This window comes from Sinohyriopsis cumingii, chromosome 6, assembly GCF_028554795.1.
Source record: "Sinohyriopsis cumingii isolate HCF-2022 chromosome 6, ASM2855479v2, whole genome shotgun sequence".
Classification (NCBI taxonomy): Eukaryota; Metazoa; Mollusca; class Bivalvia; order Unionida; family Unionidae; genus Sinohyriopsis; species Sinohyriopsis cumingii.
In genome coordinates, this window is record NC_142966.1 from 104,460,385 (window position 1) to 104,704,177 (window position 243,793).

The 243,793-nt window shown below is 37.7% G+C and overlaps 4 protein-coding genes across 15 annotated transcripts in view; 2 read left to right on the forward strand and 2 right to left on the reverse strand.

Moving 5' to 3' along the window:
- Positions 1-13,998, reverse strand: part of LOC149797618 (protein mono-ADP-ribosyltransferase PARP14-like) — an 18,998-nt gene extending 5,000 nt beyond the window's left edge. For 4 of the 5 annotated variants that reach the window (XM_089962504.1, XM_089962506.1, XM_089962508.1 and 1 more), the window contains exons 1-10: positions 13,900-13,998; positions 12,363-12,451; positions 10,781-10,884; positions 7,216-7,446; positions 6,333-6,554; positions 5,765-5,807; positions 3,094-3,185; positions 1,793-2,026; positions 1,153-1,380; positions 135-225 (exon numbers count right to left, since the gene is read on the reverse strand). In XM_089962504.1, coding sequence (XP_089818630.1) covers positions 135-225; positions 1,153-1,380; positions 1,793-2,026; positions 3,094-3,185; positions 5,765-5,807; positions 6,333-6,554; positions 7,216-7,446; positions 10,781-10,884; positions 12,363-12,384 — 1,267 coding nt within the window. In that variant the 5' untranslated portion in view covers positions 12,385-12,451; positions 13,900-13,998. The remainder of the gene's footprint in view (positions 1-134; positions 226-1,152; positions 1,381-1,792; positions 2,027-3,093; positions 3,186-5,764; positions 5,808-6,332; positions 6,555-7,215; positions 7,447-10,780; positions 10,885-12,362; positions 12,452-13,899) is intronic. The other variant, XM_089962505.1, reaches the window with a different exon arrangement.
- Positions 13,999-29,220: 15,222 nt separating this feature from the next.
- Positions 29,221-51,309, reverse strand: LOC149797619 (protein mono-ADP-ribosyltransferase PARP15-like). Of its 4 annotated transcripts, XR_016421853.1 has the most exons (14): positions 50,627-50,738; positions 49,704-49,792; positions 48,051-48,154; positions 44,471-44,701; positions 43,588-43,809; positions 43,033-43,075; positions 40,167-40,258; positions 39,101-39,334; positions 37,580-37,807; positions 36,567-36,660; positions 33,351-33,523; positions 32,220-32,664; positions 31,305-31,691; positions 29,221-29,794 (listed from the first exon to the last, which is right to left on the reverse strand). XR_016421853.1 is itself a non-coding variant. In XM_089962510.1 (13 exons), exons 2-13 carry the CDS (start codon positions 49,723-49,725, stop codon positions 31,447-31,449), a joined length of 2,133 nt encoding a protein of 710 aa, XP_089818636.1. In that variant the 5' UTR covers positions 49,726-49,792; positions 51,124-51,309; the 3' UTR covers positions 29,221-31,446. The 4 variants fall into 4 exon arrangements, 3 of the variants coding, with proteins under 3 accessions (XP_089818636.1, XP_089818635.1, XP_089818637.1); XM_089962510.1 differs by lacking the exon at positions 50,627-50,738 and adding an exon at positions 51,124-51,309 and having other exon boundaries at positions 29,221-31,691; XM_089962509.1 differs by having other exon boundaries at positions 29,221-31,691.
- On the forward strand, positions 45,649-241,032 carry LOC149797620 (uncharacterized). 5 transcript variants are annotated; one of them, XM_089962515.1, is made up of 6 exons: positions 45,649-45,954; positions 221,955-222,108; positions 225,466-225,578; positions 232,642-232,762; positions 238,051-238,253; positions 239,288-241,032. In XM_089962515.1, the coding sequence occupies exons 2-6, from the start codon at positions 221,973-221,975 to the stop codon at positions 239,504-239,506; spliced, it is 792 nt and encodes a 263-aa protein (XP_089818641.1). In that variant the 5' UTR covers positions 45,649-45,954; positions 221,955-221,972; the 3' UTR covers positions 239,507-241,032. The 5 variants fall into 5 exon arrangements, with proteins under 5 accessions (XP_089818641.1, XP_089818640.1, XP_089818638.1 ...); XM_089962514.1 differs by lacking the exon at positions 45,649-45,954 and adding an exon at positions 72,808-72,882; XM_089962512.1 differs by lacking the exon at positions 45,649-45,954 and adding an exon at positions 219,665-219,767.
- LOC149797621 (uncharacterized) lies at positions 139,889-152,804 on the forward strand. Its single transcript, XM_089962517.1, has 4 exons — positions 139,889-140,137; positions 141,014-141,174; positions 148,925-149,169; positions 152,398-152,804. Exons 1-4 carry the CDS (start codon positions 140,020-140,022, stop codon positions 152,510-152,512), a joined length of 639 nt encoding a protein of 212 aa, XP_089818643.1. The 5' UTR covers positions 139,889-140,019; the 3' UTR covers positions 152,513-152,804.
- Positions 241,033-243,793: the final 2,761 nt, after the last annotated feature.

Here is a 243,793-nt window from a genome sequence, read left to right on the forward strand (position 1 = left end):
ATATAACGATTCATCCACATCCCTTTTAACTTACTATTTATAGTAAAAGTACTGACTGAATAAGTGTGGACCAACAAAAACTATGAGTGTTAAGAAATAGATAGGGTTTCCTGATTAGTGTCATATCTTCTTACCTTGAGGAGGAAGAAGAAGAGGGGGAGGCTGAAGAGGAGACTGGATTATAAGAAGGTTCCCCGCTCTACTCGCCCATTCCTGATCAAATGCCTGCAAAGCATTATTGACATGAGATTTACAACCATTTCATCGTAAATGAGTGCTCATTTTAAACGAAACTTAAAATTAAGTCGCATTCAGTATTCAAAGCTACATACTCCATTTGTCTAGATTTGTGATCGTGACCACACGGGATCCATATTGTTGGATAATGTCATGTTACGTATATCAAGTTGCATGACTCGCAGAGTGAATGAAGGAAAATATCATTCTTTGCAATAAAGCGATAAGATGGAAACATTATTAGTTACAGATTGATTTAGTGGCAGGGCTTGCAACAACTCGTCAATACGGATATAGACTTCGGCTCGGACCATGTGAACACATGGTCCAGGTAATGTCTCTTGGGCAGTTACTACCCAGTAATATTGCCCTTTTTATAACAAATATTGCTTAAATATGATATGTTCTTATTAACGTAAATAACACAGTAACCAATGTAATGCAAGACTGCAAGACTAATTCTACATTTTTATAACCTTTTTACAATTACTTTTAGTGAGAAAAAATTTCAAAACAAAAGTCTAAGAAAAGAAAACATTATCAATATTATTCCCGATGAGCTTTCCTTGGATGCTTGACCTTAGAGTGTAATTATTCCCGATGTGCGTTGCTTTGGACGTTACACCTTAGAGTGTAATTATTCCCGATGTGCGTTGCTTTGGACGTTACACCTTAGAGTGGAATAGTTGTAAGCCTTCCTCCATGCGAACAGCTTGTGTTGCTGTACAAGTATCATGCATGCAAGCATATACGTTGTACCTTTATATGAATTGAACTAGTACCTAATATATATTATAAGTAAAGTAATATGTAGAACAATCAGGCGATTTGTATTGTTGGTAGATCTCAAAGATAGAATCAGGCTAAATTACTCTAAGATCTTTCAAAACTTTGTTCATGATAACATGACTGTACCTGTTTCACTGTTTTCCCGTCAGAACTTCCGTCATAGACCACGATGTATGTAAGGAGTTTAGAAGAAGGATTTTGATTGCAGAAGTCTTCCACACATGCGTGAATGATGCTGGCGCTCACTTGTGGTGGGTATTTCAAACCGCCCGTACCAAGAGCGGGAAAAGCTACCGACTGCATTTTGTATATATGCGCCAGTTTCAGACACTCGCAAACGAAGTCACCTAGTTCCTATCAAGAATATCATTAAATCAGTTAAGTAATAGAAAGCAAAACAATTATTTCCACCAACATTGGTACATATTTTTGTAGAATATTACAAATCGTAGTGATATTTTAAAAATGTGCAAAAAGGCTAAACATGAAAAAAACTAACAAGAATATTTACCTAAATATTCGGAGCTAAATGTATACCTTTTAATTAATACACCAATATTATTTACAAATAATATATGATGACATGTACATGAAGTAGATTAAACAACTCTGTCATTTCCGATCTGGACGAAAGTTAAACGTGAATATGTTAACATTCCAGATCAGAAACAAGGTAAAATGTTACATTGGAGTACAAAAATTAATTAAAAAACCCAGACAGAATTACTTATTATTGTTTGATAGAAGCAAACAAACTTGCCGATACCTTCTTGCAAGTTGAACCGTCGCCACTCCAGGATGATAAAGTACCAAAATAAACCTTCTTACAGTGAAGATTGTAACCCTTAGCAACTGCAACTTGCCCCTTTTGGATTCCATGTGGGTACTTCAAATTACATTCGTCCTGTAGTTGAGACCCTGCTGACTGCAGAAGGGACTGTGAAAGTCCGCCATTGCTCAGGTTAAGATCAGGAGTGCAGCTGCACACCAGTACATCAGCCTGTAATCAAGGCAAGGAGTCAATACAACAAATGGTTTTTATATGTAACATATATTGCTAGCTTTTCTCCGATAACGTACACGCTTCCATACGCTGCGTGCAACTGGAAAAGTCATAGTGTGCTCCCTTCAATGGAATAGAATGAAACCAGAGTTAACCGACAATTATTAGGTGAATGGTTCGCAACCAGAAATTAATTTGACAATATTTGGAACTAAGTTTTATTTGATCGAGTTGCTAATTCCTTATGTGGTTGTCATTGTTGTTGTAGGGTTTAACGTCATTTTTCAGCGCACGATAGGCTGTACATGGCGGCCAGTATTAATGGTGGAGGAAGAACCCGGGAAATGCCCGGAAAGAACCACCGACCCACGAGAAGCTACTGGCAAGCTTTCTTACATACCCACATTGGCCGAATCCGAGACTCGAACCCATACAGACAGAGAGATGGCAGTGATCCGTAACGGAGAGCGCTTTATACCACTCGGCCACTCGGGACCCCGGCTAATTCCTTATATTGTTTTGGATAAGACAATTATCATTTTCAATGTCATCATGCTTTAATACTGTGCATTCTCGCCTGTCTGTCATCATTAAAATCCATATTAATTAGTATTAAATGTCATGTTTATTTGCATTACGACATTATGGGCTAAATTTGTACTTGTTTTATTAGGATAGTTGAATCAGGATACCCAAACTATCTGAGTCATTTTCGTTTATTTAGTGTGTGTGTGTGTGTGTGTGTGTGTGTGTGTGTGTGTGATTTGAATTTTTAACATAGCTTGAACAATGTTCCAGTCATACCACTGGTACCATTTTTATAAGTCTTTGGTATCATCTCCGCATACGAGTCGGACGTTCTAACAATTAGGCCATCTGAGCGGTTTCGTTTAATTTTGACTCGGTGTCATAATTGTATTGTTTTTTTGGGGGGGGGTGGCGGATTCAAAGTAGAATCAGAATCAAAAAAGTTATATCAGTGATAACATAAATAAATAATTATTGTTCTTTTTATATTAAAAAAAACAAAACATTATTTTATCTGGCAAGGGAATCAGTCATACCCTCCAGTGTGACAGTGCCCCGGTGTATATCTTCACGGAAACACTTCCTTGATTCACTGAACTATTTCCTTGAACACTTGTCTTGCTTGCCGCTGAAATAAAAGGAACAGTGTTATAAAACCTGAGTAATTAATCGTATCACTTGTTCATTTCTTTTTCTAAGTGTATACATTTTCATTGACTCCAGAACACAATTTAACAGCGTTTGTTTCTTTTAACTACTGCCCCGTGCCTACGTGAGTTGACGTGGTCCGCGTGAAGTCTGTACATCTCATATATTGCAATAAAAGACCTATTTATCAATCTAAGTATCTCTTTCGACTTATCTTTAAAAGAATGCGTGTCCTTTGTGGGTGCAAAATTGATATAATCCATGTATTATAAAGTGTATATTATGGGACAGTAAGATTTTTTGGAAACCTTTTTGTATTTTAAAACAAAAAGTATAGTTAGGAATATATAGGAACCAATATATCCTTCAAAGAAACCGTGGTTTGCTTAGTGACCCTATCTTATAGGATCTGGGGAAGAAAAGAAAAAACTCTTTTGGGTTGTAAATCCAGTTGTAATCAAGCTCATTATTTATTTATTTTTTGATCTACGTATAAAACAAAATTGACTTGTAATCGCATATGCTGTTTGAAGATTAAAACTTTACAAATACCGATTTTTTAAACTTCGTTCATAAATGGATTATGTATCTCCGTACTATAGTCGTATTGGCTTAATCGCTGGGCGTGAATGAAGTCAAGGAAATGTGTCAATATATACGTGCAAGGCCAGCCATCGTCATCTATTTGTGCCACAAGATTTCCAGTCCGAGGCCATAAATAGTTACAGTAACGTCATACAGTTATATAGATGATGCGAAACAACGTTGTTCAGTGGTTGACAGAGTGTGGTATGATCACAGTGATGAAAGCCGTCGGATGAGCTACGTAGAGAAATAAATGCAGCATAACTGATGTTCTCTCTTAGCATATCGAGATGGGTTCTCGCTACGTGTCTGTTGCGAGGTGCTGAATGTATCTTGGCAGATGGCATTGCAGATACGGGAATATAACGTTTTTTTTTCTCCTATTTAAAGCAGTACTGACTGTGTTTGTTTGAATCAGTCATGTATTTTGTAGTTATTTCTTTTTCACAAATAGGCACTTTTACAATATATAGCTCTACATTACACTACAGTAACCATCATTCAATACAGGCAAAGATATGTGGAGAACGTGTACAAAGGATAATAACCTGAATACATGTTGTTGCGTCCTTGCCTGGTCCTTTTTGTGCATAGTAGCGTATTAGATACCAGTGTATTCGTATTGTGTCATCAAACTGAGCAGTTTAGACGGGCTATTAATGTTTATATATTATCTTAACACAAGAGTTTAAACAAGTTCCCAGTTGCATCTTTAGCATGTTAATAGATGACGGAATGTTTGCTTCGTGATACTCATTTTTCACAAAGAAGTTTCCGGGTTAAAGCTTCAAAACTGGCTTGACCAGTTAATTTACGAAGGACATTTAAGAGTTACAGCACAACCTCTTCACCGATTATTTGTCGGTGTGTGCGTTATACACCCTGTCATGTGAACGATGCTCGTCAAGGTTAGTATATTCCCTTCGTCCTAAACAGACATGTGGCTAATACGATTAGCCAAAAAATGTATCTGCTTCTCTGAGATCTAATTGGATACAGCGGATAGAACGATAAATTGTTACATTTCTATAGGACGACAATAAGGAAAAATAAAGTCATTCGAAATTTTCATGCCGGATCGAGTGTGAAGAGCACTTACAGGAAAGAAACGTCAAAAGTCTAAGATGAAGGAAGAAATGTGAACTTGTTGGGAAGGTATGCAGAATCATTACTGACTCTCTGTGTGATAATACGCATACTGATGCAATGAATATAGGAGTTCGAAATACCAGATTTCACTCTGCAATTCAGTGATGTTGCATTCTCACAAAAAATGAACTCCAAAAGCAAGGCGATTACTGTAGTGACCAAAAACAAGCTGCACCTATGATCAATTAAATATATCTCACCACGTTTATAACTGTACCTGCAGTGAATATATAACTGTTCAAATGGATACTGGTCACGCTGAATCACGGCCAATTATAATTACAATACAAGATACAAGACCCTAGGTCTATTAGTCTATTAGAACTTAAACTTCAGTCTCACTTGATGGCAGAAGAAAACGTGACAATGTATACAGATCTTTACTGCGTCGTGATGATTCTTTTCCATAATTGTTTTCTATTTACACTTGCGTCGGCTCCAAATTACTCCCAAAAGAATCCATTGTATTGTAATTTCTAATAAATTAGCAAATGAAACTGAAACAAATGATTAGATGCACACAGTTGTTATGGATACACACACACACACACACACACACACACACACCCATCCTTGTATGGATTAGAACACTACTTAATTTCCAATGGAACTTAATGTTCATATACCCAAAAGATAACTTCAGCATTTGGTTGGCGTACAAACCGCATACGTTTTCATTCATTGGAGTCAGAGATTTTTTTTCAGAATTGAAATAAAGAATAAAGGTGTTCTGTTTTTCTGTGGCATTAACATAGTCTCGCACCAAAGATTTATATATTTTGTCAGTAGGAAATTAAATGAGAGACAGACAAACAGACAACGTACCACTGCCGGGACAAGCAATACTTCTCGCATGTGCTGTGTATGTCTGGAATTTAAATAGTTCAAAATGACAATTCCGACAGATACAATAAATATGGAACGGCAAATTTGTTTCTGAAAGACAATTTAGTTAGTCTAAGACCATGAATGTCAGTATTAAAGTTCTGATAAAACTACAGAATTATACCTGTATGGTCTTGTCGTTTGCTTCAGCGTACATATTTTGTACAGATTTCATTTAATCTCCGACTTTAACTGATTTTATGATTAGATATTCTAATTAATTTTAAACTTATAAGATATGCGTTTGAGCTATTGTCTATTTTTTATTTTTTTTTATTTTTTTTATTTTGCACATTTTCAATTGGGCGGTTTTCCATCAAAATTGGTCACAGATTGCTTTCTAAATATTACATATTAGGCATAATTATCTGCCATTATCACGGTATCACAAATTAATATTTTGACTGGACTCAAAATATTATTGTATAAAATATTGGAATAGAAGCTAAACAGTATATGTATGGAAGATTGCAATACTCAAATCTTTAATTAATTTACAAATTCATACTTTGTAAGTTTCTCTGTCCCCTGTGTAAACTGCAATAGTGACAGCCTTCAGAGTGGTGTCCGGGTGCTTGTGACTGAACTCCCTGATGCATTCAAACGTACTATTTGCAACAAGATCCGCTGGGTAGCCTAGGAAACCAGATCCGATGGCGGGAGTGATTATTGAAACGAACTTTGACTTGTTGGCATTACTCAGGCACTCCCATATGATATTCCATAGGACCTGTTCAAGGACATCTGATAATCTGAACCAAGACCAGTATTTTAATTTTATTTATCGTTAATTTAATTCTATTAATTTTTTAGTTTTAAGTTTTACATTTTTATTAATAGGGATCAAAGAAATCGTCTATCTACACGCATCAAGCCTTTGTATTGTAATTTCTACCCTCGATAGCGTTGTGAAAAGGTGTGGTCCAATCCACTGCAATTTTTCAAAGACATAGTCAAATACTTGTTGAAAAATTCTTGATATGAATATATCGATTGATGTTACTAATCACTGTTATTTTATTGGCGAACAAATTTACACACATCTATTTTATATTAATAGAATAGGTGATCATCGAGTGTATCTGCTTCAAAAATGTGTAAACATACAGCCCTAAAACTTTTTTTTTCATTTTCTTTTATTTCATCTTTATTTATATTTTAAATATATCTACTGAATCTTACAACTTGCTCCTAAAGTTCCTGACCATTACATGCACGAGGTCGAATATACACACACGTACACACAACAAAGGAGTTTGAATTACTCTAGACTCTTGCATTAAAGCAGTTATAGCAAATATTTTTAATGTGGATTTAATATTTAAAGACTTTTTTGCGATGCAATCGCTACTCATGTCATTGAATAACGAAACTTCAAAAAAAGATCATACATTCTGTTGTGTAACTTGTTCTTTCCATTTCTCCAGGGAAATAAAATAAATCTCTTTACAGTTCAAGTTGCCTGCATTGACCACAGCAATATTTCCCGAAGTGAGGCCTCCTGGGTACTTTTTTTTAATTTCTGCCTGCAACTTATCACCAGCTGCATTCAGTAAGGCTTTGGATGAACGGCCCTTTACTAAGTCCATGGATCTGTCTATCCCCCAAATCATCACGTCAGCCTGCATAATTTATTTATTTATTTCAAACTAAGTCATGCATAATTTTGTTAAAGAAATTATTAATTATCTTTCTATAAATCAGTCATCACTAATTATTTTAGATAAACAGGATCAGAACTTGCAAGCAGATCAGCAATGTGGTTATCATAAATTTCTTTATTTCCTCGATTTGAGATTATTATAAAGAAAGACTAAAAATATTTCACATAAATATGTACATGGAATATTGAGACAAAGTAGTGCAGATCAACAAATCAACAGATCTCTTTTTGATATATATATATATATATATATATATATATATATATATATATATATATATATATATATATATATATATATATCACATACATTAAATTATTTCAGCATAACCAGCTAACTGAATGGCTTGTTACAGAAATACCGAAGCATTTTATTCAGTTACACATCTCGGATGGACAGAAGAAGAGACGGACTCACTATCATGAGACCCCTGATGCAAGAGTGGGAATTAAAAGAATATAGGTTGGGGTTTGCACCGAAACAAGAAAAAACCAGTTCCGGGGGTACATTATTAACCTCGTGGAAGACAAATGCAACCCCGTGACTGGTATTTCCTTGTCTTGGTACATAGATCATTTTGTCACACAATTTTTTTCCAGTTAGATTAAAATAACTCTGTATATTTGCTATTTTGTTGACATATTCAAAACCCAGTTATTTATCAGTTTCTACTTATTGCTTCTCAGTCGATATAAAGGTCATTAGGATTTGTACTCTTTTATGAAAATCTGAAAAATTATCTAAGTAGGATCAAGCTATATATTTCGTTCTTAGAAAAGGAAAAAAACCAAGGGTGTTGAACGTATTGCGCATCGATCGTCTTGAGTCACGAACTATTGTTGTTCAAAATACTGCTCATTTATGCGAATATTTTAATGAGGGCGATTTAGCAACCGGTCGACTCTAAATAAACAGGTTCTACGCATGAGAAAATAGAAATATAAAACCAGTATAACTGCATTATCACATTTAATCGATGGAAGACATATTAAAATAACAATAAGTGCTTAATATATTTTATAAGGATGATTGTAACTATCGTTAGTACTAATTTGGAGAAAGTTCTATGGTAGGCAACGGTATGATACATTATAATACTGGCTATAGCCTACCACAGTTCTAAATGTAGTGACGGCGGAGATTTATAATTCATGATATTCTTGTACATTAATATTTTCTTTCAAGGAAATATGGCAAGTGTTGCTATTACTAGTGTAATGATACGCTACACGGAAATCTTGTGGAATAACGTGGAGACTGATGAATGAACCACTCTGACTGGTAAGTGTAGACATTTCCATTTGTTTACAATATTTAATTCAACTGGGCTTTTAGGGGTGTTAGGTTTATCTGTATTTTTTAACTCCCGGTATATGATTTTATTTAATTTTCGTAATTTTTATTCATTGTTGTAAACTGTATAGAATATCTTATGTTATAAGTTTGTATACGCGATCAGGCTCTGTCAAGATGGCCAATAAATTGCATAGGATCTATAAATAGATGTTTACGTATGTGCTGATAATTATTGATAAGACTTAAAATGGTGCCTAGGACGTAATTTAACAGTAACTGATGGAATTTTGATGTTTCGATAATAATTATATAACCTCCCATTGGTTCCGACAGGTTACGTGAATGGGTCCAATCCGACGTAAAATGAGCAGTATATGTTGTCACGTGGGGTCTATGGGGGGGGGGGGAGATTCCGTCGCAATATACGGTGTATATAAGGAGATAATTAAGCAATCAGATTCTTTCCGATTTTTGGAGTCAGTCACACTTACTCGGTTCCTGTTGTAAGTCTGCATACGTGTTTTATTTTGTACTTAAATATTTTTTGAGAGGAAAAGCATGTGTGTGGACAGTTCAATGGAAATAGAAAGTGCTCATTATTTGGACTATAATATTATTCTGGAATTGTTAGAAATTACTGGAAGGGATTCTGGACAACGCTATCTTAAAAACGTCACGGTTCTTGGAGGACCTGTACATTTCCGGTATTAAAATTTATAAGGAACTTTTTATTCATTTTGAACTTTTATAGACCTTTATATAAGGACTAGTTTGGGTTAATTTCATAATACTGTAAGCTCTTCTCGCATTTGTCATTAATAACTTTTATAATTAAATTGTGTATTAAGTTTAATAAATTTTGTTGGTTTTACTTCTGTTCTGCTACTTAAAATTGTGACCATAGAGTCGTAATAGGGGTGTTTGACAATGTTTGAAGAAAGCAAGTCTGACCTTAACACGTTTCTAGTTGTTGCAGTCTTTGCGGTAGCCCTTGACAGAGTTAGAAATGGTGTAGTCTTTGATGTTTATAGCCTGTGTGCCTAGAGTAAAGTTTTCTCTTATTGTGCGTTCCAAACAGTAATGCTAATTTTATCCTATCTGTAGCTCAATAACGTGTATGGTCAGCGTCATTAAATGTAGATAACAGTAAGCCTATATGAAGTATTTAAAACTGATTAAGTACTTTTAGCTACATTTAATGATTTAATGACGCTGACCCTGAGTTGGGCCTGTAAATAGGATAAAATTCACCATGATGTGTGAAACAAACTATAGTTTTTAGCATACTACCAAATAGCACCACTTCGTATGCGCGTGTGTGTGTCTGTCAATCTCAAAATGTTTTGTATAATGTGTACTTAAAGTTGAACAGACTTTAAGTTGCTGTATGGGCGGTTTTTTATTGTTACATATATGTTGATGTTGTTGTTATTGTTGTTTGATTTTAAAAGCAACTCAGTCAGGCACAAAAGAAGACTATGAGAGTTTCTTCTTTTAAAGTAGTTCCTATTGCGTGGACACTATAACTGAGACGACCTGACTGAGACCACAAGACTAAGAATAGAAAAGTAAGGTTAGCCAAACAGATAGATTTCTCTGTCGCATGGGTGAGAAAATAAACCCCATGTCCTACAGCGATAAGAATATTCGTTTTGCCGTAAACACGGAACAACTATTTTGATGTGTTTTTTAAGGGCTTAGACTCTTTGTAATCACGTTTTACCTTTCTTAGAAAATAAATGATTCATACTGAAATCAATACCTACGATATAACAGTACAGTTACAGAGATAGAGAGATAGGTATATCACCATACAATGATTTTAAGCAGGTACATAGTTTGGACAATTGTTATTTGTTACACGCATAGTTAAAATACAAACTGAAAAATATTAATAAACTAAAACTTACAAGCTAAACGTTAAAAATTACATTTACAGAAAATACAATAAACACCCTCTCTCTCTCTCTCTCTCTCTCTCTCTCTCAATACCTACATGCTCTTGAAATACATTTCCCCGAATAACATACACCTTGATACCTCCTACATCTGTATAGACCTTGTTTCCCGTCCTCGGCTTTGTATCGGGAAAACTTTCATCTGACAGAAGAAAGGAATCATCATCATCATCGTCATCATGGAATTATTACAATATAGATAATGTAGACACATGAAGATGAACCTCTTTGAACTCTTTGAACACCTTGGCGTGCTTACCACTTCAGATTTAGCAAGAGTGTGTGTGTGTATGTGTGTGTGTGTGTGTTAAAAGAGTCTATGAAGTGTCAAAATATATTGGCAAATTGAGAAATAGCGACTACGAGTAAATGAAGTTCGCAGACAGAATGACGAAACTTTGGAGGGGGGGGGGCTGCAGTTTAAAAGACGTTGGAAATACGCTGTAAGTGGTAAGAATAATATTGGATTATATGGATACGATAACTGATGCGATAGAATGAAGAGAGGCAAGTTTGGAAACTGGTAACATCTTGAGACATAAACAGGAACTCTGGCGTAATGTAACTTATAGGGTTGTAGAGGATGCAACTATGAACAAGAAAATGTTGTTTAAGCAAAGAAGTAACTACAGGTGAGAAAATGTTTTGAAGCAGTGGGACATAAACTGGGGATTAGTGGGTGCTGGGAGGCAAACAGACGTACACTAGAATAAGAGGAAATTAGAAGTTTACAAAGGGAAAGGTTGACTACGAGGACTTTGTTAACGATATGGTCTGGCTAATAAGACATTGGGAAAAGAAACAAAATCAGGGATGAGAGAATATTTAGAGAGAAATAGAGGAAAACTTAGGAAAATCTTAGGAGGTAGAGAGACAGAAGCTTACGTGAAACAAATGTTGGCAGGTAGAGAAACATACGCAGAGATGATGTGATATCATAAGAGATGGGGACAAAAACTGCGTTGATAGCAGAAGGAAACTAGAATGGGAGAATGCTGAGAGGTCGATAGACGAAAACTACGGATACAGGTAAAGAAATGAATAGTGTGAATTGTTGCTATTTCTTTCTCGATGCGAAAAAAATGAAAAAGAAAGTGCGCGAATATTTGGACGTGCGTTGTTCTTGAGAAATATTATGATATTTACAAATTTACATGTGCGGTCCTTCATAAATTGATTATTTGATTGAATGATCATTCGATCATATAATTGATTAACTGATGGATTGATTCATTGATCGATCTTCTTTAGCTTCAACTTCATCTTGCATGTAAATATATTGAGACCTAGACGAAAGTCTTTCCTATTAGATATTATCGCATCATTTAACTTATTACTTGTTTGCTTGCTTTGTGGCTGGCGTGCTTGCATGATTGGCAATTTGATTAGTTTATATATTACTTGAGTATTGTTGTTTTCAGTTTTTACTTCTTTCTCTAGAGTTAATGAAAAGTATTATGTAGCAAAAATAATAGAATGACAAAGATTCGTGTTTGACTTACGTTTTACAGGTAACGAAATATTAACATCAACCTTTGAAATTGATAATGAGGCTACATTCAGTGGGATAAACATTATTCAAAAGTATAGCTCGAGGTCTAAAACTCAAATAGCACCTACCTTTTGACACAAGTGAGCCCATTGATAGATCGTCCTAATCAGTAAGGGTCCCGACACGGTTTAAGATTTACGCTTTATTTTTATGCAGCCTTGGACACAAAATAAAGAAAATGAATGTCATTAAATTTTCTGGGATGTATAATAACAATGAATTTATCTCGTATTGTCCTGCTCATACATACACATACATACATACATACATACATACATACATCCATCCATCCATACATACATGCATACATACATGCATACATCCATCCATCCATGCATACATACATACATACATACATACATACATACATACATACAACATACATACATTCATACATACATACATACATACATCCAACATACATACATACATACATACATACATACATACATACATACATACATACATCCATCCATCCATCCATCCATCCATCCATGCATGCATGCATGCATGCATACATACATGCATACATACATACATACATACATACATCCAACATCCATCCATCCATCCATCCATCCATGCATGCATACATACATACATCCATCCAACATACATACATACATACATGCATACATACATACAAACAAACATACGTACATACATACATACAACATACATACATACATACATACATAAAAACAAACATACATACATACATACATACATATACACATACATACATAAATACATACATACATACATACATACATACATACATAAATACATACATACATACACACACACATACATACATACATACATACATACATACATACATACATAAAAACAAAAATACATAAATACATACATACATACATACATACATACATACATAAATACATACATACATACATACATACATACATACATACATAAATACATACATACATACATACATACATACATACATACATACATACATACATACATACTTGCTATTGCGCAATGTGTCGTATTTAAAGTTAAAGATTGGAAAAATATAGACAGAAACATGTGCCTAATACACGTAAACTGCCACATATGGAATTACTGTAATATCAGAAACTGGAGATGAATTTCATTTTGTATAAATGTGACTCGTGCTATAAAATCATAATATATCTAAAGTTGTCTTATTCATAAGTAGGAAGGTAGCTGTAAGTAGATGGATCGATGGTTTCACATAGTAATTCCATTATTCGCTAAAAACAATTGGGGAGGGAGGGTAGATACGACCACATTATATCTTCATCACCAATATTAACTGTTTTTTTCTCCACCATTCACTCATATATGTGTTCATCACTATACTTATCCATGTATCCATCAATCATAAATGTCATGTAACAGTCTAGTATACAAGCAATTGGGGATGACATTGACCATATGTGTTCATGCAGTATTTGAGTTCTGTAAAGTGCTTTAATTTACTTCCTGGTCAAATAAGACATAAGACAAATTTAACGTTGAGTAAGCAAAAGATACATAAAATAAATAATAAAGATCAATAAAGAATAGATGTAATAAGACCCCCCAAAAATTAAAGAAATATAAACACATTACCATTCATAGGTGTTCAAAGCAGTCAGTACTTTCCATTTTGAACCCACATACTTGGCAATCCCATATGATCATAATTGTTTCATTTTAAATGAAGCATGCTGGTACATGTTTTAAAATAGACCAGGAACAATCGATATTGTTCGGTCTGAAGTCACCTACAGGATTTATCTTCAAAGGAGTATGCGAGGGTTGTTACGATTGGGGTGGGGTGCTCCCAACATTTGATTTAAACTATTACAGAAGTTCCACCCAGGCTCGATTTTAGTTGGAAGTTCAACTAGCGAAAGATAGATGCAAAGATCCGAGCCCCCAGTCAGCAATGCCGATGGTTAGATGGTCAATATATACAAAAAGGTTGCAATTCGATGAATAACAATTTAATAACAATTCAATAATCAAATGATTCAAATTTCCAATTACACTCATTCCCCTTGACTCTTTAATAGCCTCTTGCATCACGTGATTAGCAGTGTTGGTATCACGGTACCAATTGTTTTTCCATATACCTCAATGCTAATGTTTTGTGAAATAAATATACTTTCTGTCCTACTTGGGCATGCATGTCACACACTGTCATATAGAACAATGCTAGATTGTCAATTTGACAATGACATAACCAGGTACTCCATTGCATTTAAGAGAGATAACTCTACTGGAACTAGACAGGGGTAAGAGTTATCTAGTCACAACAAGCACATTTTCAGCCATGTGTACCATATTTTTAAAAAATCATAAAAAATACAAAATATGATCTAGATTGAAATTAACACAAACTCACATGTTGCCAAGAGGCTCAACATTTTTTTAAGCCAAACAGAAAGTACAACTCTTACATAATGCACCAATCACAGCTAGTGTTGTTCTTTAATTCTGAATACAATGTTCCATACACCTTAAGCTCCGCCCACCTGGACTTGCGCAATTGGTACCGTTATACCTGTTAGATCGATTTCCACCTGTCCTTGTATTCTACTCATCTGTGGTATTTTTCTCCTTCCTATTTCTCCCATTTCCTTCCCCACTTAATCTCTGACTTGCTCCAAGCTCCTTCACCTCCTCCTCGACTTCTCTATAATCCTTCTCTTCCTTTTCCACTTTCTCCTCCAGACTCCTTTCCCTCCTCCTCCACCTCATCTCCACCGACTGAACTTCTATCGACTTCGGCTGTTATGCTAGTCTCAGTTCCGTCTCCACCTCATGGAGACTCAGGACTCATTCGAACTGGAAGTTCTCTGTCCCCTAAAAGGATTCCTGTGAAAACACAAGGACGGTACAATGTTTCCTTAGCCCTCTCATCTCACACTACACACAACCTACCATTAGATAACGACTATTAAATAGTTTCGGTCACGCATTCATTTACATCGAGATACCAATGCGTTCTTATATGGTAAAACAAACGTCATTATACAGCACGGTATCAATTACTTCTTATACATACATCAATAAATTATGTCACATCAGTACATATTCCTAATCTTGTTGTATTAAACAGTATCACAATAATTAGACGCATTTCTTTACCTTACGACTCAAACAAAGTACGCAAATATTCAAATACCCATGCTCTGATATATGCATACGTCCATGTTAACTAATCTTACATACTTCCACCATTTTCCAAATTTACAATTCAAGCATGTGTAAATTCTAACATGAAGGATTAATAAATACAGTGGTATACTACAAGTAACCTAATAGCTAATTACAAAATTAATTTTGACCATAATTCCGCCTCGCATCTAATGATTCTCTAGGTAGGCTCAAGCCCATTTCTCAAATGCTCATGTAAATGAAACGCTACAAAGTCAATTATACATACTAAACGAGGCTAGTAATTAAGTGTACATACTACAAATAATTACAATTATGATGCCGTAATATTCTGCAAATATCGAGCAAATAACCTACTGAACTTTTTTGAAGCTTTGTCTTCCATTTGACTCTACCATCTTAGTTTTACCGCCAAAGTAACCCTATTGTTTAGCTATCTGTCTTGACGAAACTAATTTTTGCTTACGAGTTCTGAAAGTTATCATTCAGTTCGAACTGTAGTCGCATCCTCTATCTCAATTCTGAAGGATGTCGCTGTGAAACGATCCAATCAAACTTAGCATACAATGTCCCTCTCGCTGTATGTCAACGTGTGGATGGATAAGAATACGCCCCGTTCACCCCGCGTGCTTTCTTTTGATCTCTGAACAAACCTTTAACATGTAGGTGTGATACGGCAAGCCTTTGTTAAGTGATGAAAGCGGTCGCCTACGCCAACTCAAGTTTTTGGTCTCTGGTGGGTCACGGTAACATTGCGTAAGAGATTAACTCTATCCCGCGGCAATCTTTAGACATCAAACACAACGCCTCGGTTTTATTCAAGACAGGTAGATTATAGCCGGCGCTTAACAAACGTGACAAAGTACTACAGTATCAATTTTCACAAATACAACTTTTTTTAATTTTTGTTTTCTTCAGTGTCAGAAACGTCGTCAAATTCATATTGTATCTAATGCACAAGGTTGAACACTGCATTTAAAGAATGCCAAATAAAATTTACGTTGGTGTTTCCTTGTCTAAAAATACAACTTAACAAAGTTTAAAAAGGTCACTTGATGCATCATGGCGGCAGTCCAATGTTCAAATGCCTTGTTTTCTAAGTGGTATAATAGTTTTGATACGCTATTTTAAATCAGCCGGTTAAGTAAGTTATTTGTTGTCTTATGTCACGTGTCTGTGCTCGAATAAACAGCAACACAAGCTTTGAAGAAAAAATACAATAATTTATTTCCCTGAAAAAATTATGTGAAAATTTTAAAAAATATGAACTTACGCTTTTATAGAATCAAATCCAAAATAATCCAAGAATAATCCAAGAATAAAATTTTAGTAGTGCTAATAACAAATTGTTCTATTGATTTCAAGTTCGAATCCCTACGAAGAATCCAAGATGGAAGACGATGACGTATGGTGATATATGTAATGTTGAATTCTACAATTTCTTGTAGAAACAAGAATTATCACTCCGGTTTTTGTTAGTTGAATGAATTTTTATATTTAAAAAAACTGTTCTTTTTCATCAATTTTACATCGGCACACGTATTTCCCAGAAAAATAACAGAATTAATCATTTTGAATCCAAGTAATTTGAAATAACTCCAAACAGCACAACATACAAATTCTATTGTAAGAAAATCCACAGCTGCAACTTAGATTAATTCTCCAAAACATAAACAAGGGGTCAAGTGATCATCTTCTCAAAGGTTATAGAAATTAAGTATTTGTTTTAGATCACGTCTTCCCAGCGTGACCCTGACAAAAACAATTATTTTACTCTAAGAAATAAAATTTGTTTACATCTTAAAGACGAAGTCCCATCATGACCTCGACAACAACCAATCATTTAAAAATATTATATGTAACTTGTTTATGATGGTTGCTATAAATTTTGAGACAAGGTCAGGATTTAGATCAACACCTGCTGTTTATAAACTATCAGTCAAGGTCAAACTATTTTCTGAAATAAATATCATCTCTAGTGAATAAATTTACATTACAATATCATGTAATGAAAAAAAATTAAAACTGACAAACAATTAAATTGAAATTAATATATATTAAATTAGGAATAATTTAATCAAATAAACATAACAGTTGTGTAATATGATAGTGTAAATTGTTCATTTAACGTTGCTCACGATAAATAGATAGATAGATAGATAGATAGATAGATAGATAGATAGATAGATAGGTAGGTAGGTAGGAAGGTAGATAGATAGATAGATATCGGATGAGCCTTACACCTATTATTTCAGTTATAATGATGTATTCAGACCATACATCTATATATTGCGATAATATTATCGACGAATTGATCTAACCAAGAGATTTAAATATGAAAACTGTGAATTAGAGGAGAACCAATCGCTTCAGACATCGATAATATGAGTCTCCATTATAATCTGTGTTAGATGTATCGGTTACTTTAAGAAAATATGTCGAATGATATACGTTAGAATTGTTCTTGATTTGCCAAGAATATCGCTAGGAAATCCGATATTAAGGAAACTACATTCACGTCAGTTTGTTTCAAATTCTATATTTTCCTGTATGTTCGTTTTGAACAAATTTCTTACACAGCGAAATGAGCCTTAGAGAAAGTATTGCAACAATATTAATTTACCGAATATTATTCACCTTGTCATTCGGATCTGCTACACCTTGCCTGACTATCGTTATTTTTTACACACGAAAGCTGGAATTGTTAGTTAACTAGAGTCACAAGATACTCCAATATATGTGCCAGTTAGTACTTTTGAGAATAGCAAACTAATCATGGAGGATATGTGACACCAACCCAGTTTTGGTCTGTGACATATCTGATTTCCCATTTGCACTTGTTATGTTAAAAGATACTGAGTACAGACACCATAGTTGCAGTGTTCATAATCTAGAAAACGAGGTCACAGTAACCCAACCTAAACTTGTTCGCATGTGTGTAATTTGGATTTTTACGTAACTTTAAAAACAGTTCAGTCATATCCCTACGATGTCTGCAGTGTGGCTGTTTATAGAGAAGTCTAGCACTGGGGCATCATGCCGCAGACATGTAGCATCATGTCCCGAGGGTCTTACACTCGAACGCAGACCAAACTTTCTTGGCATTGTCTTAGCCGGCGCAGAAATACCTTCGTGTGACAAGGTTGAGTAAAATGCCCCAATCGGTGACTGCTGAGATAATACAAATTTGTCCCAATCGCTAATGTATTCGTATGGATACACTCCCAGTTTCGGCTGTTTTATTATTGAGCTCAAAGTACCGTTAAATCCAGTAAGTTAAACCAATAGAAGTATTATCAGCATAGTACACTATTACATTTGGAACCTTTTATGACTTCCACAATCTTAGCCTCAAGGTCAAATACGCATAGTTAGAAAAATGAAACTTACTACTCATCTATATGTTGTCATGACAGTATCTGATATAACATTATTCATTTTCTATATCGAGGATAAACATACTCGTTTTGTATCCAGGTTGCATATCTGAAGCTGTTTAAAATACTGAAAGCAAAGTATGTATACTGGTATATTATGAGTAGAGAGTATGTTACATACAATGTTCTACTTTGTGACAAGGTCAAGGTAAAGACATGACATACTTCCGGCAACTTGTAGCTCTGGTGTCATGCTAAATTAAGAGATACGAAACCTTCGAGGAAAGAAATCCGTAGTAGAAGCCAAGAAACGGGTTGGGATTGGCACCAACCGGCTATAATGGATACAGAAATCAGCAAAAAGGACAAACATCTAACAAAGATCTTGTGGTGCAAAACACAGAATCCGATACACCCGTGATCAAGGACGAGAAGGAGGACCCGCTTGACGATCATATTGTTGCAATGGAAAAGTATGTAGTGGAATAAAAACAAATGGAGAAACGTTGGGCAGGCTGGAAACGTATGTGGCAGAACAAATACAACTGTGAAACAAGGAAGGTCCCATGGAAGATAGTGTGGCCAAAACTACAAACGTATGTGGTAGAACAAGAACAGGTCGAAAACAAAGCGATCCGTTGGAGGATCGTGTGACTTGGTTGGAAACTGTTGTACAGCATCTCGTGCAGGAGGAGGATGCCTAAGTAGAATAGATGGATGCGCGGATAAAAATATATTGGCCGTGGCAACAAAACCGCAGTGGCAAAGACTCTTACTGCAAAAACGGCCCAAGCCCAATGCTACCACGTGGTACTATGACAGTTTAGGTGTCACGGAGAGTTTAGTAGATGGAAATAACGCTGACGACTATTCGTGGTCGTAGCAGGACGTCGGGACGTAGGGAAGAGGCAGCGTCGGTTTGTCGACATTTGGCTATAGGAGGCTACATGGATGCAGATACTGGTGTTTAACTGGTCTGCGAAATGTGCTACAAAGCGGCAAATACAAATGAAATAAAACTTCGGCAGTTTGAGGAGATTTTCTGCTGCATTGCGTTGAGAAAGACTCGGGTATTTCCACGGCTATCTTAATTATTAACTTGCCCTTGTGGCCGGTATTGGACGCAACAGCATAATTAACAAATGCATAGGTGGTGAGGCCGTCGGGGAGTATCCATCTCTTGCTATCCAGCGTGGAGAAGACTTTACTTGGTGTATTGCCATATCCCCTTACTGTGGGTTTTGGACCGTGCGTAAAATCATGACTGCCTCGAAGGCATCCCAGGTACAGCACTTACTTAAGGTCCTTCTGCACAATCATTTGTGAGACGCCTTGAGCCTTTTTAATGTTCTTGGAGCCAATGCATCTTGGGTCGTCTATCGGCTTACCCGAGCAATTGTCCTTGAACTTGGCCACTATCTTTTCGTTCCTGGCGGAGTACAACAGATGAGAGGGCGGATACTCGATCGCATCAAATTCGCTCACCAGACCTGGTTGGGCCATGTTCGAATATACATCTTTGGTGGTTATGTGCATAAGCAACGAGTGCACAGCATCTTTACCCGGTCCTGATAAAATGGTTTGACCTTGCCGAAGCAAAACGTGTACATGAGCAGCTTCTTCAAGTTCAGCACGGACGACACTAAATACAGGTTGTTGTCATCGAGATACATGATGCAACTTTGGGGGTCGGCGGGATTATACCCGAGCACGGTGTTGGCGCTGCCATATAAATGTGGCTTGACATCGATATTCCCTCACGAAGCGACCGATCGATAAATAGATTTTGGTCCATGCCTGTGAGAAATTGCAGCATTTACTTGATCCGCAAAACGATTGGTACGGCGAGAGGTGAACCTCGACCTGGCTACATCTTTCGGAGTCCATCTCTACCATGAGTGGGTGTATTTCTCCAGCGTGTCGGTGATCTTTTCGATGCCTGAACCAAGTTCGTCACTGATTGTGCTGCTATATTTTGGGTTCAGGATCATGCGTGCGCTGGTGTAAATCCAGGGACAGATCGATTTAAGTCCGTCCATGTCGTTTCTAACCACCTGGGCGTTAAGAATAACATCCACTTTAATCCATGCATTGCCAAAGCGCAGGATATCAGATTGGACAGCAGCTGTCGAGTGTGCCTCGACACGAAGACGGTCTTGTTCATACGAGTCTATTAATGCATGGATACCGGCTTTTCTTACCCCTCTGGTTAAATAGAATACGGTGCTCGCGCGAGAATTTTCTTCGTTGTTTTATCGTTCGTGGTGGTGGTGCTAGTGGAGTCTGCTCCAAGATGGACCTCGGTAGTTATGTTGCGAAGTTTGCATTCGGAAACTAGGGATAAGAGAATATTGGATGATTGGGAGATGAACACTGTGGTGAGCAAACGTGAGGATTCGAGAGACGGAAACAGGAATTAAAGGATAGTGGGCAGAATAGAAAGGACAACTGGACTGAAATGATTTTGATGGGGTAGAGGGTCGAACGCTTAAGGAACTATTGGAGGGCAAAGAGGAAATGTTTCCACGCAAACAGTTATATACTAAAATAAGAGGAAGTTGGAAGGGTCATGAAGGAATGTGGACTAAGAGAACATTATTACAGATATTGTTGGTATGATAATAACAAAATGTCAGGGAAAAGTGACACAATCTGGAAGAAGAGAGTATAAAAGTTTAGAGAGGGAAATCGGGATAAGAAAGTGTTAGGAGGTATTTTTAAAAAAAATCAAAGATAAGAGAAACAATGAGGACAGAGAAACGGAAACCGCGGGTAAAGAGTAGTGCTAGAAGAGTGAAGACAAAACCCTGGGGTGAGAGAATGCTGGGCTGGGTAAGAGGAAGAAACTAGGATGAAAGAATTTTGTGAGGTCGAGAGACGAAAGCTGGGTTGAGAATGTTGCAAGGTAGGGAAAAGAATCATTTGATATGGTACACGGCGAGGATTGGAGACGGTGGATAATGTTGTTAGATCGAGAAACGGAAGCTGTTATTGAGTTTGCTTTTCTTTACACGGCTCAGAATAAAATTAAAGGGAGATAATGTTGGAAAGTAAAATGTTCTTGAGAAACCTTATACACAGTTACAGAAAACCACTCGATTGCCTTTCATAAATTGACTTTTTGACTAATAAATTTATCAGCTGATTGACTCGTTGATTGATTGATTGACTTTCTTAAATTCAATTTCACCTTACAATGAACCTTCTGACGTCTACCCAAAGACTCTCCCTATTACATATTATCGTGTTGTGTACTTGAATGCGTGTATGCATGTTTCATTGCCAACGTGACTGCTTGTAATATAGATCGAGTCGTTCTTATACATTTTGAGGGATGTGTTTTTCGTTCCTTTATCTATCGTAAATTTATTTAAAAGTGTGTTCCGATAAAATTAACAGAATAACAGAATGTATGTTTATCCTTTGTTTTCAGCATCGACATTTTGTTACTTTTCTTGGATTTGTTATAGAGGCCAACTTTCAGGAAGGAAAACATTTTTTAAGAAAAAGCGAAGCTTTAAAAGCAACTGTTGCAAATTAAAGCCTTCAAAATAAAAATAAAAATCCACATACTTTTTGACACAGGTATATCCACTCATTGTTCTTCTTAATCAGAAAGTGTCCTGAAACGGCATTGGATATACATTTATATCCAAACCTTCATAACAAATAAAGAAAATGCTTGTAATTGAAAGAAACTGAGAAGAATACTAGAGCGGATATCTCTTATCACGTTGCTGTTGTACGTTGTTGTAGGGTTTAACGCCATTTTTCAGCACACGATAGGCTATACATGGCGGCCAGTATTAATGGTGGATGAAGAACCAGGGGAAAACCCCGGAAAGAACCATCGATCCACGAGAAGCTACTGGCAAGCTTTCTCACATACCCACATTGGCTGAATCCGAGACTCGAACCCGCGCAGACAGAGGTGAGATGGCAACGATCCGTAACGGAGAGCGCTTTAGACCATTCGGCCACTCGGGGCCCCATCATGTTTTTTGTATACATACATACATACATACATACATACATACATACATGCATACATACATACATACATACATGGCAACGAAAGATAAGATATACCAAACCCCCGTAGAGTTCCATATATCAAATTACTGCAACAAGTCAGAAGTTGGAGATGAATTACATTTTGATGCAAGTGATTTTGTTTCATAATGTTTTATTATTATTTTAAAACTGAATATTCTTGAAGAGTTGCTTTGCCAGTTTCGTTCTAACCAATTACAGTAAACTTCGAAAATTCTAAACGATGCATTCTTCACATATTTTTCAAGTTTTAATAGTTTGTCATTTTCCGTAGTCTCAGACTTGAGAATTTTTTACATAGTGCCCCAGCGACACAGAGTATTCGAGTGATTGGTGTTTGAATTTTCGAAGTTTAACCTTATATATTTTGTCACTTTTTGATATGTCAATAATTGTTTAAAAATGAGAAATTCATTGTTAATTTCTTTATTGAACCTAAAGCTTTCTATATCTTGTTTTCTTCAGTTTTTAATGTTAGGTATCGCTTAGGTATGTATATTGACCTTGCAGGTTGTCATTAATTTCTGCGTTACTTTGTCCATTAGTTACAACACAGACATATATATATATATATATATATATATATATATATATATATATATATATATATATATATATATATATATATATATATAGCACGTATGTCTCTGGTTATAATCCACGTGGCTATTATATAGATTACTGAATAAATCTTGCCTTATCCATACCTATGGATGTCATCACTTGCTATAAGACAACTGGGGATTGGGGATGTGACCTCAGATCATGGGGCCCCGAGTGGCCGAGTGGTCTAAAGCGCTCACCGTTACGGATCACTGCCATCTCACCTCTGTCTGCGTCGGTTCGAGTCTCAAATTCGGCTAATGTGGTTATGTGAGAAAGCTTGCCAGTAGCTTCTCGTGGGTCGGTGGTTCTTTCCGGGGGTGTTCCGGGTTCTTCCTCCACCATTAATACTGGCCGCCATGTATAGCCTATCTTGTGCTGAAAAATGGCGTTAAACCCTACAACAACAACAACAACAACCTCAGATCATCTTTACCACCAATATAAACCTGTTCACTCGTACATGTATTCATCCATTTATCTACGTACAGTATCTACTAAGTCAAGGAAACTGCCAAACTGGGGGTTGGGAATGTGACATCAGATCATGTTTACAACCAATATACACTATTTTTTTCTCCACCTGTTCACTCGTATATGTATTCATCCATTTATCTATGTGCAGTATATACTAAGTCAAGGAACCCGCCACTTCACTAGCTTTTGGAAATGACTGAAAGTCTATGAGCTTATGTTGTATATGAATTAGTAATTGTTCAATTTCTATTCTTAAGAGGGTATTAATTTAGTTCCTGGTCGAATAAATATGGAGATAAATTATTTATTTAAAAACTTGAATAAAAAGATTAGACCGTTAAAGATTATATATAGAAAGGTCTGAAAATAAGAGAAATATAAAACAAATTACTTTCAGTGAGATTTAAAAGCAGCAAGCACGTGCACTTTTAACCGAACACTCACAAACTTGGTAATTCCATGACGTTGTACATTGTTTTATTTTAAATCGGATATGTTACACATGTGTCAAAGAAAGACGAGGAATGTCATATGTTCTAACCTTACCTGTACGATTTACCTGTAATCTATATTATTCTTATTCTGTGTTTTTTATAGGTATGTGTCAAACTATCCTTCAGCGTATTAGCATTACAAACTATACTTGAATCAAATAGTCCGCTTAATGCAAAATTGACGAATTTCATGATAAAAACGTGGAAAATGGTGTTCACCTTCTTAAAATCAAATTTTGCTGTTTAATTGTCCACCATATTAATGTAATACTACTTGTTTTGAGCCTTATTATATATATTGGTCATAGATCTTACAGGATGGTCCGTATATTCGTTAACACATTCCCTACCCCATCAAAACTGATTGGAGGAATGCAATAAAACTTTGCACACATATTCGACCAAAGGTTGAGTTGGGTCTATAAAAAAGGTGCCTATCGGACATCAATATGGTAGCTACAGCGACAGTCTTTTAAAAAAAATCACTAATCTTCCTAGATGGATCGTTATATTGTTAAGGGAGTTTCACTAAAAGATTTATTATGATGTATCCTACATGAAAACGGTGTCAACCTGACATCAATGTGACCGCGATGGCAGCCATCTTGAAAATATTATTTCTGCTCTTCATGGAAGGACGATCATACTGATATGGAGTTTTCATCCAATGATTTATTTTGTTTAGACGGTCCCGAATAAAAATAGTACGAATCTAAAAACCAATATGGCCACCATGACAGCCATCTTAGATGGCTATATCGACATTTTGTAATGTTTTATTGTAGAGTTTGATTTTCTTGCCTACAGTGAGCATATGTGTTACAGAAATACAAGCAGCTTTTATTCATCACACTTTTCGATATACATGTTGTCAGGATGTCGTAGGAATTTTATATTATGACGTTAACAAGTAACATTCCAGCAAGTTCACCAAATCACGTTGACACAACGTAAGATAACAATGTTACCACAACCTTAGTGCAACGTTGTTGCAACGTTGAATTGCTGGCTGGGTAAGTTCCCAATTTCGGTCGGTTGACTGCATAAAGTTGATTTTATGATCATTTGTCTTTCAAAGTTGAAATGCCTTTGTGAAAACATCACCTTCCTGCGAAAAGGCGGTAACTGTGACCTACAATTTATTTCTCGTTGACTTGATACAATCATTCTGGTCGTTGATTGCATTATCAGCAGCAAATGGTAGTAGCGGTAGTAGTAACAAGAAGCCTACCCTGATTTAGTAGTGGTTGCAGCATTGCATGTAGTAGTGGGGACTTTTTGGTGGCAAAATTGTTGGATATATTAGAAGTAATATTGTTCTTGATGACGATATTGTTGTCGATTTTTATGTGTTGCTTCATTTTTCGTTATAGCCATGCGTGTTAAAAAGCAAGATTTTTAATAATAATAATAATAATAATAATAATAACATAAATTGCATAAATTGCTCTGCTGAACTTTTATTGACCAACAAACGTAACAAAAGAAAAGCATAAACCTTGCTTCCACTGGAATTTTAGTAAAGTAATTTTAAGAATTGGATTTAATTTAATTCTGATTTAGTTACATTTTTCATCCCCTTCGTTATTTCTATTGGACATTTTTAGAAGATAAATAGATAAATAGATAGATACAGTTCCGACGGGGGGGGGTATCCGGGGGTATATCCCCAGGGCCCCGGACCGTAAGGGGGTCTGGGCAGAACAACACGTTTTAAGTTTATAAAAGAAAATTTTTGTTTGAACAAGAACTAGGAGAGGCCCGGGTGTTTCTTACTACAGCCCTGGAGGGGGGGGGGGCGGGGCATGTATCTCAATTTCAACGAGTAACTTTCTTTCTGTCAATTCTCCTGTAATAATGTCAATGACCAAGAGATATTTACCTTCACTATTAATAGTATATTACAATTTCACATTTTAGAGCTGTTACCCATCTTAATATAATACTTGGATCTGTGTCGTAACTTAGCATCTCCTAACATTATTAGATGCAGTAACTTTTTAACAGTGCATAATACTGTCAAATCAGTCTAATCAGAAATGATCGGACGCTTTAATTTCACCCTGAATTCTATGTCGAACATATCAAGCAACTATCAATACTAGTGGTTAAATGTGTTCTTTTCAGTTAGTATTTGGAGAATGAAACTTTTTCACGCTTTCAGCGAATAAATGTATACCATGCATGCATTCTAAACTGTATGAAGATGAAGTTAGTGTCATCAAATGCAGTATCCAATGTATAAATGTTATATCTGCAGTTTTGTCAATTGGGAGTACAGAGGGTGGGACCGCATCGGGTTACACCATCAGAGGGGGTGACACCAAAATAACATTACTAAGGATTCTGTATGGTCTGTTACGGAAGGAGGTCAATGGGGGTGACACCATGAGTTACCGCACTGGGTGACACCAACCCTATTGACGCCACTGTATATGTGCAAATATTTCAGGGTCTCCAGTTGAACTATCAGCTCTAAGAGACATTGTAAGGAGCCTATTTTGCACACTTTGCATATTACGCAATTTGTTTCTAACACACTTCCATTTCGTAATTGGAATATCTATATTTAAAAAAATCTTTTAATACATTTTCATTTTGGAATCATGATAATAAAATGATATTGTCTTAAGTCATGTAAATAGTGCAAAATTGAGGAAGTGGTTCTTGTTGTTGTTGTTGTTGTAGGGTTTAACGCCATTTTTTAGCACAAGATAGGCAATACATTGCGGCCAGTATAAATGGTGGAGGAAGAACCCGAAAAAAACCCGGAAAGAACCACCTACGCACGAGAAGCTACTGGCAAGCTTTCTCACTTACCCACAGTGGCCGAATCCTAGACTCGAACCCACGCAAACCGAGGTAAGATGAGAGCTGAGGAACTGTATATATATCATTTCGCGTGAACTACTGACACATTTGCATAATCTGCCTTGAGTTTCTGTGAGTTAAGTCAGTTTTAATAAGGAGTTGTCCGTTTTCATCATCTGATTTTCTATTGATGAATGCACCCTCACAAATCAATCAAAACAGCATGACATCGTGAGGTAAGCTTGCCATGATTGACTTTGAATGTAAGATTTATATATTTATAGTTTGTCACGTTTACCCCGACCCAGAGTAGCCCCAGTTTGAAACATGTATAATCAAGGTAATTCTGACAAGCCATTGTTTGATGTCAAGTTAGCACTAATCCCTACGTAAGATTGTCGTGGCTAGAATTGGAGAGCCAGACCTAGGAGCTACGAGGCCGCCAGATAGTCAGTTATCACCTAGTTGTGGAAACGTTTGTCCAGATCAGAAAAAGTTGCCTGAAGAAGTGGGCGTGTCTTAATTTCTTTTCCCTGTAGAAAGCCAGCCAGGTTGAACTGGCCGCTAAGACGATTGGACAGGGTCACAGCGCCACCCAATCAGAATCGAGATAGGGGAGAGACTCTGATTTGGGTAGAATGATATCTCCGCATCTTCCGGCAAGAATTAGTTCGCTAGAAAGTTTGCCCAGATGAGGATAGCTTAACTCCGAACAGCCATTCGTTATTGGCGGAAATATCTTAGAACAGGAAATTCTAAGTACAGACAGCTTCAAATAAGGAAGCTTTGAGGAACGGACCAGTTACAGTTTGGTACCGTAGTCTCAGATAGAGAGACGGAGGAAAGGAGAAGAAAGGACAGAAGTCAGGAGAAGTTGAAGTCTAGGAGGAAAAGATGAGAGAAGGGAGGAAGAGGAAATTGGGAGCGAAATTGGAGGAGGAGATAGTCTAGAGGGAAACGGAGTCGAAGGATGTGTTCGAGGAACGGAAGGAAGGAATTAGCAGGAAAGAAAGAGATGTGTAGACGCAAGGACAGGGGCAAAATCGAACTCACACTGTAAATCACGGGATGAATTAGGCTGTCATTTGGTTGAGGGAAAGACGGGTGATTGAGGGTTTATCGTTTAAATTATCGAATTTATTAAATTGTTATTAATTGAATTTCATCTTCGTGTTCTGTATAATTTAGCCGTCGGCATTGCTGACTGGGGGCTCAGAGCTGTAAATCTACATCGTCACTAATTTAACTTTCTAACCCCACGAGCTCGGGTGGAACTTTCGTCATAATTTAATTAATATATATTGGAAGAATCCCACCCCAATGTGTGCAACCGTCACATATTTTTTAAGTTCGTTTTGAAATTTAGGATATGCACATTAATGGGACATTATGGATTTTTACAATGCACTATGTGGTGAAAACCATATTTTAAAGGGGAAAAATCAGGCTAAATAACTTTCAGTAATCCAAATATATCACGCCAGATAGGATTTTGTTTCTAGGAAAGGCAGGAATTATTACGCCCATGATTGTAATGCCAAATACCATCTTGATTAAGAGTCTTAATAATTTTGTTATCCTGAATGGATAGTCTTGTGATAACTAGTTTGTTGTAAGTGAAAACGGTGTCGATCATGCATCCAATATTTCCGCACTAAGACCATCTTAAAAATGTTATCTCCATTCCTCTTGAAAAGACGGACATAGTTCTAACTTATTCTTGTTTTTCTATGGCACTAAATCGCGAGTTTTCATATTGACAATAATGCTGCGTGTGTGTGTGTGTGTGTGTGTGTGTGTGTGTGTGTGTTTAACGAAGCTTTAATAATTTTATTCATAAGGCTATATCAGTACAACAAGAATTAGGTGCTTCAAATCATTTCAGAAGAAAAAGAAACTCCATGGATCTGTAATGAATGTCAAACTAGAAGACATGAAAATCAACTAAGCTGCACAATGAACTTTTTATTTCAGTCCATGTGGTTATTGTATAACCTTATTATTTGCATAAACGCCATGAATTCATAACAGCAATCAATATTAGAGAATGAATTATTAGTCTTGATCTTACATCTATACCGTTTCTAAAATAGTAAATATCAGATGACGTGCACAAGAATCCTCGAAATGTTTAGAAATCAGAATTATGCGACGAACACAATCAAAACCTGATAGAAGGAAATGAATAGCATGTTTTAATGTTGGTGTCACTGCTACTGACTGAAGAAGGAAATGTTATTGAAACATGACTTCCTGTAGAATAGCAATGTCGCTGTAACATGGCATGACATCCTGTAGAGTAGCAACGTCATTGTAACATGGCATGACATCCTGTAGAGTAGCAACGTCATTGTAACATGGCATAACATCCTGTAGAGTAGCAACGTCATTGTAACATGGCATAACATCCTGTAGAGTAGCAACGTCATTGTAACATGGCTTGACATCCTGTTGATCAGCAGCGTCATTGTAACATGGCATAACATCCTGTAGAGTAGCAATGGCATTGTAACATGGCATGACATCCTGTAAAGTAGCAATGGCATTGTAACATGGATTGACATCCTGTAGAGTAGCAATGGCATTGTAACATGGATTGACATCACGTAGAGCAACAAATAACAAGAAAATTTGACTGGTACCCCTATCGGCGGGAGGGGGTATTTTACGTTTTATTGCTTCATAGTATCTAAATAGCCGCATTTCAAGACGAATATGACCTATTCACAAAAATATACAAGAATCACTTTCAGTAAAATGCGTATAAATTAGAAAGTATCACAGACACAATGAAACATCTTAAAATATTTCAAACAAAAATAAATATTGTTAATGATGCACGCAACTCTACATTGGTTTAAACACTTAATCCTCAAAAATACATAACAATTATAATGAGGTTTTAAAACATGAACAATGAATTCAATAATAGTAGTATACAAATTTGTTTTTTAAAAAAAATCTTTATGGTAGATACTGAACCCAAATAGAACCAAACTTTTTTCACAGGGAAAAATTTGAGATTTTACCTCACATAGCATTAACTTGAATACTATCAAATCAGACTAAAATCCACAATAAGTTGAAAGTTGTCAGTTCACTCGTAAATTTCATTTCAAATAATCTCTCTCTCTCTCTCTCTCTCTCTCTCTGTATATATATATATATATATATATATATATATATATATATATATACTAGTAAATGTATTCTAAATAGCGTGCTTTTAAACTGTTTACTGAGCTAAAACTCGGAACTAAAAGACGGTGCCTGCCCTCAAAGTATTAAAAGTAGTCATTCACATACTCATATCTAATTACTAATTATGCGTTCTGACTCAAGGATTATAATTTAGACACAGTTGTAACTCAAATTGCTAATCAATTAGGCCTCGGGATTTTGAGTTAACTCTGAGCCCGGACGGGAGAATTGTTTTGGAATCTCGGGACCTCATTGACTGGTCATTCATTTCACATCAGCAATCCAGACTTCCGAATGTGTAGTCTGGTCTCAGTATGAGCTTGAGACTATTTTATATTAGATACTCGATTAATATTGACAACGAATACATAATATCTTTATCAATGATGTAATTCCCATGGTAGGGTTTAGAGTAATGTTCCTTTGGTACTGCTTTGATTATGGGTATTTAAAATTTAGCTTCACAAAACTCGACTATGCGACTGACTTCGCCAGATTGCTCACCCTCCCACCCCCACCCCTAGTTACTAACGTTCCATACGAGATCGTTTGCAAATCCGTCAAAACTCTTATGTTAAGAAAAGAATACTTTAAGGGTATAAATTATAAACTCTTGCTTGACTCAGCTAAAAATCAAAGAGCCGGTGTACATTTTAAGTATCAATACATGGGAATCCTTTCTTTGAAACTCCTCATTTTCCGGGTAAAATAAAATAAACATATAAATTATAACACTGTATGATAATTATACAGAAAACTATGTATTGTCAAGGATAAATTTGAACATGCATTCTCTATAAAAAAAAAATGTAAAAAATTCCTGATTTGTTCTTACCCATATTAAACCAAGTATTATACAGTTAGGATGGATATATCAAGACATTTAGGATGCGTTCCTCGAGCCAGCAGTGGAATGGACGACGGCATTAATGTATTCTGCATTAATTTTCTGCATGACTCATGTAATAAGGACATTTTCAGCTACAAGTGTAAGTAATAAGGTACTCAGGATAGACCTGGTATCTGTCATGAAGAATAAATTCTCGATACGGTAATGCTCCGTCAGCAACAATAGAGTCATACAAAGGCATGCCGCATACACACTTATCTTTATGGCATATTTTGCAGGGAGCTCGCTTGAACTCGTACATTCCGCCATTGTGAATGTAAATTTCTCCAAGGCACGCCCGAACCAGGAACATTTTCTTCTCTCCAGCTTGATCTATGAAAAAGATGATGCTTTTAATGGTTCGTTACAATCTGTACAATCAACAATATGCAGCAGATATTGTAAAAAGACAATAAGTTTATTACAGTGTGATAGGCATGTGACTCAAGTCAAAATGTTCGTCACCATTGGGACACAGTGCTACTGCCCGGAAATACATTCTTCATGACAAATTGGCTCAAAATGATACATTCCTCATGGTCTGCTTGATCTTAACACTATCAATGATTAGTAATGATTAAATAATATCATAGTGGATGTATCGTGTATCACGTATCAGAGAACAAAAAAGGAGGTATTGGATATTGGAAAAATTTGATTGGCATGCCAGTAGCTAGATGAATCATAGCAAACATTTCGTGAAACACAGGAAGTAGTCCCTGTGGAATAAAGTCATTGATTTAGGAATAACTTTGATCTTATCGTTATCATGAACACAGCGTAGATAAAAATGATTGTTAATCATCATCATCATCATCATCATCATCACAGCCACAATGTCGATTAATGGTATGTACATACCGGTATACTTGTTACTCTTTGCTGGTGTTTCGGCACAGTAGATACCATTTCCAAAAAGACCTTTGCCTGCCAGACGGTTGTCAAGGCTTTGCTGAAAGATGCCATCTAGAGCGACTGCTCTTGTACCATGAAAAAGGTAATGTTCATTCACCTCAGGGTAGATGTCCTGATCTAATATACAGCCAGGTTTCGTATTTTTCAAGGTTAAAGGCTGGCCCATCTTGCATGCATTTATATGTTCTAAAGGTGTCAGTTTCCCTGTTTTGGACGCTGTTGAGAACTGAGGATGTCGGAAGCCGGCATACTTGTCAAACAGTTGCAAGTTCTCCAATCGTTGGACGTCCTTGACCTTAATGTTTGTAAAATCTGAGGATGGTTGTTCTTTTAGTGTATCATTTACCAACTGTATAATGTCACTCAGAGGTGATCCTGTCACTTGAAAAATCTAAAAATGTATATCGTTATAAGCACAAATGTCATCAATGATAACATGAATGCGTAAGTTACTTTTAAAAGTCAGTCTCAGTAAAAACAAATTAATCATTACCTATTTATGGTTTAACTTATTCTTTGTATTATCAGTCCGTGTTGAGAAATGCTGTTCATTAGACCATAACTTTGTAAAGATATAACATACTTGATGATAAAGAGTATCATTTGTAATTTTATAGCGTTACTTGGCACAGAACGTGTCAAGTTACATGTCTGAGCACGATGATAATATTTCAATGCGTCACTTATAATATCAACAGACCGTATCAAGAAATGTCAAAAATGATCTCATTCAAATTCCTTTAATCTTGAAAACATACGTTTATGCGTAAAACGATTACCTTTGCATATAGCAAATTGTATGCTCTGAACTTAGTTAAAATCATGTATTGTTTTGCTTTATTGAGCAACCCCAGTACCGCCCAACCTCTGAATACCCTGAATCAGGAGAGCAAAACGCTATTCGTGATGTCTAGTGGGTAAATGAAAAAACATTTTTAAATTTTGATCTTATCGAATTCGAGCATGTTTCGTCAGATCTAGAAAAGGAAAGGAAATATCAGGCAATTAATATTATAAAAATCTATTAATCAGTTGGAAAGACAGACTTTATTTCGTTCTTCACCAGTAATACGATACCTGGAAGGACAGATCTTCCTTGCTACTGTTCCATTCCTTGATAGTCTTCTTATGATGAAATTTTTCCCAGTACTTTGGTGTCTTTCGGTCCGACTGATACAGATACGCAAAGTACTCCTTGGTATCTTTCCGACTCGGTGTAGGTTTCGGTTTAGGTGCAGCTGGTACTTGGTCTGATTAAGAAAGGATACAACCTTCCTGTAAGTGTTGGTCATAAGGGTAAACATACCAGTGGAACCAAAGTTTGTTTTGCATGCAATATTGTATTATGACATAACATAAAGAAGTCCTGTATCTTTTTCGTTGCATACTACAGATGTTATAAATACATTACGGCTGACTTAGTCGAATTATAGCCCAAAGTTAGCTTTCAATTGAGTTTGCACGTAAACCATCTGTAAACGGAAGTCAATAATTGGCTAATGATCTGATATGCTATATACGGAACCAGTGTTGTATAATTTCTTCCTGTTAGTTACATCGTTGCCTCAGGAATATGCCAGTTTTGACTATCACAAGGGTCGAAAAGCAATCAACAACAAATAGAATTCCTGTGGATACCATCCCACATAAACATACTAGGAAACAATCTAGAACATTAGCCAAACAAAAGCTAAGCGATCTAAACCACGAAACACAGGCTTACAGTGTTAGTGAAATGTACAGTCTAACCACAGCCATGATCAACCAAAAATGGCAGGAAAACTGGAACAATAACAAGAAAGGAAGAAAACTATATAACACACTAAATGAAATCAACAGAAATAGAAAACCAACATTACTTGAAGGAAAAGATCAAAAAGTAATAAACAGAATCTACACTGGAAAAACCAAGTTGGCCAACAGCTATGGAAAACACATAGGACCAAAACCTCATAACCCAAATTGCTTCTACTGTCGGGTGCCAGAAGATCTGCACCACATATTCAACATATGCAACAGATTAAAGAAAGAAAGGGAACAATTCAAAATCGAACAACAAAAATATAGGATCGCCGAATACATATCCAGAATTCCTGAATAGCTCTAACTTTATAAAAACTGAGTTATATACAAAAATTTAAATAACATTTATAATTATACAATTAAAATATATACCAAATCTAGACCATTAGCGAAAACTCAGATTATGTTCCCTTGTATATCTCTAGAACTACGAGATCGAGTACAATCGACAAGGACAACTAATCTGAAACTAGCTAATTACAAATAGATTCTAAACAATTTATATCAAAACATATAAATAACATAGATAATCACAAAATAAGAACATATCAAATTGAGGCCAATCAAACAAATTAATAAAATAGCGAAAAACCCAGAATAGACTTCCTTGAATATCTCTAGCCCCAAGAGATCCGAGAACAATCGCCAAGGAATACTATCTGGACTTAGCTATATTAACCCAAATAGTTTTAAAAACAATTTCTTGGACAAATAATAAGGAAAATATTTTTTACAGACTGATAAACTTATACAAATACCAAACGTAAACTAAAACCTATACTATAAATAGTTAACTAGACCAATAATCAGGAAGAAATATGCAGGGGGGGGGGGAGAAATTAACAACCTGAACTCTACTATTCCTATCATACAACTCTTCTACAACATCCTATTTTAACAGCTAAAACTCTACCGTCTATACCTAGGTGACAGCTACAACAAACCAAGGCTTAACCATACAACCCCAAAATAGAACGTATAAGGTGGTCGCAAGAAGAGACCATAAGGCACACCTGCAATTGGACCCCAAAATAATACATATAAGGTAGTCGAAAAAAACCAACGACTATCAGGCCCGGCGGCACAATGCTACAAAGTAACAACCATATAGAATAATACCCTAAAAATTACATATATAAGGTAGTCAAAAAAACTCAATGACTATCAGGTCCAGCAGCACAAGGCTGCAACCAAAAATCAAACCTAAGAAAATAGGACCCCAAATAAAACAAAAAGATGGACAAACACCAACTCCATCCAGGGCCAGCATTACAATGCTGCAAAACAAAAACCAAAGTTGATTTCACTGCTGTCACCTAGAAACTAACCTCGACCTCATAACCTCGATAGGCTCTCTCTCAAAACAAAACAGCAGAGAGTTTATTATACCAATTTCAATGACGGAATTTAGGACCAAACATATCCTGGATTGGAAGAGCACTACTGGCCTGTGGCAAGACACCACCACCCGAGCCTAACCACTTTCATCCTTTACCACAGACAGACACCAAAACCCATACGTGCAGTGCACGAATCATAATTTAGCACAAAAAGCGAACTTAGATTGGGTCCAATCCCACTAGTCGCAGCAAAATGCAACTTCAAACTGAGTGTATGCTGGGTCCAGTCCCACTCAACATAGGCTTTACAATCAGATCAATATGTACACAAATAGCACCTCGACCTGACGGCCTAATCAATAAGTGTTCTGTGAACACATAAAAGCCTGGAGGAAGTGGCACCATTCCTTCCCCCAGGAATAATCAAAAAGGTGCGTGTGGCATCATAAACCAGCGGTACATGCTCAATGCGAGCACACACCACTTAAATTCAACTCAACAACAACAACTATGGGAATGTCAGTTCAGATAGAGTAACCGAACTAGTCACGAGCTTGTGGTGTTTCATAACATTATTTAACATTTCAACAAAGTAATTAAATTCCAGTGATTCGAACAAAGCATGTTGCAATACAAGAATGAAATTCGCTCATCAGTTTTGTCGGCTGATAGATAGCGCTCCTATGATAATTAGACTGGTTCCTGCCATTGAAAGAGGTAATGATAAGCGCGTTTAGATGAGAAGGAAACAGAACTACGCAGACTGGAACAAACGGGCATTACGTTAAGTGGAGCTGCATTGGAGCAGTCTGTGCGATCTGAAATCTCTGACAATGACTGAATGCTTGATTCGCAGCTAATCTTTGCACTAGTAAACATTATATCTGTGGGGTTTTTTAAATGTATTTTCTCTTAATTTACATGTCCAATATAAAATATGTACCGTACAATCATAACTGAGGTATTGGTCATTACTTAAGCAGGGTACTGATGATGTTTGATGTTACGTACTGTAGGATGAATAAACGATTTATCCACATCCGTTTTAACTATTTAAAGCACAAGTAATAACTGAATAATTGTGGCCCAACGAAATATTTGAGTGTTTAGAAATATATAGCGTTTTCTGATTATGGTCATATCTTCTTACCTTGAAGTGGAAGAAGAGGATGAGGGGGCTGAGGAGAAGGAGACGTGATTATACGAAGGTTCCCTGGTCTATTCGCCCATTCCTGGTCAAAAACCTGCAAAGTATCATTGGACATGAGATTCACAACCGTATCATGCAATATGATGCATAGGATCGTACATGCGTGCTAATTTCAAATGAAACTTAAAAATAAATCGCATTTAATATTCAAAGCTGCATACTCCATTTGTCAAGATTTATGATAGTGGCCACCCTGTATCCGTATTTGTGGATAATGTCACGTTAAGCATGTCACATAGCATGACTCACAAAGAAAATGACGGAGAATCATTCTTTGCAATAAAACAATAAGATGACAATATTACTAGTTACAGATGATTTAGTGACATGCCATGGAACAGCGGATCAATACGGACATCGTCTTCTCATCGGACCATGTCAATCCGATGGTCCAGGCAATGTCTCTCTGGAAGTTCCTACCCAGTGATACTTCCCGTTTTAAAAACAAATATTGCTTAAATGTGATATGTTTTTATTATCATAAATAATACAGTAACGAATGGAATGCAAGACTGCTTCTACATTAATGATAACCTTTATACAATTACTTTTAGTGAAAAAAGTGAATCAAAACAAAAGTCTAAAGAAAGAAAATGTTATGAATATTATTCCTGATGAGTGTTACTTAGACGTTTGATCTGAGAGTGGAATTATTCCCAATGAGCGTTACTTGGACGTTTGACCTTAGAAAAGGAATAGTCGTAAGACTTCCTCCACGCGTACACCTTGTGTTGCTGTACAAGCATCACGCATGCAGGCATATACGTTGTTATCAACCATTTATGAGGATACGCACAAAAGTATATGAATTGAACTGGTCCCTATTAAATATTATAAGTAAAGTAATCTGTAGTACAATCAGATATTTTTATTTTTGGTAGCTCTCTGGGACAGAATCAGACTTAGTCACTCGAAGATTTTTCAAACCTGAATTCTTTATAACTTTGCTCTACCTGTTTCACTGATTTCCCATCAGAACTTCCGTCGTAGACCACAATGTATGTAAGGAGTTTAGAAGAAGGATTTTGATTGCAGAAGTCTTCCACACATGCGTGAATGATGCTGGCACTCACTTGTGGCGGGTATTTCAAACCGCCGGTCCCAAGAGCGGGAAAAGCCACCGACTGCATTTTGTATATATGCGCCAGTTTCAGACACTCACAAACAAAGGCAGCTAGTTCCTATCAAGAATATCATTAAATCAATTAAGTAACAGAAAGCAAAACAATTTTTTTTCACCAACATTGGTACATATTTTTGTGGAATATGACAAATCGTATTGATATTTTAATAATGTTGTTACGTATATCTGATTTAATTCATATTTATTTTAATTTAATTGTTTGTCAGTTTTAAATATTTTATTCATTATATGTTACTATAATGTAAATTTATTCACTGGAGATGATAGTTTTCCAGAAAATTGGTTGGCCTGGATCAGTCTTTTCATAAACACCAGGTGTTGGCCTGGATGCTGTCCTTGATTCAAAATTAGTAAACAACGTTCCATTTTATTTTAAAATGATTAGTTGTTGTCAAGGTCATGATGGGGCTTTGGGTTTAAGATGCAAACAAGATTTTTTATTATTTTTTTTATCTTGGAGAGAATTATTGGTCTAATGAAGGCCATATTCTGTGTGCATGATATAAGCATGATCACGTGACCACTTCTGATTTCGCAACTTGTGGGAATTTCGAAACTGCTTCTTATAATACAATATAACCTTTGTTTTAGAGAGAGAGATCTCAGTTTGGGGCTTTCTATACTGATGTCAAGTTACTTTGTTGTAGCCAGATTTTGAGTTATAATTTTCTTCAGATCAGTTGGATTTCAAAAGGATTAATTCTTAATTGCTTACAAATTTAATTTGGATTTCCAACACCGGAGTGCCATTATTTGTATTTCTACAAGGAACTGTAGATAAGCACAGTTCTGACTACAGCATACGTCATCGTCATCCATCTTGGATTCGAACTTGAAATTATTATAAAAATTAATTACTAGGACTTTTGCAATTTAATTCGTGGATTATTCTTAGATTGCTTTTGGATTTGATTCTTTAACCGTAACTTCTCCTTTTTTCATTGTTTTACAGCATTTTTTCCAGGAAAATAAATTATTTGTTAAATTTTAAAAAGCTTGTTGTTTTCACGCTTTCTGTTTTACTGTTTATTCTAGCCTAAACACGTAACAATTTGCAGAAGGGCTAAACAAGATGAACTCTTCCCTTCAATATTCAAAGCTAAAATGTGTACCTTTTGATTAATACGCCAATATTATTTGCAAATAATCTGTGATGACATTTATATGAAGTAGATTAAACATCTCATTTCCGATCTGGACGAAAGTCAAGTGTGAATACGTTACCATTACAGATCAGAAACAAAGTAAAATGTTATATGGAAGCAAACAGTAAAACACAGATAGAATTGCATATTAGTGTTTGACAGAAGCAAAAGAAACATGCCGATACCTTCTTGCAATTTGAACCGTCGCCACTCCAGGATGATAAAGTACCAAAATAAACCTTCTTACAGTGAAGATTGTAACCCTTAGCAACTGCAACTTGCCCCTTTTGGATTCCATGTGGGTACTTCAAATTGCATTCGTCCTGCAATTGAGACCCTGCTGTCTGCATAAGGGACTGTGAAAGTCCGCCATTGCTCAGGTTAAAATCAGGTGAGCAGCTGCACACCAGTACATCAGCCTGCAATTAAGGCATGGAGTCAATACAACAAATGGTTTTATATGTAACATATATTGCTAGCTTTTCTACGATAAAGTGCACGCTTCCATGCGGCTGAGTGCAACTGGAAAAGTCATATCGTGCTCCCGTGAAAGAAATTGAATTAACGCCATTCGAGGCGCAGAGATAACCGACAATTATTAGGTGAATGGTTCGCGACCAGGAATTAATTTGACAATAATTTGAACTAAGTTTCCTTTGATCGAGCTGCTAATTATTTAATTATTTTGGATAAGAAAATTATCATCTTCAAATCCATCATGCTGTGCATTATCGCCTGTCTGTCATCATTAAAATCCACGTTAATTAGTATTAAATGTCATGTTAATTTGCATTACAACATTATGGGTTAAATTTGTACTTGTTCTCTTTTGAGAACTAACTATCTGGGTCATTTTCATTTAATGTGTGTGTGTGTGTGTGTGTGTGAATGAATTTTTTACCTAGCATTAACAATGTTCCAGTCATATCATTAGCACCATGTTTATAAGTCTTTGGTATCACTCGGCCAGGGTTCAAACCCGCGACCTCCCGCATGCGAGGCGGGTGCTCTAACAATTAGGCCACCGGAGCGGTTTCGTTTAATCATTACTCGGTATCATAATTGTATCGTTTGTTTTGTTTATTTTTTGTTTGTTTTTTTTTATTTTTTTTTTTGATTTTTTTTTTTTTTTTTTTTTTTGCAAATACAAAGTAGAATCAGAACAAAGTTAATCAGTAATAACATAAATGAATAATCATTATTATTTTATAAAAACAAAACTGTGTTATCTGGTAAGGGAAACAGTCCTACCTTCCAGTCTGCCAGTGCCCCAGTGTATATCTTCACGGAAACACTTCCTTGATTCACTGAAACATTTCCTTGAGCACGTGTCTTGCTAACCTCTGAAATAGGAGGAACAGTGATATAAAACCTGAATAAGAATTTGTATTTCTTTATCTAAGTGTATACATTTTCATTGACAGCTTTTGTTTCTTTTTCCTACTACCCCGGACCAACATAAGTTGACGTGGTCTGAGTGAAGTCTGTACATCTCAGATATTGCAATAACACTGGACAACAAATTTTTACAAAAGTCATGTTACTGAAATAAAATTAGTCAATTCTTATCAATTTTTATGTGCTGAACACGAATATGACAGTCAAATTGCAAAATTGGCTCTAGTTTTTTTGTAATCTGCAAGAAATTAATGTTTACATAACGAAATGCATTCCAATAGTAAAAGGTCAACTGTAATAGCCTACCTATAAAAAATCAAGTCATTGACTACATCTTAGATTTCTTCGCCTGTCTCTTGTACAGCTGTTCGGGAGCATCTCTGAGGAGTGTCCAGCAGTAGTCAGCCAGCATTGTAGTGGACCATTTTCCCTGGTATCTTTGTTCCATTGTTGCGATATCTTGATGAAAACGTTCGCCGTGTTCATCACTAACAATACCACAGTTGCTAGGAAAGAAATCCAAATGGGAATGAAGGAAGTGAATCTTTAGAGACATATTGCAGCCAAGTTTCTTATACTTCATCAACATGTCTTCTACTAGTTCCTTATAGTTTTCTGCCCTAACATTTCCGAGGAAGTTTGTAGAAACTAGGCGAAAAGCATTCCATGCTTGTTTCGCGTCACCTTCCAGCAAGTTGTTGAACCGGTCATCTTTGAAAAGCTCTCGAATCTGAGGACCCACAAAAACTCCCTCTTTAATCTTTGCTTCGCTGAGTCGAGGGAATTTTTCATGCAGGTATCGGAATGCTGGCAAAGTCCGGTCAATGGCTTTCACGAAGTTCTTCATCAAACCTAGTTTGATGTGAAGGGGTGGTAGCAAGATTTTCTGAGCCTCAACCAGAGCTGGGTGTTGGATATTCTTCTCTCCAATGGCTACATTCTGCCTGTGAGTCCATTCCTTCCTCATGTAGTGCATTTCCCTTGCTCGGCTATCCCACTCGCATAAGAAACACATGTATTTTGTATATCCTTGCTGCAGTCCCATTAAAAGGGCAACTACCTTCAAATCACCACAGAGGTGCCAGCTGTACTTGTTATACTCAATGGAATTCAGTAGCTGCCTTAAGTTATCGTATGTCTCTTTCATGTGGACAGCATACGCTACTGGAATAGATGGAAGAATGTTTCCATTGTGCAAAAGCACAGCCTTGAGACTCAGTTTCGAAGAGTCCACAAATAGTCTCCATTCTTGTGGGTCATGAGTGATTTTTAAAGCATTCATGAGGCCCTCAATATCGGAACAGAATATCAGATTACTTTCCTTTCTGAAGAAAGGCTCCAATTGCTGGTGGCGCTTTCGATATGCAGTAATTGTGACATCTTCTTCTAGAAGATTCCATTGTTGGAGTCTTGATCCTAGCAATTCTGCCTTGTTCTTTGATAAGTCCAAATCACGAATCAGGTCATTTAGTTCTTCCTGTGTTATTCTGTGTGGGGTTGATGATGCACCACAGTGAAAATCTGGATCACTGCATGCTGATGGACCAGGAGAAGAACAGGTCGACTCACCTTTGTCTTCGTCAGATGAATCAAGAGAATATTCTGCTGGAGGTTCTGGAATAGGAAGTCCCTCACCATGTGGAACTGGTCTCAATGCAGACGGAATGTTTGGGTGGACTATTCTCGACTTCTTTCACTTCGTTATTCCGCCGGAAAGAGGAGGAACCAAGCAGAAGTAACAGTCATTTAGGTGGTTGCTTGGCTCTCTCCACACCATTGGGACTGCAAACGGCATTGATGACCTTTTGCAATTCAACCACTGTGAAAGCTGTGTTGTACATGTAGCACAGCATATATGCGGAGCCCAAGGCTTGTCTTGGTCACCAACCTTGCATCCGAAGTAAAGATGATATGCCTTCTTCACTTGAGAATTGATACTTTTCTTCTGGTTGGCAAATGTCACTTCCCCACAAATATAGCAAAAATTGTCCGCGGTATTAACACACTTTCGAGGCATTACTGTTCTTTATTGTACGTAAATGGATAAAATAATAAGTTTTATGTAACAGTAGCTTGAACTGTCTCGCACAACGTCTAAAATATTTTAAATGCTGAACCTATCTGATTGGGCTTTATATAGTACACTGCTTACGTCAGCTTCAGCAGCCGCCTGGCATTAGTATAATAGGCCTACACATGTATAGTACACTGCTGACGTCAACTTACTTCAGCAGCCGCATGGCATTAGTATTGCATTGCATCAGAAAATGATGCAATCAACTGTGGATGATGTGAGCATGATGGTATTATGCAATGTTACATCATTATTCCGGATGTTGCTGCAGTCCTACTGGAGAAATTTACACAGTGAAACATAGAAAATGAGGTATATGAATATCTTCAAAACGAGAGCCAATACAAATTTTTCACGGTTATATTCGTGTTCGGTACACCAAAATACTACAGATTAGGGCCTTTTCAAGTCAGTAATGATTTCACTGTTGACCAGTGTAATATGATTGCAATAATATACCTATTTATCAATAAAAGAACGTCTATTGGTTTATCTATATAACAAAAAAAGATACGTGGCCTAAAAGGTGTTCTGTTTTTCTGTGGCATTAACATAGTCTCGCACCAAGAATTTATATGATAATTTGTCAGTAGGATAATAAAAAAGAGAGAGACAGACAGACCGACAGACAGACAGACAACGTACCACTGCCGGGACAAGCAATACTTCTCGCATGTGCTGTGTATGTCTGGAATTTAAATAGTTCAAAATGACAATTCCGACAGGTACGATAAGTATGGAACGGCAAATTTGTTTCTGAAAGACAATTTAGTTCGTCGAAGACCGTGAATGTCAGTATTAAAGTTCTGATAAAACTACAGAATTATACCTATATGGTCTTGTCATTTTCTTCAGCGTACATATTTTGTACAGATTTCATTTAATTTCCGACTTTAACTGATTTTATGATTAAATATATCTAATTAATTTTAAACTTATATGCGTTTGAGAGATTGTCTATTTTTAAAAAAAAATTATTTTGCACATTTTAAATATGGCGGTTTTCCATAAAAATTATTCACAGATTACTTTCTAAACATTACATAATAGGCATACTTATATGCCTTTGTCACGGTATCACAAATTAATATTTTGACTGGACTCAAAATATTATTGTATAAAATATTGAAATAAAAGCTAAACATTATATGTATAAAAGATTGCAATACGTAAATCTTCAATTAATTTACAAATTCATACTTGATAAGTTTCTTTGTCCCCTCTGTAAACTGCAATAGTGACAATCTTCAGAGTGGTGTCAGGGTGCTTGTGACTGAACTCCTTGATGCATTCAAACGTACTATTTGCAACAAGATCCGCTGGGTAGCCTAGGAAACCAGATCCGATGGCGGGAGTGATTATTGAAACGAACTTTGACTTGTTGGCAGTACTCAGGCACTCCCATATGATATTCCATAGTACCTGTTCAAGGACATCTGATAATCTGAACCAAGACCAGTATTTTAATTTTATTTATCGTTAATTTAATTCTATTAATTTTTTAGTTTTAAGTTTTACATTTTTATTAATAGGGATCAAAGAAATCGTCTAACTACACGCATCAAGCCTTTGCATTGTAATTTCTACCCTCGATAGCGTTGTGAAAAGGTGTGGTCCAATCCACTGCAATTTTTCAAAGGCGTAGTAAAATACTTGTTGGAAAATTCTTGATATGAATATATCGATTGATGTTACTAATCACTGCTATTTTATTGGCCAACAAATTTACACACATCTATTTTATATTAATAGAATAGGTGATCATCGAGTGTATCTGCTTCAAAAATGTGTAAACATACAGCCCTAAAACCTTTTTTTTTCACTTTCTTTTATTTCATCTTTATTTATATTTTAAATATATCTACTGAATCTTACAACTTGCTCCTAAAGTTCCTGACCATTACATGCACTAGGTCGAATATACACACACATACACACAACAAAGGAGTTTGAATTACTCTAGACTCTTGCATTAAAGCAGTTATAGTGAATATTTTTAATGTGGATTTAATATTTAAAGACTTTTTGCGATGCAATCGCTACTCATGTCATTGAATAATGAAGCTTCAAAAAAAGATCATACATTCTGTTGTGTAACTTGTTCTTTCCATTTCTCCAGGGAAATAAAATAAATCTCTTTGCAGTTCAATTTTCCCGCTTTGACGACAGCAATATTTCCCGAAGTGAGGCCTCCTGGGTACTTGTTTTTAATTTCTGCCTGCAACTTATCACCAGCTGCATTCAGTAAAGCTTTGGATGAACGGCCCTTTGCTAAGTCCATGGATCTGTCTATCCCCCAAATCATCACGTCAGCCTGCATAATATTATTATTTATTTCAAACTAACTCACGCATAATTTTGTTAAATAAATGATTAATTATCTTTATATAAATGAGTCATCACTAATTATTTTAATTAAACAGGATCAGAACTTGTAACCAGATCAGCAAAGCGGTTATCATAAATTTCTTCATTTCCACGATTTTGAGATTATTATAAAGAAAGACTATATATATATATATATATATATATATATATATATATATATATATATATATATATATATATATATATATATATATATATATATATATTAAAAACATATATTATTTCAGATAAACAGCTACCTGAATGGCATGTTACAGCAAATACCGAAGAATTTTATTCAGTTACATATCTCGGATGGACAGAAGAAGAGACGGGCTGACTATCATGAGACCCCTGACGAAAGAGTGGGAATTAAAAAAAATATATGTTGGGGTTTGCAACGAAACAAGAAAAAAACAGTTCCTGTGGTATATTATATTCCTCGTAGGGAAACAAATGCAACCCCGTGACTGGCATTTCCTTGTCTTGGTACATATATCACTTTTTCACACAATTTTTTTTCCAGTTAAATTAAAATAACCCTGTATTTTTCAATTTAGTTGACATATTCAAAATGCAGTTATTTATCAGTTTCTACTTATTGCTTCTCAGTCGATATAAAGGTCATTAGGATTTGTACTCTTTAACTCTGAATAATTATCTAAGTAGAATCAAGCTATATATTCCGTTCTTAGAAAAGTAAAAAAACAAGGGTGTTGAAAGTCGATCGTCTTGAGTCACGAGATATTGTTGTTCAAAATACTGCTCAGTTATGCGAATATTTTAATGAGGGCAATTTGGCAACCTGTCGACCTTAAGTAAACAGGTTCTACGCATGAGTAAATATAAATATAAAACCATTATAGCTATATTACCACATTTAATCGATGAAAGACATGAAAATAACAAAAAGCGCTTAATATATTTTATAAGGATGATTGTAACTATCGTCAGTACTAATTTGGAGAACGTTCTATGGTAGGCAACGGTATGATAACATTATAATACTCAGTACAGACTACTATACAGTTCTAAGTGTAGTGACGGAGGAGATTTATAGTTCATGACATTCTTGTACATTAATATTTTCTTTCATGGAAATATGGCAAGTGTTGCTATTACTATTGCAATGAACACGGAACTAGTACATGGAAATCTTGTGGTATAAAGTGGAGACTGATGAATGAACCACTCTGATTGGTAAGTGCAGCCATTTTGATTTGTTTGCAATGTTTGTTTCAACTGGGCTTTTAGGGCTGTTAGGTATATCTATATTTTTAAAATCCTGGTATATGATTTTATTTCATTTTCGTAATTTTTATTCATTGTTGTAAACTGTATAGAACATCTTATGTTATAAATTTGTGTACGTGATCTGGCTCTGTTAAGATAGCAAATAAATTGACAGGATTTATAAATAGATGTTTACGTATGTGCTGACAATTATTGATAATAATCTTAATAATAAGACTTAAAATGGCGCCTAGGACGTAATTTCTCAGAGACTGATGGAATTTTGATGTCTCGGTAATAATTCTGTTACTTCCCATTGGTTGCGACAGGTTACGTAAATGGGCCCAATTCGACGCAAAATGAGAAGTATGGGTTATCACGTGGGGTCTATTGGGAGATACCGTCGCAATATACGGTGTACATAAGGAGATAATTAAACAATCAGATTCTTTCCGATTTTCGGAGTCAGTCACACTTAATGTGTTCCTGTTGTAAGTCTGCATACGTGTTTTATGTTGTACTAAAATATTTTTGAGACGAAAAGCATGTGTGTGGACTGTTCAGTGGAAATAGACAATGCTCATTATTTGGACTATAATATTATTCTGGAACTGTTATACATTAATCAAAGGAATTCTGGACAACACCATCTTAAAAACGTCACGGTTCTTGGAGGACCAGTATATTTCCGGTATTAAAATTTATAAAGAACTTTTCATTCATTTAGAACTTTCATAGACCTTTATATAAGGACTAGTTTGGACTAATTTCATAATACTGTAAGCTCTTCTCGCATTTGTCATTAATAATTTTCATAATTAAAGTGTTTATTAAGTTTAATAAAACTTGTTGGTTTTACTTCTGTTCTGCTACTTAAAATTGTGACCATAGGGTCGTAATACGGGTGTTTGACAATGTTTGAGAAACGCATGTCTGACATAACACATTTCTAGCTGTTGCAGTCTTTGTGGTAGCTCCTGACAGAGTTAGAAATGTTGTAGTCATAGATGTGTATTGCCTGTGTGCCTAGAGCAGAGTTTTCTCTCATTGTGCGTTCCACACAGTAATGCGAATTTTATCATAGCTGTAGGTCGATAAGGTGTATGGTCAGCGTCATTAAATGTAGATAACAGTAAGCCTACCGAATTCGTATCAATGAAGTATTTAAAACGGATTAAGTACTTTTAGCTAAATTTAAGGATTTAATGACGCTGACCTGAGTTGGGCCTTCAAATAGGATAAAATTTACCATGATGTGTGAAACAAACTATAGTTTTTAGCATACTGCCAAATAGTACCACTTCGTGTGCGCGTGTGTGCGTGTCTGTATCCCACAAAATGTTTTGTATAATGTGTACTCAAAGTTGGAGAGACCTTAAGTTGCTATATGGGTGGGGTTTTTTATTGCTTAATTTCTGTTGATGCTGTTGTTATTTGTTGTTTATTTTTAAAGTAACTCAGTGAGGCACAGCAGAGTACAAGAAGAGTTTCTTCTTTTAAAAGGTAGTTCCTATTGCGTGGACACCATGACTGAGTCGACCTGACTGAGACAACTAGACTAAGAATAGAAACGTAAGGTTAGCCAAACAGATAGATTTCTCTGTCGCATGGGTGAGAAAATAAACTCCATGTCCTACAGCGATAAGAATATTCGTTTGACGTAAATACGGAACAACTATTTTGATGTTTTTAAGGACTTAGACTCTTAGTAATCACGTTTTACCTTTCTTAGAAAATAAATGACTTATACTGAAATCAATATCTACCATATTACAGTACAGTTACAGCGATAGAGACGTATATCACCATATACAATGATTTTAAGCAGGTACAGATTTTGGACGATTGTTATTTGTTACACGCATAGTTAAAATACAAACTGAAAAATATTAATACACTAAAAGTTAAACATTGCATTTACAGAAAATACAATAACCCCCCTCTCTCTCTCTCCCTCTCTCTCTCTCATATATATATATATATATATATATATATATATATATATATATATATATATATATATATATATATATATATATATATATATATATCTTAATACCTACATGCTCTTGAAATATATTTCCCCGAATAACGTACACCTTGATACATCCTACATCTGTATAGACCTTGTTTCCCGTCCTCGGCTTTGTATCGGGAAAACTTTCATCTGACAGAAGAAAGGAATCATCATCATCATCATCATCATCATCATGGAATTATTACAATATAGATAATGTAGACATATGAAGATGAACCTCTTTGAACACCTTGGCGTGCTTACCACTTTAGATTTAGCAAGAATGTGTGTGTGTGTGTGTGTGTGTGTGTGTGTGTTAAAAAGTCTATGAAGTGTCAAAAAATATTGGCAAATTGAGAGATAGCGACTACGAATAAATGATGTTAGCAGACAGAAGGACGCAGCTTTGAGAGAGAGAGAGAGAGAGAGAGAGAGGATGTAGTTTAATGGACGCTGGAAATACGCTGTAGAATACCAGTGGTAAGAATAATATTGGATTATATGGATACGATAACTGATGCGATAGAATGAAGAGAGGCAAGTTTGGAAACTGGTAACATCTTGAGACATAAACAGGAACTCTGGCGTAATGTAACTTATAGGGTTGTAGAGGATGCAACTATGAACAAGAACATTTTGTAAAGCAAAGAACTAAATTCTGGTGAGGAAATGTTTTGAAGCAGTGGAACGTAAATTGGGGATTAGTGGATGCTGGGAGGCAAACAGACGTACACTGGAATAAGAGGAAATTAGAAGTTCACAAAGGGAAAGGTTGACTACGAGGACTTTGTTAACGATATGGTCTGGCTAATAAGACGTTGGGAAAAGAAACAAAATCAGGGATGAGAGAATATTTAGAGAGAAAGAGAGGGTAACATACGAAAATATTTGGAGGTAGAGAGACAGAAGCTAAGGTGAAAAAAAATGTTGGCAGGTAGAGAAACAGACGCAGGGATAATGTGATATTAGAAGAGTAAGAGACAAAAACTGCACTGATAGAACGCTTCGCTAGCAAGAGAAGGAAACTAGAATGGGAGAATGCTGAGAGGTCAAGAGACGAAAATTATGCCTAGAGGATTGTGTGAGGTAGAGAGACGAAAATTATGGATAGAGGATTATTTGAGGTAGAGAAATGGAAAGTGTGAATTAATGCTATTTCTTTCTGGAGGACGAGAAAATGAAAAATGAAGTTCGAGAATATTTCGACGTGCTTTGTTCTTGGGAAATTTTTTTATGATATTTACAAATATTTTTGTGTTGTCCTTCATAAATTTGCTGTTTGATTGAATGATCAGTCGATCATATGATTGATTCATTGATGATTGATTCGTATTTAGCTTCAACTTCATCTTGCATGTAAATGTATTGAGACCTAGAGGAAAGTCTTTCCTATTATCGCATCATTTAACTTGATATTTGTTTGCTTGCTTTGTTGCTGGCGTGCTTGCATGATTGACAGTTTGATTAGTTTATATATTCTTTGAGCATTGTTGTTTTCAATTTTTACTTCTGTCTATAGAGTTAATGAAAAGTACTGTGTAGCAAAAATAATAGAATTACAAAGATTCGTGTTTGACTTATGTTTTTCAGGTAACGAAATATTAACATCAACCTTTGAAATTGATAATGAGGCTACATTCAGTGGGATAAACATTATTCAATAGTATAGCTCGAGGTCTAAAAATCAAATAGCACCTACCTTTTGACACAAGTGAGCCCATTGATAGATCGTCCTAATCAGTAAGAGTCCCGACACGGTTTAAGATTTACGCTTTATTTTTATGCAGCCTTGGACACAAAATAAAGAAAATGCTTGTAATTAAATTTTCTGGAAAGTATAATAGCATGAATATATCTCATATTGTCCTGCTCATGCATATATACATACATACATACATACATACATATATACATACAGGCAGGCAGGCAGGCGTGCGTGCGTGCGTACGTGCGTGCATGCATGCATACATGCATATATACATACATATATACATACATATATACATACATACATACATACATACATACATACATACATACATACATACATACATAGACAGAAACATGTGCCTAATACATGTAAACTGCCACATATGGAATTACTGTAATATCAGAAACTGGAGATGAATTTCATTTTGTATAAATGTGACTAGTGCTACAAAATATAATAAATCTCATTTCATCTTATTCATAAGTAGATAGGTAGCTATAAGTAAGTAGATGGATCGATGGTTTCAACAGTCCTGCCATTATTCGCTAAATAAAATTTGGGGAGGGAGGGGGGCTACGACCACATTATATCTTCATCACCAATATTAACTGGGGTTTTTTTTCTCCACCATTCACTCATATATGTGTTCATCACTATACTTATCCATGTATCCATCAATCATCAATGTCATGTAACAGTCCAGTATACAAGCAATTGGGGATGACATTGGCCATATGTGTTCAAGCTGTATTTGAGTTTTGCAATGTTCCATTTGTATAGATAAATGTACTTTAATTTACTTCCTGGTCAAATAAAACATGACAAATTTCACATTGATTCAACAAAAGATAAGATAATTAAAGAATAGATGTAATAGGACCAAAACAATTAAAGAAATATAACAACATTACCATTCATAGATGTTAAAAGCAGTCAGTACTTTCCATTTTGAATCCACACACTGGGTAATCCCATATGATCATAATTGTTTCATTCTTTCGTTTTAAATGGAACATGTTGATACATGTTTCAAAATAGGCCAGGAACAATCTATATCGTTAGGTCTGAAGTCACCTACAGGATTTATCTTTAAAGGAGTATGTGAGGGTTGTTACGATTGGGGTGGGGTGCTCCCAACATTTTATTTAAACTATTACAGAAGTTCCACCCAGGCTCGATTTTGGTTGGAAGTTAAATTAGTGAAAGATAGATGTAAAGCTCCGAGCCCCCCAGTCAGCAATGCCAACGGTTAGATGGTTAATATATACAAAAAGATTGCAGTTCGATGAATAACAATTCAATAACAATTAAATATTCAAATGATTTAAATTTCCAATTACAGTAATTCCCCTCGACCTTTTAATAGACTATTTCATCACTTGATTAGCAGTATGAGATCGATTTCTACCTGTCCTTGTATTCTACTCATATGTGGTATTCTTCTCCTTCCTATTTCTCCCAATTCCTTCTGCTCTTCCTCTCCGACTTTCTCCAAACTCCTTCTCCTCCTCCTCGACTTCTCTATACTCCTTCTCTTCCACCTTCACTTTCTCCTCCAGACTCCTCCTCCACCAACTGAGCTTCTGTCGACTTCGACTGTTCTGCTAGTCTCAATTCCGTCTCCACCTCTTGGACACATTCGAACCGGAATTTCTATCCCCTTTAAAGCTTCGCGTGAAAACATAAGGACGGTACCATATTTTTCCTTAGCCCTCTCATCTCACACTACACACAGCCTATCATCAGATAACGGCTATTAAATTTTTTCGGTTACGCATTCATTCAGATCGAGATACCTGTGCGTTCTTATATGGTAAAACAAACGTCATAATAAAGCACGGTATCAGTTATTTCTTATACATATATCAATAAATTCTGTCACATTAGTACATATTCCTAATCCCGTTATGCTAAACAATATCACAATAATCAGACGCATTCCTTTACCTTACACTCATACAAAATACACAAATATTCAAATACCCATGCTCTGATATATGCACACGTCCATGGTAACTAATCTTACACAATTCATCCTTTTTCCAAATTTACAATTCAAGCATGTGTAAATTCTAACATGAAGCATTAATAAATGTCCTGGTTTACTACGCGTAACCTAATAGCGAATAGCAAAAATGATTCTGAGCTCAAGCTAACAATCTATATAATTCCACCTCGGATCTGATAATTCTCTACGTAGGCTCAAGCCCATTTCTTGAATACACGTGTAAATGAAACACTACAAAGGCAAGTCTAAATACTAAACGAGGCTAGTAATTAAAGTATACATACTACAAATATTTACAATTATGATGCCGTAATATTCTGCAAAAATCGAGCAAATAGCTTACTGAACTTATTTGAAGCTTTGTCTTTCCTTCGAATCGGCCTATAAGTTTTACCGCCAAATTACGAGTGGCTCTTCTCGCAGTAACCCTATTGCTTATGAATCTGTCGCGGTGAAACTACTTTTCGTTTACGAGTTCTGAAAGTTGCCATTCAGGTCGAATTGTAGTCACACCCTCTATCTCAATTCCGATTGGAAGTCGCATGAACTGATCCAATCAAACTTGCAGACTATGTCCCTCTCACTGTATGTAAACGTGTGGACGGATAATAATACGCGCCGTTCACCCCGCATGCTTTCTTTTGATCTCTGAACAAACTTTTAACATGTAGGTGTGATACGGCAAGACTTTGTTAAGTGATGCGAGTGGTCGCCTACGCCAACTCAAGTTTCCGGGGTCTGGCGGGCCACGATAACATTGCGTAAGAGATTAACACTATCCCGTGGCAATCTTTGACATCAAACACAACACAATGGTTTCGTTCAACACAGTTAGATTATAGCTGGGCTTAACAAACGTGACGTGATGTGATGTGATGTGATGTGATTTTTATTTTTTAACGTAGCTTTAACAATTTTTCAGTCATATCACTACGATGTCTGCAATGTGGCAGTTTATAGTGATGTCTAGCACTGGGGCATCATGCCGCAGACATGTAACATGATGTCCCACCCAGTCACATTATACTGACACCAGGCCGACCAGTCCTAACACTAACCTCTTAATGCTGAACGCCAAGCGAGGCAGCTGTTAAGTACCATTTTTTAAGTCTCTGGTATGACTCGGCCGGGGATCGAACCCACGACCTCCCGCATCCGAGGCGGACGCTCTAACCACTAGGCCACCGGAGCGGTTAACAAACGTGACAGAGTACTACAGTATCAATTTTCACAAATATTACTTTTGCTTCTTTATTTCTGTTTCATTCAATGTCAAAAACGTCGTCAAATTCAGCTTGTATGAAATGCACAAAGCTGAACACTGCATTTAAAGAACGTTAAATACAATTTACATTGGGATTTCCTTGTCTAAAAATACAGCTTAACAAAGTTGAATAAGGTCACGTGACGCATCATGGCAGGAGTCCAATGTTCAAATGCCGTATTTTAAAAGTGGTATCACAGTTTTGATACGCTGTTTTAGATCAGCCGGTTAAGTAAGGTATTTGTTGTGTAATATAATAGTAGTGTAAATTAATGCTTTATCATTGCTCTCGATAGATAGATAGATAGATAGATAGATAGATAGATAGATAGATAGATAGATAGATAGATAGATAGATAGATAGATAGACATCGATATATTCAAGCTTTTCTTTAGGAAATAAACAACTTACATATACAAAACAAACACTAATCTAAAATGTAGTATGGACTTCTACATGTTTGAATCGCTAGGAGGAATTTGCAACATGACATATGTATAAAAAAAAAAAACGTTGTGTAACAATAATAAGTGGACGCATTATTGTGTCTATAACATAGAGAACAAACACGTTTTGATCTGTTTCCATCTTGTGAACAAAAGAAGGAAGCACGGAATGGAGAAAAATCAGCGACATCTGGAGTTGCAAAATAAATAATATCCTGGTAAATTCATGCATGGATTCTATACAGGAAAGAGGTCAAGACAAGCTATGAAGATGATGAAGATAATGATGACGAAGACGACGACGATGATGATGAAAATAATGACGATGAAGATGAATATGATGATGAAGATGATGATGATGATGACGACGACGACGATGATGATACAAAAGATGATGATAACGAGGATAAAGACGACGATGATGATGGTGATGAAGACGATGGTGATGATGAAGACGATGATCATGAGGATGAGGAAGAGGAGGATATTTCATGTTTGTACTTGGGTAAATATCATCACAAAAATTGCATAGGGTTTAAATCTGCTAACACGCTTTAATTTTGATAAGACTGCAAGGAGAAGGTTGGATGTTTTTAAATTTAGGCTGAACTCTTAAATGGTTTTCAACTGTAGTATCCAGTTTTCTTCCTTACATATGTGTTCTATGTTGGTCCACTCCAGGTTTAACTTAAGCGGTAGCATCTCAAAGAACTCGACTGAATGCACAGAAGAGTCGTAGTGGTTGACGAATTACGCGTTGATTTTGTTGCGAATGTGGTTATTTTATATTATTCATTGTATTTCGGAAATCGGTGGTTTCGCCAACATATTGTGTGGCACAGATCTTATATGTCAGAAGTAAGGTTGCATTCTTCTCCATTTTTCCACTTTCAGACTGTTCTAACGTATCGGTACTTAAGCAGATTTTATTTTTCATTATCAAACTATCAAATCTATTCGGCGTTGTGTAGTTTATAGTCATTTCCTTGTGTTTTGCTAGTAGTATATGGGGGCACCCTAGCGTCAACGGAAATTAGCATTACAAGACCCCTTGGGCAACTCTAGCGTCAAGGGAAATTTAACATGGAGAAAAATCGTGGGCAACTCTAGCGTCAAGGGAAATTAACATGGGAAAAAAGCATGGGCAACTCTAGCGACAAGGGAAATTGAACATGGGGAATTGTAATAGGGTCCCGACCTGATGGGTCTATGGAAAGGGAACAGGGGGAGAGGGACATAACACACACACACACACATACACACACAACGTACGCGCGAAGACACACACACACACACACACACACACATAAAAATAATAATTTAGGGTTAGGCAATTGAAAGTCAGTCTCTTTTCGAGAAATAGGAGTGGCCCTGAGAAGGGCCTTTGGATTTATGTTAATATACCCTTAACATAAAGGGCATCTGTGGCATCTTCTTGTCCTCAAGCTGCGTCTTACAGCAGGGCCATACATCAGAGTCCTCTTGAGGCAACTTTGTCTCTCTATGTAGACTCTTCGTATCCACAGACTGCTGCTGGTCCTGTGGACAACTGTCCACTTGGATCGGACATACATGAGCATGTCCGTTCTGAACATCATTGAAGACACGAGGGTAGAAGATTCAACGTCAGTCCACATCTTGCGGCTACGAGAATAGGTGAGTGAGTGATTGCACTGAACTGCGCTTATTTATAGGGAGAGAAAGGATTGAAACGGATTGAGTTCGTTGACCAATCCAAACACGCGTGACGAAATTCAGTCAGTCCGCATCCAATCGGAAGAGAACAGTCTGTGACGTCACGTGGCCTATATACATTCGCTAGTGCCTGTGCGCTGTCAATCTATGCCACAGTTATTCAACATGACGGAAACTCAGAAAACGATCCATTGGGGTGCACCGACGGTGGAGACTCCCCAAGGGAACCCGGACTTACTTTCAGAAGCGGTAAACTGGGATTTTGTGGATTTTCTGACCTCGCAAGAATTTGTTCCAGAACCTTCGTTACCATCTTTACCACACGTGGAGAATTTTCGACAGAGACAGAAAGAAGAATTGGAGAAATTTATACAGAGACAAAAGGAAGCAGAACAAGCTTTTCTGCTACAGCAACAGCAGCAAGAAGAAGAGATAAGAAGAAAAAAACAGCAAGAAGAAGAAGAAGAAGCAAAGAAACAAGAGAGTGAAAGTCAAACGGTCACGGTACTGTTGGACATTTTAGCGGAGTTAAGAAGTCTGAAACAAATGTATCAGACTTCTTTATCACGACCGAAGAGAATACGACCTTCCCGAGCTAAACACGCCAACCCTGAGACTAAGCCTACCTTACCACCCTTAGTGATTTCAACCCAATCATCATCATCAAAAGTAGGCCTCGGACATGGCATAGGCTTAAGACAGTTAAAGTTGATTGCTTAAACTCACCCCTACACCAAGAAAATAACGGCCCTTTTCAGGGCCACCCACTTCTCTCGAAAAGAGATACAATTTCAATTGCCAATAACTCAAAATAACAACCCATTTTACCCCTATAGTACGTGTCTGTGTATGAGTGCGTGAGTGTAGGTTCTTATTTTAAAATCATAACCCAAAGTCACTTACCTTTTATCATTAATGTATTCTGTTATCCATAGTTACAATCCAATTCACAACATAAACACTCTTAAAAAAGTTCATTCACTTCTTTGGTGTCATTATTTACTCTCTCTGTTTTTTAAATTTCTTCACAGGCTTTTCCTCTTCTTCCTCCTCACTTTCTTCCCTTCTTCTTTTCTTCTCCTGTTTCTTTTTCTTCACCTGTCTGCTTTCTTCCTCTTCTTCTTCCTCTTCTTTCTCTGAAGAATCCCTCTTTTCTTCTGACTCCTCTTGTTTCTTTTTGGGGCAATCTGGAGACCAATGTCCTTTTTCTTGGCAATAATAACAGGTATCTTGACTTTTGTCTTTTCTAGCCCCTGTTTTTATTTTTCTTTTTTGACGGTCTGGACACTCTGAAGACCAATGCCCTTTCTTTTGACAGATATAGCAAGTATTTTCACTTTTATCTCGAAAGGAAGGAGAGTAGTCCGAAGGCTGGTCTGAAGAAAATTTTCTAATGACCCCTCGCAACGCTCTGATGAAACGTTCCATCTGGCTAGTTTCTTCCATCGTTGTGCTCAGTTAGAGAGTGAAATGAATAGTGAAAGGACAAGACACATACCCTTTTATATACGCTGGTCTGCCATGACTATAAAGTACCCCACGGTGTTTAAACTTGAGTCATTTGACTTTTTGCTTTCAAGATGAAACGATCTAATTCATTTGAGAAGAAAGAAAAAGAAGAAAGTAAGAGGCAGAAACGTGATCTATCGCCTCGTACCAGAGCTGAAGTCTTGGCACAAATTCATGCCAGTGATTTTGAAGAGGACATGAGTGAACTAGAATACAAGCCCTCTCAACCAAGTTCACCGCCCTTAGTTAACTCTGACAAATACTATTCCATTCGAGAGACAGAAAAGCGCTCCTCTAGAAAATTTAGAACCACGGCTTACACCTACACGGTGAAGTTTAAAGATTTCAAGTCCGAAGTACCCTTAGAGAAAGCAGAAGGGTTCATCACCGAGATGTGGGATTCTTTACTCACCGCACTCAAGCGACAATGTCAACCCAAAGAAGACGATCGCTTGATATACTATCCATACAACACGATGGTTTGAAATCTCCTGTTTGGATTGAGTTTAGCAGACCCACAGAACTGACCCCTTCCAAAGTCATGGACAAGATACAACAGGTGCAACAATCCAATGACAAGTTTGACATCACCGATGGTAAAGCCACAATGAAAATGGCTCACGTCTCTCTTCCTCAAGGGACTGGACGCAAAAAGATGTTATTGGTGGACGAGCTTCGCAGCACCAAAACAAGTCTCGTCCGAATTAACAACCCTCAAGACCATATGTGTTTAGCCCGTGCCATCGTGGTGGGACGAACCTATGCCAACAAGAACGACACGGCAGACTGGAAAAGAGCCTGGAAAACTATTCAACAATCGGACCGAGCCAAACAACGAAACGAAGCAGAACTCCTGTTACAACAAGCTGGCCTGTCCAAAGACACATCCTGTGGCATTCCTGAAATGCAAACATTGCAAGATGTCCTAGCTCCACGCTACACCTTGAAAGTGCACCCTCAAGAAGTGCGTGGGTCTCTGTTGTTTCGAGGCCAAGATTTTAAGGACGGAAAATACATTCACCTTTATCATCACGATGACCATTTCGATACCATTACCAGTATCACCTCATTCCTGGGATACAGTTATTACTGTGAGAAATGTGACTATGGTTATAATAATCGAGAACAACACAAACATTGCGGATCGAAATGCTCAGGATGTTTGGCCTCTCCACCCTGTCTGAGCGAAGGACCAGTGCCTTGTACAACTTGTCTGCGCACGTTTGTCAGCCCTGCCTGTTACCAACAATATCTCAAGACGCAAGGTTCACAGCAGAAATGCGCTTGTCAACTGCTGAGATTGTGCCCCGCGTGTGGACAAGGCATACGTGCCAATAGTGCCAAGGCACACGTATGTTCAGGTAAGAAAAAATGTCACATTTGTCACCACATCGTAGACTTGTAACACCAATGCTACGTGCAAAAATACCAACCAGAGAAAGAGGAGGATGGTCACAAGAAGAAAGGCAATTTCATTTTTTCGATTTCGAATGCATGCAAGAGACCGGCATTCACATTCCTAATTTCTGCGTGGCCCATCGAGCGTGCGACAAGTGCATTCAAGAACCTATCTTCAGTCATTGCCCTCACTGCAGCAAGATTCCTGGAGGGCGTGAAAAAATCTTTCGGGGACCAAACACGCTAGCCGATTTTGCCCAATGGGTCTTAGACCCCATCGACAAGACGTGGAGCCAAGAGGACATCGAACGTTACGGAGATTGTCATCGTCATGCCACGGTGATGGCTCACAATTTCTCCGGATACGATGGACAGTTTCTTCTCAGATACTATACGGAACAAGGCACCGAACGACCTAAAGTCACTTTGAACGGAGCCAAAATAATTTCCATGCAAGTGGGACAAGTACAGTTTAAAGATTCAATGAGTTACTTGGCCATGCCTTTGAGTCGAATGCCTAAAACGTTTGGAATGACAGAAATGGCTAAAAGGTATTTTCCACACTTTTCAATACGGAAGCCAATCAACATGCCGTTCTACCCCATTTGCCTGAGCCTAAAGATTACGACCCCGACAACATGCGTACCGAACAACGAGAAGCTTTCTACGCTTGGTACCAGGCTCACGCCTCCGACCCTTTCGACTTTCAGGAAGAAATGCTAAAGTATTGTCGTTCCGACGTGGACATTTTACGGCGTTGCTGTGGAAAATTTCGAGAACTGTTCATGGAACACGGAGGGGTCGATCCTTTGAAAGAAGCTTGCACCATTGCCAAAGCGTGTTCCTTAGTGTACAGACAAAGATTCATGCCTGAAAACACTGTGGCGGTCATCAGCCCTCAAACGACCAACTATGTCAAACGTCAATACTCGGTCAAAGCCCTACGCTGGTTACATTACTTGTGCGACCAGGAAGACAAATGGATTCAGCATGCCCGCAACGGAGGGGGCGAAAAGACCATCGGAACGTATTCGGTGGATGGCTGAGACTTAGAAAACCCCAAGATCGTGTACGAGTTTAACGGTTGCTACCCTGACCGTGACACTAAAAATCAGCTTTTACAACGAACCATGGAAGACTTGTACCAGGCCACTTGTCAGCGACGCCTAAAGTTAGAACAGGAAGGATATCAAGTGGTGGAAATGTGGGAACACGAGTACGATCACCGTTTGAAAACCGATCCCGAGTTTAAACGTCTCGTGGAAAGTTACAAGCTGGTGGACCCCCTCAACCCGAGAGATAGTTCGTACGGAGGAAGGACCAATGCCACCTGTTTGCTGTACCAAGCCGACGAAGAGAAAGGAGAAGAAATGAAATACTTGGACGTGTGTTCGCTGTATCCCTACGTGTGCAAATATTGTCGCTTTCCTGCAGGGCACCCACAATTGTTCACGGAACACATCGACCTGAAAAACATTCGACAATACGAAGGCTTGATCAAGTGCAAAGTTTTGCGTCCCACGGACTTGTACCATCCCGTCTTACCTCACCATTGTCAAGGCAAACTGATGTTTCCTTTGTGCCGTACTTGTGCCGAAACGTGCAACCAAGACCATCCTTGTCAGCACACCCAGGAAGAACGGGCCTTGACGGGGACCTGGGTCAGCATAGAATTGTTCAAAGCTCTGGACATGGGATACCAACTGTTAGAAGTGTACGAAATTTGTTACTTTCCCAAGACACAACAATACCACAAGGGTGACCCCACGCAGAAATGGATTTTCGCAGACTACGTGGATGCTTTTTTGAAACTGAAACAAGAAGCCAGTGGCTATCCGTCCTGGTATCACACTCCCGAAGATCAAAAGACATTCAAAGAGAAATACTATGCACAAGAAGGCATCTCTTTAGACCACATCGAGAAAAACGAAGGCAGGCGATCGTTTGCCAAAGTGATGTTAAATTGTTTGTGGGGCAAAATGGCACAACGCCCGTGTTTACCCAAGACGGAGTATTTGACCGAATCTTCCCGCTACTTTCAGATGATTCACGACAAAACCAAATACATGAAACACGTGGACGTCGTTCGCGAGGATTTGATCTTGGTCAATTACGAAGAAGATCTGGACTTTGTACAAGACGACCCTTTTGGAAATGTCATCATTGCGGCTTACGTGACAGCTCATGCTCGCTTAAAACTGTACGAAGCTTTAGAACTGTTAGGGGAATGCGTCCTGTACTTTGACACGGACAGTTGCATTTACATCCATCACCCGAGTCAACAGCACCCTGACATCGAAGGAGACCGTTTAGGAGCCTGGACAGACGAGCATCCCGACGACAAGATTTTAAGTTTCGCCAGTGGTGGTCCTAAAAATTACGGTTACGAATACCGGGACAAACAAGGAGAAGTGCACACGCAGTGCAAAGTGAAAGGATTGACTCTGAATTATCGTACCAGTCGAGTGGTGAACTTTGGGGTATTGAAAGAAGCCTTGCAGTCTGGAGAGGACGAACACTTTAAAGTGACCACCTATCAACCCAACAAGATTGTACGTTTACCCACTCACCACATCGTCAGTCGACCCTTGGAAAAAGTCTATCAAATCGTGTACCAGAAGCAAGTGCCTCTTCCCAATCAATTCACCTTACCGTATGGACACGTCGGTATTGGTCTGTATATAAAAAGGAACCCTAGGCAAGATCGATAGTTCATTGTGACTACCAAGACCAAGTGAACAAGATGAATACTTTCAGAGAAACACAAAACAAGTTTAGAAAGGCACAATTCAAGTGTGGGGCTTCTGAACTGGAATGCGCTTGTGAGCCTTGCGACTTTTCAACCTGTGTTAGTGACAGTACCAGAAGAACCCGTCACCCAGGACAGGACTGTCATGGACATTCCTGAAAGGTCATTCCGGGAGGACACTTGTGTGACAATACCTCATGTAGAGACTGTAAGAACATTACACACTGTCCCTAGGACATCTTGGTTACCCAAAACATGTTGCACAGAGACTTGTTTATATTCCACTTTGATCGTTTTGATGTGTTTTTTATTCCTGTACATAACTATTTGGCTTTTATGTATTTTTGTCTTTCGTGTTGTTCATATTTGAAACATTCAATAAACGTGTCCTGAAAAATGTATATAAACTCTTGTCTTGTTTTTTTCGTGTCACAAGTGACATTCCTCACACTATGGCTACTTCTACTGTCTCTGCTCCCTCTTCCTCCACTGTCAAAGTCATCGACGAACACTTAGATCGTGCCAGTTGGGAGGCTTTGTATCTTCGTCATCCCTTTAGCATGCTCATTGCTGGACCTAGCGGTTCAGGCAAAACCGAATTTGTCAAACGTTTGATCGAACATAAACATCATTTGATCGATCGACCACCTCAACGCATCGTGTGGTGTTACAAAGAGTGGCAATCGGCGTACAGCCTCTTGCGAGAAAGTCAAGGGATTCCATCGTGTTTGTGGAAGGCATTCGTAAAGAAGACGATGGCATCGTCTCTGACTCCCGTCAAACCCATTTGGTCATTTTTGACGACATGTTAGGAGAAGACGAAGAAGAAATCAAACTGTGGTTCACGCGCAAAGGGCATCACCTCAATGCCAGTGTCGTTTACATCACTCAAAATTTGTTTCAACAAAGTAAAGCCCATCGCACCATCAGTCTCAATGCGCATTATGTGGTCTTGTTTAAAAGCCCTCGAGATAAATCGCAAGTGCAAGTCTTAGCCAAACAGTTAGGAACGCCTTGGCTGACTCAGGCGTACGACGATGCCACTCACACTCCACACGCTTATTTACTCGTCGATTTGAAACCTACGACCCTCGATGATTTGCGATTTCGTACCCACTTGTTTCACCACTGGTGCCAAGACGGAGGGCCTGTCCTGTACACGTCTCCGTCCTCGACTTAACTTCATTCCACAAAAAATCTATAAAAACCTCAGACCCTTTTCGTCTGTCTCACACACAGTGTGAACATGACGTCCCTTCGGTCGCATCTTCCCGTCAAATTGATTCGTGCCTTGTACGGCATCAGTCGAGAAAAAAATAAACAAATACGAGCTCGTGTCTTAGAAGCTAGTCTCAAAGAAGTCTTATGATGGTTCACGGTGACGGCACATCAGTTACTCCAAGGGATCATTCAGATTCCTCATCAAACCAAACGCTTTTTCGATCGAAACAAAGTCGCTTTGACCCAACTGGCCGATCCCCGCATCGACACTCAAACCAAACACAAATCATTTTGAAACCTGGAGGGAGCGGTACTCTAGGAGGGGTCATCATTCGCTCTCTCTTAAGATGGGATCCTAATGCGCCCAAAGTTCTCCCCAAGACAAAAAAAGAAGTCAAACGAAGCTCCAAGAAGAAAAAGAAAAAGACCAGGTCCCCAAAGAGAGCCTTGTCTGCAAGAACTTCTCCAGTGGCGTGACCCTCCTCTTACCAGACACCACCCCGGAAAAAGAAAAGTCCCCAGAAGAAAACTAGTCGCAAGAGAGGCACTTCGGCCAGGACGCAACCTTACACTCGCAAACCACGGCCAGCCACGGCGGTGACTGCATCTCCGGTAGCCTAAGGTTCAATCACTTCTTCGTTGATGTCACCAAGAACAGAACAGTACTTGGAGACGTTGATCACACCAAGAACTTCTCCGTTGATGACCCCAAGAACTTCCCCAGTGGCAGGGCCCTCCCATTTAACGGTGGTGGCTGCGACTCACAAAGTACCTGCTCCCAAAATCAAAGTCCAAGAGAGATCGGGCATGTTACAAAGTTTACTGGATTTGTCCAAGCAAGAACTGGCTCGATTTAGTCCGTTGCGTACCCCTCCACGACGTGTCATGCCTGTCCTCCAGTTGATACGCCTTCAAGACAATCAGTTGCGACGCGTTCCAGTATAAAAAAGGCCTGTGACCAAGTAGGGGTATCAGTGTTTTTGGTGCTGAAGACTCAAAGAAGTCACCCCTCCAGAAAACATCCCTCTTCTAAACAACACCAAGGAAAGAAATGGAAAGGACTGCCTCAACGTTTAGTCAAACATGGGGACATGTTATCTGTCCTGTCCAAAGCTTCTCCACCCCTGCGAGAAAAACTCATTCAATCGGCCTCCAAAGAGGTCGTCGATACCGTGTGCGAATGTTGTTTGAACGTCTTGAAAGGCACGATCCCTTTGTCCAAACACCAGAAACAATGCTTAGGCAAACATCGTCATGTTCTGCGTCAAATGGTTCAAAAGAAAACCCCTCTCGGACAAAAGAAGAAGATGTTGGTTCAATGTGGAGGAATTTTACCATTTTTGCTAGGTCCCTTAATGAAAGGAGTCTTGGGAACCATGTTGGGAGGACTGATGGGAGCAAGATAAAAAGGCCCTCTGGAGTCCCAAGATCTCAGAATCGACCTTTGACATCCCATGGAAGGACGAAAACTAGCTTTAGTGCCTTACAAACGATGGATGGAATACCATCGGTGGCAAGAACAACGCACCCCGCATTTACCTCCCAATCCCCATTTGAGCGAGATGTCCCAGTTACAACACGAACTGCAGTCCTTAATGGATCGCCAAGATTTGTCCGAAACAGAAAAATCGCAAAAGTACGGTCAACTCTTGTAGCGACTGCAACTCTTTCACCAAAAAGCTTTAGACGAAACAGCACTACCCACTCTGAAAGATTTTAAGACCTTGATGAAAAGTCCAGCACCATCATCACTACCACCACCACCACTACCATCCCCAGTGGTCGCCAGAAATGCTACCCCACGAAGGTCTGAGGAAGAAGAGATACGAGAAGTGTTTCAAACACCGTCAGCAGCTCCCATGTCTAGTAAGATTGCAGCATCCTTGTTGACCCCGTCCCCCACACCCCAACGAGAAGAAATGAAAGCTTGGGTTAAAAAGATGATGTCCACTCCTCCTTCGACAGAAGTGAAAAAGAAAGAAGTGAAACCAGAAGTGAAAAAGGAAAAGAAGACCAAAGCCATTCCATTGCCACCTCCACCACCACCACTACCTTCGACTTCTACTCCCGTAGCTCATCGGACACGTAAATCAGTTTCCAAGCCACCCTTTCGTCCCACCCAAAGTAGCATCACCGAAGAGTGGGTGACTTATTAACAAACCAAAAAAAACATGGAAAAAGTCTTAGCCAGCATTTACTACGATCCCTCCCATCCTGCAGGTTACGCAGGAGTTCAAAAATTGTATCGTGCTGCCAAAACTCGACTGAAAAGTCTCCGTTTACCTCAAGTGCAACGATGGTTACAAGAACAAGCTACCTACACTTTACACAAACCCATTCGACGCAAGTTTTCCAGAAGTCGCACCCGAGTGGAAGGCATCGATCATCAATGGCAAGCCGACTTAGCCTATGTCTCTCATTTGGCCAGCTACAATCGTGGCTACAAATATTTGTTTTGTGTCATCGACGTCTTTTCCAAATTTGCCTGGGTCGTGCCCTTGACTTCCAAATCGAGCAGCGAGTTAGTGCGAGCCCTGCAACGAGTGTTGAAACAAAGCGGTCGTCACCCTCTTCGATGGCAAACGGAGAAAGGTACCGAATTTCTAAATCAAGCTTTCCAAAAAGAATTAAAGAAACATGACATTCATTTTTTTACCACAGAGAATCCCGAAACCAAAGCCAGCATCTTGGAACGTTTTCAACGCACTTTGAAAGAACGCATGTGGAAATATTTTACGCATCACCACACTCTGAAGTACATCGACATCTTACCGCACCTGGTGCAAGCGTACAACCAATCTTACCATCGAAGCATTGGACGTACCCCGCAAGAAGTGACTCCCGAGAACGAAGTGCTGGTGTTTGAGCGCCTGTTTGGTACGTCCCCGACGAGGGCAGTCCCCAAGAAAAGTGGAGTGTTGGACGTAGGAGATTGGGTACGCATTGGCAAAACCAAACGCACTTTCGACTAAGGTTACTTACCTAACTGGACCACCGAATTGTTTCGTGTCACTGGACGAGTGCATGGTCGTCATCCTGCCGTCTATAAATTGGAAGACATGAACGGAGAAGTACTCAAAGGAACGTTTTATTTGCCCGAGTTACAACGTGTCACCAAAAAAGAAGACGACGTGTACGACATCGAAAGCATTCTCGAACGCAGAACCCGTAAAGTGGGCAAACGACGTGTCAAAGAAGTCAAAGTACGTTGGAAAGGATATCCACCCAGTTTCGATTCTTGGATCGACGCTTCGCAAGTCATCGACTATAAAAAGAAGTGACCATCATGCCCTTTCACACAGACGCAGCTACGTCGACCACTCCTTCACCCAGTTCTTCTCTGCAAGATTTACAAAAACAATCCGTGTGGGTGTGGTGTGGAGAACGTGTGCCTAAAACGCAAATCGTCTTTTTCTGTCAAATCTTCGTGGTGTATTGTGTCATCGGGGCAGCCATTGCCAATTTGAGTTTGCAACAAGGAGACAAACAATTGTGGACCATTTTATTGAGCAGTTGCATCGGTTACCTGCTTCCTAATCCCTCCCTGAAATTCACCTCGAACGGGAACCACGGAAACCTTGTGTCCAGTGCCAGTGCCAGCCACCAATCCAACAACAACAATAACCCCATTTTGAGCGGAGACACGCCTCTGACGTTCAGTAACCCCTCGGACAGCCACAGAACTCTGGAATTATGAGTCACCAAAACCAATTTTACTTAACCTTGCCCAGTGACAGTTCCATGGAGGTGTTCCCCAACAACACGTTGTGCTATTACACGGCCAAATTACCTCAATCCATCCCATTAGATCACGAAGCCCATTGGGAAGTGGCTTTAGTAGAAATCATTCACCCGACCCAAGTCCTCAATGTCCTTCCCAATCAAAATTTTTTTTACGGTGGAAGTTCATGACGAGCCAATGCAAAAGTACTTGAATACCCATGTCAAATATGATCACAAAACCACTGATGACAAAACTCAAAAGTGGTCCTACCACTTGTTCATTCCCCCAGGCTATTATTTTAGTGGTCAACATTTGATCACCACCATAGCTTCCAGATTTAATGTCGTTTTTCTGAAAGCTTTGGAAAGTGTCAGAAAAAGTGTCACCCTGGAGTACCACAAAGCAGCTCGTCGCTTCCTGATGAAATTTGACGGGGGAAAATCGTGTCCATTTTATTTTGTCCTGAATTGTTTAACATGTTGGGCGGGGACATGGACATGAGAAGGGCCATGATGAAGAAAAACGAATTACCAATCGTTTCCGACAACGATTCTTTTAGCAAGTTATTTCGTGCCCCGATAGAACTGAACCAAGGACTGAATTTGATGTTTGTGTACTCCGATGTGGTGGAGTACAACGTGGTGGGACACACCTCCGCACCTTTACTACGTGTCATTCCTTTCAAAGTGGATTCTGCCACGGCCACTGACGAAGATGGTGGAAACACTTACCACGTCCACCGCGAATTTGTACATCCTCACTATTTGCCTGTCAGCAAGTCTTATTTGGACACGGTCAGCATTGCTATAAAAGGAGATCTGGGACAAAATATTCCATTCACCATAGGGAAAGTCACGGTGAAACTCCATTTTCGAAAACAGTTCTCTCACGACTCGTAAGTCATGTATCCAGTGTACCGAGGGGTTGCTCGACAGCGAGGACACGGTTTAGGAGATATGTTAAAATCGGCTTTTCGTTCGGTGGCTCCGGTGTTGAAACCGATGGTGACACGCGGATTGCACGCCTTGAAAGATGCGGCACTGACACAAGGCAAAGAATTTCTCCAAAATGTCATCATCGACAAACAAAACCCCAAAGAAGCTTTCATGAGGGCAGGCAAAAATGTCTTGCTGCAAACGGGTAAAGACCTTTTGGGCCGACGAGACACACCTATAAATGCCCTGCACGCTACCGAGTCAGGCATTCAGCAAGGACAAGGCAGAAAGAGACGACGAAGAAAACACCCTTTCACCAGACTTCAAGCTAGAAAGGCAAAGAAAAGAAGAACCGTTCGAGACTTAGACGTTTTCGATTATTGAGAAACAGACAAAAAAATGATGCACCGAGAGTCTTGCGCTTGTTCCAAGTCGGAACTGGATCTGTTTGCCATGCTGCCCACCATGATGACGATGCAAGAATCCCAATGGGTGGAATTTCACCCCGTCTCCTCTTTGACGGATTCCGCTCCCAACGAGTTTGAAATCAAAGGGCAGCCCGAAGATTACATCGATCTGAATAGCAGTTACTTGTACTTGAAAGTCAAAGTAATGAAAACGGACAATGCCAATCCTGTTGCCAATGATAGAGTATCTCCTGTCAACAATTTCATGCATTCCTTGTTCAGCGAAGTGGACCTGTACTTGAATAACAAACTGGTCAGCATCAGCAGGGATACTTACCCTTATCGTGTCTACCTCGAAAATCTCTTGACGTACGGAAAAGAAGCCAAGAATACTCATCTGGATGCTTGCGTGGTATGGAAACCTGACACCGCGGGTGATAACACGTTTAACGATACAGCCCTCACAGCAGATGACGATCCTCACAATGTGGGGTTTAACACACGTAGAAATAAAATTCTGCAAGGACGTAGTTTAGAACTGATGGATCGTTTGCATTTGGACATGTGGTTATAAGAAAAGTATTTACTGAACGGAGTGGATATCCGCCTGAGACTGAATCGTAGCAGTGCCCCTTTCCATTTGTTGGCTCATGCTAACGAGTACAAAACGTTCATCCAAGAAGCCAGACTCTACGTGCGACGCGTGGAAGTGTTACCCAAAGTGGGAAACGATATCAGTCAAACGTTGAGCAGAACCACCGCCAAGTATCCCATACGACGCGTGGAAGTAAAAACCTTCACCATTCCTGCTGGACAGCGATCCATGATCGAAGATCATCTGTTCCAAGGCCAGTTACCCAAGCGTTTGATCCTTGGTATCGTCAAGAATTCAGCCTTCAACGGAGTCCACAAAGAAAATCCTTTCCTGTTTCATCATTACAACGTAGCCAAGATCGAAGTCAGTCGCGATGGCAAGACGCTGTGTACCCGACCATTTGAGCCTAAGTTTGGTGACAGGAATTACTTGAGGTCGTACTTGTCCCTGTACGAAGCCACCGGACAGTTAGGAACCAACACCAGTCACGGCATATCGTACGAGGATTATACAGGAGGCTACGGCCTGTGGGCGTTTGATTTCACTCCAGACCAAGGCAGCGACGAGGGACATTTCCACCCTATAAAATCAGGCCAGATTCGTGTGGAACTTAGTTTACTAATCCTCTACCTGACACAGTGAACGTCCTCCTGTATGCCGAATTTGACAATACCCTAGAAATCAACAGTTTGAGAGAAATCATTCTAGATTATTAGAAGCTATGGAAGACTGTTCAAGGCACAGATTCCTTGGTGTGTGGACAATATTGCGTGTATTTTCTGCATCATCGCAGCCTGGGCTATTCCTTAGAACATTTAGTGACTCATTTTGATCCTCGTTCTTCTTCTAGAAACGATGTGAAAGTAGATCAATGGTTTTGTGACCATTATGCTTATCTTTTGTCTCAAGCTAGGAAACGTAGTGTTCATCAATGGTCTAATGACTTCCATCAGTGGAAATCACAATTTCATTCACAACGTTGTCAGCCCTGTCCAAAATAATTTGTGAGTTGAAAAAAAAATGTTTGTGATTTGAAAAAAATGTTGGATGTTATATTGTTGAATTATTGTTAAAAAAATGTTAGAGTTGTTGGTTAGTGTTAAGTGATTTTTGAACAAAAAATGTTGTGTTTTGAAAAAAAATGCCTTTGTCTTTTGTTGGGCTATAAGAATGTTGATTCATGCACTTTGACTTCTCTCTATCTCTCTCATGACACTCATTAAACGCTGCGGATCGAAAACCGTGGAGGGATGTTTTCCTTCACGTCCGCGCTTTGACTTTAAGAACCGGGGGTAGCCTACAGTCTAACCATCCATTGTCGACTCATCCTCCTACGAAGATGTGCTCCAAACTAGCTAAGCTAAACGAAGCCTACGTGAATTTGCATAGGGTCAGACACAGTCTGATACCTAAAGCTGAAGAGATAGAGAACGTGAGAATGTTAAAAGTCACTGAAGACCTGATAGAAGAGCTCTTCAGGGAAGAAGTGAACAGGGAGAAAGAAGAATGGACAGAGAAGTACAGACTTCAGAAACAGCAGAGAGAGCAGCAACAGCAACAACAACAGCAGCAGCAGCAGCAGCAACCTGAACCTGACAAAGGCTTTGTCGATTGTCGTATCGACACCAAAGAGTTCTTCTTCTCTTTTCGAAGAAGCAGACCTATCGTCAGAAAGTCTATCCTCAGAGGACGTCGCATTCTTAGAAACTAAAAGATGACCCTAGCTTCAACTTGACGCAAGCAAAAAAAAAAAAAAAAAAACAGCCCTTTTCAGGGCTACCCCAATTTCTAGAAAAGAAATAACCATCGATTTGCCAATGTGTGTATGTAGAGTAGTGTAAATATAAACACTGACTCTTTTTTATTGGTGTGATTGTATAGGTTAGCATAGGTGTGGGTGAATGTGTGTGTATGTATGTGAGTGATTATTAGTGCTTAAGTACGTTAGTGTGGATAGTAGATTATGATGATGTTTTATTGCTGTTTGAAGTGAGTAAATAGTAGATTTGGGGTTTAATTTATTACTGGTTACGTATGTGGATAGTATATTATTGGGTTTATGAAGTTTTTTTAAGAATAGTGGTGGGTAGTATAAAAAAGTGAGTGAGTGTTTCTTTTAGGTCCGCGCGTTGTTTGGTCATGATCTAGGTAATATCAATTTTGTTTTAGGGGGATGTTTTCCATCACGTCCGCGCTTTCAGTATAAATTGAAACTCACTGGACAGTCTAGCTACCCTGTTCATTCGTTAACAAGACAATGAATACCAGAATAAGCAAACTTCTTGAACTCCAGATACATCTGGAATATGTCAGGCGCCTGTTAAATGAACTGGCCGCGGAGGCCATAGTAGAAGAGGAAAGAATAAAGAAGGAAGAGGAGGAGAGAAGACAGAGGGAAGATGAGGAAAAGAAAATTGGAGAGAGGATGGCTTACAAGATACCAGAGACAGAGGATTGGGGTGCTGAAGCCAATCATCCTCCCTCTGCGCTTTCAAGAAAAAAAGTAAAAGGAGACTGGGGAAGAAGATGTGTGTGTGGTGCCAGGCCTGCAAAGTGCCATCATTAACCAGGTGTCACTGGAGTTCAAAAAAACAGCCCTTTTCAGGGCTACCCAATACTCTAGAAAAGAAATAATAATCGATTTGCCAATGTGTGTATGTAGAGTAGTGTGAATATAAACACTGACTCTTTTTTATTGTGTGTGTGTTTGTTTGTGCGTGTGTGTGTGTGTGTGTGCGTGCCTCTGTGTGTGTGTGTGTGTGTGTGTGTGTGCGTGTGAGTGTGTGCGTGTGTGTGCGTATGTGTGTGTGTGTGTGTGCGCGCGCGCGCGTGTGTGTGTGTGTGTGTGTTATGTCCCTCTCCCCCTGTTCCCTTTCCATAGACCCATCAGGTCGGGACCCTATTACAATTCCCCATGTTCAATTTCCCTTGTCGCTAGAGTTGCCCATGCTTTTTTTCCCCATGTTCAATCCCCTTGTCGCTAGAGTTGCCCATGCTTTTTTCCCATGTTAATTTCCCTTGACGCTAGAGTTGCCCACGATTTTTCTCCATGTTAAATTTCCCTTGACGCTAGAGTTGCCCAAGGGGTCTTGTAATGCTAATTTCCCTTGACGCTAGGGTGCCCCCATATACTACTTTTACTTCATCACCAGAATGGGCATTTTTTTGCATTGATTCTTGCCGTCTTCATTTCAATCAGAGGTACGAAATGATTTGGCCTCCATTCCACGCGATTTTATGCAGCCACTAACAATTACATTTCGTTGTGGAAGGAATGTGCTAGTCCACATTATTATAATATTCTCTTTTTGGGGATCTGCAAAAGGTGGTCTGTAGGTGTGTGAAAGGCAAAATAATCTGACCTATTTACAGCCGGTTACACGCATTTAATCATGACGTTCAAATAGTTGGAGAAAGCAAGGTTTCTCCACGCAGAAGAGTATGTGTACGGTTTTGCACATGTGATGCAATCCTTGTTATAATCATTAGATATTAATTCGATTCTGCAAAGTAAGGGCCGGTGTTTATTGTAATTTGCTTGTTACAGCACTTGCCTTCTGCTCACATAATAGACGATACCAGTCCAGTATTTGTTATAAGAAATTGGGTTTTATTGTGCATGAGGTTGATAAGTGGAGATAAATACATTTCTCCTGCTTTGTTACACCCTTATCATATGGGACAAATGTCAAGTCACATTTTCTTTGAAGCAAAAGAATCATCAGGCACTTTTCTTACTGCAATGCCATGGCCAGCACCCTTCAGAATCTCAAATGGAATGACCACCGCTAATATGCTGTTCATACTATATTGTTGATACAGACAAGTAACAAACCAACCAATCAGAAAGTTACTTACCACGTGTCATACAATAGAACAATCCAGTATGAACAGTAATCGGGTAGCTTCATTGCTCAGTGAACAAAACTCGAACAGGTAATGCTGTTCAAGGTTGCCTAAATGGCTAAATATGTGTAAAATTAGAATAACACTATAATTGCAACTGATGACTTTATTTCACTCAATACACATTAATTACATAAAATAATAAAATGCCTACTTCTGCCTAATTAAAACATGAATATATAAAATTATAAAATATATGCTCCTGCTACATGATGGTACTAGATCAATCATTGTTCTACACTTCACAACTTTAATATAAATATGCATCGTCGGCAAAATCATTGATGCAATGTCACACAAAATTATTAATGTATACATAGTCTTGCTTACATAACTTGCTGTCACTGAATAATTATTCCATTTTATAACGCTGTGAGTATTCGTTGATATAAGAAATGACATTTATATATCTTTTGTACAAAATTTGAATGTGAACCATTATTTTTTATTGTTAGAGGGAACTGCGTTTCATTCCAAAACCATTGGTCTAAATAAATGCGCGATAATGTAACTAAGGGACAATTATTATGCACAATGGATATAACCATATGTTAAAGGGTATGCATATATAACCTGTACAGAGATACTCGTGTGAAATTTAAAAAATATTGAAGATACTTTTGGAAATAATAAAATAGCGTAACAGAATTTCTTGGCTAATGATCATCAACAGCAACACAAAGAAATAAAAACCAATGAAATGAGTTAAAGTTAAAGTGAATGTTGAAAGTAGAATTTTATTTACTTAAGTCAATTATGAACCTTTATTCATGATTATGTTCTACATTATGCATAGCGCTCATAATTGCATCTGTCACTGAAACCCTTCTGTTAAAATGCCTTAATTAAAAAATCACTTAAAATCGACAGAATCATTTCCATTGCCTATGTTTCTCGTTGCGCTAAAGCTTTATACAATAAAAATAGCCAATAAAAGATTTATCCATATAAGACACTAGAAAAAATTTACTAACTTCTGAAATCTCCATTACCCATAATGACTTCCACTGCGCAACAGGTCAGTTTTGAATAAGTTTAAACATTTATCTAAAATAAGTATTCATTTTTATGTTTTTATGTCAGTTTATCACCAGAAATTATATTTAGTTCAAATAGTGACAAAACAATGTTAATATGTCGATTTCCATCGTGAAGTTTACTTCCATTGCGTTGCAAAGTTTTATTGGGCATTTTAGTCATACCCCGTACTGCCTGTTCGGATTACTTTCAATATATTCCTTATCAAGTTTGACGGTGTTGTGCGTGTAGCGAGGGACGCTGTTTTACTAAAAGTCTTAGGTTTATTTCGGTACTGTTTCCAGAGTTCTGAGCTGATCTTTTGTTGGTCTACTGACAGAATTTGTGCATTTTTTATACAAAATGTTTTAGGTAACATATGAATTAAATTTATAAGGAAAAAATGGTATTGATCAATACATATCTTTTGTTTAAGTAAGGGGAGACATTGAACCAGGGATCTATACTGCAGTACTGAACAGTACAGCTAGCACTTGTTTTTGATATAATTGAAAACTCAGTTTTTATATATTTAAAAAAAAAACTTTTTCCTGTCATAAACAAATTATTGTTTCATCCTCACAATGGTGATGTGTATCTTTCCTTTGGTTATGCGCCTATAAATTCACAGATTTGTTTCCAAGAAAACCCAGTCTAGGATCGGCAGCACGATTCACCCAAAACCACCAAAAACCTGCCCAAAACCAGTAAAAACATGATGTTAATCATGCTCATAACCACAAAAAAACATTGGATACAGTATTTGTTGAAACAGACGAGCAGCAGAGAGGGTGAACAGACCACTTAAGGGAGTGGTCACCCTTGTGTTTGACCAAAAAAAATAGTGACCACTCATAGAGGTCAATACCACGTCTACGATTATTGTTTGTCCCAAACAGAATTGTAGACGCCCCCCTCTGCTGCTATCCATGTTGTAAAGAAATTTTAAGTTTGATGAATATTTTTCTTCTCATCTGAATCATGGGAATCTTCATCTGTTTCATCTTCATCTGTTTCATCTTTATTTGTTCTATGTTTCAAGTAATATTCAAGTTCTGATGGTGGTTTTTCTATTTTTGGATTTATGTTCTTTCTGTGTTTATAATATATCATCAAACTTCTGTATCGATCTCCACCGCAATTTTTGCAAATCTGATATAATCCTCTAACGCCGTTGTTACATCCAACACAACTTCGTGGACCAGCATGAAGGTTTTTCTTTATAAGATAATTATGTTTCTTGCAATATTCTCCACGGCATTTTTTATTACATTTGTTAGTGGTTCCTTGACGCAGCCACGCACAGTTGTTCATTATCTGTTTAATTAAATTTAATTTTATCATCACCCCTGTTACCCAAATATTATATCAAGACCCACACGATATCTTGTTCTTGGATCATGTAAATTTATTGTTATAAATCCATGTGGAGTAGCTTGCGCTCGTGAGAAGAAATTTTTGAATTTAATTATATCCATGTCACCGCTGCACCAAGTTTGATGAATATTTCTAAGTGTGTGTGTCTACGCCATTAAACACAACTAAAATGTTGCAGTTGTCTCTGATCACCTTCGGAATTTGTGTATATCGTTGAGTAACATAGATCACGTCTGTATTTTTGTGTCTACCTCGGGAAAATATTCTGGCTGGATTTGATTGTTTATCTAGCATCACATTGTCGTATACAACTAAATTATTAATAAATCCGTCTATGGAATCTACGGATGGTGCTTCATTAATATCGGTTATAAACTCTATAACATCATTACCTTCATCCAGTAATCGTGCGTTTTCATTGAAATCTTTAAGTACATCATAACATCGTTGATCATCAACGGATGGTGCTACTAAATATAATTTATCCCATTTCAGCCATCTCATTATCAGATTAAGTAATAATTGCGTCTTACCCGATCCAGATGGTCCCATGATAATCATTCTGATGGAATTTGGTAGTGCAGGATGGTGTTTAACTGGCTCTCGCTGCCGAGTTGCTGAGAAATCAATTATATCCATATATGTTATAACATGAATCTATATTGTTTACGCTGTAAAGTTAAAACTCCAACCACTGATTTAGCTACGGTTATAACAAAAAATAAAAAAATAGCGTACGGTGGAAAATGTTCTATATGCGGTAGAAAGAAATTTTCGTTTTTACCTAATAAGCGCGGTGGTGATATTGCTAATTTGATGTCAAAGTTTCCAGGTGCTCCATGGGCTAAATACAGTGGAGAAAAACATCTACCGGGATATAATTATTGCGGTCCTGGTACCAGACTCGATATCAGGCTCGATAATCACGATCAACCAAAACCAGGCGAGGAACCAATAAACGCTATTGATCGAGCTTGTCATGCTCATGATGTAGCTTATAAAAGTCAAAATCTACAAGATAGGCATATTGCAGATGTGAAATTAATTCATGCATTAAATTCTATAAAAAATAAAAATATCAAAGAAAAATTAGCTAATTGGTTAGTAAGATCCGCGATGAAAGGTAAATTAGCGCTTGGGGCTGGTAATTAATAATGGAATTAATTTATTATTCACCAAGAGGATACTGGAGAGGCAAAGCAGCAATTGGTAAACTCGCTGATGCAGCAGCGGTTAAACATTCTACTGCTAAAACGTGGTTATCCAAACAAGCAATATGGCAAATTTATCTACCACGTCCTAAACGAATTCAGTACGCGTATTTCGATGTCAGTGTTCCTAATGAAGTTCATCAAGCTGATATTCTGTTTTTACCGCATGATACTGTGCGTAGAAAAACGTACAAATACGCGTTAACCGTAGTTGATGTTGCAAGTAGATATAAAGAAGCAGAGCCGCTATCAGCGAAAACATCATCTGAAGTAGCCGATGCGTTTGAACGAATTTATCAACGAGGACTCGGACCACAAGGTGGTCTACGATGGCCACAGCTACTACAGGTTGATCCTGGTAAGGAATTTCTTGGTCCAGTATCATCGCTGATGAAACGACATAATACCAAAATACGACGAGGTCATACTGCAATTCATCGTGATCAAGCAATTGTTGAGCGATTTAATCGAACACTTGCTGAGCGGTTATTTGGATATCAATACGCGAGGGAATTTATTCAGGATAAAAGATCTCGCGAATGGGTTGCAAGATTACCAAGCGTGATAGCTGCATTAAATAATGAGATCACACGAACAACCAACATGAAACCCATTAATGCAATTACAAAAAAAATATACCAACAGAACGAAAAGATGTTGGAAAACAAAAAATATTAGGTGATGTCACAGTCAGATATTTATATGAGCCTGGTGAACTTGAAGGTGGTAAAGCGAGAGCGACTGATCCTATTTGGAGTGTTAGCACACACAAAATATCTACCGTGACAAGATCCACTGGGAGAAACGCAGGCGTTTCCAGACCTGCAATCTACAGATTAGATTCAGCTGCTCCTCAGCGTGGATTTACACGTGAACAACTACAAATAATTCCCGCGGATACACAACTACCACCGCGATCACTTAACTAGCACTAGCGCCAAAGGTGCCAGCGCCTTGGGTGCAGGCGCCTCTACGTCGATTACACTCAAGACAGGTCAACATGGTATTTTCTCGTGTATGACCGCGACTATTATCTTTTCTATCTACGGTGAATTGTCTTGAATCATTACTCGAATACCTCCACAGCATTATACAATTACAACTGGCGCAATGATTGTTCTGCTGCTGTTTTAACTCAATAATAAATTCAACATCAAGATCAAAGTCGTGTTTATTTTTTTATCAGATTGTTTGTATCCGATTAATTTTTTTCTTATTATATCATCATCGATGATGTTAAATTTATCAACGATTTCAGGAATTATGATTCTACGTAATTGAGATATATTTCTGACCCTCGATACCGCTAAATAAACTAAATTTGACCACTCGATCTGATCGTCTACAATCCAGACTCGTGTGTCAGAAATAGTTAATCCCTGAGACGAGTGGATTGTCATAGCGTATCCCAACACCCATGGAGATTTGTCAGCGTGTATTGCATCTTCGACCACACTGATATCAACGGCGACAATATCATTTAATACGAGATTCTGTTTCCTTGACTCTGTCAAGGGTCCTGGAATATCAACATTAATATTCTGTTTTCGTGTATCTGATGGTCTATAACACAACGGTACGGGTAATTCTGAGTGTTTTTCTTTATGCAGCTGAAATAACTGTTGTTGTAAAGCGTCTCTGATTATTTTTCTACTTGCTACGATCAAATCGGTGGGTCTCCATAATTTCAAAAAATCACTCATTGATGTCTCTGAGATCACTCCACGTATTATTTCACACTGAATTTTGTTTGATTGCAATCTGATTAATTTTTTAAACTCCTTTAAATTTGTATCGAGAGCTCTATGATCATCATCTATTTCTTCATAATAATCAACGAAATTTTTTAACCAATCATGTGGAGATGGTCCAACAAAAGGCGGCGGTTGACCATGATCGCCACACATTATTATAGCGGTATTTTTCGTCAACAACCAATCAAGAAACGTTTTTAATGTATCCAATGAGACCGTGCATATCTCATCCCAAATAATTATTTTAGGTATATATTTTTCTCCCATCCGTTCAGGAGTCCATGTATCTCCGCGCCACCGAAAGAAACTATGATACGTACACGATTGTACTTGCCGCTGTTTCATCTCACGTGCAAGTCTATGTGTGGGTGTCAGCACGATTATATCTGAATTTCTAAAAACATTAATCGTTCGAGTTGTTTTGCCGCATCCACCAGGTCCATTGAGATATACTATCTTATATCTGGTTATTGGATCACTCAACGATGGTGCTTTCGACATTTCTGATATTTTATTACCCTTACGATAAAAATCTCTCATTGGAACATCTGCTGATTCTGCATAATTGTGTAATAGTTCCTTTTTTATTCTCCACGAACCCCATCGTTCATCATTACTTGTAAATTTCATAACAGGTTCTAAATATTTACTCGAAATATAAAACGAATCTGTTGAGACTCTGACTGCGGTCTCAGGAAATCTATTAATCATCGATAATAAATTTATAGGAAACATAAGCCAACATGGAAGATCTTAGATGAGTATATTGCGGGGAGACGTCATTTATGTAACTAACGATCGTACCTAATTTTGTTCCGTCGGATAAATAAACACTTTCTCGATTTACAAATATGTTTTTCGCTGTTGTATCAGCGATTATAAAATCGTACTCGGCATCATCTAGAATTAATCGTGCGTGATGTCTTTTATAATCATATGCACCACCTTGAGTAAATTTACCTATAATTTTTCTACCGAGATCTTTTGCGGTTTTGAGTTTATTAGGAATATCATCTTCGGAAACATCAGGACATTTTTCCTTAAACTCGCTAATAACTTCAGAATCTGACATGGGCAACCAAACTTTGGTCTGTGCATGATATGATATAATTGCCTCACTGACCACCAACGATGTCAGTATCATACAATCTAGCATATATCGTAACAAAACTATAGGTGCCCAACGTTTTTCACAAAAATGTCTACCAAACCAAACATAACAAATCTTGTGAAGATTTTCGTTAAACTCGAATGATTCAATACAGGCGAATCCAGTCAGATCAAAATCAGGTAATGGTCCATTAATTGCCACTCGCGTCATCTTGTTTGTTGGGTGACCAAATCTTTCAAAGTACACAGAAGAATCTCCGTATCCCAGAAAACTTCCTGGATAACATGCAACCATATCAACCGAAATAACATCATTGTAATTATATTTGGTATTCCATAATCCGCCATGTCCATATTCGACGCAACTTGCGCGTACGTCCTCGAGTAAATCAAATCGTGTTGGTTTCCATGAATTTCTTTCTCTGGCGAAATGAGCCGCAACAGATGGAACGGTAAAACAATTAGTTAGTAATTTTTCAGTATTTTCCGCGTGCTTGTACTTGAAAAACGTCGCGAGATTTTTCATCTCGTCATGGAGGGATTCTGTGCGATATATTTCACCGTTTGGTTTGACAAACTGATCAAATTCACCTTCTTCATTACTTTTAAATAACCATACCGATACAGGATCGTTTTTACTTATTTCTTTAATAAAATCAAACATACCCCCCCCCCAGAATTATTTGTGGGGTAAAATCTAACAGTTCGATCACGTGGAAATATTGTTACTGCGTTAGTCCATGCGTGCGCGTTATGATCAATAATATTTATTGGAGCTCCTTTCGATTTATATTTCGATTGGTACAGTACTTCTCCCGTTATTGTCGCTACGGTTATTGGAAATTTTAATATTTTTCCTAACTCAGCAACATCTTTTATTGTAGCACCGGTATCCTTAACTGAATCAGCCCACGAGTTTATTTTTTCACGCCTTAAATCAGTTAATCCGTTTCCACGCATCGCGTTTGTAAAGTGTTCTATTACTCGTTCGGCTACACAATTTAACCTTGAAAATTTCATCGGCGCTAGTTTATCAACGTTGGGTTTTTTATTTATCTCATAGATTCCATAAATAACCGCTGTTACAGGATATGCTCGCTCATAATACGGTTTGTCAATACCCGTCAGTAGACCCGGTCTGGAATTTTTACTTAATATGACAGTTTTATTATTACCAAGGACAGGATCATATTTGTCACGGATAATCCAACTACCTGTTTCTGTTAATACAATAAATTTTACTCTGAAGAAATATTTTTGATTGCCCTCGTATTCAGCGATGTAGTTAATGATAGTTGCCGCTCGCTTGTCGTTCATTGTGGCGTCCGTGACTTTGTCAAGGCGTATGATCTTGAACGTTGACCATGTATGAGATGCACCATCCGTGTAAAATTCTTTCTTGGCGTCGTGAATTTTCGAGATCAAACTTTTATTTTTCGGATCAACCAAATCTCGCACTGGCAAGTCAGAAGATAATCTGTCAAGGTTGAATTTATATTTAACAGGCCTAGTTTGGGATAATCTCTCAAACTCGTTCATATAATTAAAACAAATATTTAAAATAAAAAATATTATATATACAATGTCTCAATGCACATGGTTGATGATCGGCTCAGTAAATCGATGCAACAAATCCTGCAGAAAGGAATTTTGTTGGATGCACTTACAAAACATACGACGAGGAAGTCTAGGACCAATACCATGTCTGCGGTGTGGTATTGGAGTGCGAGGAAAAACAGAATTATGTGGAAAGTGCGGCGGAAAACGGTTCAGAGAACTTAAAAGATATTATGACAAAAAAAAAATAGCGGTGAAAACGCTATAAAATCCGTGGAGGATTATATATCAAGATTTCAGACAAACAATGATTTAAACAAATAATATTATTATAATGGAGCAAAATAAATTTGTCCCACATCCTGTCATAACAAATTATGAATCAAATATTAATGGTATCATCAGACACTGCAAGTTGAAGAGATCAGTTGGTCATATTAATAATCATGGTTATCTTAGATTTACAGTTGGGAAGAAACATTATCTGTGTCATAGATTTACGTATGAATGTCATAATGGGATGATCAATGACGGTCTTGTTATTGATCATATTGATGGAAATCCTCAAAACAATAATTTATCCAACCTTCGTGTTGTCACACAAAGCGTGAACTCTGCATGTGGTAATACAGGAAGATGTAAGACAATCGGAAAGAGGGCGGTCATTTCCACAAACATAGAAACTGGTGAAGAAATAATATTGCGTTCAATATCTTCTGCTGCGAAATATTTTGATATTCACCCGCATTCAGTACAAAAAGTAGCAGAAAATATATATAAAACCGCTTTCTCGAAAAAATATAAGCAGAAAATCATCTTTCAGTATCAATAATTATCATCACCACATTGAATTAATTTTTTTAATTTATGTCACAGTATGTCCTCCATACACTACTGAATTTTTGATTATATAAGGGGGAGATTACTTTGTAATATATAGTTTTCTTCGTAGATTTTTTATTTTTTATGATCGTAATTAGTCAGTTTAACTAATTACATTGTAATTAATTACTCGTAGAAGTATTATTTATGGTTTTTAAATATTTCCCATCATACAACATTACGAGAAATCATGATAATGTTATTGATCCGCAAGGAAGCTGTAATACAGGAACAGAACAGAAACCGTTGTCATGGTAATCGATCTGCAGGTGTGTTTATGCCACTGTTATTATTGATTCGCAGTCTGCTTAGGAAAAACGCTGTTTTATATTCAGAAACTGTTGTTATAAATACAGAAACTGTTATTATTCAGAAACCGCTGTTTTATATTCAGAAACTGTTGTTATAAATACAGAAACTGTTATTATTCAGAAACCGGTGTTTTAGTGTAAATATTGGTTCCTTAGCTATATAGCTTAGCTATATATTAACTTCCGAAACATATGTTCGTAACAAGGTTTGATAGCTCAATCAGTATGGTATTGGACTGTGACGCTCGCGGTCCAGGATCGAATCCCCATGGCTGACAATTTGTCGGTGGTGTGCGCATAATTGCGATTTTTATAATAATGGGGGAACCGCAAAACCCCCCGCTCAGCAAAATTCAACCACAATATTGACTTGTGGTTGATACATATTTTCGTATCACCCACTGGATTAATTATTGTGGGTGGGATTTTTGCTAAGCGTATATGTTTGTACTGTCCTTAATTAAGTTATATGTTTGTGCCGTCCAATGCATAATCTGAGCTCGCTAATACACTCGATAGGGGCTCTTCATTCATAATCTGAGCTCGCTAATACACTCGATAGGGGCTCTTCATTCATTGTATATATCCATTTCATTGTATATATGTTATGTGTATATCCTCTAAACTTGGTAGATTGCGGTGGCAAGCTACGAGTTTAATGAGGATTGTGCCGTCCTTAGTTAAGTTATATGTTATGTGTATATCCTCTAAACTTGGTAGATCGCGGTGGCAAGCTACGAGTTTAATGAGGATTGTGCCGTCCTTGAAACATCCCGACGAACTCGCTAAACACTCGATAGGGGTTCTAGGGATAATTTTTTTTTATTTTAAAGATTTACATATTATATAATGAACCATGAAAATATCAATGATGTAATTGTTGCTATTAAAAAATTGAAAAAGATGGAATTAATATATCTGATGAACTTAATCCTGAAAAAATAGTTTCTGACTTTGAGATTTTACAAGAACGTAAAACCCAGGGGACACACACACTATCATCTGAATACAAGCTCATGAAGCGGATTCAGGCGGCAATGTTTCAGTCGCTAGCTACCGTAGAAGATGATCATGTGAATGAGTTCGTTCCTGTCTCTGCCGCCGTAGAAAAAATTAAATCGTTATTATCCCACGAGTATGAGGCAAAGAAAACGATTAGTACCCGTATAAGACTATTAAGAAAAATTATGTCAGAAAGTAACTTCGTTACTGGTGAAACGATCCAGAGTAGTAATTCCGATGAAGATGACTGAGATCTTTGATCAGAAATATTATTTCTGAATTTGATGGGTTAGTTGGTACTTAGATTTATGCAATTTATAACTCTGATTGGCTAGTTGGTACTCAGATTTATTTATTCATAATTTTGATGGGCTACTTGGTACTCAGATTTATTTATTCATAATTTTTGATGGGCTACTTGGTACTCAGATTTATTATTTATTTACTGAATTAACTTATTTATTTACTGAATTAATTTGGTTTTTTTTACTGAAATTTAACAAAATTGTACAAATTTCTTAATTTTGACTACCATTTACCCCATCAAAAACATAAAATTGTACAAATTTCTTAATTTGAGTACCATTTACCCAATCAAAAACATAAAATTGTACAAATTTCTCAATTTTGACTACCATTTACCCCATCAAAAACATAAAATTGTACAAATTTCTTAATTTTACAAATTATTTATTTCTGAATTAATTTATTTATTTACTGAATTAATTTGGGTTTTTTTACTGAAATTTAACAAAATTGTACAAATTTCTTAATTTTGACTACCATTTACCCCATCAAAAACATAAAATTATACAAATTTCTTAATTTTGACTACCATTTACCCCATCAAATTTACAAAATTGTACAAATTTCTTAATTTTGACTACCATTTACCCCATCAAATTTACAAAATTGTACAAATTTCTTAATTTTACAAATTATTTATTTCTGAATTATTATTTTTACTGAAGATTTATTATTTTTTTTACTAAAATCAAGAAAAATGCACGAATTACTTGATTCTGACGGGGTAGTTGGTAGTCAAAATCAAGAAAAATGCACGAATTACTTGATTCTGACGGGGTAGTTGGTAGTCAAAATCAGGAAAATTGAGCAATTTCGTTGTATTTTAGTAAAAAAAAATAAAAATCTCAGTAAAACTAATATTCTTAATAAATAAAATTAATTTATAATAAATAAAATTTACTAGAAACAATTTGACAAAGTTAGAATTTTCTTATTTCTGACGGGGTAGTTGGTAGTCAAAATCAAGTAATTCGTACATTTTTATGTTTCTGACGGGGTAGTTGGTAGTCAAAATCAAGTAATTCGTACATTTTTATGTTTCTGACGGGGTAGTTGGTTGTTGTTGTTGTTGTTGTAGGGTTTAACGCCATTTTTCAGCACGCGATAGGCTATACATGGCGGCCAGTATTAATGGTGGAGGAAGAACCCGGGAAAACCCCGGAAAGAACCACCGACCCACGAGAAGCTGGGTAGTTGGTAGTCAAAATCAAGTAATTCGTACAATTTCAGTAAAAAAAAATAATAAAAATCAGGAAAATTAATAAATCTTATTTTTTTTGTGATAGAAATTTTAATTTTTACTTTCATCGACCAGCTTTTTTAGCTGCCTAGGCCGATTAATTTGTACCAAACACAAATTTGTGCCAGTAATAATAAAATATTTTTTTGTTTATTTTTTTTAAGTTGATCGAATTTGAGTCTGATCTCTGTTACAAATGTTCTTCTAACTGTTAAGAAATCCTCGTGTGTAAAAAACCCTCCATTACATAAAGATCTACGATAAAAGTCTTACGACTTTACATACAGATTTATTACAAGTTCTTCTCCACGTATGTCAATTAAGCGATTAAGGTGGTCTGTGAGCTTAAAATTTATTCGTGTTAACATATTATTGTGACACCGCAAATACACAGGATTAGTTGGTTCTTGCACGATTAAACTTCCAGGGGGAACTTGTGGTGTGAACGTGTACAGGATGTATCCTTGTTGAGCTTGATTTGATCTTCCGAGATCTATTTGATAGCTGCCATCGATTACGTCACAAACCAGATTGACCCCGAGAGTCGGTGTTATATTAACGATTCCCGGAGATACATGTCTTCCGCCGCCATGTGGATCATTATCATATCTGAGAACAAACTCCGGTGGAGTTATGTTTTTCCATGCATCGGTTATTTTAGGAAAGTTTTCATTGATAAGATCCTTGAGTGATTTTGTCAAGTCGTTGGTGGCAAATCCTGGTAGTATAAAATCTAATAAATCCGCTTCAGTTATTTTATAATGATCAAGATAGGTTTGTCTAGTACTTTTACCCGTCTTAAGCGGAAGAACACCTCCATTTATGACATCAATAAAATATCGATTAACGTATTTAAGATCTAATATAATTTGATTCAGATGTTGTATTGTTTCAATAATTTTTTCTTTCAGATTGTTATTAGGATACTCCAGGATATAATTTTTAAACAACTGTGTTAATGTCGTTAATGTATTTGTAAACTCGGCCTTAATTTCGTCGGATATAATCCTGACATATTCCTCACCAACAGTTGTGGTTGAAGCTGTCACATCAACAACAACAAAATGAGGAAATACTGGTATGATAAGTTTTCCACCACCAGCAGCAACAGAATCTCTCCATGCTGGATACTGGCGAGAAAATCGATATCCTGGAACTGTTATAAGTTTTGCTTCATCCGTGAGAAATTCACCTAACTTCGGTTCTGATGGTCCATGATATTCTGGCATGATATCAGGCCAACCTAGTACGGATCTGATTGAAGATTGATAAATATCAACGGCATAATCGGGAGAATGTATTTCAACCGTCGAGGACAGGGTGGGTTCATGAACATTAATTGATATTTTTGCTTCTTTTCCGGTTATTGATTTTATTCTACGTTGAAATTCCTCATTAATTTGTTCGACCTCATAACTGCCAGTTGGTATTCCAACAACAACCCAGTCAGGTGTTCCATCGGGTTTGTTCTTGTTAGCAAATACAAGCGAATTATTTGCTGGTGTACCATTAAATGATTTTGATCTGATATTTGGCCAGCTGTAATATACTCGTAATTGCGCTAGTGCTATTTCTTTTACTGGAATTGCAGTAGGAAAATTAACACTAAATTCAGGATTAATTGAACTTACCGAGATCATCGTTATCTTTGGCGGAGTTGTGTTGGTCACAATCTGCTGGAGTAATTCTGTCATTATTGATACTTGTATCTTTAATACCGATACCTTCGTCGTATATTTTGGTTATCATTGAAAATTCGAAATCAGATATAATTCCATCACTGAGACTCACTGATAACAACGAGGATAATTTCGAGTATGCTACCGTCGCTGTATGTAATTTTATTGTGTAATCGGATAATTTTTCGTTCGTGCAAGTACATATTTTTTTTGCGATGATATTAAGCACACCTGCAATAGTTGTTGCTGCTGAAATACAAATAGTTACAGCTACTGGTGCCATCGTTGTCAACGCTGATAATATGACACCGGTTCCAGCAACAACAGCGGATACTGAATAAACAATCACATCAACGATAACCAATCGTCGTCGATATTTTTTTACTTTTACTGTATATTGATCGACTTGATCTTTTAGCGCCGCCTGCCATTCACGCGCTTGATTGTATCTGTATTGTGCACCGTCCATATATATTTTTATGCAGTAACCAATTGAGGTGTTTCAGCTACAAATTCCAAACACCACCAGTAAGATGTTGTGATTAATTTCTCATCAGCTGCTTCCAGGATAAATATTTCTTCGGTTCCGTTATTTAATATAACAGATACAACCCCGGAAAACCTGTCGGTGGAATGACGCCATGGAAACGTTGTAAATATTTCAAATTTTGCAGCACTAAACACAGACAGCCTGTACACGCCAGTGACTGTTGCGGTATATTTGATAGTATTATTTTGCTGCGACCATGTTGCAAATCCCGATGATACCGTGCATACGATGTTTGTGATGTGCCCGGGAGTTATTCCAGCTGGAATTTTAATCAAATTGGTTTTATTGATAATCTCAGGAATTCCCGCTACGATGTCTTGCTGTGTTCGTTTGATCGTGTCAATGTTGGTCTTGATATCCTGCTGTGTTTGTTTGATCGTGTCAATGTTGGTTTTGATATCAACGAGTTTTATGTTGACGACAAGCGGAGTGCCGAAGAATTCTTCTGTGGTTTGTTGATGGTTTCTGCGAAATCTTGCAAAAGCGCCCGCGTGAACGTCATACTCAGCCAGTAACGTGGATAATTTACCATCCACGTTGTCAACGTATTTTTTTGTTGCTGCGTCTTCGTCAGATGTTGGATCTCTTAAAACTACTATTTTATTTCCGTTCATGCTGAGTTCACCCGTCATTGTGTCGCCGGTGCTTTTCACACAATTAGCAACGCTTTTTGTAATTTCATTTCTAATTGTTGCAAACGATATACTTGAATCTCTGATTTTGCCATTGTCAGTAAACACGGGAATATTATCCGTAACTGCACCAAGTACTCGCCGAACTATATCATCCCATTTGATATTGCTGGTTTTTAGTTTACCATGTTGTTCCTGAAAAATAACAACCTCATCTTGGTCAACTCCAGCCAGGTTCATAATATCAGCGAGGTCATCTTTAGTCGCATACTTCGACAGATCAACGTCGCCGGATGCTCTCTTAACACGTGAAGAAGATCTTCCGTAAATATCAACCATTATATAAAAATCTAAGATCTGTTTAAAACGCTTTACGCGCAACATATCGGTTCCTTGTATAATCGTGCACGACTTTATGTGGCGGCCTGGATGATTTTGATATAGCGTCGAGTACATTAATTACTTCACGGCCGCATATTGGCGGATCTGTCATTGTTTGTGTGGGTAGCGTTGAATACCAAACTCTACAACCAGAGGTTGTTGCGTGAAGTGGTGCGACATACTTGATAAATTCAACAGGTGGAGCTAACCCGTACGAATCAAAATAAATGATTCCACGTGGATCAACCGCGTATGATACCCAATGAGTACCGGGTCCGGAACGTTCGTCAAGATTAATGATACCTGTTTCGAGTTTGTTTGGTTGTTTCGGTAATTGATCTCGCATAAAAACACCTCTAAAGGCTTTTATTTTTAATTTTTTAGCGGCATTAAGTAAATCAAAATTTGATGCTGAAACGTCTAACGAAGTGATCCTGGAAGCCTTAGGCCTCTCCCCCAACGAGATCCCGGTAATCTTAAGCCGCGTCCCTTTTTTTTGTATCCTTGCCCTGTTGCTTTCTTTAGTGCCATTCCAGCAGCTGTTCCAACAGCACTTAACGCGGCTGCTTTTGCTACGGCTGGAGCAGCTGCAGCTATTAATGCCGGAATGGCCGCGAGAAGTGGAAATATACCACCTGTTTTAAACATGTCTTTGATGGCGCTCGGGGAGAGATGAAATTGAACTCCAGTTTTTAATTCCAGAGCTTTATTGAAATGTTTAATCTGATTATTTGTCAACGATAATTTGTTTGGACCACCACTAATCTGATCTCGTTTTAGTGATATTTTAGTTCCGCATTTGTTGGCGGTTTTTGATTGAAGCTTTTTTACCTGACCGGGGGTCAGAGTAACATTAACATGACTGTACGACATTTTTTATATAAATAATATTTTTTCTGAATAATTAAAGATTTTCCACTGGTGCATCAACAACTCTCATTCGACCACTACCACCTTCAAGTAACATGGCTTTATCGCTAAGTATGACCGCGATCGCTCTGTAGAAGGCACCAGCACCTGGTGGGTTAGTAACATGAGCTCGAAAGTGTATATCAACAACAGATTGTTTGGATAAATCAAGATGTTCTAGTGAAAAATAATAAATCGGATATAGACCTGTAAAATCTAATTGTGATATTTGCAAACCGGTATCTATATTTTGATCACGTCCCATAAATGACATCAAACGATGATATGCACGCGCTACATGATTTTGATCAAAATTTAACAATATATCCTCGGCCGGTTCTTGATGTCCATTTATCCGTAAGGAAACTTCATTAACTCCAAGGTTATCAAATATCATATGTGAAAGTTCTTGATCATTTATCCGGTTAATATTATGCAGTGCAATAAAAATATGTCGTGGTGCAGAAACACCCTGTTGTGATGCTATATGCCATGTAAATAAACCATTAATATTGCTTTGAGCAGCATCTGTGGTTACTGTTAACCATGATAGCAATGATTTACCACCTTGATCCATAAGAGATAGTAATTTTTGTTCTTCAGTAATAAATGGAGTCATTACTGGCATCCACAGTGAAAGTTTTGATATATTTACTTTACCATCAGCAACACCAGCACCTCGCCAGATTGCATCATTATCATCACCTTTTCTTACGAGCACAATTGTGTGTTTAGCTCCAAAGATTACCTTTCTAACATTTCTGCAAAATCCAAAGATGTGAGATAATGGAATTGCACATGAAAAATTTCTATTATCTCCTGACAGCGCTGCTTGGCGTGTTGCAAATCCTAAGTTGAAAGTCGCGCTATCACCTTTTACAATATCAAAAGCAGCAGCTGGTCTGGCTGCGTATTCAGGACCATCAGCAACCGGTTGTGGATCAGATGCAGTATTTTGTGGTGTCCGTATTTTAGCATACCTGATATGATCAGCGTTGTTGGTAATATCCTTAGCAAACATCATTGTTGGACCAGCTGATCTTGTAAAGTCGTCAGAATATCTCGCTAGACCAATTATTGTTGTAGCAACATCGACATCCTTCTGAATTGATTCAATATTTTTTCCATCAATCATGTATGTGGCGCTATCAAACAGTGCCATAATCCCGTTGTTGACAAAACCAACACGTAAATTAGCAGCATATGGCGTATTAGCTACAACATTCGTTACAAGTCTACCTTCTACTTCAATAAACGCTTCAGCAGGCAAGAAATATCTACTTGTATCATGAACCTGTAATTCGATTCTCCCCCGCTGATTTGATAGTCTTGCGTCATAAGAATAAAACTGATAATCACGTACAGATTCGTACTTAAGGACAGGTGCCTCCATATCAAATGCTGGGTCTGATTCGCGCCTGAACATTTTTATTATAGTTACCATTTTTCAAATGATGATCATCGTCGACGAAGACCGCTTCCTGCTATTAAATTTGCTGTTATATTTTTTTCTGCTTCTTCAGATATCGCCGCTAGTTTTTGATTTGCAGCTTGATTTATTATTTTACTAACATCTGCAGGCATCACCTCAGTACTTGCCAGTTTCACCGGTGGTTGTTGTTTTCGTCGCAATAATCGTGCTAGTCTTTCCTTGATCGCCGAGAACGCCTTACCAGCAACATTGACAATTGCTCCAGGAGCTTTATCACGAACAATATCAATAGCTTTCATCGATAATTGTTTTGCAACAGGTGCTACTTTGGGAGCTATCCTCGTGAATAATCCCCGAATGACATCACCAAGTCCATCTCCGTAAATAACACTATAGATTGGTAATCGTGAGTTTACCGCTCTGACCTGTACAGGTTTGCGATGATTATTATGTATTATCATCTTATTTTTATTTACCATTTATCTAACAACTAGTCATCAGCAAGTTCATCGATAAGTTCTCGGTAAACGCCGATATCCATGATACCACCTTGAAATAGTCGCCGACAAATATCAGATGCTTCATTGGTTATTTCTGGTGAATTATTTCCGGCACGTTTTCCTCCTATGAGAACTTCTAACCGTGACACGTCATTGATGATATTATCAGGACAAACAAAATTATTTCCCAGACCACTGCCAGTAGCTCCTTCTTCTTCCTCACTTATTGTTCTGAGAGATTGTGATACTCCTGATTCTTTCTGTGCAAGATACATGTCTATTTTTCTGCGATAATCATTATATACCTCATCATTGGAGTAAACTCTTTCTTTATTGTAATATATACGATATATCCATTTATACCAGATTTCAGGATCACTAATACGAGTGGAACTATATTCAGGTCTTAACAGTTCTTTTTTTTTATTTAAACTTTCAGCTGCAAGTTTTGATAACGTATTAATATCCTTAATTTTTTTATGAATTTGATACCCACCTTGGTAAATTTATTGCTCAGCGTAATCGTTTCCCCTTCATCATCTTTCATATCACCTATCTCAGCACGAAGTTGTCCAATTTCTTCATGTATTTCCTCACCAACAGGTGGAGGTTGAGCTGCAGCTATTTCCCTGGCTATGCCAGGTGGAAGATCTCGTAAAATCTTTTTTGTCTGTTTAGTTCTTCTTGCTATTTTTTCAGTCTGCGCCGCAGTTTGTTTTGATACCGGAAGAAGATCTTCTTTGATGACTGTCGTAACTTTCTCAGTAGCTGCAGTGACGGGCTTAAATAGTTTTTTAGTTTCTTCTTCGTACTCAACTTGTGCTTCTTGTTGCGCTTGCAGATTTTTTCTGAATGAGTCTCTGACAGGAAGAAATTTTTTAATTGCTTCTAATCGTTCTCGTGCTGTTCTTGCAGTATGAGATTCTGGATGTATCATTTTATTATAACATAATGATTTAATTAATATCAGCAGAAGGGGTGTAAATTTAATTAAACAGATATCATTAATATAATGAACAACTGTGCGTGGCTGCGTCAAGGAACCACTAACAAATGTAATAAAAAATGCCGTGGAGAATATTGCAAGAAACATAATTATCTTATAAAGAAAAACCTTCATGCTGGTCCACGAAGTTGTGTTGGATGTAACAACGGCGTTAGAGGATTATATCAGATTTGCAAAAATTGCGGTGGAGATCGATACAGAAGTTTGATGATATATTATAAACACAGAAAGAACATAAATCCAAAAATAGAAAAACCACCATCAGAACTTGAATATTACTTGAAACATAGAACAAATAAAGATGAAACAGATGAAGATGAAACAGATGAAGATTCCCATGATTCAGATGAGAAGAAAAATATTCATCAAACTTAAAATTTCTTTACAACATGGATAGCAGCAGAGGGGGGGCGTCTACAATTATGTTTGGGACAAACAATAATCGTAGACGTGGTATTGACCTCTATGAGTGGTCACTATTTTTTTTGGTCAAACACAAGGGTGACCACTCCCTTAAGTGGTCTGTTCACCCTCTCTGCTGCTAGACGACACGATCGACTGCCTCTATTTTTTTTAATTGGAAGTAAACATTGAAACAAGGGAGACAAATGCTACTATATTCATCACCGGTCATAACTAAACACTATTCTGGACAAAATCAAATACAGTAATCAAAATTACATTACATCAAATGCGATTAACACAACATTACAATACAACGAACAACTGAAAGTACCAAATAATTTCTTTATAATAGATTTTAGATTTCTATCAAATATGGCATGTCTCACTGCCGATTAAAAATTTATAAATATGTACTCCGATTACGGTGCATAGAAACACCGGAACGCACCGAAACGCCGGAATGCAGTAGAAACACCGGAACACAATATCGTATATACCATAGCTGAAAATTGTGAAATTTTGAAAGAAAATAGTGTCTAATACAATTGTTGCATAATTATAATGCTTAATCTCTTACTAATAAATACATAGTATGATTTATTAATAATGCCGGGATGAATGATCTAAATATAAAGATAGATGCAAAATTGCCATGCAAATCATTTCCGTATTTATTTTGGAATTTACATAACAACAAAATTATTTAGCCCGAGATTCAGAGTAGTTACATTTTTTATATCGATTGTTCAACGATAATAAAATTCAGAAGAAAAAAGTACACGCAATATTCCTATTATGACAGCTTTTCTTCAATACCCATGTGTATTCACTTCTTTGTCAATGACATTTTTTGCATATACTGGTAAAACTACTCAACAAGGGCAACATCTCCGCCTTTTATAAGATGGTTGACGTTTTAATGATGTGTAGTTCCTGTTTCGTGGGTTTTAGAAACGCACACACATGGCGTTGTGCAGATGCATATATTATTTTAGGATAAAAATTTTGTCCAACTTAAGTGCTGTTTGAAGAAAAAGAACTTGATACAACTATCGCAAAGTTGTGCCGAATTGTCTTTCAAGCTGGGATTAAATGACGTGCGGTACAAGTCCACGGTATTAGCGGATTAAATACGTATAATAGTGTTATGAAGTCCAATGATAACCAATGGCTGCTGATTAAATAATCTCTATTCGTTAAATTATCATTTTCATTTTCATAATTAAATACGCACACCGGAATATTGAAAGGATAAGTAGGAGGATATCTTGTTCATTTAAATGACTTGGTGGACGGACAGTTCAAAGACTTGAGACGTGCATTAATTGGTACTAATGAATACCGACTCGCTGACAGTTACAGACAATTTCAAATTTCGAAGACGGACTGGGTGACACAAACTATCCCTAAAAGAGATAAACTCGGTACATTGCAAACAACGCACTTAATGTTGCATAATCATTTCTCCGATCCTATATAAAATCTTGTATGTACTATTCATGCATTTGGAAATAGTCCGCTATTTTCAACCGATTTTCATAACCGCGTACGCGGCAAATCTAATGTTTTGATTGCAATGAAACAAGTATCTTTGCATGCCCGCTTTTCTTGTTCAAACAACTTAAGAAATCAATATTAAATCAATATTAATATGTTTTTATTATTAATAGCTGAAGCATTAAACTCATGTATAAATTGCAAAACACGCTGTTAATATTAATTTTTTTTACTGTACGAACTGTCGCCAAAATGCGCAGTTTTCAGCTTCTTTTTAGTTTAATGACGCATCACTTGCAGAAAAGAAAGTACATATTAATTTATTATATAACTACTGTTAAATGTCACAAATAAAGTGTATCAACAGTAAACTAATGAAGTTCAACTCAGTTTTAAATCAAAGCATTAATACAATCAAAATAATACAAGTAATGTATGCAACAAATTCAACAAAAATTATAAACATTGCAAAAATTTTTACATAAAACCAGTTCAAAAACTGGAACAATGGTCATTGATCGATATTATCGCCATTTCATTTGCGATGTTCGTTCCGCCTTTGCACGCTTTCTTTGCCCAGGTTTTCGTCCCGCATCTATTTTCGGCCGGATGCATTGGAATTTACCATTGGACGAATGTATATACTTCGAAGTATTGGAATTTAGTTGCTTTTGTAACAATTGTGTAAAGATTCTTGTCTTTTCTGCTGATGTTTTTCAGCGCCAAATTGTTTCATCAATTAAGTATGAAGAGGAAGGACCAAATAATTTATAATTGCCAGAGCCATATAGTGCGCGACTCAAATCTATAAACTGACCTTCAGTTACACTATATAACCTGTTGATTAATTCGGGAATCTTGTGTTGTTTCCAATCAGCAACCTGCTTAAGTTTATTATTGATAGATTCTGAGTTGTTGTTTGTCAAACGACTCGTGATAGTTTTGTTTTTTAGTGGTTTATACACGAACATTTTAATTTTTTGACATAAGTAGTGAAGGGGGATATTATAGGGTCTATGGGATTTATCATTAAAAACACCCTTGGGAACATATAGGGTCTATGTAAATTTAACATGGAGAAAAATCGTGGGAACATATAGGGTCTATGGGAATTAACATGGAGAAAAACCCTGGGACAATATAGGGTCTATGGGAATTAACATGGCCAAAAACCCTGGGACAATATAGGGTCTATGTATATTTAACATGGCCAAAAACCCTGGGACAATATAGGCTCTATGTATATTTAACATGGCCAAAAAAAACCCTTGGGACTGTATAGGGTCTATGTAAAATTGAAACATAAAAAAATAAAATAAAAAAGGGGGTAGGCAATCGAAAGGCTATCTCTTTTCGAGAAATATGGCTGGCCCTGAAAAGGGCCTTTGGGTTTATATTAATGTATTCACTAACATAAATGGCACCGCATTGGTCTTCTTCTTGTCCTTAGGCTGCGTCTTACTGTTGGCCCGTACATCAGCACTCTTTTCAGGCATCCTTGTCTTTCGACGTAGATCCTACGTATCCACAGGCTGGTGTTTGTCCTGTGGACAACGGTCCACTTGGATCGGACATACATGAGCAAGTCTGTCCGAAACATCATGGAAGACACAAGGGTGGATGACTCAACTGTAGTCCACATCTTGAAGCGACGAGAACAGGTGAATCAATGCATTGAACGGCGCTTAATTATAGGTACAGGAAGGATTGAAACGGATTGAGTTCATTCACCAATCCGAACACGCGTTACAGAATTCAGTCAGCCCGCATCCAATCCGAAGAGAGCAGTCTGTGACGTCACGTAGTCTATATAGATTCGCTAGCGCTTGTGTGCAGTCAATCTATGCGACAGTAATTCAACATGACGGAAACTCAGAAAACGATCCATTGGGGTGCACCAGCAGGGGAGACTGCCCAAGGGAACTCGGACTTACTTTCAGAAGAGGTACATTGGGATTTTGTGGATTTTCTCTCCTCGCAAGAATTTGTTCCGGAACCTTCGTTACCTTCTTCATTACCGCAAGTGGAGAATTTTAGACAGAGACAGAAAGAAGAATTGGAGAAATTTATACAACGACAAAAGGAAGCGGAACAGGCTTTTCTCCTACAGCAACAGCAACAAGAAGAAGAGGTAAGAAAAAAACAACAGCAAGAAGAAGTAGCAGCAAAGAAACAAGAGGGTGAAAATCAAACGGTCACGGTACTGTTGGACATTTTAGCGGAGTTAAGAAGTCTGAAACAAATGTATCAGACTTCTTTATCACGACCGAAGAGAATACGACCTTCCCGAGCTAAACACGTCAACCCTGTGACTAAGCCTACCGTACCACCCTTAGTGATTTCAACCCATTCATTATCATCATCAACATTACGCAGTCCAGAAGTAGGCCTTGGCCGTGGCAAAGGCATAAGGCAGTTAAAGTTGATTGCTTAAACTCACCCCTTCACCATGAAGAAAAAGGCCCTTTTCAGGGCCACCCACATTTCTCGAAAAGAAATACAATTTCAATTTGCCAATAACTCAAAAAAAAAAAAACCACCCATTTTACCCTTATAGTACGTGTCTGTGTATGAGTGCGTGAGTGTACGTTCTTATTTTAAAATCATAACTCAAAGACACTTACCTTATATCATTCATTTATTCTTTTATCCATTTTTTACAATCCAATTCACAACACAACACTTTAATAAAAAGTTCATTGACTTGTTCTTTCTCCTTGTTTACTCTCTCTGTTTTTTAAATTTCTTCACCGTCTTTTCCTCATTTTCTTCCCTTCTTCTTTTCTTCTTCTCCTGTTTCTTTGCCTCTTGTAAATAGAATTGTCTTTTTTCTTCCTCTTCTTCCTCTGAAGAATCCCTCTCTTCTTCCGAAGAATCCCTCTCTTCTTCTGAAGAATCCTTCTTTTCTTCTGACTCCTCTTGTTTCTTTTTTGGGCAATCTGGAGACCAATGTCCTTTTTCTTTACAATAATAACAGGTATCTTGACTTTTGTCTTTTTTAGTCCCTGTTTTTGTTCTTTTTTGACGGTCTGGACACTCTGAAGACCAATGCCCTTTCTTCTGACAGATATAGCAAGTATCTTGACTTTTATCTCGAAAGGAAGGAGAGTAGTCCGTAGGCTGGTCTGAAGAGAATTTTCTAATGACCCCTCGCAAAGCTCTGACGAAACGTTCCATCTGGTTAGTCTCTTCCATCGTTGTGCTCGGCTTGAGAGTGAAATGAATAGTGAAATGATAAGACACACACCCTTTTATATACGCTGGTCTGCTATGACTATAAAGTAGCTCATGGTGTTTGAACTTGAGTCATTTGACTTTTTGCTTTCAAGATGAAACGATCCCATTCTTTTGAGAAGAAAGAAGAAAGTAAGAGGCAGAAACGTGATCTATCGCCTCGAACCAGGGGTGAAATCTTGGCACAAATTCATGCCAGTGATTTTGAAGAGGACATGAGTGAACCAGAATTTGAAACCTCTAAACCAAGTTCACCACCTTTAGTCAACCCTGAAAAATACTATTCCATTCGAGAGACGGAAAAGCGCTCCTCTAGAAAATTTAGAACCACGGCTTACAAATACACGGTGAAGTTTAAAGATTTCAAGTCTGAAGTACCGTTAGAGAAAGCAGAAGGGTTCATCACCGGAGTGTGGGATTCTCTGCTCACTACACTCAAGCGACAATGTCAACCCAAAGAAGACGACCGCTTGAGACTTTCCATGCAACACGACGGTTTGAAATCCCCTGTTTGGATCGAGTTTAGCACCCCTGCAGAATTGACCGCTTCCAAAGTCATGGACAAGATTCAACACGTGCAACAATCTAATGACCAGTTTGACATCACCGATGGAAAAGCCACATTGGACATGACCCACGTCTCTCCTCCTCAAGGGACTGGACGCAAAAAGATGTTATTGGTGAACGACCTTCGCAGCATTAAGCGTAGCCTTGTCCAAATTCACAATCCTCATGACCAGATGTGTTTAGCCCGTGCCATCGTTGTGGGACGAACCTATGCCAACAAGAACGACACGGTAGAATGGAAAAGAGACTGGGAGAACATTCGACAATCGGACCGAGCCAAACAACGAAGTGAAGCAGAACTCCTGTTACGACAAGCTGGCATGTCCAAAGACACACCCTGTGGCATTCCTGAGATGCAAAAATTGCAAGATGCCCTAGCTCCACGATACACCTTGAAAGTGCACCCTCAAGAAGTGCGCGGGCCTTTGTTGTTTCGAGGGCAAGACTTTAAGGACGGAAAATACATTCATGTCTATTATCACGATGACCATTTCGATACCATTACCAGTATCACCGGATTCCTGGGATACGGTTATTACTGTGAGAAATGTGACCATGGTTATAATAATCGAGAGTAACACAAGCATTGTGGATGGAAATGCTCAGGATGTTTGGCCTCTTCACCCTGTCTGAGCGAAGAACCAGTGCCTTGTTCAACTTGTTTGCGCACGTTTGTTAGCCCTACCTGTTACCAACAACATCTGAAAACGCAAGGTTCACAGAAGAAATGTGCTTGTCAACTTCTGAGATTGTGCCCTACGTGTGAACAAGTCATACGTACCAATAATACCAAGGCACACGTATGTTCAGGAAAGAAAAAATGTCACATTTGTCACCACATCGTGGACTTGGAACACCAATGTTACGTGCAAAAATACCAACCCCCACCAGAGAAAGAGGACGGTCACAAGAAGAAAGGCAATTTCATCTTTTTCGATTTCGAATGCATGCAAGAGACCGGCATTCACATTCCTAATTTCTGCGTGGCTCATCGAGCGTGCGAGAAGTGCATTCAAGAACCTATCTTCAGTCATTGTCCTCACTGTAGCAAGATTCCTGGAGGGCGTGAAAAAATCTTTCGGGGACCGAACACGTTAGCCGATTTTGCCCAATGGGTCTTAGACCCCATCGACAAGACGTGGAGCCAAGAGGACATCGAACTTTACGGAGATTGTCATCGTCATGCCACGGTGATGGCTCACAATTTCTCCGGATACGACGGACAGTTTCTTTTGAGGTACTATACGGAACAAGGCACCGAACGTCCTAAAGTCACTTTGAACGGAGCCAAAATCATTTTCATGCAAGTGGGACAAGTACAGTTTAAAGATTCGATGAGCTATTTGGCCATGCCTTTGAGTCGAATGCCTAAAACGTTTGGAATGACAGAAATGGCTAAAGGGTACTTTCCACACTTTTTCAATACGGAAGCCAATCAACACGCCGTTCTACCCCATTTACCTGAGGCTCACTATTACGACCCCGACAACATGCGTACCGAACAACGAGAAGCTTTCTACGCTTGGTACCAGGCTCACGCCTCGGACCCTTTCGACTTTCAGGAAGAAATGCTAAAGTATTGTCGTTCCGACGTGGACATTTTACGGCGTTGCTGTGGAAAATTTCGAGAACTGTTCATGGAACACGGAGGGGTCGATCCTTTGAAAGAAGCTTGCACCATTGCCAAAGCGTGTTCCTTAGTGTATCGACAACGATTCATGCCTGAAAACACCGTGGCTGTCATCAGCCCTCAAACGACCAACTTTGTCAAGCGTCAATACTCGGTCAAAGCCCTACGCTGGTTACATTACTTGTGCGACAAGGAAGACAAGTGGATTCAGCATGCCCGCAACGGAGGGGGCGAAAAGACCATCGGAACGTATTCGGTCGATGGCTGGGACTTAGAAAACCCCAAGATCGTGTACGAGTTTAACGGTTGCTTATTTCACGGATGTTCCGTCTGTTACCCTGACCGTGGCACTAAAAATCAGTTTTTGCAACGAACCATGGAAGACTTGTACCAGGACACTTGTCAGCGACGCTTAAAGTTAGAACAGCAAGGATACCAAGTGGTGGAAATGTGGGAACACGAGTACGATCACCGTATGAAAACCGATCCCGAGTTTAAACGCCTCGTGGAAAGTTACCAGTTCATGGACCCGCTGAACCCGAGGGATAGTTTGTACGGAGGAAGGACCAATGCCACCTGTTTGCTGTACCAAGCCGACGAAGAGAAAGGAGAAGAAATCAAATACTTGGACGTGTGTTCGCTGTATCCCTACGTGTGCAAATATTGTCGCTTTCCTGTAGGGCACCCGTAATTGCTGACGGAACACATCGACCTGGTCAACATTCTACAATACGAAGGCTTGATCAAGTGCAAAGTTTTGCCTCCCACGAACCTATACCATCCCGTCTTACCTCACCATTGTCAAGGCAAACTGATGTTTCCCTTGTGCCGTACTTGTGCCGAAACGTGCAACCAAGACCAACCTTGCCATCACAGCCAGGAAGAACGTGCCTTGACGGGAACGTGGGTCAGCGTGGAATTGTTCAAAGCTCTGGACATGGGATACCAACTGTTAGAAGTGTACGAAATTTGTCACTTTCCCAAGACACAACAATACCACAAGGGTGACCCCACGCAGAAAGGCATTTTCGCAGACTACGTGGATGCCTTTTTGAAACTGAAGCAAGAAGCCAGCGGCTATCCTTCCTGGTGTCACACTCCCGAAGACCAAATAAAATTCAAAGAGAAATACTACGAACAAGAAGGCATCACTTTAGACCACATCGAGAAAAACGAAGGCAGGCGATCGTTTGCCAAAGTGATGTTAAATTGCTTGTGGGGTAAAATGGCACAACGACCGTGTTTACCCAAGACGGAATATTTGACAGAACCTTCCCGCTACTTCCAGATGATTCACGACAAAACCAAATACATGAAACACGTGGACGTCGTTCGAGAGAATTTGATCTTGGTCAATTACGAAGAAGATCTGGACTTTGTACAAGACGACCCTTTTGGAAATGTCATCATTGCGGCTTACGTGACAGCCCATGCTCGCTTAAAATTGTACGAAGCTTTAGAACTGTTAGGGGAACGCGTCCTGTACTTTGACACGGACAGTTGCATTTACATCCATCACCCGATTCAACATCACCCTAACATCGAAGGAGACCGTTTAGGAGCCTGGACAGACGAGCATCCCGACGACAAGATTTTAAGTTTCGTCAGTGGTGGTCCCAAAAATTACGGCTACGAATACCGTGACAAACAAGGAGAAGTGCACACGACGTGCAAAGTGAAAGGACTGACTTTGAATTATCGTACCAGTCGAGTGGTCAACTTTGGGGTATTGAAAGAAGCCTTGCAATCGGGAGAGGATGGAAACTTTAAAGTGACCACCTACCAACCGAACAAAATTGTACGTTTACCCACTCACCACATCGTCAGTCGACCCTTGGAAAAAATCTATCAAATTGTATACCAGAAGCGAGTTCGACTTCCCAATCATTTCACCTTACCGTACGGTCACGTCGGTATTGGTCTGTATATAAAAAGGAACCCTAGGCAAGATTGATAGTTCATCGTGACTACCAAGACCGAGCGAACAAGATGAATACTTTGAAAGAGACATCGTTCCAGTTTGGGGATTGTAAAAAAGTTGTATTTTCCTCTAGTGTGACTAATATTGGATGGATAAGACCCAGACATTGCGACGGAAAATGTCCGGAAGGAAACTGCGATTGTCCATGTGGTTACCATTGTAATTGCGTAACGGAGTTTGCAGACGAGTGCGATTGTGAGCCTTGCGATGGATACGATGCTGTACCTTGTGACCTGAGCGATGCCGTAAAGCATCATGGGAACTTTAGAGCCCCTACCCCTATCATGGAAAGTGATGCTGTGCGTGTCAAACCTGTGGGATGCGAAAGCGATGCTGCTCGTCCTCTTGGACATTTTACTGGGTTTCGTTTTAAAGGGGAATGTTCACCTTCACGTCTACCCCCCTACGGATGTCATCCAGCCCTGAACAAACTCCTGCCCATGTCACTCAACCCTCATCGAAACGAACCTGTGAAAGACGAATATTCGTTTCCTGTGCGTTTGTCGGAATACTGCGACTTTGAAAATCGTCTTCAGTCGTTCAAAGGAAAATGGCCAAAGTATCTGGGAGGACCGACCCCTGAAGAATTAGCCAGAGCCGGATTTTTCTACTTGGGCGAAGGAGATAAAGTCAAGTGCTTCAGTTGCGGTGTGTCACTTCACCACTGGGAACCGCAAGATTCGGCCTACGTAGAACATGCTCGATGGTCACCGAATTGTCATTACTTACCCTTAGTGGGACCGAGACATTGAAGAAACTTCTTACCATAATAATCTGTTCATGTATACTTTACAAGAGAACATTCGTGCTTTGCCTGTGGAGTTGAGAGAACGCATTTATCGAGAACTGGTCAAAATACAAGTGAAACGTAAAGAACAATTGCATCCGTTACGTCACCGGTGTTTGAACCACTGGTACCTGAAGGCTATACAAGGATTGATTCAATTGAAAGTGTTCCATCGGACAGACATTGATCAACGATCCTCTAGTTTTAAAAAGGATTGGTTTGCTATGGACGATTGTAGTTACATCATTGTAAACGTACTGCATCGAATTCCAGAGGAAGAGTTAACGAATTACCAACATCTTGAACACAATGTCAACTTAGTGAAAGAGGAAACTTCTGAACGAATTGTAATGTGTAGATTAGTGACTCAACGATTTAAATTCGACACTGAAGTGAAACCATGTTTGTGCAAAGAGTACATTTCTTGTGTCAGACCAAAGAGGATTTAGTATGACCTATTCATGGATACTTTGCTAGAGAACATTCGTGCTTTGCCTGTGGAGTTGAGAGAACGCATTTACCGAGAGCTGGTGAAAATACAAGTGAAACGTAAAGAACAACTGCATCCGTTACGTCACCAGATCTTTAACCACTGGTACCTGAATGGTATAAGAGAACTGATTCGTCAGAAATTCTTTCAATGGTCAGACATTGTTCAAAACTTTGAGGTCGCTAATGATCGACATGTTCATGATTATGGTTACTTCGAGATTCACCTAGTGCAACGCATTGAGGAAGACAAGTTAAAGGATTACCAACATTTGTTACGTGGAATCTACTTAGAGGAAGAGGAAACACCTAAACGAACTCTGACGTTTCGGTTACAGTATGCAAGATTTAGATTCCCTACTGGAGAACGAAGATCTCTGGCTAGAAAGTACGTCTATTGCATCCGAAACAAAGAGAATATAAAAACAGGCTGCCATGCCACGGTTTATGTCACATGTCATCCAACAGATTCCGTGGAAGGAACTCAATGACCATATTCAAACCGTGGATCATTACCATCGATTATTACAAGAACTGTATCCATTCAATTTGGGACGACAAGTGGTGTGTGTCTTAGTGACTTGTTTTCTGGGATTTCGTTTACCAGCCGATTCTTTGTGGACTCTTTACGATCAGTACTTACCACCTCCATGGCCTAAAATGGTCACGAAAAACTCCTTTTGCTCAAAGCCTTGCGGTTTCATCTGGATACTTCTCGACCTCAACAGGAAAAAAAGATTCGTCAACTTTTAGCTACCCAAGACGTGTATGACGATGTGTGTGTAGCTTGTGACTTACATCCCCATTGGACAGATGTCCGTGCCTGGAAAGAATGGGGTTTTGAGGCTTGGACCCAAGAAGTGGCCCAGTATGCACGAGAGTTGTTCAAGGAAAAAAGTTACTTTTCAACCCGTGTTAGTGACGGTGCCAGAAGAACCCGTCACCCAGGACAGGACTGTCGTGGACAGACCTGAAAGACCCTTTCGGGAGGACACTTGTGTGACCTTACCCCCTACTATAGAACTGGTTAGAACATTACCCAAAACATGTGGTTGTTGTACAGACACTTGTGTTTATTCCACGTTCATAGTTACCATGTGCCTTTTATCCTTGTACTTAAGCCTTTGGCTTTTATGTATTTTTGTCTTTCGTATTCATGTTTGAAAAAAACATTCAATAAACGTGTTCTGAAAAAAGTATATAAACTCTTGTCTTGTTTGTTTTTCGTGTCACAAGTGACATTTCTCACACTATGGCTACCTCTACTGTCTCTGCTCCCTCTTCCTCCACTGTCAAAGTCATCGACGAACACTTAGATCGTGCCAGTTGGGAGGCTTTGTATCTTCGCCATCCCTTTAACATGCTCATTGCTGGACCTAGCGGTTCAGGCAAAACCGAATTCGTCAAACGTTTGATCGAACATAAACATCATTTGATCGATCGGCCCCCTCAACGGATCGTGTGGTGTTACAAAGAGTGGCAATCGGCGTACAGCCTCTTGCGAGAAAGTCAAGGCGATTCCATCGTGTTTGTGGAAGGTATTCCTAAAGAAGACGACGGCATCGTCTCTGACTCCCGTCAAACCCATTTGGTCATTTTTGACGACATGTTAGGAGAAGACGAAGAAGAAATTAAATTGTGGTTCACACGCAAAGGGCATCACCGTAATGCCAGTGTCGTTTACATCACCCAAAATTTGTTTCAACAAAGTAAAGCCCATCGCACCATCAGTCTCAATGCGCATTACGTGGTCTTGTTTAAAAGCCCTCGAGATAAATCGCAAGTGCAAGTCTTAGCCAAACAGTTAGGAACGCCTTGGCTGACTCAGGCGTACGACGATGCCACTCAAACTCCACACGCCTATTTACTCGTCGATTTGAAACCTACGACTCCCGAGGATTTGCGATTCCGTACCCACTTGTTTCACCACTGGTGCCAAGACGGAGGGCCTGTCCTGTACACGTCTCCGTCCTCGACTTCATTTCACTCCCCATGAAAAAAAATCTATAAAAACCTCAGACCCTTTTTCGTCTGTCTCACACAGTGTGAACATGACGTCCCTTCAGTCGCATCTTCCCGTCAAATTGATTCGTGCCTTGTATGGCATCAGTCGAGAAAAAGATCCACAAACACGAGCTCGTGTCTTAGAAGCTAGTCTCAAAGAAGTCTTACGATGGTTCACGGTGACAGCACGTCAAATACTCCAAGGAATCATTCAGATTCCTCACCAAACCCAACGCTTTTTCGATCGAAACAAAGTCGCTTTGGTCCAACTGGCCGATCCCCGCATCGACACTCAAACCAAAAAACAAATCATTTTGAAACCTGGAGGGAGCGGTACTCTAGGAGGGGTCATCATTCGCTCACTCTTAAGATGGGATCCTAATGCCCCCAAAGTTATCCCCAAGACAAAAGTCCAACGAAGCCCCAAGAAGAAAAAGAAAAAGACCCCAAAGAGAAGAACTTCTCCAGTGGCGGGACCCTCCTCTTACCAGACACCACCCCGGAAAAAGAAAAGAAGCCCCAAGAAAAAGAAAAGTCCACAGAAGAAAACTAGTCGCAAGAGAGGCACTTCAGCCAGGACGCAACCTTACACTCGCAAACCACGACCTGCCACAGCGGTGACTGCGTCTCCGGCAGCCTCACGTTTGTCCACTTCTCCGTTGATGTCACCAGGAACTGAAGAGTACTTGGAGACGTTGATCACACCAAGAACTTCTCCGTTGATGACCCCCAAAAGAACTTCCCCAGTGGCAGGACCCTCCAATTTAGCGGCAGTGGCTGCTGCTCACAAAGTACCTTCTCCCAAAATCAAAGTCCATGAAAGATCGGGCATGTTACAAAGTTTACTGGATTTGTCCAAGCAAGAACTGGCTCGATTTAGTCCGTTACGTACCCCTGCACGACGTGTCATGCCTGTCCTCAAACTGATACGACGTAAAGACAATCAATGGCGACGCGTTCCAGTATAAAAAAGGCCTGTGACCGAGTAGGATATCAGTGTTTTTAGGTGCTCCTAAAGACTCAAAGATGTCACCCTCCAGAAAACCCCAAGGAAAGAAAAGGAAAGGACTGCCACCACGTTTAGCCAAACATGGGGACATGTTATCTGTCCTGTCCAAAGCTTCTCCACCCCTACGAAAAAAACTCATTCAAACGGCCTCCAAAGAGGTCATCGATACCGTGTGCGAATGCTGTTTGAACGTTTTGAAAGGCACGATCCCTTTGTCCAAACACCAGAAACAATGCTTAGGCAAACATCGTCACGTTCTTCGGAAAATGGTTCAAAAGAAAATTCCCATTCGTCAAAAAAAGAAGATGTTGGTCCAACGTGGAGGCATTTTACCTCTCTTGTTAGGCCCCATACTGAAAGGAGTCTTGGGAACCATGTTGGGAGGACTGGTGGGAGCAAGATAAAAAGGCCCTCGGAAGTCCCAAGATCTCAGAATTCACCCCTGACAACCCCATGGAAGGACGAAAACTAGCTTTAGTGCCTTACAAACGATGGATGGAATACCATCGGTGGCAAGAACAACGCACCCCGCATTTACCTCCCAATCCCAATTTGAGCGAGATGTCCCAGTTACAACACGAATTGCAATCCTTGATGGATCGCCAAGATTTGTCCGAAACAGAAAAATCGCAAAAGTACGGTCAACTCTTGCAACGACTGCAACTCTTTCACCAGAAAGCTTTAGACGAAACAGCTCTACCCACTCTGAAAGATTTTAAGACCTTGATGAAAAGTCCAGCACCATCATCATCATTACCACCACCACCACCACTGCCATCCCCAAGGGTCACCAGAGATGCTACCCCACAAAAACCTGAGGAAGAAGAGATGCGCGAAGTGTTTCAAACACCGTCAGCAGCTCCCATTTCGAGTAAGATTTCAGCATCTTTGTTGACCCCGTCCCCCACACCCCAACGAGAAGAAATGAAAGCTTGGGTTAAAAAGATGATGTCCACGCCTCCTTCGACAGAAGTGAAAAAGAAAGAAGGGAAACCAGAAGTGAAAAAAGAAAAGAAAACCAAAGCCATTCCATTGCCACCTCCACCTCCACCACCACTATCTTCGACTTCTACTCCCGTAGCCCATCGGACACGTAAATCCGTTTCCAAACCACCCTTTCGTCCCACCCAAAGTAGCATCACCGAAGAGTGGGTGACTTATTAACACACAAAAAATGGAAAAAGTCTTAGCCAGCATTTACTACGATCCCTCGCATCCTGCAGGTTACGCAGGAGTTCAAAAATTGTATCGTGCTGCCAAAACGCGACTGAAAAGTCTCCGTTTACCTCAAGTGCAACGATGGTTACAAGAACAAGCTACCTACACTTTACACAAACCCATTCGACGCAAGTTTGCCAGAAGTCGCACCCAAGTGGAAGGCATCGATCATCAATGGCAAGCCGATTTAGCCGATGTCTCTCATTTGGCCAGCTACAATCGTGGTTACAAATATTTGTTTTGTGTCATCGACGTCTTTTCCAAATTTGCCTGGGTCGTGCCCTTGACTTCCAAATCGAGCAGCGAGTTAGTGCGAGCCCTGCAACGGGTGTTGAAACAAAGCGGTCGTCACCCTCTTCGATGGCAAACGGACAAAGGCACCGAATTTCTGAACCAAGCTTTCCAAAAAGAATTAAAGAAACGTGACATTCATTTTTTTACCACCGAGAATCCCGAAACCAAAGCCAGCATCGTGGAACGTTTTCAATGCACTTTGAAAGAACGCATGTGGAAATATTTTACGCATCACCACACTCTGAAGTACATCGACATCTTACCGCACCTGGTGCAAGCGTACAACCAATCTTACCATCGAAGCATCGGACGTGCCCCGCAAGACGTGACTCCCGACAACGAAGTGCTGGTGTTTGAGCGCCTGTTCGGTACGTCCCCGACGAGGGCTGTCCCCAAGAAAAGTGGAGAGTTGGCCGTAGGAGATTGGGTGCGCATTGGCAAAACCAAACGCACTTTCGACAAAGGTTACTTACCTAACTGGACGACCGAATTGTTTCGCGTCACTGGACGAGTGCATGGCCGTCATCCTGCCGTCTATAAATTGGAAGACATGAACGGAGAAGTGCTCAAAGGAACGTTTTATTTGCCCGAGTTACAACGTGTCACCAAAAAAGAAGACGACGTGTACGACATCGAAAGCATTCTCGAACGCAGAACCCGTAAAGTGGGCAAACGACGTGTCAAAGAAGTCAAAGTACGTTGGAAAGGATATCCACCCAGTTTCGATTCTTGGATCGACGCTTCGCAAGTCATCGACTATAAAAAGAAGTGACCATCATGCCCTTTCACACATCAGACGCAGCTACGTCGACCACTCCTTCTTCACCCAGTTCTTCTGTGCAAGATTTACAAAAACAACCCTTGTGGGTGTGGTGTGGAGAACGTGTGCCTAAAACGCAAATCGTCTTTTTCTGCCAAATCTTCGTGGTGTATTGTGTCATCGGGGCAGCCATCGCCAATCTGAGTTTGCAACAAGGAGACAAACAATTGTGGACCATTTTATTGAGCAGTTGCATCGGTTACCTGCTTCCCAATCCCTCCCTGAAATTCTCCTCGAACGGGAACGTTGTGTCGAGTGCCAGTGTCAGTGCCAGTCACCAGTTCAACCACAATCAGAACCCCATTTTGGGCGGAGACACGCCTCTGACGTCCAGTAATATCCCCTCGGACAGCCACAGAACTCTGGAATTATGAGTCACCAAAACCAATTTTACTTGACCTTACCCAGTGACAGTTCCATGGAGGTATTTCCCAATAACACATTGTGCTGTTACACAGCCAAATTACCTCAAGCCATCCCCTTAGATCACGAAGCCCATTGGGAAGTGGCTTTGGTAGAAATGATTCACCCGACCCAAGTCCTCAATGTCCTTCCCAATCAAAATAAATTTAATGTGGAAGTTTATGACGAACAATTGCAACAGTGGATGGATACCCATAGCAAATATGAAAAGAAAACCCCTGGCACAAATAATCAAAAGTACACCACCTATCACTTGTTCATTCCCCCAGGTTATTATTTTAGTGGTCAACATTTGGTCAGCACCATAGCCACCAGGTTTAATGGCGTGTTTGGGGAAGCTTTTAAGAATGTCAAGAACAAAAGTGTCACCCTGGAATACCACAAAACAGCTCGTCGCTTCCTGATGAAATTTCCTTAGGGGGAAAAAATCATGGGTTTCTATTTTTTTGATGAATTGTTTGACATGTTGGGCGGTAACATGGAGCTGAGGAAGAAAGTAGAACAACAAAAAAAAAACCCCGAATTATCAGTCATTTACAACAACGAGTCTTTTGGCCAGTATTTTTGTACCCCGGTAGAACTGAACCAAGGACTGAATTTGATGTTCGTGTATTCCGATGTGGTGGAATACAACGTGGTGGGACACACCTCCGTACCGTTACTGCGTGTCATTCCTTTCAAAGTGGATTCTGCCGCAAACGCTGACGAGGAAGGTGGAAACACTTACCACGTCCACCGCGAATTTGTCCATCCTCACTATTTGCCGGTCAGCAAGTCGTATTTGGACACGGTCAACATTACTATAAAAGGAGATTTGGGACAAAATATTCCATTCACCAAAGGAAAAGTCACGGTGAAACTCCATTTTCGAAAACGGTTCTCTCACAGTTCGTAAGTAAGTCATGTATCCAGTGTACCGAGGGGTTGCACGACAGCGAGGACACGGTTTAGGAGATATGTTAAAATCGGCCTTTCGTTCGGTGGCCCCGGTGTTGAAACCGATGGTGACACGCTGATTGCACGCCTTGAAAGATGCGGCACTGACGCAAGGCAAAGAATTTCTCCAAAATGTCATCATCGACAAACAAAACCCTAAAGAAGCCTTCATGAGGGCTGGCAAAAATGTCTTGCTACAAACGGGCAAAGACATTTTAGGCCGACGAGAGACACCTATAAATGCCCTGCACGCTACCGAGTCAGGCATTCAGCAAGGACAAGGCAGAAAGAGACGACGAAGAAAATACCCTTTCACCAGACTTCAAGCGAGAAAGACCAAGAAAAGAAGAACCGTTCGAGACTTAGATGTTTTTGATTATTGAAACACAGTAACAAAAAAATGATGCACCGAGAATCTTGCGCTTGTTCCAAGACGGAACTGGATCTGTTTGCCATGCCCCCCACGATGATGACGATGCAAGAATCCCAATGGGTGGAATTTCACCCCGTCTCCTCATTGGCAGCCTCAGCTCCCATCGAGTTTGAAATCAAAGGACAGCCCGAAGATTACATCGATCTGAATAGCAGTTACCTGTATTTGAAAGTGAAAGTGAGCAAAACGGACGACACTAATCCTGGAGCCAGTGATAGAGTAGCTCCTGTCAACAATTTCATGCATTCCTTGTTCAGCGAAGTGGACTTGTACTTGAATAACAAACTGGTCAGCAGCAGCATGGATACTTACCCATATCGTGCCTACTTGGAAAATCTCTTAACGTACGGAAAAGAAGCCAAGAACACTCATCTGGATGCTTGCGTGGTATGGAAACCTGACACGACGGGTGATAACACATTTAACGATACAACTCTGACAGAAGATGACAATCCTCACAATGTGGGATTTAACACACGTAGAACTAAAATTCTGCAAGGGCGAAGTTTAGAACTGATGGATCGTTTGCATTTGGACATGTGGTTACAAGAAAAGTATTTGCTGAACGGCGTGGATATCCGCCTGAGACTGAATCGTAGCACTGCCGCTTTCCATTTGATGTCTCATGAGGCCACTTACAAAACCGTCATCCAAGAAGCCAGGCTCTACGTGCGTCGTGTGGAAGTGTTACCTAAAGTGGGAAACGACATCAGTCAAACGTTGAGCAGAACGACCGCCAAGTATCCGATACGACGCGTGGAAGTGAAAACCTTCACCATTCCTGCTGGACAGCGATCCATGATCCAAGATCATCTGTTCCAAGGACAGTTACCCAAACGTTTGATTGTTGGTATCGTCAAGAATTCAGCCTTCAATGGAATCCACAATGAAAATCCTTTTGAGTTTAAGCATTACAATGTGTCCAAGATCGAAGTCAGTCGCGACGGCAAGACCTTGTGTACCCGACCTTTCGAACCTAACTTTGGTGCAGCGAAGAATTATTTGAGATCGTACTTGTCCCTGTACGAAGCTACCGGACAGTTAGGAACCAACACCAGTCACGGCATTACGTACGACGATTATGCAGGAGGCTATGCTTTGTGGGCTTTCGATTTCACTCCAGACCAAGGCAGCGACGAGGGACATTTCCACCCTATAAAATCTGGCCAGATTCGTGTGGAAATTCAGTTTGCGAGTCCACTACCCCCAGAGAACACAGTGAACGTCATCCTGTATGCAGAATTCGATAATACCATAGGAATCAACAGTTTGAGAGAAGTCATTCTAGATTACTAGAAACCATGGAAGACTGTTATCCCTCTTTACCTAGTGGAGAAACTTTGGACATGAAATGTAAGGAGACTGTGGAAGAAGAAGTGATCATGATGAAGTCGAGATGGCCAGAACAAGAAGCCCATTTAGTCTCCTGTTTTGCCAAACACTTGGTCGACAAAATGACGGAATTGATCAAGAAAAATTGCTATGGATGTCAAAACGATCATCCCAGTCAAATTCAACACGATAAATGCCTGATGTTAAGTCAAGAAGAAAAATTGGACGAGTATCTGGACGAAGCTTGGAGTCTCATCTCGAACAAAGATCTGTTGCACCAGTGGTATAAAGACTTGCGTGAACATTCTTGTCCACCATTAACCACTCAATAGATCCATCGTATCGAAGCTCTCCTGAATCAGAGTGAGGAAACAGAACGAATAACCGTTTATTCGTCAGACATTTTCAAGCAAAAAGTCAGGATCGAATTGACGACTTATTATTACCTGTGAAGAAGAAGAAAAAAACCACACAAATGGATACCTGGGAACTTTATTACCTTTTGAACCACAGTTCGTATACGTCTTCTTGGAATCCTGTCGTCTGTGCTAAAGATGAACTCCCTCATCGCAAACCTAAAGACCATCAAGCTTACGTGATCAACACGGACGACAGTCATCTCCCAGGAACCCACTGGGTAGCCGTTTACTTTCCTCAAGAAGGATGTGTGGAATATTTCGATTCGTACGGATTGCCCCCTTTGGAAGACGATATCATCGACTTTATGAGAAGAAATGCTCAGACCACCCGATTCAATAATGTGAAATTACAAGGCACAGATTCCTTGGTGTGTGGACAGTACTGTGTGTATTTTCTGCATCATCGCAGCCTGGACTATTCCTTAGAACATTTAGTGACTCATTTTGATCCTCGTTCTTCTGCTAGAAACGATGTGAAAGTAGATCGATGGTTTTGTGACCATTATGCTTATCTTTTGTCTCAAGCTAGGAAACGTAGTGTCCATCAATGGCCTAATGATTTCCAACAGTGGAAATCACAATTTCATTCACAACGTTGTCAGCCCTGTTCAAAGTAGATTGGGAATTGAGAAAAAATGTTTGTGATTTGAAAAAAAATTGTTTGATGTTATAGTGTTGGATTATTGTTAAAAATGTTAGAGTTGCTGTTTAGTGTTAAGTGATTTTTGAATAAAAAATGTTGTGTTTTGGAAAAAAAATGCCTTTGTGGTTTGTTTAGCTATAAGAATGTTGGATTGATGCTCTTTCATTTCTTACTATCCCTCTCATGACACTCACTGAACGTTGCGACTCGAAAACCGTGTGGGGGATGTTTTCCTTCACGTCCGCGCTTTGACTTTAAGAACCGGGATTGTTTCAAGTCTAACCATCCATTGTCGACTCATCCTCCTACGAAGATGTGCTCCAAACTAGCTAAGCTCAACGAAGCCTACGTGAATTTGCATAGGGTCAGACACAGTCTGATACCGAAGCCAGAAGAAATAGAGAATGTGAGAATGTTAAAAATCACTGAAGACCTGATAGAAGAGCTCTTCAGAGAAGAAATGAACAGGGAAAAAGAAGAATGGACAGAGAAGTACAGACTTCAGAGACAGCAGCAACAGCAGCAACAGCAGCAGCAACAACCTGAAGCTGACAGAGGCTTTGTCGATTGCCGTATCGACACCAAAGAGTTCTTCTTCTCTTTCCGAAGAAGCAGACCTATCGCCAGAAAGTCTATCCTCAGAGGACATCGCATTCTTAGAAACTAAAAAAAGAATGCCATAGCAAACAAAAAAAAACAGCCCTTTTCAGGGCTACCCAATACTCTAGAAAAGAAATAACTATTAATTTGCCAATGTGTGTAGGTAGAGTAGTGTGAAAATAAACACTAACTCTTTTTCAAAGAAAATGTGAGGGTATGTGTTTGTGTATAGGATTGAGTGTTTGTGTGTTTGTAAGTGATCAAGTACGTTGGTGTGGATAGTAGATTAAAATGATGTTTGTTTTTTTTTTTGGGCTGTTAGAGGTGTATATTTGGAGTTAGATTGGATTGCTTTGAGTATGTGGATAGTCTATTGAAGTGATTTATAAAAAAATTTTAAAATAGTGATGGGTAGCATAAAAAGTGAGTGAGTGTTTCTTTTAGGTCCGCGCGTTGTTGTTTTTTTTTGGTCATGATCTAGGTAAGATCAATTTTATGTTATTAGGGGATGTTTTCGATCACGTCCGCGCTTTCAGTATAAATTGAAACTCGCTGGGCAGTCTAGCTACCCTTGTTGATTGATCAACACAGCCAGAAGAATGAATAGCAGAATAGTGAAACTGTTAGAACTCCAGATGCACCTGGAATATGCCAGGCGCATAGTAAATGAACTATCAGCGGAGGCTATCGTAGAAGAAGCAAGAATAAAGAAGGAAGAAGAGGAGAGAAGACAGAGGGAAGAGGAGGAGGAAAAGAAAAGAGAAGAGATGATGTCGTTCAATATTCCCGAGACAGAGGATTGGGGTGTTGAAGCGAATCATCCTCCCTCTGCGCTCCCCAGAAGAAAGGTGAAAGAAGACTGGGGAAGAAGATGCGTGTGTGGCGCCAGGCCAGGACGGTGCAACCATTAGATAGGTGCATCAGGAGTTCAAAAAAAAAACAGCCCTTTTCAGGGCTACCCAATACTCTAGAAAAGAAATAACTATTAATTTGCAAATGTGTGTATGTAGAGTAGTGTGAAAATAAACACTAACTCTTTTTTAAGATAGTGTGAGGGTATGTGTTAGTGTGTTTGTGTTTGTAAGAGCTCACGTAAGTTGGTGTGAATAGTAGATTAAGGGTTTATTTATTGATTCTTAGTGTATGTAGAGAGTATAGTTAGGGTTATATTATATGAAATGAGAAAGTAGGGGGATGTTTTCCTTCACGTACGCGCGTTGTTAGGTCATGATCTAGGTAAGATAGATTTTATGTTTTTCAGGGGGATGTTTTCCTTCACGTACGCGCTTTAAGTATAAGAACCCACAGTATTAGTCGTTCAAACCATTCTACATAGAAGATGGCTTCAAACCACCTGGATAAATTTCAATCATTGCAAGACGTCCTTGACAATTTGGGCATGATAGAACAAATGCTCGTACGACTCCTTGAAGACCACTATTCTTATAGTCCGCATAGAGTAAAAATGGAAATTAACAACTTAAGAAAAGCAAAGGACATGATCAGTGGTGTGATGAAGGAAATAAAGGAGGAGAAGGAGGATGAAGAGGAAAAGATAAGAATAAGAACATGGAACGAAAAAGTTGAAAAAGAAGAAGAAAATGAGAAGAGGAAGAAAGAAGAGAAGAAAGAAGAGGAGGAGAAAAAAAAGAATAGAAAGAGTGTTGGAGATAAAATAAGAAGTTGGTGGAGGAAAAGAAGAACTTAGAAGCAGAAGAAGAAAACCCAAAGGCCCTTTTCAGGGCCAGCCATATTTCTCGAAAAGAGATAGCCTTTCGATTGCCTACCCCCTTGTTTTATTTTATTCTTTTATGTTTCAATTTTACATAGACCCTATACAGTCCCAAGGTTTTTTTTTTGGCCATGTTAAATATACATAGACCCTATATTGTCCCAGGGTTTTTGGCCATGTTAAATATGCATAGACCCTATATTGTCCCAGGGTTTTTGGCCATGTTAATTCCCATAGACCCTATATTGTCCCAGGGTTTTTCTCCATGTTAATTCCTATAGACCCTATATGTTCCCACGATTTTTCTCCATGTTAAATTTACATAGACCCTATATGTTCCCAAGGGTGTTTTTAATGATAAATCCCATAGACCCTATAATATCCCCCTTCACTACTGACATATGAACTTTCTGAAGTACTGTTCGAAATTGGGATATTGTTTTAAATACATTGCCAGATCTTCTTCTCGTTTCGCAAACTCAGCGTCATCTTGACTGAATATTAAACCACTGTCTTCATTGAAGAGCATACAAAATATTGATTTTGTGACAAGATCGTCACATCCATGTTTATGCAAAGAGTGCCGAATGTTGTCTTTAATATGCTTAGTACAATATAAATATTCTGCATTACAAAAATTCGATCTTAGAGCATTTGTCAAAGCTTTTTCATCGTCCGTACCAAATATAGACTTATCATCTCCAGTTTTTTCGCGAGTATGTGAAAAGAATTTGTAATATGTGTTTTCATCGGACTCCCAATGAAGACATAGTGAACCTAAGAAAATAGGGTATTGGTCAGTTTTCCTGTTTATAACGCTTCTATTTTTGTACGACATTGCAGTTACAAAAACCTTACCCAAGTTAAAAGTTCGGTCTATTCCAATAATGCTTTTATCATGTCCTGAACAATTTTTGATCAAGTCTAAAATTTGTTCTGTAGTATACAGTACAATGACCGGGCTTTTTCTTTTTGTCAGAATCATTTCCTGGACATAGTCATTTGTGTGAAGCTCACCTAAAATTTCTAATAAATCATCGGCTAGATTTTTATTTCCTGGTTCAGTTGTTTTGATTTTCTTTTCTCTATAAATTTTGTCTTGAATTTGCCTGGACAATTTTAGCGCAGTAAAGCTATCTTCCTTATTCGTCTGCAAATATCTATCCGTGGCCTTTGTCTCTCCTATATCATTTACAGCTTCTCTTAGAATGTTTGGATTTGTTCGCCTATAGGGCTCATTACGCTTACTGTTTCCATGTGGTTGGTTAATTTTTAATGACCTTTCCCCACAGAATTCTACCACAGCAAGTTTTTGGATAAAACTGATTTGACTGGGTGCCTTAATTATAGTTGTTACACGTTTTTAAAATTTTTCATCTACATTAAGCTTGGTGTAATATCTGTGGAATGAAAGTACCTGTTCAGGTTGCGGTTCAATGGGAATATACGTAATATTCTTATTTTGTGCCTGTTTCATACATATTAAATTGTTTTTTGTATAAACCAGACGCAGTCTATTTTCCGATTCAAGCAAAAACGTCTGGTTGACAGTAGTTCCCGCATTCGTGTCCCATACACCACAATCGTCGGGAAATTCATGTTTGCCTTTATGGCTATTACCAGTTATGTCCATTACAACATAAACATTATTTTTAGGCCCTGGGGGTATATCAGTTTGGCAATTGTTGGTGTTAGTGAGAATTGATAAAATGTCTTCGTTGCTTAAAAATTTACCATTTTGCTTCAATTTATTTATGCAACCTTCGTTGTTTTGACACATAAAAACTTCATTTTCGTGATGATCTGTACCATTCTCGTTCTCCATACGAGCATTATGGCTAGAAATAACACTGTCTAATGTATGTATGTATTTATCAGCATATTCTTTGACTTCATCATCTCCGACACCATCATCTCCATCAGCATCATGACAATAAGTATTGTTACCATCTTCGGACCCATTCAACGATAGTTGACGAACTTTTAATGGCAGTTGTTTGCGTGATTGTGTGGCTCCATCATCATAATTGTTGTCATCATCAGCTGCGTCATCTTCATGATAGCAATCGCTCTCACAGGCAGACGATCCAGAAGACGATATTTTGCGTTTTGTACTTTGTTGTCGCTTCGTATTTATTCCATGTTCTATAACGTCAGTGACTGCCGCAAAGTGGTTTACGTTGTAATACACATTTGGCTCCGGCATTTTTCCTATCGAACACCACAATACGGTCAACGGTGAAGCGGACTACTTGGATAAAAGATTTTGTTGAGGTAGATCCGGGCACCATCTTTATCACCATTAACATTTGGGTATATGCTTCTTATTGGGCGCATGATGATATCACTAAGGGCTAGTAAATGCCAAGCACTGGAAAAAGCTCCACTTGTACCAGCATCAAAACATGCTTTATCGTAGTCGCTGGATACCAAGTATAATTCATTGCTAATTGGGTGATTCATATATGCACTCATGTTTTTCACCAACTGTATACATGTCAGATATCTCAACTGAGTTGCAAGAGCTTCATTGCCAAAGAGTAGTATAGAAATAGCATTATACAGGCAGTTCCCATCACCTGTGGTTGTTATGGGATTACCATATACATCGTCGACGTAGTTGGCCATGATATATGCAGCGATGGAATCAGCACTTGGGAAGTCTGTATGTTGCTTCACAGGAATAGATAGCCGGGGCTTAAAAAGCAGTTCTCTATCAACAGCAGCGGTCAATTTATCTAGGTCTTTTGATCTTGCAGCCTATAAATGATATAATATTATACAAGTTAGATTACGATTATAATGAAATGATTTAACTCAATAAATGAAATCATGAATGTAAAATCCAAATGATCTGGTATTAAATAAAATGATTTAAACAACAAAAGGGATTGATGGATTCTGAATCCAAATGACGTATTATTAAATGAAATTATGTAGTCTAATATGAAATGATTTAACCCCAAAAATGAAATGATATATTCAGATTCCATATGATTTGGCATTAGGTGAAATGGTCTGAAGAACAGAATGGAATGATGAACTCATTCTAAATGGCGTGATATAAATGAAATGTGTGGAAAGTAAACGGTCTGATTCCAAACAGCATTACAATTTAAGGTCAAAATGTAAATCATCTAGTGTAAATCCAAAACAAACAAAAGGAGGCGCTGCTAACCAGACTTATAATCTACAGGCGTATTATCAGCATTAGGCTGAGATTTTTGCAGACGACATTTAACATCAAAGGATAGTGTTTCTTCTCTTTGATATAAACAAGAACCATGTTTTCCGATCAGCATAAAGTGACTATCCACATTAATGAATGTGTATTTTGTTTTAAAAATCTGCCTTGTACTGCGCGAGTTTTCAAGGTTTCAAATCAGCCAGATCTTTCAGCTAAAGAGATTAAATCTTCATCTTATTTGATCAATAGTAATTACCGTGTTTAATGGACTAACGTAGCATGCACACTAAACCAACAATTTGTTGCCCGCCACTTTTTGTGTCTCGTGTTACCGGCCATATGTACATAGGCATTATTCGTCCAAGTTCTATATCAAAGAATTCTTCGTTTCCCTACATTTAATCTCGTTTGCATTGACATATTACTGGGTTTTTTTCTTCTTTTAGTTTTTTATTAAAAATAGACGCACCAGAAATAATATGCAGATGGAAAACTGGAATGGAATTATAAAACTACATGGCATTAATAATTCATTCGAACTAGATATTCATATAAATACAAAGTTATTATTTCGGTACTGAAAGACTAAAATTTTGGGTTTTAAAACAAGATGAAATGTGGACAGAAACTGAAACTACAAAAGAAAAATTTAACTATTATGCAAATTGCTAAAACTTGTGCAATTTCAAAACCTTTGTTTTAATTTAATCTAATTTATATTTTAAATTATTTATTTTAATATAATATTTTAATATTTTTATTGCCATAGTTTCTTCAGTGTTAGTTCTAATATACATATAGCCATATATTAATACCGTTTACTGATAATACATTTAAAACATAGCCATATATTATTACCGTTTACTGATAATTCATTTAAAATATAGCCATATATTAATACCGTTTACTGATAATATATTTAAAATATAGCCATATATTAATACCGTTTACTGATAATATATTTAAAATATAAAAATATTAATGGTGGCAGACATCACAGTTCGAAACATGTTAGAGATATGCAGCTAAAATATTATCCGATTTTAGTTACGGTGTATACAGAATATAAATATCATCATTTTATTACTTCATTTGGCTATTCAATTCTGCTGATGATCCCTCGGCGTACTTGAAACGGTTAATAGGGTACTGCTCTAGTTTATCGTGCTTACGAGCACGGACAGAAGGCTTACAAAGAAAATATACACTGTTATCCAATAAAGAATATGATATCCGAAGAATGTTTCACACTTTAACACAAATAAAACACTATTATACTGCAACATCTATGTTTAACGATATAACACAATAGTTTTGAATACACCACCAAACACCTTATCGTTAACTATACTTAGTATTAATAACTGGAGTATTAATATTTTAACTGAGTCGTGACGTAAAATATTTTTGAAGAAGAATCTTATTCATGGATTCTTTAAATTGATCCACAAACTTAATATGGTAGCTGTTTAATCAGTTTGATAATTAATGCACAAAATGTATATTTTTGAGATTGCGGATGCCGGCATGTAATAAAAAGTTGATTAAAAAAATTTACTATGTGAACTAATTACATGCGTTTGCTATTGCCGACAGCGGTGAAGTAAGTTGTTACTGTTTGTAGCCTAGTCACTTCTTCTCATCATATGCCACAAAAATCAATACCAACAGAAAAAGGTTTGAGTTACTGATAAAGACACTAATTATTACGATGAAATAAATTAGGATATGTACCTACGAAATTATGTTCTGTATTTGTATATATATATATATATATATATATATATATATATATATATATATATATATATATATATATATATATATATATATATATATATATATATATATATATGTGTGTGTGTGTGTGTGTGTGTGTGTATATATATATATATATATATATATATATATATATATATATATATATATATATTTACGGGTTTTCTGTTACTATGTAATTACATAACGACTATATGATAACGAATGCTAATCAATATTTAATTGACCTACAATTTCAAAGAATACACGTGCAAAATTATATGAAATATGATATTTTCTATAATCAGTCGTTTTTGAAATTGCTTTTTTCGAAAAAGTGGACAGTATATTTTTTTATTGATAGAATGTTAATTTTTTTTATTACTATTATTTTTAGTACTATTTCCAATGTTTTCTTGTGGTTTATATTTCATTTGATTTGCATACTGTTTGTGGTGGATTGGGGCAGGTTTTGGGTGGTTTTGGGCAGGTTTTGGGTGGTTTTGGGTGAATCGTGCGGCCCAGCTCCGAGCCCCCAGTAAGCAATACCGACAATTAAATTATTAAGAACACAAAGGTGAAATTCAAAAAGAATAACAATTTAATACAAATTAAACGATATTAATTTCTCAACCAATCTTCTTCCTCTCGACCATGTAACAACCTATTTCATCACGTGATTATAGTGTGAGATGGCTTTCCCCTGTGCTTGGTTTCTACTCATCTGTGCTCTACTCTGCTAATTCCTTTCCTCCTTCCGGAGTTTTACGTATTCAGATTCTTCATATCCTCTTCCCCTTCCCCTGTTGTCTCCTTTTCTCTTCCTCCTCCTTCTCTCTCTCTCTTTCTCCAGCAACTAGGCTTGTTCTCGGCCTACTGCCTTGTTCTATCCTGTCTCTCTGAGACTCGGGACTTGACTACCCGGTAGTTCTGTCCCCAAAAGCTTCCTTTACGAAGCTTTCTGTCCTTGAATGTACCAAGGTTTTTCCCGTCAAATCACGAGTGGCTCCCAGAGTGAGTATATTTCTGCTTGATCAGTACGATGGCTTACAATCACTAATTCGTTCCCAGCCCAAATGACTGTTAAATTCTGGTTCGAATTGATGACCCCACCCTTTCTCAGTTCTGATTGGATATCAATTCTACCCCAGTCGGTCCAATTTAACAGACGAGTCTCAGGCCATCCGTCAAAGCGGGGAGATTTACAACAGCAACAAGGGTCCTTTGTTCTAGCACAACGCTTCTAATGTCTACATGTTAGTTCTGATACTTAACTAAGAGAACTCTTGTACAAACACGAATCGCCACGACAGTGCAGGGTCGACATACTGATGGCGCTAACTGATTCCTTTATTCCTGATCTTACGTAATCGCGGGCAGGCAAACGTGACAAACAGGATGCGTCTAAACAGTCATTATTTAGGATTTTGTTATTAATTTGTTTTTCATTTTCTTCCTTTGCAGTATACACATAACCCAGATACAGTTTATAAAGATAAGATTATGTACTAAATACATTAGCATCTTTTGAAGCGAATTTCCTTTTACATGAATAAGTTCTCGAGTAGTTTTAAAGTTGATTTTTATTATTTACTGAAACAAAACACTTAGGTTAGGAAAATGCGAACTTCATATATAAATATTGTCTACTGCAGTATACGTTATGCAGCTTTGAAATTGTACAGTTTTACGAATAATACAAATAACTTTTAATAAACAGTATCACCTAAACTGAAACATTTATTTGTCAAATAATACATGTTTGTCAGAGGTTAACAGGTAATCATGTCACGTGATTTGGTAGGCGGCGCGAGCTCCCATCTCGCGTAAGGTCGGATTACAGCCAGGCAATATATAGCTCCCGAATGACGTCATCAACCGCCATATTTGAGGTCATTTGGCAGGTTGACTGTTGACTTTATATGGTGTTTGGAAGTTGAAATAAATTCATTGAATCTCTAGATACTTTTACGAAATTTACATACATAAACATAACGCAAATCAGGCTTTATGTTAGTATCTATAGTTGTGATTTTTAAGTTGACCTTGCTTCAGTGTGCCTTGTTAAAAATGGTAAATTTTGGTAATCGCATATAGGAAAAACTGCCAGGTTGGCCGTCGTCTAGGTATATTGGACGGAATATCGTTTGCTAGTGACCTCATCGGGAAACATCTATAGACCTTTTTCAGGAAGTCGAATTTGGATTTTTTTTCACTCCAATTATATTTAAACGCATGCGCAAACAACGTAGGGCAACTTTTAAGCGATTGTCATTAACATAGTTCGTGAAGAACGTTTCAAACAAATTTGAAAAGGTCTGACATCTGTACACCCTTCAAAGACACAGTGTGTTTAAAAATCATGAGTAAATAGTTCAGTAATCTGCCTAAAACAGAAAACTAGATATGAGCACAAAAAGTATCAAAGAGGACTAAAACAGTGGACAGGATTTGAGGGCCCTAGGAAAAATTATCCAGTAGGCGCACGTTGAAACAACGGTGAACCCCCTGACCGTTGCGGTTCTCCGGAATTTGTCCTACCCTGTCCGCGGTTCTGGATAAGACTTACAAAGTTGGATGATCCATTTCTCAAAGGTAAGGGGTGGGTGGACGATTTTCATATGTGACCAGAATTACAATTTGTACAAATCTACGTGTATTTAGATGACTCTTCAAGACTATATACATGTACTCGCGAAAACACGAGGACTTACAAATCTTTTTGTTGCATATAATTAATTTCACAGTGGATGGATGCATAAAGGTGAACACAGCATTATAAATGCCAACGTAATCAGATCCCAAGCCAATCCAAGAAGCCACACGAGTTACACATAGCTGATAGTGCTTTAGCAACTGGCCATTGCTAATGTATCGCAGGATGAGGTAACTCATCATTATTATCCATATTTGTTCAAGGAGTTCGCAAACTAAAGAGAGAGAGAGAGAGAGAGAGAGAGAGAGAGCAAAATTCCTTAGCCAATCCAATGTATCATAAGCAGTTTTGGGATTCACATTCATGCCCATTTAATTTATTAACTAAATGGCACTTCTTTGAGGAATCTGCTTAATATGTGATGTGCCGCATTTGGTGTACATTGTTTGCTGCTAATTAGACAAGTTAATTTGTTCATTTTCGGATTATTCATTACCATGCAGTCATGGGGGGGGGGTAGTTAAGATGAGAGTCACGATACTGTAACATAAAGCAATAGATACTCATTTATTGTTAAAAATACTTGAATCAAATACTTGATGAAAACATACAGTTCAACTCTTATACTTGTGTGCTGGCATATTACTGTATACTACTATCTGTAGCGATCTATAATGACAAATGTTCTGTTCAGGTAAGAAGTGTAGGTCACTCGAGTTGCCCTACGTCAAATGCGCATGACCGTACCTGATGCGGCTCTGGCATAGGTTTGGCCAGCTAAAAAAAGTATCTGAAAATGATCTATACTCACTCTGGTTGACACACAACTCGTAGTACAAAAGGCCAGCTTGATGGTACATACAAATCATTAAAGAAACTTTAAAAAGTGACAGATTTCAACAATAAATTTGTCAGACACACGAAAAGGCACACAATCATCCATTTCATATGTACGTAATACATTAGAAGAATACATTATAGAGGTTGTTGCATACAAGTTAGTGTCTGCTCTCTGGTTCCCGAGGTTCCATGTTCGAATATTATTGGGGACAAAATTTGTTTCTGATTACCTCTATTAGCATCATCAGCTGATATTGGGGACATTAAATACCGGTCCCTGTGCAGTAAGAGGCGCAGAGGGAATCACAATATGTGCGAGAAATAATCCTTGTGTCAATAAATGAAAAGAGCATCTGCCAAGTGTTTGTTGCTGAACAGACGTTTTCCCCATACCCAGGAATTTGCATAAGTACACTCACCCGTAATATTCGGTACACAAGAGTGTAGAGCTCATTCATAGATAGATAGACGCTTAAATTTAACGAGCAAGTATTTTGAATTTAGGCTGATTTGGTTTGGCCTAGTACGGCACAATTATACAATGCTCGGTCAAATTTAGTAATGTGCCTTGTACAAGGACACACCACGGCTCTTCCCAACTCAAATAAGAACGTCACACACATATGTTGTTCACGATGGAGTCAAATATATTAGGGACTTTTGCAACCATATTCAAAGAAAATCAACCCTTTAATTGTATGTAAAAAAAATGTTGTTCTAGAACCGCACATTATTCTCAGTTCAATATTTTCAAAAATCTTCAACAATCGTACACGTAAGTCTTGCTCACTGTTACGAGTATGGCGTGTACTTTTTAACCAGATGTCTAAAATTCAGTATGATAACTTTCAGTTTTGCCATATTGCTATATAATTAGACATACATACGAAAGACTAAGGCAGGATGTTGTGCAACAACTGTTGACTTACGATGAACTAGGTCTTACGTACTTCACCCTTTGTCAAAACAATGGGAGAGGTCTGTGATCGGTCATCAATCAGACGTTTAATCTGCATCAGATTATCGTTTGGTGGATATATTGCGATACCCTGTATCCGTATCAGAATTATACACATCACAATCTGACCACCTCACACTGGTAATCTCGCTGGCCATGGACCATGTATCCGGCAAAAGGGGGCGAGCCTGATGTAACAGGAATGCTCTCATTTTGACCATCTGTCTGCGAGGCAAAGGTATGCTTCAGATGTAAGTCGGTGCAATAGTTTACAAATTGTAGCGGTTGCTCCTGGTGGTGCTGTTGTGAGGTTGTACCCTCTTACAAGGTGTCCGCTTTATTTGGATATCGTTATCTAGAGGGTGATCGCCCTCAGTATTGTTGCCTGGATCGAGTAAATATTAAAATGAAGTGTGAAACTTATAGTTGGAATAAATAGAGATCTGAGTAGATATTTATAACAGAATGACACGATCCCCCGTAAATGAAAAAACAAAAGTTTAGTCAATTACATTAACAACTTTGTTAATAAATTACATTTGGAAGATGCGCTTCTTTTGGAATAAATTTTTCACCGAATTTCCATCACAAATATATTTATATAAATAGTCGCTCTGTTTTAAATGATATAATTAGTTCATCATATAATCGAGTGAACGATCGAAGTCATTGAATTGTACAACTTCATAACCTGCTTATTCCGGTCCACGATAACTTCACTATGGTGGATCTTCTAGGTCCTTTCGCTTTTTCCCTTTTCCAGCCTCCCTACTGTCTCGCCTCTTTTCGGTTTAAAACGATAGCCAATTGCGGCTATCGGCATACATTCGAGCTATGATCCGTAGGATCGACCTAGAAGTCGCAAAGTGCATGTAACATAAGTTTCATGGACTCAGATTTAATTTTGTGTGTGATTGAAAAAAACATTGCTTCCTACAAGAAAATGAAGGATCGTTACTTGTGGTTGCATGGATTTAAGTTACCGAGAGTTCTTGTTGCTGTTGTTGTCAGTCTCGAAATAAAAAGATTTTTAGTTGCATCTGAATAAATATGGAAATTCACCACCATGTTGGCTTGAATCCACGACCACTGGATTCCAAGGCCCATGACCAGATTATCCATAGGGCAAAGTGGGCAACGTGCCCAAGGCACCCTAGGCTCAAAGGGCTCCGTACATGATAGTCAGATTTCACAGGCAGGTCCCCAGAGGTTCAAGGGGCCCCATATATTATCGTCTGATATCCCAGATAGTGTTGTTAATAGTACTGTGATGGACAAGGCAGGATAGTTATTATGTGCCAAGGGCACCAAAAGGCCTTAATCCAGCACTGCCAAGGCCACCACTGTGTTGAAGTGAAGACTATACTCCATGGCATCCGAGTTCAGTATTTCTTCTTGTCAAACCTTTTAACCTACTCGGATGACGTAAAATACGTCTACTGAGTCAAAGGTTATATACATATTAATACGGCTCAAATTAACAGTTATACATGTAACAATATCAATTCAGTTTTACAAATTATAATGTATTTTCAATTGTACAATCCTTGTATTTTACCATTTAAACACAATCAATGTCATGTCTGTAAAACTGAATGGAGAAATTTGATTTGAATGACATGTTTTCGGTTTGATTAAGAGTATGATCACCCATGGTCGAGTGGGTGGGTGGGGGTTCCCGCTCCCCCTCCCCTAAAATAAAAAGCACACACAGAAACGTACAGTCACTTTAAATTTGACCATCGTTTTATTGTTGCTCAGGTTTATTCGGCATCATGCACACATATAAACTTTGGTTTTCGTGCCCTTTCAAGGAAGGTCACAGCCGCTTGAATTTTTGGAAACGACCTTCCCCACTAATAAATGACCTGATCCGGCCCTGATCACCTGTTCGTTCTCTAATCACTTGTTCATAACAATCCTGTACTGTATTATACCTATATAAGTAAGAGGATGACAAAATGCTGTTCGAGCATCATTGACATACGATAAACTAGTGATCGCGTACCTTTGCCCTTGTCCACACTATGGCTGAGGGTTGGATTAGTTCAAATCACGACTTGTGTTGCACAATATCATTCTATTATAACTAAGATGGTCAAAATATCGGACAAGTTTCCCGAACCAAATCTTATTTCTGGTCACACTTTTCAAAATACACAGCATATAAGGTACTGTTCTTAATTTCCTAGGGATAGTTTTAAATTCGATAATGTATGACACCAACAATTACTATTTAGTGCTTTACAACAACATATGACCGCTTGAAACACGCCGAAGAAAAACCTAGATTGAATGGGTAACAAATAAGTGCAATTTCCCTTCCATCACTTTCTTTAACTGCATTCAAAAGAAAGTAACATTGTATTTGATATTTAGCAATTAATGGTCAGTTCAGAAGAACATTATGGTGGTCATATTTGCTATTTTAAATAATAATGGCTAGTTCAAAAGAACATTTCAGTGATTATATTCGATATGTTAGCAATTAATGGTCACTTCATAATAACATAAGAGTGGTCATATTCGATATTTTGGCAATTAATCGTCAGTTCAAAATAACATTATAGTGGTCATATTCGATATATTACTTTAGCAATTGTGTCAAGGTCAGTCATAAGCGTTAACTCCTTTTAGCAAGAATTATATTACATCACAGTAAGGAAGACCATCCCAGTTAGGATCATTTGCAAACGTATTATGAAACAGGTAAAGAAATTTCATTTTTACCACTCATCAGGCTTTGTTTATGTTACTATTCCAAGCCTTTGAGAGACCACCAAAAAATACAAGTGATAAAGAGATGGTTGTTTGGGAAGCATCGGGAAAGATCTTACACAAAATAATTCCATGCAGTATTTCAATAACAAACCTTAAACTTTCCAAACAGAACGTTTCAGTTTTTTAAAACAAAATACACATTCATTAATGTGGATAGTCACTTTATGCTGATCGGTCAAAAAGGTCCATATTTTTAGATATCTATATTAAAACAAAGCATAAGAATGTTATTCACTTGACCAGAGAAGTCAATGGCAGTTCACAGCAGAAGAGGATCATGCACCCCAACCCCTATTTTATACCTGCATTTTTCACATCCAAATGCCATTTTTGACAGCATGTGGTGCTCACAGTGCAAACGCAAGCCCTTTCCCTGGATGAAAATTTTGAAAAACATTGTCTACTAAATAGTTTGATGCAATTCAGAACAGTTGTCATCCAAGCCGTTTTTGAGATACTCTAGTTGCCTTGAACCCACGTGTTTACTGCTATGGGAGGCTAGCTCTTCTTCCTAGCCAACTATTGGTATTTCACTATCAACATACTGCAGAGCAACTATGGAAGGTGTACATGCCTGACATCAATTTCAAGAACAACACAAGCCCAAAACACCTAGTTCACAAATATATCCATATATATCAATACTAAACAATAATAGCTGAAAAAGTCACACCATAGCCTTAAGTTAAGAAATTTGCCAGGGGCCAATTTACGAAACTGGACCCTGCCACCTAAGTCAAATTGTTGAAAGGTAGCATTACATTCCAAATTATGTCAATAGAGATGTTGTAAGATAGCATTACATTCCAAATTATGTCACTCGAGATGTTGTAAGATAGCATTACATTTTATGTCAATCGAGATGTTGTAAGATAGCATTACATTCCAACTTGTGTAAGTCAAATTGTTGAAAGGTGGACATAGGACACAATTAATTTTACTATATGTTCTCTACATTGGTTTCTCAGTAATGACCTTTCCACTGTGTGACAATCAATACAAATCATATGCTAATCTAAAATACCTTCAAAGATGACTTCACGGTGAAGTTCTCGTCAAAGGTTGACCTGCTCTTTTTTTAGATGCTGAACTGTCAACACTTCAATATGTAAACAGAACACAGATTTCACTTCCGGATCATCACCAAGGCCTTATTACTCACTGTGCACTGTCGCCGAAATACACACATACAACAACACCCTGAGCTCATATTACAAAGAATAAACAGTTACCTTTAAATCCCTACCAAAAATGCATAAATAAAACTCTTCTATCACCACCAAAATGAGAGAGGAAAAAATGTTCTAAAAATAGACTAGAACTACATTCCTGGGTACTGAACTGGAAGTATTAATTGTGAACCGATTCCTGACAGGGTTAGACAATTTCACCTCCATGGATGAAACTTCCATCCGTGATCAATCAATGTCTCTTAAATACTGCTGCAAAGTTTTAAGGACTTTCATCCATGAATAGGACAGATACAGGCTTTTAGCTGACACCACTGTAACACAGACACAACTCAATTCCAAATGGCCGAATTTCAAAAATGCACAAAACTTAAAGTTTAATTGTGATTTTGCTAATCAAGATAAACACTTCAAATAAACTGTAATTAGTTTTTAGTTCTAACACCAATCTGGAAATTGCTAGAAATTAAACTTGACTGTTTAACTTTCTTAGAAAATTCAATTTTAAAAAATGATACATATTTTGAAATGAAAATTTAAATTTAGCTTAAATTTTAATGAAAATTTAAAACCTGAAGTTGACAAATTTTGTTCTGTGGCAAAGTCTCCCTATTCCTTTGTCGTAAACATCAATGGTTTTCCTTATCAGGTGTGAAGCAATTAAACCAGAGCTTGTCAATGAAAGGTAACACCTGAAATCTGGTAGCATCTAAATACGCAAGCTAGGTCTAACCAAGTACATGACATCATTTCCACCCATGAAGGGGAGGAGTCTTCAGATGTCAGGCTTCCAGTAGTATTGAAGAGTTGGTGAAGTTCTCTGAAACCAAGCTAGCATGCCTTCTCCTAACTATATAAGTGAGATTCTTGTATTTTGCATGCAGTTATCGTAACTGAAACCATGAAAGGGTACAAGAAGAGGAAGACAACTTTTTTTAAACCTGGATATATTCCACATAACAAAGGAGTCACATATCTGACTGATGATACTCTACCAAGTTCCAGTGCTGCATCTGTTCCAGTGACCAGAAGAATGGATGCAGACAAGTTCTCTCTCATAGCAGTGACAAAGCCGACAAATGGGGGTCTCAAGTCAGTTCAGGCACCAGACTGTAATGGCACACCTGGGTCTGCAAACATTCTACGACCATCATCCAAAGCAAAATTGGACCTGAAAGAGACAAATTTGAATGAGCATGATGGGACATGTATGATCTATATGTAAAAAAATGTTGAAATGTGGAAGGAAGGAAGGAAGGAAGGAAGGAATGTATTTAAGAAAGCATTGTCATAACAGCATGGTCTATTAAAATAAAGACCACACTCTTTCCTTTCTCCTTGTTACTCAACACATCCATCCATCCTTCCATCCTTCCTTCCATGTCAGACATACATTGATATGGATGTGGGTGAGTGTAAAAGATATATCATGATACCTGAATTTATTCCATATTACAATTTCAACTTTAACATGCAGTCTGGACAGTCACCATGGCCAATGCAATGACCATAACCTTTGCAATACTGTCTATTATTATTAATGGAATGACGCTCTAGAACCAGATGATCCACATTCACACACAAACTATTATGGCATAAATGGGATGCATCTAGCTCCTTTGGTATAGTCAGACTTCTTAACTTCACCATCAGTGCCAGTCTGTGAACATGTTTTTTCTTCCACGTGTTTGTCGTGGGATCCTTATATGACAATAGGCCATATAATCCATTGGCTGTTGCATTTCCTGTCCATATTTTACAAACACTAGTATGTGCTATTACAGAATTCAATGAAATTTTTGCTGACAGGCTTTCAAAAAAATCCTCCATTGCAACTTCTATATGGTGTAGGAATACATTGCTGCTAATAATAATGAGTGTCATCTCCAACAGATACCATTTCTGTGAATTTATAGGGAATTTAAAATAATAAAAAATTAATTTTTTAAAATTAATTTACAAACATAATTAATTAAATTTTTAAATATATTTTCGGATTGCTACAGTCAATATACACAAAGTGTGAAAATCTCATGTGTCTATCATTAATAATAAAATTTTTATAGCAATTTAAAGTTGAATCAATGCTTCCCTGACAGGACATAGGACACAATTAATTTTACTATATGTTCTCTACATTGGTTTCTCAGTACTGACCCTTCCACTGTGTGACAATCAATACAAATCATATGCTAATCTAAAATACCTTCAAAGATGACTTCACGGTGAAGTTCTCGTCAAAGGTTGACCCGCTCTTTTTTTAGATGCTGAACTGTCAACACATCAACATGTAAACAGAACACAGATTTCACTTCCGGATCATCACTATTTACTCACTGTGCACTGTCGCCGAAATACACACATACAACAACACCCTGAGCTCATATTATCAAGAATAAACAGTTACCTTTAAATCCCTACCAAAAATGCATAAATAAAACTCTTCCATCACCACCAAAATGAGAGAGGAAAAAATGTTCTAAAAATAGACTAGAACTACATTCGTGGGTACTGAACTGGAAGTATTAATTGTGAACCAATTCCAGGTAGCACTGTTGGGCTCCAACTTGGACAAACGCAACAATTCGGAATCCCGAGTTCTTGCGCTTTTTCTAGAGAAATTGCGTGACCTTGCGAACCGATATAAATAGACCCGAGCTGCAGGCTGAGCATCAGTTTCATTAGAGTGTTAAGAATGGAGGATGTTGACAGAGACATTTTTTAATCGTTCTGCACAAAAAAATACGTAAGCAACAAGACCACAAATAAATCTGTGACGAAGGTGTTTGTCAATAATGTATTCAATCTTCTGGATGGGAAAGTTCAAGATGTTGTAAGTTTCTGAAACAATTCGTCAGCGAATTTAAAGCATAAAGTAAGTATATTATCCCATCGCTTTCATCGGTTTAAAGTTAAATTTAAGACAGGTTGTGACATTCACTTGTATAAATAGATTATAAACTGTATTAATGACTATTAAAATGAAGTTTCCATATTTCCTAAACTCAACAGATATTGCTGAGCATTGATTTAAAACTTTGAAACTTGTTGTCTTGTTTATATTTGGAATCAAAATTTATAAGTCTATCAAATTCATTTTGATTTACGCAAATAAATATTAATAAATATGTTTACATAACATCAATCAATTTATCTAATAAATGCATTGTACTTGGCTTGCAGTGAACATACCGTATGAATTATGCTACTTTTTAAAAAATACATTTTTAAGTTAGAAATCAAGTGCGGCAAATCTAACTATTTTGTAACACAGTTGAAGAGAATAGTAACGACTCAGTGAAATTGTGGCAAAAGTTGAATTGTAATAGTGTATTGACTACTGATGGTGGCTGTAGCATCCACCGAAGACACTGTCATAATGCAAATCATTTTTTTATATTTTAATTTCATATTCCCTGTATATTGGTAGCCCTCCCACGGACTACCTTACAATACTTTTTTTACATAAGTCTTGTCTTCTGTAATTTTGATTGAACAAATGACATTTTTTTAAGTCAATCATTGCAAGCCCCCCCCCCCTTCTTCATAACTTTTATTTATTTTTCATTTTATCTTGTCAACTGATTCTTTCCACTTGTAGATTAAACTATTTAATTTGTAAAATGAACCAATCTGGAGGAATTGGTAAACTTATTAATATCTGATTTAATTTGAAACAAAGAAAGTGATTTTATCACTATCTTTTTCCCATAGGGGATAAGAACTATCTACAACCACAGAGTCATTAGTCTATTGATGTCATCTAATTTGCGATCATAATTAATATTTTTTATGTGACTTAAATCTGTAGAGAAGATAATGTTTCATATGGTGAAACTATCAACTACCCAGCATAAATTATACTCTATACACAAATGGATGTAGCTGTTTTTCATGCTTCCTATAATAGTCTTGTTTTTTCTTTGTTTACATTAAGGCCTGATATCTTTGCGTGCATTGTATTTGTAAGAGCTTTTTCCGATCCATCCAAAATTAATGTTTTATCATCTTCATAATGATGTATTAGAAATTCATTTTTATCTATAATAGTACCATTTATATCTTTACTCTTTTTAATTAAATCATTTTAATATGTTGTCTAATATACAATCTGCTCTCATGAATAAATTAATCACAGCCTTCAAGTTCATTTAGCACAGATGGAACCATGTTTTAAAGAGTTCTACATTTTTTTTGGGGGGGGGGCACCAGACAGATGCCCCCCCCCCCCCCGTCCTACTTAATTAAATTTTATGTGTCTTTGTATACCCCTTGATTTGTTGTATTGTGTTATTTCATCCTCTTTTCAAAAGTGAATTAGGAATTCGGGTATTTTTCCATTCCTAGTGTATCTATAGGGGTGCATCTCCGAGAGTGATTTTGATTATCCTCTCGGGTCACTTCCCCTAAATTTGCGTTTTCTGTGACCTTGCTAGGGTCTCCTACATCCCGTGTTTGTTATGTGTTTGTGCTATTTGTTATGTATGCTATATTGTTTTATTGTTGGGATAGCTTTTAAGTCAAATTCTTGTAGTGTAACAGTTTTCTTGTTATACTTCGTGTTTCCAATACATCGGAAGGTTGTCCATATTTTTGAATTTTGTAGATCGGTGATTTCCCCTTAATTTTTGAATCTTATTGATTCTTATGTATTTGATTCACCTTTCTTTCTTAGATGAGACTGAGCTCCAGGAGAGATCCACATTTTTTTATTTTGTATGTTTTTCTCTCATGGAGCAGGTCGATCTTTAACTTATAAATGCTCTAAAAGTTCGCCGCAAATGCGTAAAAAAAAAAAAAAAAAAAAAAAAAAAAAAAAAAAAAAATTATTTGATTTGAGTTGCAATCGGAAAATTTCAATTTTATTTTTTTTTTAAATTTTTTGTAAGTTGGAGACAAAGGGATAACTCTCCGGTTTAAATTATTTTCAAGAGGGTTTCTTTCGAGACTCTTCCATGGGCCTGTTCACTTCGCGTGGCGCCATGTGACTTAGCCCCATGGCATCATTATCTGTACTTTCCCTCTTGAAATTTTCCTATGTTAAAATTTAATTGGCCCACACTTTTTTATACTACTTACAATATAACTTGAGATTTTGTACAAAATGTGTTTATTAAAATCGCCATCAAGGTACAGTAGACATTGTGGTTTAAAATAACTATTTTTATTGATTTCATTTATAATCATTTCCCTATCGTTCAGTGTTTCCCTACAATATAAGATAACATGTTTTTTACTAAAAGTTCCTATTTTACACAGCGGACATTTTGGCGGTGCTCTGACCATCTGCCTTCTCGCTGCAACCTCACCTGTCACCCACGCATCGTGCATGTATTTGAAGGCGAGGCTTTGTATTTTTACAGATCCTAATTGTGTCCAGTGCCCCCACGCCTTTTTCCAGTTCACATATAAATTCTCTTTTTCGACTTTACATAGTATATTTTTGGTTATGTCATTTCTAATCCATTTGTACGAGAGTTTTTCGTCCATGTCCCAAAATTCTTTCTTATCTCTATATTTCATCAATAAATCCTTTATACTTTTAAATTTCTTAGGTGTCTCCAATAATTTCATTACTTTATTATTTTTGTATATCCCCTCCCTGTTCCGTAAAACGAACCCAAACCAATATATACAGATCCCCTCCCATGGTAATTTAGGTTCGTCGCTCAGTCTTTAAAATCTGTTTAAAATATTTGTAGTTTTTAAAATTATGGGACTTGGTAACCCTATCCCCCCAGATTCCCTAGCTTTGTATAAAGTTTCTTTTATTACATAATGCAATTTAAAATCCCATATATTATTAATTATATTTTTATCTATGTTATTCAATATTACATTATTTATGTTGGTTGACTTCATTAGATAATTAAGATTAACATACATATACGTTTTAGCCACCTGGGCCCGTTCCATTAAACATAACGGCGTAAGTGCCCAGATATCGATATTCCGTGCTATCTCCCTTTCCATTTTTTTACAGTTATCTTTCTCTTCGTTTTTGCCAAAGCACACCCCGAGTGCTTTAACCGTATCTTTGAATACATGGGCTGGTATGCTTGAACGCCTACCTCGCCAGTTACCTATCTCTAGTATTTCCGTTTTGTCCTGATTTATTTTAGATCCAGACGCTTGTCCAAATTTCTCATATTCCTTTATTAGTTGTTCAAAGGATTTTGGATCATCTAAAAAGTTGGTGCAATCATCTGCATGTTGTAGCATTTTCACTTCATCTGTAATATTTGGAACCTTTATACCCTTAATTTCTTTGTTAAGTTTTATGCTAATGCTCAGCATTTCGATTGCTATTACGTATAATAGCATGGATAGTGGGCACCCTTGCCGCACTGATCTTTTTATGTCAAATTGTTCTGTCATTGATCCATTATTTTGTACTCTAGATGTTATGTTATTATACAGTATTTTAGTCCATTTTCGGAAAGATTCTCCGAATCCAAATTTTTCCAAGACTTTTTGTATATAATTGCGTTCGATTCTATCAAAGGCTTTTTCCTGGTCAAAAAGTACCATGGCAGCTTTTTGTCCCTTAATTTGTAGATAATCAGCTATTGAGGTTATGTTTAAAATATTATGTTGTATGTCCCTATTTTTTGGCCCACAGGTTTGATTAACATTTATTATATCCCCTATCCCCTTTTTAAGTCTATTACTTAAGATCCTACTCAGGATCTTGTAGTCTGTGTTAAGGAGGGAGATGGGCCTCCAGTGTTTTAAGTCTTCCCTATCCCCCTTCCCTTTGTATATTAAAATTATTATCCCCTCCTTCATTGTTTCTGCCATTTCCTTATTTTTTGAAAATATGTTATTATATAACCATTCGAGAATGGGCAACAACTCTCCGCAAAATGTCATGTAGAATTCTGCAGAGAGTCCATCTCCTCCTGGCGATTTTCCCTTATTCATAAATTTAATGCTTTCTAAAATTTCCTCTTGTGTGATAAAATCATCACAGAGTTGTTTAAAATCCTGGGTAATTTTTTCACATGGTATATTTTCTAAATATTTATCAATTACATTCTCTGTTATATTATTTGATTCGTAGAGTGTAGCATAATAGTCTTTTATATGTTTCATGATTTCATCTTTTTCCGTTTTTGTTGTTATTGTTGTTGTTGTCGTGTTGGTTTTGATTTTATCTATAGTTTTGTCTCCTCCTAATCTTTTTTCCTCCCTTTTATATGATCCCTCTGCTTTTTTGTATATCCCTGTGTATTTCCCTGCCCTGATTTCTCTACCCCTACTTTCTATTTTATTTATTTCTTCCAATCTGTTTTTTAAAAGGTTCTCCTTATCATCAGTGTTTACTTTTTGTATTTGGTATCTAATCGCTTCTTTTTCCATTTTAAGTTTCTTACTTTTTAAATTACAGTATTCTATCGCTAATTTTTTAAATTTTACTTTTAATTTTTCCCATTCTAAAATTATGTCTACATTTTCCCTACTTTTAAGTTTCTCTATTTCAACTTTAATTCTTTGTATAAACTCTGTATCTTTTAGAATTGAATTATTTATCATCCATCTCCCTCTCCCCCATTTAATTCTCGGCTTTATTACTACGGTCATATTTATAAGTTTATGGTCAGATATTTTAAAATCAGTTATATTAGTTTCCTTGTATACATTTACATCATAATTATTACAGTAAAATTTGTCTAATCGGCTTCCTTTATTAGTTTTATATTCATAGGTATACTCTTTCCTTAGTAAATTTTGTATTCTATATACATCTATTAATTTATACTTTTTTTATAAAATATTCCATTTCTGGTTTAATCCTTATGTCATTCGGAGCCAGGTTTCCTTCCCTATCTATATTGTCTCCCACCCAATTAAAATCACCCCCTATGATAATATTTCCTATAGCATGTTTTTCTATATATTTATTTAGATGTCCTAAAAATTCTTTCTTCTGTTCCCTGTTCGCAGGCATATATATATTTATTAAGTTTACATCTTCAACTATGATATGTATCATTCTTCCTTTAAAAACCCCTCCTACTTCTATTTTATCCCATACTAATCCCTTTTTATTTTTTATTAACATTGCCACCCCCACCCCCACCCCCAATGTCTGTATTAATATAATCACTATTTATTAAAATCCCGTCTAAATGACTTTCAATCGTTACTTTTATATTATCTTTAAATCCATTATGCGTTTCTTGTATCATCAATATGTCATAGTTTAAGTCTTTTGGGAATTTGTATACCTTTTCTCTATTGATACCGTTTACATTAACAGACAGGAGTTGCAAGTTTGTTCCTTCCATTCCTGCCTCTTACCAGGGTGTTGTTTTTGTTTACCTTAATTCACCTGTTTAAATTTTATTTTATATTAATTATTATTATGTGTTTAGTTGTGAATCTTCTGGAGGGGCACTGGTTTCCCTACCCCCCTCTGATGAAAGTGTATTACTCTGGGTTTCTAAAGTGCTTGTAACTGTCGATTGAATTGTGCTTTCCGTTTCAGTGTAAATTGTTTGACTAGATTCCACTGTCGTTCCGGTTTCAACCTCGGGTTCTGCGTCGTTTTCTGTGTCCGGTTCTGACTCCGTTTGCCCCTCACTCCCGTCTTCTTGTTCTGTTGCTTGTAGTTGTTGTGTTTCTGTTTCTGCTGTTTTCCTTCCCTGTTTATTCTTTTTCCGTCTTGACAGTGGTTTCTCCTGGGGTGATATAACATCTGCACTCCTTTTTTCCCTCCTCCTCCTGGGCATCGGTGTCGATGTCAATGGGGTCTCTACCTGCGAGTTTTCACCTGATTGTTGGTTTTCTTCTTCTAGTACGTCAAATCTGTTTTTTGTCGTTATCTCCTCTTCGTTCTGCACGATGGATCTTGCAGTTTTATTGGGACTCAGATACCCTTCCCAATCTAGGGTATTGTGCCCTTCTATCTTAGTTACATCCATGTCCGGTAAGGTTTGTATGTTTTCTTCTCTTTCCTTTTCCTCCCTGACTTGTTTTATCAGGGTTAGGATCTCTGCCTGTTGCTGCTGTAACTTTTGTTGTTGTTGTTGTTGTTGTTGGTGCTGTTGCTGCTGGGATGTAGGTCTCTCTGCCGCTTTTCTGGCATAGGTTTGTTCTTGTGGGCTTGTTTCTATTCCTTTACAGTCCCTGGGGCCATGCCCTTTTTGGTGGCACAGGGGGCAAACTCTATCCTGCTCACTCCCCCTGTACCATGTTTTCAGTCGAAATCCCAACACGTAAAAGAAGATTGGGATTTCCTTCGCCTCCTCCCTGGTAACGTATAACAGTCTGTTCCCAGACTTTAGGGGGGCGAATCCCCAGACTGTTGCCATCTTGTGGGTCACTACTGTCACCCCTGTCTTTTTCTTTAGCTTTTCCACAAGCTCCCGGCTATCCACTTCCATGGGGAGCCCCATCACGTGTACTTCCGTCAGTCTCTGCTCTATGGTTCTTATGAAGGGTTCCGTTTTATAGACTCTTGCTGTTATCCCTTTTATGCTTAGGTCTTCTTCTTTGAGCAGCGGCACCCCACCCCCCCTTTAGGGTAAATCACATACTTATTTAGGCCTCCATTCTGCAGTGCTTCGATTTTGCCTATATCCACTCCAATGGTGTGCAGTCCCATCAGGACTTCACTTTGCCGTGGTGGGTTGGTGGCAAATTCAAAATCAATTGTCTGACACCCAGCCGGGTGATTAACAATCATCCTATTTTCCTCGTACACTGTGTGAAAATACTGTCGGATTTTCGATCTTCCTGGGCCGGTTTTTTCCTCATCGTGATCCATTTTCCCTTCTTTGACTCAAATTGTTATGTGTGGAAAGCACAATACTCTTACTGTAACTAAGATAGAAGGGCACAATACCCTAGATTGGGAAGGGTATCTGAGTCCCAATAAAACTGCAAGATCCATCGTGCAGAGTAGTTTTATTGCAATTCAAGCCGGTCAACCCCCTCTACTTTTAGCTAACTCTTATAGTGTTACTACAAATACAATGATCTATGAGTACATGTAGTGCAAACAAACTGCTGTTTGCAACCGTGAATTGTGAAATCAGCTCACTCTGCTCTGTCGCACAACTCCCAGCCGGGATAATATTTATGCAACAGGACGGAATGGTTGAGATTGTTATGATTATACAAAAAAGTCTTAAATATGTATTAGTACAACTGACTAAGTAACCATTTCTACCTTTCCTTATCGCTCAATATATGGTAATTCCTTGCTTTGTACGCGCCATTGCTATAACTGACTGTACTTCTCAACAAGGAGTGTAAGAATAAAGAGTTTTACAGCGTAAGAAATTTTCAACATAATCACTTGGCAACTGGAACCTGTAAATGAACACAGAATAACACAGTATATGACTAAATTATGCTAATTCAAGTGTTATGAGATTTATCCATCCTACAAGTCACCTCAGCAGTTTCACAGTTTTATACACTGACCTGTATACAGAACAATTACTTGAACAAACCTACAGAATATTTGTATTAATAGAGATTAAGTTTGGTCATAGCTTGATATCCTTCCTTGTGCATTTATTTCACACTATGGATGGATTTGTTTTCACAGTAATACAGAAATTTCCTTGTTACCTGGACAAGGTGTGCTATAAAACCACACAGACACCTTACTGTGTGTGAATTGCAATTAAATCATACACTTTATTAAAATTAAGGTGTGGTATAGAAGAGGTACATGAAACCAACAATATATTGTCAATGACTGTTTAACATCGTATAACAATAAATGAAGGAAAACATTTATTTTACATAGACTATAAATACACATATGGTCTGAATTGATAAAGCCAGAGTTATATTAGAACAATGCATAATTTAAAGCAGTGGAAATAACCAACAGCTATAATATGTATGAGGAATTGTATCATGATTTAGGGATAGTGAAGGAAATAGGGTCAAATACAGAAGTTCAAGAAATGTATAAAATATGTATGTATGTATGGGTGTATGTGTGTGTATATATATATATATATATATATATATATATATATATATATATATATATATATATATATATATATATATATATATATATATATGCTTAATGTATCCACACAGGAGTTGCTAATGGAAATAGTAAAGTTAATTAAAAAGAATTTCATTTATATCAGTATAATTTAACTGTCATAATATTTTTGTATACAACAGAAAGTTTAGTTCTGGAAAATCAAGTAAACTTGTATGAAAATGGGAGAAAAGAATCGAAGTCATATATAATTATAAGAGTGGATCAGTAGAGATGACCGCCTTTTATACCTACACAATCTCATAGACAGAATAATCTACGGGAAGCTGAAAGACCCAAATGCTAAAATTACCGATACAAATCAGAGATAATTCTAACAACCTTGATAATTGGTAAGGTATGTAGATATGAAAATAGTATAAAATATACTGCATTGAAGGTGGCAAAAAATGACAATGATAATAATACACCATTTTTAAAAGTATTTAAAAATAGCAAACAAAACTATCTCTTTAAGTATTCTTATTTGTTGATCTATTAATTAAAAAAGAAGACAAAGACAGGTTGAGAACAATAGAATACCAACATAAAAAGATGACAAAACTTGGCAATCATTACTTGTATTTGCTTATACTAACAGGTTCAGCAGAAGGGGTATGGATCAATGTCCATACCAGGAGAAGATGGGGTCCATATCAGAGTCTTGACTGTACCCAAGCGAATCCGAGACCAAAAAATCTCGGGAGCAACTTCAGCTCATGTAAGTTAAGGAGAAACATTTACAACTGTCATTCACTATAATGAGAGTCAAAGTAATCAAGTCAGAAATCATTATGACAATATGTATAGTAATCGAGTTATTATTAACTATGGCAAGGGTAGAAATAATCAGTAATCACTGTAACAAGGCATGTGGTAATTAGGTCAGTAATCATTGTAAAAAGGCCTGCAGTTATCAAGTCAGCAATCACTGTGACTAGGCCCTAAAAGATCTTGTCAATAATCATGTATCAACACCTGGAGTATTGTAACAAGGCCTGTAATCAGTGTAATGAGGCCTGCTGTAATCAAGTGAGTAATGGCTATAACAAGGCCTGGAATTTTTATTCCATTTGATGCCTAATTCTTATCAAATCTTGCAATTAATATTTTCAGACAAGTGGCCGACTGATTGTAGTACCCATCGAGGACTTTCATCTAACATTAAAGGAACTCCATCAGGCCACTGGCCATGGGAAGGAATGCGTAATGCTACACAATGTATATTACAATAAAATGTATTATGCTTTCATCCATCCAACATTAAACACACTCCATCAGACCACTCTACATGGGAAGGAATGATTAAAAATACACAAGGTATCAGAAATCCGTGCCTTGACCAGCTGGTTTATTTCGTACGGGCCGGTGACACCAATATGCATTATATTTTCAGCCAAATTGAAGACTGGCATTATTATTATTATTATTATTATCAAATTAGTTTCTTTATATTTGTTAAATATGATGTCATATTTAAAAAATAAACTGTCTCATAATATTTCTATTTCTATACATAACTTTGTTACATATTTTGGAACTGCATTTTCTTGATAAGCTATGTATTTATTTTTTTACCCAGGATGCTTATCAATTTGAAAGCCTGCCCAAAAGTGCTGTTCAAAAGTACATCAGCATGTGCAGGACATGCAGTAGGAATAAGGCACAAGTTATACAAGCCCCAACCCAGAGTTATAATCAGCCAGAGCTTGTTCTCTCGTTGTCAGGTGTGTTCAACAATGGTTAATAACCTTGCTGCATTTGTGAGTTCATATATGTGTAACAGTACTATCACTAATTGATAAATACATTTATCTGTATATATCATGTACAAAGATAGTTCTATTATCTTCTGTTCCATACCAAAATTATAGGAAATTCATATTTGTCAACATTCTTCCTAATCACTATGGATCATTATTTTTATTTCATATTGTTGTTAAAAAAAATACAAACGAAGGAAATATACTTTTGCTATTTGGCAATTTATGAAAACAGCAGGAAAACAGGGTTGATAAAAATCATTAATAATTTTACATTAATATTTGCAGGTTGACCTTGTCTACAAGACGAGGAAGCCACCAGGTGGTTATAAGTATATACTCCACCTGATGGATTACTTCAATAAATTCCACTTACTGGCACCACTGGTCCAGAAGACTCAAGCAGAGGTTAATCTCACTTTGTCCCATATGTTTGGTATCATTGGAATACCAGCCATTCTGCATACAGATAATGGATCAGAGTTTGGAGCTCTTCATAGACTCCTACAGCAGTGGTATTGTTCATGGACGTCCCCGTCTCAAGGATTGGTGGAGAGAGGGAATTGGGGAGTGGTATTGTTCATGGACGTCCCCGTCATCCTCAGTCTCAAGGATTGGTGGAGAGAGGGAATTAGGGAGTGGTATTGTTCATGGACGTCCCCGTCATCCTCAGTCTCAAGGATTGGCGGAGAGAGGGAATTGGGGAGTGGTATTGTTCATGGACGTCCCCGTCATCCTCAGTCTCAAGTAGCGTACGCCTCATGCTTCTTTGCAGTAAATGTATGTTCGCTATAAACGTTTCCTTTAGGGTGTACGTCTTAACCTTGTGTTAGGTAGGTAATATGCTATATTGTCATGCTCCTGTTGACTTGAAGGGAGATATTCGATTGGTTCAGGTCGCTGTTATTTACCGCTGTCTGCATTTGCGCTCTTACACAGCTGTCTTCTCGCCTTGGACTGGCAACTGTATACAGCAGTAGCAGCAAAATGAAGTTCTTTATGGTATTCGTTTTGGTTTGTCTTTCGAACATGGATAGGGGTTCCATAAGTAACATCTTTGGTTTGAGTGACAACGGTTTTGAGAGTCCAATTCAGGCAGCTGAAGGTAGGTTGCGTCTAGTTTGAAATGACATTCCATTCTTTGATAATTTTTAGTGTTTGCTTATTCACCAATAGTAAAATTGAATAATGAATCTACACATATTTGCAGTATAATTTATTTAAAAATACCCGATTTATAGGTCTCAGGAATTTATATGTCCTTTAATAATCAAATTAATGTAAATATGGGTCAAAGGTGAGGTGTATCTATATGAAATTTCATGCATTTTATAATTATACTGACTTTAAGAGAGCAAAGGTAAATTTACCCTCTTTATTTGCTTCAGTGATGAATTTATATCTGTAATTTTACATACCACAAATATTTAATCTCTTTTAAAGGCATTTTGACAACTTGACAAAATACAGAAACTTGAAAAGTGCACTCACAATTTGTTCCTTTAATTCTATAATTCAGGTCTATGTGTTGATGTAATTTCTCTTTCTATTGTTCGGTTCCATTTTCATACAGTTTGGCCTGTTCCGGATAGTGTGTCGTGTGCAGAGATGCACGCGACATGCGAGTAAATGTATTTCATGTTTATAAACGTCTTGGGGTGGGAGATAAAGGGGAAGGGCTGTTGGTGGTTGTAACTCATGAATTTGTTTCTTTTTTAATTTATAATGATTGTAATTAATAGAAGGTAAAGTCGTGTGTGTATATAGGTGTGTGGATTTTGTAGTAGTTTTGGTTTGGACTGTTACTTGTTGAAAGCAACTATTTATCGAAACTTCCTTACATTTAATTAATGATCAGCTGTTATTAATTTTTTCATGAAGTTTGTGTTACAATACAATTAGAGCAAGGGCCCTTTGGGCGCGGATAGCAAAAAAATAATAATAAATAAAATGCTTCTTGTGTTTTTATATACGTTTACAGGTGTTTCTCAAGAGTGCATCCATTATGCCAGGAGCGGAAGCTGCGAGTTCTACGACTGTCTGGAAAGACGTTTTCCATGCAGAGAAAATAGCTACAGCGTTAAGTTCGGAAAGCACTTCTGCAGTAAAATAATAAGAAACATGGGTTTGTTCAATCCCGCTGTAAGTTTTACTAAATATGTATCAGTTTCAACTCATATAAAATTATTGCAGATTTTGTTTCCTTTGATAACAATAAACTTGGGCAGACTAATCAAACAGTGAAATCATAGTCCTTCTAAATTGTATCGCTCAGAGAACCAGCTGTGTAATTCGTTAAGTCGCTGAAAGATAAATTTCCTTGATTCTTGCTGTGATTATTGCAGACAAATAACCCAAATATGAAAATTGCTGTTTTGAGTATTAATCATTTTTTTTAAATATGGTTTATAATGATAAGCACTAATTACAATGCAGTAAAACACTGGAATGCTTTGCCGGATTACATTAAAAATATTAAAAATGTAACTCCCCTACACAAAAAATATTATCAGTTGGAATGTCCCGCCACATCATACTAAAATAATTTTATCAACGTAACTGCCTTGCCATAGTAAATTAATTGCATTATCAATTTGAAGGCCTTGCCACATTACATTGAAAGTATTATCAATTGGAATGCATTGACACATTACATTAAAAGTATTATCAATTGGAATGCATTGACACGTTACATTAAAAGTGTCATACGTTGGAATGCCTTGCCACTTTACTTTAAAAGTGTCATCAACTGGAATGCCTTGACACATTACATTGAAAGTGTCTGCCTTGACACATTACATTGAAAGTATTATCAATTGGAATGTATTGACACATTACATTGAAAGTATTATCAGTTGGAATGCATTGACACATTACATTGAAAGTATTATCAATTGGAATGCCTTGACACGTTACATTAAAAGTGTTATCAATTGGAATTCCTTGACACATTACATTAAAAGTGTTATAAATTGGAATGCCTTGCCACATTACATTAAAAGCATTATTTGTTGCAAGGGTTTGCAACATTACCTTTAAACAATTATCAATAGGAATGCTTTGCCACATTACATTAAGGCTATTATCAACTGGAATACCTTGCCACTGTACATTAAAATTAGCATCAATTCGAATATTTTGCCACATTACATTAAAAGTATTATCATTTAAAATGTATAGCCACATTACATTCAAAGTGTTATTAATTAGAATGCGTTGCCACATTACATTCAAAGTGTTATCAATTGGAATGCCTTTCCACATTAAGAGCATTGTCAATTGGAATGGCTTGTCACATTTAATTAAAATCAGGCAAATAACACAAATAAAGATGAATGTACTGAAGAAAGAAATGTTCTATATCAATCAGTCAGTTCATTTGTGTTTTCCTTAATTGATAAATAACAAACAAATGTTTGGTTTTTTTTATGTAAGGAATGAATCTGTAAAAGCCGTGGTCCAAATTTCATTCCATTATCTAGAAATCTGTGTGTGTGTGTGATTTGGATTTTAACGTAGCTTTAACACTTTTCAGTCATATCGCTACGATGTCTGCATTGTGGCAGTTTATAGTGATGCCTTCTAGGACTGGGGCATCATGACGCAGACATGTATCATGATGTCCCACCCAGACACATTATCCTGACATCTTTCCGACCAGTCCTAACACTAAACTCTTAAAGCTGAGCGCCAAGTGAGGCAGCTGTTAGTACCATTTTTGTAACTCTGGTATGACTCGGTCGGGGATCGAACCCACGACCTCCCGCATCCGAGACGGAAGCTCTAAACATTAGTTGAATTCCGTTTCATGCTCTGAGCAGTACCGTTTATAGTTATTTTTTAATTATGTGTGTGTGATTTGGATTTTTAACTTAGCTTTAACACTTAGTTAATTATGTGTCGTGCTTGTAAGTTTAGCAATCGTTTAGGTATACCGCATATATACTCTTGTGACGTTTGCACGCATTGGGGTGGGGTTCTTCCAACATATTTTAATTAAATTATGATGAAAGTTCCACCCTGGCTCGTGAGGTTAGAAAGTTAAATTAGTGACGAGGTAGATTTCCAGCTCTGAACCCCCAGTCAGCAATGCCGACGGCTAAATTATAGAGAACACGAAGATGAAATTCAATCAATAACAATTTAATAAATTCGATAATTTAAAAAACGATAACTTTCAATCACCCGTCTTTCCCTCGACCAAGTGACAGCCTAATTCATCCCGTGATTTACAGTGTGAGTTCGATTTTCCCCCTGTCCTTGCATGTACTCATCTTTTTCTTTCCCGCTAATTCCTTCCTTCTTTCCATTCCTCTAACACCTTCTTCGACTCCGTTTCCCTCTCAACTATCTCCTCCTCCAATTTCGCTCCCAGACTTCAACTTCTCCTGACTTCTCTCCTTTCTTCTCCTTTCCTCCGTCTCTCTATCTGAGACTACGGGACCAAACTGTAACTGGTCTGTCCCTCAAAGCTTCCTGTGAAAAACCACAAGGCATTAACATCTGCTTTATCGACTCTCACCTCACACTATATCAACAATTAATCATCAGATTAGGCTATCACGGTTTCTGTCACGCATGCGTATACATCGAAGTTCCCACACACTTTTTGCAGGGTAAACAATGGCGTAATAACACGGTATCAGCGAATTGTCATACAGACATCAATACATTGCGTCACCTCAGTATATACACATATATATTTAATCTCATTGTACTACAATCTGACAACAATCAGACGTATGTCTGTACATTACACAACTATTCAACAATGGCAAAATCTATAATCACATGAACACAGGTGTTAGTCTACTATAAAATACCCACGTAGAGAATTACAATATTAACTCTTACGACGGCTAGCAAGCTATATAATTCTTTACAAATATCAACTCATTTCTTCAAAATATGCAAACATATTAACAAAATAAAGTAATTCTTCGTACTACGATTTTAGTAATAATTAAGTATACATACGACCTACAATTAAAATGTAGTCGCATTCCGCAAAGACCGAACAACTAGCTCACTGACCTTATTTGAAGCTGTCTGTACTTAGAATTTCCTGTTCTAAGATTTTACCGCCAATAACGAATGGCTATTCGGAGTTATGCTAACCTCCTCTGGGTAATCCCTCTTAGCGAACTAATTCTTGCCGGAAGACGCGGAGATATCACTCTACCCAAATCAGGGTCTCTCCCCTATCTCGATTCTGATTGGGTGGTGCTGTGACCCTGTGCAATCGTCTTAGAGGCCAGTTCAACCTGTCTGTCTGTCTGCAGGGAAAAGAAGTTAAGACACTCCCACTTCTTCAGGCAACTTCTTTTGATCTAGACAAACGTTTCCACAACTAGGTGATAATTGGCTATATGGCGGCTTCGCAACTCCTAGGTCCGGCTCTACACTTCTAGCCACGGCAATCTTACGTAATGGATTAGTGGTAGCTTGCGGCAATGTTTAACATCAAACAATGGCTTGTCAGAATTACTTTGATTATACATGTTTCAAACTGGGGCTACTCTGGGTCGGGGTAAACATGACACCTCTGTTCTTTCAATTTACTTATTTTCTTACATTTGTTTTGAAAGTGTTTGCTCCCTAATTTGTGAAACACAGTTAGTATCCCAACGGAAATGTGCCACACAAAGACTGGGTCATTCTAGCTTTAATGAACATGTAAATTGCACCCATTTTTGTATAATGTGTTAGTATGTATTATTGTATATGTATCATTGTATATGTATTATTGTTAATATATTGTTGTACATGTATTGTTGTACATGTATTAATGTATATTTTTATACGTGTTTTAATGTATATGTATTTTTGTATATGTATTATTGTACATGTATACATGTATTTTTGTATATGTATTTATGTATATGTATTATTGTACATGTATTTTCTTAAATTGTATCATTGTTTTATACGATGTTTAGTGTACGTTCTGTTTCCTATGTCGTACGTGTTGTGCATTACTTGTTGATTTTTACCGAGTAACTACTACTGCTGCTACCATGCCAAAAGATCGATATAAAAATACGAATTACTCTTGGTATTTGTCCTAGTAGAAAAAAAATCCCTTTCTTTCGCTGCGTGGATTTACGGTATAGTACTTAGCTATGTCGTCAAACCGACAAGATGGTTGAACCCAATATGATCATTGATTGTTTTATGAACTGCCTTCTTGATAAATCTAAATTTCTTCCAATTGTGCAATCGAATGCCGACAAAGAGTATACATTTTTCTCACCGCACTTCTTAATTTGACCATGTTCAAATGGTATAATAATAATAATAATAATAATAATAATAATAAGAAGAAGAAGAAGAAGAAGAAGAAGAAGAAGAATAAGAATAATAATGAGGAGGAGGAAGATGACGATAATGATGACAATATTAAATAACGATGCTTATGACTTTTAATTCAGTGCATGTGCACGGTTTGAATTTCTCTCCAAGTGTGAGAAACTTGACATGGCAAGACGAGTCAGATATGTTTTTGAATTGGATTGGGGTGTGTTTGACTGATTTTTTTCGAACTCGAAATAGCCAATCAAAGATTTAATTAAATTGCATGGAAATTAAGATCCATAATGTTATTGCTCTACCCACCGATATAATGAATTGTCGATGACTAATATTTACACAATAATAATGTCCGTCAATTTTCCACGAATGTATATCAGTTAATTTTATTTGGCTGCTGTATATGTAGTATTCTGAAATATCGCACCATAAATGAGTAAGTACCCATAAATGATACCACGTTAAGAGCGAGTTAGCCATAGTTTGGTTTGTGGTGTTTAACGCCATTTTTCTGCACATGATACGTGGCGGTAGGTATATTTGGTTACAGAAGAACTCAAGAAGACCATGTGAAGAATCACTGCCCACCGAAGCTCTGGCAAGTTTTCTCACATGACTTAGATCACTCGGCCACCAAGTGCCCCATTGTATGAGGCAAGTAAAGAATTTGTTAATGTTTATGCCTTACACAACATAAGCGGTAAATCTATGCTAATATTACTTAAGAGGAGAGATATGCTTGTATGTAATCAAATATTCCAATACAGTTTATGATTTATATAGGTTTATAGGTGGATAATATGCTCTTATTACATCTTTTAAACACCGGTATTACATTAACTAGTTTCCACGGATTTAGAAAGTTGTTTCAATAACATACAACACGCAACGTTAGAAACTGAATGTAAAAGTGACTTCAACACATTGTAACAAGAGCATGGCCTTATGAGAACCATACATCTATTTAATATATTATTACGTAATGTTCACCAACTGCAGTGAAATATAATTCTTTACTTGTCCAAAGATTAAGATAAGATAGAGTGTGATGTTGACCGTTGAAATTGATACGAGTTGAGAAACTTCGTCTTTTTTATCTTCAATATGAGCACCCATCAGTCTGATTTCCAAATGGAAATAAATAGTTAAAGAAATATGAAACTGACTAGGTGAATAATGGAACTTGAAAGACAAATGTATAGAAAGCCATTCCTGGTTGGAAGCCTTTAATAAATAGCTCAGCCCATCAATTGCGATGTCCCATATAAACAAGAGTTTCCTGAGATGAAAGGGAAATGGGAACCAAAGGGCGCCTAAATGCATCCCATGCCCAGTAACCACTTGAGTTCACAAAACCGTTATTGTTCTGCAGCAACTGACACGAGAAGAGTGTGATAAATCTAATTACATTTAACGTCAAGCTGACATCAATGATAAAACAATAATATCATGGATTCTTCTATAAACGGTTTTATTTTATTTCTGTGGACAGAATGGGGACCTCATCCAAGATGAACATTTCTCAGTCTATATGTTAAGAATGAAAGTACTCCTAGGTGTGCAGAATTAAGATTAAACAGTTTTTTTTCAACCATTATATAATATCTCTCTCATACAAAATCTTTCCAGTATAGCCATCCTTGAATGTTACAGATTTGTTCTAGAGTCTGTGGCAATATACAATCAATCGATATTAAATTACTTGGGGTGGGCAAACTACGGCCCGCGGGCCTCATGCGGCCCGCCAAGGGCTTTCATGCAGCCCGCCAAGGGTTTTCATGCGGCCTAGGAACAAGTCATCATTCGCATTGACTCTGTTTATGTTACTCTGTTTATCAAATAAATGTGCTTTTTTTGAAGTTTAAGTTTTCAAATATTAACAACATATCAACAACTGAAAATTAGATGTTATTTAGAAAAACCTTTTGTTTTTGCTATTTCAAATATTAATTATTTTACTTAGTGAACTATGCGGCCCGCGACAAGGTGTAAATTTGTGTATGCGGCACTTGAACTAGAAAGTTTGCCCACCTCTGACTTAAAACATATATAGCTTTTGGTCCTTGTCGTCTGTTATTTTAAACAGATGGTCATGCTGTCTTTCTTTCTCTCACTAAATTAGAATTTGTATAATTGCGTACCGATATTGAACCAAAGAAAAGGAAGTGAATAACGTCCTTTTGAACCGTATTTTCTTGTTCTATGCAGATTATAAATTCTAGACTGTATAAAATAATAAAACATTCGGAACAGAACATAGCAGTTTACAAAATTCCCAATTGAAATATATCGCTTTTAGGAGTTGACATAAGAGAGGTATGATCCATCATTTGCATAAAGCAAATTGAATATACAAATTCGTATTTAGCATTTAGCATTTAAAAAACAGTATTATGCAAGCTGCTTAACGCCTGTAGCGTTTAGCAACATACATAAAACAATTAGCATAAATCATGTAGCACCCAGAAACATAATAAAACAATTAGCATAAACCATGTAGAATTCAGCATCATACATTAAATAATTAGCATAAAGCATGTAGCATTCTGCATCATACATAAAACAATTAGCATAAAGCATGTAACATTCAGCAACATGTATAAAACAGCATAAAGCATGTAACATTCAGCAACATGTATAAAACAGTTAGCATAAAGCATGTAACATTCAGCAACATGTATAAAACAATTAGCATAAAGCATGTAGCATTCAGCAACATGTATAAAACAATTAGCATAAACCATGTAGCATTTGGTATCGTACATAAAACAATTAGCACAAAACATGTAGTATTCAGAAAAATATATAAAACAATTGAGTAACATACATTAATCAATTAGCATAAATCATGTAGCATTCAACATCATACATTAATCAATTGTAGCATTCAACATCATACATTAATCGATTAGCATAAATCATGTAGCATTCAACATCATACATTAATCAATTAGCATAGATCATGTAGCATTCAACATCATACATTAATCAATTAGCATAAATCATGTAGCATTCAACATCATACATTAATCAATTAGCATAAATCATGTAGCATTCAACATCATAGATTAAACAATTAGCTTAAGCTATATAGTACTTTGCAATTTTCATGGCTTATCGGCTTTTCTTGCGATGAGGAATGTTTCAGCATCTGTAAGAAAGCAACTGTGAACTAAAGGTAGTGTTAAAATCAAAATCGCTTTTATTTCATTGCTTCAAATAAATTTTCTTCATTTTCCGCCAGAGCAACATCAATTTTCTATAGGATACACAATGTTAAAGGACATAATATTTTCAGTCAGAAACTTCAATAGTGGTCTGGCACAGTACTCCAGATACCTATAACGCTGACTTTTTTTATGGGCCAAGGGAATCTAACGTTTTGCTAATATTTTCCTGTAGTGATATGTTGTCAAAACAATATGGCTTAGTACAGCATTAATCATCGCAAAAGAAACACACATACATTTACTTCACCCATACATATATACATACAAACATACATACATACATACATACATACATACATACGGTTAGAGAGACGGCCGGATAGACACTTAATAACAAGAACATTTTATTTCAGGGACAAAGGTTCTTGAATGCAACTAACGTTTGTTTGACCAATTATTACTCTGACCTGTACCACGGCAGCAACGCCACGTGCAAGAGGATAAAAGAAATCGGTGTCAGCGGCATTGTCAACTGCCAAGGCATCAAAACGGCAGAATATCCCACATTTTGCCAGTTTGTAGCTGAAAACACGCGGGCCTATTGGAAAATCTTTGATTCAACTGATATGTCTAAAATGTTTACCCTTAATGAGCCACGGTAAGAAATAGAAATACATTATTTCAATATTTATGTTATTTATAATGATACAAGTCTTTGTTTATAGCATACTTTAAGTTTTGTCATTTTGGTTCTCAAGGTTCCATTATCATCCTAGGAGATATGCATTACCAAGGGTCCGTTATCGTCCCAGGAAATGTGCATTAGTAAGAGTCTATTATCGTCTTCGAAGATATGCATTAGCAATGGTCCATGATTATCCTGGGATATGTGCATTATTAAGTGTCCATTATTATCCTGGGAGATGTGCATTATTAAGTGTCCATTATTATCCTGGGAGATGTGCATTTGTAAGTGTTCATTATCGTCCACGGAAATGGGCATTATCAGGGATCCATTTTCATCCTAGGATATGTGCATTCTAAATGAAAGATGGCGTCAAGTGATCGTAAGACTGTTCCTTTCCCTCTTTCCCTGGACACTTTGTTTCTTGAACAAACGCATTCCGCTCATTTGTCATTTTCGTTGATTTCTGTCTATTTGCTGAGTCATCTTATGTCTTACTCTTCAAAACGACGTGTATCAGTTTCAATGAAAAGTTTTAAGACATACTTAGAATCATTGGAAGAAAGTCACTCCTTTTCTTAAAATCTCAACAAATCTCAAATTATCAATAAAGTCTTATTTTGACTTCCAATAAATCATTTCTTTTCATTTGCAAATTAAAATTAATGTTATATAATAGTTCTTTCAAAAGAACGAAGTAAATTAATTGGCAATAACATTTGACAGACTTTTTGTTTCCTTTCTAAGACCTTAGTTACATATTTTTTGTACTTTCATTTCTTTGATTACCATGTTCAATCAGGTTTTAAAACACTGTCTAATCCTTACTAATCATCTCACACAACGTATTTAGGCTAAAATAAATTTGCTGGTCGTTGTGTGTCCTACAACTTTGATCGATATGTTCTTAAAAACAAAATTTAACGAAGCCAGCCTATTTACATTTAGGGTAATATACCGTACTTTCCATTAATATTCTATCTATATGATAAATGCTTATGATTTAGATAAGGTTTACGGGTATAAAGTATTTTAGATATTTTTACAAGAATTTTATCAAATTAAAGAAAGACTTGAGCTGTTTTAAATTGTATTCCTCCTGTAAATTACAAGTCATAGATTTCATATATGTTTTCATTGCTCACTATTTCTATACTGAGTCATTTTTTAGAATTTGATTTCACTTCCCATTAAATTGAGATTAACCTTTTTACTACGATCCTCATACATACACATTTCTTTGCGAGACGATTATATGTAAGCCCTAAGAAATAAATACGGAAAAGTCGATAATGTACGTGGATATTATTGGACGAGGTGGACGTAAATATGTGATCCAGTACAAACCAGATTGACTGTGGCACGATTTGACGTCACAATGAAAGCAGCTCGTGCTGACAAAAATCGTACTAATGTTTTTTATGACAGATCCGACCTCCTCTTTATTGACCCATTTAAATTTGTTTGCTTTTGTAGGGTTTAAAGCCATTTTAGCATATGATAGGCTATACATTGCGGTGGCCCCATTAAATACCCTTCTACCATCGTAAAAGTCCATATAAATGAATAGTATTTTGACATTTAAGGTGCAGGTCATTCAGTTAACAGGACTGAAAATATGACTGTGTTTAAACTATGCTAGTATGACATTTTTGAACAATATTTAATATTTAATAGAATTTTTATTAATGAGCCAACATGACCACGTTGAAACAAAGTTTACTAAGTATAATTCCTTTTTGTTTTGTTTTAGAGCTGGTTTGGTAATAAAAGTAAACCCAGTAATATGCTGGAATTAAATGCAAATACGTTGTTTACACAAAACGCCCAGACAATACTCAAAAATAGACAATTACTAACTGTACTAACTAGAATATATCCCATAATGCATCTCACACATTTGACAACAATAACGAAGGACCCCGGCTGGCCTAATGGTCTAAATAGCTCGCCTTTACCAGTCACTGCCATCTCACCTCTGTCCGCGTGGGTTCGAGTCTTGGGCTCAGCCACTGTGGGCATGTGAGAAAGCTTTCCATAGCTTCCCATCGGTAGCAGGTTCTTAATGTTTGTTTGGGTTTTTTTTATCCTGGTACTTCTTCCAGTATTTATACTAGTGTTGTTCCGATTATCGATTATAATCGATCATCAGTTGGTTGAGTGAACCAATAATATAATCGATTGTGAACTCCATAATCGATTGTGTGTAAACGAAGACTACTTTTTAGTTGTATGCAAAGCACAAAGGTTATTAAAATTCCCAGCCACTAAAGTTTACCTGAAATTTATTAATTCCCTTCACAACTACAAACATAAAACCATGATATTTCATAGGTGCAACATTTCATAATTAGGAATATTTAGTCATTATTACATGATAAAGTTGTTAAATTATTGAGTTAATAATTTTCAACACATTTTGATGATTTGTTTTAGTTCAAATGCAACATCATTTGTAGGATTTGTAAACAATGACAAACAAGAATACCGTGTCCTTCTACACTTAAAATTATAGACACATCCCATATGAATGAAAGGATTTTGGGGGATTGTAGCAGTATTTCAGTTGCATATGACTTATCAGCCATATAAAATTGTGTTCATTTAACAAAGATGTAGAACAAAAATAACACACAACACAATAGACAAAAATGTAATATTATTATCAATATTATTATCAGGTTAATGTATACATATCATTAAAAGAGATTACTCCTGTTCATTTATTAACATATTAAACCCTTGATCAAAGATATAACTGTATAACAACCAAAAATTAAAACTTGCTCTTAGTAGCCGATTATAATCGATGATCAGTTGGTTAAGTGGAACCGATTATCGATTATGAATTCCTGACCGATTCCCATCACTAATTTATACTAGCCGCCATGTTTAGCCTATTATGCGCTGGAAAAATGGCTTTTAAATACAAAACAAACAAACAAACAACAAAACTAAAGATACGTGTTGAAACATAGCAGTAAACAATTAATGACATAATCTTCCGGATCTGAAGGCAAGACATTCATAAACTTATGAAACATGATACCTGTTGAAATAGCTACCCGCTTTCATTGGAGAGACAATTCACGGTTTCTCAGCGTTAAAGGTCCATTTAATGTTTTCTCAATTGAGATATTGTGCGTTGCATGAGAGAGAGATGCTGCTTTTTGTCATTGTAATATTTTATTTCCTTGTCAGGGTATGGCGTTTGCTGATCGAGCAGGGCTTTGAGTGTGGGACTGCTCCCCTTCGGAATGGTGTTCGGGGAGTAATGCAAAGACTCAAGAGCACGTGGGACAGTGTGTTTGGATAAAACTGGTACCCACGGAAAATGTTGACCACTCCAATGAGTTAATCTCTCTTTTCGATCTGTTTTGCTCTAGCAGAAAATGTAGCCTATTTATCTAAGGCACACTACGTGACAATATTTATGTACTTGTTATTCTCTTTAAGCCAGATCTTTTTTTTCTATAACCCAAATTAATAATTGGAATATAAAAGAAATTTCTATACATTGTGAAATCATGTAGTTATAGAGATTTTCAGATCTTTTTAGTAAGTTTTTGAAAATAAACAACGAAGAAAACATACACGAGTTTAGATAAGCCTTTGTTCGTTTTCTTTTCTCAACCTTCATTTTTCTTTGGTCTTTTATCTGGTAATTTTGAATTTTGATATTTATATGTTCTGTCGTTCTGCCTGACATCATATATATTGCATTATTGTACAGACACTTATATATTTTAACTACATATTGGCATTATTTAAAACTAAAGAATTGTACATCCCTACCTTACGGATCATAGTTAATTTACAAATTGACCCCTTCAGTAAGAAGAGAGAAAGCATTAAGCTGTTTGAATGCAAAATCCTCATTCGAATTCCCCTGAATAAACGTTTGTAAATATAGTTATCGTTCTCAAGTGTATATAAAATCATTCTTCTTTGTTACACTTAAAGGCAGGTTCAAGGAAATATTCTTGCAAATAATTGTTCAAAGAAATAGCAATTATCTTTTATTTTGTTTATGATAAGCAAATCATGATCGTCACGACTTCTAACTTAGCATATGAATTTGATTTTAAAATTGAGAAAGAATTATGTAAATGTTGGTATCAGAAGTATTTCTGCCGTCTGTACTTCTGAACTCTTTGCTATGTAATAAACGACTTTGTTTACGCGATAAATATTGCAACACAATTCAGTTCCGTCGAAATGAATGTCAGGATTTGAATGCTATATTTATTACAAATTCCAGTATAGTTATTATCGCATAATGGCAAAAAAATTTGTGAATAAACAAACATTAAGTATTTGCAAGATAGGTATATATTCAGATCATTTGAAAGGTACATTCAAGGGTGTAGTTAGCATTATTTTAGCTAATGACTCGTTATATCAAGGGCAGACTTCAAAATAAAACCCACAAAAGATAATATTTAGGTTAGTAAGTTTGAATGCAGGAGCGCAATATGAAAAGATCAGTAATGCCGATTTAATGACTTGGACTCCTTCATTTTAGCAATGGAAAAATACAGATAATTCCTTAACCAACATTTATAGAAATGCCTTATAACTAATCAGTGGTATAAAATTGGTCGAATGTTTGCCCAATTACTCTGTTTTACCAGAAAGAACAAGTCAGTTAAAAACAAAGAATTCATAAAATAAAGAGTCTGGAAAGGTATTATTATTCATGGTAGTATAGAATTATAAATATACACCAAGAAGAACTGAACGTGATATCCCAGGATTCGACAGGAGAATACTTCGTAATAGTCGGCAGAATTTACATTCAGTACAAATAACACTGTTATACAAGTTAGATAAATTTTTATTAGTACTCTAGGAGATTCTAACCAAGGTCCGCGGCTAAACGGCACCCATCGCCTTGCCTGCACACGCCTGTCCATTTCTGTCACAACTAATCACACATCACCAGACTAAGATGCTACTAAGTCGGTGTTATATGCGCTCGTGCCTAGCAGACACACTCGCATGGCGACCAAGTTATGATCAAGTATTCTCCTGTAGAATCCGTTCTGTTGGATATATATTTGTAATTCCCTATATTATTCCTATATACCATGATTTCTTTAATATGACTGTGTAGATAGATGCGACGTGGGACCTAGGTTCGAATCTCCGTAGAGTACGAATTAAAAATTCTCTATCGTGTACGAAAGTATTATGTATACAAGAATAGGAACTCCTTGGGTATTCATGTAGTTACTACCCCCCTCAGAAATTCTCCTCCCCGCATTCCATACAAGGAACGTGAAACGTGGAGCAAAAGTACAATCTTTACACAAACCTATAAAACAGATAAGTTATCAATCATTTAGTTAAAAATTACTTTTAATTCAATGGATTTATTAATAAATAAATTAAAAATATTGTTTCAATCGACAAAAACAAAACAAAATATCAATCAACCACAATATACATGAAAACTTGAGTGCAATATTCTTCCTTTTTAAATTCCCCGCTCTCTCTCTCTCTCTCTCTCTCTCTCTCTATATATATATATATATATAGAGAGAGAGAGAGAGAGAGAGAGAGAGAGAGAGAGAGAGAGAGAGAACATATATATATATATATATAGAGAGAGAGAGAGAGAGAGAGAGAGAGAGAGAGAGAACATAACCAGACTGCTGTTCAGGGAGATAAAACAGAGTTGTAAATATTTTGAGATCCAACCATTGGCTAATAAATTGATTTATTTATATCCATCATTTTAATTTCCTACTGACAAAATGACACAGGAACTCTTGGTGCGAGGATATGATGTGATGTACATACCAGGGGTTAACCCAACAATAGTTCAAGAATTAAAAATTAGAAGGCCTAGTAAACAAATGTTTTAATGAATCTAAGTTCGAGTTCCGACGAAATTTAAAATGGAAGGCGATAACGTATGCTATAGTAAGTGTAGCACTGATGTGTCTGCTTTTCTTTGTTGAACCGCAGGAAATAATATTCCGGTTTTGAATTCCGAAAAAAATAATTAAGTAAATGTCTTTGTCCACGAATTCTGTATGAGCACCACAATATTCTAGGGAAAAGAATTAATCTCTTAGAATCCAAATAATTTGAAGAAAAAATAAAATTTAACATCAACTGGTCACAACAGAATGAACATCTTGACTTCTAAGTGTCTAAAAGCGCGAATGAGATTATCTCTCATATCTATATATATATATAAACTCTTCTGCTTGTTTTAGTTCTCCTATGTAGAGCCAACCAGATGATCTTAACAATCTTTTGTTCTGTGTACCATAAAAACTGAACATGCGTTGATTTCCTTCCATCCTATTGTTCTGTCTTAATACTTTTCTGATGGTAATGAGATTTTTGCTTCGTTCTCTTTGGGAAGATTGTCTTCCTAGACTAAAGCTGTGAGTCCATCATTAATTTCCCTGACTTATGTTCCTAGTCTCATCGTTTCTCGTTTTAACAGTCATCAGCGATTATCAGGCCTCTTACTTCGAATCTTCAACGAAATGTTAATTTTATTTACAGCAACATTTGGACACAGTACGTTTCCTATTCTACACCAAATCCTAGTTTATCCTGTATGCCCCAACCAGCCATGTCATTTGTAGTCTTCATTTTCCTAAGTTGTCTTACTCTCAGGTTTTCTGGGTGTTTTCTGCTTTAAACAGAATACTGAGAATCATTGACTTGTTGATTCCATGGTTGTCAACGGTTACATTCCTTACTCTCTTGACCCTTAAGGCTACTTCAAACTCATTTTGCCCCCATAGTTTCATATAGTTTTTGAACAGCAGATTACACTGAATATACCATACACAATAGTGCATATGTTTTGACGTAGACCATTTGCAGCTTTGAAAGATGTAACAGAACTATCAGCTATAATATTTACATATTAAACAAACAACAAGAAACACAAAAACCATTTTTTTAAAACCAAAATCAACAATTACCCACAATCACCACCGCCAATAATAAATCAGCCACGAAATTGATTCATTGTCTTTATAGTATGTGTATCTTGGTGCATTAAGCATCTCAAAAGGTGTTAAGTAAATTCCCGTTCATTCCCTTCACCACGAGCGTAATGCTATGGGCGCGTAAAGGATCAAGTTTATTTCAATACTGAGATATGCTGTAGCAAGTTTGGTGTTATTGGAGTTAACATGTCCTCCCTTTAAAATATCAAGACTTGTTGATCCTTATTGTTGTACTGTCCGCTCTTGAGCAATGAAATCATAGATTAAGACATTAAAACATCCGGCTTTGGTGGTTATAAAAAAATGTTCTGAACGAGGAAGATGAAACACACTCAATATCGAAGCTAATGAGGCAGAACAGCTAGCGACGTCTACCTCTTCTTGGGTCGGCAGCGATGAAACGCCAGCTGGATGGTCGCATGAAAGCATATCCACAATACGGGGACAAGAACACTGTAGATCCGTGTTCGATGAGTACAGCAAACAACTGAGCTTTACCGAAGAACGCAGCATGGGGGTGGAGGGGCGGATAGTACAGCAACGACTCGAGTCAATTCTTAGCCCCATCAACAATAGGAGAACGCGAAGCGTTAAGTTTCTTCAAGTTGTAGCGCTCAAAAACAATCCTCTTCTAGCCTAAGCATGAAGGCAGTTCCCAACAGGTCGAGGAGAGATCCCGGCCAATAAAAGCAAACTGAGATACCGAGCTGCTCAATGTGCAGCGAAGCGAGAACATGGAGCTAAATGTAGTGGCAGCTTATGAAACCACCAACATCTCGACATGTGCTTTCGATTATACTCGTAAAGACCGCTGAAGAAAACAGACTGAAGAGGAGGACGACACGCTATAGGAGATAGGAGATCTGAATTTCATAGGATAGGATCAACTAAAGATTGTCTACAATTACGAAGTGTAATACACAACCTATTTGCATCAATTCGGGAGTCCATCAACAAAATCGTCAACGAGATTACGACACTGAGTGATTGCGAACCTTGTTTCACAAACAGGGAATTAACATTCCACATTTCGCACGGACTTTGGTGTTTTTAATAAAAAACAATTGTGTGTTCACTGTCATAGGCGAACCGATTCTACATCTCTTCGATCGGACACTAAATTTGATTTTAGCAACACGCAAAATCGGCTGAAAACGCAGCCACACCGGCTTGACAGAAAGCTGACAACTCACTCAGAAAATGCTCAGGCGACGCTGCTCAACATTATTTTTGCTACTGAATTATTTCAAGTAACAACAGCTGATAATGTCATTGTCTGGTTGTCTGAGCATCTATCGACGCTTGTCATTGTAGTTCTTGTCGCAAACGTAGCCGGTCTTTGCGATCCCATTAGTAGACGCAGACAGCAACACGAGCTCGAGAACAGCGCAGGAGAGGATGCCCGTCCTTGAATATAAAAACCCAGATGGACACTATGCCCGAAGCAATACCGACTGCCACAAATACTGTTTATGATGACATCATGATCACCAGTTTCTTATTATGCCCGTACCTTTTACGTGGTGCTGGTCCACACGTGTGCTGTTAACACGTCCCATTCAGGTGGCTGAAGTCAATCTCTTCATGCCTTTTTGGTCGAGGTTGCTGTATGTATGCTCTCTCTCTCTCTCTCTCTCTCTCTCTCTCTGCTTACAAAATTCGTGCGGGAAAGCCTTGTTGCATTAATTCCGGCGTTTGTGAACAGATCCAACTTGTCGTCTGTCACAATAATTTCGTTGCTATCAGCTAACTGTTAGCATAACGGAACACCAATGTGTAGTATTGCATCATATTCGCGAAGTCTTGTATGCGAACGTCCATATCTTCGACTTTGGCAAGAAATGGTCTTTGGGTCTCAATGTCTGACCCTACTACTACTACTACTAATACTACTACTGAGGTTTCGACACAAAATGTGCACGTATGATTCCCCATTCATATACCCGAACACTTTTGTTAAGATGCTCTATGCCAACCCATGTGAAGGTGAGCGAAGTATCCAGCATAAACTAACCAAAGTCAATACTAACCCCACCTTCTGTTCGATATAGTTAATGTGCATCTTCTCGTAGGTTTCTGTTCCGTAAACAAATTTCGAATGGGTTTCAATACCAATATTGCAAGTATATGTAGCCCTAAAAGCTCCCATTGATGTATATCATGCCCAGGTTTTTATTTTCTCTGTGCTACTGAGACCCAGAGCTTGAGACCCAAATACCAAATTATTGCAAAAGCTCTCATAAGCAGTCTCGTCGATATCATTATTAGAGTTTCACCTTATTTGGACCAGAAGGATGCACTGCATCTAGTTGAAGATTATTCTCACTTGATAGTAAAAATGGACAGGGCCTACATGAGGGGAAGGTAATCGGGGATATATTTCCGAGGCCCGGGGCGAAAAACACTGTTTAATTTTTATAACAGAAACATTTTGTTTGAACAAGAACTATGATAGGCCCGGGTGTTTTTTTACCTCAAGGCCCGTGATCGCTCTATACGGCCCTGAAAATGGAACAGGTAAAAGCGACACACCATTTCGCCGCTGTCGTGGACACTGGCATAACATCCGGTGGTAGCGCATCAAAATGCAGAATCCCAGGCACACAAATAGCATCAAGTGCCTCGACATTCATAAACATCCAACAGATCTATGTTCGCTAGGATAACATCAGCATTCGCGGCATTCTTGAATAAAAAATATTATTTTGTATAAATTATTTAATATTTGCCGAGACCTATTGGAATCTTGTAAATTACGCATATAGGAGCTCTCGACTAGCATCTTCGACAAAAGACAATCGTCGGTAAATAGTCAGGATTGCACTCTAACCCGTAGAGCTAAAACTGGTGTTAGAACACTATGAATCTACGTTGTCCAGGCGTCTCTATTACCTGCCCTGCAAGCGCACCAGGCACTTCTACCCACATGGCATGGACCTCGTTTTACTATCGCCCCAAAATCTCAAAATACTGCAACTGTTAGCCACGTGGCTGGCCAAGGCAACACAAACACAGATACTGGTACTGCCTTGAAAATCATGTACTTAACGGCCGACAATATCACGTAAAGCAGCTGTATTACATCAGTGAATGCGTCTATTTAAAATCGCTGGACTTTAAAGCAAAACCTTCAAAACGTTTGTGGTTCTTCCTCAAGCAACGACAACAACAATACTAATACCTTTACAGGCACCGGATTTTACTTCTTTAATGTCAGTGTAACGGAGCCACATGGGTATTCAGTGATATCATTGGTCTGTCACACCAAACGTCTTAAGCTCTATACAGTTGCGATCAACGAATAACATGAGAATGACATGAGAATAACATGAAAATGACATTGACAAGGAATACAATCCACTAGTGACATTGACAAACCACTAATGACATTGACAAGGAATACGAACCACTAGTGCAAGAGGGTCTGCGCCTTCCTAAGGTTGACAGGTAACGGTACATATTTGAATAGAACGAGGATGCAAAGTAGATAGACATCGAGCACTGGGGCCACCGAGAATACCCTCAGCTAACACACGAACGTCTGGGGTTAATTGCGTTTCTACTTTCCGAACAACAGCCGAGAACAACAGAAGAAAGTTCTTCCCTGTTGGCGTCTTCAGTGCGATTGATACTACAACAATAATGTATTATTTATTGGCGAAACATTCTCTCAAAAACTCTTTATGGCGACGTATGTACTGCACTTGGTCATTCGTCTCACCAGAAAGCCCCCAATTATATTCGCTTCCCCCCCCCCCCAAAAAAAAAAAAAAAACAAATAGCGACACCAACCCAAAAAAAACAACAACCGTGTTCTGTCGCATCATAAAAATCAGTCAGAAGAAACTAACTGTTGCTGTACAGCGAAAGGAAGAAATAGTATATGCGACTCTTGTAGAGAGTGTTAGCAGGCATATTGAAGTCAGTTTAATTTCAGATCTAATGATATTAAGCAAACTGACATTTTCTTTGATATCACTGCCGTCTTACCAGTAAACCACGCATACATGTTCGAGTTGCTCAGGATTAGGGGAGCTAATCTAAAACCTTCATATAAATTAAAACTTCATATCAAGCTGCTTATCCAGAAATTATAATGATGCTACAACCAACAATTGAAGACCCGTAAGACTTTCGTCTAAAAAAATACGAGAGGCTAAAGTTTTTCTTTGCGTAGAATCTGAGGAACAGCATGAACACTATAAATGTAAGTTATACCCTTCGAGATAACAAGCTCTTGGCTGCGAACTGCTTTCAGTAGTTGGGGTTCTCATTAGCAGGTGGCTGACAACGATGGCAAGAGATCATGGTGGGGGTACGTCTGGCGATGACATACTAGTGGATGTGGCCAAGCCTGGCTGATAGGCATACTTGTTTACATAGTAATCCAAACCTCTCATTTTACTTCTACTAGGTTTACAAAATTTAAAACAAACAAAATACAAAAGCAGCCACCATTAAGAAAAACAAAACAACAAAACATCTGTTTCCACACTGACCATAAGAAACAAGTTTTTGTTATTCTGTATAATCAATCCTGTATATTTACTACAAATGAGTCGATATTTGCAGAAATACGACGCAATGTTTGGGAGAGACACACACATATGTATGTATATATGTAATAATAATAATAATAATAATAATAAGTTTGTTGCCCGTTTGCAGGTATTGTTACAAATCATAGTCATCATAGGGAGTCGAAATTACTAGCTACTTTTATAATTTTGAGCATCATAAAGCTTGGTGAATTAATTGGAACGTATTGTTTAAATGGATCATGAATGCTTATAAAGAAGCTAGAAAAGCAGGTGTACCAAAGCGTTGGGTTCTGACGTGTACACAATGTGCACAGAAAATGCATCCTAAATGAACGTTGATAACAAATCAGACGTACCAAAGCGTTGGGTTCTGACGTGTACACAATGTGCACCACACATACATCCTAAATGAACGTTGATACAACTCAGACGTACCAAAGCTGTGGGTTCTGATGTGTACACAATGTACACGGCAAATACATCCTAAAAGAACGTTGATACAAATCAGACGTACCAGAGCTGTGGGTTCTGATGTGTACACAATGTGCACGGCAAATACATCCTAAATGAACGTTGATACAAATCAGATAAAATCATATTACCCTGGTCAAATGTAGAGGCTTTGAAGCTAGTAAAATAATACGAGGTATTTGCTCATGCACAAGAATATGTTTCCTGCTCTTGGACATTGATGCACACAGCTTGCTCGCTTTAACACGCGGAACCTTTTCTGACACGGTAGGATGGTGCTATCGTGCTAGTAGTATTCACAGATAAAAGTGGCGTAGCCTGGAATAAGGTCCAAATAATTCAGAATTCTTTGTTACTAAAAATGACATGGACCTCGTTTTACTATCGCCCCAAAATCTCAAAATACTGCAACTGTTAGCCACGTGGCTGGCCAAGGCAACACAAACACAGATACTGGTACTGCCTTGAAAATCATGTACTTAACGGCCGACAATATCACGTAAAGCAGCTGTATTACATCAGTGAATGCGTCTATTTAAAATCGCTGGACTTTAAAGCAAAACCTTCAAAACGTTTGTGGTTCTTCCTCAAGCAACGACAACAACAATACTAATACCTTTACAGGCACCGGATTTTACTTCTTTAATGTCAGTGTAACGGAGCCACATGGGTATTCAGTGATATCATTGGTCTGTCACACCAAACGTCTTAAGCTCTATACAGTTGCGATCAACGAATAACATGAGAATGACATGAGAATAACATGAAAATGACATTGACAAGGAATACAATCCACTAGTGACATTGACAAACCACTAATGACATTGACAAGGAATACGAACCACTAGTGCAAGAGGGTCTGCGCCTTCCTAAGGTTGACAGGTAACGGTACATATTTGAATAGAACGAGGATGCAAAGTAGATAGACATCGGACACTGGGGCCACCGAGAATACCCTCAGCTAACACACGAACGTCTGGGGTTAATTGCGTTTCTACTTTCCGAACAACAGCCGAGAACAACAGAAGAAAGTTCTTCCCTGTTGGCGTCTTCAGTACGATTGATACTACAACAATAATGTATTATTTATTGGCGAAACATTCTCTCAAAAACTCTTTATGGCGACGTATGTACTGCACTTGGTCATTCGTCTCACCAGAAAGCCCCCAATTATATTCGCTTCCCCACCCCCCAAAAAAACAAAAAAAACAAATAGCGACACCAACCCAAAAAAAACAACAACCGTGTTCTGTCGCATCATAAAAATCAGTCAGAAGAAACTAACTGTTGCTGTACAGCGAAAGGAAGAAATAGTATATGCGACTCTTGTAGAGAGTGTTAGCAGGCATATTGAAGTCAGTTTAATTTCAGAACTAATGATATTAAGCAAACTGACATTTTCTTTGATATCACTGCCGTCTTACCAGTAAACCACGCATACATGTTCGAGTTGCTCAGGATTAGGGGAGCTAATCTAAAACCTTCATATAAATTAAAACTTCATATCAAGCTGCTTATCCAGAAATTATAATGATGCTACAACCAACAATTGAAGACCCGTAAGACTTTCGTCTAAAAAAATACGAGAGGCTAAAGTTTTTCTTTGCGTAGAATCTGAGGAACAGCATGAACACTATAAATGTAAGTTATACCCTTCGAGATAACAAGCTCTTGGCTGCGAACTGCTTTCAGTAGTTGGGGTTCTCATTAGCAGGTGGCTGACAACGATGGCAAGAGATCATGGTGGGGGTACGTCTGGCGATGACATACTAGTGGATGTAGCCAAGCCTGGCTGATAGGCATACTTGTTTACATAGTAATCCAAACCTCTCATTTTACTTCTACTAGGTTTACAAAATTTAAAACAAACAAAATACAAAAGCAGCCACCATTAAGAAAAACAAAACAACAAAACATCTGTTTCCACACTGACCATAAGAAACAAGTTTTTGTTATTCTGTATAATCAATCCTGTATATTTACTACAAATGAGTCGATATTTGCAGAAATACGACGCAATGTTTGGGAGAGACACACACATATGTATGTATATATGTAATAATAATAATAATAATAATAATAATAAGTTTGTTGCCCGTTTGCAGGTATTGTTACAAATCATAGTCATCATAGGGAGTCGAAATTACTAGCTACTTTTATAATTTTGAGCATCATAAAGCTTGGTGAATTAATTGGAACGTATTGTGTAAATGGATCATGAATGCTTATAAAGAAGCTAGAAAAGCAAATGTACCAAAGCGTTGGGTTCTGACGTGTACACAATGTGCACAGAAAATGCATCCTAAATGAACGTTGATAACAAATCAGACGTACCAAAGCGTTGGGTTCTGACGTGTACACAATGTGCACCACACATACATCCTAAATGAACGTTGATACAACTCAGACATACCAAAGCTGTGGGTTCTGATGTGTACACAATGTGCACGGCAAATACATCCTAAAAGAACGTTGATACAAATCAGACGCACCAGAGCTGTGGGTTCTGATGTGTACACAATGTACACGGCAAATACATCCTAAATGAACGTTGATACAAATCAGATAAAATCATATTACCCTGGTCAAATGTAGAGGCTTTGAAGCTAGTAAAATAATACGAGGTATTTGCTCATGCACAAGAATATGTTTCCTGCTCTTGGACATTGATGCACACAGCTTGCTCGCTTTAACACGCGGAACCTTTTCTGACACGGTAGGGTGGTGCTACCGTGCTAGTAGTATTCACAGATAAAAGTGGCGTAGCCTGGAATAAGGTCCAAATAATTCAGAATTCTTTGTTACTAAAAATATAAAAACTTTAAAAGTACGATGAGTTGAAAACTCTGTCCCATATTAAGGAATTGATTAGAATATTTGCATCAATCAGGAAGATTATAAGGCTAGAAATTAGAATATATGATAGTCATTATCAAAAGCAATTTAAGAAAGGAAATTTTTCCGACAATTTGAATACTTCGCTATCTCTATGAACAAGCGTCAGAAATTCCTTGTTAAAAAGCATGCACTTTAGTATATGTTCATACATACGAAGAATATAACAATGAGAATGCTAGGTTATCATTTAGATGAAAAGTATACATAGATCAGTAAACATCACGACCTTTGTACCATATCCGATCCTTTCATTTAGATAATAAATGATAACTCAATTAACAGCGTGCTTGCTTTGATATGCAGATGCCAGATCGTGTAGTGATTTCTTTTTATTGAAAATATCAGCTCACCCGTCCGGTCGTGCACATTCATTCCCTACATTAACCTGATCTGGCTTCTCGTATCAAAGGAAGGATAGATTAGTCACATCTCGTTCTCTCGTGTTTCATTTTAATTTCTTTTGGTTTTGTTTTGTTCTTTATATTAATGAGGGACAATAAATTTAGAGCTACATCAACATAGAGGAATACCAGAAAATAAGTAAGAATAATAGACTACAAGACAACCACACCTGGAACGAGAACCTTTCGAACTCATATATGCCGTGTTATATATATAACAATTGAATAATATACCACATTAACTGTCAAACACATAAAAATGCTTGCTAATCTAGAAATATGTAAGATATCCGTTTTTTTACTTTTCTTATCTTGTCACATAATTTTGATATTCTCCTTTCAATATATAAACTGGAAAGTGACCTTTTCAAACGAAAACAATGTACACACTTGATCAGTTTGGTAGCGCTCTGCAGTTTTGTATTTTCGTACGGTTAGACTTTTAAAGAAAACAAAAATTTCTCCGTTTTTTCTCACTAATTATACTGGCTATTAAAATACCTTGCATGTCTTAGGTTTTGTTAAAATAACTTTTAATTCCCTCCATTTTGGTTTATAATTGACTGATGTAGTAAGGGTTATAGAGTATGCAGCTTGGCCTTACTACAGATGTGCATGTATAAAAAAGCTGCTAGATCCGCTTGGTTATTTTATTTTTAACTCACGGACTTGGACGTAAATTGTAAAAAAAGTGCCGGTAGTTTGTTTTTTACATTTTATATATTGGTATTTTATTCATTGGACTTTCAGACACTGGTATTGTCTAGTCTGGCAAAATTAATTTTCCTATTTTAATACCTATTGAAGATAGCGTCCTTTAGAAAAATTCAGGCTGATTTTTTGAAGCACATGGGAGTAGTCATTTTGGTTAGTTGTGTACTTAGATCATGTACAGTTTCCACAAGTACAGTACCCAAAGAAATTTCAGCTACATGACAGAGAGGTATGCCAACATGCTGTCCATTGTGCATGTTGCAAATTCAAACATTTTTACTTTAAACCTGTCACTCTCTCAGAAGTTCATAATATCTGTAGAGTGGCGCCACCCACACAAAAAAAAGACCACATGGGTATTATTATTGCATGATTTAATTTTTGTTGTATAGCTGAAACAAGTAAGTTGCAAGCATCAAAACGGTCATTTTGAATAATGCTTATGCTTTCTCCCCACAGAACGGTATTCATTAGTAGCAAAGTCCAACACAAGCTAAGTCCCCCACCTCACCCATTATGATGAAAAGTGACTTATTTCATAAATGCACATTGCATTATGTTGAAAGGCTGGGACATAAATCTTGAAACAGTTATAAATTTAAGTTGCTTCTTTCCTGTGTTAACACTTCTAATTTTCCCATAATTAAGGTCATTGCGCACACAATACTGCCACAAGGCATACTGTGTGAGCAAGAAGAAAATACTCATATCTTTTTCATGCACAGCGTTAATGCTAATGTATTGTTTTGTTGAGACCATCATACATGATGATATGAAAATAAGAAAAACAATTGTCAAGTTTTCTTATTTGTTTTAAGGTGGAGCTCTACATCTTCCTATTTCGAACAGCGTTAAATTTGTAAAGAAAAAGCAATTACCTGACTTACATACTTGCTATACTGACTGTAAACAAGACATTGTGCATATCTTACGTATAATTAAAACAAACTTATATTACCTTTATTTTGTTTGTATGATTGATTGGTGTTGTAGATATTATAAAGTATACAGCGTGAACTTACTTCAGATGTGCAAATTTAAAAATAAAATGCTAGCCCCACCTGGTCATTTTCACTTCCGGGCCATCCGATGTTAATTGTAAATAAAAGAGCAGATAACTGTGGTTCTGTTTTTACATATTATATATTTGGTAATTAATTGATTGCACTTTCAGAAAATTCACTTATTATTATTTTATTTACTGTCATAATTCACAACGTATCAAAATCTACTCATCATGTACTATTTAGTCATGTTCCTTCAGAATATACTTTTTTCCCATTTTCGGTCATTTATTTACACGCAACAACACAACAACAATAACAACACATAAAAGAAACTGAACATTACAACAATAACCACACAACAAAAAGTTTAGATACTATTATAGATTAGAGCTTAATTTTTATGAATATATTTAAAATATAATAGCATTATTGTAAATGTTTCAATAGAATTTTGAAGGTTACTTTCTTCCTTTTTGAACTAAGAAAGTGCGTTTGCCAATTCCCATGCTAAATCCAAAAACTGAACTTTTGTAAAACAAATTTCTCTCGATTGCACAATTTTTTTAAATTTCAGTCACTATTGTGGACACATTCTACGATACAATATTTTATTGTAATATAGAGCTGAACATTTACTACCTGAATCGTGAGTGAAAAAGAAAAGAAGAAATTTAATTTATGTTCAGATGTTGTCGAATTGATAGAGATCCATCTTATTTAATAAGAGGTTAAAGGTCAACCAAATTCCTTCTTTTGCAGCTGCTTGTAGCTTGTGTAATCTGTCAGCACAAAGGACTAGGTACTTAGTCAGTAGTGAATGGGGCCACCCTAGACTCAATGGGAATTAGCATTACAGAGACCCCTGGGCCACTCTAGCCTCAATGGAAAATTAACATGGAGAAAAATCGTGGGCCATACTAGCCTCAAAGGGAATTTAACATGGGAAATAGTCTTGGGCTACTCTAGCCTCAAGGGGAATTGAACATGGGACTTTTTTTTTTAATTTTTGTTAAATTTAAATTTAAATTTAAATTTTAAAAAGGGGTAGGCAATTGAATAAAGTCATTCTCTTTTCGAGAAATATGGCTGGCCCTGAAATGGGCCTTTGGGTTTATGTTAATGTATCCATTAACATAAAGGGCACCGCATTGGTCTTTTTCTTGTCCTTAGGCTCCGTTTCACTGTAGGACCGTAAATCAGGACTCTTTTGAGGCATCCTTGTCTTTCTACGTAGATCCTACGTATCCACAGACTGGTGTTTGTCCTGTGGACAACGGTCCACTTGGATCGGACATACATGGGTATGTCCGTCCGGAACATCATGGAAGACACAAGCGTAGAAGATTGCACATCGGTCCACATCTTGAAGCGACGAGAACAAGTGAATCAATGCACTGAACTGCGCTTATTTACAGGTAGAGGTAGGATTGAAACGGATTGAGTTCATTCACCAATCCAAACACGCGTTACAAAATTCAGTTAGCCCGCATCCAATCCGAAGAGATTAGTCTGTGACGTCAGTTGGTCTATATAGATTCGCTAGCGCTTGTGTGCAGTCAATCTATGCGACAGTGATTCAACATGACGGAAATTCAGAAAACGATCCATTGGGGTGCACCAGCAGGGGAGACCGCCCAAGGGAACCCGGACTTACTTTCAGAAGAGGTGCATTGGGATTTTGTGGATTTTCTTACCTCGCAAGAATTTGTTCCGGAACCTTCGTCTCATTCTTCATTACCGCAAGTGGAGAATTTTAGACAGAGACAGAAAGAAGAATTGGAGAAATTTATGCAACGACAAAAGGAAGCGGAACAAGCTTTTCTCCTACAGCAACAGCAACAGCAACAAGAAGAGGTAAGAAAAAAACAACAGCAACAACAGCAAGAAGAAGTAGCAGCAAAGAAACAAGAGGGTGAAAATCAAACGGCTACGGTACTGTTGGACATTTTAGCGGAGTTAAGAAGTCTGAAACAAATGTATCAGTCTTCTTTATCACGACCGAAGAGAATACGACCTTCCCGAGCTAAACACGCCAACCCTGTGACTAAGCCTATCGTACCACCCTTAGTGATTTCAACCCAATCATCAGAAGTAGGCCTTGGCCGTGGCAAAGGCTTAAGGCAGTTAAAGTTGATTGGTTAAACTCACTCCTACACCATAAAGAAAAAAGGCCCTTTTCAGGGCCACCCACATTTCTCGAAAAGAAATACAATTTCAATTTGCCAATAACTCAAAAATAAACCCCACCCATTTTACCCTTACAGTACGTGTCTGTGTATGAGTGCGTGAGTGTAGCTTCTTATTTTAAAATCAAAACTCAACGACACTTACCTTATATCATTAATGTATTCTTTTCTCCATAGTTACAATCCAATTCACAATTCACAACAGAAAACTTTAATTAAAAGTTCATTGACTTCTTCTTTCTCCTTGTTTAGTCTCTCTGTTTTTTGAATTTCTTCACCGTTTTTTCCTCATTTTCTTCCCTTCTTTTCTTCTCCTGTTTCTTTGCCTCTTTTAAATAGAATTGTCTTCTTTCTTCCTCTTCTTCCTCTGAAGAATCCCTCTCTTCTTTCGAAGAATCCCTCTCTTCTTCCGAAGAATCCCTCTCTTCTTCTGAAGAATCCTTCCTTTCTTCTGACTCCTCTTGTTTCTTTTCTGGGCAATCTGGAGACCAATGTCCTTTTTCTTTACAATAATAACAGGTATCTTGACTTTTGTCTTTTTTAGCCCCTGTTTTTTTCTTTTTTGACGGTCTGGACACTCTGAAGACCAATGCCCTTTCTTCTGACAGATATAGCAAGTATCCTGACTTTTATCTCGAAAGGAAGGAGAGCAGTCCGTAGGCTGGTCTGAAGAGAATTTTCTAATGACCCCTCGCAAAGCTCTGACGAAACGTTCCATCTGGGTAGTCTCTTCCATTGTTGTGCTCGGTTTGAGAGTGAAATGAATAGTCAAAGGACAAGACACACACCCTTTTATATACGCTGGTTTGTCATGACTATAAATTAGTCTATGGTGTTTAAACTTTAGTCATTTGACGTTTTTCACTCAAGATGAAACGATCCTATTCATTCGAGAAGAAAGAAGAAGAAGAAGAAAGTAAGAGGCAGAAACGTGATCTATCGCCTCGTACCAGGGCTGAAATCTTGGCACAAATTCATGCCAGTGATTTTGAAGAGGACATGAGTGAACCAGAATCAGAACCCTCTAAACCAAGTTCACCACCCTTAGTCAACCCTGAAAAGTACTATTCCATTCGAGAGACGGAAAAGCGCTCCTCTAGAAAATTTAGAACCACGGCTTACACCTACACAGTGAACTTTAAAGATTTCAAGGCCGACGTACCATTGGAGAAAGCAGAAGGGTTTATCACCGAGATGTGGGATTCTTTGCTCACCGCTCTCAAGCGACAATGTCAACCCAAAGAAGACGATCGCTTGACACTATCCATAGATCACGACGGTTTGAAATCCCCTGTTTGGATCGAGTTTAGCAGACCCGCAGAACTAACCCCTTCCAAAGTCATGGACAAGATTCAACACGTACAACAATCTAATCACCAGTTTGACATCACCGATGGTAAAGCCACACTGAAAATGGCCCACGTCTCTCCTCCTCAAGGGACTGGACGCAAAAAGATGTTATTGGTGGACGACCTTCGCAACACCAAAACAAGTCTCGTCCGAATTAACAACCCTCAAGACCAGATGTGTTTAGCTCGAGCCATCGTGGTGGGACGAACCTATGCCAACAAGAACGACACGGTAGAATGGAAAAGAGCCTGGAAAACTATTCGACAATTGGACCGAGCCAAACAACGAAACGAAGCAGAACTCCTGTTGCAACAAGCTGGTCTGTCCAAAGACACACCCTATGGCATTCCTGAGATGCAAAAATTGCAAGATGCCCTAGCTCCACGCTACACCTTGAAAGTGCACCCTCAAGACATGCGCGGGCCTCTGTTGTTTCGAGGCCAAGACTTTAAGGACGGAAAATACATTCATGTTTATTATCACGATGACCATTTCGATACCATTACCACTATCACCGGATTCCTGGGATACAGATATTACTGTGAGAAATGTGATTATAGTTATAACAATCGAGAGCAACACAAGCATTGTGGATGGAAATGCCCAGGATGTTTGGCCTCTCCACCCTGTCTGAGCGAAGAACCAGTGCCTTGTTCGACTTGTCTGCGCACGTTTGTCAGCCCTACCTGTTACCAACAACATTTGAAAACACAAGGTTCACAGAAGAAATGTGCTTGTCAAGTCCTGAGATTGTGCCCTACGTGTAGACAAGGCATACGTGCCAACAGTACCAAGGCACACGTATGTCGAGGAAAGAAAAAATGTCACATTTGTCACCACATCGTCGACTTGGAACACCAATGCTACGTGCAAAAATACCAACCCCCACCAGAGAAAGAGGACGGTCACAAGAAGAAAAGCAATTTCATCTTTCTCGATTTCGAATGCATGCAAGAGACCGGCATTCACATTCCTAATTTCTGCGTGGCTCATCGAGCGTGCGAGAAGTGCATTCAAGAACCTATCTTCAGTCATTGCCCTCACTGCAGCAAGATTCCTGGAGGGCGTGAAAAAATCTTTCGAGGACCGAACACGTTAGCCGATTTTGCCCAATGGGTCTTAGATCCCATCGACAAGACGTGGAGCCAAGAGGACATCGAACGTTACGGAGATTGTCATCGTCATGCCACAGTGATGGCTCACAATTTCTCCGGATACGATGGACAGTTTCTTCTCAGATACTATACGGAACAAGGCACCGAGCGTCCTAAAGTGACTTTGAACGGAGCCAAAATCATTTTCATGCAAGTGGGACAAGTGCAGTTTAAAGATTCGATGAGTTACTTGGCCATGCCTTTGAGTCGAATGCCTAAAACGTTTGGAATGACAGAAATGGCTAAAGGGTACTTTCCTCACTTTTTCAATACGGAAGCCAATCAACATGCCGTTCTACCCCATTTACCTGAGGCTCACTATTACGACCCCGACAACATGCGTACCGAACAACGAGAAGCTTTCTACGCTTGGTACCAAGCTCACGCCTCGGACCTTTTCGACTTTCAGGAAGAAATGCTAAAGTATTGTCGTTCCGACGTGGACATTTTACGGCGTTGCTGTGGAAAATTTCGAGAACTGTTCATGGAACACGGAGGGGTCGATCCTTTGAAAGAAGCTTGCACCATTGCCAAAGCGTGTTCCTTAGTGTATCGACAACGATTCATGCCTGAAAACACTGTGGCTGTCATCAGTCCTCAAACGACCCACTTTGTCAAACGTCAATACTCGGTCAAAGCCCTACGTTGGTTACATTACTTGTGCGACAAGGAAGACAAGTGGATTCAGCATGCCCGCAACGGAGGGGGCGAAAAGACCATCGGAACGTATTCGGTCGATGGCTGGGACTTAGAAAACCCCAAGATCGTGTACGAGTTTAACGGTTGCTTATTTCACGGATGTCCCGTCTGTTACCCTGACCGTGGCACTAAAAATCAGTTTTTGCAACGAACCATGGAAGACTTGTACCAGGACACTTGTCAGCGGCGCCTAAAGTTAGAACAGCAAGGATACCAAGTGGTGGAAATGTGGGAACACGAGTACGATCACCGTATGAAAACCGATCCCGAGTTTAAACGCCTCGTGGAAGGTTACCATTTCATGGACCCGCTGAACCCGAGGGATAGTTTGTACGGAGGAAGGACCAATGCCACCTGTTTGCTGTACCAAGCCGACGAAGAGAAAGGAGAAGAAATCAAATACTTGGACGTGTGTTCGCTGTATCCCTACGTGTGCAAATATTGTCGCTTTCCTGTAGGGTACCCGCAATTGTTAACGGAACACATCGACCTGAAAAACATTCGACAATACGAAGGCTTGATGAAGTGTAAAGTTTTGCCTCCCACGAACCTATACCATCCCGTCTTACCTCACCATTGTCAAGGCAAACTGATGTTTCCCTTGTGCCGTACTTGTGCCGAAACGTGCAACCAAGATCAGCCTTGTCAGCACACCCAGGAAGAACGGGCCTTGACGGGAACCTGGGTCAGCATAGAATTGTTCAAAGCTCTGGACATGGGATACCAACTGTTAGAAGTGTACGAAATTTGCCACTTTCCCAAGACACAACAGTACCACAAGGGTGACCCTACTCAGAAAGGCATTTTCGCCGACTACGTGGATGCCTTTTTGAAACTGAAACAAGAAGCCAGCGGCTATCCTTCCTGGTGTCACACTCCCGAAGACCAAATAAAATTCAAAGAGAAATACTACGAACAAGAAGGCATCTCTTTAGACCACATCGAAAAAAACGAAGGCAGGCGATCGTTTGCCAAAGTGATGTTAAATTGCTTGTGGGGTAAAATGGCACAACGACCGTGTTTACCCAAGACCGAATATTTGACAGAACCTTCCCGCTACTTCCAGATGATTCACGACAAAACCAAATACATGAAACACGTGGACGTCGTTCGAGAGGATTTGATCTTGGTCAATTATGAAGAAGATCTGGACTTTGTACAAGACGACCCTTTTGGAAATGTCATCCTTGCGGCTTACGTGACAGCTCATGCTCGCTTAAAATTGTACGAAGCTTTAGAACTGTTAGAAGAACGCGTCCTGTACTTTGACACGGACAGTTGCATTTACATCCATCACCCGAGTCAACAGCACCCTGACATCGAAGGAGACCGTTTAGGAGCCTGGACAGACGAGCATCCCGACGACAAGATTCTAAGTTTCGTCAGTGGCGGCCCCAAAAATTACGGCTACGAATACCGGGACAAACAAGGAGAAGTGCACACGACGTGCAAAGTGAAAGGACTGACTCTGAATTATCGTACCAGTCGAGTGGTCAACTTTGGGGTATTGAAAGAAGCCTTGCAATCGGGAGAGGATGGAAACTTTAAAGTGACCACCTATCAACCGAACAAGATTGTACGTTTACCCACTCACCACATCGTCAGTCGACCCTTGGAAAAAGTCTATCAAATTGTATACCAGAAGCGAGTGCGACTTCCCAATCACTTTACGTTGCCGTACGGTCACGTCGGTATTGGTCTGTATATAAAAAGGAACCCTAGGCAAGATCGATAGTTCATTGTTCATTGAAGTAACTTACCATGTCGTTGACGAAGAAGAAACCAAATTGGTTAGGAGTCAAATGTTGGACATCACCGAGACCAGGGTTTTGAGGCTTGGACACAAGAGGTAGCCCAGTAAGCACGAGAGTTATTCAAGGAAAAAAGTTACTTTTCAACCTGTGTTAGTGACGGTGCCAGAAGAACCCGTCACCCAGGACAGGACTGTCGTGGACAGGCCTGAAAGACCCTTTCGGGAGGACACTTGTGTGACCTTACCCCCTACTATAGAACTGGTTAGAACTTTACCCAAAACACGTGGTTGTTGTACAGACACTTGTTTTTATTCCACGTTCATGGTTATCATGTGCCTTTTATTTTTGTACTTAAGCCTTTGGCTTTTATGTATTTTTGTGTTTCGTATTCATGTTTGAAAAAAAAAACATTCAATAAACGTGTTCTGAAAAAAAGTATATAAACTCTTGTCTTGTTTGTTTTCGTGTCACAAGTGACATTTCTCACACTATGGCTACCTCTGCTGTCTCTGCTCCCTCTTTGTCTACTGTCAAAGTCATCGACGAACACTTAGATCGTGCCAGTTGGGAGGCTTTGTATCTTCGCCATCCCTTTAACATGCTCATTGCTGGACCTAGCGGTTCAGGCAAAACCGAATTCGTCAAACGTTTGATCGAACATAAACATCATTTGATCGATCGACCCCCTCAACGAATCGTGTGGTGTTACAAAGAGTGGCAATCGGCGTACAGCCTCTTGCGAGAAAGTCAAGGCGATTCCATCGTGTTTGTGGAAGGCATTCCTAAAGAAGACGACGGCATCGTCTCTGACTCCCGTCTAACCCATTTGGTCATTTTTGACGACATGTTAGGAGAAGACGAAGAAGAAATTAAACTGTGGTTCACGCGCAAAGGGCATCACCGTAATGCCAGTGTCGTTTACATCACCCAAAATTTGTTTCAACAAAGTAAAGCCGATCGCACCATCAGTCTCAATGCGCATTATGTGGTCTTGTTTAAAAGCCCTCGAGATAAATCGCAAGTGCAAGTCTTAGCCAAACAGTTAGGAACGCCTTGGCTGACTCAGGCGTACGACGATGCCACTCAAACTCCACACGCCTATTTACTCGTCGATTTGAAACCTACGACCCCCGAGTATTTGCGATTTCGTACCCACTTGTTTCACCACTTGTGCCAAGACGGAGGGCCTGTCCTGTACACGTCTCCGTCCTCGACTTCATTTCACTCCACATAAAAAAAATCTATAAAAACCTCAGACCCTTTTTCGTCTGTCTCACTCTCAGTGCGAACATGACGTCCCTTCAGTCGCATCTTCCCGTCAAATTGATTCGTGCCTTGTATGGCTTCAGTCGAGAAAAAAATCCACAAACACGAGCTCGTGTCTTAGAAGCTAGTCTCAAAGAAGTCTTACGATGGTTCACGGTGACGGCACGTCAATTACTCCAAGGAATCATTCAGATTCCTCATCAAACCAAACGCTTTTTTGATCGAAACAAAGTCGCTTTGGTCCAACTGGCCGATCCCCGCATCGACACTCAAACCAAAAATAAATCATTTTGAAACCTGGAGGGAGCGGTACTCTAGGAGGGGTCATCATTCACTCACTCTTAAGATGGGATCCTAATGCCCCCAAAGTTATACCCAAGACAAAAGTCCAACGAAGCCCCAAGAAGAAAAAGACCAGGTCCCCAAGGAGAACTTCTCCAGTGGCAGGACCCTCCTCTTACCAGACACCACCCCGGAAAAAGAAAAGAAGCCCCCAGAAAAAGAAACAGAGAAAAAGTCCCCAGAAAAAGAAAAGTCCACAGAAAACTAGTCGCAAGAGAGGCACTTCGGCCAGGACGCAACCTTACACTCGCAAACCACGATCTGCGACGGCGGTCACTGCGTCTCCGGCAGCCTCACGTTTGTCCACTTCTCCGTTAATGACACCCAGAACTGAAGAGTACTTGGAGACGTTGATCACACCAAGAACTTCACCGTTGATGAACCCCAAAAGAACTTCCCCAGTGGCAGGACCTTCCAATTTAGTGGCAGTGGCTGCTGCTCACAAAGTACCTTCTCCCAAAATCAAAGTTCAAGAAAGATCGGGCATGTTACAAAGTTTACTGGATTTGTCCAAGCAAGAACTGGCTCGATTTAGTCCGTTACGTACCCCTGCACGACGTGTCATGCCTGTCCTCAAACTAATACGACGTAAAGACAATCAGTGGCGACGCGTTCCAGTATAAAAAAGGCCTGTGACCAAGTCGTGTATCAGTGTTTTTTTTTTGGTGCTCCTGAAGACTCAAAGATGTCACCCTCCAGAAAACCCCAAGGAAAGAAAAGGAAAGGACTGCCACCACGTTTAGCCAAACATGGGGACATGTTATCTGTCCTGTCCAAAGCTTCTCCACCCCTACGAAAAAAATTCATTCAAACAGCCTCCAAAGAGGTCATCGATACCGTGTGCGAATGTTGTTTGAACGTTTTGAAAGGCACGATCCCTTTGTCCAAACACCAGAAACAATGCTTAGGCAAACATCGTCACGTTCTTCGCCAAATGGTTCAAAAAAAAATTCCCATTCGTCAAAAAAAGAAGATGTTAGTGCAACGTGGAGGTATTTTACCTCTCTTGTTAGGCCCCATACTGAAAGGAGTCTTGGGAACCATGTTGGGAGGACTGGTGGGAGCAAGATAAAAAGACCCTCGGAAGTCCCAAGATTTCAGAATCGACCCCTGACAACCCCATGGAAGGACGAAAACTAGCTTTAGTGCCTTACAAACGATGGATGGAATACCATCGGTGGCAAGTACAACACACCCCGCATTTACCTCCCAATCCCAATTTGAGCGAGATGTCCCAGTTACAACACGAATTGCAGTCCTTGATGGATCGCCAAGATTTGTCCGAAACAGAAAAATCGCAAAAGTACGGTCAACTCTTGCAACGACTGCAACTCTTTCACCAGAAAGTTTTAGTCGAAACAGCTCTACCCACTCTGAAAGATTTTAAGACCTTGATGAAAAGTCCAGCACCATCACCAGTACCAGTACCAGTGACCAAGACAGAAAAAGGAAAAGAAGATGAAGAAGGGTTTCAAACTCCACCAGAAAAAGTACGCAAGTTAACAACACCACCTACCTCCAGAATTGGATGGATTAAAAAGATGATGGCCACCCCTTCTTCATCACAAGAGAAAAAGAAAGTGAAGACAGAAGTGAAGACAGAAGTGAAACAAGAACCGATATCCCCCGCTCAGACATCCTCCTCCTCTTCAACACCTATTGCCGGTCGCACACGCAAAGCATTGCAATCCAAGAAAATACCCCAAGAGAAAAAGAGTAGCATCCTCCAAGAGTGGGTGCCTTATTAACACACCAACCAACACAAAAAAATGGAAAAAGTCTTAGCCAGCATTTACTACGATCCCTCCCATCCTGCAGGTTACGCAGGAGTTCAAAAATTGTATCGTGCTGCCAAAACGCGACTGAAAAGTCTCCGTTTACCTCAAGTGCAACGATGGTTACAAGAACAAGCTACCTACACTTTACACAAACCCATTCGACGCAAGTTTGCCAGAAGTCGCACCCGAGTGGAAGGCATCGATCATTAATGGCAAGCCGATTTAGCCGATGTCTCTCATTTGGCCAGCTACAGTCGTGGCTACAAATATTTGTTTTGTGTCATCGACGTCTTTTCCAAATTTGCTTGGGTCGTACCCTTGACTTCCAAATCGAGCAGCGAGTTAGTGCGAGCCCTGCAACAGGTGTTGAAACAAAGCGGTCGTTACCCTCTTCGATGGCAAACGGACAAAGGTACCGAATTTCTGAACCAAGCTTTCCAAAAAGAATTAAAGAAACGTGACATTCATTTCTTTCGTGTCCAGTACCAGTGCCAGTCACCACTCCAACAACAATCACAACCAGAACCCCATTTTGGGCGGAGACACGCCTCTGACGTCCACTAACCCCTCGGACAGCCACAGAACTCTGGAATTATGAGTCACCAAAACCAATTTTACTTAACCTTACCCAGTGACAGTTCCATGGAGGTGTTTCCCCACAACACGTTGTGCTGTTACACGGCCAAATTACCTCAGGCCATCCCCTTAGATCACGAAGCCCATTGGGAAGTGGCTTTAGTAGAAATCATTCACCCGACCCAAGTCCTCAATGTCCTTCCCAATCAAAATTTTTTTGATGTGGAAGTTCATGACGAACAATTGCAACAGTGGATGGATAGCAATGTCAAATATGACAAGAAAACCCGTACACAAAAGTACACCACCTATCACTTGTTCATTTCCCCAGGCTATTATTTTAGTGGTCAACATTTGGTCAGCAGCATAGCCTCCAGGTTTAATGTCGTGTTTCTGATAGCTTTGGAGCATGTTAACAAAAGTGTCACCATGGAGTACCACAAAACAGCTCGTCGCTTCTTGATGAAATTTGAACGGAGTAAAATCCTGTCCATTTTATTTTGTCCTGAATTGTATGACATGTTGGGCGGAGACATGAACCTGAGAATGAGCATGATGAAGAAAAGCGAATTACCCATCGTTTACGACAACGAGTCTTTTAGCAAGTTATTTCGTGCCCCGGTAGAACTGAACCAAGGACTGAATTTGATGTTTGTGTACTCCGATGTGGTGGAGTATAACGTGGTGGGACACACCTCCGTACCGTTACTGCGTGTCATTCCTTTCAAAGTGGATTCTGCCACGAACACTGACGAGGAAGGTGGAAACACTTACCACGTCCACTGCGAATTTGTGCATCCTCACTATTTGCCTGTCAGTAAGTCGTATTTGGACACGGTCAACATTACTATAAAAGGAGATTTGGGACAAAATATTCCATTCACCAAAGGAAAAGTCACGGTGAAACTCCATTTTCGAAAACGATTTTCTCACGATTCGTAAGTCATGTATCCAGTGTACCGAGGGGTTGCTCGACAGCGAGGACACGGCTTAGGAGATATGTTAAAATCGGCCTTTCGTTCGGTGGCCCCGGTGTTGAAACCGATGGTGACACGCGGATTGCACGCCTTGAAAGATGCGGCACTGACGCAAGGCAAAGAATTTCTCCAAAATGTCATCATCGACAAACAAAACCCTAAAGAAGCCTTCATGACGGCAGGCAAAAATGTCTTGCTGCAAACGGGCAAAGACATTTTGGGTCACCGAGAAACACCTATAAATGCCCTGCACGCTACCGAGTCAGGCATTCAGCAAGGACAAGGCAGAAAGAGACGACGCAGAAAACACCCTTTCACCAGACTTCAAGCTAGAAAGGCCAAGAAAAGAAGAACCGTTCGAGACTTAGACGTTTTCGATTATTGAGAAAGAACAAAAAAAAAAAATGATGCACCGAGAGACTTGCGCTTGTTCCAAGACGGAACTGGATCTGTTTGCCATGCCCCCCACGATGATGACCATGCAAGAATCCCAGTGGGTGGAATTTCATCCCGTCTCCTCATTGGCCGATTCCGCTCCCATCGAGTTTGAAATCAAAGGACAGCCCGAAGATTACATCAATCTGAATAGCAGTTACTTGTACCTGAAAGTCAAAATTCTAGATAAGACTGGAGGTGCTATAGACGATGAAGCAGTAGCTCCCGTCAACAATTTCATGCATTCCTTGTTCAGTGGAGTGGACTTGTACTTGAATAACAAACTGGTCAGTAGCAGCATGGATACTTACCCTTATCGTGCCTACCTGGAAAATCTCTTGACGTACGGAATAGATGCCAAGAACACCCATCTCAATGCCTGTGTGGTATGGGAAGCTGACGAACCTACCAAGTTTGAAATATTGGAAACTGATGAAAAGAAAGACAACAATGATGGATTTGTAGAACGAAGAAAGAGAATCACGGGAGTCGACACAAGTTTAGAACTGATGGATCGTTTGCATTTGGACATGTGGTTGCAAGAAAAGTATTTGCTGAACGGGGTGGATGTCCGCCTGAGACTGAATCGTAGCAGTGCCGCTTTCCATTTATTGGCTGATAGTGACGGTTACAAAACCAAAATCCTAGAAGGCAGACTCTACGTACGCCGTGTGGAAGTGTTACCTAAAGTGGGAAACGACATCAATCAGACGTTGAGCAGAACGACTGCCAAGTATCCCATACGACGCGTGGAAGTGAAAACCTTCACCATTCCCAAGGGACAGCGATCCATGATCGAAGATCATCTGTTCCAAGGACAGTTACCCAAACGTTTGATCGTTGGTATCGTCGAGAATACAGCCTTCAACGGAGCTGCTGAAAAAAATCCTTTCTACTTTCAACACTTTGGCGTGTCCAAAATCGAAGTCAGTCGCGATGGCAAAACCTTGTGTACCCGACCTTTCGAACCTGACTTTACCAAGAAGAATTACTTGAGATCGTACTTGTCCCTGTACGAAGCCACCGGCCAGTTAGGAACCAACACCAGTCACGGCATTACGTACGAAGATTATGCAGGAGGCTATGCTTTGTGGGCTTTCGATTTCACTCCAGACCAAGGCAGCGACGAGGGACATTTCCACCCTATAAAATCCGGCCAGATTCGTGTGGAAATTCAGTTTAAAGACCGAGACCCTGATGAAACGGTGAACGTCATCCTGTATGCAGAATTCGATAATACGATAGAAATCAACAGTTTGAGAGAAGTCATCCTAGATTACTAGAAACCATGGAAGACTGTTATCCCTCTTTACCTAGTGGAGAAACTTTGGACATGAAATGTGAGGAGACCGTGGAAAAAGAAGAAGTGATCATGATGAAGTCAAGATGGCCAGAACAAGAAGCCCATTTAGTCTCCTGTTTTGCCAAACACTTGGTCGACAAAATGACGGAATTGATCAAGAAAAATTACTATGGATGTCAAAATGATCATCCCAGTCAAATTCAACACGATAAATGCCTGATGTTGAGTCAAGAAGAAAAATTGGACGAGTATCTGGACGAAGCTTGAAGTCTCATCTCGAACAATGACGTGTTGCATCAGTGGCATAAAGACTTGCGTAAACATTCTTGTCCACCATTAACCACTCAAGAGATCCATCGTATCGAAGCTCTCCTGAATCAGAGTGAGGAAACAGAACGAATAACCGTTTATTCGTCAGACATTTTCAAGCAAAAAGTCAGGATCGAATTGACGACTTATTACTACCTGTGAAGAAGAAAAAAACACACACAAATCAATGGATACCTGGGAACTTTATTACCTTTTGGACCACAGTTCGTATACGGCTTCTTGGAATCCTGTCGTCTGTGCTAAAGATGAACTCCCTCATCGCAAACCTCAAGACCATCAAGCTTACGTGATCAACACGGACGACAGTCATCTCCCAGGAACCCACTGGGTAGCCGTCTACTTTCCTCAAGAAGGATGTGTGGAATATTTCGATTCGTACGGATTGCCCCCTTTGGAAGACGATATCATCGACTTTATGAGAAGAAATGCTCAAACCACCCGATTCAATAATGTGAAATTACAAGGCACAGATTCCTTGGTGTGTGGACAATATTGCGTGTATTTTCTGCATCATCGAAGCCTGGGCTATTCCTTAGAACATTTAGTGACTCATTTTGATCCTCGTTCTTCTTCAAGAAATGATGTGAAAGTAGATCGATGGTTTTGTGACCATTATGCTTATCTTTTGTCTCAAGCTAGGAAACGTAGTGTCCATCAATGGCCTAATGATTTCCAACAGCGGAAATCACAATTTCATTCACAACGTTGTCAGCCCTGTTTAAAGTAGATTGTGAATTGAGAAAAAAATGTTGGTGATTTGAAAAAATTGTTTGATGTTATAGTGTTGGATTATTGTTAAAAATGTTAGAGTTGTTGTTGGTTAGTGTTAAGTGATTTTTGAATAAAAATGTTGTGTTTTGAAAAAAATGCCTTTGTCTTTTGTTTAGCTATAAGAATGTTGGATTGATGCTCTTTGACTTCTTACTATCCCTCTCATGACACTCACTGTACATTGCGACTCGAAAACCGTGTGGGGGATGTTTTCCTTCACGTCCGCGCTTTGACTTTAAGAACCGGGTTGTTTCCAGTCTAACCATCCATTGTCGACTCATCCTCCTAAGAAGATGTGTTCCAAACTAGCTAAGCTCAACGAAGCCTACGTGAATTTGCATAGGGTCAGACACAGTCTGATACCGAAGCCAGAAGAAATAGAGAATGTGAGAATGTTAAAAATCACTGAAGACCTGATAGAAGAGCTTTTCAGAGAAGAAATGAACAGGGAAAAAGAAGAATGGACAGAGAAGTACAGACTTCAGAGACAGCAGCAACAACAACAACAGCAGCAACAAGAACCTGAAGCTGACAGAGGCTTTGTCGATTGTCGCATCGACACCAAAGAGTTCTTCTTCTCTTTCCGAAGAAGCAGACCTATCGCCAGAAAGTCTATCCTCAGAGGACATCGCATTCTTAGAAACTAAAAGATTGCCATAGCAAACAAAAAAAACAGCCCTTTTCAGGGCTACCCAATACTCTAGAAAAGAAATAACTATCCATTTGCCAATGTGTATAGGTAGAGTAGTGTGAAAATAAACACTAACTCTTTTTAAAAAAAAATGTGAGGATATGTGTTTGTGAGTTTGTGTGTTTGTAAGTGATCAAGTACGTTGGTGTGGATAGTAGATTAAAATGATGTCTTTATTTGGTGTTTGAGGTGTAGATTTCGGGGTTAGATTGGATTGCTTTGAGTATGTGGATAGTCAATTGAAGTGATTTATAAAAAATTTTAAAATAGTGATGGGTAGAATACAAAAGTGAGTGAGTGTTTCTTTTAGGTCCGCGCGTTGTTGTTTTTTTTTTTTGGTCATGATCTAGGTAAGATCAATTTTATGTTTTTAGGGGGATGTTTTCCTTCACGTACGCGCTTTCACTATAAATTGAAACTCGTTCGGCAGTCTAGCTACCCTTGTTGATTGATCAACACAAGAATGAATAGTAGCAGAATAAGCAAACTTCTTGAACTCCAGATACATCTGGAATATGTCAGGCGCCTGGTAAATGAACTGGCTGCGGAGGCTATAATAGAAGAAGAAAGAATAAAGAAGGAAGAGGAGGAGAGAAGACAGAGGGAAGAGGAGGAAAAGAAAAGAGAAGAGAGGATGTCGTTCAATATTCCCGAGACAGAGGATTGGGGTGCTGAAGCGAATCATCCTCCCTCTTCGCTCCCCAGAAGAAAGGTGAAAGGAGACTGTGGAAGAAGATGCGTGTGTGACGCCAGGCCAGGAAGGTGCAATCATTAGATAGTTGCATCTGGAGTTAAAAAAAAACAGCCCTTTTGAGGGCTACCCAATACTCTAGAAAAGAAATAACTATCGATTTGCCAATGTGTGTGTGTGTGTGTGTGTGTGTGTGTGTGTGTGTGTGTAGGTAGAGTAGTGTGATTATAAACACTAACTCTTTTTTCATAGTGCGAGGGTATGTGTTCGTGTGTTTGTGTTTGTAACTGCTCACGTAAGTTTGTGTGAATGGTAGATTATGGGTTTCTTTATTGTTTCTTAGCGTATGTGAAGAGTATAGTTTGGGTTTTGTAACCGCTCACGTACGATTGTGTGGATAGTAGATTATGGATTTTGTTTATTGTTTCTTAGCGTATGTGGAGAGTATAGTTTGGGTTTTGTAACCGCTCACGTACGATTGTGTGGATAGTAGATTATGGATTTTGTTTATTGTTTCTTAGCGTATGTGGAGAGTATAGTTTGGGTTTTGTAACCGCTCACGTACGATTGTGTGGATAGTAGATTATGGATTTTGTTTATTGTTTCTTAGCGTATGTGGAGAGTATAGTTTGGGTTTTGTAACCGCTCACGTACGATTGTGTGGATAGTAGATTATGGATTTTGTTTTAATGATTTGCGTGTGTAAATAGTAGATTTGGGGTTTGTTTATTGTTGCTTCACTTATGTGGATAGTATATTATATGAAATGAGAAAAGTAGGGATGTTTTCTTTCACGTCCGCACGATGTTAGGTCATGATCTAGGTAATATCAATTTTATGTTTTAGGGGGATGTTTTCCATCACGTACGCGCTTTCACTATAAGAACCCACAGTATTCGTCGTTCAAACCATTCTACAAAGAAGATGGCTTCTAACCAAATTGACAAAATGCAAACATTGCAAGACGTTTTGGACAATTTAGGAATGATGGAGCAGATGTTAAAAAGACTCGTTGAAGACCACTATTCCTATAGTCCCCATCGTGTAAAGATGGAAATTAATAACTTAAGAAAGGTAAAGGATAAGATAAGTGGTGTAATGAAAGAGATAAAGGAGGAGAAGGAGGATGAAGAAGAAAGGGTAAGAATACGCAAATGGAACGAAAAAATTGAAAAAGAAGAAGAAAATGAGAAGAGGAAGAAAGAAGAGGAGGAAGAGAAGAAGAAAGAAGAGAAGGAGAAAAAAAGAAAGAAAAGAAGAGAAAGAGTGTAGGAGAGAAAATAAGAAGTTGGTTGAGAAAAAGAAGAAATTAGAAGCAGAAGAAGAAGAAAAACCAAAGGCCCTTTTCAGGGCCAGCCATATTTCTCGAAAAGAGAATGACTTTATTCAATTGCCTACCCCTTTTTAAAATTTAAATTTAAATTTAAATTTAAAAAATTTTTTTTTAAAAATCCCATGTTCAATTCCCCTTGAGGCTAGAATGGCCCAGGGTTTTTTCTCCATGTTCAATTCCCCTTGAGGCTAGAGTAGCCCAAGACTATTTCCCATGTTAAATTCCCCTTGAGGCTAGAGTGGCCCACGATTTTTCTCCATGTTAATTTTCCATTGAGGCTAGAGTGGCCCAGGGGTCTCTGTATTGCTAATTCCCATTGAGGCTAGGGTGGCCCCATTCACTACTTTAGTCTCCACAAAACCTTGTGTAATCTGTCAGCACCAAGGACTAGGTACTTAAGTCTCCACTAAACCTTGTGTAATCTGTCAGCACAAAGGACTAGGTACTTAGTCTACACAAAACCTTGTGTAATCTGTAAGCACAAATGACTAGGTACTTAGTCTGCACAAAACCTTGTGTAATCTGTCAGCACAAATGACTAGGTACTTAGTCTCCACAAAACGTTGAGAATACTTTTATATGAAATTTATTAAACTCGTTAAAGAAATAATGCATGATGGATGAGGCTGACGAAATACAAAATACAAAATCTTTCGGCTCGCTTTATGAAAAAGTCACAGGAATGAGCAGCCGTATATTATCCTTAAATCCTTGAAAATAATAATAATAATAATAATAATGCTACTACTAATAATAGTAACGATAATAATAATAATAATAATAATAATATATTTTACTTGCAGTCATGGGCATCTTCGAAGCCAAAAGCTGAGAAAATGATTACTTCATATAACGTTTTCATGAAATGGAAAATAAACATCGAGCGGCAGAGTTACTAAGACAAATTCGAGTTACTAGACCACCGACCTAGGAGAAGCTACTGGCAAGCTTTCTCACATACCCACATTGGCCGAATCCTAGACTCAAATCCACGGAGAGCGATTTAAACCACTCGACCACTCGGGCCCCCCCCCCAGCTTAGACTTACTAGACAGCATGGAGATATTTAGTCATCATATAATTAATAAGACAGAGTTACTAGACAGCATATATATATTTAGACATCATATGATTAATTAGACAGATAGTTACAATACAGCATATAGATATCTAGACATCATATAATTAATAAGACAGATAGAGTTACTAGACATCATATAAATATTTAGACATCATATAATTAATAAGACAAATAGTTATTAGACAGCATAGAGATATTTAGACATCATATCATTAATAAGACATATAGTTTATTAGACAGCATAGATATTTATACATCATATAATTAATAAGACATCTAGAGTTACTAGACAGCATAGAGATATTTAGACATCATATAATTAATAAGACAGCTGGATAGGGCGAAATAATGGATATACCAAAGTGTGTTGAAGATCTCGAGATGTTCATTATAATATTTTTTTGTGCATTTTAAATACGTATATGGAATTAAAATGTCAAATTGTATACAACCCTACATATCTCAACCGTATAGCAAAATTATGAACTATCACACAAACAAATGTTTAAAAAAATTAACTACAAATAATCTTAAGTTAATCGTTTATGACATTTTCATAAAAGAAACATTTTCCTCTGAACTTGTTCAACTAAATGTTTTTCTGCTTGGAAAACGCACCATTCATCTATCTGCAAACGTATTCACTTACCTTACTAAACACGTATCAGTGAATCTCGTGTATCCGAAAAGCTCAGGGCTTTAAAAATGGTTGGATAAAAGCAAATTTGGGTGATTGAGTTTGGGTTATACCCGATCTGCAGACATAAACATATATGAGTTTGCAATATATGGAAACTCCATAAACATGAGACGACAAGAGTTGATTCACTGTACAAAGATGAGTACAAATAGCTTAAACTAATTTACGCAAGAATATTGATTTTATTATCAGGTTTAAAGAACGATATCGAAACTGTCATCAGGCTTACACAACGATATCGAATCTATAACCACGTTTATACAACGATATCGAATCTATCACCATCTTTATGCAATGGTATTGAATCAGCTTTATAAAAGGTCGACATGCCATGCAGTATTTCGAGTAGGTTTACTTGCGTTCACAATGTTATCGTGGTTAATGCGACGATATCACAACATACAATTTGTGTCAAAGTTTAGTGTTGTATCGTGGCTCTAAATCTTGACATCCATCCAGATAAGCGAATTAATAAACCTCATACATCGGTATTGGTGTACAAAGTACAACAGTCACAGCTTACACGTGATATTTTTTAAATTGCGCACTGATACATTGAATATAACACAATTCTTACTTTCGGGTCGAATTTCTCCAAATACAAGCCCAGATGCCCGTCGATAGAAGAAAAGTACGTGTTACTCGCTGCGAAACGTGCTATGATATCGGTTATCTGGTGTCGGAAAATAAACCAGTTTATCATCCTACATTATTGCGGCGAATAAATGAACACACACACCCACACTCTCACACATACTTATTTGGCAGTTAATGTGGGTGTCATAGTGATCAGAAATATAACTAATAGTTATTGCTAAATATTATTAATGGAGTATGCACCCCAATAACGCCAATGTTTCGTGGATAAAATCGTAATTGTTCAGGACACACCGGTGTAATAAAAAGATATTTCTTTTTGCATTTTCTATCGAATTTCAAAATGAGATTTTGTGAAAATATTTTCATTTACATCTGAACAACCTATTGCATATGTCATTTATGTTCCAGTGCTTTGATCAATTCACGGGATTTCTTCTAACCATGCCGGGGAAGCTGTGATGTCACTTATTTTTTAACTTAATTTATACTTCGGAGAGGAAAAACAGAAAAAAATGAGGAATAAAATTCAAGATTACATATATACTGTAAAATGAGTTTTGTATTTGCCAAGCAGTTATAATTTTGAGTGGGAGGGTCTGTTTATAAAATTTTCTTTTCTTTTCTTCAATGAAAATTAATTATTTAATACGACTTTTCTTTTCAAATGTGTTACCTGTGTGCCAGGCACAGGCACAAGCTGGGAACTGTGATTTTATCGCTGTTTTGAGCGACGGTTCCCTTGTGGAAGAGAGGGATATGTTGTCAACCACGCCACTTACTTCTGTGACAAGCTCAAACTAAATACCCAGTACTTCAGTGACGAGGTACTCCTCTATCAATATTTATGTCACCGAAAATAAAGATGCATCGTTTAGCTTTGCTTATATTTCTACATTTACAACTCATTTTATGTTTGTTTGTTTGGCTCGAACACCATACCAAAATGCTCAGGCATGTAAATCAATCAATCAACTAACCAATTAGTCCAGTAATCAATTCATCGGTCAAACAAAGATAAGTCCATCAATTGTCCTCTCTGTTTTAGAAGTTTTTGTGTCACTATGTCTGTCAGCATGGTATTTATTTTTCTTTCATTTTCTTTTTTCTTTAAATTTCTGTTTTTGAAAATCTGTTTGTTTATATATATATGACTGCATGTCAATCTTTATATGATGGCCTATTAATATATCAGCTGTATTAATGTCTGCCTGTCGGTCTGTTTATCAACTTGAATGTCCGCCTAGTATTATATTAGTCCTTTGCAATGTGGCTTTCCTTTTATCGAGACTGTTTATAGCAACAAATTGCCGCGTTTGACTCAGCAATTGGCAAGAACTGGCAGTCAAACTTGGAGATGTTAATTTATCCAAGTATGCAGATTAGTTTCTAACACCTCAGAAGTTTATTTCCTTGTTTACATTTCACTTCTTTTTCGTCTCGTCCTACACCGCATGTAGTTATCTAAATATTATTCCGCCAAAGTTTATATCTTCGGATGTCAGCAGTCTTACATTCTTAATACCTGTCTAAACATAATGAAACGTACTTCTGCTGCTTATCCCTAAAAAAAAGTCTTCTATCATAGGCACCCGCACTCAGGGGCAAGGGGCCCCTGCCCCCCCCCCCCCTCCGATTTTACTTATAAACATGTTTTGGCCTACATCCGTAAAATTTAATGGATGACCACTACGTGCTGGCCCCCAACCATTACTGTATATATATATATATATATATATATATATATATATATATATATATATATATATATATATAAAGAATACAAATCACATGGGGCGAATAACCAACCTTTCAAGTGAACTGGATCCAGCAAGGGATCACGTGTGTGTCATTGATTGATTAAGATAAATGCAATAAACTGACAAGGAATAGTGCGAAAGAAGCCTGAGCCCTTTCGACTCTTTAATGAGTCTTTTTCAAAGACAAAAACAAAACATAGACAAGAAAAACAAATTAAACTGAAAAATGGTTATGTTTGCGAAACTTTACGCAGCTGTTTCTAAAGGAATTCAACCTTTTAACTCTATTATGTGTCAACTAGTTTATTTCAGCTTGTTGCTGATACTGGAAAATATTTGTATTGATCTAGACATTGCTGAGTCATAACGACATCTGTTATTCTGTGTAAATTTATGTAGGCGCAGATTATATCCCGGATATTTCATTGTTATAGTAGTCATAGGCTATTAAGCAAATTTAGAGAATTACTTTAAAAAAATGTATCGGTTGCAAAAGATAATTTGATTTGTGCATGTTTGTCTTTTTCTAGTCTTCTTTATTAAACGGCTTGGTTTCAATATTCTAAGGCGGCGTATCCAGTAAGATCCCTTTTCTTTCCTGGTTTGGGGACTCCAGTTGGGGTTGTGAGCAATTGCAATAAGTGTTATATCGCTGAACGTGTGGCCAGGGGAGGAGAAGTGTTCTGCGACCGGGCTTTTGTACAGCGTCTCTGTCATCCAATAAGATCTATGAAGGTTGATCATTTTGTGTAGCTCTTCACTTCCTCCGACATACCGAAGGCCACAGATCTTACATGTGATGAGATAAATGACATTCTGTTTTGAACGTTTTGCTTGGACCATGTATGTTTAATTTTTCTCTAGTCACTGTGCTAGAAAATGTCTTGGTCTCTATCATATGTCGACAGGTTTTGCACCTTTCATCGCCACAGGGGCCAGATTGACTAGGGTGGTTTTCACTAATCAAGACCACCCTAGTCAATCTAGCCTCTGTATCTTCAAGAGCGTAGCCTCAACGCTGGTGATTCCTGATTGCTTGAGGGCTTCAGTATTGGTGACGATGTCACTCCAGTAGATGTGAGGATGGTGCGGAGGCAGCGCTGATGGACGCGTTCAAGGAGGCGGAGATGGCGGCTGTAGGTGACCCAGGATTCGGCGCCATATTGGAGGGTGGGCAGTACGACAGCTCTGTACACGCTGACATTTGTATCTCCCTTGAGACTGGTGTCTTTTTCTTTGTCGATCTTGGCATCAGAGGATACCACACAGCCCAGGTAGGCGAACTGGTGGACCACGTTCAGCTCTGTCTGATCAATGAAGATACTTGGTGGTCGGTACTCTTCCTTGGGAGCAGGCTGGTGAAGTACCTCAGGTTTCTTTAGACTGGCCTTACGACCAAACAGCTGGCAAGCTTCTGCAAAGCTGGATGTTACGCGCTGTAAGGCAGCTTCCGTGTGGCCAACAAGGGCGGCGTCGTCTGCAAAGAGAAGTTCTCTGATCAGTTTTTACAAGGTCTTGGTATGGGCACGAAGTTGCCTTAAGTTGAAGAGGTTGCCATCAGTACGAAATCGGATATAGATTCCATCTTCGTCATCAAGGTCTTCTGTTGCTTTTTGGAGCATCATTTTGAAGAAGATTGAGAACAGTGTGGGTGCCAAAAACGCAGCGCATTCGCAAGCCATTTGCAATGGGGAAGGTCTGTGACAGGTTGTTATTGTTTCTGACATGACCAAGCCGGTCTTCATGTAGTTGGATGACCATGGTAAGGAATTTAGTAGGACAGTCGAGTCGTTCGTGTATTTTTCACAGTCCAGTTCTGCTCACCGTATAAAATGCCTTCGTCCGGTCCACAAATGTGATGTACAGTCCTTAGTTTTGTTCCCGGCATTTTCCTGGATCTGTCTCAAGACGAACACCATGTCAGTTGTGCCACTGTTGGCTCTGAAGCCACATTGACTCTCTGGAGCATATTCTTCTGCAATGGTGGGCACCAGTCTGTTTAGAAACACTCTAGCAAGGATTTGTCATGCAATGGAGACCAGAGTTATCCCACGGTAGTTTGAGCATTCAGAACGTTCCCCCTTGTTTTTGTACAAGGTGATGACTGCATCTCTGAGGTCTTGTGGAATTTTCCCTCTTTCCCAGCAGCAAACGAAGAACTTGTGGAATTTGATGTGCAATGCTAGGCCTCCTCTGTTCCATATCTCTGGTGTGATACCAGTTTTTCCTGAAGCCTTTCCTGTTTTCGGCTGTTCTATGGCGTGTACAGTTTCTTGCAGTGTGGGTACCTCATCAAGTTCCATCTTAGGTGGCTGTTGTGGGATGCGATCAATAGCTGCCTCCTGGACTGTACGGCTAGTGCTGAAGAGGGTGTGGAAGGCACTGATCAGCGGTTCAGGATAGATTCCCTGTCAGTGAGTAGATCTTGGCACTCCGTAGAGGGCTCTGTATTTGGAAGGAAGGACCATACACTGCTTTCAGCGCTTCATAGAACTCCTTGTAGTCACCAGTGTCAGCGTACAGTTGGGTTCTTTCTGCAAGCTTTGTTCAGCATTCATTTTGTATGTCTCAAAGAGTACACTGGAGGAATCTGCTGATAAGGTGGAAGGTTGCTTTCTTCTGTGGAAAGGATGGTTGTGCTGGATGGGCTTGGTACGCTGATCTCATTTTGTAATGCAGTTCTTGGAGTTATTGGTTGTTTTCATCAAACCAGTCTTTGTTTTTCTTAGTGATGAATCCAAGGATTTCTTCTGACGTTTGCAGAATGGCAGCCTTGATGTGATTCCACATCTCTTCCGGAGGTAGATCTGGCGGAAAATTAAGTTCTTCAAGTCTAGATAGCAGGGTCTCTTGAAAATCTGCCTTGCTGTGTACACCTTGGAGCGATTCCCGGACAACATCGCTAAGGCCATTTCCGTAATAAGTCATTTAAACGCTCTTTTTAGCGTTGACAATAGGCGCAGGTATTAAACATTCGAGTACGACTTTCGTTGTATATAACCGTTAGGTCGATCTCCAACGTACAGTTGTTTGGAATGGAAGATACATAGGCGCGTTGTGACTAACCCATATCAGAACACCCGGTTCCACAGTTGTGGAAACCTCAATTTATATATAAACCAATGAAAATTCGCGTGCGGAAGCTCTGCTTTCGTAATAGCCATGGATGGCGTCGCAGTTCGGATTAACCTTAATTTGTTTAGGTAATCCTGGCAATATATGGCGCGATGTGGTATCCAGACTCTCCAGGTCATGTCAGTTAAATTCGTTGGTATGGGGAAATCCCATCAGGATCTTCAGACCAACCGAGAATTGAACTGACAGAGCTGAGTCTGTGCTCGTGTTCGCGTATCAAAATTCTAGAGTCTTTGCCAGCCTTTCCCAAAACCCTCCGTTAGATCTTTCATTAATTCATTCAATATTGTTCGCGGCCATAAAAAGCTAGAAAACAACACAAGTTGTACCCTACTCCTGAGAGAACACAAACAAGTTATTTTTTGGAAGGCCTCAAAACAGCACATGTCAAGGTAATTAACAATGAGGGTTTCATCAGTTATGGAAAAGAATTCAATTTTAGAAGAGTGGCTTCTCTATGATGTAAGCGCTTCCATCAAATCCTTTGGTACATCATAACATGGTTGACCGTATGCGGATGGTATAATCACATATAACCGATCCCACGGTAACCATCTCATAATTAATTTCAACAACTGTGTAGCATTTTCCGGATTCATCTGAACCAACAATTAATGCTCAGAATTAGTTCGTAAACCATATAGTCCTTTGGTGGTATGGGCATTGCTTGTGCATGTAAGTTAACCACGGTAAAAGCGGATCTTTTACTTGATGTCATGTTGAATATCATCTTTTGTATAACTCAACGATGTCTTCATATTGTATCGATTCCGCATGCAAACTCGTACTGAAAATGCTGACTCAAACACGTAAGACCTTCATAAAAGCAACACACAACATGGGTGCGAAACTGGTTGTGTTACATTACAGTCAGCGCTGGATTAGAAAGCATTAAGCAGCTGTTCAAGCGTTAGTGGACCTAGCAAAAGTTACCTACTAGGTCTCTCCCATGGCTAGCCGAACGAGCACTGTGGCAGATTTACCTACTCGCATTAACAAAGATTTCCCGTGATGATTTGTTGTGTTGATCATCAACGAAGTTCATCAGGCCGATCTCTGGTGTATCCCACATGATCAGGTACGTAGTCTTGGACACGGCCATGCACGTGAATGTAAGTACGCTTTAACTTTCCATTATGTTACCATCATATACAAGGAATTGGAATCACTGACTTCCAAAAGATTCAGTAAGTGTCGCAGTTCAGTACTAATATAGCCAGTACTTCTAGATCCGAGTATTTAATTTCTCGGAGCCGTTACTGCGCTAACAATACACAAGATGCTTCTTTGTCATGTATATGTTAATATACATCGTGACCAGGCTATTGTTTAACCATACACATGCGGAACAATTATTCGGATATTAATACTTGTGGGAATTTTTGACCAATCGTACACAGAGTATTTGTACTTTAGAACAGTTTCGCAAGTGACTGAAACGTCATCGGTCTGTCTTATCAGCGCTGAACAATAAAACCAGCTAAGATGATTCTTCAGAAGACTTACAATATGTTTAGCCTTCAAAACGAAAAGGAATTTACAACTTTGGTATCTGAATGCACAGAGGGAGTTAGAAGGCGGACATTTTCATTGCAAATGACCCGGTTCGGTCTATTAATACATTCAACATATTGGACCAGATTGACATTAATTTTGATATTACAGAACACAGCCAAGCACTGCCATTTAGTTCCCGCTAGTGAAGGAGACGAAAAGCACCAAGTAGAGCATTTGTGCGAGCGGAATTGAAAATCGTAACCGACTATACATGGCTACCTCCTTGATGTATTCCGGAAGCAGAAGTTGTTTTCAATCATGTGGTGTCCGTATGCAGAAATAGCGGTCCAAGCACGATGGAATACAGTCTAGGCAGCAGTCCCACGTATTCCTCGAGGGATATGCCCAGTACATTCATCTTTAAACGTCCCCTCAGATGGTTTCGACTGCATTACTTTGAAGCTAGTGATCTGTAGGGTACTCGCTTGTGTCAAATTCATTCGCAAGTATGTCCAATACCACATTCGAGAAAACGTCGATAGTTGTGATATTCATACGAAGATAATCGGTGTCTGAGTAGAGCATTTTGACATGATCCTGGTTCAACGGTTTTATCTTATCCTAATAAAACTTATACATTAACATTCTTGACCAGCTCAGCATGACGTGCCAAAGTATATAGGCTTCGTTAAGCTTCCGTTTCTGACTTGTGCTCTGGTAAATAATGAGCCTGCTGTCAAATAGCTTGCAGGATTCAAACGCAGCGTTAGGTACAAGCCTTTGAAGTTTATTTTTCCCGTCGTCCTAAGACGATCAATGCAGATTCGGTTCCCATTTTCCTGACATTCAAGAATTTAAAAAAATCTTTTTCAAACTCATTCGTCACGACCGTTCTCATTTGGATGAATGAAGCCATCCACGCACATGTACGAAACTTGATCAACCGACGTTCTCGCTGCTTGCACATACTCAATCGCAGATATAACTGTAAATTACGTATGTGCACAATATGGTTAAGTTTCGAATCAGCATATTACATTCAATAAATTTAGTCTAGAATCGTCCACTAGCACACTGGTATGACGGCAGTCATTTCCGAAGCACCGGTAGCGTTTCTGGGACAAATGGATAATTATGGAGGCTGCGGTGGAGCCGATGCTGCTAATTTTTCACATCAACTTAAAAGAAGTACCAAATGTTGCTGTTGCTGTCGTATGTTTCCACAATCCACTGAATGCCGCCTACAGACATGGGTCGCATCATCGCCAAATCATGTAATTTTTTGGGTAAAGCTACATGATGTAACTATTTTGGACAGTGGATTCATGTCAGACCATAAGCGGATTGTTGACTATAGCGTATCAGTAGCTTGTTATGGAAATCCCACCAAGGATTCCACATTCTGCAAATATTCTGGTCAGTGTCGGTGAGAAACTGCAACTCGACCGTGGGTTTCAAAAAGGTCGTGGGAACATATAGGGACAAGGGGAATTTAACATCGGGAATTTTAACATGTTTGGAACGTTAGAGGGACAAAAAAGTATTGGGACTGTCTTGGGAAAATAAGGATGGAACAGGCTAGATGACGTTACGGTACTGACGATTAGCAGCAATGTATCAAGGGGCCGACCGGACCAAATCGGACCAAAGAGCTGGGGGGAGAAACATTTTGCAAGAACGGGACTGGCGGGACAGATACATAGATAACATATACAACAGACAACATACAAACATATGAGTGGTCCTGAAAAGGGCCTTTCTTTGTTTTTGTTAACATCATTCCATTCATGAAGAGGGCAGCGCATAGCTCTTCTTCTATTCCTCAAATTCGTCTGACCTCTGGCCCGTAGATGAGAACTCTCTTCAAACAGCCTTGTGTCTCCACATAAATTCTTCTTTTCCAAACGCTCGTATCGGTGAATCGGATAATTGTCCATGATGATCTGACATCCATGTGTTAAGTCCGTACGTAACAGCATTGACGACACGAGAGTAGATGATTTTACGTTTGTCCACATCTTGTGACAAGATCGATTGAAGGGAATGCAGCGAACTGCGGTTATTTATAGTGGAAGAGCGGATCGAAACGGATTGCTTTTATTCACCAATCCAAACACGCGTTAACAAATTCAGTCACAACACGGAGTCGGTCTTTCAGTCCAAAGAGAGCGGACTGTGTCGTCATATTCCCTATATAGATGCGCTAGCGCCGGTGTGCAGTCAATCCATGCGACACAGTTCTCAAACACGACGGAAACTAAGAAAACTAAGCAAAAAATTAACTAGGATGCACCGGCCGTGGAGACGAGAAGCGATGGTATAGAAGCGGCTACCATAGTCAACATAGGTCTACTTCCAGAAGAGGTAGATTTGAATTTGGATTTAGTCGATTTTCTTTCTTCTTTGCAATCTTCTCCTTCTTTACCACACGTCGATGATTGTATACAGACACAGAAAGAAGAATTGGAGAACTTTTCACAACAGCAGAAAGAAGCAGAACACGGTTTTCTCCTTCAAGAGCAACAGTGAGAAGAAGAATAGTCAAGAAAGAAACGACAGGAAGAAGCAGCAAAGACGAAATAAGGTCTAGGAGAGAATGAGAATATTGAAAGCCAAACGGTGACGGTACTCTTAGACATTATAGTACAGTTAAGGAGTCTGAAACAAATGTTCAGACCTCTTTATTACGACCCAAGAGACAAAGAGCTTCCCGAGCCAAACAACCCAGCCTGCTACTACGCCTATGAAACTACCCCTAGTGATTGCTGCCAAATCATCATCGACAGGATCCAGTCCAGAAGGTGGCCTTGGCCGTGGCAAAGGATTAAGGCAGTTACAGATGATTACGTCCCGTACCTGAGATTTTTTATATAAAAAACAAAAATAAATACCCAATAGTCCTTTTCATGGCAAGCAACTTCTCTCAAAAATCAATTAAAACTCAAAAGCCCATTTTACCCATGATGTCAGTGTGTGAGTGATTGAGTGCTTGAGTGTAGGTCCATATTCGAAACAATCAAAACCAGAGACACTTAAGTTTTCTGCCTGGTCTATTCTGATACAAATTGTACAATCCAACACAACACAATACAAGATGTTACAAAGTTCATAGTCTTCTTCTGTATCTCTGTTCACTCTCTCTGTTTTTTAATGTATTCACTTTCAAACGTTTTTCCTCATCTTTGTCCACACTTTTTCATCGTCGTCTTTTCTTTTCGTTTTCTCATTCTGCACGTGTCTGTGTTCTTCCTTTGAGGGAGGGTATCTCTTCTTTTTCCTGTTCGGAAACCCTCTCTTCGTTTCCTCCTGTTGTTTCTAAGGGAATTATGAAGACCAATGTCCTTTCTCTTGACAATGATAACTGGTATCTTGACTTTTGTATATTCTTACACCTGTCTTGCTTTCTTGACGGTCTGGACACTCTGAAGACCAATGTCCTTTCTTCTTACAGATATTGCAAGTATCCTGAATTTTTATCTCGAAAGGAGGGGGAGTAGTCCGTCGGCTTGTCTGAAGAAAATTTTCGTTTGACACCTGGCGAAGCTCTAATAAGTTGTTCGATTTGTGTGGGTTCTTCCATCGTTTTTCTCGGTTTGAGAGTGAAATGAGTATTGGAAGGGAAGACACATACCCTTTATATATACACTGATATAAAGTGACCAATGGCGTTTCCAATGTACTCATATGACCTTTCGCCGTTAAGATGAAACGATCTCAACATGTCGTGGAGAAAGGTGAACAAACTAAGGGCAAAAACATGATTTATCACCTCGTATAGTAGATGAAGTCTTGGCACAAATTCATGCCACTGATTTTGAAGATGAAATGAGTGAGCCAGAATCCAGACCCAGAGAGTCTGCACCCAGCCAAAGTCTACCATGAACAAGTCAAACCTATTACCACAATCGAGAGACGGAAAAGCGCTCCTCTAGAACAATTACAACCACGGTTTACACATATACAGTGAAGTTTAACGATTTCAAGTCCAATGTACCTATGGAGAAAACAGAAGGGTTAATCACCGAAATGTGGGATTCTTTGTTAACCACACTGAAACTGTCAAGCCAAAGAAAACGATGGCTTGAGGAATTCCATTCATCACGAAAGTCTGAAGTCGCCCATTTAGATCAAGTTTAGCAGCCCGGCAGAATTAACACCTTCCAAAGTAATCGACAAAATTCAACACGCGCAACAATCAAACGACAAGCTTCACATCACCGATGGAAAAGCGATATTGTTCATGACCCAAGTGTCTCTGTCCCAAGGGACCGAACGCAAAAAGATGTTATTGGTGGACGACCATAGTAGCACCAAATGAGTCTCGTCCGAATTAACAACCCTCAAGACAAGATGTGTTTAGTCAGGGCCATCTTGGTGGGACGAACGTATAGTAGATGAAGAACGACACGGTAGAATGGAAACGAGCCTGCGAGAACATTCGAAAATCGAACCGAGTCAAACAACGAAGAGAAGCAGAACTCCTGCTAGAGCAAGCGGGGTTATCCAAAGATACACCCTGTGGCTTTCCTGAAATGCAAAATATTGCAAGACGTTCTAGATCCACGGTACACCTTGAAAGTGCACCATCAAGAAGTGCGCGGACATTTGCCATCACCAGTATCACTGGAATCTTGGGATACGGTTATTACTGTGAGAAATGTGACTATGACTATACCAGTTGAGAGCAACACAAGCATTGTGGATCATGTGAGTGATGTTTGGCCTCTAAGCCCTGTCTAGACGAAGGACAATGACGAGTGCATTGTCTTGCTTGTCAGCGTACTTTTGTCAGCTCTGCCTTGTACCAACAACATGTAAAGAAGCAAGGTTCACAGACGATAAGTGCTTGTCAACTCCTGAGATTGTGCTCTATTTGTGGACAATTCATACGTACCAATAGTGCCAAGTTACACGTATGATCAGGAAAGAAACGATGTCACATTTGTCGCCAAATCGTGGCATTGGAACACGAATGTTAGATTCAAAAATACCATTCCAAACAAGAGGAGTAAGACTGGTATTCACATTCCTAAATTCTGAATCGAGCGTGCGAGACGTGCATCCAAGAGTCTATATTTAGTCATTGCCCTCACTACAGCAAAATTCTTGGAGGACGTGCCACGGTGATGGCTCACACTGCGATGGACAGTTTCTTTCGAGACACTATACGGAACAAAGAACCCAACGTCATAAAGTCACTTTGAACGGAGCCAAAATCATTTCCATGCAAGTGGGGAAAGAATAGTTTAAATACTTAACGCATGTCCCCTCTGCTACCCTGAACGTGACACTACAAATCAGTTTTTCCAAAGAAATATCGAAGAATTGTACCAGGCCACTTGTAAGCGTCACTTGAAGTTAAACAGCAATGATACCAAGCGTGGAAATGTGGGAACACGAGTACGATCACCGTTTGAAAACCGATCACAAGTTTAAACGAATCTTGGAAGATTACAAGTTGGTGGACCCACTGAACCCGTGGGACAGTTTTCAAGGAGGAAGAACAAATGCTACATGTTTGTTGTACCAAGCCGACGAGGAGAAAGGAGAAGAAATCAAATACTTGGGTGTGTGTTCGCTGTATCCATACGTGTGCAAATATTGTTTCCTGCAGGGTACCCACAATTGCTGACGGAACACATTCACCTGGACAGCATTTGACACTACGAAGGATTGATCAAGTGCAAAGTATTGCCTTCAACGGACTTATACCATTACGTTTTACCTCAGCATTGCCAAGGAAAACTGATGTTTACCTTGTGCCGCACTTGTGCTGATACGTGCATCCAAGACCGACCTTGTCAGCACACACAGAACGAACGCGCCTTGACGGGAACATGGGTTAGCGTGGAATTGTTAAAAGCTCTGGACATGGTATACCACCTGTTAGAAGTGTACGAAATTTACAACTTTCTCAAGACAGTACAGTGCCAGAATGGCGATTAGACTCAGAGAGGCATTTTCGCAGACTACGTGGATGCCTTTTTGAAACTGAAACATGAAGCCAGTGTCTGTCCTTCCTGGTGCCACACTCACAAAGACCAAATGCAATTCAAAGAGAAATACTGGGGGCATCACTTTAGACCACGTGGAGAAAAATAAAGACAGGCGATCGTTTGCCAAAGTGATGTTAAATTGTTTTGGGGGCAGAATGGCACAACGACCGTGTTTACCAAAGACAGAATATGTGGCAGAACCTTCCCGTTACGTTCAGATGATTCACGACAAAATCAGTTACATGGAACACGTTGATGTTGTTCGTGAGGATTTGATCCTGGTCAATTACGAAGAAGAACTGGACTTTATAGAAGCCGATGATATTGGAAATGTCATCAGTGCGGCCTACTTGACAGCCAATGATCGCTTAAAATTGTACGAAGCTTAAGAACTGTTAGGTGATCGCGTCCTATGTTTTGACACGAACAGCTACAACTACATTGATCGCCCGAGTCAACGTACCCCTGACATTGAAGAGACCGTTTAGGAGCCTGGACAGATGGACACCCCGACGACAAGATCTTGTTTTGCTAGTGGCGGTCCTGAACCTTACGGCTACGAATACCGGGAAAACAAGGAGACGTGCACACGGAGTGTATAGCGAAACGAATGACTCAATTATCACAACAGTCGATTGGTGAATTTTGGTGTATTAAACGAAGCCTTGAGGTCTGGAGACGATGGAAACTTTAAAGTGACGACATACAAATCCCATAAGATTGTATGTTTACCAACACACCAAAGAGTCAGCCCTCTTTGGAAAAAAACTGTATCAAATTGTGTACCAGAAGCGAGTGCTACTACTACCACTACACCTACCATCGAAAAGGATAATGTCCGTGTCAAACCTGACGGATGCTAAAGCGATGCCACTCGTTATCGTGGACTCTTTACTGGTTTTCATTGTCAATGTCAACCTTCGTGTGACACCATGCGCCTACCCCACCCCCCACGAATTCATCCAAAACTGAGGAAACTCCTTCGATTTCCCCCTCCCTCATTGAAATGAACCTGTGAAAGGCGAATATTCGTTTCCTGTGCGTTTGCCTGAATACTGCGACTTTGAAAATAGTTTTCAAACGTTCCAAGAAAAATGGCCTAAATATCTGGGAGGACCTACCCCCGAATAATTACCCAGAGCCGGATTATTCTACTTGGTCAAAGGGGATAAAGTAAAGTGCTTCAGTTGCGGTGTATCACTTCACCAGTGGGAACAGAAAGATTCGGCATACATGGAACATGCTCGATGGTCACCGAATTGTCACTACATAACCATAGTGGGACGACCTCAGTAATTTTTCGATGGATACTTTACAAGAGAACATTCATGGTTTGCCAGTGGAGTTTAGAGAACACGTTTACCGAGAGCCGGTCTAAATAAAAGTGAAACGCAAAGAACAATTGATCTGTTATGTCACCGATCTTTAAACCACTGGTACCTGAATGCTACAAGAGAACTAATTCAGATGAAAGTGTTCCAGTGGTCAGACATTGTTAAACTGGTCGTGGGTGATAATGATTGGTTTGTTGTGACTCGAATTCCATAGTAAGAGTTAGAGAGTTACCAAAATCGTTTACACAACGTAAACCTAGTTAAAGAGGAACTTCTGAACGGTGTCATATGTTGTGAAAGTTAGTGAATAAACCATTTAGATTCGCCACTGGAGTACGATCATCACTGTTTAGATAGTACACGTATTGCCTCCGACAAAAAAAAAGAGGTATAAAAACAGGCTACCACTCGTGATACAACAAATTCCGTGGGAGAAAGTCAATGACACTATTCAGACGGTGGAGGATTACCAACACTTATTACAAGAACTGTGTCCACTGAATTCGGGTCGTCGTGTGGTGTGTGTCTTAGGACTTGCTTTCTGGGATTTAGTTTACCAACTGATTACTTGTGGACTCTTTACTAACAGTACATGCCACCAAACAAAGCATGAAAGTAACCCCTTTAAATGTCCACAAGAGACTCATTTTGTTCAAAGCTTTGCGCTTTCATCTGAAATACTTCTCGACCTCTACGGGAAAAAAACTTTAAGGTACCGAATATGTGTATGACGATGTTTATATGTAGGTTGTGACTTACACCCACATTAGACAGATGCAAGTGACAAATTAGGGTTTTGAGGCTTGGACAAAATAAGTGGCCAATTATGCCCAAGAGTTGTGATGCTCAATTCAAATGTCCAAGGAAAAAGATAACTTTTAACCTGTGTTAGTGACAGTGTTTGAAGAACCCGTCACCAAGGACAACCAGTCCCGTCAGGACAGGACTGCCATGGACATTCCCGAAAGACGATTCGGGGAGAACACTTGTGTAACATTACCCAATGTAGAGAACGTAAAAACATTACACACTATCCCATGGTCACCTCGGGTACCAAAAACATGTTGTACAGTGACTTGTTTATATTCCACTTTGATCATTTGGATGTACTTTTTATTGCTCTACTTAATCATTTGGCTTTTATATATTTTTGTCTTTCGTGTTGTTCCATTTTAACTTACAGTAAACTTGTCCTGAAAAATTATAAAAACTATTGTCTTGTATGTTTTCGTGTCAAAAGTGACATTCCATGTACTATGGATATCTCTGCTGTCTCTGCTCTCTCTTCCTCCACTTTCAAAGTCATCGAAGAACACTTAGATCGTGCCAGTTGTTAGGCCTCTTATCTTTGCCATCCCTTTAACATGTTAATTGCTGGGCCATCCCTTTAACATGTTAATTGCTGGACCTAATGGTTCAGGAAAAATTGAAATCGTCAAACGATTGATCGAACTTAAACATCATTTAATCGATAGTCCACCTCAACGGATCGTTTGGTGTTACAAAAAGTGGCAATTGGCGTACAGCCTCTTGTGAGAAAGTCATGGCAATTACATCGTGTTTGTGGAAGGCATTCCAAGCGAAGACAACTGAATCGTGTCTGACCTCCGTCAAACCCATCTAGACATTTTCGAGGAATGGTTAGGTAAAGACGAAGAAGCGATTAAACTGTGGAATACAAGCAAAGGGCATCATAGTAATGCAAGTGTCATTTACATCACTCAAAATGTGTTTCAGCAAAGTAAATCCCATCTCACTATCAGTCTCAGTACTCATTTTGTGGTCTTCTTTAACGCCCATGAGATAAATCGCAAGTGCACATCTAACCCAAACAGTTAGGTACGCCTTGGTTGACTCATGCGTACGACTATGCCAATCAAAACCCACACACCTATCTACTCGTCGATTTACCCCCCTCCCGATTATTTGCAATTTCGTACCCATTTGTTCCACCACTGAAGTCAAGACGGAGGACCTGTCCTATACACGTTCCCGTGCTTGACGTAACAAAATCTCTATGGAAATCTATGCTACTTTGCGTCTGTCTCACACAGCGTCAACATGATCTAACCTAAAGTCTCATCTTCTCGTCAAACGGATTCGTGCCTTGTAAGGAATCAGTCGCGAACAAAATCCACAAATGCGTTCTCATGTCTTAAATTTTGGTTAGGACCCTTGCTGAAAGGAGTATTGTGAACAATACAAGATAGGCCCAAGAAGATAAATTGGACCTCAGACGTGACCACTGAAATCGAATGGAAGGACGAAAACTAGCTGCCTTACAAACGATGGATGGAATACCATCGTTGGCAAGAGCAACACATTTGCCTCCCAATCTGAATTTGACAGATGTCCCAGTTACAGCACGAATTGCAGTCGTTGATGGATCGCAATGATTTGACCGCAAAAGAAAAATCGCAAAAGTACGTCATGCAACCCTTTCAACAGAAAGCTTTAGACGAAACAGTTCTGCCCACTTTGAAAGATTTTAAGACCCTGATGAAAAGTCCTCCACCACCACTACCCCCAGTAACCAAAGCAGAAAAGAAGAAGAATAAGAGTTTCTGATAGATGCATGTTTCAAATTCACCAGGCCGATTCTGATAGATGTAGGTTTCAAATTCACCAAGCCAATTCTGAACGATGCAGGTTTCAAATTCACCAGGCCGATTCTGATAGATGCAGGTTTCAAATTCACCAGGCCGATTCTGATAGATGCAGGTTTCAAATTCACTAGGCCGATTCTGATAGATGCATGTTTCAAATTCACCAGACCCATTCTAATAGATGCAGGTTTCAAATTCACCAGGACGATTCTGATAGACATATGCTACAAATTCACCAGTCCGATTCTAATTCCGAGTTTCAAATTCATCAGACTGCTTCTAATTTCGAGTTAAAACATGACATCAAATTGCTGCTTTTATGATGTTAAGAATGTCGTCCCTGATATTCGTCTACCTAACAACATTTAGCCCATGTTCTGTAATATGTATTTACATGTCAAGATTTAGCATGTAGGGTTGTTATGATTGGGGTGGGGTGCTCCCTATAGTTTATGTAAATTATTATGGAAATCCCGTCCAGGCTTCAATTTGGTTGGAAGTTAAATTAGTGAAAGATAGATGTAAAGCTCGAAGCCCCCAGTCAGCAATGCCGAGGGTTAAATGATTGAATATAAACAAAGAAGTACAATTCAACGAATAACAATTTAATAACAATTCAATAGTCAAGTTATTCAAATTTCCCAAGTACTCCATACATACCGCCAAATTACGAGTGGCTTTCTCGGAGTAATCCTATTTGCTCAGCAATTTTCCCAGGAGAACTACTGACCTTTTGCTTGTGAGTTATGAAGTTATATGTAGGATCTAAATTGCAATCATACCCTCTATCTCAATTTAGATTGGATATTGCTGTGAACCTATCCAATCAAACTTACCGCACAATGTACTTCTTGCTGTCTATCCACGTGGGGACGGATGAGAACACGCCACATCTACTCAGCGGATTTCCTCTGATCTCTGAACAAACCTTTAACATGTAGGTGTGATACGGCAAGCCGTTATCCAATTGACATGATCTATCACCTCTGTCGATTCAAGATTCCGCTCTCTGGCGGGTCACGGTAACCTTGCGTAAGAGATTAACTCTAGCCCGCGGCAATGTTTAGACATCAAACACATGGCCACGGCATTTATGAATGTCTTAAGACCTGGGATTAGCAAGCGTGACATAGCCCATGTCAAGTGGTGGCGGTCTACATGTCAGCATGTTGCCCATACTCTGTGATATCGATCTACATGTGAACATTTAACCCATGCTCAGTGATACTGGTCTAATGGCTACATTTAGCCCATGTTCAATGATACCAGTCTAGCCGCCATCATTTAACCATGTTCAGTGAGTATCGTTTGAATTGGTGACGAGAATGGTGCTGGTTCAATTCCTGCAAACGTTTAACTGAAGTAATGAGTTGCTAGTGTCAGATTGGATCAATTTATTGCTAGTGTCAGATCGTAGCAATGCATTGCTAGTGTCAGCCTGGAGACCTTACTTGCTAGTATCAGATTGAAGTAATGTATTGCTAGTGTCAGACTGGAGCAATGCATTGCTAGCGTCAGCCTGGAGACCATACGTGCTAGTATCAGATTGAAGTAATGTATTGCTAATGTCAGATTGGAGCAATTTATTAATAATATCAGATTGGAGCAATTTATTAATATTGTCAGATTCGAGCAAAGCGTTCTAGTATCATATTGGAGAATTGTGCCTCACGTGTCATATCGGATCAATGCGTTTCTGTTTCAGATTTGAGCAAAGCAAATCTAGTGTCAAAATGAGGAACGTTTTGCTAGTGTCACATTGAAGCAATGTAGCGATGTCTTCAGACTGGAGCAGTTTATTGATACTGTCAGATTGAACCAATGTAATGATGTTTTCAGACTGGAGCAATGTATTGGTGTTGTCAGACTGGAGCGATGTATTGGTATTGTCAGACTGGAGTTATGTGTTGGTATTGTCAGACTGGAGCAATGTGTTGGTATTGTCAGACTGGAGCAATTTATTGGTGTTGTCAGACTGGAGCAATGTATTGGTGTTGTCAGACTGGAGCAATGTATTGGTATTGCCAGACTGGAGCAGAAGATTTCAGCTGATTATTTCTAGTGTCACACTACAGCAATGTAAACTTAGTTTTAAGACGGAGCGTTCCTTTTGTCAGACTAGAGCGATGTATTAAATGAGTATTAAAATATTATTATTAATATCAAAAATGTATTAAATTATTATTAAATTAAAAATATGTATTAAATTAGTAGTAAATTTAAACAGTGCGTTGCTAGTGTCAGACTACATAAATGCAGTTTTAGTATTAAATTAAAACGGCGTGTGTCTCACGACAGACAAAAGCAATCTGTTAGTATTAAAACGGAGCGTTCCTATTGTCAGACTACAACGATGACTTGGTATTAAATTAAAACAGTGCGTTTCTGGTGTCAGACTCCATAAATGCAATTTTAGTATTAAATTAAAATAACGCGTGTCTCTTGTCAGACTGCAGCAATGACTTGTTACTATTAAATTAAAACAGCGTGTGTCCCATGTCAGACTGCAGCAATGTAATGTTAGTATTAAAGCAGTGCGTTTCTGTTATCAGACTACATACATGCAATATTAGTATTAAAACTGCGTTTATAGTGTCAGTCTACATCAATGTAATGTTAGTATTAAATTAAGACAGCGTGTTTCGTGTCAGACTGCAGCAATGTAATGTTAGTATTAAATTAAAACGACGTGTGTCTCGTGTCAGACTACATCAAAGTAATGTTAGTATTAAATTAAAAGAGTGTGTGTCTCGTGTCAAACTGCAGGAATGTAATGTTAGTATTAAAACAGTGCGTTTCTAGTGTCAGACAGCGGCAATGTAATGCTAGTATTAAATTTAAACAGCGTGTCTCTTGTCAGAATACAGCAATAACTTGACAGTATTAAATTTAAACAGCGTGTCTCGTGTCAGACTATAGCAATGTCATGTTAGTATTAAAACAGTGCGTTTCTGGTGTCAGACTACAGCAATGTAATGTTAGTATTAAAACAGTGCTTTTATAGTGTCAGACCACATACATTTAATGTTAGTATTAAAACAGTGCGTTTATAGTGTCAGACTATAAATGTAATGTTAGTATAAATTCAAAAATAGCGTGTCTCATGTCACACAACAGCAATGTAATGTTAGTATGAAAACAGTACGTTTCTAGTGTCAGATTACATAAATGCGATGTTAGTATGAAAACAGTACGTTTCTAGTGTCAGATTACATAAATGCGATGTTAGTATTAAAAAGTCCGTTTCTAGTCAATGTAATGTTAATATTAAAACAGCGTTTCTAGTGAGAGAGATCTGGAGATAACTATTGGCGGAATTAAACAAATGGATTACTAGTGTTAGATTGGTGTAGAGTATTTCCTGTGTCAGACTGGAGCAGTGCTTCGCTAGTGTCAGACTGGATCAATATTTTGCTTGTGTAAGATTGGGGCAGTACGTGTCTGTATCTGACTGGAGTAATGTATTGCTAGTGAAGATTGGGGCAGTACATTTCTGTATCAGACTAGAGCAGTGGATTCCTATGACAGATTGGAGCAATATATTGCACGCATCATATTGGAGCAATGGTTTGCATGTGTCAGACTGTAGCAGTGGATATGTATTGTCAAATTGGAGCTATGTAATGCTAGCGACGGATTGTAGTAAAGTATTGCTAGTGTCCGCTTGCAATATTTCCTGTCTAGTTAAAATTACAGCGAAGAGTTCCTGGTGGCAGATTGTGTTATTAATTCACACTTGTCATCCATGTGCTAAAAATGAATTCGATATCACAAACGTGTAACACTTGAGTTTCAAAGATCCTGGCATACGTCCTGGCAAGTTTTTGACCCTGCAAGAAAATATAAGCTAACAAATACCATTAAACAAACAACTTTACGATGTTAGGAGAAATCAGCATAGTGGTGAATGACTACAGTCTACAGACTACAGTGACATACTACATTATTTTTGAGAGTACCTATAGTTAAAGTGACATTATAATTCATACAGACAAACTGCCACTATGGTATCCCGAGTCAAACTGACATTATAATTCACAGAGTTAAACTGACATTTGAGTACCCAAAGTTAAACTGACAGTATGATAAGCACAGCTAAAATGACATTATAAGACATCAAGTTGTACTGGAATTCTAGTACACAGGTAAACTGACATTAGAGTACCCACAGTTAAACTGTCACTCTAGTACACAGAGTTAAACTGCTAGAATTAAACTGATATAGTACACAGATTTAAACTGACACGAGAGTACATGGACTTAAACTGTCATTATAGTACACAGAGTTCAACTGATATTGTAGTATATGGACTTAAACTGTCATTATAGTACAGAAAGTTAAACTGTCATTATACTACATAGAGTTCAACTGATATTGTAGTATATGGACTTAAACTGTCATTATAGTACAGAAAGTTAAACTGTCATTATACTACATAGAGTTCAACTGATATTGTAGTATATGGACTTAAACTGTCATTATAGTACAGAAAGTTAAACTGTCATTATACTACATAGAGTTCAACTGATATTGTAGTATATGGACTTAAACTGTCATTATAGTACAGAAAGTTAAACTGTCATTATACTACATACAGTTCAACTGTCATTATAGTATACTGAGTTAAACTCACATGATAGTACATAGACTTAAACTGTCATTATAGTACATAGAGTTAAACTGATATTGTAGTACATAGAGTTAAACTGATATTGTAGTACATAGAGTTAAACTGATATTGTAGTACATAGAGTTAAACTGTCTTTATAGTACACAGAGTTAAACTGATATAGTAGTACATAGAGTTAAACTGTCATTATAGTACATAGAGTTAAACTGATATTGTAGTACATAGAGTTAAAATGTCTTTATAGTACATATAGTTCAACTGGCATTATAGTACACAGAGTTAAACTGTCATTATAGTACATAGAGTTCAACTGATATTGTAGTACATATTTTTTTTTTTTGGGCACCAGACAGATGCCCCCCCGCCCCCACCTAGCCAAAGAATAAAAGTTTTTTTATGTTTCACTGAGTCCCCCAGATATGTTGCTTTGTTTTTTAAATTTAAACAGAATTTCGATCAAAAATTTTAAATGAATTTTTGACGGGGTATTTATTTCCTAGTGTATTCTATAGGATTGTTCTTCCGAGTCGGTTTCGATCACTTGACTCGGAGTCCCTCTCCTAGTATCTTTGTTACCTTGGCTAAAGGTTGCCTACGTCCCGTGTTTGCTATGTGTGAATGTGCTATATGTTTGTTCGTGCTATGGTTGTGTTCGTGTTGGGACAGCCGTCTATATCGAATTCTTCCCCAGTTGTCCTGTGATCCTTATAACATGGATCTTCTAAATTTTGTACATATTTATATTTCCAAGCTTTTAGAATAAGAATTTTGAATTTTGGGCGAAGTAACGGTGTAATAATATTTTTAGGGGGGAAAAAACTACTATTGTTTTAGTGTGTGCTATGTGTGTGTCGTTCTTCGCAAATCTATATTCTGCTGAGGTCAGCTGTGTTCGAGAGAGCTCCATATTTACTTTATTGTTTTTACTTCACTCTCTCGAACTTGGCTACCTTTATTTATTTATTATGTTTCCGAAAAGGGTTGCCAAAGATTTTATTTCCTATACAGTTGAGTGACAGTATAGGTGTTAGTATAGATTGGTTTCTTTTGTGTTGTATGTCTACTTTTCCATGTCGCATGTCTGTTCCTTCCTTCCTAGATCCATGTGAGTGTAGGTCTCTGTCCTATAATTCTCAAAGATAAAAGAAAGGTATTAGTATTCAATATACATTTGCTTAAGTAGAAATGGAGAGGTATACGTTCTACTATTATCTATCAAGAGTAGGCAGGAGTAATGTCCCATTGCGGTAACTAACGTTGGTAGTTATCATTACATATGCCTCTCACTTTAGTTTATTTTCCTATGACTATTATTTGGCCACAGGCCATCATTGTTGTAACGATATAGTCAGTAATTTTATACAGAGTATTTTTAGTAAAATTCCCATCAAGATATCAAATGCTTTGTTGTTTATATTTATCTGTTTTGTTTATTTCAGCTATTACCTTGTCCCTATTTATTTTTGTTTTTTCACATTGTATTATCACATGGAATTTAGAAAACGGGCCTCTTTTACACAGTGGACATTTTGGCGGTACTCTGACCATGCGCCGTCTCACTGCAGCCTCTCCTGTCAACCATGCATTGTGCATGTATTTAAAGCAGAGGCTTTGAATTTTAAGGGAGCCTAGTTTCATCCAGTGCCCCCATGCTCTGTCCCAGTTAACGTATACATTTTCTTTTTCTGCCGTGCTTTTAATATTTTTTGTTACGTCCTCCCTTATCCAGTTACATGTTAAAGTTTCCTCTTTATTCCATAGTTCTTTTTTATATCTATATTTTATTAGTAAATCTTTAATGTTTTTGAATTGTCTTGGAATTTCTAGTAATTTGTAGTACATAGAGTTGACACTTGAAAAAGAAACTTCGTTTATCTTGTGTGTGGTTTTTCAACAACAAGACTCGGATTACCTTATTGAAATACATACAGTTGAGAAATGTTGCATCCTATGTCCCGGATGCATTAGTTTCTTGCCGTCGGTTTCGCCAGATAATATCTGTATTCCTAAAATAGGACCCATATCGCATTTTCAATAAATACCTGGATAACTGACATGACATAGCTGTTTTATTGCGGTGTCTGTTCTCATCAGTTTATCTTGTGTGTGGTTTTTCAACCGCACAACTCAAATTACCTTACTGAATTGCATACAGTTGGGTAATGTCCCGGATGCATTAGTTTCTTATCGTATGTTTCGCCAGATAATATTTTTATTCCTAAAATAGGACCCATATCGCATTTTCAGTAAAGATCTGGATAACTGACATGACATAGCTGTTTTATTGCGGTGTCTATTCTCACCAGTACATCTATGCATTTTGTAGAACGCAGTAGGCAGTATCAAACGTCCCGATCAGTATCACGTGACCGTTAAATAAAACCAAATTAAAGGACACTCAGTCAACTCATAATTATTGGAGTTATACCAAATTAAAAAATTAAGGATAACCTTCACAATATGTTTCCTGAAAAGACCTGGATAATTGACATGGCATGTTGCGGTGTCTATTCTCACCAGTACAGCGATGCATTTTGTAGAACGGCACGTCCTGGTGAAGCGTTTTCTTTTTAATTTTGTTGTGAATCTCACTCTAGTAGGAAACCAAAGAGCATATTTCAGTTTTTCATGTTTTTTATTTGCACATATTTTCTAAACCCTTTTAATAATGTCATCATCCTTAAGATGAATCAGTTTAAAACTAATCTAATTCATGCTATAACAAGAACGTTTGCCTATTTTACACTGGGTCAAGTTCATAATCAATGAAACGTTCTCGCTAACCTCTGTGAATTTTGGGTCATTTCACTGATACAAATTTCATCAATTAAGCTTTTGCTTGAAAGGTTTACATTTCCTAATGTTGTAATCCCATTTGCGAAATTCCCCATTTATGGTTAGGTGTTTGTTTACAGCCCGAGGGAAAGCAAGACTGTGGACACGGATAACGGAATCAGGAATGATAATGCAAAGCGAGCGTGTTTCGAGTTCGGCCCCAGGGAAGAAATAATAACATACACCATGATTGTTGTTGCAGGCCACTTTTAGTGACGAGTATAGATTATCTATAGAAATAAATATGAAAGTTACTGCTAGGATGGTTTACATACATAATGAAGCTCAAGTGCTTGAAATTTGGGGCTAAGACCGCCATCACACAGAGAGCGCTCGCCAAATCTAGCGCTCTCTGTGTAGCCCCAAAATGAAACAAGGGGGCGGGGACCTGCAGCAACAAAGCGAAGTAGACCTAGAATGAAAAGCGAGCATAATAAAGAAAAGATAATAATTATTTATCCCAGACTACCTAGGCCATAAGTCTAAATCACGATATAAAGTAACAACATTATAAACATAAATGAACATATATCCCATGTACCAGTATGCAGATGATGCCGAATTGTGCACCCGCGATAAAGGATGTATTACATGTGAGAAATGCTCTTCAGTGAACCCATATGAAGAGCAGTGCCCGCATGAGGTAAACGGCTCTCTAGGTCTGTGTACCCACGAGACCCATACGAAGAATTGAAAAGCAGAACCAGGTAGTATGAAGTGATATGTAATGCGTACAATAATGTTAAGTCCATACATGCAAATAAAAAATAATAATAAATACAAGCAAAACATCGTAAACATACTGGAACATATATATCATGTGTACAGATATACAGATAATACCAAATAGTGCACCCGCAAAAAGGGGTGCATTACACGCGCGAAATGCTCCACAATGAACCCATATAAAGAGCAGTGCCCGTATGATTGATAACGTGTACAACAACGGAAGTTCATACGTGCAAATTAAAATAAAACATTGTAAGCATAATGGAATATGTATATCATATAGATAATGCCGAATTGTTCCCCTGAAAAAGGGGGTGTATTACGTGTGCGAAATGCTCTTCAATGAACCCATATGAAGAGCACTGCCCGTATAATGGGTATTGCTGTCTCTTTCTGTGCACCCACGAGATCTAGACGAAGAATTGAAAAGCAGAACAAGATAGTAAAAAGTGATATGAAAACATGTAACACAACGGAAGTACATACATTCAAATTTTAAAAAATATAAAAATATAAAAGTAAAAAATTCTAAAAACATTGTAAACATAATGTAACATATATATATATATATATATATATATATATATATATATATATATATATATATATATATATATATATATATATATCATGTGCACAGGTATCCAGATAATGCGGAATTGTTCAGTTCATGTCGCGAAAAAGGAGTATCACATAGCGTCCAACGCCACTGGAAGAATGTTTGAATGTTCCGAACGAGGGTCACACCTCCAATGAACTCATGTGAAGTGGAATGCTCTTCAATGAACCCATATGAAGAGCGGTGCCCGTAGGATGTGAACGGCTGTACGGGTCTGTGAACCCACGAGACCTGAAGAAGAAGAATACGAAAGCAGACACGGCAGTAGGATGTGCTATGACGACTTGTACAACAACGTAATTTCATACATGTGAATCAACATATAAAATGAAAATATGAAAATTATAACAATTATACACACACACACACACACACACACACACACACACACACACACACATATATATATATATATATATATATATATATATATATATATACACACACACATATCATACATAACTTAAAGTGAAATGCGCTTCAATAAACCCATATGAAGAGCAGTGTCCGTATGATGTACAGGACTTTAATCGACCTGTGCACCCACGAGACCTGGAAGAAGAATTAGAGGTGATATGATGACGTGTATCCCCACGGAAGGCAGCACTAAATCACACATGGGAAACTCTATCGTTCAGGCGTATATATTTCTTAAAGGCATCGGACCTCCACCTTCCCAAGATCCGAATAAGACTGTCTGAGAGACCCTGCTTAGCTGCCTCTGTGGATGCCCTATCCTAACTATGAGTTCTGAACAACTGAGGGTTAAAACCGCATTTGAAGAGCGATGTACGCAGCGCTTGGTTGAAATCTTGCCTGGTTATGGGCAACCCCCCAGAGGTAAGAAAAAGTGGTCCCTCCTGACAACCCTGCAGTTGTAACTAATGGCGTAGCGCGTGGACAGGGCACTGGTTTTGAAATTTTTGGGTCACGACACTTAAGCGAAAAACGGTACCATTGGAGTCTTTGTAATGCGTAAACTGTACAACTAACCATCATCATTGATCCGAACCTGAGAAAAATGAAGCAGATTTGGATTGGTGCAACCAGGCCGCCTAACGGTCATTTCCTTCACCCGCAGAAAAGCATGAAACGCAGGAAGAAACAGACATAAATAAAACCGCCCGAAAATTATTGTGTGTAAATGTCGGCAGGACTAGTACGAGTTCATTTAGCATGCCTTTATCAATTGGAAGTCTGACATCTGTGTGCGGTAAACATTTATGAAGCGCTTGCAGTAGTTTATGGATAAGAAAGGAATTGGTTGGGTCAGGGAAATTTCTTAGTTTGTGCACATAGCCAATAGCCGAGACATAGGTAGATATGGTTGATGGTGCATATTGTTTTTCAAAAAGATACGAGATAAAAACCGCCAAATTGGTAACGTGGTTGAAAAAGCGATGTAATATTTCCAACCGCGCCTGTACGATTCTACCGAAGATGGAAAAAGAGCACATTTCACCAACATGGACAGTATCACTCCCAGGTTGCCAATGGCGATAGTTCAGGGACCTATACCGGGTTTTCTTCTGCACAAAGGAAGAGCTGGAAGAATATGCGCACCTGTTGGCGAGAAAGAGCATCTGCTAAATCCTTTTGAAGACCCGGACGTGACGTGCGCGGAAGAAAATATTGTAGTGGAGGCAGGTGAGGACCAGACGCCGAATGAAATACATAATGTCGGATTCCCTGCACGACTGCTTATTGATGATATGAACTAAGGCCATGTTATCCGTATAGATATAAATACAATTGTTAGCAAGCAAAGGTCCCCATATCTGAAGAGCAATTACAACAGGGTAAAGTTCAAGTATAGTTATGCTTTTCTCTTTCCACTCCTCATTTCAAACCCCATGAAACCATCTAGCGCCCAGAACGGCCCCGTAGCCCTCAGTACTAGCAGCGTCCGTGAAGAGATTCATTGTGTCCGAGTTCAACCAGCGGTCTGGTAAGAAGAAAGAGCGACCATTGAAATGCTGAAGAAACAGACTCCACATAATCAAATCCGATTTTACTGCTTTGTTGAGTCTAATATGGTGTTGGGGATGTGAAACTCCCATTGTGATACTAATGAGTCGATGAAGGAACGCTCATCCCGGGAGTACCACGCCACAAGTAAAACTTAGGGTACCAATTATAGATTGAAGGTTATGAAGCGTAATCTTTATGGGAGTAACGTGGCATGACCTTGAAAGGCGGCGTTACGTTCTGTCTGCATGTTATAAAAGGGTGGTTCCCAAGACAACTGAAACATTTGTGTTGGAATGAGCAGGCCAACCCAGCTTTGTAGGTGTTACCTTTGTGATAGGGGAAGCAAACCCCTTTTGGAAATTTTACTCTTGCGGAATTTTGATGTTGAGAGTGTGCAATCCCTTGCACGTCCACAACCGACTGGAGGTACAACTCTAAGTGTGTTGTGCCCCTTTCGGCTTCATGGCGACTGACCAGTTGACGGAACTGCTCGTCATAGTAAGGCCAGTTGGCTTTTTTGTTGGAAAGAGTCATAAATGTTTCCATATGTTGCGACAAACCCGCAGTTGATACTGTTTTACTTTCTGCGAGAATTGCAACGAATTTATTCCAAGCAAAGAGCCATTAAGTAAGGGAAAGAGGGGTTTTCTTCTGACTAGGGACAAGTTTAATTTCGGGAGAAGACTGATTGATGTCAATCTGCATATTAAAGGTCTCCTCACTCCTATCAGGTAGAAGCAAAGCTAAATCAACGTAATGGCCTTCTGAAATGAGTTGTTTGGCCTTTATAGGGATAGCAGAGGTGATTTGAGTGGATGCACTAACAAAGTTGGATTGGTTTAGACATGGCCGTGCCGACTGACTGGAAACATTCCTAGGGGTCCACACATTAGCATTACCTATCAGAGTATCTCCCACCAATGCTGATGTTGCCATCACTACTGCCTGATCCACTACCTCATGATTCTGCTGCTGCAACCCCGATACCGCAGGTGCTGGATTCTCAGCAGGTTGATGTATTGGTCTCACGTTGCTAAAAATGTTGGCCAAGCGATCATCAACATGCGCTTTGATGTTGTCAGTCACCTCTCTAGTAATGATTCTTATAACCTCGACATCAAGGGATCAAGCAAGAGCTGAAGCTGAAGAATTTCCTCTATGTCTGACATTCCTGGTCCCGTCTTTCACCACCCGTTGTACCCCCTTTGACACTTTCTGTCGCGAAGGCGCACTTTTGCGTGCGGAATTCGTCGAGTCCACCACCCTCTGCACCCCCTTGGAGGCTTTTCTCTGTGGAGCCATTCTACAAAAGAATTAAATAGAAACAGCGAGCAGCATTTCCGTATTTCTTGAGTACGAATGAAATTGTTACATGGTGTACAAATGGCATAAATCGTGATAACAAACACTGTAATTAACTGCTGTCAACACTACCAACTTGATAAGAGATAGAATATATGATGCACTTGATAACTTGTCAAGTTCCGTGGTACAGTCGAATGGAAGTATCTCCTAGATAAATTGTAACAAATGGAAGTATCCACTTGATAACTTGTAATAATAGGTAGAGTTATGTGTAAGTATGTACTTTATAACATGTAATAATAGGTAAAGTCAAGTGTAAGTATGCACTTGATAACTTGTAAAAATAGGTAGAGTCCAGTGGAGGTATCCACCTGATGACTTGTAGTAGTAGGTAGAGTCAAGTGGAGGTATCCACTTCATAACTTGTAATAATAGAACGTAGAGTGAAGTTGGAGCCCAAAGCTGAAGAAAGGAATAGTCAAGTGTAATACAACAACTAAACTCTAAACTGGTAAAATGCAAGAGTCATACGGACCGACATGCATGTAGAACTGAAGAATCAAGGGTGTAACGATATTGATTGTCATCTTACCAAACTAACGTGTTAATATATAGTAAATTAATGTGATAACAGGAATGCCCATGCAATGGTATTTTAAGGAAGATAATCCAATACGGAAAATAATTATTTTTTAAAATTTATTTATTTATTTATGCAAGCAACCCTGATAGCACCCTTAATAGATTTATATAAATACCATTGCCGTTTGTTTGACAAGTGCACGCCATCCGGCAGCACGATTCACCCAAAACCTGCCCAAAACATGATGCTAATCATGCTCATAACCACAAGAAAACATTGGATACAGTATTACTTTGTTGAAACAGACGACACGATCGACTGCCTTTATTTTTTCGATTGGAAGTAAACATTGAAACAAGGGAGACAAATGTTACTATATTCATCACCAGTCATAACTAAACACTATTCTGGACAAAATCAAATACATTAATCAAAATTACATTACATCAAATGCGATTAACACAACATTACAATACAACGAACATCTGAAAGTACCAAATAATTTCTTTATAACAGATTTTAGATTTCTATCAAATATGGCATGTCTCACTGCCGATTAAAAATTTATAAATATGTACTCCGATTACGGTGCATAGAAACACCGGAACGCACCGAAACGCCGGAATGCAGTAGAAACACCGGAACGCAATATCGTATATACCATAGCTGAAAATTGTGAAATTTTGAAAGAAAATAACATTTACTATTAATAGTGTCTAATACAATTGTAACATAATTATAATGCTTAATCTCTTACTAATAAATACATGGTATGAATGATCTAAATATAAAGATAGATGCAAAATTGCCTTGCAAATCATTTCCGTATTTATTTTGGAATTTACATAACAACAAAATTATTTGGCCCGAGATTCAGAGTAGTTACATTTTCCATATCGATTGTTCAACGATAATAAAATTCAGAAGAAAAAAGTACACGCAGTATTCCTGTTATGACAGCTTTTCTTCAATACCCATGTGTATTCACTTCTTTGTCAATGGCATTATTTGCATATACTGGTAAAACATTACTCAACAAGGGCAACATCTCCGCCTTTTATAAGATGGTTGACGTTTTAATGCTGTGTAGTTCCCGTTTCGCGGGTTTTACAAACGCACACACATGGCGTTGTGCAGATGCATATATTATTTTAGGATAAAAATATATATATCTTGCAAAAGTGCTGTTTGAAGAAAAAGAACTTGATACAACTATCGCAAAGTTGTGCCGAATTGTCTTTCAAGCTGGGATTAAATGACGTGCAGTACAAGTCCACGGTATTAGCGGATTAAATACGTATAATAGTGTTATGAAGTCCAATGATAACCAATGGCTGCTGATTAAATAATCTCTATTCGTTAAAGTATCATTTTCATATCGTGGGTCTTTAAGTTTGCGATGGGTGAATAAGTAAATAATAACACTGACCGTAAACATGTTATATGTGTCTATCTGTTTTTTCTTTTTTTCTGTGTTAAAATCCATTTAATTTCCAGTTTAAATCAGATGAGTGCGGCAAACGAACGATAAACAGACGCCACCTTTACAACCTTTAATGAAATCACTTCCTTCATACATTAAAGATACCAGTGATTTCATTAAAAAGTTGAAGACTATTCCACAGCTATCTGATAACTCAATCCTTGTATCATTAGACATAACATCACTATATACCAACATCCCGCATGCAGATGGTATTGAAGCATGTAAATATTTTATTGATAGCAATCTTAATAACAGCACACTATCTAGTAAAGATATGTAAAATAATAAAACTTATCTTGGGAAACAATTATTTTCAATTCAATAATATGAATTACATACAAATAATGGGTACAGCAATGGGTAGTCCCATGGCACATTCATACGCTTCCCTTTTCATGGGTAAATTTGAAAAAGATTTTCTTCAAAACGAAAAGTTTAATCCATCTGTTTGGTTTAGATTTTTAGATGACATATTTATGATCTGGAACCATTCAACTGAAGAACTGAAAAAATGTATTGATCGCCTGAATCATTTTCACCCGACAATTAAATTTACTTATACTGCATCAAGTACGCATGTTTCATTTTTAGATGTAAATGTAAATGTAATTTTAAAAAATATTGATAACACTATCTCTACAAATATTCATATCAAAGAAACTAATATCCACCAATATGTAGAATATTCTTCATGTCATCCCAAGTCATGTAAAAACGGTATACCATATAGCCAGGCCAAAAGATACCGACGCATTATTTCAGATGATTGTCAATTACAAAATTCTTTGAATAAATTACGAACTTATTTACAAAATAGAAATTATCCTACATATATAATTGATTCGGCACTGAACAAAGCCTTTAATCTTACTGAACATGAGGCCTTAAACACAGCAGAATGTAAAATAGAGAGAGATGTAATTCCTGTCACAATACAATGTAATCCTTCATTACCTAATATAGTCGTATAATTAATAAATATTATAGCCTCCTAAATGTATCCAATAAAACTAGCGTCAAATCACTTTTCAAAATTAAACCAGTTCTCGCTTATAGAAGACCCAAGAATTTGCAAGATTTTTTAATCAAAACTAAACAGACAGAAATAAAAAAATACACTTTTCGTCATTTAAATGTAACAGACACCGGTGTTCTCAATGTGCAAACATAAGAGAAAGTACTTCTTTCAGTAGTGCTAATACAAAAGAGGTATTTTCTCTACGCGATAACACTAACTGCATATCAACTGATGTGATTTATTTAATAACATGTAAAAAAAAAATGTAGAATGCAATATGTTGGACAAACACTACAACAAGTTTCTAAGAGAATGAATAATCATCGCTTTCATATAATTTTTTTTTTTTGTAGAAATCCTCAGTTTTCCTCTACTGTTTCAACACACTTTAACACCAATAATCACTCTCTACATGATTTTTCTTTCATGCCAATAGATATTGTGCACGATGACATGAATAGACTCATAAAAGAAACTTACTGGATTCATAAGTTAGATACTCTGTATCCTAATGGACTTAATGCTAATGCACTATCTAAAATTGTATAATTTACATTGATATAGTGTATATCCTTTATAACAATAGCATCATATGTATGACTGTTTGCTCTTGTTTATTTTATTATTTTACTAAAAGCATTTCAGGAATACGTTGTTTTGACATTCGACACAAGGTCATGTTCCGTTTTACATGTTTCGTTTGAATACAGTGAAGATGTAACGTCTTTTTGAACGGTTATCACTTTTATTCAGTATCATCCTACATCGATCATCTCCACAACAAATACAATATTTGACCAGTCTAATTAAACTGGTTTGTCAACTGTCTTTGGTACAGACACCTGTTGTCGCGAAAAGTATTTGTACATAAGGTGGCGCTATACAGTTTCGCATTTTGCATAAGGGTTAGGATTTTAAAGAAAAAGAATGTCCCCGGCTTTCCTCACTGGTTATACTGGCTATTTAAAAAAGACCTTGTATATCTTAGGTATAATGCAAAGAACCTTTAATTCCCTTTATTTTGGTGTCTGATTGATGGGTGTACTATGGGTTATAGAGTATACAGCTTGGCCTTACTTCAAATGTGCATCTTTCAAAAAAGTGCTAGCTCTACTTGATCATTTTCACTTCCTGAACTTCAGAGGTTAATTGTATAAAAAAAAGAGCCGATAACTTTTTTTTTTACATTTTATATATTTGGTAATTCATTCATTGCACTTTCAGAAGCTGGTATTGTCTAGTCTGGCAAAATTCATTTTCCCTATTTTAATAGCTGCTATGTATAGTGTACTTTAGACTAATTCAGACTGATTTTTTAACACAAGGGAGCAGTCATTTTAGTTAGCAGTGTGCTTAAATCGTGTAGAATTTCCAAAAGTACAATATCCAAAAGAAATATCATCCACATTACATTAATGTAGCATAGAGATATGCAAATATTATCTCCACTGTGCATGTTTTAAATGCGAACTACTTCACCTTACATACGTCCCTCTCTCAAAAGTACATATTATCTGGTGAGCGCCACCTAAACGTTCTGGCATAAAGCACATGCTGTAAAATTTTAATTCATAACTAATATTGTATCCCGAAATTCATTGTCCGGAAATACTCTTGCAAGATGACAAGCTTAGGGATATGATACGACACACTTTTTAAAAATGTAAATATTTCCTGTTTGTAAAATAAGAATGCATTTCTATTTGATAGCAATATATTTGATTACGGTTCAGCTTCACTATTATGTCTTTCGATAAAAGCAAGGGAACTTCTAGCCTTTTTTTTCTTTCTGTAGGGCACTTAATTTCAAGTTTAATATATGTATTGTTTCAATGAAGTAAATGTCCTTATCGACAGTTAAATCAGATTATTATCTTGAATATACATGATGACTAATGTTGACAAAGGGTTGTTATGGACTCATAATGGCGGCGCAAGTGCGATCGCATTGCATTGTGGGTATTTGCGTACTCAATCGTGACGTCGGTGAAAACAACCCATAGATTCCAGTTTATGCAAGGGAGTTAGGCTGATATCGTGGTAATACTGGAAACATATTTTACCATACTTGTTGGGAGCTTATATATATGTTGAACAAAGTGTAAATTAACTTGAAAAATGGATGCTACTTCCATGGTACTCATTCCGTCACCAGTGCCATCCAACAGAGACTTAAAAGAGGGAATTAAAGAAATGCATCAGTAACTACTTCTGATGGGGAGGGTGGCACCAAGGTTGACACTGAGAATGGACCACCACCATGAGCATGAATGTCAATGTGGACCTTAGACAGTTTAAACAACTTCAGTGTTCATCAAAGTTTTAAAGTCAACATCTTTCAGTTGCTAAAGCCACCGGAAATCAACAATCATCCGTTTTTCACATTTTGACTTTAATTTGCTACCATAGATTTCATCTCTAGGTTCTTGACAAATACAGTAATCAGCTGATCTAACTCCTTCATGTCAATGGATATTATCAGACGACAAACTGATTTACTACAGCAGTATTGATTTTAAGAAAATATAGATTCAGGTTGAGAACTTGTGATACAGCCATTATTGAAAACATTGATATTCATAGGTGTGTTTTTAAAATAGTGTACTCATTGGCAATCCAGAGATTTTCCCAAACTCAAGTGGCAATGTGGTACTAGTAACTTATAAGATAATTACATAAAAGGTGGTGCTATATAGAAAGAATGCTGAAAACTTTCAATACTGTGATACCATGCAACCCATGATATCATAGGAAGCAACCATACAGGTCTTGTGTGCATCCATTACCACCTATTTCAGTAACAGGTGTTTTATGGAATTTTATTACACATACCTTTAACCCTTTAGCTACTAGAGCTGTGGTGCAGTTTCACTACTGCTGAGTGCTATCATATCAGTTACTGAGGCCGGTTGCTAGGCTGAATACTAGAGCATCATCAAGGCTGACTACATAAACTGACATTAAAAACATGGTTACATTTATATTCATTTTTTATTAGTTTTTGCTGGATTTCAGTGAAATAAAAAATAGCTTACCTTGTATACTGTCTGTTATTCATACAATTCCACTTTATGTTATAAAGTCGAGAGTGGTACCTCTCATAACCGTCATTATCCACACATAAATGGCGATGTATATTCCAAAATATGCCCACATCTCCATGATGCTGATTTCGTACCATTTTCTTGACATAATCGTTTGTTCTTTCACAAGCTTTTCCACCATACATTCAGGAAAAAACTTGCGGAAAAAAAATCATTCTCACTGTTTAGTCCAAGCTTGATTGTTGAACCAACATTTTAATCAAAATCATTTATCTCGAACACGGCGAGGTCATAACTCCATTTTGCAAGTGGGACTATGTCCGCCTCGTCATCCGATTAAAAATCTCTTGCATCTGGTGTTGAAACTGGATTAATATCATTATCCGATCCATTTTCTAAGAATGATCCATTAAACTCTTCGATATTGCTTGCACTAAACCCTTTAAAGTTGCTCATATCTGAATCGGAATCCATCTTTGTTTATCTTAGCTACTTGTGTTTCGTAAAGTGCAGAAAACCCCGACAGTGTGTCTAAATTTAACCTCTCAGCTTTCACAATTGTATCAAAATGTTGAGTAAACAGTCTTCTCATTGGTTATGATAATCAAAAATATGTAAACTTCTGTATTTTCAACCAATCAACATTTAGTTAACATAGCAGTCATGTCCGCATAGATGCGACACTGGGGTTTCGAGTACTGCTGAACTATACGCACATAAGCGACACTGGGGTAGTAAACTAGGCTTATCGGCACTGCATATATGCATCAGTGGGGTTCAGGAGCTATTTACAGGTGACGCTTAGATGCAGTAGCCATAGCTAATGGGTTAAATGGTTATTATTCACTTCATTTGGATCTTCATACATACATATTCCTTTGGATGTCATTATTTACACACTCCAACAAACACAAAACCCAGTGTTAAAGCACATGGACCTTTTTGGAAGAGGTCAACCTAAAGGTGTGAGCCAGTGCAAACCAGATTGAATGTCACATGCGATGTCTCAATGAAAGCTACACATGTTGAAAACAAAGTTTTACTACCTTGTGCTTGAAGGATAAACTCATCAACTAAAAAACCAATCAACATCTTTGCCTTAAATTTTTTCTCATGCATCAGTATTTACCCATGATTTGGAAGTTTACTGTATATAAATAATTTAAGTTCATGTCTCTTTTAGAATCTGAAGTATTGCAGAATGAATCCACAACAGCAGCTTCACCTAGCTGTCAGAGAGAATGACATGGCCAAGATTGAAGAGCTGCTAAACTCCGGAGTTGACATTAACTGTCTTTTCTATGGTTGGACACCGCTGCAAGTGGCTATTAACCAAGGTGGTTTTATGCACAGCACAATAGTGTACTCAAAATATTCTGAACTTTCATTTATTATACATAGCACTTTTATTACTCCAGGCTTCAATGAGGATATTATGATACCTTACCAGTCAGTCTATCCTTCTGTAACTCCATTGTCTTAATACTTTGATGAAAATAACCCAGACTTTATACATATATTGCTTGTTAACCCTTTACCTCATGCAAGCGTCTTTGGACGCCTCTACACCATTCGCATGGAAGCGCCTTTTGATGCCTCTACTCAAGTCGCATGGAAGCGCCTTTTGACACCAGCTGTAAACATCAGCCATTTTAAGCCGGTTTTCATAGCACCACCTTCGGCAAAAACCCCCTATTAGATACTACATTCATTTCTGCAAATGACAATTACATCAGATCACGTGGTCACTGTTTGTACACTGGTCGATATCTGCTATTTAAAGTAACTGGGTCTTAATCTCCACTCTCCAAACTGGCGGTCGCGGATTTCATTCAGTACGTACGATGTTTTTACGATTAAAATCACAACTATGAAAGATTCACTAACCTAGGTAAAGGCTCTGATATTGATGTAGGCAGCAATTAGTTTTTATAAATTATCAAATTCAGATGACTTAGTGATGTAGACGCAGACGAAAAACTTTAAATTTTGAGTATGAGAAATGGCAGCTACGGTTGGTCACACGGCATCACTGTCATGATGGTGAACGAGTTCTCTAAAGGTTTTGAAGCACATAAAAAATTCTTCCGTGATAAATAATTACACAGCTATAACAATCGGACTTTACTCTTAAATTTTTCCACATAAAATAAATGTGTACCAAAATTGTAAAATGGTTAAAATTGCTGTTAAACGTAACATACACTACATTGCTTAACATTTCACAGGCTGTGGCCTATGCTTATGGGGTCGACTAGGTAACAGGTGTTCTATTTATAGTGCACTGCACTTTGTAACTATGCTCTATGATGTAAAGGGTAATAACCATATGCAAAAGGAGGTTTTGTGCACCCATAGGGGACTCTAGGAGTGGTTTATAGGTCAGAATTCCATAAATTGCAGTTATAGTGACAGTTTTAAGCATTGTTTACCAATATTTAAACTTGCATTCATAACAAAAAGGAAACATATATGTAACCAATGTGAAGTTCAAACCCCTGAAGAGTGTCCTGGAAGACCAAATGGTCTAAGGCACTTGTTTTTACAGATCCCTCATATCCCACCTATATCCATATGGGTTTGAGTCTCCACTCAACTAATGTGAATATGTGAGAAAGTTTGCCACTAGCTAGGGTTCTTCCTAGGGTCTTCCCGGGTTGTCTTCCACCAAAATATACTTGCTTATCATATGCTGAATAATGGTATTAAACCCCACAAAACCAAAACCAAACCCATGGTCAAGAAGTGTGTGTGTGTGCAAAGTTTGGAGATTTGCCATGGCAGCTCATGGAAGTAGCTTGTTTCATTTTAGTGTTTTTTGACTAACAGGATTGCATTTCCATGCCAAATGTATACTGAATCTGCTTTCCCTTTGGTAGTGTTTTAATTCTAATATATTAATTATGATTCTCCATATCACAGAGTAGTGACATACTTAAGCATTTTCTCCATTTCTTGAATAATTGCAAGCATTTTAAGGACCATAGATTTTGATTAGCCCCAATATGCCATTCCTTGGTCAAAGGGAGGCAACTCAGTTTTAAAGTAAATTTTTTTAAAAAATAATGTTCAATCAACACCTTTTTTGCCTTTTGTAGACCAATATGTGTAAATTTAAAAATCTGCTATTCTGGGGAAAAAAATTTCCCCCCAAATTCCTGAACTGCTAAAAGTTAGTGGGGAGTCATGTATTCCAAGACTCCCTTGAATGAGACTTGGTTTGGCATTGTTTGTGTGACGTAATTCTAAAACAAAGCAAACATCCATTATTGTAGCAATGAAATGGTCATTTCAAGCAAAAAGAATGGGTTTTATATGGTACAGTTTATGATAAAATGCTGAATGGGGTAATTTTTCTTTTTTTTCCCAACTTTATAAAGGAAAAAAGGAGCATCAAATATTATTTAGACAATTTAAAAATGATGTCCAACTAGGAAGTATCCAGAATAGCACTTTTTGTAATTCTTGTTCTGGATTTAATTCAGTCATATTTAAAGTGATGAAATCATAACTGATGCTTCCAAACTTTGCAAAAGAATTTGTAAATAGATTTTTACAACAGCCTTTGAATCACCTCTACTTTGAGATGATATCAGGGAAAATGGAGAGAGAGAACATCAAAAGTAAGTGGTCTCTTTTCATAAAGTATATTAAATTAAAATTAGAAGCATATTTTTTTTATCTTCTAACATTTTCTCGCTGATTAGTCACAAAGCAATAATTGCAATAAATATCACGTTAAACGTGATGAAATATTATGTTGGGTGATAATAGGAAATATTTCATGGGAGAGTTCACTTATTTATCATACCTCAGGGAACTACAATTTATTTTCCAAGAGTTATTGGCAGTAGTTTTGACAAAATATTTTAGTTCTATATCATTAAGAAGGTTGTACTATTAAGATGGAATGCACTGTATTTCTTTTCATAATCCTCACGAAAAATTTCATTATTTTCTGCCATGATTGATATATATATATTGACTACACTGATAGCTGTAGTCATTTCATTTCATAAAGTTCACAGGATTACTGTTCATTCCATAGCCCATCATCAGCCACTTAAGCTTTAATCTGAAGTGAGTTATATATTCCTCTGATCCATCATTGTTGGACATGTAAATCGGGGAGTTGAAGTATCTGCTCCAGTTTTAGTGAGGCTAATGCTTTTTAACATCAGTAGTTCATAAACTTTGTAATATTTTATAAGACCAGAGAAATTAGGCCTTGATGTTTAAATGAAAAGTAAATATAAACAGAAAACTCATATTTTACCTTTAAGCATTTCCATTTATAAATCTGGAAACATCCTGTATTACAAACTAGCAACAAGATTCTTGTGGGAAAATATGCAGGAAAAGTTGTTTTGTAAATGATTTTAATCATTTTTTTGTTGTTTCATTCTTCAAATGTTTCTAAGTCATTTATCTATTAACTTTCCAAGAGTATAAAGGTAAGTCAGATTTGATAAGAAACAAAGATAAATATGCTTTCAGTTTAAACATGTAAATGTTTTTTCTTCTTGGTAATATAACCTTCTGTTGGTCAGATTACACGTACATCTATCTGACTTGACTGCATCACTATTTACCTGAATCTCTTTTAGCTTGCAATTGCTTCTCAAGTCCCTCTTTGAATTTCTAAACTTTTTGATCTGTTTAATTTTTTTATGTGTGATTTTTTTCTTCTAAAGGTACAGAAGATCTGGCTGTATACCTAATGGAGAAAGGATGTGACATCCACAAGCAGCATGACAAAAACGACCCCTCAGCATTTGATTCGGCCGTCAAAAGGAGGCAGGCAAAGGTGCTGTCATTTATCTACTTCGCAGAATTGATAATAATAATAATAATAATAATGACCTTATTTAAAGAGGGTAACACAATTAGCTAAAAACTAATCTACCTTGAGGCCCTCATACAAAGGAATTTATTTATTTAAGCTGCATCTCTGAAGCCACTGGATATATTGGGTTTGGAAGAAGGAAATAGAGTGGGCATTTCTAATCTCAGCTGGAATACTATTCCAGAGCAGAGTTCCAGAGTATTGGAAACTTTTTTTAAATAACTCCTTATTTGGTTTGGGAATTTTATACTGTTTGGTAGACATGGATCGCAGGTGGGGAGTATTACCAGGTAGCCTATACTGGAATAGTGATTGTAAATATTCAGGAGCACTATTCTGAGATATCCTGTACATTAATTTGGCTTTTCTCAAACAGATTCGGTCTTTAATAGGTAATATTTTTAACCTACCAGCTAAACTTTCCTTGCTTTCTTTCTGGATCGATATTAGCCCAAATGCTCTTTTTTGAAGATGTGCCAGCTTTGCTATGTTTTTATCATTTGAATTACCCCATCCTGTACTACAGTAGTCCAAATAGGGTTGTATGTAACTGTTATAAAATAGTTTCCTGTGCCTTTCAGGGAGAAAATGTCTTATCCTACTGAGAAGCCATAAACTTGAATTGACTTTTTTACTGGTATGTTTGATATGTTCAGTCCATGATAGGTTATTATCTACCAGAACACCAAGTAGCCTATCTTGACAGACTATTTGCAGATTTGTATCCTTCCATGTCAGACATAGTTCATCACTATCAAGATTTGCCCTTCTTTGCCGTGTTGAGATAAGTAATATTTTAGTTTTACCAGTATTTACCACCATGCCATTACATGTGCACCAGTTTTCCAGTTTGTTTAGTGCATTCTGTAAAGAAATTTCGAGCTCATGCTTTGTGTTTTGGATGTCTGACAATGTTGTGTCATCTGTATAGAGATCCGTAGATGATATTGAGTCTCTTAGTAAAAGTGGTAGGTCATTAATAAATAAAATGAATAGTAGTGGACCTAGAATTGAGCCTTGTGGTACTCCATATCTAATTGTTTCAGGTTCAGACAGTTAGTTCCAAAATTTACTCTCTGCCCTGTCTGTGATCATGCTTAAAAAGAAGTTTTTCATACATATCAAAGTTTTCAAGACTAAATGCTTGAATTCAAGGAAAAGATAACTTCATTAGCTGTATATGTGAAATTTGCAGAGTTTACATTACACAAGAGCAGAGAGTAAGTATTTCCATTGTAGGCAGATTTAAATCCATGAAACATGCAGCATATCAAGACTATAGTGTTAAAAAAAACTTGATAGCAAGAATGTTTAAAGCTTATCAAGGCTAAATTAGCATATAGTTATAAAACTTGGGACAGTCCCATTAAGACCAATTATAATGGGGGAGTGTTGATGTAGCAATTTGTCATTTAAAATGAGAAAATATTTTAAGGTTCACTTTTTCCAAATAAAATGATATAAACAGAGGGATATAAGGTTTGTATTTCAGTCATTTAAAAATGTTACTCCATCATAAAATGTAATAATTGTGTTATTGTGAAAGATCGTGAATCAAGCTTTTTTAATGACAAGTTTTATGTCATTTTGTCATCAGCTACAAAGAATACCTTGTCAGAAGTGAAATGTGGCTTTAAAATAAATTCACAACGATATTCACCTCACAATTAGTAAGATTCTGATTTGGGACTTCTGTTAATTATGAGCAACAAGATTAAACTTTTATATCTAACATTATTTATTCAAGAAAACATCTCCACATATAATGTATAACAATGCAATATCTGTGGATTCGCTTGAAAACTGAAAGCTAATTAAAAACTATATCATGATGGCATTCTAACAATCATTATTTGTCTACTGACATGAAGTGGATAAACCATAGCCAAATATAATATACATGATAAATTATTGTATGTGTTAATTATGACTGAGATCATATAGTAAAGATAGAATAGATATGTTTAGTTTAGATCTGTGTATTAATCTGAAAAACGTTGTTATATATGCTATATCTTCCCTGTAAAAATTACACAACCAATGTAATTAATGACCACCTTTCCTTTTTTAAGAACAGAATTTTTTTTAAAAGATGCAGCGTAAGACCTGTGCTTTTCAGTACTTATCTGCATCAGTTCCATGCTTACAACAAAATGCTGCAGCAGTCTCAGTTGATCAGTTACATGTATACCAATGTATAAATTACCAAAGTCATAAGCACGTGTAGAGTTAAACATGACACATTAGCTGGGCAGCAAGTTCAAAGACTTATCAGTACTACTTCAACCACCTGCTAAGTGAGAAATTTTGTTGATTGATTGGTCATTTTAACTGTGCTGATACTTGCAGTGTATTTGGTCATTGTAAGCGCAAATCAAAACAACAACTTTAGCTTTCATTACAGTAACTGTGCTCTAATAAATGCACCCCACCTCCCATCAATTTGAAAATGTGATTCCCCTGGGGGGGGGCATTATATGCTATATATTAATTTCATCATATTACTTGGAATTGCCAATTCATAATGTCTTAATCGTAAGTCAAAATGGTAAAGTGAAAAGAACATGGTTGTCTTAAGAGCTGTATAGAGCCATTGTTCTTATACAAAGCATTCATCTATTTTAACATGTACAGTACCTATTGTTGGAAACATGATTTAGGAATCTTCTTCTTCTCTTCTTTAACACCATTTTTCAGCACAGGATAGGCTATATATGGCGGCCAGTATTAATGGTGGAGGAAGAACCCGGGAAAACTCCTGGAAGAACTACCGATCCACAAGAAGCTACGATCCACAAGAAGCTACTGGCCGGCTTTCTCACATACCCATTGGTCGAATCTGAGACTCGAACCCACGCAGACAGAGGTGAGATGGCAGTGATCCATAACGGAGAGCACTTTAGACCACTCGGCTGATTTAGGAATAAATCTTTACTTAAAACTATTACATTTGCTTCCCATTGGCATATGCTGGACTTGGCCTACCAGATCAGCAGTGTTAGAATGCAAAGAAATAAAATGTTTCTCGTCATTCAGGTAAAATTCTGAAACTTTTGTGTTGGTGGGTTACTTATTATTTCTGTTGGTATAACAGTTGAATTATAAAAGGTAGGAATGAGTTTTGACTCAAGGTAGTTCTGTGATCAAGTGGTGTAGGTCTCATTGTTAATAACAAAAAGTTGAATTATATCTTTGCAGTAGTTTGGTGCAAGAACAAGATCATTTTACACAACTATAATCAGTCTTATTTTGAGCTCTCTCTTCTCAATAATAAATAATCTTTACTTGATGATCTGACAAATGCAAGGAATGAAAGTCAGTAAACAGATAAATATTGATACAAGATGTATTGATTGGTTCATGAGTTCTTCTTTCTATCACTGATATTTCTTTAACAAGAATCAAATGACAGAATAATTTGTGTTTACACAGTGTGATTCAACAAAATGTTCGTTCAATAAAATAAACACTTTCATCGAACTCTGAGTTGTTCATTTTCAGCATAATGGCAAAGAAAACAACTGCTGTTGTGCATTTATGTTATTAGTTTGTAAATGAAATTAATACATCAAGAACAGAAAACAAACCATATTAATGACTGTTATTGTGCTAGGTTGTTAGTTTGCACAGTCATCAATCTTTAAAAAGTTTACATGTGAACCTCCCTGTGTCTAGAATGACTTTTTGCGAACAATTATGAATATGTAGAAAACAACTGCAAATTTTGATTATTTAATACAGAATTGTATAATTTAAATCAAGGTAAAAATTGTAATTTATTTAGTGACCCTGACCACAGATCTGTTATTAGTTGCATTGAATGGATCTTCTTTTCTTCACAGTATTTATAAATTCATTAAAAGTCTTTATACAGCTCATAGCAATAGCTTTTGTATGCAGCAACTGCTAGAACTATGCTTTATCAAGTTTTAGTTACCCCTCTGTACTCCTGTGATTGGATGTCAAAAGAAATTTATGTAATTAAAAATATTTATTTTTTAAATATTAAACTTAGATCAATTATACAAATGTGCATTATTATTATATGCTCATTGTTTTCCCCATTAACTTTACATTGTCAGAATCGTTTAATATTCCCCGATACTGAACGCGCGCGACAATACACATATAACATTCACGTGAATAAAGGAACTACTTTCTTTTGTAAACAAACAATGGACTCAGACGCCAACACTTTTGATTTGTAAACAAATCATGTACACTCCCGTAAGAGGCTCTTTACGTTGTGGTTGTTTAAATTTGAATGAACTAAAACATATTTCATGCACTGCAAAAAACCCCAGCTGTTTTGGCACATTCCACATTGATACAATGTTTCGGATTTATGCTAGCTACATTATATAAATGATGGAAGATTAGGTCCTTACAAACATACAAGTGACAAGGCATATACTGTTTTCTTTAGCTAGTGATAAGAATGGCAAAATAAAATATACTTACAGTTTCACATCCTGAATTTCATCAAAATGTATTTTCTTAATTCTGCAGATCTGAATTACATGAGCCATGTCATCGGTTTTCAATCTGGATTACACATTTTGAAATTGTGCTGTAATTTTGATGATAAATGCAATTGCATCCTCCTTATTGCATTCAAAATGAAATAAGCATTAAATTCCATAGCGTATTTTTGATAATTGCAATTGAAAGACTTCATATTTTTCCCACATTATGGTTTCAAACATTCAATGACAGAAACAGACACATTTGCAGACGTAAACACGCTTCTCCCGTGCCACTTCAATCCAGTGTATTTCATGTATAATTTGCACAGATGAATCCAGTCCAAAATCACAAACTTTCGTCGAATTGAAACAAAATTATATTCATTCCAGATCAAATGGAACAGTTGTTGCAATTCGCATTCATTCACAATAAGACTGCCAATTTCTTTCAAAATTTATGCCGAGCGCACGACTAAGTTCAAATTTATCTGGACAGAGTTATGTGCACATTAATAATGATGTCATTGTGTAATGACAAATCTGTGCTCGTGTATTTAATTTGGAATAGGCATTCATTCATTTATGTTGTTTCTTTTAGTGTATTTTGTTTATATAATTAAACCTTAGGTAGAATAAAAAATGAGCATATAGTAAAAAGGTTACTGCATTTGTATGGGAGAATATGAACTCGTTTTGTTGGAAGGATATACTGCACTCACAAGTTCTTGCAGTATTCCATCCGAAAAAACTCTTTCTTATTTTCAAATACAAATGCAGTAACCTATAAATATAGTTCACGAAGATGTGGCATTAGGTTCGTATTAAACAATTTTATTTGGCATTATATACCTTACATTATCTTCATTAGAACTAGCAGTGTTTATAGTTAGCTGAATGGTCATATTTTCTCAATTTAAAATTGCCCCTGAAAGAGATGACAGTGAAGGTAAATCAGTGTCCCCTCTCTTTCTCTTTTGGTGCATGATTGTAGGGATCCTAAAAAGTAAACAATGTCCCCATTTATCGAGACCTAGTCAGCAGTCATTGGATGTGACTCAAAGAAACACTGTGTGCAGAGTTTTTCTCCATGACTAGCCACAGCACTTCCATCAGGATGCACAGATGGAGTGGAGTTTTATTTTCTTAATCCACTCCACACTATCTCCACCTCCACCATGAAGCATGGTAAAATGAAAGATGTGATCTGTACTGTGTAAAGTGTTGTAATTGGAATTTTATTTTTAAATAATTTAAAGTACTCTGAATTAAATAATTTTTCAGCCACCATGGATGTAGTTAAGGCATATTCAGTTACTGTGTAAGTAGTTCATTGCATCAGAAAAGATCTAACTTATACAAAACTGAAATGGCTTTGGAAATCTTTCTAAATGGTTGCCAAAAAGAGGTCAAGTTTTGCAGGTATTTAAACGAACATTCTGAATGAAGTATTGACATTGACTCAGAGAAAATAAGAGAGACAAAAGACTTAAAACTACAGATTTTCTTTGCATAAAGTTTTGGAAATCTTTCATTCAGTAATTATACTTGCACCAACAATGTTATTGTTTTTGGGTTTTTAAAATTTTGTTGAAGCAAGCATTTTCTTTACTAAAACGGTGAAACATGACAGCTACAGATTTATTTCATATGATGTGACAACTTTAATAATTGCATCCCTTACAGTGTCTGCTATCTCATGGATTACTCTGCCATACCATAAGGTAGTTCACATTTGTAAAAATCAGTGCTGATCAGTATGATGTAATCATTACATAAGGGTCTGACCATTTTAATTTTCATTGGGTGGTGGGCCTTATAGTCATGCTAAACAGTCTGTACATGGTTGGGAAAAAAAATCTAGTTCTGATTTGAAGTTTTTTTTTTAAACACAAATTTAATTATTATAAGGTTGAGGTAAAAAAAAAATACCCTGGTACAAAAGAAAATCCCATCCACACCATGTTTGAAAATTTAGTGATTGGCCTCTTATTATGTTATCAATATGATATAACATTTTACCTTCACGTATTGTAGCAATTCTGGGAGAGATTGGATTTTACATGGTTGATGCTTCTGTCTCTTATTTAATAATCATAACATTGCTGTTAAAGAAAATGATCAAATTTGTGACAGTGATAACTTGGAAAATCTTTAGCAGTTTCTGTCCTGCCTTATATTGCCTGCACATTCTTTCTGTTGCAGAAACTTATGTTGATCTCAATAACTGTATTATGCCGAAAACAATCACTCATCAACATTTTTTTATGTTTGAAGATGTGATGAAAGTTTTAAACACTCACTCAGCTGTTATTTTTTGGACAATTAGTGTACATCTTGCCATATTATTCCCCTTACATGTGGATAGATAATTCATTTAAGAAAAGTGCAAGAAAATATACACAAACCTGTAAGTTTACTTTTACTCTTAGGATTGCTTGGACCCTTAGCTTTGTGAAAATATAAACTGAAACTTGTCCTTGGCATTCCACTACTTGTACTGAAAATAACGTCAATAAATGTGCAGCTTTTTAATATAATTTTTTTTATATACAATAAAGGTGGTAAAAGAATTGCTAGGTAGAGGTGTTGATCCTAACACAGTACTGGATAACCAGGAACCAGCAATATTTCTTGCCATAGAAGATGGGAGGACTGAAATCTTGAATGTCTTAATAGAAGGTAAGTATTAGGAAACAGTTTGACAAACTAAATAGAATCTAGTATTTTAATGTCACTTTTTTAGATCACTGGTCCACAGGTCTTATTAAGTTGTATAAAGGTGTAGATCTGAATGTAAAATGAAGTTGAACTATTTTTAATGTTCTGTTTCTATGGATTACTACATTTGAATGGGAAAATATTTTCTGAGCTACACTGCATGTGTCTATGGGTTACTACATTTGAATGGGAAAATATTTTCAGAGCTATACTACATGTATCTATAGGTTACTACTTTTGTATGGGAAAATATTTATGAGCTATACTACATGTATCTATAGCTTACTGCATTTGTATGCGAAAATATTTTCTGAGCTATACTACATGTATCTATAGGTTACTACATTTGTATGGGAAAATATTTCTGAGTTATACTACATGTATCTATAGGTTACTGCATTTGTATGGGAAAATATTTTCTGAGCTACACTGCATGTATCTATAGGTTACTACATTTGTATGGGAAAATATTTTCTGAGTTATACTACATGTATCTATAGGTTACTACATTTGTATGGGAAAATATTCTCTGAGTTATACTACATGTATCTATAGGTTACTACGTTTGTATGGGAAAATATTTTCTGAGCTACACTGCATGTATCTATAGGTTACTACATTTGTATGGGAAAATATTCTCTGAGTTATACTACATGTATCTATAGGTTACTACATTTGTAAGGGAAAATATTTTCTGAGCTACACTGCATGTATCTATAGGTTACTACATTTGTATGGGAAAATATTCTCTGAGGTATACTATATGTATCTATAGGTTACTACATTTGTATGGGAAAATATTCTCTGAGTTATACTACATGTATCTATAGGTTACTACATTTGTATGGGAAAATATTTTCTGAGCTACACTGCATGTATCTATAGGTTACTACATTTGTATGGGAAAATATTCTCTGAGTTATACTACATGTATCTATAGGTTATTACATTTGTATGGGAAAATATTTTCTGAGCTACACTGCATGTATCTATAGGTTACTACATTTGTATGGGAAAATATTCTCTGAGGTATACTATATGTATCTATAGGTTACTACATTTGTATGGGAAAATATTCTCTGAGTTATACTACATGTATCTATAGGTTACTACATTTGTATGGGAAAATATTTTCTGAGCTACACTGCATGTATCTATAGGTTACTACATTTGTATGGGAAAATATTCTCTGAGTTATACTACATGTATCTATAGGTTACTACATTTGTATGGGAAAATATTCTCTGAGTTATACTACATGTATCTATAGGTTACTACATTTGTATGGGAAAATATTTTCTGAGCTACACTGCATGTATCTATAGGTTACTACATTTGTATGGGAAAATATTCTCTGAGGTATACTATATGTATCTATAGGTTACTACATTTGTATGGGAAAATATTCTCTGAGTTATACTACATGTATCTATAGGTTACTACATTTGTATGGGAAAATATTTTCTGAGCTACACTGCATGTATCTATAGGTTACTACATTTGTATGGGAAAATATTCTCTGAGTTATACTACATGTATCTATAGGTTATTACATTTGTATGGGAAAATATTTTCTGAGCTACACTGCATGTATCTATAGGTTACTACATTTGTATGGGAAAATATTCTCTGAGTTATACTACATGTATCTATAGGTTACTACATTTGTATGGGAAAATATTTTCTGAGCTACACTGCATGTATCTATAGGTTACTACATTTGTATGGGAAAATATTTTCTGAGCTATACTACATGTATCTATAGGTTACTACATTTGTATGGGAAAATATTTTCTGAGTTATACTACATGTATCTATAGGTTACTGCATTTGTATGGGAAAATATTCTCTGAGTTATACTACATGTATCTATAGGTTACTACATTTGTATGGGAAAATATTTATGAGCTATACTACATGTATCTATAGCTTACTGCATTTGTATGCGAAAATATTTTCTGAGCTATACTACATGTATCTATAGGTTACTACATTTGTATGGGAAAATATTTCTGAGTTATACTACATGTATCTATAGGTTACTACATTTGTATGGGAAAATATTTTCTGAGCTACACTGCATGTATCTATAGGTTACTACATTTGTATGGGAAAATATTTTCTGAGCTACACTGCATGTATCTATAGGTTACTACATTTGTATGGGAAAATATTCTCTGAGGTATACTACATGTATCTATAGGTTACTACATTTGTATGGGAAAATATTCTCTGAGTTATACTACATGTATCTATAGGTTACTACATTTGTATGGGAAAATATTCTCTGAGTTATACTACATGTATCTATAGGTTACTACATTTGTATGGGAAAATATTTTCTGAGTTATACTACTTGTATCTATAGGTTACTACATTTGTATGGGAAAATATTCTCTGAGTTATACTACATGTATCTATAGGTTACTACATTTGTATGGGAAAATATTCTCTGAGTTATACTACTTGTATCTATAGGTTACTACATTTGTATGGGAAAATATTCTCTGAGTTATACTACATGTATCTATAGGTTACTACATTTGTATGGGAAAATATTCTCTGAGTTATACTACTTGTATCTATAGGTTACTACATTTGTATGGGAAAATATTCTCTGAGTTATACTACATGTATCTATAGGTTACTACATTTGTATGGGAAAATATTCTCTGAGTTATACTACATGTATCTATAGGTTACTACATTTGTATGGGAAAATATTCTCTGAGTTATACTACTTGTATCTATAGGTTACTACATTTGTATGGGAAAATATTCTCTGAGTTATACTACATGTATATATAGGTTACTACATTTGTATGGGAAAATATTTTCTGAGTTATACTACATGTATCTATAGGTTACTACATTTGTATGGGAAAATATTCTCTGAGTTATACTACATGTATCTATAGGTTACTACATTTGTATGGGAAAATATTCTCTGAGTTATACTATATGTATCTATAGGTTACTACATTTGTATGGGAAAATATTCTCTGAGTTATACTACATGTATCTATAGGTTACTGCATTTGTATGGGAAAATATTTTCTGAGTTATACTTCATGACATTAGAAGTGAACTATAGCTCAGAAAAAAATGAGTTCATATATATATATATATATATATATATATAGTAACCATTTTATCATACTCATTTAGCTTTTCTACCTAACACTGAATAATAATAAGAACACTGCAAGAAACAAAGTAATTAAATTCTGCTAAATTCCAAAGTAATATACATAGTTAAATGAATACACAATAACAGTATGCATGCACACATAGCACTGCCTAGCAACATTTCAGCTTGGTAGCATATCACATGCACAGTCATTCATTTAAAAAAAGAAATCTCATACTGTGAATGACCGTACCTTGAAACAGCTTTTCCAGTTGGTTTGGATTGGAGGATTTTGTTTCTTAAATATGTTCTGCAATCATAATACATTAGGAAAACTAGTACCTCACAAATCCAGCCCTCCCAGGTTAAAACATTTAACTAAATGACTGAAAGTTGTCTGCAGCTAGTATTTTCTTTTTTGAAAAAGAAAATATCTTGTAAATCAGGTGTGTGAAACTCATTTGCTATGGTGGACCAGATTTGATATAAATGTACTTCACTCTGACCATATGTATCACAAACTATGATAAGCATGCAAATTTTACACTAACAAGAGACTTGGTCAGCAGGCCAGACTAGTGAGTTTGGAAGGACATATCTGGTTCCCAGGCCATATGTTTAACACCCCTGATGTTAGTGGTCTTTGTTTGCAATCAAAAGTAAAATGCTGTCTGGATAGCTAGTCCACTTTCGACTATCACTGAACATGCCACACGCATCAGTATACAGTAAAGATACTAATTTATTGGGCAAGATTTTCAGGGAAATTACTATTTCAATTGCTCACAAATTATCAGGAAAATGAGAACAGTAATTATACTTTAATGTCTAAAAATTGGATCAATAATGGTATCTTAAATTTGAGTTGAGGAAAAAGAAGCTTGCCTTTTTATACACTGCGGTTTACTATATCAGGCCAACCTTGGATATCTGTAATTCTGGATTCAGTACCCAGTTCTGACAAGTGCAACAGTAAGTGGTAGTCTTTCCATGATACCTGCACATGCGTTATGAAATCCATACCCCTGGACAAAACTTAAACAAAAACAGCAACCTGTAAGTGCACTCATCTCAGTCCTTAAGCAGCCCTCATGGCAGGGAGGCTGGTGATAAAATCTGCCTGAACCATGCTCATTTTCATAGAGCCTGCCATACTGCATACCTGATGTGTTAATAATATTTAACTTTGTATATTAAAACAGTGTAAATAATGGATTTTACCTGGGTTATATTGGGCACTACCATATTAGTAGATAGAATGAATCTCCAAAGTGAAGAGTTCCCATCAGAAATAAAGGGAGTTATTTCTTATCCATACATGTGAGAGAGGGACACTGTTGATGACATTAATAGTGTGTATTTATTATGATGACCTTTACATGTATTTATTATGATGACCTTTACATGTATACAGATCATAATTTGATTTGAGTGCACAGTTCAAATACAGTACAGGAAATACTGGCTTTTAAGTTGGATTGAAGTGTAACGTGCATAGAATGAGATCTCCTAATGCATAATGTTCTGGCAGATTTGGGTTTATGCTGTTTCTTAGCACTAAGAAATAGAATAAATATCATAGACCCTGTTTTACTATCAAATCTATTCATTGGCAGATCTGGATCTATGTTGTTTGCAGTTGGACCAAATTTATAAGTGAGTATATGAGGTACATGGTATTCTCAAAATTACTCCACCTCAAAGTTCACATTTTGTATGCCTAACCTGTACAGAATATTTAGTTTTTATGAATCAATGAGATACAGATAAATAAAGCACTTTATAGGTGACAGCTGCTGTGACATAGTAATTAGAGAATTCACCTCGGATGCAAGAGGTCACAGGTTCAAACCCTGGCTGAGTCATGTCAAAGATTTATAAAAAATGGTATTACAGATGCCTCAATAGGTCATCAGAATTAAGAGATTAGTGTTAGGACTTGTTCGTCTGGTGTCAAGATAATGTGACTGGGTGGACATTATGTCTGCAGCATGATGTCCCAGTGCTAGACATTACTATACACTGTAGACATTGTAGTGATATGACTGAAAAATTGTTAAGGCTACATTAAAAATCCAAATCACACACACACACTTCATAGGTTTGCTCTCATTTTTAGGAAAGGCTGATGTGAACATCTTAAACAGCCAAGGAGAGAGCCCTTTGTACACTTCATGCCGAGAAGGCTTTGTAAAAGTCTGTCAAGCCCTCTTAGAGGCAGGTGCGGATCCTAATTTTGTGTGCCAGGAAGATGGGGATCAGACGCCTTTAATTGTTGCCACAGCCCATGAGCAGAGTGACGTTGTAAAAGTCCTTCTAAAAGTAAGTCAAGACATTTTCGTGAGAGAGCTAGTTGGGTATGAATTTTCTCCCATGTTTACTATGTGAGACAAAAGCTATATTTTTTTTATAGAATGGAATGGATTACTGTAGTATCATTTATTTTTGTGGGTCTTAATTTTTTTTTTATTATTTTGTCCCCCCATCCCATGGATCACAAAATGCACTTTTTGAGGTCTCAAAATAAAATCTACTTTCTGGAAGGGTGGTAGCCTTAGGTATGTGAGCATTTTGTTATAGAAAATTAAGTATAGACCTACTCAGCCCTTTTGAAAAGACCTGATGAAATCTTCTGCAGTAGAATCAACATAATATGGTTGACACTGAAATAAGGAAATTCCAGTATAGAAGTTACACTTTCAGTATCTGAGAAGAAGAAATATAATGTAACCCAGAGATTGGAATGTTCTTAATTCAGGACATCCTTGTCTCTTTCCAGTATGAGCAAATGACTTTGAAATCCTCGTGATACTTCTCAAATTGTTACATTCTCGCAGACAAAAGTTGAGCTATATCAGCTAAAAAGAATATATATTTGTAGGAATAGATCAGGTATGCAAAGTTTGATTGGAATTTCCTTGTCTCCTTTTCAATTCAGACACTGAAATATTTTTCTCATCCATTTTATTTTGCAAATTATTCAAATGATATACAAATTTACTTTAAATTTAAAAAGTGTCCTTGATGATATAAATTCAAGATCATTCATCAAGAAATATATATCAACTTGCCATCAACCTAAAGGTTGACAGTTATATTTATAGCACATCACACATTATCTCACTTTTATCACCAGGAACCGAAGACAAGTTTGTACTTATTCGAGATTTCTCAATTATGAGGATGAGAAACAGGTACCATTTTCTTGTTCAATTGACAGTCTCAGTTTTCATTTAGATTTAAAATCAAAAACCATACACTCATGGGAGGTTTTTAGTCAACACCATAAAATGTGGTTCTGTCACTGTTAAACTTCATAAAGGATGTCATCACCGACAACTTTGTTTCCCTTGCAGCATGGTTGTGATTTAAACGTGCAGGATGGGGATGGTTGGACAGCATTGTGGCATGCTAACAGTAATAGTGATGTGGAGATGATGGATCTCTTACTTAAATCTGGAGCGTCTAAAGACATTCCTGATGCAGATGGACACACACTTCTGGACGAGGCTAAAGAAAATGAGGATGATGAAGTTATTGAGCTATTGACCAAGTTCTCAAAGTCATGGACTTAAAGAAAGCTTAAGAGGCAATAGTTTTTGTAATTGCAATATTTATGTATTTGAACACCCACTCACCCATTTGTTTAAAATTAAAGACATATTAATATACATTAGAGACTGACAATTCATACAAAGTGCTGACCTTCACCTTTAAACAAGAATCATTCATTCATTGAACACCATGCTGTAGAAAGTCACAGGTGACAAATATCAAGATAATGTTTTTTCAAAGTATGGCTGGCTTTCATTCAGACACATGTAAGTTTGTTTTCTTTTAACAGTTGAAAAAAATCGTTATAAAAGATAGATACGGATGTTTTCTAGTATTAGAACATTATTCTTATTGTCATATAGAACTTGAAGACTCCAGTTTACATTTGCTTGTTTTCTCTGCAATACTGCAATGGAATTTCTGGTATTCTCAGCCATGTTTTGGTATCCTTAATTAGTGTTATAATACTGATTATTTGTTTATACTTCATGGTGCTTTGCATTAGGAATAATACAGATCTTCATTATGACATAATTCACATCTCTACTTTGCATATAAGTTTAGCTGCTGTTGTCAGCAATTTTAATATCCCTTTTTATATATTGCTTTAAGCATATATATTCCTGGATAAAGTGTCAAAAATATTAATATTTTGCTTGCAGTGTGTATCAGATTTTGTGTGTATGCACATGTTAGTAATTATTTTGTTTTGTTTGCTTATGTTTATGTTTTAAAGAAGACGTGATGTGTGACGTGATTTTGATTTTTAACATAGCTTTAACAATTTTCAGTCATATCGTTACCATGTCTGCAATGTGGCAGTTTATGGTGATGTCTAGCACTGGGACATCATGATGCAGACATGTAGCATGATGCCCCACCCAGTCACATTATCCTGAAACCAGGCTGACCAGTCCTAACACTAACCTCTTAATGCTTTGGTATAACTCAGCCGGAGGGTCGAACCCATGACCTCCCGCATCCGAGGCAGATGCTCTAACCACTAGGTCACAGGAGCGTTTTTTTAAAGAAGACATGAAAGTCTTAATAAAATAAAAGCTGATTAATAAATCATTATGTATCCCAGTCAAATGATTCATGTAATATTATCAATAAGGTAATCAGGAATATTCAAAGGCAGTTAGCATCATAAAAATTTCTATAGTTCCTGTTATCATTCTGAAATCTGAATATTTTGGACTTTGTTAGAAAACATGTATGTATGCTTAATTTCATGGTTGCTCACTTTTTCTGGAAAAAAATGTACAAAACATTTTGTAAAATCCATTTATTTATGTATTTTTAACTGCTTCTTTTTTATACAAAAAAATCTTTTTCAACTCTAATGTAAGAATAATGGCAACTTTTATTAATGAAGTGAATCCTCATATTCTGGACTTGCAATATTTTATTAAGTATAATAGTGTAATATTTATAGTGACAGACTTTTGGGCTTTATACTTAAAAGAATTGTGTTCCTCATCTTGTATTTTCAGAATTAGTTATTTCAGTGACTTATTATTAGTCAATACAAGTCTTAAATGTTCACCTTGCTTGTGTTATCATTTCTTGTCCTTTAACATCTAATGACAGTTGTCTTGTTCTTATTATTATTATTACTATTATTATTGATGTTGTTGTTGTAAGTCAAATTTGATGTTCAAATAATAGAATTTAGGTCTCTTATCCAAAGTGAAGCCACCCATATTGATTAAATGTCTAGCCCATGCTTAATAATAAGCCCATGCTTGATGATAAGCCCATGCTTGATGGTAATCCCATGCTTGGTAATTAGCCTATGCTTAATAATAAAACCTTGATTGATGATAAGCCTATGCTTGGTGATAAGTTCATGCATGATAGTAGTCCTCTGCTTGGTAATAAGCCTATGCTTGATGATAAGCCCAGGCTTAATAATAAGCCCATGATTGATGATAAGCCCATGCGTGATGGTAATCCCACGCTTGGTAATAAGCCTGTGCTTAATAATAAAACCTTGATTGATGATAAGCCTATGCTTGATGATAAGCACATGCATGATAGTAGTCCTCTGCTTGGTAATAAGCCCATGCTTGATGATAAGCACATGCATGATAGTAGTCCTCTGCTTGGTAATAAGCCCATGCTTGATAAGCCCAGGCTTAAAAATAAGCCCATACTCAATGATAAGCCCATACTCAATGATAAGCTCATGCTTACTAATAAGCCCATGATTGATGATAAGCCTATGCTTGATGATAAGCCCATGCATGATGGTAATCCCATGCTTGGCAATATGTCTGTGCTTGATGATAAGCCCATGCTTAATAATAAGCTCATGCTGGATTGTAATCCCATACTTTGGTAATAAATCTGAGCTTAAAGATATGACCATGTTTAATAATTACAGGTTACTGCATTTGTAACCTTTTATTTTATACTCATTCTCTTATTCTATCTAAGGCTTAATTATATAAAAAAATAAATTACAAGAACAAAGTAATTGAATTTATGCTGTATTCCCAAAAAAATACACACAGATTCATCAATATACAACAAGAACAATATAAATGCACAAATAACTCCACCCAGGAAAGTTTGAACTTAATCGTGCACTCAACATCACTTTAAACAATATATATCCCTTTGGTGTATTTAAAATTGACATTTAGAGTCATATTGTGAATGAATGCACATTGCAACAGCTTTTTCAGTTGGTCTGGAATGAATGGCTTTTGTTGGGGTTTTTTGGTGTCAATTCTACTCAATTTTGCTGATTATGGACCTGAATTTATTAGCTGTGTCAATTCCACAAAAAATACATGTGTCTATGATTTGAGCAAGGAGGGACGTGTCTTGACTCAGCTGCATGCGTGTTTATGTTCTGTCATTGAATGTTTAGAATCATAATGTGGGGGTATATATGAACTTTTCCAATTGTAATTATCAAAAAGACACTATTGAATATCAGGTTCATTTTATTTTTAATGTAGTAAGGAGAATGTTATTGCACTTGGAACATTGTCAAAATTACAGTATAATTTTGAAATGTGTAATCAAGCTTTGGAACCCATGACATAGCTCATGTAATCAGGATTTGCAGAACTAAGAAAGTACATTTTGAGAAAATTCAAGATGCAATAACGTAAATATATTTTGGCCTGTTTTATTACCAGTTAAAGAAGACATGTTTATGTCTAGGGGCCATGCTTCCATGCAAAGTGGGTGACTAAGTCGCCTAAAAAACGTAAACTTCGCCTTCTTCTGTTAGGAAAGTGAACATGATTTCACCCTGTGATATTTTTTTAGAGGTACATTGACTGAGCATACTTTTTGAGATGCCCCTTGCCTTAGCCAGATTAGTTATAGTATTGTGTTGTAGCGAAATGTATTCATCAGTAGTTAGGCCTAGTTTTTATATCAATTTACGCTGTCAAACAAACTCTTGCACATGTCTTGCTAGCTGATTGACCATTAATATTTTCCCGAGTAAGTTAACAGCTATCAGATGGTATCACTCCCCAATTTCTGCATGTTACCTCTTGATGATAACACATACAGACTTGTGTTTTAAAGCTTTAGCAATAGTATGTAAATAGCAGTTTGTGTTTTAAGATCAGAATAGGTGATCTGGATATTTTAACTGCCTCTTGTACACTTCTTTGTCATAAAATTAGTTTGAAACTCTAAGCTAACCAGTAACAGGAAAATAATGGTGGATATCACTATGTCTGGGAGGTACCAGTTTATTAGAACATCTGTTTTCGTAAATCATCAAGCAAATATATTCTGAAAAATACACAGTTCATAAAAGGCAAAGTCTAGATATTATGTTATTTAAGATTTAACTTTAAAATGCAATTGTGTAGGTCAGAAACATATGGGACAATGCTATGTTATGAAATTCTTGAGAACGGAGAAACTTATGGTTCTAGCTGTTTTCTGAATTGACTCGTATTTGTGAAAATACGGAAAAAGCTGCAAAGCAGATACTGTTTAACTATTGCCTAAAATTATTACAGGTATGTAGACAAATAAATAAATGATAAATTTGCAATTTTGTCAGTGGACTGTTGTAATGAAGCAAAGTGAGTGATTACACATTATGGAAACCCCTCCTTCTAAAAATAGATTCGCTCACATCTGTGTTGATTCGGTTGGAAAGAAGGTTTTAGGTCATTTACTGACTATTAAGGAGCCATGTCTGTAATTTTATGCATTTTAGTGTTATCTATGAATAGTTATGGTAATGTTTTTTCCGCAACAAAGAAATGAGGAAGAACAGTATGATTTGAAGACATGTCTGCATTTGCCCTCATGTGCATGGT

Coding starts and splice junctions, on each gene's coding strand:
- LOC149797621 (XM_089962517.1), top strand. CDS start 140,020: ATGAAGTTCTTTATGGTATTCGTTTTGGTTTGTCTTTCGAACATGGAT. Junction 141,175..148,924: donor TGGGTTTGTTCAATCCCGCT/GTAAGTTTTACT, acceptor ATTTTATTTCAG/GGACAAAGGTTCTTGAATGC. Junction 149,170..152,397: donor TTTACCCTTAATGAGCCACG/GTAAGAAATAGA, acceptor TTTCCTTGTCAG/GGTATGGCGTTTGCTGATCG.
- LOC149797620 (XM_089962515.1), top strand. CDS start 221,973: ATGAATCCACAACAGCAGCTTCACCTAGCTGTCAGAGAGAATGACATG. Junction 222,109..225,465: donor GCAAGTGGCTATTAACCAAG/GTGGTTTTATGC, acceptor TTTCTTCTAAAG/GTACAGAAGATCTGGCTGTA. Junction 232,763..238,050: donor CTTGAATGTCTTAATAGAAG/GTAAGTATTAGG, acceptor TCTCATTTTTAG/GAAAGGCTGATGTGAACATC.
- LOC149797619 (XM_089962510.1), bottom strand. CDS start 49,725: ATGGGCTCACTTGTGTCAAAAG. Junction 43,076..43,587: donor GGGACAAAGAAACTTATCAA/GTATGAATTTGT, acceptor TTTAAATTCCAG/ACATACACAGCACATGCGAG. Junction 36,661..37,579: donor ATGGGAAATCAGTGAAACAG/GTAGAGCAAAGT, acceptor GATACTTTGCAG/GTTTTTGACCAGGAATGGGC.